This window comes from Hypomesus nipponensis, chromosome 23 (genome assembly GCF_054491055.1).
Source record: "Hypomesus nipponensis isolate SF chromosome 23, ASM5449105v1, whole genome shotgun sequence".
Taxonomy (NCBI): Eukaryota; Metazoa; Chordata; class Actinopteri; order Osmeriformes; family Osmeridae; genus Hypomesus; species Hypomesus nipponensis.
Window position 1 is genome coordinate 16,601,786 of NC_140383.1, and position 251,587 is coordinate 16,853,372.

Below are 251,587 nucleotides of genomic sequence, written 5' to 3' on the forward strand. Positions count from 1 at the left end.
ATGCCATCTTTTGTTCTTTTACAATCTATAACTGTCCCATTAAACCACCTATCTAACCCACGCTCTACATACAAATGTTTAACTCTCTTACCAAGTAACTGCTGTGGCATTTCAATACTTGGAAGTCTGACTATACTCAACCCTCCCCTCCTCCGCCCCAGATCTTGTGCCTTAAGGTGCTGTTCAGCAGCATCCCTCAAAAACTCTACCTTCCTATCAGCAACAAGATCAGCCGGTGCAGCTACACACCCTTCATCTAAACTAGTGTCTACAGGCTCGATGGTATTAACAACAACACTCTTCAGATTACTGATGAGCTGATCTACAGGGAGCCTCTTGCCATATTTTGATATATTTAAAATCCCACTATCATTTTTCTGCCCCAACACAAAACGACGGAACTTTAACTGTGCAACTACTGCTAGTATTAAATCTCTCCCTAAATTACTTACCTGTTCATTAACCTCTAACTCGCTTGTCCATAATCCACCATACTTACCAAGTTCAAGAGTGAGCTGTTGTTTCCTGCGCACAGCTTGAACCTCTCTAGCTACCTGCCTATCCTGTTGGTTTCTAAGCACATGCAATCTATCCTCTCTAATTCTATGCATTTTTTCACAGAACAGTGCCTTCTGCCCTTTCACAGATGCCCGAGCTGAGGCGAGAACTTCAGCTCTTCTATCTGGATCTAACCCTGACAACCATTCCCAGGACCTATTCTGCTTAAACATGACCATACCCTCTAATGCTATTTTGCTTGCCCTGAACTTTGATCTAATTAAATAATCAAATATCCCAAAATCCCTCTCGCACGAAGCATTTGTTTTGGGCACTGATCTGAGGACATGATACTGATCTTCAGACACATCATCATACCGTCCATGTTCTAAGTGGTCCGCTACCAACCTACAGCAAACTTTCACTAAACTAGCAAATACAAGTTCTAGAACTTGTTGAGTCATAGCATCAAACTCTTCTGACGTTGACTCCAACAACTTATCTAAGATGGGTCCTCTGTGGATGTCTACATCCTCAAACAGAGTGACCTCGCCCTTCATAAACTGCCTGCTGTCTGCCTGCCACTCTCTAAGCTTTATAACAAGCGTTCTATACCTATCATTCATTGCTAATACATGTTCTTTCTTGGAAAGAACTCTCCAGAATGGTTCTGTAACCTGTTTGGAGATGAGCCCTAATGCCCTACAACCTGCTATAAACTGACTAATATTAAGGTCAGCATGGACAGCCTGAACTAACCTGTTCTCATTTTGAGATAACCGTGTAAATTCCAACAAGTCAGGGTAAAGATAGTAAACTCCTGCTGCATTATAGAACGTTACATTAATACGGTTACCTTTGAATGGAACCAATGGAACATGATCACAACCGTGCTTATTAAACAAGAAGGTTCTGAACTGGACGGGTCTGCCACTCTTCTCACAGCCGCGCTCCTGCACGGTCTTACAAACAGAACGGATGAGCCTCACGGTACCGCTCTCCCCCCCTGATTTAAAGGTTGAATCTAACTTTACGCAACCTACCTTATCTCCTTTAAAAACTAATGTCTCCCACATATCTGAAGTAACACCTGTTTGATGTGCCAGACCATCAATGACATGCATCCCACAAAACAACTCATTGACTACAGCAAGTTTAGACTTTTCTGAGTCAGGTAACTGAGTATAACCATCGACTATTTCTGGCAATATTTGCATACGGTACTGAGAGAGTATTTCATTAAATTTCTTCTCAGTACTTGCTCTATCGCCTCCCAAATTAGTAATTTTTGAAAAGATCCTGTCTGAGAGCCCACCCCTATCGTCCTCTACATGCACCGTGTTGACTACATCATGCACCATTTCAACAATTGTGTCGAAAGTGCATTGGGCAGAGCCGGATGCTTGCTCTCTAAGACCTATATGTAGCCTAGTCCCATCAGAAAAACAAACCCCAGCGGTTCCGAATTTGTGGCCCAGTTTACTTGTACCATCTGTTGTAAGGGTGAGGTTGTCTTCCTCTATCAACCTACTTTTAATCTGCTGCAAGGATACATGTCTGGCCTCTAGTGTTAAATTTTTACACGTTGACACGCTAGGTAAACGCTCTGTTTCTAATCCTGACATGTTTTTTAAAACGCAATCTATTACCTCCGTTGCTTTATTCATACTTACCCCTAATGCCGAAGTCAGCTCCATTACGGTCTGCCTAGTTTTATCATTATATACACGACCATCTAACGTTGAGACTAACGCGGTTCTGGTCTGATCTTCAGCTTTAACACTTCGATCCTGCCAGTACAGTATTTGGTCATTTAAATCGGTCATTTTGTCCGGTAAAGCTACATCTTTCCTCTTGAGGGGTTTGCTTATCTTTTACTCTAAGACCTTGCATTTGGAATTGCAAGTTGTGAATGTTCTGCTCTAGTCTCTCTCTCTCTGTTTTGAGCTCAGCATTTACCTGCTCGAACTCATGCACTACTTGCAAATTCCCTTTACATTGAGCTTTAAGGTGATCTATTTGATCGTCTTTCCTCTTAATTTTTCTATCTATGTTACGTACGTTGACCAGACTTTGTCTTTCCGTCGATTTGATAAATTTAGCTCTAAGCGATTTTATTTCTTTCTCAGCCTGGTATATTTTAAGCCCCATATCTTTACGTTCCTTAGTTAATTTATCTATATCTACTTCTACTTGTTGGTACTCCAATCACTAAATCATTAGTTTCTCTAACATCAAGAATGTCATTTTCAGTTGTCTCACCGGCATCATGAGACGCGCAGGATGGAGTTTCTACTTCACGCCCATATGGAGGCGGTAGCTCAAACACCTCACCGAGACATGAGTCTTTATCACTAACTCTGACTAAATTATTACATCGTTTTATCACCTTACTTACAACAGTATGTACTCTCTTCCATATGTTATCATCGAAGTCACAGTCGTGGAGTTTAAAGTTATTTTTAACTATATTAAACGTTACAAGGTGCGCCGGCATTTTAAATGCTAATTTGTGACTACGTGTAATAATCTCGATCATGATCCCATTTGTTAATGTTTCTAATGGTAATTTTCCACAAACCCTAAGACTATTTGGATCTAAAATGATACCTAAACTTTTGCAAGGGGCCATGTGTTGCTCCCCCTCACCTATGAATGCAATTTCAGTAGTTCTTGTCTTTTTATCTGCCATAGAATTTATTTTCTTGCTAAATGGATTGCTGGAAAGAAAGAAAGAATATTCGCGCTTTTTAAATAGATTTGCACTTCCTGACAGACAAAAAAGGTAATGATTGGTTCCGATTGGTGCTACGTGACAACATTTGCATATCACTACCATGAATCATTTCGATAGAAACTTTTTTTTTTTAAGTCCCCAAGAGAGTGGGTTTTATATCATCAATGTTTGTTTTTTGTTCTGCACACTAAAAAGATACATGTAAAGTCTAAAATATATATATATATATATATATAAAAACCAGTAACCATGATTGATACTTGCATCCACATACAAGTATATATATGTAACGGCTAGCAAGGAGGCAGACATATCAATCTATCGGTGAGAGCATTGGATGCTGCCCGATATGTTCTGAGCGCGGGAGTTGCAGAAGCACAACATGTCTGACGTCACATATTGCACACAATCTCATTCAGGGAGCCAAAACCCAAAATGTGTGTCTTCCGATTTTCTTTAAAATTTGATTGATGACGTCTTTATACGTAACCTTGCTTTTCAGGAAGTGTCAGGGTGGTGCCGACATGCGGGGAAAAGTTACAAGGGAAAAACCAACCTCTTTCTCAATAGAACGTTCAGATTTCAATGCATTCCTATGGGATTTTCATCAACATGTCTTCAACTTGATTTTTCTCAAAATGTATATGTTTTAAAATTGACTAAATATACCTTATTTTGAAGAAAACAACCTACTCTTTCATTTAAGATATGTCTCCCGGTGGTGCCGACCTTCTATGAAAGGTAGCCAAAGCAGCAAAAACTATAAACATTATTTTCATACACTTTCTCAATACGTATTGCAACCAACATTTGATAGCATTAAGGGGTAAGTGTCTACATGTTAACTGGCACGTTTGTTTTTAATATCTCGATAGTAGTCGCTAGTTATAGAGCTAAGAAAAGGAAGTGGACCTTAAAATTCCGGTGCCAGATTTCTCAGTGGCGTTCTTAGATACATTCAGGCTAACTTAGCATTCGATTCAATGCGTCTTCTACTGGCGTTCCACAGTAGCTGACAGTTGGTTAGCCTTGGCCAAAAATGACGCGTTCTATTGTCCTCCCTAATCATAGCTGCATGTTACAAACGGCTAAGCCGGACACGTAATTCTTTCCTGAAATAACTCACGTCACTCCCACAAACACATTCTTCGTACGTAAAAAGTTTAGACTTTTAATTGACAATATTGACAACACATATTAAAAAAACTTGTCTTTACTCATAATATCTCCGATTTCAATCAAACACTGTAGGGAATCTCCCATGGTATCCTCTCTGGCTCCGCCTCGGTAAACAATGGCTGTCGTTGCTGACGATACAATTTATTTTCCCCTCCAAGTAACCCCTTAACCAATGGTATTTGCTTTGAGCTTGAATTGTCATGAATATCTAGCAGTTTTCAGAAATAAAATCGGTGATTGGACGGCAAATATATTAAGGCGGGAACCAAGGGCATCCTTCTGCTTTCCTGGTGCGTGTCTTGTTTGGTTGCCACGGTGATGGCGCAGCTGTGAGCTGGGCAGAGAGAAAAAACAACATTTACCTAGCATCCACACCTCAAACAAGTTAACCTAGACGCAAAACTATACGTCCAATCCAAAAAATTAGGATATTTTCCGAGACCCAAGACTCTCCCGAAACCAGACATGTCCTTTATATGTCTGTGCGTCAGAAATACGACTCTACCGGCAGTTTATAAACACGTCCCAGATAGCAAGACGACATTGAATCAATATTGATTTTCCATCTAAATCATCAGAATGGTTGAGATTGAAATCTCAATGCTAAATAAACGTTGAATCACTATCGCAATATCGATGAAACACAGGATACATTGGAACAACATTGATTTATAGTTGTCCTGATTAATTGATTAAACATCGATTTGTAGTTGAACGGGAACAATGATTGACAAGTCATTGAATTATAGTTGACCGGGAAATATGATCGAAAGGTCATTGAGTTATAGTTGACCGGGAAATATGGTCGAAAAGTCATTGAGTTATAGTTGACCGGGAGACCATCGTTTGGTAAATCAACGTCAGATGAACTTGTCCTTCTCATTTGTGGATCCACATCAGGTAAGCAGAATATTGATCTAATGTGAAATTGTACCAAATGTAATATTTGCAGACGTTTATAGTTTATTTACATTGTCTATATTAAATTCAGTCATAGTCAAGTATCCATATTGTATTTATTGAATGTGTATAGCCAATTTACCAACTCTGTACTGGTACTGTAGCTAGCTAGTGCTAATGGCTAGAGCTATTTCTAGTCCCTCGTCAGAAATGTGGATCTTAAAAAAAACCGTATGACAAAACGTTGTACTCCAAAGTAAACTCTACTTTCGAAATTTTCTGACGAATTTTACCCACCTCTCCATTGAAGTTAGTGAGAGAATTTGAAAGGATGCTCTCGCTTCAAGGCTGAAAGTAAATGTCATTGACGTCATACACATCGTACGACCAGAGCTACTGCTTGACGGCAAGCTCTGGTCACTTACTTTTCTCTCTCAGGGCATCGACAACACAGCTGACAGGTTAGGCTCTCCCTGTCAACACACATGTTAGAAAGAGTTTTGGCTTGCTAATGTTGTTGCTAATGTTGCTAATGCTCCGACATTCTAATTCCGCTTCGGATGCCATCAAGCGGGAGCTCTGGTCGTATCAGTCCTTCACTAACCAATCAGCATTCATTAGCAGAATGCTAGCGTGTTATGGGCAACAACGACTCACCATGTAAGAAATCAAAAGGACATAAGTACTCGTTCATTCAACTTTCGACATATAATCCATGTTGAACATGCACAAACTACAATCAAATCACACACATTCTGAAGAGCCGTATAATAACTATTTTCAAAGGATTTTTTAATGGATGCTAATGGATATTAATCTTAAAAAATCTCACGTACCCCCTGGACTGCCTTCACGTACCCCCAGGGGTACGCGTACCCCCGGTTGCCCACTGTGTTAAATGATGCAGTTCAGCTTCCACACTCCCTCTTTTGTGTGAATCATACATTTTTAAAATTAATTTCAGTTTGCAGGTATTTTCTCATTTCTGTATTTTCAGCCATTTAAAAGAATGAATTTCAAATTTCAGCATTCCAACGCATTTTCAGCATTTTTGTGAGAATGCTGTTAAGCAGCTTTTCAACTTATCAGTTCTTCCGCCGTTTTTTGGCCTTTAACTAGTCCTGCATACTTTCACCGATTCCTACAATATTTGTATCAAAACGTTCAGCTCCTTCAGGAGATGATGGCTATGACTTCTGGTGTTTCTCACTTTTATACTTTTTAAAGAATTAAGGTTTTTGTGCAAATAAAAAATTTAGCTCCTTCTTGATTTTTCTGATTGAGCTGCTCTTTTTCTGATATTCAACTAAATTGTCAACAAATTCCTCTGACGTTCATATAGTTTAACTTACAGAAACAAGTTATACCTTAAAATGTAGGAAAACCTGTCCTCTTTCAGCCAATGTAACTACTAAAGAGCTCACATTGACAGATTTTCAGCTTTGAGCCTTGAAGCGAGAGCAGCCTTTCAAATTCTCTCACTAACTTCAATGGACAGGTGGGTAAAATTCGTCAGAGAATTTCGGAAGTAGACGTGTTTTTAAACTGCCGGTAGAGTCGTATTTCTGACCGCACAGACATATAAAGGACATGTCTGGTTTCGGGAGAGTCTTGGGTCTCGGAAAATATCCTCATTTTGGGTAGAAATTGGGTAACGTTTTGGAAACTGCAGGTAGAGTCGTTTTTCTGACCGCAGAGACATATAAAGGACATCTCTGGTTTCGGCAGAGTCTTGTGTCTCGGAAAATATCCTTATATTTTGGATTGGACGTATAGGTTTGCGTCTAGGTTAACTTGTTTGAGGTGTGGTGCTAGCTAAATGTGTCGTTCTCTCTGCCCAGCTCCTTAGCGAGTACAGCTGCTCCATTGCCGTGGCAACCAAACAGACACGCTCCATGAAAGCAGAATTGGGTAACGTTTTGGAAACTGCAAAAAGAGTTGTATTTCTGACCGAACAGACACATGAAGGATATCAATGGTTTCGGCAGAGTCTTGGTTCTCGGAAAATATCCTTATTTTTGGGATTGGACGTGTAGTTTTGCGTCTAGGTTAACTTGTTTGAGGTATGGATGCTAGGCAAATTTCTGTTATTCTCTACGAACCAATAAAGTTCATCATTCATCAAACCCGATTACTAGCAATTGTCGGTTTATGCCAATAATACAATTACTCCGTTTACATGTGTAATTAGTTATGCGATTACTCAATAAACACGTCTACACGATTCTTTTTTATTAATCATTGTAGGCCTATGCTTCATGGACGAAACTTGCACCATCATCCTTCTGCAACAAAGTGTCGCCGTGTCTTCTTGTATCGGCCCTACTGCTGTATGTTTGAATCCTACTAAGAAAGCCGAGTAAATGCACTCAATGGTAGGCTACATCTGCTACTGCTATTACTATCCCAACTATAATTTCAGCTGTTAAAACGATAATATTCTTGTTATGACTAGCTAGCCTACTTCTTCTCCTGTTTAACAGTTCAGCTTTCAGCTTCTCCCGCATTGTAGGCTATTTTAGCTTTTAGCTTTGTTAGATCATGCAGTTCAGCTTCCACACTGCCTCTTTTGTGTGACTCAAACATTTTTGAAATTCATTTCAGCTTTCAGCTTGCGGGTATTTTCTCATTTCTGTATTTTCAGCAATAAAAAAAAACATATTAAAAAAAACGTTCAGCTCCTTCAGAAGATGTGCTGTGTTTTGGTATTTCTCCCTTTTATACTTCAAAAAATGTTAAGGTTTTTGTGCAAATTATTCTCCCTTTAAAAGTAATGGTAAATCCTTTCAAATCATTAAAAAAGCTTCCTCTTTCAAACTTAACTACTTCAGCATACTTTCAGTCCTCCTCTTTCAAACGTAACTACTTCAACATACTTTCAGATAGAGACACCATTCAACCTTTAAAATGTTCACAAGACATTCAGCTTGTAACTTTCTACTAAATGTTCACTATTTTCAGCTTTTTTTTAGCATGGTCAGCTATCCCCATTCAGGTTTTCAGCATTCTCACTGCTGTTTCGCAGGAACAGCCTTCTCTAGTTATTATTATTATTTATTTTTGCCCCCCTAAAACTTTGTTAATAGAAAAGGCTGATCATGCGAAACAGCAGTGAGAATGCTGAAAACCTGAATGGGGATAGCTGACTATGCTAAAAAAGCTGAAAATTGTGAACATTTTCAGAAAGTTAAAAGCTGAAGCTTCAAAGCGACCGAAAGGTATTTTAAACAGAGACTGAAGCTGGACGAAGGCATAAAACTACAGAGAAGAGAAGAAAAATGCTAAACAAAGTGAAACAAATCAGAAAGAAGAGAAACAACGCATACAAATGTGAACATTTAGCAAAAAAATATTTGCTGGAGTTTCAAAAGGCCTGAAATGTATGTTAGAAAGGACCTGCAGCAAGATGAAGGCAGAAAAGTACAGAAAAGAGGGAAAAAATGCAAAAGTACTGGCAGTTGGAAGATACTGCTGTGAAATGTATTTTTGAAAGGACCTGGAGCAAGATGAAGGCATTAAACGGAAGAAAATAAGAAGAAAAATGCAAAACAAAAAGCGGAACATTTCAGAAAGATGAGCTGCTGGAAAATGTGAAAATTGAGCAGAAAACCAGTTGCTGAAGTCTGGGTTGAACGAATTTGAAGGTAAGAGGACAACACTGGAATGACTGGAACTTGCTGGAAAAACGTAGCAACCGCTGGTCATTGGCAACAGACTGGCAACATTTCTAACCTAGAATCTCAAAACGGAGGAGAAACTAATAATTTTTCTCTTATCAGACCAGTCCTGTTCAGACACTTAATTTAAGATTACATCAAAATAATAATTCATAGTACAGGGTTGCTGATGTTGTCTGTCCCTGGTGAGTTTTTTCTGGTAAATAACAAGATCATGCTACATCTAACCAGCGGATCATTTCTTGCAAGTGTGTCAAAGTGGTATCTATTAACACCGTAGGCTTGAATAATAACCGAAGGGATGAAGCTAGAGAGAAAGGATTTCCAACGTAAGTATATCTACTACTTCAAATGGAAAACGGAGAAGATACTTAGGGTAAAGACAAGTTACTTTACATCTGTGTTCAATATTGTCAATTAAAAGTAAAAACTTTCCAGTTATGATGCGTTTGTTCGTAGGATTAACTCCAGCTGCAGCAAACACTTAGTGTTACTGTAGTACCCCAGCCCTGGTTTGGCTGTTCGTGACGGTCAGCTATGACAGTCGTGCCTCAATTTTTGCAGATTTCTCTAAAACTTGCTAAAATAAAAACGATCTAGCTAAATAATGTACACTTTAAGCTCAATGTACATACCTTGTTTGGCCAATTTGGTCGATTGTGGAAAAAAAGTCAAACCGTTATTGGGAGTGATTTGCCTTCGGCAAGGGCACAACCATTGTTATCTTACATATATATTATTATTATTTCTTTATGCCTCCCCTAAAACTTTGTTAATATTTGGACTACATAGACAACCTACGTGTCAAACGTTTCGTCTTGGTAGCCATTGAGTTGCTTGTATTGGGATTTACGTTCTGTTGCACGGTTTAAGTAGAAATTACGTTTTTGTGGCGAAAAGTGAAGCCAACGGTGGCTAACTTGCTAGCCACAGTGACTGACGCCACTAACGTCACGAAAACCCGCGTGACTATCTCTAGCAGAACATTAGTTTAGCAGCTCGTTTACTTCTGGGAGATGGCCATTGCATTGGCTAGGCTACACTGCTTTACTGCAAGGCAGCTGCAGAAACGCCACAAGCAAAGAGGCCTGGGTGATAACTATTTGCTCATTTTACTTCGTGATATGACACACTATTGTGATGAGTAATGTACAATATAAGGTAATATTATTAAGGAAGTACATCTACTTTCGGAAACAGTAGTCTACTATCTCACTGAAGCATTAGCATCATGACATTAGCCTCTGTTGCCCGGGCAACACATACAACAGCGGTCTATGATGCATCTGTTTTCAATTGTTTAAATAAACATTCCTCACAAATACATCTTCGTTGCAGGATTTATTATGACATTAAATTACAAGTAAACGATGTGTGGGTGAAATTATCATTACCTGTGGTTTCAAACCAGTGTACAGTAGCTCACTGCAACGCTGTAGCCTTGTCTAGTAGCTAACAAAAACATACAGGCACAGCCGTTTACAGGAAGTCAAACGGCGGCTCATAATCGACACTACCCTTACTTAAAAAGTATTTCAATAGGTGAAACTATCTGACTAGTGACTTCTAACCTAAACTCCATTGCCACAGTCTAAACATGTCAATCTGTTCATGAAAATAATGCATTTCAGCCTAAACCGTACAACGGAACGTTAAATCGAATTCAACCAACGCAATCGCTACGAAGTACTCGGTAGTACTGTACTGTAGCTAGTAGTACTACAATTTACCAGGGCAGCTTCTCCACACAGGGCTATTTTGCGTTTTTACTGACAATGATCGCTACCACTGAGCTTTTTGAATGAGGGATTTTCCCCTAAATAAATGTCAAGCTTATTTACGTTTATGGGGGCATATTTTTCAGTTAGCAGATGGTACTATTTGAATCGCGATCCAATCTGAGATAGCTATATGCCCGGTAACGTCGTTGTCACAATAAGCTTCAAAGGGGGTTCTTTATTAAAGGGGCAATTGACTGCAAAACCGATTTTACCTTTTCATAGTTGAATAACGACAGTTCGGTGGGTAAAATTAACATACCGTGAATATCAAAGTCCATTGACACCTCTTTCCTATTCAAATCTCAAAAAGAAAAAATTTGGCTGTAAAAAGCTAGCTTTTCAACAAAGCTACGGTCCAGCCCGAGGTAGCGTCTATCTCCGATACTAGTTTAGCTGCGCGCTGCTCTGTGTAAGCTACTTATAAGGAATTACAAAGAAGAACGTTTTGAATTATAACAAGGATATTGAAAATGGACCACGGTCGTAAATGCTGTGTTCCAGGCTGTACAGGGAAGGCTATCACTCAGTCTTCCCAAGGAGCCAAACATTCAACAGGCATGACTGCTGTTGTCTTATGAGAAGATCCCGGCGAAGTTCGACACTCAATCATTCATTTGCTCTGAACATTTCACCCAAGACAGTTTTGACAACCTTTGACAATTGCAAGCAGGATTTGCTCGCCTATAAGGACAGTATGATGTTGTGCTAACAGTTATTAGCAATGCTAAAGTTTCCTGTATAATATAGCATACCAAGTAGAATGCTAAATACGTTTCTACACACATCAAATGACTCTAGCTAGCTAGACTAGCTGTAGTCGGCATTAGAAGGGAAGCTTCCGAAAAATAGCCAGAAAACGAACTGCAGTCTGGCTTATAATTGCTAACGCCTGTCTAGATAATCTATTTGAAAGAACTGGAGAAAGGCAGGTGCTTGATACAGGATACGGTAGCATTGCTAGTAACCGGTACTAGTAACACCGGGGGCCCGTTCGTCGTAGGGGTTGAAGCTAAATTAATCAATTGTCCCTTTAGCCCGTTAACATTAGCGAGCTAACTGAGAACCGCAAATATCGGTTCGTCGACGGCTGATCCGCATCCAAATCATGTGGTTAATTTCAATCAGGCTAAACTTATCAGGGCAAGTGCACGAGCACGTCCTACTTCAAAAGGCAGGAAAGGTCGATCACCAAAACCGTGATTTTCTAACGGTATGATGGCGGAAAAGACGAAAGAGAGAGCGGTGATATTCTCGCCATCTGAGCAAACTATTATAATGAGTCTCTACGAAGACGCATAAGCATATTATCATTGCTAAGTCAAACACCGCCACCGCTGCCAGAGCAAGACAGGCATCTTGGCAAAAAAATTGCCGATAAACTAAATGCGTATTTTTGTAAAATGGCTCATCTTTAGTGCCTTATTACCCCGATCAATCAGATCACATTTCTTTAAATGTGCCTGCTGGCAGTAGGCTTAATGGAAATTAATCATCGAATGAGATCTTGCTAGCGAAAATTATGATATCAACTTTTTCAGAATAAGTATTAAAACAAAGAGTATAATTGATACGAATTCATAGACACTTATGAGGATATATGTAGGCCTACTGAAAGCGCATGTACTAGGGTGATATCAGGTAAAATGGGCCACTTTTTGGTAAATCGTTTGGGACAATAATACAATACCATATATGCCTTTTGCATGTATTTTTATGATTACTAATGACTGTTTTTGATCTCTTTTTTTTTAAATGATGTAATAAAATTATTTAGGCCCTACAGTTCTTGAAACATCAGCTGTGCCAACTTTTTTGGCACAAGCATTTTCAGGTAAAATGGACCAGCTGTTCAGGTAAAATGGGCCAGTGAAACTGCAAAGGGAAATTGTAATTTATCATCAAATTTACTTTTAAAACACAGTTGCTTATACAGCCACAAAACATTTAAACTGCATTAAACAAACATATTCATATGTGCCATACTTAAAAAAAAATGATCCTGAAGCCAAGACTGGTCACAGTTTCATATATATGTGACGGTGTGCCCTCAATACCCAGCTTGACCAAAAGGCTCTCATACTGGTTAAACCACTGGCTAACCACCTCTTTGTTGAGTCCAGCAGCCCGTGCTGCAGACAGGACCTCTGGCTTGCACATCCAAAGCTCTGGGTTGTGCTTTAGAAAGTTCTTAAACCAATAATATCCGGCCCTCCCTGCTGTCTTGGAGAAACCAGAAATGTTGTTCTTGGCTGCAAAAACAAAGGCCACTTGCCGGACATCACGTTTTGTGAAGGGAAACCCCCTCTGCGCCAATGTGTTGAGGGTGGCAGCAAGCTCCCTTTCTGCCTCCTGTGGAAGGTAGGGCTTCTGCCCTGACACATGTTCACTGCCAGTCACCTTTCCACTGATGCGTCTTTGCAGTGTTGATTGCGGCACACCCCATGCTCTTGATAAGAGGTGCACACTCACTGTAATTCTTTTCTTCTCTCCCTCCATGTATTAATCTAAGGCCCCCTTCATCCTCTCCTCTTTCCACAGATTGTAATTGTTTGGCCTTCCTTTCCATCCCTGTTTCATCTTTGTATCCTTTCCTCTCTGGTCCTTGCTCCTACTCTCTTTTTTGTCTCTCTTTCCTTCTCCCTTTCTCCTCTCCTCTCGCTTCCTTCTCCTTCGCCATACTCACTGTACATAAAATATCTACTACCATTATTACTGTTGGGGGGGTCATGGTGTGACACACACACACACCCTCACACACACTCCAACACGTGTATGTGTGTTTGTGGGTGACACAGATGATGGCCCATTTTATCTGAAACCATGTTGCCCATTTTACCTCAGTGGGTTAAGGTAAATTGGACCACCAAGAAAAACATAACGTTTTCAAAAAATATGTTCATATACCAAACTAACAACATTATTTGTGATTGATGCCATCAAGACAGATATTCATAGTTTTTTTATGTGCATGTAAAACAAAAACAAAAGATTTATCATCCTTATAATAGTTTAATTAGATTTGGTATGCCAGGCTACTTACCATGCAGCTTTCTGGTGCAGTCTTGTTTGAATTATTGTCCCGCCCACCATAGCAACCATAAAGCAATCAAATCCCCTGTTACTTGTCAGGGCTGGGACCCCCAAACCTTAAATGGCCCATTTTACCTGATATCACCCTATGTATGTGTATATGCATGTAGGCCTATGTGTAAATCCCTCTTTGATTTCATTGACTGGGGCATCGCCAGGAATATGATGAATTGATTCATCAGCTGGTTAAGCGCCAAGTACACTTTTCTTACAGCAACGCATGCTGTGGCTTTGCCAATGTTTTCTGCATCGCCTATACTGTATAAAAATGTAGCCTACCTGACGCGAAAAACCTCAAGGCTATGCAGAGAGTCTGAAGCACAGTAAAAGTTTCAAGTAGCTTTATTGTCCATTTCTTCACGTCAAGACATAAAAAGGAATCGATATGACGTTTCCCACTCTCCCACAGTGAAACATAAAAAGCACAGGCACAACAGATAAGACATTTCTTAGAACATAGCGTTACATATTCACATACAGCAGCATAAGCTCATAAAGCATAGCTTGCTGCGGCGTGTGATATTTGCAATGTACGGCCCGAGAAGGTCTTGCAAATAAATGAGTCCTTGTCGGCTGAATCGATATAGCTCAAACAAGAACTCATCCGTGTGAAATAAAGGATCTTGGCGATCGTGAAGAACTATATTGGTATGGAAAGTTAATCGAACTATATCTCCTTGGTCAGCTGGGTCTCTCAAAAAGGGAGCTGCCAATTATTTTCCGGGGGTGTGGCAAGCTTATCCAGCTACACTTACGTTAGCCTGCTCTCGAGCAGGTTAGTGCTAATTGATATGTTACTATGGTGATTTATCTAAACTTGCTTCCACGAACCAAAAAGAGGGGCGTGTTTTATCTTAGCCTGAAAATTAGCTTGCTAAACTGCTTAGCGAGCTACGACGAATACCCCCCTAGACTGTAGGCATGTAAACAAGTTTAGCTTGCTAACGCAAGAGCATAGGTAGAATGTGTGATAATTTAGTCTAGTTTATTGGCAATGGGGCTAACGTTGATTCATGTTCCTGACTGTGTTTCATTCAAATAAATAAGCTGTGTAATGTAAATCTACAATTCACGATGCATGTTTGTCCAGATCTTGGTCATGTTATTTTTCAGCAAGTTATTTAGAGCTAGGTAGCTAACTGAAGCCGAGTAGAATCAGGATATGGTTTGGTTGCTAAGCTGTAGCCTAACGTTCTACCCACCCAAGTCAATCCAGTTTGCTTCAACAACAGAAGTGGAAACAAGTAATGTTATCATTTCAAATGATATATAGTAAATCTGTTGAAAACAGTGTTGTGTAGACACAATCGATTTATTTGCGCGTTTTTATTTCAAGTCTCCAACTTCGGTGTTTCAGAGTGCTGCTGTTGGCCGTGTTGCATTTTTGCTCCACAGCTTCACTAAACCAATCAGCGCGCAGCTCATCTAAATATTAATGAGCATACCATAAAAGGAGAAAAGCTAGTGTTTTTTCCCGGGAACATTTCAGAGGATCTGTCAGTGGGCATAGAACAGCACCCGGGCCATTTTCAACCCAACCAATGTTACATACCCTATTTGGAGACCTTACGGAACAGTGTGAAATACCCCAAAAAACAGTCAATTGCCCCTTAAATGAATGAATGCAACATGAGTAGGCTAAATGCCTGACAATATCACAAGAGGGGAAAAACTTAAAATTATGTTTAAATAATAGAGATTAGGTCCAGTTTTACACTGGTCTGCCAAATGTATTCGTTTTGATTCAACTATGAGGCTGCTCCCTCTTGCAGGGGAAATGAGAAGACAACTATTTCATTCTACTCTTCACTCTCAATATTTTGAGTTGTAAATGAGCAGAAAAAAATATGCTTTTAAATCTATTTAATCTTTATAGATAATAAGTAGGCTATGCATTTTTTATATAAAATATAGCCTACAGAAATATCAGTTGTAAAAATGTCATTAAAAAACGGACCCCTGTGCAACCGACAACCGGCAAGCATGCACACCCTACAATTTCCCCAGAAATTGTACCCTCTCTAGTTAGCCTAGTTATGGAATGTAGCTAGAATCCACACCTCAAACAAGTTAACCTCGACGCAAAACTGTACGTCCAATCCCAAAAATACGGATATTTTCCGAGACCCAAGACTCTGCCGAAACCAGAGATATTCTTTATATCTCTGTACAGTCAGAAATAGACTCTACGGCTCTGTTCGAAAACTCTTAAAATGTGTCCTTCCTTCCTTTTAAGACAGCAAGGTCTGTTCGAAATGTCTTAAATCTTCTCTTCCTGTCTAATAAGATACCTTGAAATACGTCACATAACGGTCATTTTTTAAGAGAGCATCGGAGCTGCCTTGCTGTCTTAATAGCGGCACGTATTACCCATAAGTCTGTGCGCGGGGTTAACGTGAGCAACAAGTTAAACAGAATCCTTTCACCGCTGTTGCTCTACGTTTTTACTATTCATATTTCAGCTAAACGGTACTTATAAATCAGTATCTGAATAAAAATGTATCGAGAATTGGGCAGTGTAGTTGCTGAAAATTTACTTATTTTATTGATAACACTCCTAATTTGTAAATTTGCTCCGACTTTTCGATAACGTACAGTAGCTAGCATCGCAGTGCAGTGCAGACACTAGTTGCTGCGTTTAATCATAATCCTATCAATTGAGTGAAATACAAACACAAATGTTATGAGCTATTGAGCTTATATCTAACACAAGTTTAAATACAGCTTAACTTGACTTAGTGTGACAACAAACTCAATGCAAGGACTGCCGTCTGACAAAGTGCGCTAGTGCAAGCACATAAGTACACGCAGCGCGATGACGTGCATCCTGTCTTAATAGGTTGTTCCAGAGCCATAGAAAAAGAGAGTTGCGACACGCTTTGATCTCGCCGACACGTGATCACGTGGTTCATGTAGCTCGCTGTAGTTCCAAAAAGCCCCACTGTTGTCAACTTTTTTGAATGGTTTTCAATGGAGCTGGCCAACGGAAGTCGCTTTCTCAGGCAAATTACGAATGAAACAGGCTCGCATGAAGAAATCCGATATTCTGGCTATCTTCAACTGACTCGTATCTACATAACGCAGTCCTCTCTGACGTTTTTGGTGTAAAATGGAGTGAACTACAACATTGTGAAAACTCACTGCCAGTGAAACGCATGAAAAAATCTAGAGCTTTTTTGTGACGTGATTCCGGTAGCTCGCTGTTGTTAAAAAACCCCCCACTGCTGTCAACCTGTTTGAATGGTTTTCGGCGGGACAGACAGCAGCACCATCTCATTTCACGGATATTTTCGGTATATTAACACAATGTCAATTGGTTACTGGTGTGTTGTATCATGTATGTCTGCTACTTTATTAACATGTATGTATAACATTAATTTATAATACATAACGCAATATTGTGAAGCAGAGCTAGAAATGGCTATGCTAGCTACCATACTTTACGAACTGTACATACCAAACATTAGCCTAATGAGGACTAAATTGTTCCACTTAACGTTTAACATTCTACTGTTGAAGTAACTGGTATTTTTTAAATTCATCATTCCACTTACAATTTACCACATTAACAACACTTATATCTGTAGTACTTGATGCAAGTTGAATCAAACCATGATCACCAGCAACTGTTCAATAGATAAAAATAGAACAGAATATACAAGGCAACCAACTGCAATTCAATAAAACATTTTATTGTTTACTGTACAAAATGTCCAGTGTTCTTCCACTCCGTTTGTTTGTAGTGATCCAGTGATCTAAATGTCTGCTGTTCACAAACCTCAGCCTAGGCACACACACAATTATTATAGTGGTTGAAATGCAGTATAAAATGTCCAATGATTGAGCTCCTGCACTTCATTTGATCCTAGAAGACAATGAGATTATGGTTGGCTGTGCAGCATTTGGATGCTCCAATCGGTCTGAGAAAGGGATCGGGATGTATGGTTTTCCAAAAGACACAAACAGGATAAAAAAATGGATGGCCCAAGTTGGCAGAAGGCACCTGACTGTCACAAGGAAATTCAATAATAGAAAACTGTGTGGTGTGAGTTTAAGTTGTCTTTATACATTTCACTTTGGATCAAGGACCAATGTGTTTACTGTAATATGTATATAATGAAATTGGGATTGACTATTATGAGTTTGTAATGCATGTGGAAATTAAACTCACGCCATTGTGCCAATATCATCGCAGGCACATTTTGAGGGAGACCAATTCACAAAAACAAAAAAAGGCCAACTGAAATTGAAGGCTGATGCTGTTCCCAGCATATTTCTGCATCGTCCTGAGCCCAAGAGGAGGAAGGGTCCTAGTGAGAGAACAACCAAAAAGCTTCCAGTACATGTGTATTCAGTGGCCAGTGACCACACCTACTGTCACATGATGAACTTTGGTATGAACAATGTGAACTTAGAATGAATCTAACATTTATAATTGCACACCCTCCCCACCCCATAACACTAACAATGCCATGTCATCATTTCAGATACTGAGGGAAGTCAGAGAAGGGAAAGTGAGGGAAGAGAGGCTATTGAAGATTTAGACTGTGAGGAAATTGAGAGGGGCATACCAGCAGCCAGTGAGCCAGTCCAGTGTCCCAGTGAGCCAGTAGCCAGTGCCCAGTGTCCAAGTGAGCCAGGTTCCAGTGCCCAAGTGAGCCAGGTTCTAGTGCCCAGTGAGCCAGGATCCTGTGCCCAGTGTCCAAGTGAGCCAGGGTACAGTGATAAAGACTTGAGGGAGGAGTTAACAAAACAAATAGATCAAACAATAAGGTTACAGGCAGCCCTAAATTGTCAAAAAAGAATGAATGTGGTCCTGCGGAAAAAAATAATAATGGAAAATAAATTTGGAACAATGTTATCGAAAGACCAGATCAAAGCGAGCGGTCTGAAGAGTAAGAGAAGCATACGATGGGGAAATGACATCCTTAAAAAGGCTATTCAAATACGTTTTGCTACTGGCTCAACCGGCTACAAACTTCTACAGGACATGTCGATTCCTCTCCCTGACCTCAGAACCCTGCAAAGAAGAATACAGCACATTAAAATGGAACCAGGAGTACTAGGGGAGGTGTTTGACATGCTCAAGCTGAAGGTAGATGGCCTGACAGAGATGGAGAGGGAGTGTGTACTTACTGTGGATGAGATGTCAATCACTCCAAGCGTGGAGCTGCACCTGGGAACAGGGAAGCTGTATGGGGATGTGACGTTACCTGGCCACACAGGAGAGGCAACACATGCATGTGTTTTTATGTTGGCAGGGAGCACGACAAGGTGGAAACAAGTAGTGGCTTACCACTACAGTGGCAATTCCACTAATGGGGCCATTTACAAACCTATTGTCTTGGACATTATTCACAGAGCAGATTCCATCGGGCTACATGTGATTCACGTCACCACTGACATGGGCAGTCCTAATCGGGCAATGTGGAAGGCCTTTGGTGTGGACCACAACAAAACGTCTGTCCCACATCCAACAAGACCAGACAGGAGGCTACACTTCATGCCAGATGTCCCACACCTGGTGAAGAACTGTGCCCTGGTCCGCGGACAGACGTTCACAATTCCACCGGATACGGTTGAGAGGGAGAACCTTCCCTCCAATGAAGCTTCAGTCGGTCCACTGAAAGATTTGGTTCATTTTCAAGAGGGGATGGCTTTGAAAATTGCTCCAAATGTGACAATGAAAACCCTTCAGCCCAGTCATTTTGACAAGATGAAGGTAGGCCCTGCACTAAATGTTTTCAGCAAGGCAACAAGTGCTGGCCTGAAATATATGGTTGAGAAGGAACAACGACCCACCTCTTACCGGACAACAGCATGGCTCCTAGAGCAGGTAGACCACTGGTTCGACCTCATGTCTTCTCGCCACCCAGTAATGGCACTGAGCAGGCACAAGATGGAGGAGTACCAAAAGGCCATCAAGTTCCTCAAGGACACGATCCAACTGTTCCGTGGGCTGAAGATTGGACAGCCGAGTAGCTGGAAGCCTGTACAAACAGGGATTGTGATGGCAACATCTACAATACTGTCCATCCAGGAAGACATGCTGTCCCAGGGACACGTGTTTGTGTTGACCAGCAGGTTTACCCAAGACTGTCTGGAAAACCTATTTGGCTGCATCCGACAGAGGAATCCAGTCCCAACTGCTGTGGAGTTTCACCAAGCACTGAAGTCAATTTCTGTTGGGCAGTTTTTAGCAACAATGAAATCAGGAAGCTATCAGGAAGATGAGAACAGCCTTTTGGCTGACTTTCTGGATGCAAAGGAGACCTTACCCAGTCCTGCCCTGCGAGTGGAGGAGCTGATGGAGCGTAGTCCTGCACCTGACCTCACAACAACAGAGACCTGTGCTCTCTACCATCTAACAGGATACATTGTAAATCAAGTGAACAAATACTACAAAATGTGTAATGAATGCAAAAATGCAATTAATCACAATGCTGACAAACCTGAAGGAGAGCACAGTACTTTACTGAGGCTGAAGGAATTCAAACCTGGTGCGCTTTGTCGGCCGTCGCAAGAGGCCTTTGACCTAGTCCAGCAAATTGAGGAGCTGTTCCGAACCAGGACCAGTGCCTCCCTCATGGATCTCCAAAATGCCATGGATGTGCTGGAGAAGGAAGCTATGATGATCGACGGCAGGCTTCCCTCATGTCATGATGTACAAAAAAAACTCACCAACAGATACATCAGGCTGAGGTTGAGAATCGCAGCAAAGCACATACGGGCTGAAAGGAAAAAGGGGCTCTTAAAAGACGGTCATCTTGGAAGCAAAAGCCAAACAAAAAGAGCAAAGAAGAACCAGCAAAGCCAAGCAACATCTAGGCCTACAACAACCAGGCCACCAAACACTTTTATCGTTGCCATGGAGGTGCTCGGCCTGACTTTTGCGCCAACAAATGTCCCACAACCTACCTTGACTTCAGCTTCTATAGGTATGTAGATCCCCAGGACTAAGGTCAACATATCTGCATCATCTACTTCAGAAATGCAAAATTATTTTTGTTTGTGGTAACTGTCAATTTACATACTAATATCAGATATCATTCTTTCCTAATCTTACAGCCTCACCATTAATAGCCCCACTAACTAGCTCCGTCATCACTCCGCTGCTTACAGGAATGGCAAGCACCACCAGCCTCTCCTTTGCTCCACCAGCTGCATCACTCCACTAGCCTCACCATCACTCTTACACAAACAGTAAGTTTATTATGTGTTTAATGTAAAAGAAATGGCACTAACCGGTGCTACATAACTCAAACTATTTATTAAAAAATCTATAATTTGGGAGAATTGACATTCCATATAATTGTTTATTACAGCCTCTCCAACTCTCCACCGGTCTCTACACACTTACCAGCCGTGTCAAGGCAACATCAACCTGGTCATCTCTCCACCAGCCTGACAATACCTTGATGCTGTTTCGATAATAATCATTAAAGTTATCGTCTCCATGCAGTTATACTTTCTTTTTACTCTCATCATCCACACTAGTGCTGATGATCTTATCACAAGGTCATTTATTCTTTTGATTGATGCAGTAGTACAGGGGTAGGCAACCCTGGTCCTAGAGAGCCGCTGTCCTGCATGTTTTAGATGTTTCTCTGCTCCAGCACACCTGATTCAAATGAATGGGTCGTTATCAAGCTCTGTGGAAGCCTGGTAATGACCATTCATTTGAATCAGGTGTGCTGGAGCAGAGAAACATCTAAAACATGCAGGACAGCGGCTCTCTAGGACCAGGGTTGCCTACCCCTGCAGTAGTAGATGCATCTATTTGAGCTAACTAGCTAGTGAGTGGACTTGAAATTCCTGCCGAGCGTTGAGAGCTAACTGGACGATAGGGGACCCCTTAATCTGCAATTCATTGTTGCTATCTCTAATCAGATGTACTAACGAGGCTAATAAGAGAAGACTTACTTTGTACGCCAACGAACACCAATAACTAGAACTAATTTGACAGAATATAAACCAACGGACTTCTGGTTATGATACACGTGCTCTCTAGCTATAGCTACAATAAAAGTGTTGCTTAGCTCTACATTAGATACTAGCCCTAGTCTAGCTAACTGCAATTAGAATCTAACAAGTCATAATCTTACGATAAATTGTATCCAAAGCTGGCTATATGAAATACTACTAATAACAATTGATATGTGTTGGTTGAAATATATAAAAAATGCAGGATTTTCATCAATTTACCAGCTAACTTGCTTCGGATCCTCTAATCTGCCATTCATTGTTGCTAGCTCTACTAACTAGGCTAATATGAGAAGACTAACTTTGTATGCCAATGAACACCAATAACTAGAACTAATTTCACAGACTATAACCAAACCAACGGACTTCTGGTTATGATACACGTGCTCTCTAGCTATAGCTTCAGTAAAAGTGTTGCTTAGCTCTACGTTAGATAGCTAGCTAGCTACTAGAATTACAGTTTAGCTCTAACTGCATTTAGAATCTAACACGCTATAATCTTACGATACATTTGATCTAAAGCTGGTTATATGAAATACTACTAATAACAATGGATATGTGGTGGTTGAAATATAAAAAAATTCAGGATTTTCATCAATTTACCAGCAAACTTGCTTCGGAAACACTGAAAATGAATGGGGTTCAACGGTGGAAAATACAATGTTTGGAACTATAGGTCGCGTGAGACACGCTTTACTTCCGCATTCCTCATTAACAATGGGAGTCTATGGAAGTGTCGCAACTCTCTTTTTCTATGGCTCTGGGTTGTTCGAAAACAACAGTTTTTAAGATACCTTACCCCGAAGAGAGCTGTCTCGTTAGACACCTGTCTAGTAAGACATCAAGGATTAAGACAGCTGTCTAAGTTTTCGAACACAGCCTACCTGCAGTTTCGAAAACGTGTTCCTTTTGGTTTCCTGGTGTGTGTTTGTTTGGTTGCCACGGCAATGAAGCAGCTGTGCTCGCTAACGAGCTGGGCAGAGAGAAAAACCAACATTTACCTAGCATCCACACCTCAAACAAGTTAACCTAGACGCAAAACTATACGTCCAATCCAAAAAATTAGGATATTTTCCGAGACCCAAGACTCTCCCGAAACCAGACATGTCCTTTATATGTCTGTGCAGAAATACGACTCTACCGGCAGTTTAAAAACATGTCTACTTTCGAAATTCTCTGACGAATTTTACCCACCTCTCCATTGAAGTTAGTGAGAGAATTGAAAAGGCTGCTCTCGCTTCAAGGCTCAAAGCTGAACATCTGTAAATGTGAGCTCTTTAGTAGTTACATTTTCTGAAAGAGGACAAGTTTTCCTACATTTTAAGGTATAACTTGTTTCTGTAAGTTAAACTATATGAACGTCAGAGGAATTTGTTTGACAATTTAGTTGAATACCAGAAAAAGAGCAGCCAGCAGAGTGTGCCACAGAGTGTGCTCAATCATAAAAATCAAGGAGCTAAATTTTTAATTTGCACAAAAACCTTAATTCTTTAAAAAGTATAAACGTGAGAAATACCAGAAGTCATAGCCATCATCTCCTGAAGGAGCTGAACGTTTTGATACCAAAATTGTAGGAATCGGTGAAAGTATGCAGGACTAGTTAAAGGCCAAAAAACGGCGGAAGAACTAAGAAGTTGAAAAGCAATAGTGAGAATGCTGAACAGCATTCTCACAATAATAATATATATGTGAGATTACAATGGTTTGTGCTAGCCGAAGGCAAGCACACCCCAATTATTATTATAGGACCATAAATGCTGTGGGTTCGGAGAACCGGACCATGGCAAAAATTAAGAAGAAATGGTCCGATGTAAAACTAAAATATAAGAAATGAGTGGTGGCGCCTGGTAACACCATGGCAGCTAATGGGTTAGCGTGATATGCATTTCCAGAGTGATTTTGTCATTGGTTTGACACTCAAGTTGAACAGAAGTTATTGGTGGAGGATTGAACAGAAGTTATTGGTGGAGGATTTAACAGTATAGCCTATAGCATTTTCGGTTTGGGTTTTGGCTGTTTGATGTGATCATCCACATTGATGATCAAACTTTTATTTTTATGTTTTTTGAATAGTCAACGTCATTGACGTATGACAGTAACTGTAGTGGAAACTTTATTTTGTAATGTTTGGTGAGTTTTGGCATTGTTCAGTTAGAATTTGCCATATCATAGAGCCAATCAAGACTTTGCGGACGGTCCGCACATTCTCACGTCTGCTCAAAAGTTTCTGTGACGGTTGGCACATTCTCACGTCAAGTACATTTTTATACATCACACCATGTGTGAAAACCAGTGTACGCAAACTTTTTGTGCATACGCAATGTTTATACATGAGGCCCCTGGACCTTGGGATGGTCTGCTCCCCCACCTTGGAGACTCTGCTCCCCCCCTGTCCATCATCAGACCTTTGGGTCTTGGTTGCCCCCCCTTCTCGGAACATCATCGGACCCTTGGTCTGCCCACCCTGAACGCCCTGGACACCTAATAGGATGACCACATCCCCTCCCCATGGTCTTCTGACCATCACCTAACAAACACTTCCCTCTCTTGGGGGGTAAAAGACCTGTCTTCCCAGGACAAGTAGACATAATTGGGACTGTGCAGAACTCTCTTTGACCACTGTCAAGACTACTTTCTCACAAAGGCCTTCGTTTGAACTATTTCTGTGACTCATGCTCTGTGAAGCTGCACTGGCATCATTGACTGGTTTTACTGTTCTAGACTGAGAACATCCTGGTGTGTTGTATTCATTGTTGATTGCATAATGTATTATCAATAAACTACAAAGAACTTGATCTGGCATTTAACCTTGTATCCTTCTCCTCCTGATTTGAACTTCAACAGACGCAAATCACCCTTAATCTCATTGATCAACCCTGATGGCTAACAAACCCAATGGCTAACGCTCTTTCCTCCTCAACATGGCATTGGCGTGAGCTCTGTTTATGATTTGTAAGGATGTAATCATTGACTGTACAATTTCTGTCTGTCTTTGAGTTAGACCATTTCATTCTTTTCATTGAAACCAATCTATCATATCAAATTCATAATCTAACTTGTTCATACTATCCATGTTTACCTTACTTGAATAAATTCATTGTAAAGATATTTTGACGTGAGCGTGTTCACTAATGTTACGATTGGCTCTTCACTTAGAACAAATTCATTACTTAGATTTTTACGAAGGCTATTATTAACATAGGTTCCCTTAATGTCCTAAAACCAATATTAAGGTGGTGCCACATTATAACTAAATACTTGATTATAAATTAAGTATTTCTATCTTAAACAAGGAAACTCCGCTACACACATAATTTGAAAGTTCACAATCATCACTTTCATAGTCTGTAAAAAAAAAAAAAAAAAAGGAAATGATCTTGCCCAACAACAGCACCTATTTATCAGACACCGTCACAAAATATTGTTCCCAACATGTCATGACATAAGAATTGTGCTTACCAGTCTACACACCAACGCCTATGTAGTGAAGCTAATGCACTTCATGCATTTCAGTTACACTATTGTTATCATTTTGTCATCAATATAATCTTTGTCTGAATGACAGACTTCAGCGAAAAGTAAATTGCAGCCTTGAAAGGCAAGGGAAAAAAATTTCAAAATATGCAGCTGGCAGCAATTACACCAAAACATTAGCAAAATAGCCTTAAATGTGCTTATCCCGTGTGATTTTGAGAACTGTAAAATACAGGGTGATAAAACACATATCTAGGAAAAGTAAAGACACAATGTATTCTCTCTTCACTGGGGTCAAATTACCCCTGCTGAGCTTCTAGTGTTTATGCGTGTCCAATCAGAAACGTATCCAGTCGGCCTTCTATACTTTTAATGTTGTGTGAAACGTATCCAAAATCCATAATGTTATCCCAAAGCCTTTTAAGAACAGTATCACAAAAATGTGACCGTAAATATCCACTTGTCATGCCACTCTACAAGTTATAGAATACAGTGCGTGCGCGTTTATGTGTAGGGTAGTAGACTAGTATACTAGTGGTGACAGGCGGGACGTTTTCGGCACAACACCGGGCATAAGAATTCATTCAAAGTACTTTTGGCTCAAGTTGGATTAACTTTTATTTTGAAAATCCGAAAAACATTGCCTCTGGGAGTAAGGACATTTTCCAAACCCTCCTTGACTTGCCACGAACACAGCTATACTAGCATGATGAAGACATCGTTTATTTTTCAACGGTGTTGTCTACAAATGTATGTCCTCGCTCATTTTGTTTTTTCGAATACATCAAACGGTGATGTGAAAATAGAGGTTATATTCAAACCTGAGATCTGCACAGAGAGAAGCACAAAGGGAAAACTTCTAAACGCACACTATGATGGATACCTTGCAAAAGACGGATCTCAATTCTACTGCAGGTATTTAACACAAGAAAGATTAAATCGTCAGTTTTTAAATAAAGGTATTGGTTGTGTATGGTTTCATGTCATGGACATTATCCATGACATGAAATGTCACGACTATCAAATATAACAGAGGAACGTTTCAAATCCTATAACTTGTGTTACTTCCAAGCCCTCACGGTGTTTCATATCGTTCATGGATCTGTAAAATAATATAGAAAGGATTTAGCCACAAGGTAGTCAAGTCTCTCACATTCGCCGTGAGACTCACGCATTTCAACCATTTCTGACGTTCTCACGCAACACCTTGTATTTCTCAGAAGGGATAACTTATCCCGCTATGTGGACGAGGTGCAGGCAAACGGATGGAAATGTTATGCCGAGTTTTAGCAGTATTGAGTTATACCAGAGCCTGTTTAAGGAGAGCTTTGCCACTCCCTATTAAGCCCCATTGTACCGAATTTTGTTGCAGTTCCACCAGAGTTCTACTGGGACTGATCGCGGTCGAGTGCAAAGTGAATGGGAGTCTATCCCAGCTAACAAAATGACGTCCCCGGGACGTCCCCTGAACGTCCCCGAATGTTATCAGGACGTCGCAAGGGAACGTCCCCATGACGTTTTTTGTAGGGTCCCCTGAAAGTCCCGGGGACGTCGCAGACAAACGTCCCCGGGACGTCCCTGTAACGTCCTCATAACATTTAGGGGACGTTCAGGGGATGTTTGTCTGCGACGTTATGGGGACGTTCCCTTGCGACTTCCTGATAACTTTCGCATACCAAATGCAGAATCAATTTCTCAACCTTAATTTATAGTCACATTTATGCATTTAATGGATATTTTTTGTATACAAAGTAAAAAATGCATATTACCTTGTAAAATGTAGCCTATAGTGAAAAACTAAACTGAATGTGTACACTCAAACTCAACAATGCAATTTAACCTCTTTATTTAAAATAAATCTACTTAAAGTAACAGGCTGCTGCTAAATATTGTATATTGTAACTTATTATGTATATGGTTATAGAAGAAAAAACACGATTTAAAGTATAAACAAACACTTTATTTAAATGTATTTTTAAGGCCTGAATTAATTCTTATATTTTGATTGTCAACCCCTCGTTCTCCCCCTCCCTCTCCCTCTTCCCCCTCCCTCTCCCCCTATTCTTCCCCCTCATCATCCTCCTATTCCTCCACTTCATCGTCCCCCTCCTCCTCTTCTTCCTCCTCCCCCTCCACAAGTTCGTCTGGAAACAACACCTGCAAAAATGAGCTACAGTTAGACAACAGAGCAATTTTACCTGCTTTTACCTAGTGAGAATTATAATGTAATGCATTAAGATGTTAACATAAATGTTATCTTATTGACTCTTATAGCCTATTAAAATGTTTTAAATACCCCAATTCGCAATAACGGGTTTCCATATTCTGCTAAATCGACATCAATCAACTGTTGCATTAACATTAACACAATCGAAACAAAATCGGTCGCATGGCAATAGCAAAATGCATTACAATGTTGCTATATATTTGCACCAATCCACCCCCTTCAGTTGACTGATCCATACGTATGTATGAATAAGTGTATATCATTTGTGTATATACCTGGTTTGTTGATCTGCGGTGGGGGAGCATGTTTCAGTGTAACCGCAATGGCCTCCTCCACCCTCTGGCAGTCTACACTGGGAAAGGAACGGCTGCAGGCACCTAAACAAAAATATTCATATGACTGAACTAGTAATGGTGGTAGTAAAGTGTTGGGCAATTTCCATTACTGCCCAAGGGGTTTATTTTCATTGTGGTTTGTTTGTTTGTCTGTATTTGTCAGCAGAGTTATGGAAAAACTATAACAGTGTATTATATAAGCATTGTAGCCTACAGTGAATGTTTAGTATGTGTGAGTGTGTGAGATTTAACTTACGTATCACCACATCATAAACCAATAAATGGTTGAAGGGTCTCTTCCCCTTTCTCCCCTTCAAACTAAAACCCTTCCATAAGTCATTAGTCCCTATTTTTTTAAGGATTCTTCTAACACCGTCTCCAATATTGTTGCCTCCAAGAAGGCTCAGGTATCGAATCTAAAGAAATTAAATAACAAAAAATCACCTCAAAACCATTTCATTTGAAACAACATATTTGACACATTTAACAAGTTGTACATATTAATGTTCTGTTAAAGAATGTATCGCATCAATATAAAGAGAAAAATAAACTTCATTTATAGGGCTAGTTGTCTCTTGGTCTAATTGTAACAGTTTACTGCCATTAAGAAGAGATGGTGTATTCCAAGGCATACCATTTTCTTTTTAAATGAGCGGTCCCTCACTTTTTGACAGAGGTCCTCCAAGTCTCTGACATTTTTGCATGGACACTCCAATATTTCATTTTCTGCTGCTTCAGAAGGGCTCATTGGCCGGGACTCCACAGCCTCCATCACACGGCCAATGGTATTCCTGAACTCCTCCTGCATCCTTTCTATTTTGATCATGATTCTCCTCTCAACACCCTCCAGGAAACCGAAAATCTCTGTTGAAACAAGCATAATAATTAACATTACAATCAAGATTCACAAAATGCTTCCTTAGTCGTTGTAATAGTCAATGGAAAGGGTTGATTTTTTTTAGAGATACCTTTACGTAGCTGGTTCATTGTAGATGGTTCATCTTGATGGCTCCCTAAAACCAAATTGATTCAATAATCAAGTCATTGAAAATGTAAATGCAGGACTAAACTGGGATCAGGCACAAATAGGTTTATATAGTGAGAAAAATAGTTATGTGTCTTTATTAATGGAGGAGGTACCTTGAAAGGCCTCAGCAGATCTGGAGGTATGTGAGGATTCACATGGAGTAACTGCAGAGCAAATGCAAAGAACATTAAGTGGAAGTGTATTTTTCTGATAACGAATAATTAAATTGGAGTACAACCTAACATATTTCACAATTATTCATAATAAACATGATTTGCAGATGTTAATTTCATAACAGTGGCAGATGTAAGGTAGTGACCTTAAGAACGCCACTAGGTGGCGGTCTTTATACCTTACGAGCCACCGTAGTTTGCACTTGATGTGGGGTAGGTCGCCATGCTTGTTTAAAACGCTGGTTTGTACTCCGTTAAGGTAAGCAGTTTAATCTTAGTTTAGTTTATTTAAGTCTAGTGTTTGAGTTACAGTTTGTAGGGTCAAGTACTGCAAATGCGTTTTTATTTACCGGTGGACTAACATTAGCTGAGTGACGAATCAGCATGTAAGATGAGTCGATGGTTTATTTAATAATACAATTTTTGGGGGCAAATCTTTTTGTAAAAATCAGTGTCCCAGCTGGTGGGTTATAGTTCATTTAGGTCTTGTGATGTAGGCTAGGTAGCCTAGCTCTGAATAATTGCCAACAAACGAGTTTTACCAACTAACAAACTTTTACTATTACGCGAAAGGTCAATTAGGGATGGAGTTAATCTGCCTGTTAATTCATGCAAGGCGTGTGAAGGAGTCTTAAAGTGCATTTGGTTTGATTGAATTACAGCCATACCTTCCAATTCATCATCTGCCCTGTGTGGTGGATTTAGGTGGCGACGTGACTGCAAAACAAGAAAAAGAAACAGTTGGCAAACAATTTAACAACTTATTAGTTTTTCAACCATACCTACTATTGCATATACTTACACACAGGCCCTCTTGGCAACACTCCAGGTTTAACCGTTTTCTTTTTCGGAATGACTTCATCCTCATCTTCAGGAGACATGTATGAAAATAAAACTATTAATAACATGAGTCTTACAATATTCAACAGAGAACTGAATGAATGAATGAATGAATGACACATAACTACCATCACTATCACTCTCCTGGAATCTGGCAGGAACGTTGATTTTTCTAGCATTTCCCTCTGTTTCCACCTGAGAGGTGTCTTGCCCCTTTCTTGCCTTCTCCCTGGCCAAGCTGTAGCTGTCTGTTAATGGAAATGTGCAACAATTAGAATCTACATTTAAATTTCAGATATGCTATCAGTCATAGGCGATTGTAGGTTTTAATTTTTTATCATTAGAGCACAACAAATCATGATAGAATACATAACTCACTGACATCACCTGAAATTTCAAAAATAATTTGATTGTTTTCTTACATTAATTTGAAAATGTTTTCATCCTAAGTAGAGCGCAAATTCACCCCCTGCACGTGTGGTAAAATCGCCTATGCTATCAGTTAGAGCTATTGTCTCTATTTGTCTTTACGGGGTGAAACACATTTTACCTGTTGTAGAAAACACTCTGACTTGGTACTTCTTCCACTGTGCTTTATCTGGCAGAGAACAGCGTCTTGCCAGAACACTAGCATTATTCTGAGGCCAATAGCAATTCAGAACCTGTAAGATATTTGCAATTGTTGTGTATGCTTTTTTGGTATATGACACAGTCATTGAACAATTTTGAAAATATTATGCAACTTTCAATGAGTCGCCTTACCCCATTACTCCTCTCCAACCATAATGATGGTGCCACGTCTACTTCATTTGCTTCTATAAAATGCACCACCGAAAACTGTAGACGATGAACCTGAATTATAAAGACATTTTGATTGAGACTGCATCAGTGATGGAGACTGAGGTGATGCGTCAGTGATGGAGAGTGAGGTGATGCTGCGGCCAGGTCTGTCAGTGATGGAGACTGGGGCGATGCTGCGGCCAGGTCTGTCAGTGATGGAGACTGGGGCAAGGCTGCTGCCAGGTCTGTCAGTGATGGAGTTTGAGGTGATGCGTCAGTGATGGAGAGTGAGGTGATGCTGCGGCCAGGTCTGTCAGTGATGGAGACTGGGGCGATGCTGCGGCCAGGTCTGTCAGTGATGGAGACTGGGGCAAGGCTGCTGCCAGGTCTGTCAGTGATGGAGTTTGAGGTGATGCGTCAGTGATGGAGAGTGAGGTGATGCTGCGGCCAGGTCTGTCAGTGATGGAGACTGGGGCGATGCTGCGGCCAGGTCTGTCAGTGATGGAGTCTGAGGTGATGCGTCAGTGATGGAGAGTGAGGTGATGCTGCGGCCAGGTCTGTCAGTGATGGAGACTGGGGCGATGCTGCTGCCAAGGTAGACTCATTAAAAGGAGTGGAGGATTGTAAAGAAGACTCGTGAGCCATACTCCTCCTCAACCATGATTGCCCTTTGTTTAAGGCACTTCTCTGATATGAGTTTCATCCTTGAGTTTCCGATGTTTGTCCGACATGCTCCATAAAGGCGAGAGTCACAGGGACTCGAGATGTAGGGTTCCAGGTGGTCATACACCCTACAAAGGAACATTTGTGCGCCCTCGTCTTTCTCAGGGGTTGTTGACATCACCTCACAGCATGCTCTGTCATTTAGCATGTAAGCGTTGTTGGGATGTTTGATGCTTACTTTGTCTTCTTTTTCAGTAAGATCCCTCCTGAGTCTTCCACTCTCATTGAGTCTTTTTACAATTTGGACCAGAGGACTTCTTCCAGAGCGGATCAGTTTCTTCAGGTGGTGAAGATAATTTTCAAAAGGAAATGCACTGCAGTTGTCAAGGCAGCCAAATTCCTTGGCATCAGCAGCGAGGTGCAGCATGGAGTGGACGTTGTACACTAGGAAGCACTCCCCATACAGAAACCTTCCTTGCTGTACAAAAAATTAGAGAAGTTCATGTGCATATGAGCAGTGGGCTTGCACCAGGCTTGGAGAAATGAGCATGCACATTGCAACGCTGAAAGCCATGAAATGCTCAAACAGGTCATCTTGCAGAACTCCCCTCAGGACCAACTTGCCAGTGTAAAGAGCAAACTGACGGAACTCGGTGGCCTTCCAACGCTCAAGATGTTCCAAACCCCGTGGCTTTCTTGCAAAACTGTTTGGAATTGATGTCTTCAGTTGCTCAAGTCTCACACTCACCCCTTGTTAATCTGCCCTGAGGACATTCTTGTCTCAGTCTTTCCTTTTGTCCACAAAAGCAAAAGCTTCTTCATTACTCCAAGGCAACACTGGTGCATGTAGTCTACAGGAAAGGATGTGATCATGTCAATAGAGAGGTTGGAGAAAGGCGATGTTTTTCCTTCCTGGTGATGTTCCAATTGAGTTAGCTCTCTGAAGGACTGGTCAGTCCTCAGTGTGAGATTTTCAACCTCTTGATAGGTCATCCGTCCATCCCAGAACCCCTTCTGTGTGCACGTGTCACAACCAAAGTACCCTGAGTACTGCTTGATACACTTGACAAGTGCCTTTGCAGGAGCATCACAGGTTATGCACCTTATCTGGACACGTATCACCTTGTCTCCCCACTCCAAGCCATTCTGCATCACGTCCTCCAGTTTGCTGACTGCTTCGCTGATGAAGTCGAGGGAGGTTGGTTTGGATGACACCAATGCCAGAGACAAGGGGAAAATAGATTTTGGTGACAAATTGATGCAGCAGAGAACAGGCCAAAGAGATTGGTTGGTGCTTTTAAAAAGAGGCAAGCCATCAACATTCAGGGAGATATCTACAGCATTGTGTTTCTCTCCAAAATCAATGGCCCATTCTTTAAGTATTTCCCTAAAGGAAGAGGAAACTGCACTGTCCTCTTCACCATCACTAGAATCCTCTGATGTCTGGATCTGTTCCAATTCAGGGACAATGTTGGTATTGTCATGCAGCTGCTCTTCGATGGTACATCCTCCACTCCCAGGGCTATCATCACTGTACATCTCCTGATCATTTGGATTCTGCTCATTTGCTTCTCCATCGTGTGTGTTATTTTTCTGTGCTCTTGACACCCTTGCCCAGATGCGATTGTATTCTCGTTTCTTATCAGCCGACGACGTCTGCTCAGTGGATACAGCCCTAAAGTGGTGTGTCTGGAAAATGTTTTATATTGAGCCACATTATAAAACCTTTTCTTTTTTTTATTTGTTTGTTTTAACTTCACAGACTAAACTCCAAGAGTGATGGTACTAACTTCCAATAACATTAGTATTATCCTACCTTTTTTTTGTACATCCTGTCAAATCTTCCAGCACTGTATGCTTTATCTTCAGAAAGTACATCCACCCGGAAATACAGAAGTTGCAAAATGAAAAAAAAGCATAGATTGTTAAACTCTTGCCATTGACAATTATAATGTATAATGATTTCAAGCAAATAATGTGTAATGATTTCAAGCAATTAACCATAGCAATAAGCCAATATTACCAATGAGTAAAGTGACACATTATTTTCTATATTTATGTATTGCCTAGTGGTTTGCATACAGAAGATCCCATATTAAAATGTATATTGAATTGTCCATGCTGGACTTATGTAGTACAGTTTAAATAATAAAGTATTGGACAGCTTGTGGGTAATTATGATTACATTTTTTTTTGTCTAACTTAATGATCGTAGTTAAGTGGCTGTAGGTTATGTAGCCTATGTTAAGTGTTTCAGAGTTTCATTAAACGATGATATTACAAAAAACAGGTCTATTATCTGCTGTGGCAATTCAGATGTTTATTTCTGCCATTACTTTCCGGACGCTCCGGTTGTCACGTGACTTTAATGTTTTGCCGTCATTTCGCCAGGAAAGTTTTGGCAAAAATGAACGGCGCCAGCACGGATTTAAACCAGTCTGAGTTCCCTGCGCACTTTATTTCAAAAGACATAGGCAGCTGTAAAGCAACACTTGATCGATGTAACATTAGTGATCCATATAATGCTCCAGGGGTTATTTTTACGACCTTAACAAGTAAAACGGAAAGCTTGCCTGACCTTCAGTATCCAGATATTTACAACTATCTACTAGGGATGGGCGTGGTTAATCGAATATCCGGATATCCTAAAGTAAGTTAGTATTCAAATACTTTTTTCGAATACTTATGAGCGTAGTTTAATTAAAAAAAAAACATTTTATTGAAAAACCGTCGCGTCGTGTTGTGAATTCTAATAGTTGTGACGTTAGAAAATGATGAAAACCATCAAAAAAGGTAGGCTATGCCTGTGTTCTGCTGCGAGTCTCCTTTCATTTCATTTGGCGCTACAAGAAGCATAGTGTCCTGGCTAAGCAGTACCTCGCAGCAACCTCAGGTCCTGCAGTCTTTTCTACGCCGGCCTGCTCGTAAATCGACTCCGTACTCGCCTCTCCCCTGAGCATGTTTACATGCTAATTCTCCTGAATAAAAATGCGTATGGCTAATGCAGTTCTGGCTTATTTATTTTCTTACCAGTAGCCATGTAGAGCTAGCGTAATCGGCTGTTTATGTTTGCATTGTGTGGTGGCGCACCTATAGGATTCCGGTTCCAAGTTAATATCCAAGTTAATATGCAATATTTATCTGTGTGTCTTTCGTTTTTATGGAGGATAGCCTACCCAATGTGTTTAATTTAGTCCAATGTAGCCTACTTTTTATTTCACATAATAATAGGCTAATCGCTTCTTCGCCAAATTAAGAGCCTACGTGTGAAGACGCAGCGTTTTTTCAAGTTCATTGTCTTTTCGTCATGTTAATAAATTGATCTTTCATTTTATTTTCTTTATTCAACCCTTATTTAGTCTAATAGCTTAACAGTCCCAATTATTGCCAGAATGTGTGGTGGTTCATGTGTTTACTGTATGCTTTGCGTCACGTCAGGCTAATTACATAACGGAACCACATTAACAAAATAGATTATCCGGATATTCGAAAATAATTTCGGATACTATTCGAATAGTGAAATCAGTTAAAATCTCCATCCCTACTATCTACAGTAATCAACTTTCCTTCATCTACTCTGGAGACTCTCCGAGAGTCTTTGAAAGCCTACAAAAGCTTGCAGGGATATATGGACGCAATCAGCTGGATTTGTGATGAATATTCAGCTTTGGTGTCTACCGGCTAAAAATTGCTTTATCGTCACTGGAAGGGTAAGTTAAAGTGTAGGCTAACATTGCAGTCAGTGTTAACTTGTATAGCTAAGCAATAGCTAGTCTGTAACGTTCACCAACGCTTAGCTACTAACGTAGGCTAACGTACATTATATCAGTGCACTTTTCATCACAAAAATGCCATTAAATCTTTATTACAGGCATCATTACAATAGGAGCAACTAGCTAACTCGTAACGACTGGCGCTCCACTCTGCTCTCCACTCGGCTCCACTCCATTTTTACGACGTAGCAACAGTAACTAAGAGATCGTGCACGTCTGAGTCCGTAACGAGGACAACAATTACGTCAAATGGCAATGGCAGCTGTCATTCTGATACTTTTCTCTCCAGATTGTACAGTAGCTCCAGCTGTCAAAAAGTAGTTTCTGTAGAGCTAGACTAGAGCAGTAGCCTTCACCTGTCCAAAAGTAGCCAATTCAGCTGTATTTTCTGTATCCTTAAAGAGACGACACTAGTGTGTATTCTTATTTTGCTATCGATAACATTGTTACTGTATACAAATTAAGACGATACTACGACGTCTCAATTTAGCCGACTTCGCCTTCACAGTTTGAGTTAGTACCAGTACTGGCCAGAAATTAATATACATTAATTTTCGATATTCCTAGCTATTTCATGTTGGATAAACATACAAATACCTTTACATACATACAGGTACAGTAGGGTTAAAGTTTGTATTAAAATATATTGACCTCAAATTCTGTCCTTCGGGTGTCTGTCCTTCCCACCGTCACAGAAGTACGCTAAATTAGTCTAAACTAGCTAACTACACAAAAACACTATTAAAAACACAATAACAAAAAAACTATACTATGAACACTAAAACTTCAGTTAGATATATTTACACAAATTGATTATCAAATGGTATTGTATAAAGGAAGGATGCGGTATCAAAAAGTTTTGCTGTCTCTCTCAAGAGGTCTTCACTCAACAACAGAGTTCACGAGCGTTGACAGGGACCCAACCAAGTAACCAGGCAGGTCCGCGAGAGATGTACTGTAATAGGCTAGTATGGAACATTTTTAGAGACGCAGCTGCTTGGATAGGCTGGATCCAGCTTAGATGTTTTGTTTCATTGATGGTACATCCCCAAATTATTTATGACTATAATGTACTTAGCTCAAATGCAAGTTATTGGTACCATACATAAACAATTGATTTAATACTGTACAGTTTCCAGAGTGACAGTAGGCTATAGCTCGAGCAATTCACATCACAGAATGACACACAAACGAAAATATCAGTTCGGAATTTAGATGGTTATGACCAACGAATGACGTTCTGGAACCCCCCGAAAGTTTTAAACATAATGTCATATCATAACCAACCAGGGACGTTCCTGGGACGTTCCTGGAACGTCCCGAATGTCCCCGATTTCTTTTTACATAACGTCGTATCATAACCAACCAGGGACGTTCCTGAGACGTTCCTGGAACGTCCCGAATGTCCCCGAATTTTTTTAACATAACGTCGTATCATAACCAACCAGGGACGTTCCTGGAACGTCCCCTGAAAGTTTAAAAATAAATGTCTAAATTGTGACCTTTTAGGAACTTTAATAACGTCCTAAGGACGTCCTAGGGACGTCCTAAGGATAACGTCACGGTATAACCTACAGGGGACCAAATAGGAACGTCACCGAACGTCCCCAGGACGTCCCTTGTTAGCTGGGATGGAGCTAAATGACTAAATGTTTCTCTTTCGCCTGATTGTCGTTGACAAATCTCAGATTTGATTGTAGTTTTTGCATGTTCAACATGGATTACTGGTCAAAAGTTGAATGAACGAGTACTTATGTCCTTTCGATTTCTGACAGGGTAAGTCGTTGTTGCCCATAACACGCTAGCATTCAGCTAACGAATGCTGATTGGTTACAGTGCGTGTCCACTGCAGCGACGCGATGCGAGCGACAACATGTTTTCCATTCAATAGGCGCGTTCGACTTCATGCAGCGGCTGCGGCGCCGACAGTCGGCTGCAGTCGGCTGCCATGAAGCTGAGAATGCCATTGGCTGCTTCAAGTTAGCCGGGCTGCAGGCGGCTGCAGGCTACACCGGCGCTGCATGAAGTCGAATGCACCTATTGGAGCCAAGCGAATCGCTTGCGTGGTGCATTGTGGGTAGCGACGCGACAGAGTTGAGATTTTCTCAACTTTATGCAAATGAGGAGCGATTTTCGCTAGCGATGGCCAATCAGAGTGTTTTCTTGTTTCTCATAATGTAGCAACCATGGTAAACATTTCTAGGGCTCTGTTCGAAATGTCTTAAAATGTGTCCGTCCTTCCTTCCTTCCTTCCTTTTAAGACAGCGAGGTCTGTTCGAAATGTCTTAACTCTTCTCTTCCTGTCTAATAAGATACCTTGAAATACGTCACATAACGGTCATTTTTAAGAGAGCATATGAGCTGCCTTGCTGTCTTAATGGCGGCACGTATTACCCATAAGTCTGTGCGCGGGGTTACCGTGAGCAACAAGTTAAACAGAATCGTTTGACCGCCATTGCTCTTACTTTTTACAATTCATATTTCAGCTAAACGGTACTTGTAAATCAGCATCTGAATAAAAATGTATCGAGAAGTGGGCAGTGTAGTTGCTGAAAATGTACTTATTTTATTGATGACATTCCTAATTTGTAAATTTGCTCCGACTTTTCGATAATGTACAGTAGTTAGCATCACAGTGCAGACACTAGCTAGTTGCTGGGTTTTATCATAATCCTATCAAATGAGTGAAATACAAACACAAATGTTATGAGCTATTGAGCCTATATCTAACACAAGTTTAAATACAGCTTAATTCGACTTAGTGTGACAATAAACTCAATGCAATTGACTGCTGTCTGACAAAGCGTGCTAGTGCGAGCACATAAGTACACACAGCGCGATGACTTACATCCTGTCTTAATAGGCTGTTCGAAAACAACGATTCTTAAGATACCTTACCCTGAAGAGAGCTGTCTCGTTAGACACCTGTCTAGTAAGACATCAAGGATTAAGACAGCTGTCTAAGTTTTCGAACAGAGCCTAGGTTTCAAGGTGGAGGAGAAACTAATCGTTTGTGTGGCTGCTTACCCAGTCCTGTATGATACATAGCTGTATTTGTACAGAGATGTTAATAATAAAAAAATTATGCATGGCGCAAGGTTGCCGAAGTTGTTGGGGCTTGTACTTTCTAATTCAGTCTAGTGACATTACGTAACTTCGTTCTGTAGTAACTAGCTAGCCCGGCTGGAACTCACTATTGTATCGACAGATTAGCAGAGACTGAGGAATATAGTAAAACGTTTTTTACACATGTCAAGGTGTATGTCTATTAAACTATTTTGTATTTTGTATACAAGTTGTATTATGCTCGATGTTACAACTACGTAAACCCAAGTCTGCACACTTGGCCATGACAACTACAACAGTGATTTTAGAGAACTACATTCTACATTAATCTGTTTGAAACGCCCCCGAGCGAGATGAACTGTGGGAAGACAAGCGATGGCAAGCGATTCCACGTCGCTGCAGGGAACACGCACTGTTAGTGAAGGACTGACTACGACCAGACATCCCGCTCGATGGCATCCGAAGCAGAACCAGAATGTCAGAGCATTAGCAACATTAGCAACAACATTAGCAAGCCAAAACTCTTTCTAGCATGTGTATTGACAGGGAGAGCCTAAGCTGTCAGCTGTGTTGTCGATGCCTCGAGAGAAAAGTGGAAGTAACCAGAGCTTACCGTCAAGCAATAGCTCTGGTCGTACGATGTGTATGACGTCAATTACATTTTCAAAGGCTTTTTAGAACAGAAAGGCGACTTTTAAAAAATCCACCCAGCAGTGGGTATTTTTTTGCCTCCCCTTTCAAATTCAGAATTCAAATTACTAGACAAAAAATGATATCCTGAGAAAAGTGGATTTTGAGGGGTATAGCTCCATAGACCTCCATTCATTCTGCACTTGACCGTTAGCGCCCTCATATGGAACTTGAGTGGAACTGCAACTAGTTCAGAACCCGGAAGTTTCTCGAGAGTGGCAGTTCTCCCTATAGATCAATTATTTGTTTGTAAACATTCGGGATGCGCGCGCAATGTGGCTGCAGAAAATCGGGAAAGGATAGCATTTTACATGGCAAAAGGACCACACAGATAATACAAATAGTTAGATTTAAAAAGACCAAAAAGGTCGAGGAGGACAGCCTTTAAGAGAGAAAGCGATTACCCATTGATCTGTCGCATCAAAATTTTGATTCGGGTCACGAAAGTCTTGAAATTTGAGTGAGAATGTTGCCCGGTACAGACCGCACAGTCGAGCGGCAACCATGTCTTCACGTCATGTCACAAAGTTAGATTTCAGCTTTCAAGACATATGGGAATTCTGATTTTGGCCAGCTGGTCCGATAATTTTTCTGATTTGTTTAAACTGGCAATCTGAGTGAGACTGCATCCCCGTGTTACACTGTTTTGATGTTAGCCTCAGTCAGACTCGCTCACTGGCAGTGTGCACAATGTTGTATTTCACTCCATACTACACCAGAAACATCAGGGAGGACTGCCTAATGTAGATACAAGCCTGATGAAGATAGCCAGTATCTCGGATTTATTTAACCGAGCCTGTTTCATTCGTCATTTGCCTGAGAAAGCGACCTCCGTTACGTTAGCCAGGCTAGTTTTGCCCGATCACTTGGTCAGGCTATTTTAGGGTATCGGGGTCATGTGACTTTTGTGCATAGACAAGTGTAACGTAAATGTATTTGCCCAAAGGCCAACAGCCTCAAAAATGTAATATAAAGCCCTGCAATCCAGTGGCCAGAGATATAGGATGACCTGATCCACACTCCAAGTGTAATAGACCAGGGAAAAGTTTGTCTTTTGCAACTGACATGCGCAGTTGAGCCTGCTTGACAGTTGTGTGACGTCGGGTGATAATTGGTCTATATTAAACATTCTCTGGTTATACAGAGTTAAATGCCAACTACCGGAACGAGAAAGGTATGGTAATCTCAGGCCGAACTGTTGATAAAACTTGAGATCCCTGATTCTTACCTTAACCTAATTAAGTGGGGCATTGAATGTTGTCCCAATTTTTCTTGTACATATGCAGACGTTTGAACGTATTGGGCACCTAATGTATTTATGTTTTATTTTGAGCTGATTTCGAATATTCAGAGTACGTGTTAGTCAAAATTAAATAATGTAGATAGGTAAATAAATACATAAACAAATAAATATGGCTATGAAATAAACCCAGAAATTAAAAAAAGATGGCAATAAATATAGCATCATATAATTATATAGCTGAATCCATTTACCTATATCAATAAATAAATACATTTACTTATTTCAAATGACGTTTTTGTAAAGGCAACATTTATTTATTTAATGGGACTTTTATTTCCTAATGCCACATGTATTTCCGAACACCACATTTACATTTACATTTATTCATTCATTTCCAAAGCGACTTCCAAGAGAGAGCTTTACAAAAGAGCATAGGTCACTGATCATAACAACGAGATTGTCCCAAACGTTGCAAGTAGCCAAAAAGCATACATTGTGAAAAAGCTAAACAAGTGCCAAAAGGGAAGACCCATAAGAGCATGCAGTTATACAAGTTACAAATTAAAACAACATGAACCACAAAAGTGCAGGACTGTACCTGTAGAAGACAATCAACAGTAACATATTTTACAGCGAGTACAAGACTTAGCTTCGTTATATCTAATCTAAAAGAGCAATGAGTCACTTAATAAGAGTCATTGTGATCCTGGAGGAAACTGACAAGTCCAGCCAAGAATTCTTAAGTGCCGTTGTACTCCCGGAACAAGTGCGTCTTGAGCCTTTTCTTGAAGGTGGGGAGACAGTCAGTGTCCCTGATGGAGGTGGGGAGCTGGTTCCACCATTGGGGGGCCAGGCAGGAGAAGAGCTTGGGTTGGGACCGGGCAGTCTTGAGCGGTGGGACCACCAGGCGGTTGTCTGAAGAAGACCGTAGGTGACGGGTGGGGGTGTAAGGTTGCAGGAGAGACTTGATGTAGACGGGTGCAGTCCCGTTCACTGCTCGGAAGGTCAGTACCAGGGTCTTGAATCTGATACAGGCGTTGATGGGTAGCCAGCGGAGAGAGATGAGGAGCGGGGTAACATGGGAGCGTCTGGGTAGATTGTAGACCAGGCGGGCCGCCGCGTTCTGAATCCTTTGAAGAGGGCGGATTGCACATGCTGGGAGACCAGCGAGCAGCGAGTTGCAGTAGTCCAACTTGGAGAGGACCAGTGCTTGGACTAGCAGCTGGGTGGAGTGCTCAGACTGGTATCTCCTGATCTTCCGGATGTTGTAGAGGGTAAATCTACAAGACCGGGAGACTGCGGCGATGTGGCCCGTGAGGGAGAGCTGGTCATCCATGGTAACCCCGAGGTTCCTGGCAGAGGATGAGGGGGTCACCGTCGCAGATCCCAGGGTGATTGACAGATTGTGGGAGATGGAGGGTTTAGCCGGGATGATGAGAAGTTCAGTTTTGGCGAGGTTCAGCTGGAGGTGGTGCTCGGTCATCCAGGCGGAGATGTCTGCGAGGCAGGCTTCAATCCTAGCTGAGATCCCCGGATCGGTCGGGGGGAACGACAGGTACAGCTGGGTGTCGTCGGCGTAGCAGTGGTAGGAGAAGCCATGGGAGGTGATGATTGGTCCAAGTGAGGTGGTGTACAGAGAGAAGAGGAGGGGTCCAAGGACGGAGCCCTGTGGGACACCGGTGGAGAGCTGGTGTGGGTCAGACAGTTTGCCTCCCCAGGAGACCTGGTAGGATCTTCCCGAGAGGTAGGATGAGATCCACTGGAGTGCAGTGCCAGTGATGCCCATCTCAGAAAGTCTGTAGAGCAGGATCTGGTGGTTAACCGTGTCAAACGCTGCAGAAAGGTCCAGCAGAATGATGACGGATGACGTCGAAGGCACCCTGGCAGACTGGAGGGCAGTGGTGACTGAAAGGAGGGCAGTCTCTGTGGAGTGGCCGGTCTTGAAGCCCGATTGGTTGGGGTCAAGCAGGTTGTTCTGAGAGAGAAAGTTAGACAGTTGGTTAGATACAGCACGTTCAATTGTTTTAGAAAAGAAGGGTAGCAGTGATACCGGTCTGTAGTTCTGGAGGACAGCAGGGTTAAGGGAGGGTTTTTTGAGTAGAGGGGTAACTCTGGCCTGTTTGAAGGCAGAGGGGAAGGTGCCAGAGGTAAGAGAGGAGTTTAAGACATGGAGCAGAAAAGTTATGATAGAGGGGGAGATGGTTTGAAAGAGAGGGGAGGGGACAGGATCAAGGGGGCAGGAGGTGGGGCGATGAGAGAGAATGAGGTCAGAGAGCTCTGACTCGGACAGGGGAGAGAAAGAGTTTAGACATTTAGTTGGGTCAGTCATGAGTGGTGAGGGGGTAAGAAAGGTGGGTTTAGGGAACCGACTGCTAATGTCGGGAGACTTTTTCCTCAAAGAAGGAGGAGAAGTCGTCGGCTGTCAGGGTGGAAGGGGGGGGTGGGGGAGGTGGGTTAAGAAGGGTGGAGAAGGTAGAGAAAAGTTTGTGGGGGTTTGAAGCAGAGTTAATTTTGTTAAGAAAGTAGAGGGATTTAGCACCAGTTATGTGAGAAGAGAAGGATTTAAAGAGAGAGTGATACTTATCAAGGTCCAGACCGTCTTTGGACTTGCGCCATCTCCTCTCAGCTGCTCAAAGGGTGGACCGCTCTTCACGAATAATATCCGTAAGCCACGGGCAGGAGGGAGAAGATTGCGCAGGCCTGGTTGACAGGGGACAGAGAGAGTCAAGTGATGCAGTTAAAGTGGTTAACAGGGTGTCAGTGGCAGTGTTAGTGGGGTGGGACGAGAACTCGTCAATGGGAGGGAGGGAGGATGTTACAACCGAGGAGAAATGGGAGGGGGATAGGGAGCGGAGGTTGCGCCAGAAAGTTACGAGGGGAGGGGAGGTAGGAGGGGTTGGAGGGAGAGAGACAGAATTTGATAAAGAAGTGATCAGAAATGTGTAATGGGGTTACAGAGGTAAAGTCAGTGATACAGTTACGTGTCAGGATGAGGTCTAGCTGTTTGCCTGCCTTGTGGGTCGCTGGTGTGCTCAGCAGCGTCAAGTCAAAGGAGGTCAGGAGGGACAAGAAGTCGACAGCCTGCGTTCCCTGGAGGTGGATGTTGAAGTCCCCAAGGACTATCAGGGGGGTTCCATCATCCGGGAGGACGCTGAGGAGCATGTCCAGCTCCTCCACAAAGTCAGCAAGCGGTCCTGGCGGGCGATAAAGAACAATTAAGCATGCTTTGATAGGATTAGTTATCATCACATAATGGTGTTCAAATGATTTGGCAGTAAAGGAGAGTGGTGTGGATGTGTATTTAATATGAGGGGAAAGAAGCAAACCTGTCCCACCACCCCGTCCGGTTGAGCGGGGTGAGTGAGTGAAGGAGTGGTTGACGGAGAGAGCAGCTGGAGTTGCAGTGTTCTCTGGGCGGATCCACGTCTCTGTCAGTGCAAGGGCATGAAGAGAAGCCTGGGATGCAAACGCCGGGATGAAGTCTGCCTTGTTCACAGCAGACTGGCAGTTCCAGAGCCCTAAAGAAAGAGAGAGGTGGAGAAGATCTGGATAGGTAGTGAAGGTTAGAAGTTGACCGTATATACTTTGTGACATATCTACGTCTACGGGTAGTGTAATGAACAGGAATGCTAAGGAAACACATGCTAGCTAAGAATAAGTTCTAGGTAGAATATGATCTAATTATGAATATAAATAGGTTGATACTTATCAGAAGAGGTGATCCGGCCCCATCGGTCTTCCTCGGTGGACACCCGCAGGTAGACTCGTTTGTCTTTGTTCGACTGAGTCTTCGTGCGACGAGGCTGGCAGACAAGGCTGCCTCTAGAGTGCCAGCCGCCTTAAATATGCAAGGCGCAGCTGACAATGACCCTAATTATGTAAACAAGGGTCAGGGTCTCACTCGGCGGCAAGTACCCTGAACAGATCTCTAGCTAGCTACTTAACTTAACGGCCTGGATAGCTGCTGTCTAACAGTCCTGCCCAGACACAAGAATTAGCAACAACACAAAAACTACAAGTTAAAGTCACTTACTTGGTCAGGAGACAGTCACGACGTACATTCAGTAAAAACACTATTCGCTCTGAATCTGGTTACAGAGTCAGGGCTATTTAGCTGCCTTCTACAATGACCATAATTATGTAAACAAGGGTCAGGGTCTCACTCGGCGGCAAGTACCCTGAACAGATCTCTAGCTAGCTACTTAACTTAACGGCCTGGATAGCTGCTGTCTAACAGTCCTGCCCAGACACAAGAATTAGCAACAACACAAAAACTACAAGTTAAAGTCACTTACTTGGTCAGGAGACAGTCACGACGTACATTCAGTAAAAACACTATTCGCTCTGAATCTGGTTACAGAGTCAGGGCTATTTAGCTGCCTTCTACAATGACCATAATTATGTAAACAAGGGTCAGGGTCTCACTCGGCGGCAAGTACCCTGAACAGATCTCTTGCTAGCTACTTAACTTAACGGCCTGGATAGCTGCTGTCTAACAGCCCTGCCCAGACACAAGAATTAGCAACAACACAACACAAAACTACAAGTTTAAGTCACTTACTTGGTCAGGAGGCAGTCACGACGTACATTCAGTAAAAACACTATTCGCTCGCACATTTATTTCTGTGCTGTATTTATTTCCAATCCAACATGTAAACGAGAAGGGTGTGTTTATCTTCAGACCAAAGCAGCTGCACAAGATTGAAGGCAGAAAGGGACACCTAGATTGGAGAGATGATGGAAGACATAAGAGATGGCAGAGAGGGCATGCTGGCCTTACTACATCAAATTGATCAGCTTGGCTTGTCGGGGGATATCATTTTGGCACACATTGAAGATTTTATAGAGGTACTCAGAACATAGACATAGATCACAAAGTCTTGAATAGTTTGAGACTTATCGAGCTTATTTGAGACTTGTTTGTGTGCAAGATGTAGCTATAGGTAGTATGGGGGTGATTAGTGCCAGGTAATGTTAGCTAAAAAAGCCAGCAACCGTCACTACGCCTAAAGAAGACAGTCACTGCCACCGCTTCGTCGCTACTTCTCCAAAGCAGACTGCATTGATGTAGGTAAATGGATTCAGCTATATAATTATATGATGCTATATTTATTGCTATCTTTTTTGTTATTTCAAGCTTTATTTCATAGACATATGTATTTATTTACTTATTTATTTAATTTTGACTAACACGGCGTTCCATATACCTGACAGCTGAACAGGCCCTGTTCACCTGACCCGAATAACATCCTCAGTCACTAGACTTTAATAATTGACTATTATAATTGAATAATCATATATTATTAGGATCTTATTGAGAGGAAGTGCACATCATTTTTGTTTTATGATCCACAATGACAATAAAAATGTTTTTCATATCAAATGTAATTAACGTAGTGTCTTTCATTTTCAAATGTTCAGTGCATGGATTATCCAAGCCAACATGTTTATGCGGACCTCACATGGGTTACACTCAGGCAACAATGACATCTTACCTGAGGCCTGTTCCATAAAGGCTGTTCGAAAAAGCTGGATTTAAAATCCCAAACCTGACTTGAAAGAACCTACACTTTAAGCAGCTCCCTCATCCACCACATCAAAATAAAATGACACGCCATGATGACGTGAACGATAGGCTACGTAGGTCGGGGTCCTTTAAAAAAAATAGTCCTTTACTTTATTGATAAAAAAACATGACTGTCTTCACTGTGTTCCATGGTGTATCTAATGCTTTGTAAATTATTTTCTACCCTTCTCCTGACTGATATCTTTCAACAATGGCTTATGCTCTGAGATGCAACTAATGCTGGGACACACCATAAGATAATCGGGCAGATTTTGGGCAGATTTCTCCCTTCCGGCAATCCAAGGTAATGTCCCGACAATCCTAGGTTATGTCCCGATTATTTTATCAGATTTTCCCTTGGTGTGAGGTGTGTTAAGAGTGACCGAACTTGCTCGGAAGAACGTCCGAGCCGCTCCGATCGCGAAATATTTAACATGGTGAATATTTACGATCAGAAATCCTGATGTGTGGGGGGAACCCCGAGGACAAACACCCCACACTATGGGAGCAAAACAGTTAAATCTAGGATTTTTTTGTCCTCATGTTTGTAGTCTCTCACATTTTGAAAATCTTGAAAGATTTTAACCCCCCTATTTTGACGATCTGAAACGCAAGTATCAAAACGCAAAGCGCAAGTAACTTTGTGGGCGTGACTTCAGCTTGGTTGTTATTTTGCCGGCGGGATAAATGACTTTGCGCCTGGCGCAAATCTTAAAAGGGTTGGTCTGAAGTAGCTACATTACTAATGGGTGAGGTTTGGGGCTAACGTGCAATAAACCAATCTGAGCATCATCTCACATTCCCTTTAAGAGCAGCGCTTGTTCCATGGCGAATTGCTATTATAACGGCAGATTTGCCAGGCGCACGCCAGGAGCGGTTCACAGGAGGAGACCGACGTTCTCGTCAGAGCCGTAAAAGATAGAGAAATTTGTAAGGGGAAGGCAGAGCAGTTTTATCATTGCACTAAATTGCCCGCTCATGCTGTTCATTCAAATTCTTATTCTTATTTTTACATATATTTTATTTTTTAGTTCTTAGAATTAGTTTAACTAATGTATTTTTGTACAAAAGTTATACCCGTTTATTGTTTGCACCTTCCTGCCACAGTAAATCGCGTATTTGTGTTACATAAACTTCATGGCGAATAAACAGAATTCTGGTTTCTGATGGGCATGGGAGAAGAAAGCTAACCAAATTAGCTTCGGTTAAACAGTCATGGGAGGAAATTTCCACAGTTGTTACAAATAAAGTTCACATACATGACATTTCATAAGAAAATCTTTTTTATAATCATTGAAGAAATGTAACACGCCATAAATCAAAACAATGTAACGTAGCTTCGCAGAAAGAAGAAACTGCAAGATAGCACCAGGGAACGTTTGCGCCGGAACACGCCTCCTTTTTCGCCGAACCGCCCACGGGAGCACAAAGTCATTTCGATGTGCGTCTGTGGAGGGAAAAGTCACCTTTGCGTTGAGTGCAAACTAGGAGTGACACTTGCGTCGTTGACTAAGTTAATTGCGCTGGGTGCAAGATAGGGCCCTAAATATCTTTTAGTGTGTACCCAGCCAGGAAAATCCTACTGGAACAGCTGACCTTTATTTTTGAAATATACCCCAATGTCAGAGTCAGTCACTTTAAATGATGGCAGGTGTGTAATGACTTTTATTTAAAATGAGTTTGAATGTGATTGGTTGATTCATTGGCTGTTGAACACAGCCACATCCCCAGTTATAAGAGGGTGGGCACACTTATGCAACCAAGTAATTGTAAGGTTTTTATTTTTCCCCCTTCGAAGATTTCAATTTTTTTTTCAATTGTATTGTCACATTATAGGTCACATTGAAAGTGGAAAAAGTTCTGACATGATTTATCTTTGTCTCTTTCTTTTACATTACAAACACCTGGCATTTTAACAAGGGTGTGTAGACTTTTTAAATCCACTGTAGGTGAAACCAGCTCGGACACAGTGTGAATTATTTAGATGTAACATGTATTCTTTACAAATAAAAATACTGTGAACATTTACATATATTTATTTAACATGAATTTCTGTCTCAAATGTGAGGAAAAGTTGCTAAATGTTAGAAAGTGATCTAAATATTCAAAATACCAGGCAGAACATTTTAACAGAGTTGTTTTTTTGGTGCCCCATGTGAATGTAAGTTTCAGCTTTCTAAGGTATTAGAAATTAATGGAAAATATAGCTGCAAGCAGCGATCACCGGGGCCAAGCACCAAGCGCAATGCAGAGCCTAAAGAACATGGAGGAGAAATAAAATGTACATGAACAGGGTTTTTCCAAGGTTAAAATGGGTCTTTGGTGATCCAAAACTGTCTGTGTTACTGTGTCGCCTTACTAGCAGACATGTATTTATTTTATTTTTTTACCATTTCATAAATAATGGAGGCTATGCTTGAGGAAATAATTTTGCTTACAATCATTATGGTTCAAAGATTATCAAGGTTTACCTCTTTACATATATATGCAAACTACTGAAATGTATATCAATACAATCTTGAACTAACCAGTGGTCAGAAATGGGACACACAAATGATGAAATTCAATTTGATCTGTTATTACTATTCATTTTTATTATACAAACTTCAGGGATAGAAGTGTAGTTTGTTCAAATTACTGCCAGGCTGAATGTAGGCGTCGTTTTAAAAGTTACACTTACGAAATAACTTCACCAACACTGCATTTAGGTACACTTTGTATATATTTTATGTATATATGTTTTAGATAAAGAGCAAGTTGAATTTAATAGAAATAACTTACCACACTCAGTTTTCTGTCTCCAAAAAGTACCACAATTACCGCCAATTGATGAAATCAGGATTCCGCAGGTTGATAATTGGGTGCGTGCTTGCTTAGAAGCAAGCTATTACTTATTTTTTGCCTTGGGTGCTCGGGATTTGTCATAGACGCTCGGAAAAACGGCTTTAGCACGCGCCAACATTTTCCATATGCAGGAAAAACCCTGCATGAATTAATAGCTGAGAATAAGATTGAACAGGAAACTAACAGAACAGAGGCATTCATATGCATGCCAAGAGGTTGAAAAGTTAGTGCAATGCTGAGCCACAAGAGAAAATTATCAAATAACACATACTTTTACAAACTTTTACAAACCAAACAGGAGTCAAACCCAGGACCTTTGGAATTGATGGTTGTCGTTAATCACGTCGCCACACAGAGTACCATGTTTACCTTGATGCTGAGGAGAGCTTAGCATAGTTGTATTTACAACAAAAGAACACTAGGTGATACTGCGTTCAAAGCTTTCAGGTACTTAGAGGGTATGCCATGAATGACCCCCAACATTTTGTGCCAATGTCAGAAATGTTTTAATATATACAATATATGACACATTTCTAAATGGTGGACAAGCGGTTTGTCCGATCGTAGCAAATTTGGTATCCATGGATTCACCATGACCTAATGAATCCATAGACACAAAGGTCATAATTCAGAAACAGTTTTCAAAAGTTATAAGCAAAAATAGTAATTTTTCGGCCAATAGCCAATAGTCTGTTGGCCTGTAGGAGGAGCTGTTCTCAAATTAGACATGCTGCTAATGAAGAGTACCGTATGGCTGAGATAAAGCCTCTGAACCAATGTTCATATTCAGTTATTTCTTATTACTGTTTAGTAAAAGTAGTGTGATTAAGTTACATTATTAGTTTCTGTACAAAGTAATATTATTACTTATTATATGACTTTTACTCAGTGTGCAAATTATGGGGGGGGTTTGACCCCCCTAATTAAGACTTGGACCCCCCCCCCCCCCCCAAAAAAAAGAAGTAAACACAACAGGTCGGGGGGCTTGATATATTTATATATCGTGCTTACCTGTAATCGTAAATATTACTTTACGCCCTGGAGAAGAAGTTGACCCCCCCCCCCCCCCCCGATTGTCATTGTATAATTTGCACTCTGCTTTTACTATTACTTTTAGTCCTTGGCTTGGCCCCTAATAATGCTGGGAAATTCAGGTGACAAACTAAATAATTTGTGGGTCTTGTTTATTTGACAGGTATTTTGGGCGGTAAAAACATAAAACTGGATGACGGTCTGCAGACTTATTTTCAGAGACAATGTCTCAACAGAAATTCTGAGTGTATCTGAATGTATAATCTGCGCTTTGACAAGAACACAACTGCCCAATTCAATTTTCCACTATAGCAGCAGTAAAATTGGCGTTACGAACCAGATCGCACTGTTTAGTTACAGTAAAGGAATTAATGCACATTTCCAATACAAACACTGCATGGACATAAACCGAGGACATTTATTCTTGAGAAGGACATTTATTCTTCAGCTGGCGAAGGAGCTGTGTGACCATCAGAAAGTGGCAATGGGTGTTTTTGCCTGAGTCTCCTTCAACAGCTGCGAAAAGGAGACAATGTTAAGTCAGCAATTGTTCAGGGAATATCATTGAGTTCTGCCAGACATGCAAGCGACTTGTCTGTAGAAAATACTGTAAGAATACACTAGAGATGTGCTTGATAAAAGTGATGTATAAATCCTGAGAACAAGGCACTCATGGAAACTTGACCTCAGTTGGTCACCAAATCAACGATGATCCGGTCATTAGGAAAGTTTGTGTCTTTAAGTTTACAAAGCTCTAACAAAGAAAAATGCACCCCACAATGCTTTGCCCAAGACTATTTATTTTCAGTCGGTAGATGTTCAAGGAACAAAACTTATGACCTCTGCCAAAATATAATCCAAAACACATTAAAGATGTCCTTTGAATGTAGATAAAGCTACTTGAAAAACATCCCTTTGAAGGGAACTTGTCTCGAGTTGGTCATAAGTTTGTGGGCACTGGGAGTGTGCAGTTAAGGGCTAGGGAGGGTATTGAGAGAGGAGGTAGCCAGCTTGTTCTGAATTGTGTAAATCTTTATTTGGACATAGTGGAATATTTGTCTCAAAATTATACAGACAAATGTATATTGTTCTATAAATCTATCTGGTTCCATACACTTAAGGGCCAAAACAAAATATAGAAATACATAACTAATTATATATACACAATTATATAACAACATTATTAAATATATTAATAATAATATGATTAATTGACACCATAAATTAATCTCAAATCAAACATTCAAGACATTTGTGTATTATATTTATACATGAACACATTTGTATATGTATGCCTTTGTTTATTAATTGATTCAGGTCACGTGACCATACACAGGGCCGCTATCTCTGTACCATTGCTTTTTGCCACGGCATCGCTTTGATCCATATTACACCTCTCTCTTAAGAATAGCATGCAATCGCAATTTTGATCACTTAAACCCGTCTTGAATTAGTCTGATTGTGTGAACTTGAATTGAACTTTTTTGAACCGATTCAGCTCCAACTGATTTGTTAGGTTAGTAAGGATTTGGACTGCCACTTTTCATAGCATGCTTTCGTAGCGTGCAACAGGTTACTAGTCAGTTGTTTTATGATTCATGCACATGATGAAACCCAAATACATTGTAAGTGATAATACATTTAAATGTGTTTTTCAGTCGCTCAGACAAAGCCGGACATCCTCAGTGGTTTGTGCTGGGTGTTGGACAAGTAATCAAAGGTCTTGATATTGGATTGAATGACATGTGTCCTGGAGAGAAGCGTAAAATTACAGTCCCACCTGCTTTAGCATTTGGAGAAAAAGGCAAAGGTGAGTTAAGCCTACAATTTATATTTAATGACCTCATAATGCAGTTCTCAAAAAATGTTATTCCAGTCCACCGTGTTGTGTGGTTTTCTGTTTGTTTCACAGCAAATCTTGAAGATAATCCACCAGTCTATGTACAGTGCACACAAATCAGTCCCCAGCTTCTAGTGTTCTGGCCTGAAATGTACGCGCATGTCTAACAATTTTTCTTGAAAATGCATCCAACCGCTTACTTACAATGTGAGTAAAATTACCTTATTAACAACTCTCATTTTTTACTTTTGTTTGTCTTTCACTGTGTCTAAATAAGCTGCACAAACAAGCCATGTATAGTGCTTTAAATTCCATTTACCAAAACTAACCCTAACCCTTGACCACATGGGAGATGCATGTCTACCCTAACCCTTGCACTATATATGTTTGTATAAATGCAAGCTGTGAGAAAATGGAGATTAGAAGAAATGTTTAAGGTATTTCTTGTCCAATGGCTGTAGAAGTTAATTTAATCAATATCTTAACATATTCCCACATCAGGAATATATCCAGATAGCACATGCTGTAAGATTATTTTGTTTAAGTACTGTGAACTTTAATCATGGTTCCAAAATGGACATTAGAATATTTTTGTATATCAGATTTTCATATTTGTTTTTTTAATTTATAGATCCAGTCCCACCCAATGCTACTTTGATCTTTGAGGTGGAACTCTACTCAGTGTCCAGAGGACCACGCAGCATGGAATCCTTTAGAGAGATAGACGTTGATAATGACAGAACTCTCACAAAGGCTGAGGTACCATATAACATATTTAATCATTAACAAGTAGGATTTATGGAAGCTGAACAATCTTCTCACTAGGCACTTGGACATTGTTTTTTACTTTCAAAATCAGGTCAAAGCATACTTGAAGATGGAGTATGAGAAAGGTGATGGTCAACGTGATGAGGTCTTCTATGAGAAGATACTGGCTGACATATTCCAAAAGAGTGACAACAATGGAGATGGATCAATTACAGCCAGGGAATACAATGTTTATGGACATGATGAACTATAGTACTAACAATGGCTCATTTCTAATACTAGTTTGTTAGAATTTTCTAAGGGAAAAACCAAGACAAGCTCTTCTTTTTTTCCCAGTCAATTCTCCTTTTTGACAAACGTGACTTTTTGGTTGTGACAAAAAAAGTTTTTTGTCAAAACAATGTTAATTAAGATTATGCCATAGGAAGTGTATTTTCGAAAGGACATAGACAGTATAGTCTCTGGAAGAGCATGCTATGACAATCAATTGTACAAAAATGCACATAAAAATTACATAGTTGAAAAGCCAACAAATGTAGTACTCTCAAAATAAATGTATATCTATTTGTACATTTGAGCTACACTCAACCAGTTTTGAAAATTGTTTGTAAATTGAACAACTCCGTTTTAGATTACACTTTTACACAAGTGACATGTCATATATTAATAAGTGCTACATAAATAAGAAAAGGAAAATGTTTGGAACACAAAATAGCATTTTGCCCAAAATGAACATGTAAGTGCAAAGAAAATGACAACTGATTTTACACCTTTCAAATGCTTTCAAATACTCCTCTAAAATTCTATTGCTAAACCAATACTAGCATGATATGTTTAACCACTACAAAGCAGTAGAGCATAGCATCAAGTTAAAATAAAAGAATATATATTTCAACAAATATACCTGTAGTTGTCATGTCTTCATATTTTACACAAAAATACATCCACCTTATATTGACAAACCTTGTCTCTTTACTGTTCCAGATTTTGGCCATAGCTTGAATACGTTATGATTCCAATCAATACATGTGATATTTTCATAGATCTAAACATGAAATCTGAATTCATAGGGGACGGAAAAAACCTTAATTTTAACTTAATGTGTTGTATTTTAGAAATAGAAACAATGTTAATTTACTTTTCCCTTTTGTCATATGTATACAATAATAATGATCGTAAAATGGACACCTTACTTAATAGTGCCTTTCCAGATGCTTAAATAATTTCTGATTTGTCATCATTTCTGATTCACCTTTCTGACACGCCTGACAGGCTTTCAAGATCACATGGGGGCAATATTTTGAGATTCAACATAATGGTGTTTCACCAAATACTTTAATTGCAAATTAACGCCTGGGAAACTGGGCTCCAGTAAAAAAACAAAAAAAAAGAAGCAATACCCTTACATCTAAAAGAAATCCAATCGTTTTCTGAATCCTTCCCTTAACCATTCCATGTTACGAAAATCTGATTTTGTTTGTGGGAATAATGTGTAATAAACCAGAACATCTCTGAGAGAAGAGAGATTTCAGTCAATGTTTGTTACTCTGGGTATGGTGAATTCATCTGGAAGAAAAATAGAAGTAGTCAGACAAATTTATGTCCAAGTTGTTAGTGACACGGTCAGGGCCGGATTTATCATTGGGCCTGACTGGGCTACAGCCCATGGGCCCCGTCCTGTAGGGGCCCGTCCTGTAGCTATTAGCCAGAAAGCTAAGTTATGCTAGCAAGATTCATAGACAAGAACATTGTGTACGGTTGACAAACAGTAAATATAATTTGACAATATGTTTGACAAGAAGGCTAGCTAGCTAACAAGCCATGTCATTGTCCCCAAATCAAAATCAAGATTTTCACGAACAAGGTATCGGCCACATACTAGTACTAGGGTACAGTAGGCCGCAGCATGTGTAGCGAGTTGAATAGCAAATGGATGTGAGACAATCGCATCAAAGTTGACATTCTCCAAACAGTAATTATAATTTGACAGTATGTTTAACATCAAGACTAACCAGCTATCTAGCCATGTCATTGTCACTCAATAATTTAGAACGGTTAACAGTTTTGCCGGAACTACCTGGGGTGTTCACCCCTGCAGCCGATCAGAATCGTGTATTCACCCAGACCATGGTATAACTCAGATTAATTAAACATTTTAAATAGACTTCAGCAATTAACATAAATTATGTTGTTGGGGTGTGCTTGCCTTCGGCGAGCACAAACCATTGTAATCTCACATATATATTTATTATTTTTGCCCCCCTAACGCTCAGTCAATATTTGGACTACATAGACAACGCCTGTGTCAAAATGTTTGTCTTGGTCTCGATTGCGTTGCTTGTATTTGGATTTACATTCCGTTGCACAGTTTAGGAGGTTACAACGTTTTTGTGGGGACAAAGTGCCTTTTGTCGACAAAGGGTAACTTTTGCTATCTACGTCACCACGTCAACACACGTCAACAACGACGCATGGATACAACGTGATAGAGACTTTCTAGCTCGCAAATTGGAGATTGGATTAGGAGTGGAGAAAAAAAAAAATCACGTACCACTAGCTACTGTCCTGTGCCAGCGGAGGCACTGTCCTGTACCACTAGCTACTGTCCTGTGCCAGCGGAGGCACTGGCATGTACCACTAACTACTGTCCTGTGCCAGCGGAGGCACTGTCACATACCACTAGCTACTGTCCTGTGCCAGCGGAGGCACTGTCCTGTACCACTAGCTACTCTCCTGTGCCAGCGGAGGCACTGGCACGTACCACTAGCTACAGGACAGTACAGTTTAGGTTCTAACCGCCTCTCATTTCGTACCAGGGTCAATTCTAGTACTGTAGTACAATTTACCAGGGCAGCTTCTCCACACAGGGCTATTTTGCGTTTTTACTGACGATGATCGCTACCACTGAGCTTTTTATAAATGAGGGATTTCCCCTTAAATAAGATTATTTACGTTTGTGGGGGCATATTTTTCAGTTAGCATGGTACTATTTGAATCGCGATCCCATCTGAGATAGCTATATGCCCGGTAATGTCGTTGTTAGAATAAGCTTCAAAGGGGGTTCTTTATTAATGAATGAATGCAACATGAGTATGCTAAGTGCCTGAAAATATCACAAGAAGGGAAAAACTTAAACATAATTTTAGAGATAAGGTCCAGTTTTACACTGGTCTGCAAAATGTATTTGTTTTGATTCAACTATGAGGCTGCTTGCATTCTACTCTCCACTCTTAATATTTTGAGTTGTAAATGAGCAGAACAAATATATGCTTTTAAATCTATGTAATCTTTATAAATAATAAGTAGGCTATGCATTTTTGATATAAAATATAGCCTACAGAAATATCCATTGTAAAAATTTCATTAAAAAATGGACCCCTGTGCAACAGACAACCGGCAAGCAAGCACACCCTAACATTTCCCCAGAAATTGAACCCTGTAGTTTTGTTTAGTTGTTTGTTCAGAATCGTGATCTCTATTTTATTCTTAATTTATCCAGAATCGTGCAGCTGTAAATACATATAGCTTGTGTATCATTTTATTCTATTCTAAGTAATGTAGGCCTATGGTTGGCAGGGACAAAAATTGACCCAAGCCCAGGGGCCCCCACCGCCCTAAGTCCGGCCCTGGACACGGTACATCACTCATTATTACAATGCTGTCATCAATTACTTTTTTTGAACTATTCTGAATGTAGCTAGTTTCGAAGTTATTTAAAAGATGTATTTACAAATGTGTTCATCTTAAATTTAAATGTTGTTCAGATGAGTGTAACTGATTTAAAACCTGAATTCTAAATGGTTGAAAGAGATGTGTTTCTTCACAATTTACAAAGAATACCCCATATGAACAGAGAGAAAGATGTATAAACTCAAAGGGGTGTACAATTTGGATCACCAAATTGGATTGGCTTTGGAAGAATATTTATCATCCTAACTTTCTTTTATCTTTCTTTTATGTCTTCATTTTGACCTCGTTTCAGACCACTGTGTGTGTTATAAAGTAACAATTGTTGTGCAACAAGGGAAATGTTGCATTTTTAGACTAAACCTTACCCTAGCCATAACCAGAGCACACATTTGCTTAACATTGGCATTGCCATCACTATTTACAAGTGTGTAATCAATAACAGTTTGATTATGAACAGGAAACACCCTTATTAAAGCCTTAGGAAAGACTTTATACATTGGCTAATTGTGTAGTCTTAACCTTTAAAATGTGTTGGAAAAAAAACCAATGCAGAGGGAGTCCTATCAGGATGTTTCCCTGTTCAAGCTTTTTGAATTTCCATCTTTCAGTTTTCGTGAGGTGTATTTTTCCCTTATGTGTTGCATAGGCTTTCTGCAATTACTTATTGGGTATAATGGGGGTGGATAAAGGGTGAAAGACTCACAGCAGTCTGAATCTCAAAGGGCCTCAGTTGCTGGTTGAGCATGTCAAACATTCCTGGTGTCATAGGAGGTTCAGGGGATGAGCAGAGGGGCAGTGTACTGCTGGGATTAGGGCTAGGACAATTACAATAGAATAAACGGCACCAAACACAACATATTATCTAAACTTAATAGTTTTTCATAGAGCCAAAGTGACCCAAATGAGAAAAATACACTATCAACCAAACATTTAACAAGCACTCCGAACTATTATGAATCTTAATACTGGTATACCATTATCATACATTATTATCACCACAAATCACTTCACATTGCATGTCTGTAGCATATAGACAGTAAATCCACAAAAAATTGATAGTTTCAAGATAAATTGTGTACTCACTCCAAAGTGGACATGGGGACCAACATTGATGGTATGTATGGAAAGACTGCAAGAAACCACAATGTGGACTTTTAATAACAAATGTCAACATTTAAAATGCTTACAGAGGCTGTAATTTTAAACTGAGTCACAGACGATATCTTGCCTTTGTTTTGCTGGCTATTATAATGCCGGCCAAATGCCTCGTCTTTGGGGATGTCGGGGTAAAGAAACTTCAATGGGTTCTCAGGCGCTACCCCATCAACCATGACCTTGTAGTTGCGGATGATGTCAGCAAACGGCAGTGCACTGAGTCGGTTTTTTGTGTATGGCTCAACTGAAATGAACTTGGCCTCCCCTGCAGACACACACAATGAGCATTTAGTTGTCATTTGTACCAACCAAGGTGGTAAAAGTGCCCAAAAGGCACAGTTGCAATAAACTTTGTTGGGTACTTTCAACCTACTTTTTCCTTCTCAATTAATCATTAGGGAATTTACAAGATAGGCAGGCCCTACCTTTATCATTGTGCTCCACCCAGGTGAAAGTGATGCCGCCCAAGTGGCTCTCGCTGAAGCGTAGCAGGAAAGTCCCAGGGTCCTTATCCTTTAACAAGGCCCTCTCTGTTTCCTTACTCACAAAACCCATGATGTAACTATAGAGAGCAAAGTCACCCATTATTAATGAATAATCACATATACAATTGTAGGATTTTAGCTAAATCAATGCTTTGACATTTGTTGGAATGTCAAGTCCATTAGGACTAATTTAGGGAAATTATGTTCTTGTAGTTTGGGTTAGTAAGGCTATAACATCTGAAAAAAATCATAGGAGATGTCCAAAATGTATCCAAAACGTCTGAGGTTTGAATCACCAGTATAATATTCCAAGATGATATTGCAAGCTATACTCCCATAATGAATGCAAAACTGTCTTTCTTTAAAGGTCCCATGACATGAAATGTTCACTTTAGGAGGTTATTTAACATTAATATAAGTTCCCCTAGCCTGCCTTTGGTCCCCCAGTGGCTACAAATTTTGATAGGTGTAAACCAAGCCCTGGGTATTCTTCTCCGCTTTTGAGAAAATGAAAGCTAAAACGCTCATTTTTGAAAATTCTGGTTTGATGACGTCATATAATCGAAGGTTACCTCCCCTTTCTCTGCTTTGCCCGCACAGAGAATTTGGCCCACCAATGAGAAAATGAGCTACGGCCGTGCAAGTGCGATATTGGATTTCCTCGAGACATCATGTTGCAAACGTCCGAAGCATGGAAGTTAGCCCCGCCTCTTTCTTCCTCATAGCATTTAAAGCTACAGACACAGAAACAGCACGTCCTGAGGAAAGCTCATTGTGGGACTGCTTGTAGTGGCTGTAATTCTGCACCAAGGCTGAATTTCAGAAAATAAACTTCAGATACAGTATAAAGGGATCAATAAGGCCTATATAAAAGCATACAAAAACAGCATGTCATGGGATCTATGGGAGAGGGAACATACAAATAACATGTTACAACATATAATAGACAACAGCATTTTGGCTGAAGAGCTGCTCTACTGTGGTTTTTGAAGGAGGAACACTCCTCTTCTGTACCACACTAAAGAAGTGGCAGTTTGAGCTAGTTGTCCAAAGTGCGGCATGGTGAACTACATGGCTTTAGACAGTGCTGTATCCCAACTCTCTCAGAGAAAAAGTGATGTTCAGTACAGCAGCATTTGAGCTTGGCGTAAATAAATACGAGATTTGAAGTATGGCACACATGGAGTCTCACTTATCATTCCAGATCGGAAGAAGATGCTTCTTGATAAGCTCCAGGATAGAATCCAACCACATCCAAAAACTGAATGGTTTACTCAGAATATTCTCCTGTAAAACAGACCAAAAATGTATTATGTGCATCCTTGAATTTTTTTTATAACACATTATTAGGGACTTTTAGGTATATCTAGTATTTTACAAAAGAAGGCTGAAACTACAAAAACATACTTTGCAGAACTTGGACCAGGACACCTGACAGTCACTGTGAGAGACTTGCTGACCTAAAGTATGAAATATGAAAAGTAGAAAGATAAATCATCATTGTATATATTTCTACTTTTTTTACTTCATTGATACAATTATTATTACTCAAAGCAATTAGTGACAATAGCCTTTAACCTTAACAATAACCCATATCACATCTGCTGCTGTTGTAGTTATATAGTTATGATCCAGTTTAGTTGACTTAGGGTTGAGAGCAAAGACATAGACACAATCACAAAGACACAGAGAATCTCTTTTCAAGGGGTAAAGAAGGCGTAAAATACACATAGACACAGTCTCACTAGTCAAAAGTCTTTATAATTGTAGATTAAAAGTAATCCATTAATACGTTATTAGGATTTATTACTCTTACAAATAAAAATTGTATTATTGCTGTTACAATCACTGTCAGTAAAATGTAAAAAGTCCCTCCTCATTCTCAGTATTGTGCACTACCAGAAGTGACTATCTGAGCAATGATACATAAAAAATACTTCTCAATGCTCATACTGTGATAGTAACAGCCCAAGACAGTGGTATACACATGTTGCATATGTTGTAGTCTGAATTGTGCAATCAGCTAAGCATACCCAAGAGTTTTTCTCCAAGCATATTTAACTGTTCCTTGTTAAGACCTCGTCCAGTAAAGGTACAGAACTGCCAGCTGAGGACCTCAGATAGCTGGTTCCAACTAGCACGGGGAGGGCTGCCAAAGAACCCCATATTCTGTTACATCAGAGAAAAAGAAAATATTTAGGATGTTATTATTAATATATATATATATATATATATATATTATTTTATTGTTTTATGAAGCCAGCAAGAGTAACTAAATCTCACAGATAAGGATCATTTTACAACTAAACAAATTGTGGACATGTGTATCACATGTACGAAATTAAGCTTCGACATGTAAAGGGATAGATAAAAAAAATCAAGAGAGTTCACTAACACAACCACCAGAAGGCAATTCATGCAAAAAAAATAAATTGTTGACTAGTTTAAACTGAGCTGATTGAGCACTGACATGGTGTGTTTCATTTGCAGAGGGAACTTTTAAAGATAACTTTTAATAGTGGCTGTGGGTCCTTAAAAAGTCTTAAATCACTTTTCCTAAAAATAAGGCCTTAAAAAAGTATTAAATTGTCTTAAATTCAGATTGGATGGGTCTTACATTTTTTTGTGTCATGTCACTGCAAAAATGCAGGCAATCTGTTCTGCCAGGTCGAATTTTTTTGTAGGCTATATGCGCTGCGTTATATATGGTAAGGTAGCGTAGGCTACTGCGTAGATTTTGATGACGTAAAGCATCGGCAATACAGGCAATACAGCAATGGTTGATAGCCACTCAACATAAAAACATGGGTAAATTAAATTACAAATGGATTGAAAAGAACGAGTGTTCTTGGTAAAGGTTGGTGCCTGGAAATGCTTATGAAGCGAACTGCGTGTCGGAAACAGTTCAAACTTGGGACAATGGGGATCAGGGCTGCGTTTCCCAATAACGATGGATCGTAGCAGTTATCGAGTAAAAACCGAAACCATCGATATTTCTTACGTGCGTTTCCCAAACATGCTCGTAAGGTCTAGGCTAATCTATGCGCTTTCAAGAGTTACGAATTTTCAAGAGACACTTTAGCTAAGATGTCTTTGGGAATGGGCCGTAAAACTAAGATTCGTCCTACGATGGATTCTATGATTAATTTAGTCTTACGACGCTTTCGAGAAACACAGTCCAGAGTGATGGATTCGCACGTGCAGAGCAAAAAACACAGAGACTACGTAAAGGCACGCCAGCAGCCTGCAATTGCTATTTTCTGCTCCACCATTTCCACCGCTAGCAACGATGTCAATGCTACAATGCTAGATGTTACGATAGGAAATCCAGATCCAACAATGCCATCTGCAGGGGCGGATCTACCGGGGTGGCATGGGGTGGCAACTGCCACCCTAAAAATAGCCTTGCCACCCCAGTTGGAAGCTTTGAAAACAAAGAAAAGTTGTGGCTCATCTGACATTTGCGAGAGCGAATTTCTAATATCCGACTGCATGCGAATGCAGCATGAGACGACTCCCTTCCCACTCCGCCGAGTTGGACATTTGCCAAAGCAAATTTCTAATATCCCACTGCAAGTGAATGCAGCACTACACGACTCAAACCCCCCTACCCACTCGTACATTTGCGAGAGCAAATTTCTATACAAGCCCAAAAAAATCTGCTGATTTTTTTGCATGTTCTGCATGTTCCATGTTATTCAGACTAAAAAACTGCGGAATTACGATAGCCTTCCTGTTCTTTTGTCAGAGCGACCGAAGATGTTCCACAACAGTTTGACGCGGAATAGGCTATGGTCGACTGAATGTTGACAGACTTTGCAGAAAAGTATTGATCCATCCGCATAAAGATCGCCTGAACACTCACTATCCCTGTCTATTCCTGTAATTTTGGTTAAGTGTTTCCGTGTCAATTGTTCAGGGCTGAATCTGAACATTTTTGACTAACGTTTTAATATTGGCTATAGTCTAACGTAAACGTTAGCTACAGTATTGGTTTTAGGGTTGATAGACTTCCTTTTATTGCTATCACAGACCTAGGCTACTACCTACTGTAGTGTGGTTTGCATGGTTAAGATTAGCAATACTTAGTTTATAATAAAGTATAGTAGTTCTTAGGGCACCACCTCTGATTCGTGGAAGGGACAGAGGAAACCTTGTTTAATAATATTGAATAATAGCACTCGTAATAATCAGTCTAATCTTAAGTAGTGAATTCTATGAAAGTAGAGCCAATCATATAACGTGAGAGATGAGCAAGTATTATACACAATGATTTATTTAAGAGAATGTAATTATAGTGAACACATACCAGATAAGTTATGGGTTAGTTGGGCTAAAGCAGTACAGTAGGCCTAGATTCTAATGAGAGCGCACTACTCAATGGTTGCGTAGAGCGCGTGTGAAAGGGGAGGGGAGAAGTTGAGGAAGAGGTAGAGAGGAAGAGGCTTCTATCGTAACAATGGACGATCAATGGAAACTGACCTAACGATGATTAAGTTAAATCATTTGTAAAATACAATCAAACATCAACAATTCAAACACAACATGCCAATATGTCACAAGTAAGAAATATTGCAAATCGCAGTTACTTTTGTCGGTTTGAAGAACAGAGTCAATGGTTCGTTATGTCCAACGAATAAAAACGGAATCTCTCGTCAAAGTTCCGGGCGCAAAGTGAATGTGCAGGTTATAAGGAAATAGACTAGAGTGTGCACCTCCAGTTGATCCTACGAACGAGCGGGGGTGATTGTACGTTTGGGGGTTAAATACCCCAAAGAACAGGGGGTCATCCCTGTGAAGGTGACCTCTCTCATTGGTCAGTTACTTCCACCTGGGTGTTGTCCTGGGACCTGCCCAGAGGTGTGAAGTGGCTGATAGCTTTGAGTTCCATTATCTCAAATGTCCATGGAATGCTTAAACTTCAGAATATAACAATACAACATTCATAACTGGTTTTGTTAGTATGATACAATTATTTTGATACCAAGATTGACTGATTTAACTATACCTGAAGGGTATAATCAAACATCAATTAAACAACGTTCTAGGTAAATGAGACAAACACATTATAACACATCGACTACTGTCCTTGAATTAGGGTCCATGAGCCATGTAGTCCTTTAGAAAGTCCACACAAGAAAGTTCCTCCAAGTAATTCCCTTTGTTCTGATAATGTGAGACCATGTGGTCTCTGTTCCTGACCCCATGCTGGGTCAGGACTTTGACGCTCCTGCTGTAGGAGATAAAGACAAAGGGGGAAAGACCCTTCCCTTGTCGGGGGTAGGAGGAAGGTGTGGATGGCACCATGCTTTGTCTGTCGAGACTCTGCTACACTACACTGGTGGAAATGGTCTCTGTTTACAGGTTAAACATTTTGAAAAGAATACAGACATAATGAGTTGACAAGTTTATTGAAATTTGGCCTCAGACCAATGCATTCTATTTGAAATTCCACGGGTTTTCGTAAAACAAAATTTGCTCGCGAATTTTGGGCCTGCTAATATCCCACTGCAAGTGAATGCAGCACTAGACGACTCCAACCACCCTCCCCACTGCGCCGACTGAGACCGAGGTGAAATCAGTTTAATATTCGAGATTCAACAGACATTCATATTTGTACCTCTGTACAGGCTCCTTGTCATATTTAGGGACCGGGGTAAAAGAGTAGACAGCCTGAATCCCGAAAAAATCTAGCAGCCATTTGAATACACACCATTTTCAGTGTTTCTTCAACATTTTTTGTCAAAATGGACCATACAAACTTCAAACTTGTGGCACATTCTTCTACTACTAGCCAGCCAAGTTGTACAAACTTTGGTTTGATCATATAGTTTATTATGGATTAGCCAATAAATCAATGAAAACACTTTAGACATTTGTGTTCAGTGTTTCCTGAATATCTTTGATTTATTAAGGCTTTAATAATGTTCCATAATAATGTAACCTTATGTTTTTGAGTTAAAATGTCTTAATTTGGGGGCATTCCAAATAAAAAAGTATTCCAAATAAACATTGATTAATATGACTGCGATTAAATCAGCATATATACTTCTGCCACGGGGGTGCCACCCCTCAAAATCTCCTGCCACCCTCTTGCCACCCCATTAATATTTTTCTAGATCCGCCCCTGGCCATCTGACCTCTGAGCAATTACACACATTTAGTCAATGTTCTTAAACTCAAATGATTAGTCATTTTACTATACTGTTCATTTTGAACAAACATCAGTGTGTTTATTTGGAAAGATGACTGTATATTTCTACTTTTGTATTTTGTATTTCCATTGTAAGTTACTTAAACTTCATTTAGAAGTATTAAAAGCTCTTAAAAAGTCTTAAATTTCACTTGTTTGTACCTGTAGACACCCTACTGGTGTTAAAACGTTTCGACAGTGGGGCCTGGAAAGTTCAATGAGTGGAGGTTATAGTCGTACAATTGACCTTTCGCAAAAGCCCTGCCCACCTTAGTAACAGCTAATCCGTCAAGCTTTGTTTCGTTTACAGTGGCGTCTCTGGCACTGAATCCCTGGTGGGGCCAGTAAACCTTTTATCGCCCTCATCTAAATCGTCAATGACACTACATAGCCTACCTACTTGCTCACAAATGCACATAACCTAATGTGGAGAGAGGGATATAACTGACATCATCGACAGTAACGGCATTTGATCTCACACCACCAGTATATTCATGTAATATACAGAATCGCATTACAAATCCAAAGGTATCCAGCAGATATAGTTTTGATCATTGTGTTCTGCAACTGTGTTGTAGCACCTGACACAGTGACAGGGTGGAAGTTGGCTTGACCAAAATTGTTGACATAAATGATTTACATAATTAGGCTAACAGTGCATAGTTGCTACCCCCACCACATTACATACAAACAATGTCAGCGTGGAAGAATATAAAAACAACCTAATGTGCTCTTACTCATTTATTGGCATCTGATGCTGTTCAAATTGCATAATAAAAAGGCTTTTGTACAGTATCCATCCAGCTAGCTAACCTTTACCCCCAGGGTGAGCAACCAAACTATCCAGGCCAACAACACACATATCAAGATAAACACAAGTTCAATATTACAGACTTAGACAATGCTTCCACAAACAACATAACCACCCCAACATAGTTCATTTTTACCTGCCGCAAAGAAAGCAGAAAATTACTTTTTTTAGCTTCACTAGCCCTTAGCCATTTTTTCCTCTTGAACCACTCTGGATTGAAGGACCGTTTTTTGTCCTCTCCAGACTGAAGGATATTAAAATCCCCCGTCTGGTGTGGTCCCAAATGTATAATCTAAATGTTTTTGCCTAATAAATTGTCGACTCGATTCATAATTGTAGTAGTGGCTGGCCAACATACGGTAACTGAGAATGATCAAGGATGACAGTTTTGAATTTGGCAACTAGCTGGGGAGAAAATACATACCACGTTAACGCAGGGCTCCAGACTAACTATTTTTACTAGGAGCACAGTAGCCCCTGACAGAACATTTAGGGGCACACCTTATATTGACCTGCAATGCATTTATTCATGTAACGAGAGAGGGTACAATGTAGTGGCAATTTTAGACCCTTTTTAGGAGTGCTCAAGCACCCCTAAATTTAATCTGAGCACCCCTAAAAATAATAGATTTTTTAAATATATTGTTTATTATCATTTGATGCTGGTAGTTCATGAAGAAAGGGACATCCTTAGTGTTTTCATTCAATATTTTGCATAATAATTAGTGCTGTCAGTTTAATGCGTTATTAACGGCGTTAACGCAAACCCAAATTAACGGCGTCAATTATTTTATCGCGCGACTAACGCTCTTTTTGGCCTAGCAAACTTTGTAGTTTTTTTCACATGCTGTTGCAACAACTACCTACGTTAGAAAAACTACAACACCGCACCGGATCTAGCTAGACCGGAAACAAAACAACAGGCACGCCAAACACTCGTTTGGCTTGCGAGCTGGCTAAAGAGTAGTAGCAGAGCCCGTTTACGGATATTAGACATTCTCTGGTAGTAGGCTAACGTTACGTTTTGAGTGGATGACGAGCGCGAGATGCCGAAATGGATGCCAATAAGATTCTGAATGGAAAGTTTGCTTTTAAAAGTTGCCAAATGGTTCTATTGACAAGACCAGTGATCTGTGTGTTTTGTCGTTGTAAACTGAACTATCATCGCAGCACGTCCAGTCTGAAATACCACTTGATGGCCAAGCACACAGCTGATGCGAATTCTCGGCCCCCTCGTCAAAGCCAGGCGATTGCAATGTTGTTTTCAATAAAAAAATATTTGCACAAAGCAATCCGAACCACTTTTCTATGTTGATAAGAGCATTAAAATTTGAAAAAAGATTGGGACAAAAAGAAATCAGGGACATTTAGAATAGATAAAAATGTGCGATTAATTGTGATTAATCGCGAGTTAACTATGACATTAATGCGATTAAATATTTTAATCGTTTGACAGCACTAATAATAATACATGCACGTATCAATTGTTATCCAGTGAAATTAAGGATTTATATTAGCAAGGGGGTTTACGTTTAGCACTTTTGCAAGGCACTGTATTCATGTCACATTCTCATTGGGGGCTGAGCTCCCATAAAGGTCTAATCCTACAATCGCCCCTGGGACCATTTCTGGGGAAATTGTGGGGTGTGCCTGCGTCGGTTGCAGATGGGTCCGGTTTTTTTAACTGTCATTTTTACAACTGATATACAGCGACACACCATATAAACTTGAGTTTCAATACATTATTTAATTTGACATTACATTAGTACATGCAAGTCTTAGCTAAATGACTTAAATGTATGATGCACTTTTCAATCAGTCCTCCGACACCGCAACACAATACTTGCTGAGTATAACGGTGCGTTCACACTGCAGACTTTTTTACTGCTCAGCACCGCCGGCCTTCCCACAGTGCACCACGCTCGGGGGCGTGCCAGACAGATTCATTCAGAGCTGTAGTTCTCTTAAATCACTGTTTTAGTTCGTATAATGTCATGGCAAATGTGCAGACAAAATACAACTTTTACACACATTAAGCAAGAATCCGACACGCTTTCTAGATCTGACATGATCTTATCTTCAGCACACAATAGGTTATCTTTTTCCACACTTTTTTTTAGGCCGAGTGAAAGATAAAATGCCACCCACACTCTATGTAACGGGTCTTTTTCCGGCTGGAAAAAAAGATGCATCAGACATAAACGTTGACATGTGTAACCTGTTATTATATTACTCAAAATCTGTGCAAATCATTCGCTAGATTATGACTTGCCTCCACACATTCACTGTATGGATAGCGAGTGGCTGCCAGCCAGCATTTCAGCGTTGAATGTCAATCGTGTGCCGGGTGAGCTAGCTAGACTATGCAGCTAGCACAGAAGAAAGTTACGTAATGTGAAGAAACTGAATTAAAGTACAAAATACAACACACCAAGGACGCCGACAACCTCAGCAACCCTGCGCCAGGCATAATTTTTTTTGTTTACGTCTCTGTAATCGAACATAGACGTATCATACAATACTGGGTATGAAGACACACACACGATGAGTTGCTCTTCCATCTTGAAAATTGTCAAACCTAGAAATGTTTACCATTACCAACAGTTGCTACGTTACAAGAAACAAGAAACCAACCCGATTGGCCATCGCTGGCGTTTTCACGCTCCTCATTTACATAAAGTTCAGAAAATCCAACTTTCCGGTTGCCGAAGTTGTTGGTGATTGTACTTTCTAATTCAGTCTAGTGACATTACGTAACTTTGTTCTGTGGTAACTTTCCAACTTTCGCCGCCCCGCTCAACGCCTGGTTTCATTGAAAATGAATGGGAAGCCGACGCCCCGCTCTGCCCGCCCCGCTGCAGTGTGAACGCACCGTAGCGGGGCGTTGCCGCTCGCGTAGGGTATTGTGGGAAGGCGAGCAGGGCGGCGAAAGTTGGATTTTCTAAACTTTATGTAAATGAGGAGCGTGAAAACGCTAGCGTTGGCCAATCGGGTTCGTTTCTTGTAACGTAGCAACTGTTTGTCATGGTAAACATTTCTAGGTTTGACAAGTTCAAGATGGAAGAGCAACTCATCGTATGTGTGTCTACGCACTCAGTCTTGTTTTATACGCCTCTGTACGATTAAAGAGACGTTAACAAAACATGTATGACTGGCACAGGGTTGCCGAGGTTGTGATGTCCCTGGTGTGTTAAATTCAGTCTCGTCACTTTAGCTAGCTACAGTACGTAACTTAGCTTTCTTCTGTGCTAGCCGCATACTACTAGTCTAGCTACAGTAGTCTAGTTTACCCGGCACACAATTGACATTCAACGTTGAAATGCTGGATGGCAGTCACTCGCTAGCCATACAGTAAATGTGTAGTGGCCATAACCGAGCGAATGTTACTGGAAAAAATGTTTGAAGTTCTGTACAGTACTGTAGCCTATAGCCTAGTTGACACGATCATGCAACATCTCGTCAGCGTATCTGATTCCTTGCATCATGTCATGTAAAAGCTGTATTTTGATCAAGACAGGAGCACCTATATATCAATAATGATCGCTATTGTAGATACATAAACCCAAGTCTGCGCACTTGTCCATGACACCGTTTTACACAAACTACAACAGTGACCTTACTAGAGAACTACAACTCTGTATTAACTTTTTTAACACGCCCCCGAGCGTGGAGCACTGTGGGAAGGCCAGCGGTGCAGAGCGGTAAAAAAGTCTGCAGTGTAACAGTGCGTTCACACTACAGCGACGCAAATCGCTTGCCATCGCTCGCCTTCCCACAGTTCACCACGCTCGGGGGCGTTTCAAACAGATTTGTGTAGAATGTAGTTCTCTAAAGTCACTGTTGTAGTTGTAATGGCCAAGTGTGCAGACTGGGTTTACGTATTCGCAGCATCGATCAAAATACAACTTGTATACAAAATACTAAACTGTTTAATAGACATACACGTTGACATGTGTAGCCTATAAAACGTTTTATTATATTACTCAAAGTCTCTGCTAATCTGTCGATACGATAGGGAGTTCCAGCCGGGCTAGCTAGCTAGCTACAGTAGTTACCACAGAACAAAGTTACGTAATGTCACTAGACTGAATTAGAAAGTACAATCACCAACAACTTCGGCAACCTTGCGCCATGCATTGTTTTATTTATTTATTAACATCTCTGTACAAATACAGCCATGTACCTACAGGACTGGGTAAGCAGCCACACAAACGATTAGTTTATTCTCCACCTTGAAACCTAGAAAGCTAGTAATGTTTGACATGGTTGCTACATTACGAGAAACAAGAAAACACTCCGATTGGCCATCGCTAGCGAAAATCGCTCCTCATTTGCATAAAGTTGAGAAAATCTCAACTCTGTCGCGTCGCCTCGCTACCCACAATGCACCACGCAAGCGATTCGCCTGGCTCCATAGAAAATGAATGGAAAACATGTTGTCGCTTGCATCGCGTCGCTGCAGTGTGAACGCACTGTAACAGCGCAACAGCTCAAACACAGGCAGGGTCAGGGATACAGTAGCAACGCTAGTGCTAAATAAGTATTTAGAGGTATAGGCTCCATGACGCCGGGTAAGAAAGGCTCGTGAAACTGCTCACCAAAAGAAGGAAGGGGAACCCACTTGTCTGGCAGATTACGACGTTCGTAGGAACCTAGCGAAAAATAGCCTCAACTCCTAGACTTTTAGCTAATGTACAAATACAGAAGGAACACTGATATCGCTGTCTGACTAGAACGTCTATGCGTTGTTGCTAACGTGTGCTGACATTGTGCGCACCCACTGAGTTCAAAATGTGTAGGTCGCACATGCGCGAGTGTTTGCAAAAAATGCTCGCAGTGTCTCAAAAACTGTAAGTACCTTTATATAGGTAGCTAGAACTGCAGAGACATTTTTGGAATGTATCGGACAGCGTTAGCGTTTTCATATGTAATCAATGTGCAACAATGTTAATTGCAAATATTTACAGATTAAAGAAAGAAGAAAAAAAGATACTAAATAAATAATACCATATGTGCACTGCTCCACAGCAACATCTGGTGGGGCTCCAGGCCCCCAATGTAAAGATGTCCCTGTTCGTTGATTATAGCCTAAATAAGTAGCTGGCTAGTAATCTGTTATTATCTAGCTAGAACTATTAGTACTGCTAATAGTATTACTAGTAGTAGGTAGAGCTAACATCAACTAGTTGACATTGTTAGCTCTATCTAGCTCACCTTTACAGTGGCTAGTTTAGTTTGTTAGTAATAGTAACAACTAGCTACTAGTAAGATAATATTAGCAGTAATCATACTAGTCCAGTTATCCAGTTTTGCAAATGTTCTATCACATCTAATATACTGTTAGCTCTAGCTACACAACAGATTAACCAACTACTACGGCTGTCAAAATGGCGGAAAAATAAATAATAGTAATATTAGAATTATATTTGATTTCTTAAGATATTAGTGGTTGTTTAAGGGGGGGGGGGGGGGGGGGGGGAGTAGCCTACTGTATTGCCTCCTAAGCCCAAAAGTAAGCACAATGAGCAAATCAAGCATAACATTTTTATTTAAATAAAATTACTTTGTTAAAAGTTTATAATGTTTTAAACTTCTGTTCATAAATCAAATATAATTTCCTAAATGTGCACGCAGTTTGGAAATGGAGGTAACAAAAATGCGTCAGTAATATGAGAAAACACGCTTCAACAGACAGCGTGATGTGTCATGTTAAGACAAAATGGCAAACTGTCATTACGAAAATTCATCAAAATAATCCTTAAAAATAGCAAAAGTATCTTTGGGAGTACTCGTGTTTTCAAAATAGGAGTTTTTCCGTGTTTTTCACCTCTCCTTCCTGTTTAAAGACAGACAGTCCGTCTGTCCAATCAGGAGGGTCCGTCCTCTGCTAGACAGGCCCTACCTTTTCCGGTAGAAGTTAATGTTGGTTTGTTTTATGATTTGTTTAAATGTTTTCATATTTGCTGTTGTGTTTTCCTATTAACTGTCGTGTTTTCCTATTTGCCATAGTGTTTTATGATTTGTTGAAATGTTTTCCTATTTGCCGTTGTGTTTTATGATTTACAGTTGTGATTTGCTCTTCAGGGCCACCGTAGGTCACTGCATACACAAGAAACTACACTCTTCCAGACTTAATTAACAGCGGCATTAAGCCGTTACAATAGTAGGCATTGTTGCTATCGTGTGCCGGATTGTGACATCATATGCTAGCTGTGGCTAGCAAGAAACATACCTTTAGCTGTCCTTTTTGCCACAAAAACTTAAACGTTTCCTAAACTGTGCAACAAAATGTTTCAAAAAATAAGGGGCATCACGGCAACAAGATACAAATGTTGACACCTTTCATTTCTACCAAATGCAACAACAGGTGACAGCTTACCCTGGGTTCATTGGTCAGTAGGTTGTACCACATGACCGAGGCCCATCCACCTGGCAGCTGGCTCACGTTGGAGATGACCACTAGTGGCAGGGAGCAGGTCTGAAAATATGCAAAAACATCCCACACAATTGATATCAGTAAAACATTACGGTACCACTTTATGTAAAGTCCAAATGTGTAACGTATTATTTAACATTACTGTAATGTGTCCTCGTAATGCCTTACAATTCGGTAATAATGCAAGATAAACATAGTTATACTTGTAAAGACCCATGAAGACTTGGGATGTATAACAATACAATAGTGCATTATACTTATAATTATAACTACCTATAATAACAACAACAATGTTTGATTGATATTGTGAGTACATGAAAACGAGTCTGCACGCTTGGCCATGACTACAACAGTGACCTTAGAGCAGTGGTTCTCAACCCTGTCCTCAGGGACCCCCTGTCCTGCATGTTTTAGATGACACACCTGATTCAAATAAGGGTCGTTATCTAGCTCTGTAGAAGCCTGGTAACGAACATGCATTTAAATCAGGTGTGTTGGAGCAGGGAAACATCTAAAACAAGCAGGACAGGGGAGAACCACTGCCTTAGAGAACTACAATTCTGTAACGCCCACGAGCGTGGTGTACTGTGGGAAGGCAAGCGGTGCAGAGCGTTAAAAAACGCTGAAGTGGACACGTACCGTTACGGTGCGTGTCCACTACAGTGGAGCGGGCGACGCGTCGGCTTCCAATTCATTTTCAACTAAACAATGCCCTATGCGAGCGTCAAAGCCCAGTTTAATTGAAAATGAATTGGAAGCCAACGCGCCGCCCGCTCTGCTGTAGTGGACACGCACCATTAGTCTTCAGACAGGGACGTTGTTACTGACAATTAATGGTCGCTAGATGACACTTCTTGCATGGAGCAAAGGCACGGTGGGAAAATTAACGTTTCTCCTTCAAATTCAAATTTATTTCCGTGTTGTTATTCGGTGATTATTTCATTAGAGCGTTGACGTTTACATTTAGTCATTTAGCAGACGCTCTTATCCAGAGCGACTTACAGTAAGTAAAGGGACATTCCCCCCGAGGCAAGTAGGGTAAAGTGCCTTGCCCAAGGACACAACATCATTTTTTGGCATGGCGGGGAATCGATCCGGCGACCTTCTGATTACTAGCCTGACTCCCTCACCGCTCAGCCATTTGACTCCCTGTTTGTTGTCTATCCTTGAATCTTTCAGCAAAATTTAATTTATTGGCTAAAGGATGTCAAACACGTTGCAGGTTAGACTGCAGTTGGTCTATATCCCAACATTATCAACATTTTAAAGTCGACTGACAAGATTGCGTTGTTTTCCTCAATCAAAAGTATAAACACACAGACATCATAAATCAAACCAAATCAAACTTTATTTATATAGCGCGTTTCATACCAGAAGGCAACCCAATGCAGTTCACTGAAGGGAGAGGTGGGGGGTTACAAAATGTATGTTTGACACAAATTTTCCAGAGGGAAGCAAAAAAACAGATTACCCATTTGGACCATTATAGGAAAAATGTATTAATTTTTCCCTGACCTCTCTGAAATTAGATGATTGAGCACTCTCCTGGGGATTGTGAAGTGCCAACATTTTACAAAGCACACACATAGCGTGAATGAATACAACATCATAAACATTCAATGATCTAATTAGATCAAGTTACACTGGCAAAACATGAAATGTTCTTCATTTATTCAATCCAAGTATGAGAATTAAATGGAAAAAAAAATGAGAGCCATGTGTAATTAGGGGCCAAGCAGCGAAGCTTGATTCTTTGGATCAAGACGATTCGACTGGACCGCCATTTAGAATTTTCTAAAAAACCTACTTCTTCCAACTCCTCCTAGGCCAGTGGTTCCCAACCCTGGTTCTCGGGACCCCCTGTCCTGCATGTTTTAGATGTTTCCCTGCTGCAACACACCTGATTCAAAATGAATGAATGGGTCGTTATCCAGCTCTGCAGAAACCTGTTAACAACCATTCATGAAGGTGTGTTGGAGAAGGGAAACATCTAAAACATGCAGGACAGGGGGTCCCAAAGACCAGGGTTGGGAACCTCTGTCCTAGGCCGTTTCTCAGATTTTCATGAAAATCGAATTAGATCATCTTCAGACCATGCTGACAAAAAATGTTTAAATTCTAGTTGATTAGTCAAACCGTTCTCGAATAACTTGCAAACAATTTTGACAAAGCATGCCAATGTGGAAGTGAGGCTATACCTCTACAACGCTTTATCGTATTTAGATTAAACTTGGTAAGTGTCATCACAACCATGACTTGAGGGTCCCTGTGCAGTCTCGGCATAGTGCCATCTACTGGTCAGAAAAAAACATAAATACTTTTTTTGCTTTTAACTTCTGAACAGTTTGACCAAAAATCACAAGATTGGACACATCTGATTATTTGTGGCATACCAAGTCGAGAAAATCATATTTTCCCATGTCGGCCATTTTGGGCAACGGCAATTTACAATTTTGTTGTCAAATGATATATTTAATGAACGCATTATCTTATAATTCCAAAACTCGGGATATGTCTTTGGCACAGTGCCATGAAGGTTATCAAAATGATTTGGAACAGAAAAAAAAGCAATAACAAAAAAACATTTTTTTATATGTTTCTCCTTGCTTGTTTACATCATCATTTAGTTTTTTCCGCGTTTGCCCTATTAATTGCTGCTTGCGGCTATATTTTGTTAGCAAATTGTAGGCTATAGGCTTACTTGATGTTAGCCTACATGTTGATGAAGTTGATGCCTAATTTAACAACTTATAGAATGACAAGACAGGCAGTGTAGCCTATAATAGGCAGTGGGTAATATGTGACATGCTCTGGTGAAAAGGGGCCAATGTCGACCATGGTAATTTCTCCATTAATTACAGATTGTTAAAGTAGATTGTAAGCTTTCAAATGATGTGTCATACATTGAAAAGTAAAAATAGTTGAAGATACGTGTATCTGAATGTTGGTAAACCTGGAATGCTCCCGAAATCCCCCTTCAAATATTCAATACTTTTTCATGCCTTCAGGCAGGGTGTGATTGTTAATGAGTTAATCATTAGAAGTGCAGAGTGCCGGTCATTTCACCACAGTGAAGAGAAAAAAATACATATTTTGACACTATCAAATTTCAGGATCCTGCTTTCTTGATTTATCCTAAATATGTGTGTTTCATCATACAGTATTTATATTTTTTCAAAATCACAGCGGGAAGTTTAAAGCTATTTGTCTTGAGAATTTAGTCATTTCCGTCTTTGAAGGCTGCAATTTGCGTTTCTATCAACAGATGTCGCAAGGGCTCCTTTGCACAAGTATGTAATTAAAATTAAAATTGACAAATTGAATTGAATTCTACAAAGTGCATTTGCTTCACTACATAGCTATTTATGTGTAGACAGGTAAGCGCAACAATAATTGTAATGGTGAAATTAAGTAGCCTATGTTTTGTAAAGCTGATACACAACAAATTCATGCAATTCGGAAATGTCAAGAGTTATAAACGAATCAAGTGAGTTACAATAAATTAGAAAGCTAAAGGAGGCCTCTTCTTCACGTGATGAAAGAGCTGTGTAAGCATTAGAATGCTTGGAATGTTGACGGATTTGAGTCTTTAGCCTACGTTAACACTAGAAGCTCCAAGACACATTTCCCTACTTATGTTAGGGGTCATGACTGTTAGGGGTCAAATTGACCATGAATCTACAGACAGGGGCATTGTTACTGACTTGTTGCACGGAGCAAAGGCACGGTCTTTAAATGAACGTGCCTTCGTCAATCTTTCATTTATTTCTGTGTTGTTAGTTGGTGATTCTTTCATTAGAGTGTTTGTTGTCTAGCCCTTCAATCATTCAGCAAAATGTAAATAATTTGGCTAAAAAACTGTCAAACACATTGCAGGTTAGGCTAGACTGCTGTTGGTCTATAGTAGTATAAAAGTATAAACAGAGACATCATAAACATTCAATGGTCTAATTAGATCCAGTTATACTAGCAAAACATGTCATTTATTGTCAGAATTGGACGCAAAAATGAGAGCGACATATAATTGTTTGGAAATTCTCAAATGAAAGTTGCATTTGATTAATCAAGTAGGCGGCCTATCTACTACAACTAGCCTGACAGATAATTTAGAATAGTGTATGTTTTGTTCCCTTTACATCTATGGACTAAATTTAATAAATAGGTTATTTCTTCTCTTTTTTTTTTGCTGGTAACCTGTGGATGCATCTTCCAGGCTGTTTGAAAGATGCAATCCCATCCCCCCTAATGATCAATCACATAGTAAATCAATGCAGTTACCCAACATTCCAAATATTCCATTCTGATTGGCCTACTTACAGTTCAAGAATACATTTAATTTAATTTACTGTATGCAGGGAATAACATAACAGAGGTGGCGGTGGATTAGAGAAGTGGTAAATAAAATAGTAGTTATAGCATCTAAAGGCGTGTTCACACTTGGCAGCAAGGTTCGGTTTGAAGAAAACAAACTTTGATGCGATTGCTCTGTTAGAACAGAGTATAGGCTATTGTATTTTTTGGTCCGGACCAAGAGATCCAAGAGAACCGAACTACAAGTGTGAACACGACAGTCATAAACTCAACCAGCAATGAGCAATAGTCTAATTAGAAACTAGCATAGAGGTTTTGCACCATTTCGTGTTGATATAAACACACAAGCCACAGTCCAATTTATTGTTCAGGGAGCAATCAATTGAGAGCAGGATAAATGGGAGATCAAGCAGAGATCGTAGCTTCTACCTTAGAAGTTCCAAACATACACTTCTCTCATTTTTGCAATACTTGGACTGTGCCCTGTCAATAAATAAAGAACAATAACAGTTTTGCCAGGATAACTGGATCTATCGGACCCTTGAATGTTTATGAGACTATTTCAATAGCTCCTTCTATAGACCTACTGATCGCAAACTATAGTGTTAATATCCACTAATTCACCTTACATACATAGATTGTCAATTTTCACTGTTGATTTTATCGGCTGATTAGTTTGATTACATGCAAAAAGGCTTTTATTAGTTATGTAAGCGTATTAACAATCGTAAATTATTGTTGGCACTCTAAAATAATGTAACATCGCTTATACCATTGTCTAAATGTTTGTAAAACAAATGCACTTCGTATAATTAAATTCTTGTTGTCATTATGCACATAATTATATATAGGCTATATATATGTATAAACTATAAATATTAGGAATATTTATACACTATATATTAAACTTTGTCTGAATAACAGAAGACTCGTATATGGGAGCCCTTGTGACATCTGTTGATGGAAAAGAGAATCGCAGCCTTGGAATGCAGGAAAACAGGTAGAGCAATGGAGCAACAGAGAAGAAAAACGCATGATGACTACCAGGGAAAACAACCATGCTTTGGTGAGTCCGATGTGTTCATATCTTGCATTGAGGCTCAATTGCTCTACCTATCCTTGGTATCCCGGATGTTGCAATCTGATTTTTTTTGCCTCAAAATTTTTCGGGACAAATTTGATAGGCTCAAATTTTTTGGGCTTGAATTTCACGATTCGAAATTGCGATTTAAATTAAATTAATTTGATCAAGAGGGACCGTGTACATTTATGAACATAAAAATGTAAATGCACCCAATTATTGCCAAAAGGCTAGTTTCCGTTGGCAGTCCCCCTGCCAGGGTGAAAAAAGGCTATACAACCAAAAAAAGGCAATAAGTTAAAATAGATAGTCACTAATTTTTGGGTATTGAATTTTGGGGATCTACATTTTACTGTTCGTATGTGAGCAACCTGAATTTCCGAGCCTTGAATTTTTGCATCAGATTTTTTTTTTACATTGAAATAAATGAATATGTGAATTTGGTATTGTTTCAATTTTCAAATTTAAATATTAAGTATTCAATGCCTTTTAAAATTCAAAACATTATGTCACTTATTTGCTTCCATATCCGTGTGTTTATATTTTTGACGACGTGATCATTGGTAGCCGACAATAGAATGTTGATTATGTCGGGCTACGCATTTATAAATCAAATGCAGTCTAACCCTAGCCTGACGTTGTCATACTCATAATTTTAGTCAGAATATGAGTCTGAAAACTCTCTGTTGGGCTTTGAGTACGGAGCGTGTTTCAACCGAACTCGTAAAACAAATGCCTCTACGCTCAATTGGATAGACCTACAACCAATCAGAGCAATGTATTATGTTGTTTGTTGAAAACGAATTCAAACCAAGGGCTCTTTCGTGACGTTGTTGATTACGTTACTGTTGATCATCTGTCCATCATCGTATAAAGCCCGCCCTGGCAATTTCATTGGTCCGTCCTGATTCTGGGTTTTCTGTAGTTGTGGAAATCACATCACGCATGACACGCCCACAACTAAACTGGAACCTTAGGTAAACAAGAACAAATTATGAGTACCGAGTGATCCTAAACATGTCATTTATTATATTGAGTGACTTCTTCAACACTTTTGTAACTTTTTCTCGATTAACCAAGGAGTTCTATTGCAAAAACAGATTTCTGAGTTTGTATATATCGGAAATAATGTTTTTAGTGCGTGCACTCCAGGCAACTCTTCATATCTATCTCGTAAGAGATTATATTTTTCTTTTTCGCAATGTTAGCCATCAACTTGAAGGTTTGCCTTGAGTTTCATCCTTCTGCCATTGGAGTCGCAGTTTCCTATTTCTCAAAGTTGTGTGCGTACGCATGGGTCACAGTGTGCGTGTAGGACCTCACATTCTCATGTGAAGTTAGTTTTTTATAAATCCTGAAGTTTGCACACAAAGTGGCGTATGCATTTCTTTATGCATACGCAACATTTATAAATTAGGCCCCTGCTGTTCTACTGTAGGTAATCGCGCGCATGTATGCGACGTTGGGGATGTTTGTGACTGTAGCTAGCTAGTCAGCTACCGTTAGTTTTACGTTTTGCCACAAAATATAATTAAGCCTAAACCATGCAACGGAACTTTCCTGCCGATACAAGCAACGCTTTTGGGAAGAAGACGCACATTTTGACACCGACATTGTCTATGTAGTGAAAAACCTTTGGGAGCAACTAGGTTGGGAAAATAATAATGAATAAATATAGCTGCAAGCAGCTATGCGGGTTCCTCCACAAAATGGCAAAATATTATAAACATGTACACTGTAGAAGATTTAGACTTGGACAACAAGAGAGCAAAACTACTTTCATGTTTGGCCAACAACAGGCTGAATGGGGATTTGAACTCATGGGCATAAGGTTACAAGTCAGTCTCTCTATCCTCTCTGCTACACACCAACTGTTGAGATTATATGAATGGAAAGGGCAGAGTATTAGCTTTGGTCAGCTTTGGGACAAAGGTTAAGAAACGGTTGACATTTCAAGGTCAAATTGCATGAAATTGTGCATGGTATTTTAGAATGATATCATCTTGTTTAACTAAACAGATAAGAAACATCAAAATTATGACAGGCCAAAAGTTAATGGCTGGATTCCAACCTACTACCTTATACTTTACAGGTCACCATCCAATGAGCTACTCTCAGTGTTGAATTGTGTCATGTTCAGTAACTGTATAAAAAAGTAAGCTGTTTCTCCTGTGGTAAGCGTTGTTAGATTCAGCCAACATTGAAACTGCTCTAATTCAATCATATTTTGACATACCAAGGTGAAATTGTTCGTGGTATTCACATAAGCACGAGGACCTTGTCCCCAGGAGCAAAAACACGTGGCACGGCTTTCCGGTCAAACTGCCGTTTCATTCGCTCCTTGGCGCTAGTTAGATTCTGAGCTGCCACCTCCCATGCAGTGCCAAGCCGATCACGAAAAGTGGAAACATACTGCAACACATCTCCCTGGGTGTGAAGCACCCAAGAGCCGCTCCTGCATGATGCACAGCGGACTCCTGACCTCGTGCCCATAGACCAGCTCGAAAGGGCTACATCCACTGGACTCGATCACCGCATCACGTATAGCAAATAAAAGGAAAGGCATGGCCACATCCCAGTCCTTGGGGGAATCCACACAAAAGGTGCGCACCATAGACTTTAAAGTCTAAAGACACCTCTCAAGAGCCCCCTGTGACTCTGGGTGATAGGCAGAGGACAGTACCTGTGTGATCCCAAGCTCACACATAATCTTCTGGAACACCCCAGATGTGAAATTGGTCCCTCTATCTGACTGAACTTCTTTAGGCAGCCCCACACGTGAAAAGAACTGCAGCAGTGTCTCAATAATTGTCGGTGCCCAGATGTTGCGCAAGGGCACCGCTTCAGGAAACTGTGTGGCAACATCCATAATGGTCCACAAATACTTATGCCCTTTCTTGGTTCGGGGCAACGGGCCAACGCAATCTATGATCACCCGTAGAAAGGGAGACGCCACTACTGGCGTAGGTTGCAAAGGAGGGGAAGTGATATTATGGCCAGCCTTCCCTGCAACTTGGTAGGCATGGCAGGACCGGCAAAATTGATGCACCTCCCGCCTAACCGCAGGCCAGTAAAAATACTTAAACACCCGGGCCAAAGTCTTCTTAACCCCCAGGTGACCGGCAAAGGGTGTTTCATGTGCCAAACGCAGCACCTCTCGCCTTAAACCGGCGGGCACCACAATTTGGGAGTAGACCCACCAGTCCTCATCAGCGGGTTGGTCGGCCGGCCGGCACTTCCGCATGAGGATCTCCTGATCTACAAACTCCCCAACCGCCATCTCTTTACTCTCCACTGCGGTCACTGCTCTTTTCCACAAGGGAGCCAGCGAGGGATCCTGGCGTTGTTCTCCAATCAAGGACTCCCGGGAGAAAACGGTTGCATCCCGCACTGGAGCCAGGGGAGGATTAGGGTCTTCCCTCATTAAACCCTGGTCCTCACCCACAGCCTGAGCAAACACTGTGGCCGCCAAATTAACCAGTTCCTCCTCCCCAGCAGAGGGCGAAACCCCCAGGCTCTCCTCACCCACAGGTGGCACTGGTCCAACCTGGGCTTCGGCTTTCCGGGTCTGGGCACGAGTCACCACACACGCCGTGAACACGTCAAGATGTGCTCGTACCACCGCCTGCGTTTCTGGGACCTCCAGGGGAGTGGAAACAACAATGGGTGTCACGCATACCTGGGAACCGACCAGATAATTGCCAAATAAAAGGCTAATGCCCTGAACCGGCAGCGTGGGCACCACACCCACAGTCACTTCCCCAGTCACTATGTTGGATTTCAACAATACTCTGTGCAGTGGCACACGGTCATACTGCCCCCCTAGACCTTTAATCAGGGCAGATCGGGTGGAAACAGCACCCAGCTCCAACACCCCCTCCAGTAGGAGAGATTGAGCCGCACCAGTATCCCTCAGAATGGTGATCGGCCTCTCCTCTCCCCCTGGAGTTACGGACAAAGTCCCCATAGAGATGAAAGGCTTATAGCTGGACGGGAGGCACAGGGGTACCTCTCTGGGGCCCCCATAGCTTAGACCATCGGGGCCTTGGGTCAGGGCGGCCACCAATGCCACCACCTTGGCCCGGCTCTCCCACTGACCACGCTGGGGACACTGGGACTGCACGTGACCTGGTCGACGACACCCGTGGCAGACAATCTCCCGGTCCCTCTTAAGGAGCGGGCAGCGGGGCTTAATATGGCCGGGTTCCTTGGAGTGGTGAAACGAGACTTCGCCTCTTTCTCCACCCCAGACCGCTGGGCAAGACTCCCAGCTGGGCTGCCTTTACCTCCAGCATCCCTACCACGTCCCTGCTCGGCATGGCGTCCCGAACCCATGGGCCCACCATGGATGATGTCATAGGCATCAGCAGCTTGAGCAGCCTCCTGGAGCGTAGTCACCTTCTGCTCACTTTTGTGTGCTCAAAATCGTACGTTTCGGTGGCTTTCAGCCAGCGATCACACGCTACTCCTAATTTTCTGGACAGGTCTAGGTGAGACTCCCGCTCCTTCCGTCTCACTGAGCGGAACTGCTGCCGGTAGGCCTCTGGAACACCACCATAGGCAGTCAGAACAGCCTTCTTCAAGGCCTCATATTCCAACCCCTGACGGGGATCCAAGGCTGCAAAAGCCACCTGTGCCTTGCCCTTCAGCACACTCTGCACCAGCAGAAGCCATTTAGCTTTGGGCCAGTCACATTCCCGAGCCACAACCTCAAAAGCCTCAAAAAAGGTATCCACGTCCTCCTCCGAGAACATTGGCATTAAAGGCAGGGCGGAGAGGACATCAAACCAGGGCTCAAAAGGGCCTTTACTCGCCCCAACTCCAACTGGGCCAACAGCTCCCTAGATTCCCGCTCTTCCCTTTCTGCACGAAGGCCCCTGTCCCGCTCCTCCTCAGCCCACAACTCTTCCAAGTCCAGTGAGGTAATAAGGAGTTTAACCAGAGCGGGTTTCAGGGTACCTTCCGGCACCTCTTGCTCTGCCGCCAACTGCAGCAGGTGAGCTTTTGTAAGCTGTCGGAACTCGCGGCGGGAGGGCAACGTCATCCTCCCCCCTAGCTCATCTCCCTGCCCATCATTCGACATGACAGCGGTAATCACGGCAACAAAACCGAGAGAAATCTCCAACCGGCAAAGAGACCTGCACCACAAAACAAGCTTCTCCCAAAACTTATGCACAATAGTAGCCAGGCAGTACAAAACCAATTTGCAGTCACCGACTGTCAACCCAAAGCTGGCTAGCTAAGCTACCACCTAATTAGCTACCACTCTAACCCAACATGCACAGTCCGCAACCTGCCGTCACAAATACCAAGCCCAATCCCTAACAATTGGCTAACAAGCCTACCTAACCTCACGACCTAGTCCCGCAACAAGCCCGACAAAACAAACGGAGCTCCACAACGTGGTACTAGTCTGGTCTAAAGTCAGAAAACTGATCCCTACTAACTAATTTAATTAGACCAACAGCTTCATATTCCGATCCCAGACGAGCTCCCCAATTGTTAAGGTTGTCGTTGTCTAGGGGGAAATATTAAGGCTAGACCAGATGCTACACTAAACAGCGGCAGGCCCCGACAGGTGGAAAGTGGAAAGAGAAGATGGGAACACTCACCCTCATTCCAGTGAACTCCCACCCCGGTCTCCAGGACAGCCCAAGCCGCCGTTCAGTTTGGTGGACAGCTCGTGGTGGGTCGATCAGATTATAAATATTCGGTACATTAAGCACGGCGGGTGCAGCAGCAGAACGGATCAGCCGGAGTGGGGCACAGGAAATCCAGAGAGACAACCGAACGCATTGATCGGGACGTTCTCTAACAACCTCACTCTGAAGGTTCCCCCCTTCTTTCCGCCATCCGGGAGTTCAAAAACAATAAACTCCTCCCCATAATTAGCTGGGACCCAATCAGGACACCGTTCCACTCCCCTTTCCAATCACCACCATGTGCAAGGCCGCCGCACCACTAAAGTATTTTATTTAAAAGTTACTTCAAGACAGGACAATAAAACTCCCTCTCACCCTGCCACTAGGCGTGCGCGTAACTCCGGAAATTGACGCCATGGTGTGCGTTGAACTCAGCTTGTTTAAAATCAGTCATACGGTTCAAAAGTTGCGTGTGTAAACACAAGTCAAACTATGACCCATTGGTGGCGCTAGAGTGGTCAAATAGGAGACAGGAAACTTGATGTAGGTATAGAAGGAACTGTCCTTAATGAGTGTACCAAATTTCACAAAAAGTAATCGAAGGGTTCTAGGGGCTGCCATTGACTTCCATGGTACTAGAATAATAATAATACTAACAATAACAATAGGCTTCCTCCTGATGGAGGAAAAATAAATATAACTGCAAGCAGTAATGGCGGATTCCTCCTAACATTGCGAACCATTTAAAAATGTTAATTCTTGACAAATTGTAACTGTATAGAAAAATCTATGCTGCAGACTTACCAAGGGGATACCAAATCTGACCAATTCCAAATATAGCTGCAAGCAGCAATGAGGTGGCCAAGCAGTCAAATGACCCAGAAAACATTTTAGACATCCTCAAAGAGGGTAATGAGTACAAGTAGCAAGTTTGGTGTGAATCCATCAAAGATTTGCTGAGATACAACCCAACTTCCTGTTTGCTGGCTTAACAGCACATTTTGATTGCTTGTAGCAGGCAAACGGTTTCAAAAATCAAAAAACCATGTGATAGCCTTTGTGAGGCTTGGTCTGAAGATACTATCTGCCAAATTTGGTGAAGATTGGACAACATATGTAGAAGTAGATAAAAAACGTTTTTCAATGAATTCAAAATGGCGGCCACATCAATTCGGCTATTATCAAATTATTATGAGTCACACACGGGATGTTCCAAGATATCATAAAACAAAGGAATCACTTTATAAAGGCAAACAAATCAATAGTTATTGGCCAAAACACACTTTTGCTTCCTGCGGCCACGCCCAGTGATGACATGAAACCAAATTGAGTGGACATCCTCAGAAGAGGGTTCCGAGTCATCTTACCAAGTTTGGTGTTGACATCTCAAAGATTTGCTAAGATTGGATCCAATTTCCTGTTAGGTTGCTTTGTTGCCAAATTTGATTGGCTATACCGGACAAACGGTTTTGAATATCAATTATCTTTATAATGTCTGAGTGAGGCTTGCTCTGACGATGATGTATGCCAATTCTGGGGAAGATTTGACAAAAATTGTAGGAGGAGTAGGCTTTCAAAGGTTTTTGATCAAACCGGAAATTGCCGAAAATCTAAATAACCGGAAATAAACGTCATAGGGTGCGTTGAACTCGTCTTGATCCAGGGAATCCAATGGTACCTCATTTTTTAAAAGGGGTCATACGGTTCAAAACTTGTGTGTGTAAACAAGTCCAACTTTGACCCATTGGTGGCGCTAGAGTGGTCTAATGGGAGACATGAAACTTGGTGTAGGTATAGAAGGAACTGTCCTTAATGAGTGTGCCAAATTTCACAAAAAGTTATCGAAGGGTTCTAGGAGCTGCCATTGACTTCCATGGTACTAGAATAATAATAATACTAACAATAACAATAGGTTTCCTCCTTACGAAGGAATCCTAATAATAGAAAAACTAACAATTACAATGGGTGCCTCGCAGCTTCGCTGCTTGGCCCCTAAATATAGCTGCAAGCAGCAATGTGGTGGCCAAGCAGTCAAATGACCCATAAAACACTTTCGAAATCCTCAAAACAGGGTTCCGATTGCATGCAGCAAGTTTGGTGTGAATCCATCAAAGATTTGCTGAGATACGACCCAACTTCCTGTTTGCTGGCTTAATGGCACATTTTGACTGCCTGTACCGGGCAAACGGTTCTGAAAATCCAAAAATCATGTGAAGCCCTTTGTGAGGCTTGGTCTGAAGATACTCTCTGCCAAATTTGGTGAAGATTGGACAACATGTGTAGGAGGAGTAAAGAAAAAACGTTTTTCAATGAATTCAAAATGGCGGCCGGATCAATTCGGCTATTATCACAAGTTATCGTGTATCACACACGAGATGTCCCAACATATCATGAGACAAAGGAATCACGTAATAAAAGCAAACAAACCAACAGTTATTGGCCAAAACACATTTTTGCTTCCTGCGGCCACGCCCAGTGATCACATGACACCAAATTAATTGGACATCTTCATACGATGGTTCCGAATCAACTTACCAAGTTTGGTGTTGATTTCTCAAAGATTTGCTGAGATATGACCCAACTTCCTGTTTGGTTGCTTTGTTGCCGATTTTGATTGGCTGTACCGGACAAACACTCTCGCTCAAATTTCAAAGACTGTTACGACCTAATTCAAAAATGCGAGATTGCAGTTCCACTCGAAATCGCTTTCTCTACAAAGCCAAATTGTTGTGATTTTTTTGGGGTGGTATTTTTCACTCGTAATCCAAGCTCCAATTTGCGAGCTAGAAAGTCTATCATGTTGTATCCATGCGTCGTTGCTAACGTGTGTTGACGTGGTGACGTAGCTAGCGCAGATAACCCTTCGTCGACAAAAGGCACTTTGTCCCCACAAAAACGTTGTAACCTCCTAAACTGTGCAACGGAACGTAAATCCAAATACAAGCAACTCAATCTCTACCAAGACGAAACTTTTGACACTTAGGTTGTCTATGTAGTACAAATATTGACAAAGTTTTAGGGGGGCAAAAATAATAATATGTGAGATTACAATGGTTTGTGCTAGCCGAAGGCAAGCACACCCCAATAATAATACCAAATATAGCTGCAAGCAGTGATGGGGGTTCCTCCGCAAAATATTCTAAACATGTACACTGTAGAAGATCGAGAGTTGGACAACAAAAGAGCAAAACTACTTCATGTTTGGCCAACAACAGGCTGAATGGGGATTTGAACTTATGAGCATAAGGTTACAAGTCAGTCTCTCTATCCTCTCTGCTACACACCAACTGTTGAGATTGTATGAATAGAAAGGGCACAGTATTAGCTTTGGGACAAAGGTTAAGAAACGGTTGACATTTCAAGGTGAAATTGCATGAAATTGTGCATGGTATTTCAGATTGATGTCATCCTGTTTAACTAAACAGATAATCAAAATGATGACAGGCCAAAAGATAATGGCTGGATTCCAACCTACTACCTTATACTTTACAGGTCACCATCCCAGCCTATTGAGCTATTCTCAGTGTTGAATAGTGTCATGTTCAGTAACTGTATTAAAGATTAAGCTGTGTCTCCTGTGGTAAGCGTTGTTAGATTCAGCCAAAGATTAAACTGCTTGTACATTTCCTATGGAAATGGGACAACGGGATGACTGGGTTGCTGATGTAAAGAATAACATATATATATATATAATACATATAGTTTTTTTAAAAGGTTGTTTGGAGTGCCATAACTTGTCATGGAAGGGAATTTCAAATCATGCTTAGCATCAGTGGGGATGTGTCCTGGCTTAGGTTACTGAAATGAATTTATGCAACAGACAAGGGATCCATCTGAACAATCAATTTACTTCATTAGAGATAACCATTAGCGTTATCGCTACCATGCGTAGACTAAAAGTAGCTAGCTACTGTGGTGAACCTGGCTTGTTTTGCAGTGGTTTACACAGTCTCGCTAAACAAATGATTGGAGTGTTGTGATGGGCTCAAATAAACACGCATTGCTATGTTTTACAACCGGAGCATTTATCGGAAGACTAGAAACCGTTTTGTCAGAATAAAAAATTAAAAACTATGCCTCTGACTGTATTTAAACCTGTAACCCTTTGCTTACCAGCTCAACATCTTAGCCAATTGAGCCATTCCCAGGCATGGAATACACAAAGTTCTATAACTGGATAATTAAAAAAGCTGTTTCTCCAATGGCGAGCATTGTCAGATTTGGTCCAAGTTCAAACAGCTGTAATTCAGTCATATTTTGACATATCAAGGTGAAACTTTGCATGGTACTTCAGAGGCATGTCACCTTAAAGCTTATTAGGTTTGAACCATCCTTCAAAAATACATTTGATTTAGTGACACAAACATATTGAGGCAATGTGGAGAAGAAAAGGAGAATAATTTTTTTTATTTTTATAAGAATACCAACAATAACACTAGGTTCCCTCCTACCGGAGGAACCTAATTACAATAGGTGCCTCGCAGCTTCGCTGCTTGACCCCTAAATATAGCTGCAAGCAGCAATCAAGGGGGCCAAGCATCATTTGATATGGAAATTCGTAGCTAAAGCAGCAAAGCAAAAGTTTTCATTAAAAACATTCATGTCATTTTGAGACAAAATGCACTGGCTAGATGTAACAGCGTTATATCTACAAAGCACAATAAATCTGACTCTTCTTGAGTATAAATGTCCTGAGAATGAACCATTATCGTTACCATCATACTGCTAGACAGCTACTGTGGCGTACCTGGCTTCGCTAAACAGATAATCCAGTATCAGGACATGCTTGATGACTGTGGCTGGATTTGATCCTAGGACCTTATGTTTCTAAAGAGCCCGTCTTATCCCAGTGAGCTATACTCACTGCCGAGAAACACTGTGTTAGGTTAATATATAAAAAAAAGGAAGCCGTTTCTCCCATGGCGAGCGTTGTCAGATTTGACCAAAGTATAAACAGCTGTATTTCAGTCATATGTTGACGTATCAAGGTGATTGTGGGAGGAAGATGAGCTTCAGGGATCGACATGAAACTTGGTATGAAATGAGACCTCACTTAAGAAAACTTCGGTCTTACGGTTCAAAAGTTATGGGCGTAAACACTTTGCTGCTTGGCCCCTAATAATAATAATAATAATACTAACAATAACAATAGATGTCTCGCAGCTTCACTGCTTGGCCCCTAATAATAATACTACCAACTAGAGAGGTTACAATTTCTGGGGAAATTGTAGGGTGTGCTTGCTTGCTTCAGTTGCAGGTGGGTCCGTTTTCCCTTCTAGTGATATTTTCAAGCATTTAGCCTCCTCATATTGCATCATTAATTAAGAACACCCTTTGAAACAAGGAACCCCCTTTGAAACAAGCTACTGTAACAACGTTGTCACTGGTATGGAAGCAAATCGTGAACAAAATTCAAATGAAAATGCATTTCCAGAAATGCATTTTCATTATAAGAATGTGGCTGCATTATTTGACTCATAAATGAAATTATTAATCAATCATCCTATTTGCATTTTAATTTTCTTCTTTAAGACTGCTTATTCTTTCACTTAATTAAAATACCAAAATTCAATTGGAAATGTAAAATTTGAAAATGCATTTCCAGGAATGCATTTTCATTTTAAGAATGTGGCTGCATTATTGGACTCAAATTTGAAAATAAAAATGCATTTCCAGGAATGTATTTTCATTTTAAGAATGTGGCTGCATTATTTGACTCATAAATGAAATTAGTAATCAATCATCCTATTTGCATTTTCTTCTTCAAGACTGCACATTTTATGCCATAATCAAAAAGAAAACAGAGCGGACATTGCATTTTCATTTTCGTGTTCTGCCCGCAAAGAACTGCCCACAATTTGAAAATGAAAATGCATTTTGAGCGGCGCAGCAGAGTGACATCAGTAGCCGCTCTTCTTCTTCAGCTCCCTGCTGACCGAGCTACCCATCTTGTTTGGTACGGGGTGGTGGCATTCGCCGAACAGCTCCGCGATTACCTTTATTTTTAAACCATTTAATAAATAGCTTTCAATGGACTCGAACGGGATGTTGATGGTTGGTCGTTTGAGGCTCCACAGCCTCAAACTATGGCAACCTCAGTAATGTATAAATCTGTGACGGCAGAGTATGCAGCCAAGCTCTCTGACTTGTTCTACTCAGTCACGGGCATCAGAATCAGATATATTATTAGATTCTACCTGCTCAGCTAATTCTAACAGTGTTTGCACAATTTGAGGAAGCGCCATGATCTGTGATGCGTCCTCTAAAGACCCAGCAATTCAATCAATTTCTTATCTTCTCGTATTTTTAGGTTAGATTGTAAATTATGGCTACTTTATATTTTATTCTAAATCCCCTTAGTATTAGCTAGACTTTGCTCATTTTGTATAGTTAGTCCACATATTTAAGTTTTAAGATACCTATATGTTTAATGTATGCCTTCCGCCAAATTAAATTCCTGGTCTGAGCAAACTTTCATGGAGAATAAAACCCTTTCTGATTCTGATGTAATGCAATGCAGATGTGCACACCGCCCCCTACCAAACAAGATGGGTAGCTTGGTCAGCAGGGAGCATAGGCAGGGAGCTGAAGAAGAGCGCCTACTGACGTCACTCTGCTGCGCCGCTCAGAATACATTTTCATTTTCAAATTGTGGGCAGTTCTTTGCTAGCCTGGTCCTAACCAGACCCTCGTACATTTCATTTGTACAGAGGGTCTGGGATAGCTCCATTGACAAACGTTAACTTCCTTGAAAGCGGGTCCTCTGTTGAAGTTTAAAACTCTGATTTGCCATAACCAATCGCAAGCGTTTGTCTTAGCCAACTCCTTCACCACTACTGTAACAAAGCTAGCTGCCGTAGCTGGAAAATCAAACTTTTCCCGAACCCCTTGGGGAGGAGGGCCACAACATCATGGCCATGTTCTTGCTCCGGCTTTAACCTATGGATATTCGGCAGCGTTTCCACAACCGCAAAATAGCTTTGCTCGCATCTTTCTCCGCCGCCATTCCTGAACTACTCAAACTAGTGCACGACATTAACATCATCATTCTCAGCCACTCCCTCTGTTCGCTGATTGGACCTACAAAAAATGTGTTTCTGAAAACCGACTTCAAAGTCAAACTCCCAGACCTAGTACAGAAGCAAAATCCTAATTGAGCGGAAGTACGTAGGAGGGCAGAGCCAGGCTAGTTATTTGCGGGCAGAACACGAAAATGAAAATGCAATGTCTGCTCTGTTTTCTTTTTGATTATGGCATAAAATGTGCAGTCTTGAAGAAGAAAATGCAAATAGGATGATTGATTACTAATTTCATTTATGAGTCAAATAATTCAGCCACATTCTTAAAATGAAAATGCATTCCTGGAAATGCATTTTCATTTTCAAATTTGAGTCCAATACTGCAGCCACATTCTTATAATGAAAAAGCATTTCTGGAAATGCATTTTCAAATTTTACATTTCAAATTGAATTTTGGTATCTATTTGCTGGGGCATATTTTGAAAATTAAATTTCAAATGTCTTTTTCGTTTTCATTTTAATTAAGTGAAAGAATGAGCAGTCTTAAAGAAGAAAATTAAAATGCAAATAGGATGATTGATTACTAATTTCATTTATGAGTCAAATAATGCAGCCACATTCTTAAAATGAAAATGCATTTCTGGAAATGCATTTTCATTTGAATTTTGGCCAAGATTTGCTTCCTTACACTGGCAGTATTTCAGATGGAATTGCGATTCAAATAGTACCGTCTGCTAACTGAAAATAAGCCCCCCAAAACGTAAGTACATTTGACATTAATTTAGGGGGACAAGGCTAATTCAAAAGAAGTTTGCTAGAGGCAAGCTAGCTGCTGTTGCTAGCCACACTTCACTGATTGTTTGAAAGCACCGGAAATGAGAACGTTTCTTTTGACATAATAAACGAGTGTCAACACTCGTTGACAACACTGTTGTTGCTGCCGCAATCGTCAATGGAGGCTGACGGGGCTCTCATGTAGCAAATAAATCAAGGTGTTTACAGCAACCTACATTAAAATCGCACCACCTGGCTGTCTTCACAATAGTCATATCGTCATAACATTTCCCTCTTTCTATGACGCTTTCGAGCATGGCTGCCGCCTAAGAAGACTAGGCGGTCTCACGGGCGACCCGCACTTGCTCAAATTACATAGACTTTCACGACCTAAATCAAAAATCGGAGATGGCAGTTCCAATTGAAATCGCTTTCTCAACAAAGTCCAATGGTTGGTATCTTTTTGGGGTGGTATTTTTCACTTATAATCCAAGCTCCAACTTGCGTGCTAGAACGTCTCTATCATGTTGTATCCATGCGTTGTTGCTAACGTGTGGTGACGTGGTGACGTAGCTAGCACAGAGTTACCCTTCGTCGACTAAAGCACTTTTCGCCACAAAAACGTTGTAACCTCCTAAACTGTGCAACGGCAAGTAAATCCCAATGCAAACAACTCAATTGCCAGCAAGACAAAACTTTTTACACCTACTTTGTCTATGTAGTCCAAAGATTGCCAGATCCTTAGGGGGGCGAAAATAAATAATAACTAGAAAAGGCTGTTCCTGCGAAACAGCAGTGAGAATGCTGAAAACCTGAATGGGGATAGCTGAATGGGGATAGTTTCTGTAAAACTTGCTACAATAAAAACGATCTAGCTAGATTATGTACACTGTAAACGCAATGTAAGCTACATACCCTGTTTGGCCAATTTGGTCGATTGTGGAAAACAAGTCGAAACGTTATTAGTTATGGATAGCCATCACGCTAGCTCGATTATGAGAAATGTAGCTAGAATCCACACCTCAAACAAGTTACCCTAGACGCAAAACTGTACGTCCAATCCAAAAAAATAAGGATATTTTTCGAGACCCAAGACTCTGCCGAAACCATTGATATCCTTTATGTGTCTGTGCGGTCAGAAATACAACTCTTTTGGCAGTTTCCAAAACGTCACCCAATTCTGCTTTCATGGTGCGTGTCTGTTTGGTTGCCACGGTGATGGCACAGCTGTGAACGAGCTGGGCAGAGAGAATTACACATTTAGCTGGAATCTACGGTGGCCGACATGTGCAAACGCTCTGCAAATTAAGAAAACACATGCAAATAGACAAAACACAAGCAAATTAAGAAAACATCTTCATGAATTTGACAACACATACGCAGCATTCACAGGGATGCAAACGGCGCGCTTTTCGGCGCCTCACGCTTTTTTCACGTCAGTTTGGGTGACTTGTGTGAATCGTGCAGATCCGAATAGTTTTTTTTAAGGGGGGGGGGGGGGGGGGGTCTGATTATAATTGCACCAACAGTAATTCTGGATTGCCTCCACCAAACAAGTAAATAGGAAATAAGCAAATCAGCAGTATGTGCGCAAGCCTACTCGTGTGTCTTCTTGCTGCGTATCTTTTACTGTCTATGGCGAGGTGACTCAATAGGCAGATCCGGACCTAGACGCAATACAAGCAAGTTTTCATTGGTGCGTGTCCAATCTAAAGCTCCATCAGGAGCTGTAATAACTGTAATCACCATGACAACTCACTCACTCAACATTAGCCGCAACCTTTGTGGGTCACGCAGGTCGTGTGTGTCATTGGCAACAACGCAGGCTCATCAATTTGGCTAGCAATTTTGTCAACAAATACCAAGAAATAGGTTGCAGCAGTTTGTCTTTTGCTACACTTGCAAAATCCGCTAATAGGACTGAGCTCGAATAGCTTCGGCGACTTTTTATAGTACAAAATCCAGACGTCCCGAAATGCAGAAACTCATTTCCGGGAGATAATTGCAGCATTTATCCTGTGACCGTATAGTTTTGAAGCACCAAAAAAACTGTTCAAAGCAGCTCCATTCAAGTCCCTGGATGCTGGGCTTCAACAGAGAAATGCACTGTGACGCTATGGGAAAGTATGAGAAGGAAATCGAGTCAGTCGACCTGCTACTATAATGTATCTGATTCTGAACGAACTCGTCTTCGAGATGAACGTGTTCTAACACATTCAAAATGTTAACACAATAGTAAATATTTGACCATACATTTTTTTGACATTTTAGGGGAAGCCGAGTTTCCCTTGCAGTCTTAAAGAAATTGCCTACTGTCATGGATTTTATTGGGAAGGTGACCATACACAGCTTGTGGCAAGTAGAATAAACTACCTCTCAAAAGTAAGACCCTACAGGCCTTGTCCTCCATTGATCCTGTGGTGAGGGGCCATTCCCAGGCTACTCAGCTGAAGGAGTTGGCTTGGATCATCAACATTTAGTGCCCTTAGGTGGCCAGGAAAAAGAGGAAGGAGTAAAACCAGAAGAAGTGCTAGATAGTTTAATAAGAGTTTATGTATCGGAATAAAAAATGAAATATAATATTCCAAATAAGTGTTGGTGTATTTTGATCTTCAGAATATCATTTTACTCAATGTGCATGTAGGGGTGGGCCAGGGATGTCAGGGGGTTGGTGGCAAAGTAAGGATATGGATATTTGCTGTGGGGCGAGGGCTGAAATTACTTCTCTCTTTTTTGACCATACATGTGTTCGCATTCCTGATTCAGCAAAAGCACTGCAAATACACACAACACAACCAAATACATAAACACGCTGTAAATACATAACGCGTTTCAAAAACAAAAGCACGCAAACCAAAAACGCTGCAAATACATAAACGCGTTGCAAAAACGAAAGCATGCAAACCAAAAACTCTGCATCCAGTTTTCACAACGGAAGTTGACCAGGCCTCTAGGGGGAGCGCTAAGTGGAACAGCTTGATTTTCGGCCCCACGGAGCGAGAGAGAGAACATATGAGAAGTTTGTTTTGGAAATGGGACCAAAATCGAAGTTGCTCTTTTGAAAAACTGTAAAAGAGGAGGGCCACATGTAAAAATGAATACTAACCTTTTTATGTCACCTCTGTACATCGATGTTGGTCCAAACTTCTCACATGCTCTCTCTCTTTTGCTCCGTGGGGTCGAAAATCAAGCTCTTGCACTTAGCGCTCCGGAGAATAATTTGCACAAAAACCTTGATTCTTTAAAAAGTATAAAAGTGATTTAAAAGACAACCTTTGCCTAAACTGACATGCACCAACTCAGAGAACTGAGTGTCAACATCCATTTACACATTTAGTCTCTATTTTTTATTCTATTCTTATGGCATAACTATGTTTAACTTAATGTCTGCACCTCTCTGGAGTGGGGGGTTGGGGCTTCACAGGGTGTCTACAGGTGTAAACAAGTAAAATTTAAGACTTAAAGAAATTTTAATACCATTTTCCAATTGAAATTAAAGACCAAATTTACGATGGAAATACAAATCAAAAGTGGAAATATACAGTAATCTTCCCAAACATTGATGTCTTTTCAATATGAACAGTATGGTAAAATGACAACAATCGGTCCGTGTACGTGAGTTTAATTCCTTATATCATTATAACGGAACACGCATGAATACGAAAAACGTTTGTGAGATTTTTACGTGTTATTTTGTTTTCTCGTTTTTTAAACACAAACCATAAACAACTTTATATTTGGATTTTTCTCACGTGGGTGGAGGTAAGCATGAAATGCCTGTCATTGGCCGAATGTGTTGTCAGCACTACCTGTTCTTTCAAAGTAAAAGTTTCCCCCATCTAACTCGATTAGCCTAATATGGGTTATCTATCAGTTACATTTTAGGGTATTCACGTTGGCTAAATAAACTAATGTCAAAATGCTGTAGGCTTAGTCGTGTTTTTCCATTTATATTTGTATTAGTATTACTCGGGGTGAACATCAGCAATGACCTCACCTGGTCTGTTCACACGGACAAGGTGGTCAAAGAGGCCCGTAAGCGCCTCTTCTTCCTGAGGAGACTGAAGAAGTTTGGTATGGACTCAGTCATCCTCATTAACTTTTACAGATGCACTATCGAGAGCATTCTGACTGGTTATATTACAGTGTGGTATGGGAGCTGCACAGACAGGGACCGCAAGGCCCTACGAAGTGTGGTCCGTTCTGCTGAGTTCATCATCGGCAGGAAGCTCCCAGCCCTACAGGACACCTACCACACACGTTGCCTAAGGAAAGTTGTCAGGATTCTAAGAGACTGTTCCCACCCATCCTTCAGTCTCTTTACCCTGTTGCCTTCTGGCAGGCGTTACCGCAGCATCCGGTCGCGCGCACGCAGACTGGACAACAGTTTCTACCCAAGGGCCATCAGGCTTCTGAATGGACACTGATATGGACATTGATTTACTGCACACTAGTCACTTATACTCTGTCACTTTCAGCTACTGGTTGCACTATCAGTAACATTGCATTACTGTACCTCACTGTACCTTGCCACCAGGCTCCTGTATGGTCATTGACTTAGTCACTGATGTGCAAATTTGCACTATTGTAGTGTACTCCACTTAGGTCAAAATAGGTTATAGGGTTGAAACAGGTTTTATGTGCATTTAGGGTTAGTATAGTGTACTATTTATTGTTATCTGTAATTTAGAAAGTTTTAGTATTAGAATTAGTATAGTCAATTATTTATTGCTATCTGTAAATTTAGGAAGTTTCACTTATTTAAGCTCCGCATAGATGTAAATTATGTTACGTGTACTTATATGTTATGTTATGCCAGGTGCTTGCATTGTCTTGTCTTAAGAATTTCAGTGCCCAGTCTAACCTTGTGTTGTTCCTGCTCCACACGGCAGCTAAGGCCGTGTGGAGTGAAACCTTTACACAAAGGGAGCTCTCCTGCAACAGGATTGGTGAACACTAGTCTAAGGAATAAAAAGGTCAATATCCTTGAGTGACCCAGTGAGAGCCCCAACCTATATCCAATGAAAGATGTGTGGCATGTCTTGAAGATTGCTCTCCATCAAAACTACCCATGCAACTTGACACAGCTTTTGTATTATTAATAGTGCAACTTATTTTTGACACTTAAAAGTAACCATTCAATTAGTGGAGTATGGTGTGTAGATAACTGGGGGGAAATTTGAATGCATGAAACTCTGTGTGACTCAGTGACAGACTACAGGGAGGAGGTCAAGCGCCTAGCGGCATGCACAAGCTGTGTCTGAGCAGGGTACCAAGGATCATCAGTGCATGAGAACCTCACATGCTGCTATCCCTGCATTTCAGTTGCACATTCCATTTTCCTCTGCACATTTAGAATTGCCATGATGTATATATTTTTACAGTTGTGTGAAAGAAGTTCAATGGAATGTTGAATCTATAAGCACTATCAGTTAGCTAACAATTTACAGCAACACCACCACACTAAGGGGCCAATAAAATGGATTGATGTGATCTTATAATATTACTAATACAAATATAAATGGAAAAACACAACTAAGCCTACAGCATTTTGACATTAGTTTATTTAGCCTGTAGATATCAGTAGGCCCTAAAACATTAGATGCATTGAATGAAGTTGGAAGGGCGAACTCACAAGTCAATAAAGATTAATTGGCAAGTTTATAAACGTGAATACCCTAAAATGTAACTGATAGATAACCCATATTAGGCTAATCGAGTTAGATGGGGGAAACTTTTACTTTGAAGGAACAGGTAGTGCTGACGACACATTCGGCCAATGACAGACATTTCACACTTACCTCCACCCACGTGAGAAAAATCCAAATATAAAGTTGTTTTATGTTTAGTTGTTTTAAAACGAGAAAACAAAATAACACGTCAAAATCCGTTTTTGCAAAAAAACAAAAAAAAGGACTCACAAACGTTTTTCGTATTCATGCGTGTTCCGTTATAATGATATAAGGAATTAAACTTACGTACACGGACCCAATCGGTTGAGTTTAGGAACATTGACTAAATGTGTGTATTACGAAAGGATAACACAAAAATGTAATTGGTGTGCTAAATTATATTTTTTATTACACAATGGTGGAGCACAAACTATCAATTCCATGAATCCCATGGAAACAAAGGCAAATGTGTGAGATGAACTGATGTGGAGCACAAATCATCCAAGAAGCAGTACTTCTCTTGAGTGGTTTTTATTCAGATGACTAGTCATTGGATTCAGGTCAAAAGTCTATAACTGGAACTGGTTTCATTACTTAAGACACTACAAGTCAGCAGCTTGGGGAGGCCAGCTGGATGAAGCTGTCCTGGGGTCTGGGCTGAAGAAAAGCTGTCCAGCTAGAGGGGGGTAGTACAGCAAGGGATCTGTTTTTCTCTCAGCATCCTCTGTTGAGCAGGCCTCTGCATGACCCTCCAGACCTGTAAAAGTGAAGAAAGTGTCCATGTCAGTGGTGAAAAATAAAGCTTTACACAGACTTCAGTTTTGACTGTGAAATGCAGTGGCATTACTTGAACTTGAATCCAAATGTGTTGACCTGATGGAGACCCGGCCATGCAAAGTCACTCAAAACATTTGGCTCGATTCCAGGCTCTGGCAAGAGTATTTAGCTCTAAACTGGTCAATATATACACATCTGACCAAAGACCAGCTCGACCTTTGCCTGTAAACAGTGATTCTGACTGTCAGAACTAGCCTGGCTAATGTAGGTCGCTTTCTCAGGCAAATGACGAATGAAATAGGCTTGTTTTGAAAGATCCTATGTACTGGATATCTTCAGCAGGCTCTTGTCTACAAAAAGCAGCCCTTCCTGACGTTTTAGGAGTTGAACTGAGTGAAAGACAATATTGTTTGTACACTTCCAGTGAGCGAGCCAAGTCTGTCTATGAGGCTAAGTCAAAACAATGTACCCCCAGGACGCAGTCTCACTCCACTTGCAAGTTTTCAACAAATCACAAAAATAATCGGAGCATCCAGCTAAAATCACAATTCCCACATCTCCTAAAGGCTACCCTACTCGACATTTTTGGTGTCGACCGAACTGTAAAATGGTGAACTTATGAACATGACGCAACCAAAACATGGATGCTGCCTAAGCCTATGCGGTCTCCCTGGCGCATAGGCTTATTACAAAGACTTTCACGAGCCAAATCAAAATTCTGAGCCAACAGGGCTGCGGGGAATCGCTTGTTCTCCTAAAAGCTGCCATCCTCTATCTTTTTGATGAATTCGCCGAGATGCTACATGATTAACTAATTACACAGAGGGAAAAAAGCTAGCTACTTTTTGAGTTTGGTTTTCCGTCACTTCAAACTCATGATCTAAAGGTCTCAAAGTGCTCAAACCTTCACCATAATTCAAAAGCAGTGTACTTTCACGAACCCAATCATTGATTCTAGCTTAAAATGTGTAAAAATAGGACTTACCGAACGTGGCTGCCTCCAAACCGGCTATCAGGCGATTCCAGTTGAATACAACAAAAATATAAATTAACAATATAAATTATAAAAATAATTTATATTTGTAATGGCGAGCTGCGATTGGAAGCGAAATGAAACAGGAACTAAAGACCAAGGGTGGGGACCAAGGGGTGAAAATGCTGTGCGACACAACGCAAAGCGGGACAGGTGGTCACCCTAGTGTCAAGGGGCAGGATGAGTCTGTGAGAATTTTTTAGCGCGCACGCAGTGGAGCCATTCACTTGAATTCAATCATATATTGACAAACCAAGGTGAAATTGTTTATGGTACTTCAGAATGATGTCATCTTGAGCCCTATTAGGTTTGAAAAACCATGAGTCCAAATTATATTAGATTTATTGACACAAAGATATTGAGGCAATGTGGACATTTACATGAATACACACCTTTCAGACATTTTGTATTGCATTTCTTATTCAATTTGACCCTTCATAATAACATGTATTCTACACATCTGTAACAAATTTCAAGTCGATTGGATCTATGGTTCATAAGGAGAAGCTTTTTTGTTCCCCATGAGAAATAAAGCATGTATACCAACTTTCAGGCATTTTGGAGTAATGGGGCGCTGGGGAAATCACGTAGACTTTGGGCGTGTTTTATAGCGCCACCTATGGGCACACATGGGCCACTAGCCGTCAGGGAGTAATGAGTGACCTGTTGTATCATTGGGCCAAATTGGAAAAATTGGGTCCAGGACTTTTTGAGCTATTGGGCCATTTAGCAGAGAAATATAATAATAAATATAGCTGCAAGCAGCAATGTGGTGGCCAAGCAGTCAAATGACCCATAAAACACTTAAGAAATCCTTAGAACAGGGTTCCGAGGCCATGCAGCAAGTTTGGTGTGAATACATCAAAGATTTTCTGAGATACGACCCAACTTCCTGTTTGCTGGCTTAATTGCACATTTTGACTCCCTGTACCGGGCAAACGGTTCTGAAAATCAAAAAATCATGTGAAACTCTTTGTGAGGCTTGGTCTGTTTCCTTAAAATTCAAAATGGTGGAAAATCTATATAACCGGAAATTGACGTCATAGGGTGTGTTGAACTCGTCTTGATCCAGGGAATCCAACGGTACCTCATTTTCTCAGATTTGTGTTATGAACATTCTCAAGAGTCTTCATATAAACTTGTGATTGAATCAGAGTATCAGTTTTTGACTGGCTGATGTGTAAAGCATTATTTTAGCGTTAGCGATAAGTTCAATTTGCTTTATATCAATCATTTTTAGAGATATGAATTTGCCTTTGCACATGATAACATGTTGTAGTGTCTTCCTCCGATCTACCAAGTTTAGTGTTGATATCTCAAAGATTTGCTGAGACATAAATTCACATCCTGTTTGGCGGCTTTTCTGATGAATTTGATTGGCTGTACTGGACAGACGGTTATGAGGATCAAAATTCCTTTGATAACTTTTGTGAGGCTTGGTCTGAAGATCATCTCTGGTGATTTTGAAGAAGATATGACAAAAATTGTAGGAGGAGTAGGCTTTCAAAGGTTTTTGATAAAACCGGAAATGGCGGGAAATCAATATAACCGGAAAATAACGCCATGGTGTGCGTTGAACTCGGCTTGATCCAGGGAATCCAATGGTACCTCATTTTTGAAAATGAGTCATACTGTTCAAAAGTTACATGTGTAAACACAAGTCCAATTTTGACCAGTTGGTGGCGCTAGAGTGCTCCAATGAGAGACATGAAACTTGGTGAATATAAAGAGGGGAATGTGCTTAATAAGTGTGCCAAATTTCACAACTTTTTACCATACGGTTCTAGGGGCTGCCATAGACTCCAATGACAGAAGAAGTGTAATAATAATAATAAGAATATAACTGCAAGCAGTAATGGCGGATTCCTCCAAACACTGCGAACCATTGAAAAATGTTTATTTTTGACAAATTGTAACTGTATAGAAAAATGTATGCTGCAGAATTACCAATGGCATACCAAATCTGAAATGCAATACCATCAAGATCCACAAGGGCCTTTATTTCAAGCCAGTAAGTGAAGGAAGGGGGCTTGGTGAGCTTATCCATTCCAGAAAGCCTTGTATCTTTATGCATTAAGGCGTGGCCTGTAGCGCCACCTATGGGTAATGGTGGGCCATTTGTGGTGTGGTAGTTACTCTTGGCCTATACTATTAATGTTTCAGGATTTTAAAAACTTTTTACCATTGCATATAAAATCGGAAATGCAATACCAACAGGATCCACATGGGCTTTGGGTAAAGTGTGGTAGTTACTCTTGGCCTGTACTGTCAATGTGTCAGGATTTGGAGACCTTTTTACTATTGCATACAAAGTAGGAAATGCAATGACACCAAGGTCCTCAAGGGCCTATGCTGATATTCAAGGAATGAGTGGGGGCTTGGTCAGCCCACACAGTCCTGATATGTTGCGTGTGTGTCTTGCCAAGCCCGCGCGTGTCAAGGGAAGAATGAGTGTCTGAGAATTTGGAGCATGCGCGGGGAGGAGCAGGGGACACATTTCATTGTAAATTTCCCTAGAAATTAGCCAAGCATGCATGTTTCAAAGATTCACCAAAAATCGACCTTTCATCTTAGAGTCAACTTTTTCTCAGATTTGTGTACTAAACATTCTCAAGAGTCTTCATATGAACTTGTTTGACTGGCTTACGTGTAAAGCATTGCGAACCATTGAAAAATGTATATTCTTGACAAATTGTAACTGTATAGAAAAATCAATGCTGCAGAATTTCCAATGGGATACCAAATCTGAAATGCAATAACATCAAGATCCACAAGGGCCTTTATTTCAAGCCAAGAAGTGAAGCGCTTTAATCTTCACAAGAAGTGAAGTGCTTTGTGCTTTAGGGCGTGGCCTGTAGCGACACCTATTGGTAATGGTGGGCCATTTGTGGTGTGGTAGTTACTCTTGGCCTATACTATCAATGTTTCAGGATGTTTTTAACTTTTTACCATTGCATACAAAATCGGAAATGCAATACCAACAAGATCCACATGGGCTTTTGTTAAAGTGTTGTTGTTACTCTTGGCCTTTACTATCAATGTTTCAGGATTTGGATAACTTTTTACCATGGCAAACAAAATCTGAAATGCAATACCATCAAGATCCACATGGCCTTTGCAAAAGACCAAGGAACACTCTCCTGAAATGTTGCGTGTGCGTCTTGCCAAGCCCGCGCGTGTGTCAAGGGAAGACCTATGGGTAATAGTGGGCCATTTGTGGTGTGGTAGTTACTCTTGGTCTATACTATCAATGTTTCAGGATTTTTATAACTTTTTACCATTGTATACAAAATCGGAAAAGCAATACCAACAAGATCCACATGGGCGTTTTGTTAAAGTGTTTCTTTGCCTATACTATCTATGTTTCAGGATTTTGAGACCTTTTTACCATTGCATACAAAATCGGAAATGCAATACCATCAAGAGCCACATGGGCCTTTTTTTCAAGCCAATAAGTGAAGGGAGGGGGCTTGGTGAGCCTATCCATTCCAGAAAGCCTTGTATATTTGTGCTTTTTGGCGTGGCCTGTAGCGCCACCTATGGGTAATGGTGGGCCATTTGTGGTGTGGTAGTTACTCTTGGTCTATACTATCAATGTTTCAGGATTTTTATAACTTTTTACCATTGCATACAAAATCGGAAATGCAATACCAACAAGATCCACATGGGCTTTTGTTAAAGTGTTTCTCGGCCTACACTATCAATGTTTCAGGATTTGAGACCTTTTTACCATTGCATACAAAATCGGAAATGCAATACCATCAAGAGCCACATGGGCCTTTGCTAAAGACCAAGGAATGAGTGGGGGCTTGGTCAGCCCACACTCTCCTGAAATGTTGCGTGTGCGTCTTGGCCGCGCGTGTGTCAAGGGAAGGCTGAGTGTGTGTGAGATTTTGGAGCACGCGCGGGGAGGAGCAAGGGAGACATTCATTGGAAATTTGCCTAGAAATTAGCCAAGCAAGCATGTTTCAAATATTCACCAAAAATCGACCTTTCATCTTACAGTCAACTTTTTCACAGATTTGTGTTATGAACATTCTCAAGAGTTTTCATATGAACTTGTGATTGAATCAGAGTATCAGTTTTTGAATGGCTGATGTGTAAAGCATAATTTTAGCGTTAGCGATAAGTTCAATTTGCTTTATATCAATCATTTTTTGAGATATGAATTTGCCTTTGCACATGGTAACATGTTGTAGTGTCTTCCTCCGATCTACCAAGTTTAGTGTTGATATCTCAAAGATTTGCTGAGACATGACTTCACATCCTGTTTGGCGGCTTTTCTGATGAATTTGATTGGCTGTACCGGACAGACGGTTATGAGGATCAAAATTCCTTTGATAACTTTTGTGAGGCTTGGTCTGAAGATCATCTCTGGTGATTTTGAAGAAGATATGACAAAAATTGTAGGAGGAGTAGGCTTTCAAAGGTTTTTGATAAAACCGGAAATGGCGGGAAATCTATATAACCGGAAATTAACGCCATGGTGTGCGTTGAACTCGGCTTGATCCAGGGAATCCAATGGTACCTCATTTTTGAAAATGAGTCATACGGTTCAAAAGTTGCGTGTGTAAACACAAGTCCAACTTTGACCCATTGGTGGCGCTAGAGTGGTCTAATGGGAGACATGAAACTTGGTGTAGGTATAGAAGAAACTGTCCTTAATGAGTGTGCCAAATTTCACAAAAAGTTGTCGATGGGGTCTAGGGGCTGCCATTGACTCCCATGGTACAAGAATTACAAATAATAAAACCACCAATAACAATAGGTTTCCTCCTTACGGAGGAATCCTAAATATAACTGCAAGCAGTAATGGCGGATTCCTCCAAACACTGCGAACCATTGAAAAATGTTTATTTTTGACAAATTGTAACTGTATAGAAAAATGTATGCTGCAGAATTACCAATGGCATACCAAATCTGAAATGCAATACCATCAAGATCCACAAGGGCCTTTATTTCAAGCCAGTAAGTGAAGGAAGGGGGCTTGGTGAGCTTATCCATTCCAGAAAGCCTTGTATCTTTATGCATTAAGGCGTGGCCTGTAGCGCCACCTATGGGTAATGGTGGGCCATTTGTGGTGTGGTAGTTACTCTTGGCCTATACTATTAATGTTTCAGGATTTTAAAAACTTTTTACCATTGCATATAAAATCGGAAATGCAATACCAACAGGATCCACATGGGCTTTGGGTAAAGTGTGGTAGTTACTCTTGGCCTGTACTGTCAATGTGTCAGGATTTGGAGACCTTTTTACTATTGCATACAAAGTAGGAAATGCAATGACACCAAGGTCCTCAAGGGCCTATGCTGATATTCAAGGAATGAGTGGGGGCTTGGTCAGCCCACACAGTCCTGATATGTTGCGTGTGTGTCTTGCCAAGCCCGCGCGTGTCAAGGGAAGAATGAGTGTCTGAGAATTTGGAGCATGCGCGGGGAGGAGCAGGGGACACATTTCATTGTAAATTTCCCTAGAAATTAGCCAAGCATGCATGTTTCAAAGATTCACCAAAAATCGACCTTTCATCTTAGAGTCAACTTTTTCTCAGATTTGTGTACTAAACATTCTCAAGAGTCTTCATATGAACTTGTTTGACTGGCTTACGTGTAAAGCATTGCGAACCATTGAAAAATGTATATTCTTGACAAATTGTAACTGTATAGAAAAATCAATGCTGCAGAATTTCCAATGGGATACCAAATCTGAAATGCAATAACATCAAGATCCACAAGGGCCTTTATTTCAAGCCAAGAAGTGAAGCGCTTTAATCTTCACAAGAAGTGAAGTGCTTTGTGCTTTAGGGCGTGGCCTGTAGCGACACCTATTGGTAATGGTGGGCCATTTGTGGTGTGGTAGTTACTCTTGGTCTATACTATCAATGTTTCAGGATTTTTATAACTTTTTACCATTGTATACAAAATCGGAAAAGCAATACCAACAAGATCCACATGGGCTTTTTGTTAAAGTGTTTCTTTGCCTATACTATCTATGTTTCAGGATTTTGAGACCTTTTTACCATTGCATACAAAATCGGAAATGCAATACCATCAAGAGCCACATGGGCCTTTTTTTCAAGCCAATAAGTGAAGGGAGGGGGCTTGGTGAGCCTATCCATTCCAGAAAGCCTTGTATATTTGTGCTTTTTGGCGTGGCCTGTAGCGCCACCTATGGGTAATGGTGGGCCATTTGTGGTGTGGTAGTTACTCTTGGTCTATACTATCAATGTTTCAGGATTTTTATAACTTTTTACCATTGCATACAAAATCGGAAATGCAATACCAACAAGATCCACATGGGCTTTTGTTAAAGTGTTTCTCGGCCTACACTATCAATGTTTCAGGATTTGAGACCTTTTTACCATTGCATACAAAATCGGAAATGCAATACCATCAAGAGCCACATGGGCCTTTGCTAAAGACCAAGGAATGAGTGGGGGCTTGGTCAGCCCACACTCTCCTGAAATGTTGCGTGTGCGTCTTGGCCGCGCGTGTGTCAAGGGAAGGCTGAGTGTGTGTGAGATTTTGGAGCACGCGCGGGGAGGAGCAAGGGAGACATTCATTGGAAATTTGCCTAGAAATTAGCCAAGCAAGCATGTTTCAAATATTCACCAAAAATCGACCTTTCATCTTACAGTCAACTTTTTCACAGATTTGTGTTATGAACATTCTCAAGAGTTTTCATATGAACTTGTGATTGAATCAGAGTATCAGTTTTTGAATGGCTGATGTGTAAAGCATAATTTTAGCGTTAGCGATAAGTTCAATTTGCTTTATATCAATCATTTTTTGAGATATGAATTTGCCTTTGCACATGGTAACATGTTGTAGTGTCTTCCTCCGATCTACCAAGTTTAGTGTTGATATCTCAAAGATTTGCTGAGACATGACTTCACATCCTGTTTGGCGGCTTTTCTGATGAATTTGATTGGCTGTACCGGACAGACGGTTATGAGGATCAAAATTCCTTTGATAACTTTTGTGAGGCTTGGTCTGAAGATCATCTCTGGTGATTTTGAAGAAGATATGACAAAAATTGTAGGAGGAGTAGGCTTTCAAAGGTTTTTGATAAAACCGGAAATGGCGGGAAATCTATATAACCGGAAATTAACGCCATGGTGTGCGTTGAACTCGGCTTGATCCAGGGAATCCAATGGTACCTCATTTTTGAAAATGAGTCATACGGTTCAAAAGTTGCGTGTGTAAACACAAGTCCAACTTTGACCCATTGGTGGCGCTAGAGTGGTCTAATGGGAGACATGAAACTTGGTGTAGGTATAGAAGAAACTGTCCTTAATGAGTGTGCCAAATTTCACAAAAAGTTGTCGATGGGGTCTAGGGGCTGCCATTGACTCCCATGGTACAAGAATTACAAATAATAAAACCACCAATAACAATAGGTTTCCTCCTTACGGAGGAATCCTAAATATAACTGCAAGCAGTAATGGCGGATTCCTCCAAACACTGCGAACCATTGAAAAATGTTTATTTTTGACAAATTGTAACTGTATAGAAAAATGTATGCTGCAGAATTACCAATGGCATACCAAATCTGAAATGCAATACCATCAAGATCCACAAGGGCCTTTATTTCAAGCCAGTAAGTGAAGGAAGGGGGCTTGGTGAGCTTATCCATTCCAGAAAGCCTTGTATCTTTATGCATTAAGGCGTGGCCTGTAGCGCCACCTATGGGTAATGGTGGGCCATTTGTGGTGTGGTAGTTACTCTTGGCCTATACTATTAATGTTTCAGGATTTTAAAAACTTTTTACCATTGCATATAAAATCGGAAATGCAATACCAACAGGATCCACATGGGCTTTGGGTAAAGTGTGGTAGTTACTCTTGGCCTGTACTGTCAATGTGTCAGGATTTGGAGACCTTTTTACTATTGCATACAAAGTAGGAAATGCAATGACACCAAGGTCCTCAAGGGCCTATGCTGATATTCAAGGAATGAGTGGGGGCTTGGTCAGCCCACACAGTCCTGATATGTTGCGTGTGTGTCTTGCTAAGCCCGCGCGTGTCAAGGGAAGAATGAGTGTCTGAGAATTTGGAGCATGCGCGGGGAGGAGCAGGGGACACATTTCATTGTAAATTTCCCTAGAAATTAGCCAAGCATGCATGTTTCAAAGATTCACCAAAAATCGACCTTTCATCTTAGAGTCAACTTTTTCTCAGATTTGTGTACTAAACATTCTCAAGAGTCTTCATATGAACTTGTTTGACTGGCTTACGTGTAAAGCATTGCGAACCATTGAAAAATGTATATTCTTGACAAATTGTAACTGTATAGAAAAATCAATGCTGCAGAATTTCCAATGGGATACCAAATCTGAAATGCAATAACATCAAGATCCACAAGGGCCTTTATTTCAAGCCAAGAAGTGAAGCGCTTTAATCTTCACAAGAAGTGAAGTGCTTTGTGCTTTAGGGCGTGGCCTGTAGCGACACCTATTGGTAATGGTGGGCCATTTGTGGTGTGGTAGTTACTCTTGGCCTATACTATCAATGTTTCAGGATGTTTTTAACTTTTTACCATTGCATACAAAATCGGAAATGCAATACCAACAAGATCCACATGGGCTTTTGTTAAAGTGTTGTTGTTACTCTTGGCCTTTACTATCAATGTTTCAGGATTTGGAGAACTTTTTACCATGGCAAACAAAATCTGAAATGCAATACCATCAAGATCCACATGGCCTTTGCAAAAGACCAAGGAACACTCTCCTGAAATGTTGCGTGTGCGTCTTGCCAAGCCCGCGCGTGTGTCAAGGGAAGACCTATGGGTAATAGTGGGCCATTTGTGGTGTGGTAGTTACTCTTGGTCTATACTATCAATGTTTCAGGATTTTTATAACTTTTTACCATTGTATACAAAATCGGAAAAGCAATACCAACAAGATCCACATGGGCTTTTTGTTAAAGTGTTTCTTTGCCTATACTATCTATGTTTCAGGATTTTGAGACCTTTTTACCATTGCATACAAAATCGGAAATGCAATACCATCAAGAGCCACATGGGCCTTTTTTTCAAGCCAATAAGTGAAGGGAGGGGGCTTGGTGACCCTATCCATTCCAGAAAGCCTTGTATATTTGTGCTTTTTGGCGTGGCCTGTAGCGCCACCTATGGGTAATGGTGGGCCATTTGTGGTGTGGTAGTTACTCTTGGTCTATACTATCAATGTTTCAGGATTTTTATAACTTTTTACCATTGCATACAAAATCGGAAATGCAATACCAACAAGATCCACATGGGCTTTTGTTAAAGTGTTTCTCGGCCTACACTATCAATGTTTCAGGATTTGAGACCTTTTTACCATTGCATACAAAATCGGAAATGCAATACCATCAAGAGCCACATGGGCCTTTGCTAAAGACCAAGGAATGAGTGGGGGCTTGGTCAGCCCACACTCTCCTGAAATGTTGCGTGTGCGTCTTGGCCGCGCGTGTGTCAAGGGAAGGCTGAGTGTGTGTGAGATTTTGGAGCACGCGCGGGGAGGAGCAAGGGAGACATTCATTGGAAATTTGCCTAGAAATTAGCCAAGCAAGCATGTTTCAAATATTCACCAAAAATCGACCTTTCATCTTACAGTCAACTTTTTCACAGATTTGTGTTATGAACATTCTCAAGAGTTTTAATATGAACTTGTGATTGAATCAGAGTATCAGTTTTTGAATGAGTGTCTGAGAATTTGGAGCATGCGCGGGGAGGAGCAGGGGACACATTTCATTGTAAATTTCCCTAGAAATTAGCCAAGCATGCATGTTTCAAAGATTCACCAAAAATCGACCTTTCATCTTAGAGTCAACTTTTTCTCAGATTTGTGTACTAAACATTCTCAAGAGTCTTCATATGAACTTGTTTGACTGGCTTACGTGTAAAGCATTGCGAACCATTGAAAAATGTATATTCTTGACAAATTGTAACTGTATAGAAAAATCAATGCTGCAGAATTTCCAATGGGATACCAAATCTGAAATGCAATAACATCAACATCCACAAGGGCCTTTATTTCAAGCCAAGAAGTGAAGCGCTTTAATCTTCACAAGAAGTGAAGTGCTTTGTGCTTTAGGGCGTGGCCTGTAGCGACACCTATTGGTAATGGTGGGCCATTTGTGGTGTGGTAGTTACTCTTGGCCTATACTATCAATGTTTCAGGATGTTTTTAACTTTTTACCATTGCATACAAAATCGGAAATGCAATACCAACAAGATCCACATGGGCTTTTGTTAAAGTGTTGTTGTTACTCTTGGCCTTTACTATCAATGTTTCAGGATTTGGAGAACTTTTTACCATGGCAAACAAAATCTGAAATGCAATACCATCAAGATCCACATGGCCTTTGCAAAAGACCAAGGAACACTCTCCTGAAATGTTGCGTGTGCGTCTTGCCAAGCCCGCGCGTGTGTCAAGGGAAGACCTATGGGTAATAGTGGGCCATTTGTGGTGTGGTAGTTACTCTTGGTCTATACTATCAATGTTTCAGGATTTTTATAACTTTTTACCATTGCATACAAAATCGGAAATGCAATACCAACAAGATCCACATGGGCTTTTGTTAAAGTGTTTCTCGGCCTACACTATCAATGTTTCAGGATTTGAGACCTTTTTACCATTGCATACAAAATCGGAAATGCAATACCATCAAGAGCCACATGGGCCTTTGCTAAAGACCAAGGAATGAGTGGGGGCTTGGTCAGCCCACACTCTCCTGAAATGTTGCGTGTGCGTCTTGGCCGCGCGTGTGTCAAGGGAAGGCTGAGTGTGTGTGAGATTTTGGAGCACGCGCGGGGAGGAGCAAGGGAGACATTCATTGGAAATTTGCCTAGAAATTAGCCAAGCAAGCATGTTTCAAATATTCACCAAAAATCGACCTTTCATCTTACAGTCAACTTTTTCACAGATTTGTGTTATGAACATTCTCAAGAGTTTTAATATGAACTTGTGATTGAATCAGAGTATCAGTTTTTGAATGAGTGTCTGAGAATTTGGAGCATGCGCGGGGAGGAGCAGGGGACACATTTCATTGTAAATTTCCCTAGAAATTAGCCAAGCATGCATGTTTCAAAGATTCACCAAAAATCGACCTTTCATCTTAGAGTCAACTTTTTCTCAGATTTGTGTACTAAACATTCTCAAGAGTCTTCATATGAACTTGTTTGACTGGCTTACGTGTAAAGCATTGCGAACCATTGAAAAATGTATATTCTTGACAAATTGTAACTGTATAGAAAAATCAATGCTGCAGAATTTCCAATGGGATACCAAATCTGAAATGCAATAACATCAACATCCACAAGGGCCTTTATTTCAAGCCAAGAAGTGAAGCGCTTTAATCTTCACAAGAAGTGAAGTGCTTTGTGCTTTAGGGCGTGGCCTGTAGCGACACCTATTGGTAATGGTGGGCCATTTGTGGTGTGGTAGTTACTCTTGGCCTATACTATCAATGTTTCAGGATGTTTTTAACTTTTTACCATTGCATACAAAATCGGAAATGCAATACCAACAAGATCCACATGGGCTTTTGTTAAAGTGTTGTTGTTACTCTTGGCCTTTACTATCAATGTTTCAGGATTTGGAGAACTTTTTACCATGGCAAACAAAATCTGAAATGCAATACCATCAAGATCCACATGGCCTTTGCAAAAGACCAAGGAACACTCTCCTGAAATGTTGCGTGTGCGTCTTGCCAAGCCCGCGCGTGTGTCAAGGGAAGACCTATGGGTAATAGTGGGCCATTTGTGGTGTGGTAGTTACTCTTGGTCTATACTATCAATGTTTCAGGATTTTTATAACTTTTTACCATTGCATACAAAATCGGAAATGCAATACCAACAAGATCCACATGGGCTTTTGTTAAAGTGTTTCTCGGCCTACACTATCAATGTTTCAGGATTTGAGACCTTTTTACCATTGCATACAAAATCGGAAATGCAATACCATCAAGAGCCACATGGGCCTTTGCTAAAGACCAAGGAATGAGTGGGGGCTTGGTCAGCCCACACTCTCCTGAAATGTTGCGTGTGCGTCTTGGCCGCGCGTGTGTCAAGGGAAGGCTGAGTGTGTGTGAGATTTTGGAGCACGCGCGGGGAGGAGCAAGGGAGACATTCATTGGAAATTTGCCTAGAAATTAGCCAAGCAAGCATGTTTCAAATATTCACCAAAAATCGACCTTTCATCTTACAGTCAACTTTTTCACAGATTTGTGTTATGAACATTCTCAAGAGTTTTAATATGAACTTGTGATTGAATCAGAGTATCAGTTTTTGAATGAGTGTCTGAGAATTTGGAGCATGCGCGGGGAGGAGCAGGGGACACATTTCATTGTAAATTTCCCTAGAAATTAGCCAAGCATGCATGTTTCAAAGATTCACCAAAAATCGACCTTTCATCTTAGAGTCAACTTTTTCTCAGATTTGTGTACTAAACATTCTCAAGAGTCTTCATATGAACTTGTTTGACTGGCTTACGTGTAAAGCATTGCGAACCATTGAAAAATGTATATTCTTGACAAATTGTAACTGTATAGAAAAATCAATGCTGCAGAATTTCCAATGGGATACCAAATCTGAAATGCAATAACATCAACATCCACAAGGGCCTTTATTTCAAGCCAAGAAGTGAAGCGCTTTAATCTTCACAAGAAGTGAAGTGCTTTGTGCTTTAGGGCGTGGCCTGTAGCGACACCTATTGGTAATGGTGGGCCATTTGTGGTGTGGTAGTTACTCTTGGTCTATACTATCAATGTTTCAGGATTTTTATAACTTTTTACCATTGTATACAAAATCGGAAAAGCAATACCAACAAGATCCACATGGGCTTTTTGTTAAAGTGTTTCTTTGCCTATACTATCTATGTTTCAGGATTTTGAGACCTTTTTACCATTGCATACAAAATCGGAAATGCAATACCATCAAGATCCACATGGGCCTTTTTTCAAGCCAATACGTGAAGGGAGGGGGCTTGGTGAACCTATCCATTCCAGAAAGCCTTGTATCTTTGTGCTTTTGGGCGTGGCCTATAGCGCCACCTATGGGTAATGGTGGGCCATTTGAGGTGTGGTATTTACTCTTGGTCTATACTATCAATGTTTCAGGATTTGAGACCTTTTTACCATTGCATACAAAATCGGAAATGCAATACCATCAAGAGCCACATGGGCCTTTGCTAAAGACCAAGGAATGAGTGGGGGCTTGGTCAGCCCACACTCTCCTGAAATGTTGCGTGTGCGTCTTGGCCGCGCGTGTGTCAAGGGAAGGCTGAGTGTGTGTGAGATTTTGGAGCACGCGCGGGGAGGAGCAGGGGAGACATTCATTGGAAATTTGCCTAGAAATTAGCCAAGCAAGCATGTTTCAAATATTCACCAAAAATCGACCTTTCATCTTACAGTCAACTTTTTCACAGATTTGTGTTATGAACATTCTCAAGAGTCTTCATATGAACTTGTGATTGAATCAGAGTATCAGTTTTTGACTGGCTGATGTGCAAAGCATTATTTTAGCGTTAGCGATAAGTTCAATTTGATTTATATCAATCATTTTTAGAGATATGAATTTGCCTTTGCACATGGTAATATGTTGTAGTGTCTTCCTCCGATCTACCAAGTTTAGTGTTGATATCTCAAAGATTTGCTGAGACATGACTTCACATCCTGTTTGGCGGCTTTTCTGATGAATTTGATTGGCTGTACCGGACAGACGGTTATGAGGATCAAAATTCCTTTGATAACTTTTGTGAGGCTTGGTTTGAAGATCATCTCTGGTGATTTTGAAGAATATATGACAAAAATTGTAGGAGGAGTAGGCTTTCAAAGGTTTTTGATAAAACCGGAAATGGCAGGAAATCTATATAACCGGAAATTAACGCCATGGTGTGCGTTGAACTCGGCTTGATCCAGGGAATCCAATGGTACCTCATTTTTGAAAATTAGTCATACGGTTCAAAAGTTGCGTGTGTAAACACAAGTCCAACTTTGACCCATTGGTGGCGCTAGAGTGGTCTAATGGGAGACATGAAACTTGGTGTAGGTATAGAAGAAACTGTCCTTAATGAGTGTGCCAAATTTCACAAAAAGTTGTCGATGGGGTCTAGGGGCTGCCATTGACTCCCATGGTACAAGAATTACAAATAATAAAACCACCAATAACAATATGTTTCCTCCTTACGGAGGAATCCTAAATATAGCTGCAGGCAGCAATGGCGGGTTCCTCCATAACATTTCAAACCATTACCAAATTGACATGACACTGACATGTATTGAGACGCGGCCTTACCTATGTTTCATCCGTTTCAATTGAAACGGGCCCCGCCCTCCAAGGGGACCCCCAACAGACCGGCAAAAGTCCCGTTCATTCTCTCAGTAAGATATTGATTGTCTGCCACAATGTCTACTCTAAACCATCCAAGGCAGACTGACCACGAACTACGAGGTTGTGAAACGAAAGTTTCTGCTCAAGCCACAAGTCCGTAAATCAACCTTGTTATTTGCGATCTTTTGTTGAAATACTACACTACCCACAATTCTAAGCAAAACAACACTGACTGATATCTCTGATTGGTCGAACTCGTGGTTACCATGGCAACGTTTACCGCCCCCGCGACCAAGGTTAAAATGTTAGTTTGAGCAGGAAAAGAAATGAAACGTACATATGCCAGTGTTGCTGAAAAACTAAAAATATCGGACAAAAAAAAAAAGCTTTATTCAGTTTACAAAAAGTTATCTCTATCTTTGGTTTAGCATCTGTAGATCCTACTACCGGCGACAGCAGCGGTGCGCCCGGTGAGTGCATCGTTGTAGAGCTAGAGCTAGTTTATGATAAGTTCGGATCAGTGTCACGTCAGACTATTTTTCTTCTTTGCTTTTTGTTAAATAATTGAAGTTGACGGGATATTTGAGCTGTTTTTTTTTGCCAAGTCAGCTGAACATATACTGCGCTAGTCAATTAGCAGTGAAGTTGCCGTGCGTGAAAGGGCGAGCCTTATTTCAACTTAAAACCCTGTATAATTAGATATCGTTTTAATCAAATAAGGTTGGATTATTCCGATGTTGAGCTGCCCTGTTCATGAAGCTGAAAGTGCACGTAATAAAATAAGATACCATTGATGGAAACCGACAGGAATCCTTGCCTTTTCTGCTCTATTATGTTTATGTTTTGGTAGGGCCCCATATTAGTTTTTGAAACGGGCCCCCAGATGCTTAAGGCCGCCCCTGCATGTATTTCATACATGTACACAACATTTCAAGACAACTGGATCAATGGCTGATTTTAAGTCATTTTCTGAAATTCTTCACAAATTGTCACTGTAGAGAAATATCCATGCTGCTGACATTATGGGTTCTTGACACTCTTTTGTTCCCCATGAGCAATATAAGGCATGCGTACCAACTTTTAGACATTTTGGACGAACAGGGTTAAAATGCCACCCTTTTGAAAGTGACAACTTTGAAGCGTGTTCTGTCAGGCCACCTCTGCTCTGGTCAGGCCCATCATGCAGAGATCCATTCTTTAAAAGCTTTGATTACAACAATAACTTTATGAAAGGGAAGATACAATGTAGTAAAGGACGTGTATGTAATGGTAGGCCGACAACTACGTTAAGGCCTATAAGTATAGTTATATATGTATTATATGTAAAGTAGCCCAATATCTGTTGGGTGCACAACAAAGGAGTAACCACTAGTTCCTATAGATGCCTCCATATTTAAAATGTAAAAATGACTGGTGGATTAATATTTTCCTTGTTTTCTGCTGTTTTTGGGGACTTTCCACATCAGCACCCATTTCCCAGTGTCATGTAACTGGATCTAGTTAATGGCGTAATGTTATGGGCATGGAGATGAGGCTACGACGAGGGGCCGGGGAGCAGGGCGGTAGGATAAAGCAGGGCTAGACGTTATATACTGGACACACACCACGAATAAAAGGAAACTTCTCAAGTTTTATAAAACATGTCACGAAGCATTCATTCCGCAAGCAGAAGCTTGTACACCCAGTTCCTCTATTGTACATTACTACACTTTGACTTTGAAACTTTCATGTAGTCCCATACTCTACCAGTTACAGAAATAAAACACAGATGAGAGTGAATAAGAGATAATGGTAGTGAGATGGTGTTCCACTGTTCTGCTTCTCTTTTTCGCCACTCCTGCGAAACATTTCTGGGCACCACTGCTTTTGTTAGTGCCTGCAATGCTGGGAAAAAATAATAATTTGACAACAATAATGTTTAATGTAACTGGCCTTTCTAACAGTACAACTGGGCCCAGCTTGGCACCCCAATGATCTAGAACCTCCCATAATTGCATTGCAAATCAAAACAAGAGCCTTTTCATTAGACCCAGTGGCAAACTCATTCTGTTTGAGGTTGTCAAATATCACCAGACATGGACTTCTGCCTAAAATGACATGCACCAACTCAGAGCAATGAGTTTCAACAACCATTAGCACAGTTATTCAATTCGTTGACTCTACTCTTAATGCAAGACTACGTTTAAGTTATTGTCTGAAATTCTTTGTCGGCAACTGTTTATGGAGGAACCCTCCCTCACCAAATTGCTTTGGTCATGCTTTCTTAAAAGTCTAGTCCTTAGTTTAAATGTGCCAAAGAAGATGATAACATGACCAAGCTGCGTTTGGTTGATTCAACTCTATAGTTCTGAAGAAGAAGACCTTCTGTTTCTTTTAACAGTAGAATTAGCTGTGGCCAAACTAATCACAGAATGCCTACTAGTCTAAAATGGCTACTAGACTAAGGAGTGAAGGTGGGAGCTTGGTACTGTTGGGGCCATGTACTTTTATGATTTTTGAGTCAAACAACTTGCTAAATGATTGAATGTCTGTTAAATGTCAAATCCAACTTTAAATGTATAAAAGAGAGAATTAAACCTAGAGGTTTAAAAGGCTACGTTCATTTAAACAAATTACAGAGAGGATTTGGGGAAAAAGCTCTAGAAATTAGCCAAGCATACATATTTTAAATATTCACAATGAATCTACTTTTCATCTTACATTGAACTATTTTTCAGATTTGTGGGGGTGGTCATTATAGGTTCTAGAGCCTTTTTTGTTCCTCATGGGAAATGAGGCATATATAATGAATTTCAGAATTATGGGACAAATAGGATGCAAATGGAAGCACTTTGAAAATGGACAATGGTGGGATGGCCGTAGCGCCACATATAGATAATGGTGGGTCATTTGTGGTGTGGTAGTTACTCATGGCCTATACCATCAATGTTTCAGGATTTGGAGAACTTGTTACCATTGCATACAAAATCGGAAATGCAATACCAACAAGATCCACATGGGCTTTGTTAAAGTGTTTCTTGGCCTATACTATCTATGTTTCAGGATTTTGAGACCTTTTTACCATTGCATACAAAATCGGAAATGCAATACCATCAATATCCACATGGGCCTTTATTTCAAGCCAAGAAGTGAAGGGAGGGGGCTTGGTGATTCTATCCATTCCAGAAAGCCTTGTATCTTTGTGGTTTAGGGCGTGGCCTGTAGCGCCACCTATGGGTAATGGTGGGCCATTTGTGGTGTGGTAGTTACTCTTGGTCTATATTATCCATGTTTCAGGATTTTTATAACTTTTTACCATTGCATACAAAATCGGAAATGCAATACCAAGAAGATCCACATGGGCTTTTGTTAAAGTGTTTCTCGGCCTATACTATCAATGTTTCAGGATTTTGAGACCTTTTTACCATTGCATACAAAATCGGAAATGCAATACCAAGAAGATCCACATGGGCTTTTGTTAAAGTGTTTCTCGGCCTATACTATTAATGTTTCAGGATTTGAGACCTTTTTATCATTGCATACAAAATTGGAAATGAAATACCATCAAGATCCACATGGGCCTTTGCTAAAGACCAAGGAATGAGTGGGGGCTTGGTCAGCCCACACTCTCCTGAAATGTTGCGTGTGCGTCTTAGTCGCGCGTGTGTCAAGGGAAGGCTGAGTATGTGAGGATTTGGATCAGGCAGGAGGAGCAGGAGGAGGTGAGAGAGGATTTTGCAAAAAAGCTCTGAAATTAGCCAAGCATGCATGTTTCAAATATTCACTAAAAATCTACTTTTCATCTTACATTCAACTTTTTTTCAGATTTGTGTGGGTGCCGTTATAGGTTCTAGAGGCTTTTTTGTTCCTCATGAGAAATAAGGCATATGTTATGAATTTCTGAATTTTGGGACAAATGGGATGCAAATGGCAGCACATTGAAAATGGACAATTGGGGGGTGGCCGTAGCGCCACCTATGGATAATGGTGGGTCATTTGTGGTGTAGTAGTTACTCATGGCCTATACTATCACTGTTTCAGGATATGGAGAACTTTTTACCATTGCATACAAAATCGGAAATGCAATACCAACAAGATCCACATGGGCCTTTATTTCAAGCCAAGAAGTGAAGGGAGGGGGCTTGGTGAGCCTAACCATTCCAGAGAGCCTTGTATCTTTGTGCTTCAGGGCGTGGCCTGTAGCGCCACCTATGGGTAATGTTGGGCCATTTGTGGTGTGGTAGTTACTCTTGGTCTATACTATCAATGTTTCAGGATCCACATGGGCCTTTGCTAAAGACCAAGGAATGAGTGGGGGCTTGGTCAGCCCACACTCTCCTGAAATGTTGCGTGTGCGTCTTGGCCGCGCGTGTGTCAAGGGAAGGCTGAGTGTGTGTGAGGATCTGGAGCACGCGCGGGCAGGAGGAGGGGAGAGAGGATTCAGCCAAAATAGCTCTGAAATTAGCCAAGCATGCATGTTTCAAATATTCACCAAAAATCTACTTTTCATCTTACATTAAAAAAAATTCAGATTTGAATACTAAACATTCTCAAGAGTCTTCATATGAACTATTGATAGTATCAGAGTATCCGTTTTAGACCGGTGGATGTGTAAAGCATTATTTTAGCGTTAGCGATAAATTTGATTTGATTTATGTCAGTAATTTTTTAAGATATTAAGTCAATTTTTCACATGGGAACATGTTGTATTGTCTTCCACCGATATACCAAGTTTGGTGTTGATATCTCAAAGATTTGCTGAGATTTGACCCAACTTCCTGTTTGGTTCCTTTGTTGATGATTTTGATTGGCTGTACTGGACAAACGGTTTTGAAAATCAAAAATCCTATTGATAACTTTTGTGAGGCTCAGTCTGGAGATCCTCTCTGGCAACTTTGAAGAACATTTTAACCAAAAATGTAGGAGGAGTAGCGAAAAAACGTGTTTCCTCAATCTTTATTGTACAGAAAAATCCAATATGGCGGCCGTTATAGGTTCTAGAGGCTTTTTTGTTCCTCATGAGAAATAAGGTATCTGTAATGAATTTCAGCATTTTGGGACTTATGGCCTGCAAATGGCATCACTTTAAAAATTGACATTTTGGGGCGTGGCCTGTAGCGCCACCTATTGTCTCACATGGCCCATGTTTGGTATGGTAGTTACTAATGGTCTGCAGTTTCAACATGCCAAATTTCACAACTTTTTACCATTGTGCTCTAGGGGCTGCCATTGACTCCCATGGGTAAAACATAATAATAATAAAACCACCAATAACAATAGGGTTCCCTCCTACCGGAGGAACCCTAATAAGAAGAAGAAAAGGTAGAATCACTTATGTGGCTTCGCCGCTTCGCGGCTTGGCCACCAATAATAAGAAAAGGTAGAATCACTTATGTGGCTTCGCCGCTTCGCGGCTTGGCCACCAATAATAAGAAGAATACTAACAAAAACAATAGGTTTCCTCCTACCGGAGGAACCCTAATAAGAATACTAACGAAAACAATAGGTTTCCTCCTACCGGAGGAACCCTAACAATAGGCCAATAGCTTCGCTGCTTGGCCCCTAAAAAGGTAGAAACACTTAAGGTCGCTTCGCCCCTTCGCGGCTTGGTCACCAATTATAATAAGAATACCAACAATAACAATAGCTTCCCTCCTACTGGAGGAACCCTATTAAGAATACCAACAATAAAAATAGGTTCCCTCCTACCGGAGGAACCCTAATAAGAGACAGAATAAAGGTTGAGCTTTGCCAAAGGCAAGCACACACAAATATAATGCATTATGAGTATTGGTATACAACATGAAAAGTCTTAATGACTCTTAACGAGTGTCTATTACTATGCTTATACTCCATTATAACTGTATTGTAATAAATTACAAGTGCATGTATAATGCTGTATAATGCATTACACGTATAGACTTTATATAAAGTGTGAACAAAATTACTTGTGCAATGACTTTTAGTCACTTATGATTTACTGTGTGGTTGTTTATCAGACCACTTTGACTATTCATTTTGTCAGTTTGAATTCAGTATTCAGACGTTGGTAACATTGTATATATTATGAATGTGTACAGTTTTAATGTGTGTCTGTGTGTGATTAATGTGTGGCATGAAAGTCACTCACTTCCAGGTCGATGCTAATGCCCTGGATGGAAAAATTTGCCTCGAAGCTGAGGGTGTGAAGCTCTTCTGTCACAGAGAGAAGACCCTGGAAATATGTTTACATCACAGCCATGTTCAATTTGACTAACCTGTTCACGTCCCATCTCCTAATCCTCGTCAAACTACTATCCCGCAATACAGTAGATGTTATCTCAAGTAGGGATAGAATGTATGGGGGCTAGCAGTAATGAGTGATTGTGTCACTGTAATCCTCTAGTAATTTGTCTGTATTAATTCTGGCAAGTGCTACTGCCAAGTTAGCTGTACATCACTTTTTAGTAGTACAAGGGCGGCCTTGGACTGCAAGTTTCCACCCGAGCTTCAGGACCAGGTGCAGAAAGGAGCAGGCACTTGGCATTAAATACATTTATAGATATTCTAATGCAGAGAAAACTACATATTTATGCAAAGCATGAGAAGCTGCCTCAGTCTCCCCTACTTCAATAAGCTTTATTTATTTAACATTCTCACCTCATTCCCCTTGGTTCCATTGATGACCTTCTTCTCTTTGAGCTGCTGTAGAAAGTAAATTTCTTTATATTAAATTCTCGATTCTGAACAGTGAAACAATGAAAATGAGAACAACCCACAGTGAGTACATATCAATATAAGTTTGATCTAAAATTATGATCATTCTTTAGACAACCCACCCATTATGAAACATTTACCGGAAATGCTACGTGCACACACAAAATGATCATTTCTATTGAATTATTATTTCTATTGATTTTTCAATTCGATTTCCGGCCAAATGACATTGTGTCCTTGGGCAAGGCACTTCATCCTACTTGCCTCGGGGGAATGTCCCTGTACTTACTGTAAGTCGCTCTGGATAAGAGCGTCTGCTAAATGACTAAGTGTAAATGTAAATTCTGGCATATGCATATCAAAACTGGTTTGAGTAGCTTTAATGTATTTTTAATCCAACACTATTCTCTGGTAATGGATCTAAATGCAACAGAAGGGAGAGTTGTTACCAGATGTCTGAAGTCCACAGTGAGGCAACCATTAGAAGATTCCTCAAAATCCATGACTTTAGTGTTGTTGGTCAGGATGAAGAATTGCCGATTTCTAAGACAAGGGGTTGTAATGCCATTGCGACTCATTTAATCAAAGTGTGAGAGCTTTGCCTAATACTTGAACACATTTGATCAAGTATGGCATGTAAGACCTTCCTTTCCTACTTCCATCCAGAACATAGGGTTCTATATGTTTATTGAATCGAAATGAGACTGTTGGTTTTCACGTCACTTAATGCTATCTTATACAATTGGATACAATCTGTATGGGTAAAAAAGGCTGTTGGTCTCAGACTCATTAATGTGGCAGCCCAAGAGCCATCAACATTTTTTCATCTAGTTATTTATGTGCCAAACTTGCCAGCTACTACAGCTACTTGCTAGCTACTGTTTTATGCAAATGGAAAAACAACTTATTTTTCAATATTGTGTACATGTATTTATTTTACTTCAAAGAAAAAAAGGCAGATGGATAAACCACCTGTCAATTTCAATCATTTTTAAGCTCTAGATGGAGTCTAAGACTATTTTATTTATTTTGAAACTCTGACTTGTGTTTACTCACACTCTGCCTGGAGGTAGGTCCCTGCAAACACAAACAAAGCATATTAGAGAGAGCTAAATTATCTAGCTGTGCTGTTGTGTAATCAGTTGTAGAAAATCAGCCAAATCAACATTGTTACAACATTAAACTTTTACCATGGAGCAGCAACCTTTTTATCATTCTGTTACATTCATTGAATTAAACTACAGAATATAAAAGAAAAACTGTTTGGCTAGCTTGTAATATACAAGCTATTTCCATATAAACGGCTGAGTGAAAATGACCAAAATAAAAAAGGGGCACTTACTTATCAAATATTGTCTTCATTTTTAGCTGATAATCAACCTCTGGGAGTTTAACAAGCAGTCTAAAACACAGAAAAAAATTTTAAAAGTGAAATGATGTTGAAAAACACATGGAAATGTCTATACTGTTGGTATTGTTGCAGTTATAAAAACGTTTTATCCACATATAACAAGGGTTGAAGCGTCGCTCGTCAGTTGAGCTTCCTGCCAATGTTGTGCACACCGGGGTTGGAATTCAGGTCCTTTGACTTGCCAACTCAACGACCACCTCTTTAAAAACAAAGCTTTAAACGGAGATGGACAGACGACTATCCCACTGCCGGCTTAACATCATGATGTCTGTCAGCCCTCGGTGATGGACTCAATCCTAGTTGTCTACTTTGAAGTTTAGGTAGCAGGATGTTGCTACATACCTGACTTTTGTGGAGAACTGTACACCAGTCTTGATGATAAGGGGTTTCTGAGGGTGAGTGGGCATACAAGGTTGCTTTTCTACCACCAAAGAGCTGGAAAAAAAATGCACTTAATAATACATTAATATTAATAATCATTTTTATTAATCGCCACGTTTGACAACTACAATAGATGAAACAGATCCACAATTGGGGGTAGCGTCAGGCAGTAAGAAACAACACAATTTTCATAAATAGGCTAGAGATTAATTAGCTGACGATTCAGATCCATCCCATTTGCAAAATGGGATCTTACATGCATAGAAGTTAGTTGCATATAATGTATTTCCCACACTCCTTTGTTAAATATTTAAAAAGTGCTGTGTGGCTAGACTGATTACCTTTTAATGAGGTGGTAAATCAGGAATTTGACCTGTTCCTCCATCTGTGGTTTCTGAAGAGGGATGGGGTCACTCTCATAGGTCACTTTCAGGATAAGCTCACCTAGCTTGTCCAGTTGACGCTTGATCTGAAACAGACTCTGGGCCATCAAGGTAAACCTGATAGAAAGATAGAGAAAGAAAGAGAGATAAAGATGGAGGGAGACAGAGACACATACACAGTACAGCTGAAGTACTAACATTTAAAAGATACAAGACTAAAGATGACCACACACGGCAGATTAAAAGTCAACCAACATAGGGCGGTCGACAAAATATGTGACACAGTCCAGCGAAAAGGGGCTGTTGTCGGCATTCCATATTGTCCGCTAGAAGCCAAAAACCTTTTTACAGTTTTCATTTTCTTGCATATTACAAAAGTTCAAGAGTTGAAAAAGCCACTCAATATAATAATCAACATGTTAGGATCACTAAATACTTGTTCTTGTGTACCTAAGCTTCCAGTTGAGTTGTGGGCGCGTCATGTGATTTGCATCACGGTGCAGACCCTCCCTAGGCTACTTATAAGCGCGGTGGTATTATCTGTAATGTTTTGTAATGTAAGGTAATGGATGATGAATATTTTACCAGCTCTGGAGCTGGTCCAGAGAGGTGAGCAGTGGTCCACCAATGCAAGCTATTTGTTGTCTTCGCCTCCAATCCATCAACTCAGGATTGAGTTGAGATCCCATTAGAAGCTCAATCTCTTTAATCACGTCCCTCATTTTAGACAGTATCTCCTGTTGGACAAATACAAATAAAAATATTGCATATTTCTGCAACTACAGTTGCAGTGCAAGCTAGTTTAATAAAGTTTCTCTTTGAGAAAGCTTGTAATTCATAGCACTTATATGTTGTACTTTTTATCCATATTGACTACTCTTTATTAACTTTTTAAATAACCTGTTTAGCCCTAAGATTGCTTGACAATGAAGACTGCGCTTTAAATAAAATGTTGAATTATTAATATATAATGTCAGTCCATCCGAAAGTGCCCAATTAAACTGTAAAGGACATGGCTCTTTGGGAATAACTTTGCCTGTTTTATTAAGAATTCATGAATATTAAAAGATCATTGATCTTAACCAGAACATCCTGAATAGGCAATGACTAAATACAGTATCTTGACATTCGGATGTCCATTGTTTGATACCTCCGATTTTGTCAACAATATCTGACATTTTGCTATGCTTAAGTTTTGAAACTTTTTATGGCATATGTAACCATTTACTTAAAATGGTGAGTTTATAGGAGTGTAATGATGCAAATAATAATTTCTCCCTCTAGATTCAACATACCTTCCTCTTAAAGTCTAGCCTGTTGAGCATTTCCTGGAGTCGTATCACTTCCTGTTCCATCACCTTTGTGTTCCTCTCAACAGGATCTTAAATACATGATACCAGGTATGACAGTGAGGAGCATATCAATGCATTTACGGTTCAGGACACACACACACCAATCAAAGGATCTGAGCAGGTTTTCAGTAAATGTCCCCAAATAAATAAAGATTTGTACAATAAGACAACAGGTTATTTAACTTGTTTAGCCATAGTGTCCATAAGGACATTAATGAATGCACCAATATATCTGGTTTAAATTATATTAGGATATTTGGTGGCCAAGCCGCGAAGCGGCGAAGCCACATAAGTGATTCTACCTTTTCTTATTGGTGGCCAAGCCGCGAAGCGGCGAAGCCACATAAGTGATTCTACCTTTTCTTATTAGGATTCCTCCGTAAGGAGGAAACCTATTGTTATTGTTAGTTTTATTAAGATTCCTCCGTAAGGAGGAAACCTATTGTTAGGATTCCTCCGTCAGGAGGAAACCTATTGTTATTATTAGTATTATTAGGATTCCTCCGTAAGGAGGAAACCTATTGTTATTGGTGGTTTTATTATTAGGATTCCTCCGTAAGGAGGAAACCTATTGTTATTGGTGGTTTTATTATTTGTAATTCTTGTACCATGGGAGTCAATGGCAGCCCCTAGACCCCATCGACAACTTTTTGTGAAATTTGGCACACTCATTAAGGACAGTTTCTTCTATACCTACACCAAGTTTCATGTCTCCCATTAGACCACTCTAGCGCCACCAATGGGTCAAAGTTGGACTTGTGTTTACACACGCAACTTTTGAACCGTATGACTCATTTTCAAAAATGAGGTACCATTGGATTCCCTGGATCAAGCCGAGTTCAACGCACACCATGGCGTTAATTTCCGGTTATATAGATTTCCCGCCATTTCCGGTTTTATCAAAAACCTTTGAAAGCCTACTCCTCCTACAATTTTTGTCATATCTTCTTCAAAATCACCAGAGATGATCTTCAGACCAAGCCTCACAAAAGTTATCAAAGGAATTTTGATCCTCATAACCGTCTGTCCGGTACAGCCAATCAAATTCATCAGAAAAGCCGCCAAACAGGATGTGAAGTCATGTCTCAGCAAATCTTTGAGATATCAACACTAAACTTGGTAGATCGGAGGAAGACACTACAACATGTTACCATGTGCAAAGGCAAATTCATATCTCAAAAAATGATTGATATAAAGCAAATTGAACTTATCGCTAACGCTAAAATTATGCTTTACACATCAGCCATTCAAAAACTGATACTCTGATTCAATCACAAGTTCATATGAAAACTCTTGAGAATGTTCATAACACAAATCTGTGAAAAAGTTGACTGTAAGATGAAAGGTCGATTTTTGGTGAATATTTGAAACATGCTTGCTTGGCTAATTTCTAGGCAAATTTCCAATGAATGTCTCCCTTGCTCCTCCCCGCGCGTGCTCCAAAATCTCACACACACTCAGCCTTCCCTTGACACACGCGCGGCCAAGACGCACACGCAACATTTCAGGAGAGTGTGGGCTGACCAAGCCCCCACTCATTCCTTGGTCTTTAGCAAAGGCCCATGTGGCTCTTGATGGTATTGCATTTCCGATTTTGTATGCAATGGTAAAAAGGTCTCAAATCCTGAAACATTGATAGTGTAGGCCGAGAAACACTTTAACAAAAGCCCATGTGGATCTTGTTGGTATTGCATTTCCGATTTTGTATGCAATGGTAAAAAGTTATAAAAATCCTGAAACATTGATAGTATAGACCAAGAGTAACTACCACACCACAAATGGCCCACCATTACCCATAGGTGGCGCTACAGGCCACGCCAAAAAGCACAAATATACAAGGCTTTCTGGAATGGATAGGCTCACCAAGCCCCCTCCCTTCACTTATTGGCTTGAAAAAAAGGCCCATGTGGCTCTTGATGGTATTGCATTTCCGATTTTGTATGCAATGGTAAAAAGGTCTCAAAATCCTGAAACATAGATAGTATAGGCAAAGAAACACTTTAACAAAAAGCCCATGTGGATCTTGTTGGTATTGCTTTTCCGATTTTGTATACAATGGTAAAAAGTTATAAAAATCCTGAAACATTGATAGTATAGACCAAGAGTAACTACCACACCACAAATGGCCCACTATTACCCATAGGTCTTCCCTTGACACACGCGCGGGCTTGGCAAGACGCACACGCAACATTTCAGGAGAGTGTTCCTTGGTCTTTTGCAAAGGCCATGTGGATCTTGATGGTATTGCATTTCAGATTTTGTTTGCCATGGTAAAAAGTTCTCCAAATCCTGAAACATTGATAGTAAAGGCCAAGAGTAACAACAACACTTTAACAAAAGCCCATGTGGATCTTGTTGGTATTGCATTTCCGATTTTGTATGCAATGGTAAAAAGTTAAAAACATCCTGAAACATTGATAGTATAGGCCAAGAGTAACTACCACACCACAAATGGCCCACCATTACCAATAGGTGTCGCTACAGGCCACGCCCTAAAGCACAAAGCACTTCACTTCTTGTGAAGATTAAAGCGCTTCACTTCTTGGCTTGAAATAAAGGCCCTTGTGGATCTTGATGTTATTGCATTTCAGATTTGGTATCCCATTGGAAATTCTGCAGCATTGATTTTTCTATACAGTTACAATTTGTCAAGAATATACATTTTTCAATGGTTCGCAATGCTTTACACGTAAGCCAGTCAAACAAGTTCATATGAAGACTCTTGAGAATGTTTAGTACACAAATCTGAGAAAAAGTTGACTCTAAGATGAAAGGTCGATTTTTGGTGAATCTTTGAAACATGCATGCTTGGCTAATTTCTAGGGAAATTTACAATGAAATGTGTCCCCTGCTCCTCCCCGCGCATGCTCCAAATTCTCAGACACTCATTCTTCCCTTGACACGCGCGGGCTTGGCAAGACACACACGCAACATATCAGGACTGTGTGGGCTGACCAAGCCCCCACTCATTCCTTGAATATCAGCATAGGCCCTTGAGGACCTTGGTGTCATTGCATTTCCTACTTTGTATGCAATAGTAAAAAGGTCTCCAAATCCTGACACATTGACAGTACAGGCCAAGAGTAACTACCACACTTTACCCAAAGCCCATGTGGATCCTGTTGGTATTGCATTTCCGATTTTATATGCAATGGTAAAACGTTTTTAAAATCCTGAAACATTAATAGTATAGGCCAAGAGTAACTACCACACCACAAATGGCCCACCATTACCCATAGGTGGCGCTACAGGCCACGCCTTAATGCATAAAGATACAAGGCTTTCTGGAATGGATAAGCTCACCAAGCCCCCTTCCTTCACTTACTGGCTTGAAATAAAGGCCCTTGTGGATCTTGATGGTATTGCATTTCAGATTTGGTATGCCATTGGTAATTCTGCAGCATACATTTTTCTATACAGTTACAATTTGTCAAAAATAAACATTTTTCAATGGTTCGCAGTGTTTGGAGGAATCCGCCATTACTGCTTGCAGTTATATTTTGTAATTCTTGTACCATGGGAGTCAATGGCAGCCCCTAGACCCCATCGACAACTTTTTGTGAAATTTGGCACACTCAATAAGGACAGTTTCTTCTATACCTACACCAAGTTTCATGTCTCCCATTAGACCACTCTAGCGCCACCAATGGGTCAAAGTTGGACTTGTGTTTACACACGCAACTTTTGAACAGTATGACTCATTTTCAAAAATGAGGTACCATTGGATTCCCTGGATCAAGCCGAGTTCAACGCACACCATGGCGTTATTTTCCGGTTATATTGATTTCCCGCCATTTCCGGTTTTATCAAAAACCTTTGAAAGCCTACTCCTCCTACAATTTTTGTCATATCTTCTTCAAAATCACCAGAGATGATCTTCAGACCAAGCCTCACAAAAGTTATCAAAGGAATTTTGATCCTCATAACCGTCTGTCCAGTACAGCCAATCAAATTCATCAGAAAAGCCGCCAAACAGGATGTGAATTTATGTCTCAGCAAATCTTTGAGATATCAACACTAAACTTGGTAGATCGGAGGAAGACACTACAACATGTTACCATGTGCAAAGGCAAATTCATATCTCTAAAAATGATTGATATAAAGCAAATTGAACTTATCGCTAACGCTAAAATAATGCTTTACACATCAGCCAGTCAAAAACTGATACTCTGATTCAATCACAAGTTCATATGAAGACTCTTGAGAATGTTCATAACACAAATCTGAGAAAAAGTTGACTGTAAGATGAAAGGTCGATTTTTGAAGAATATTTGAAACATGCACGCTTGGCTAATTTCTAGGGAAATTTACAATGAAATGTGTCCCCTGCTCCTCCCCGCGCGCGCTCCAAATTCTCACACACTCAGCCTTCCCTTGACACACGCGCGGCCTTGGCAAGACGCACACGCAACATTTCAGGAGAGTGTGGGCTGACCAAGCCCCCACTCACCCTCAGCGCACGCTCCAAATTCTCACACACATACTGGCCCTTGACACATGGACAAGCTTGTGGGTTTACGGGTTTCTGTAAAGGGTGGGCTGACCAAGCACCTGCCTTCATTCCTTGGCCTAGTAGCCATTATGGACTAGTAGCCATTCAGTGGCTTATTTTTTATGTAGCTTAGTTCAAAGTTAGCAACTTTATTTGTCAATCTTCTCAACTACCTAAACTCTCCAACCAACCAGAACTCGTGTATCATCTTGTTAGCTAATCAAATTGTTCGTAACAGGATCAGCTGATAGGAAAAACAACCTAAGTGACAATGTGTCAAAGAGCTAGCCTACATTCTGACTGGTTGTATCACAGTGTGGTATGGGAGCTGCACAGACAGGGACCGCAAGGCCCTACGAAGTGTGGTCCGTTCTGCTGAGTTCATCATCGGCAGGAAGCTCCCAGCCCTACAGGACATCTACCACACACGTTGCCTAAGGAAAGCCGGCAGGATTCTAAGAGACTGTTCCCACCCATCCTTCAGTCTCTTTACCCCGTTGCCTTCTGGCAGGCGTTACCGCAGCATCCGGTCGCGCACACGCAGACTGGACAACAGTTTCTACCCAAGGGCCATCAGGCTTCTGAATGGACTCTGATATGGACACTGATTTACTGCACACTAGTCACTTATACACTGTCACTTTAAGCTACTGGTTGCACTATCAGTAACATTGCACTACTGTACCTCACTGTACCGCCACCAGGCTCCTGTATGGTCATTGACATAGTCACTGATCTGCATTTTGCACTATTGTATTGTACTCCACCTAGGTTAGAATAGGTTATAGGGTTGAAATAGGTTTTATGTGGCATTTAGGGCTAGTATAGTGTATTATTTATTGTTATCTGTAATTTAGGAAGTTTTAGTATTAGGGTTAGTATAGTCGATTATTTATTGCTATCTGTATATTTAGGCAGTTTCACTTATTTAAGCTCAGCATAGATCTAGATTATGTTCTGTGTACTTATATGTTATGTTATGCCAGGTGCTTGCGTTGTCTTGTCTTAAGAATTTCAGTGCCCAGTCTGACCTTGTGTTGTTCTGTGTACCTGACAATAAAAGACTTGAAACTTGAAGTTTCCAGCTTTGAAATAACAGTAAGTTGGTTGCTGAGCTTTAATTAAATATTGTCAAACCCTGTCAAAAGTAACACATAACATTTGAGTTAGAGGTAGTTTTTAAACATCTGATGGTATAATGTGTTCAAGTTGGAGAGTGTAAGCTGTCTTGTTTCTTCCGCTTGTTGAGTGTACTGTAGATCGAGCTGGCTGGAGATGAGAGACTGAGCTGGCTGGAGATAGTAGACTGATCTGGCTGGAGATGGTAGACTGATATGGGATGGGAGATTTAGCTGACTAGTCCCTGAAGCTACTGAAGTGGTACTTTGCCTCTGAAGCAACCCGATCCCTACCACGGATATACAGTCAGAGGTTCTCATCCATTTGCCTCTCAGCAGCAACTAGCAACTTGCCATATATGTGTGTATTACACGCTATACATTTTTACTTAGTCTCTTTCTGCTAAATGTCCGTTTGGTGTATGTTTCCCCTTTGCATATAATGCAGTTTAATGGGATGGCCAAAGTTGGACTTGTGTTTACACACGTAACTTTTGAACCGTGTGACCGATTTTCAGAAATGAGGTACCATTGGATTCCCTGGATCAAGACGAGTTCAACACACCCTATGACGTCATTTTCCGGTTATATAGATTTTCCACCATTTTGAATTTAAGGAAACACGTTTTTTCGCTTCAACTACTTCAATTTTTTTCAAATCTTCCCCAGAATTGGCACACATTATCATCAGACCAACCCTCACAGAAGTTATCAAAGGATATTAGATTTTCAAAACCGTTTGTCTGGTACAGCCAATCAAAATCGGCAACAAAGCAACCAAACAGGAAGTTGGGTCATATCTCAGCTAATCTTTGAGAAATCAACACCAAACTTAATATGATGACTCGGAACCCTCTTCTGAGGCTGTCGAATTAATTTGGTGTCATGTGATCACTGGGCGTGGCCGCAGGAAGCAAAAATGTGTTTTGGCCAATAACTGTTGATTTGTTTGCTTTTATGAAGGGATTCCTTTGTCTCATGATATGTTGGGACATCCCCTATGTGATACATGATAACTTGTGATAATAGCCGAATTGATCCGGCCGCCATTTTGAATTCATTGAAAAACGTTTTTTCTTTACTCCTCCTACACATGTTGTCCAATCTTCACCAAATTTGGCAGAGAGTATCTTCAGACCAAGCCTCACAAAGGGTTTCACATTATTTTTGGATTTTCAGAACCATTTGCCCGGTACAGGGAGTCAAAATGTGCAATTAAGCCAGCAAACAGGAAGTTGGGTCGTATCTCAGAAAATCTTTGATGGATTCACACCAAACTTGCTGCATGCACTCGGAACCCTGTTCTGAGGATTTCTAAAGTGTTTTATGGGTCATTTGACTCCTTGGCCACCACATTGCTGCTTGCAGCTATATTTGTCATATCTTCTTCAAAATCACCAGAGATGATCTTCAGACCAAGCCTCACAAAAGTTATCAAAGGAATTTTGATCCTCATAACCGTCTGTCCGGTACAGCCAATCAAATTCATCAGAAAAGCCGCCAAACAGGATGTGAAGTCATGTCTCAGCAAATTTTTGAGATATCAACACTAAACTTGGTAGATCGGAGGAAAACACTACAACATGTTACCATGTGCAAAGGCAAATTCATATCTCTAAAAATGATTGATATAAAGCAAATTGAACTTATCGCTAACGCTAAAATAATGCTTTACACATCAGCCAGTCAAAAACTGATACTCTGATTCAATCACAAGTTCATATGAAGACTCTTGAGAATGTTCATAACACAAATCTGAGAAAAAGTTGACTGTAGGATGAAAGGTCGATTTTTGGTGAATCTTTGAAACATGCATGCTTGGCTAATTTCTAGGGAAATTTACAATGAAATGTGTCCCCTGCTCCTCCCCGCGCATGCTCCAAATTCTCACACACTCATTCTTCCCTTGACACGCGCGGGCTTGGCAAGACACACACGCAACATATCAGGACTGTGTGGGCTGACCAAGCCCCCACTCATTCCTTGAAAATCAGCATAGGCCCTTGAGGACCTTGGTGTCATTGCATTTCCTACTTTGTATGCAATAGTAAAAAGGTCTCCAAATCCTGACACATTGACAGTACAGGCCAAGAGTAACTACCACACTTTACCCAAAGCCCATGTGGATCCTGTTGGTACTGCATTTCCGATTTTATATGCAATGGTAAAAAGTTTTTAAAATCCTGAAACATTAATAGTATAGGCCAAGAGTAACTACCACACCACAAATGGCCCACCATTACCCATAGGTGGCGCTACAGGCCACGCCTTAATGCATAAAGATACAAGGCTTTCTGAAATGGATAAGCTCACCAAGCCCCCTTCCTTCACTTACTGGCTTGAAATAAAGGCCCTTGTGGATCTTGATGGTATTGCATTTCAGATTTGGTATGCCATTGGTAATTCTGCAGCATACATTTTTGTATACAGTTACAATTTGTCAAGAATAAACATTTTTCAATGGTTCGCAGTGTTTGGAGGAATCCGCCATTACTGCTTGCAGTTATATTTAGGATTCCTCCGTCAGGAGGAAACCTATTGTTATTGTTAGTTTTATTATTAGGGGCCAAGCAGCGAAGCTGCAAGGCTCCTATTGTTATTGTTAGTATTATTATTAGGATTCCTCTGTCAGGAGGAAACCTATTGTTATTTTTAGTTTTATTATTATTATTATTCTTGTTCCATGGAAGTCAATGGCAGCCCCTAGAACCCTTCGACAACTTTTTGTGAAATTTGGCACACTCATTAAGGACAGTTGATTCTATACCTACACCAAGTTTCATGTCTCCCATTAGACCACTCCAGCGCCACCAATGGGTCAAAGTTGGAGTTGTGTTTACACACGCAACCTTTGAACCGTATGTCCCATTTTCAAAAATGAGGTACAATTGGATTCCCTGGATCAAGCCGAGTTCAATCCAGAGCATGGCGTCAATTTCCGGTTATATAGATTTTCCGCTATTTCCGGTTTTATCAAAAACCTCTGAAAGCCTACTCTTCCTACAAATTTTGTCAAATCTTCTTCAAAATGACCAGATATGATCTTCAGACCAAGCGTCACAAAATTTTATCGAAGGATATTTGATTTTCAAAACCGTTTGTCCGGTACAGCCAATCAAATTCATCAGGAAAGCCACCAAACAGGAAATGAAGTCATATCTCAGCAGTTCTTTGAGGCAGTGACACCAAAGTTGGTAGGCCTACTTGGAACTTTATTCAAAGGATGTCCTCCAAAAATCGTGTCATGTGACTTAAAGGGGGAGTGTCCGGAAGCATAAACGTGTTTTGGCTAATAACTTTTGAAGTGTTTACCTTAATAAAGTAATTTCTTTGTCTGTTGATGTGTTGTGAGATATCAAGCTTGACCATGGATAATATTTCATAACAACCGAATTGACGCGGCCGCCATTTTGGATTTAATGGAAAAGTGTAAAAACCTTTTGCACGCCCCAAATTTTGTCCAATGTTTACTAAATTTGGCACAGATTATCTTCAGACGAAGCTTCACAAAGATGTTGGATGGATTTTCCATTTTCAAAACCGTTTGTTCGGTAGAGCTGATCAAAGGCGGCGGCAAAGCCGCCAATGACATGTGAAAGCATAACTCAGCAAAAATGTGACCGATCATCACCAAACTTCGGTTCCTTCGTTCCCACGAGGAGCAGAGGAGGCCTGTGGTTGTATACCAGAAAAAAAACCTTTGAACACTCAGTACTCTTGAACGCAAACAGATATTTCAACCAAACTTGGTGTGTTGCATGAGTGCAACAGGTTGTTGTGACTTAATTGTTGCGCAAGTGCTATGGAGGCCATGTCCTGCTCTGGACTGCTTGGCCCCTCCATCGCTGCTTGCAGCTATATTTTAATTTAGGATTGTTTATCATCTTGGATAATAATATGTCTGTGACTGTACCAGTGCATCAGGGTGCATCAGGGTGTTCCACACGGGTCAGTGTTGGCCCCACTCTATTCAGCATTTATATGCTTCCCCTCAGGGAGAATATTAGGAAGTATGGTCTTGGTTATTACTGCTATACTGACAATCCACAAATCTACATCAGCACTTGCCCTTATATTAGCTGAACATCAGGGCTGGTATCATGATGGTACGCACGGTGGTCTAGTTTGCAGTAGTTTGCTGCTGTGTGCTGCGGGTTTTTTGACAGGTATGGACATTTGCGTTTATTTCATTTCAGCTTTGGTAGTGACATAAATATAGAAAGTCTCTCCAAATTCATTAATTTGTGTGCAAATACAGTTTCTTAAGCTTTATTTTCTGTAAACATTACACTGGACTTATTTTGTTATTCTGTGCAGTCAGAGATCAATTTGTACATTTGTTGCATTCTGGTTTGTTTAATATGCAATTCAGTGGGTGAGTGAGCCTAATCAGGGATAAACACACTGGTTAGCTAGCAAGCAAGATGAAATCACCAAGATAGCATCAGCTATTTTACACTTGCAAAAGGCATTTAAAGTCAGCCAACGCAAACTATTACAATTTATACAACTATGTGTGTACAGTAAAAACATTTTATTCCCCATTGTTCGAGAAATACAATCTTACTTACTGTTATTCAAAATTCACAATTGACAACAGAGGCGAGGGAAAGAGGAAAGAGTCCAGGTTGTTGATTAAGTATTGCCAGAGCCATAGAGATGCATTTTCTATATGGCTTTGGATATTACAGATAGTTTGTTGATTATGTAGCTGTCAACCAGATCTAGACTACTTTCACAACAGATAGCCTAACGCTCTGTTTTACAATTTGGGAATTATAATTGTGTAATTATTCATACAATATTAACATGTAAGATTTTTGGCTGAAGTCAGAAGGAGCTGAGGGGGCATGGCAGAGATCTGGGGGGTGTTTCCCCTCCCCTGGACCCCCCTGTATGTGGCCCTGCTGCACATTAACTGTGCTGACGGAGGGTCTGCATGAAATTAGTACTTGGATGCAGCATAACTTTCTGAAGCTAAAGTGTTCCAAAACTCATGATCATTGGACCTGCTGTCAAAAAAGAACACGTGGTATTGGAGGCTTGATCAGCAGAGGGCATTCACCAGCCTCAAACAAGAGTTAGCGTCCACTCTGTCCTGCAGTTGTATGACCCAAACAATTAACTTAAAATCTCAGAGGATGCGTCGTCGTATGGGCTGGGCAGTGTACTCCTGCAGAAATGCCAGGGGACCTGGGCGCCGGTGGCATATGCATCCAGAGCGGCCACAAGCACGGAGCAGTGCTATGCACAAGTGGAGAAAGAAGCACTGGCCCTGACCTGGGCATGTGAAAGATTTGGTGACCTCATCATCGGTCTCCATTTTGAGCTGGAGACAGACCACAAACCCCTCATGAGCCTGCTGGGTGGACAAGCACTGGATTCCCTCCCACCCAGAACACAAAGATTCAAGATGAGACTCATGAGATACTGGTACACAATCGTGCACGTCCCAGGGAAAAGCCCCACTACAGCAGACACACTGTCACGGGTGCTGCTGAAGGATAGCGCAACGGCAGACAACAGCAGTGAAACACAAGAGCATGCTGCAGGGGTTGACCGGCAGGATACTTCGAAATACACTGGTCAGGTGTCTCCGGTGGGGCCTCAGGGCACCCCCCAAAGTGTGAGAAGCAGGTCTGGGCAGGTCTATCACAAAGCCAGATCGTCTGGATCTGTGAGTCTGCAAAAGGAAACAAATATATATATAATAAGTATTATGGGCAAAACAGGGTGGTTTATTAATGTTAAGTGTTTTGAATCCTGGGATTCAGGGAGGTTGAATCCTGTTGTTTGTTAACTGTCTAGGGTGACTACTTTGTGTTCATTCGTAGTTTAAGGAGGCCTCAATGAGTTCATATTATTTAGTGTAATCCGGCCTCAATGTAAGTTCACAAGATAGAAGAGTGATAAATAGTATAGTAAAGATGTGTTATGGTAGACCAAATGTTTAGCAGCAAGGCCGTAGCCATGGAGTCAACATTGGGGAGGACGAATTAAATCGTTTTTGATAATTTTGGACAGCGTCTGTGGTTGCCTGTCATAGCGTAGCACATTTCTATTTTTATTTCAATATATTGGGGGGGACATTTTGACTAGATTTGAATATTGGGATGTCCCCCCCCCCATATATATTATGATTACAGCCTTGTTTAACAGTATATAAATGTGAGATTAAGAGTTTGATTCAACCTGGTGATAAAGGATGAAGGTCACAGTCTAATGCTTTTCGGAAATGGAAATGTGGTGTGATCTATAATAGGTGACACTGTCTGGGCACCTGGGGGCAGTACCGGGGAGAGTTCCGGGAGTGAATAAAGTTAAGCCATGTCAATCTATCCTGCTGCATCTTTATTCTATATCTTAAGAACCCAACACGACAATATCCATCCCCACATAGCGAGACTAACGTTAACAAGCTAGCTAGCTACCCACATACTAATGGGTTATAGGCTATAGCCAGCTTACTAAGGCTAACTGACAAGGTTACATTTGGCAAAGAGTTAGATTCGTGGATGTGTTCGCCTTTGACAAGGCACAACCTATATTCTCTCTCATATTTATTAGGTATTGGTTTTGTTAGTATTATTATTATTAGGATTCCTCTGGTTGGAAAGTGACAACTTTGAGACGTAGTCTGTAGGGCAACTTATGCTCTAGTCCAGTGGTTCTCAACCTTTTTTCCACTGTGCTGCATTACGGTCCAAATGCAAGTCTCACGGGCCACATTTAATTTACATAGAATGCCATCAATGCAAATGTACCATATTTAATATTTAGGTTATATTAGCTGTGAATACTATGATATCTGTTCACAGACTAAAGTTTGACACTACTCACCATTAATCGGACACCTGATGTTGTCGGGAGATGACCAACTGAGTGAAATGCGCATGGAAGCGGGACTTGATGCGCGACACTGCTGAGACAGTGCTGTTCCCAAATATATGTTTAGCCAAATATGGAAAGCACTTTAGCATTTAGTAATCTAAGGTTCTGTCCAGGGACAGTTCTCCAAATTTCCACAACTGATGATGCTTGCTGCTCAGTATGGGTGTTTCCTCTTGCCTGAACATCCATCAGTTCATCTTCAAGTGATTGGCGGGACAACCCGAAAGTTTCGGCCAAGGCCTTGATTTTTTCCACAGGGAAAGTGGATGGCTCACTGATGAAAAACGAGACACAAATTGTTCTTGCATGTGATTGACTGTTGCAACAAACCTTTCTCTTTGTTGTGTGTCTAACACACCCTCACTTGCATCCTTCAGCAGTGGGAAATTAGTGAAATACCCATCTTTGAGTTGTGCAGTGTACAGTCCTAACTTAGCCCTTTGAACTTCTCAATACAGCACAACAGGTCGCAAACATGTTTTCAAAGTTGCAAGTTCAGCTTGCTTAGGTGAACTGTGATGTATGCAAGAAAGGCAAGATTCGTTGTCCACTCTTCTCTCAAGACTGTCATTAAGAAAGTGAACTATCTCTGGGAGTAAAGCCAGAAAGCGATTTAAGACTTCCCCCCGACTTAACCATCCCACTTCGCTGTGCAGAACAAGGTCTCCGTAGGCACCAATTCCAATTCGTCCAAGAATCCAACAAACGGTGGTGCAGAATGAAATTGACCACCTTGACCACAGTCTCCATTACCTTCATGAGGTATCCATCAGCTAACTTGCTGCACAGTGCTTGCTGGTGGACAATACAATGAAATGCCAACAAGTCAATAGAATTTCTACACATTTCAGCAACAAGACCCTTGTGTTTTCCCATCATTACGGGTGTGCTGTCAGTAGTGACTGAGACAACAGAGGATGCCAATATATATGCGTAAACGCCTGTACTTCCTGAGGAGACTGAAAAAGTTTGGTATGGACTCAGTCATCCTCACTAACTTGTACAGATGCACTATAGAGAGCATTCTGACTGGTTGCATTACAGTGTGGTATGGGAGCTGCACAGACAGGGACTGCAAGGCCCTACGAAGTGAGGTCCGTTCTGCTGAGTTCATCATCAGCAGGAAGCTCCCAGCCCTACAGGACACCTACCACACACGTTGCCTCAGGAAAGCTGTCAGGATTCTAAGAGATTGTTACCACCCATCCTTCAGTCTGTTTACCCTGTTGCCTTCTGGCAGGCGTTCCCGCAGCATCCGGTAGTGCACACGCAGACTGGACAACAGTTTCTACCCAAGGGCCATCAGGCTTCTGAATGGACACTGATTCAATGCACAATAGTCACTTAAACACAGTCACTTTCAGCTACTGTAACATCAGTAACATTGCACTACTGTACCTCACTGTACTTTGCCATCAGGCTCCTGTATGGTCATTGACATAGTCACTGATCTGTAATTTTGCACTATTTTACTGTACTCCACCTAGGTTAGAATAGGTTATAGGGTTGTAATAGGTTTTAAGTGCATTTAGGGTTAGTATAGTCAATTATTTATTGCTATCTGTATATTTTGGAAGTTTCACCTATTTAAGCTCAGCATAGATGTAAATTATGTTCTGTGTACTTATATGTTATGTTATGCCAGGTGCTTGCATTGTCTTGTCTTAAGAATTTCAGTGCCCAGTCTGACCTTGTGTTGTTCTGTGTACCTGACAAATAAAAGACTTGAACCTCTCAAAGAAGTTGGGACGGGGGCAATAAAAGGCAGAGGTTCACCAATCTGTGAAAACTTCCATCTACATATTGTGGAACCATTTCAGAATAATGTTCCTCAATGTAAAACTGTGAAGACTTTGAATATCTCATCATCTACACTACATAATATAATAATTCAGAGAATCTGGAGAAATCTGTGTAAGGGACAAAGGATAAAATAATCACTGCATGCCTATGATCTTCAGGCACTGCAAAACAGGCATGATTCTGTAATGGACATCATTGCATGGGCTTAGAAACACCTCCAGAACTTATTGTCTGTGAACACAGTTTGCCGTGCCATCCACAAATGCAGGTTAAAGCTTTATCATGCAAAGAAAAATCCATATGTGAACATGATCCAGAAACACTGACATTATTTGGGCTAAAGCTCATTCAAAATGGACTGAGGTATAGTGGGAAAACTGTTCTTTGTTCAGACTAATTATTTTTTGGAAACCATGGACCCTGCGTCTTCTTAAAGGGGCAATTGACTGCAAAAACGATTTTACCTTGTCATAGATGAATAACGACAGTTCGGTGGGTAAAATGAACATACCGTGAATATCAAAGTCCATTGACACCTCTTTCCTATTCAAATCTCAAAAAGAAAAAAATTGGCTGTAAAACGCTAGTTTTTCAACAAAGCTACTGGTCCTACGTAGGACCAGGGACCGCCCTTTTTGTCTCTGGTCTGTATCTTTGTCACGCCCCAGAATTTACATCCAGACCAGCCCGAGGTAGCGTCTATCTACGATACTAGTTTAGCTGCGCACTGCTCTGTGTAGGCTACTTATAAGGAATTACAAAGAAGAACGTTTTGAATTATATCAAGGATATTGAAAATGGACCACGGTCGTAAATGCTGTGTTCCAGGCTGTACAGCCTACAGGGAAGGCTAACACTCACAGTCTTCCCAAGGAGCGAAACATTCAACAGGCATGGCTGCTGTTGTCTATGAGAAGATCCCGGCGAAGTTCGACACTCAATCATTCATTTGCCCTGAACATTTCACCCAAGACAGTTTTGACAACCTTGGACAATTGCAAGCAGGATTTGCTAGGAAGCTGAACCAGGAAAGAGGTGCTGTTCCGACCCTATGCTCATTGCAACCGCAAGCTATAAGCCTTAGGACAGTATGACGTTGTGCTAACAGTTATTAGCAATGCTAACGTTTCCTGTATAGCATACCAGGTAGAATGCTAAATAAGTTTCTACACACATCAAATGACTCTAGCTAGACTAGCTGTAGTCGGCATTAGAAGGGAAGCTTCCGAAAAATAGCCAGAAAACGAACAGCAGTCTGGCTTATTGCTAACGCCTGTCTAGATAATCTATTTGAAAGAACTGGAGAAAGGCAGGTGCTTGATACAGGATACGTTAGCATTGCTAGTAACTGTTACTAGTAACACCTAGACCTAGATGTAGGCATGTAAACAAGTTTAGCTTGCTAACGCAAGAGCATAGGTAGAATGTGTGATAATTTAGCCTAGTTTATTGGCAATGGGGCTAGCGTTGATTCATGTTCCTGACTGTGTTTCATTCAAATAAATAACCTGTGTAATGTAAATCTACAATTCACGATGCATGTTTGTCCAGATCTTTGTCATGTTATTTAGAGCTAGCTAGCTAACTGAAGCCGAGTAGAATGACGATATGGTTTGGTTGCTAAGCTGTAGCCTAACGTTATACCCACCCAAGTCAATCCAGTTTTCTTCAACAACAGAAGTGGAAACAAATAATGTTATCATTTCAAATGATATATAGTCAATCTGTTGAAAACAGTGTTGTGTAGACACAATAGATTTATTTGCGCGTTTTTATTTCAAGTCTCCAACTTGGGTTTATCAGCGAGTGCTGCTGTTGGCCGTGTTGCGTTTTTGCTCCACAGCTTCACTCATTGAAAACCAACCAATCAGCACGCAGCTTATCTAAATATTAATGAGCATAACATAAAAGGAGAAAAGCTAGTGTTTTTTCCTGGGAACATTTCAGAGGATCTGTCAGTGGGCATAGAACAGCACCCGGGCCATTTTCAACCCAACCAATGTTACATACCCTATTCGGAGACCTTAAGGAACAGTGTGAAATACCCCCAAAAAACTGTCAATTGCCCCTTTAAAGAGGAGAGGGACCTTCCGGCCATCTGGTTATCAGTGCTCAGTTCAGAAGCCTGCATCTCTGATGGTATGGGGGTGCATTAGTGCCTATAGAATGGGCAGCTTGCACATCTGGAAAGGCACCATCAATGCTGAAAGGTATATACAGGTTTTACAGCAACATTTTCTTGCATCCAGGCAACATCTTTTTTAGGGAAGGCCTTGCATATTTCAGGAAGACAATGTTAAATCACATCTTGCATATGTTACAACAGCATGGCTTTGTACTAGAAGAGTCCAGGTGCTGAACTGGCTTGCCTGCAGTCCAGACCTTTCACCAGTTTAAAACATTTTGTGGATCATGAAATGAAAAATATGACAAAGAAGACCCAGGACCGTTGAGCAGCAAGAATCCTGTATCAGACACGAAAGGGACATTCCTCTCCCACAACTGGGGCCTGTACTACATCAAGATCAACATGCTCTGGATTACTTTCAGTTACCCGGCTACACAAAGCCTAACAATCGCAATCACAATAGGTTATCAATGATTATTTATGAATATTGTAGGAGTGAAATGTATAACTGTTTTCGGTAACACTTTAGAATAATGGTCCGTTGCTAACAAGTAGCTATGCAGGAAGTAATAGGTAGTTCTACATTAACACCAAATGTAATACTATTAACTAAATATGGAACCAAGATTAACTAAGCAGTAAGTAATAGCTACTTTACAACAAAAATAGTTCCTTGGTAGGTATTTGGTTATTACTAAATAAATGTGTCCTCTTGAGAACTACTTGTAAACTACGACCAATTAAGAAAGAATAACCAATGAATTACTAATCACAAAAGTAACATGTCTAAATAGTGAACAATTTGGTTGTTTTACTCTTAACGTGGTCATAACTTTTCAGAATTTTGTGCCTCAAAAAGGTTCTATGTGGAAACCAGTTTGTTTGTTTGTAGTTTATTTAGCAGGGACAAAGCAGTGCACATTATTACAAACATGAGTTTGTTATATTTAGTGCTGTCAAACAATTAAAATATTTAATCGCATTAGTGTCATAGTTAACTCGCGATTAATTGCAGTTTTTATCTTTTCTAAATGTCCATTGATTTCTTTTTGTCCTATTATTTTTTCTCATTTTAATGCTCTTATCAACATGGAAAAGTGGATCGTATTGCTTAGTGCAAATGTTTTTTTAATTGAAAACAACATTGCAATCGCCTGGCTTTGACGAGGGGGCGGAATATTTGTATCAGCTGTGTGCTTGGTCATCAAGTGGTATTTCAGACTGGACGTGCTGCGATGATAGCTCAGTTCACAACAACAAAACACACTTTGGTGTTGTCAATGGCACCATTTGTCAATTTTTTTAAAGTCAATTTTTTATTCAGAATCTTATTGGCATCCATTTTGGCATCTCGCTCTCGCCGTCCTCTCAAAACGTAACGTTAGCCTACTACTCTTTAGCCAGCTGGCAAAACCAAACAAGTGTGTGCGGCGTGCCTGTTGTTTTGTTTCCGATCTAGCTAGATCCGGTGTGGATAAAAGATTTCACGCCGTTAAAATGGGTTTGCGTTTACGCCGTTAAAAACAAGGTAAACTGACAGCGCTAGTTGTATTATATATAATATCTCCCCAAATTCGTTAACTACAGGTTGGACGTATGTTCTCTGTTTATTTCAAACTTAAACATGGTATAATACAAATCATGATAATTTGTTTAACATTTTTAATAATTAGGAAGTGATGCTGACCCTCTCATGATTGGATTAGTTTACTATTATGAGCTCTTGAGTGTCAGTTCAATGTCTCAGACTCCAAAGACCTACCTTTATATTACAGTAGCCACCTGAGGAGGACTTCTCTTTAGGATATGAATATAAACATTGATGTTATCTTGTCAAAAACAATTTGCATCCTGAATTTATGTTGCAATAAGCGCAAAACCAGATCTTCCAGATTACAATGTCTGTTAGAATATCACTAGTGCCTCACAGAAATGTATGCCTGTACCGTGTGTGTCAAATATAAAATTAGACTTGTAAAGGCCTATTACTTGTGAAAAACAGTATAACTCCTCACTAATAACTCAAGCGTTACCTTGTCATCCTACAGGAACTACTTGTGATGTGGACCATTATTTTAAAGTGAAAAACATGTTAACTCCTCACTAATTACTCAAGTGTTACATTGTCATCCTGCAGGAACTACTTGTGATATGGACCATTATTTTAAAGTGACAAACATGTTAACTTCTCACTAATTACTCAAGTGTTACATTGTCATCCTGCAGGAACTACTTGTGATGTGGACTGTTACGTCCCGGGACCTGTCCCTGTTTGTGTCCCTCTGTTCTGTTAATGTGTTTGTGTTCCCCAAGGGTTCCAGGTCCTGCCCCCTCCCTCCCTCCCCCCAAACAGACTGTGATTCAACAAACTGTGATGATAAACTGAGTCAAACATAATGGCTAAATAAGTAAGTACATGGCTAACATTAACCCAAATCAACGTATAGGCCTACTCACAAGTCTAGCATTGGCCACTACTGCGAAATACAACAGCAACGCAATTCCAAAGGAATGAAAATGATGAAGGAAGAAAGAACAAATGGCAGGACTGTAAAATAACTTGCCAGATAACCCAATTCAGAGAACAGGAACATGGCCCAAAACGCTAGCTACAGTTGTTGCTAGCTGTAAAGCCAGGCTATAGCTGTCGACTAGCTTGTGAAAAGTCCCTCATACAAACTGTATAGTATTGCAATCGAAATTTGCAGTAATTCTACAATGCGAAATTTTCACTAATTCAAAATTCTAGTGAAATTCACCTAGTCGTTGTTGTCGTATGTTACTGGATATTTACCATCCATAAAAATGTGCCACTGCCAAATGACTTTGCGCTACTAACTCACTCATTGACGTTGCACCAGAGTATAGGTTTAGGGAAAACATGACATGGATTCAGGGCAAATACGTTGCCATACTAGCCAAGTCGACTGGATTTGGACTGGGCGTAATTTTATATTTTCTAAGCTGGCAAAAGACCTAATAGCAGACACATCAAAATTCCCCGCATAATCATACAGAATTATCAAATATTGTGGAGGACGTTTCCCATAATCATACAGTATGATCAAATATTGGGGGGGGGGGGGGGGCGTGTTGTAATGTTAATATTCATAAATTTGTTTCCACAAATAACTCATTTCAGGCACAAGCTTCTGACATGTTATGATCATATTAAGAGTAAAAAAAACACAATTGTTCACTTTCTAGACATTACTTTTGTGATTGGTAATTCATTGGTTATTCTTTCTTAATTGGTCATAGTTCTCAAGTCGTTCTCAATGAGGATATATTTATTAACCCGTTAATTAGTAGCGTCACGTAAATGTGATCGTTCGAAAGCGGGCCCCACAGAGTACCGTCACATATATGTGATTCTGAACATTCCAACCGACTATTTTCCGATAGACAAAAACTATATGACAAACGCTATAGTATGGCTTCAAAATGTACAATTAGGAGGCTAACAAGTAACACTAGCAGGTAGTAGTATTGCTACGATTATTATGCTAGGTTGCTAGATAACGGAAGCTAACTAAAGCTAGCTAGCTTTCGTTTTGAAAAAATAACTCACTCTGGTGGCAGCATCGGTAATATTTAGAACTCACTCCTCTAAAGGTTAAGTAATAATCAAATACCTACCAAGGAACTACCTTTGTACTAAATTTGCTATTACTTACTGCTTAGTTAATCTTGGTTCCATATTAATTAATAGTATTAAATTCAGTGTTAATGTAGAACTACCTCTTACTTCCTGCATAGCTACTCATTAACAACGGACCATTATTCTGAAGTGTTACCCTGTTCTCTGCAATGACACGAAATACAGTGGTGTTGCTGCCACCACCCACTGTCGTCCCACTGTGCCATACAGAGGTAACAGTGAAACTAATAAGTCATATGCCAGTATGTATGCCATATGTGGTTGCTGAATATTGATCAAATATGTAATTTTACTTGTGGAGGTCCTAAATGATCAGGAAACTGTGTCTGCCTGCTCAGAGAGCGCTTTGGGGGTACACTTTTGAATATTTTTACAAATCTGGTGATAAAGGCAGACTGATAAGTGCAGATTCAAGTCGGATGTCATATTTGTTGCGGCGAATATGAAAGTATAGGCTACGTGCGCACTACATTACCTTTCACGACAAAATACATGGAGACAAAATATTTGCAGGCTTGCATGAAAAATACATATTCACCCATTGATTTAAACTGCGAGCTATACCAGCTCTGAAAATGTATCTAAATTGTTATGTATTTATTAACTACGTTGGCCTTCAATGTTCTTGGCGGGAACCCAGCTGCGCTCCTCCGGCCCATACCCCTTCCAGTTCACTAAGTACTGCGTGGCCCTCCCGACCTTGTATACATCCATAATCCGGTGAATGGTGTAGGCGAGACCCCCGGCGATGAACCTGGGAGGGGGTGGGGCCGGGAGCTCCAGACTCAGAGGGGAGGAGGCGGCCGGGCGCAGCACAGACCGATGGAAGACGGGGTGAACCCGCATAGAGCGTGGCAACTCCAGATGGAAAGCCGTGCTGGATATCCTCCGGAGGATCCGGAACGGGCCAACATACCGTGGGGCCAATTTCCTGGTCTCCCCCTTCAGGGCCAGGCCCTTTGTGGACAGCCAGACTCGCTGGCCAGTCGTCAGGGACGAACCCGGTCGTCGTCGCCGGTCTGCTTGTCGCCTCATCTGTCTCTGAGACTGGAGCAGGGCCCGACGAGCCTGCTGCCAGCGGTTGAGGAGGCGAGCCACCGAGCCGCGGGCACATCCCCATCCACAGGGGAGGAGGGGAACAAGTGAGGGGGATATCTCCACATGATCGTAGAAGGGGGAGGCGGACGTGGCCGCGCTCCACTGTTGGTTGTGGGCAACCTCGGCCCACAGGAGGTTCTGACTCCATTTGGTGGGGTCTTTGGAGGTGTAGCACCGGAGGTAGATGGTTGGTTGGCGCCTGGTTGACGCGCTCAGTCTGCCCGTTGGACTGGGGGTGGTAGCCCGAGGTCAGGCTGACCGAAGCCCCCAAGTTGCCCCAGAAGGCCTTCCAGAATCGTGCCACGAACTGGGGACCTCGGTCGCTGACGAGATCTTTGGGGGTCCGTGGTAGCGCACCACCTCTCTCACCATAATCTCCGCCATCTGTTTGGCCGTGGGGAGTTTGGTCAGGGCAATGAAGCGGGCGGCCTTGGAAAAGCGATCCACCACTACGAGGATGGCGGTGTTCCCTTGTGAGGGGGGAAGCCCCGTAACAGAGTCAAGGGAGATATGGGTCCAGGGGCGATGAGGGACCGGAAGGGGTTGTAAGAGTCCTGCAGGTCTGCGGTTATCTGGTTTAGCCGCCATGCACACCGTGCAAGCTGCCACGTACCCCATCACGTCCTGGCGGAGTTTCGGCCACCAGAACCGTCTCGGGAGTAATTCCAGGGTGCGTCGGACCCCTGGATGGCCAGCCAATCGGGAGGCGTGTGCCCACTCCAATGCCTTCGTGCGACAGGATGGAGTTACAAACAGAAGGCCCTGAGGAGTCCCGGAGGGAGCCGGTAACGGTCTATGTGCCCGTCGAATCTCTTCCTCCAGATGACAGTGTATGGCAGCCACGACCTTAGAGGAAGGAATGATGGGCTCAGACGCTGCTGGCTCAGCCCCAGTTGTGTGGAGGCGTGAAAGGGCATCCGCCTTACCGTTCTTGGAACCTGGGCGATAGGTGACCACAAAGTCGAAATGACTGAAGAAAAGGACCCAGTGGGCCTGCCTGGGGTTCAGTCGTTTGGACCCCCCCGATGTACTCCAGGTTCCTATGATCGGTGTATATGAGGAATGGGTTGGCTGCGCCCTCGAGCCAGTGACGTCATTCCTCCAGCGCTAGTTTTATGGCTAGCAGTTCCGTTACCCACGTCATGGTTTCTCTCCGCCGGGGAGAGAGCTCGGGAGAAGAAGGCACATGGGTGGAGCTTGCCGTCTTCTGCTGCACGCTTTGACAGCCCACCCCCAACCCGTGAGTCTGAAGCATCTACCTCCACCACAAAAGGTATGGCAGGGTCTGGAAGAGTGAGGATCGGTGGTGTGCTGAACCTTTGCTTGAGGTCCTCGAAGGCCTTTTGAGCAGCGTCCGTCCACAACAACCGGCGGGGCCCTCCCCGACGCAGAGCGATGATAGGGGACGCCCGGGCACTATAATTCTGTATGAACCGCCTATAGAAATTGGCAAATCCCAGGAACCCCTGGACCAGCTTGATGGTGGTGGGTATCGGCCAGTCCATGATGACCTTTACTTTTTCAGAGTCCATAGAGAGCCCATGGGGGCCGACTACGAACCCTAAGAAGGTGGTGGAAGCCAAATGGAACGTGCATTTTTCAGCCTTGCAGAATAGCTTGTTCTGTAGAAGCGCCTTCAGGATGGCCCGGACGTGGCCGTCATGTTCCTGGAGTGACTTGGAGAAGATGAGTATGTCATCCAAGTAGACAAACACGCACACTTCCAAGAATTTGCGCAGCACGTCGTAGATGAGGTTCTGAAAAAACGCAGGACTGTTTGACAACCCAAACGGCATCACTAGGTATTCATAGTGTCCACTGGGTGTGATAAAGGCGGTCTTCCACTCATCTACGGCCCGCATGCGAACCAGGTGATATGCGTTCCTGAGGTCGAGTTTAGTAGAGACAGTGGCCCCCTGTAGGCGCTCGAAGGCGGTAGACATGAGGGGCAAAGGGTACTTGTTTTTCCGGGTGATATTATGAAGTCCCCGGTAATCGATGCACGGCCTCAGTCCGCCGTCCTTTTTCCCAACGAAGAAGAAGGGTGCTGCAGCCGGAGACGTAGATGGGCGAATTAGCCCCAGGCGCAGCGCCTCTTCGATGTAGTGGCGGCCCTCTCCTTGCTGAAGACCCCCTCCAGATTGTGGTAGCAGGCCGGTACCATGCTCAGGTCGGTTCTGTCTGGAGGGGCCAGGATGTTCACGCTTGGAGAGGCGTCCGCCGATCGAACAGGAGACCCGGTGGTGGGAAACGAGGATCTGGAGTGTTCCTCCGCAGTGGTGACGCGGGAAACACAAGGCGTTGCCAGTGTTTGAGCTGGGAGGTGACCCTCTAGCCCCAGTGGAGTAGAGAGCCAACAGCCCACGCAAACTGAGGCTCGTGGATGGCGAGCCAGGGGTAACCCAGCACCACAGGGTCCGTCACCCGCTCCAGATGTCCAGAGCCCAAAGGGCGACCGTCCAATGCCTGGACCGCCTGAGGAACGGCCACCAGGGTGATTGGAATCCCCAGCTGTTTTGCCAGGGTGATGTCCATCAGGTTGACTGCTGCGCCGGAGTCCACCAAGGCAGTGAGGAAGACAATGGGATTGTTCTTGCCGATGTGACGGAGACATATGGGTATGGAAAGACGGTTGGCGGGTCCAGGGGTCTTAGCGCTACCACTCATCAGAGGCCCTGGGTCCCCTGACAAGTGTTGCCTTTCCCCGGTAGGTCTGGGCAGTGCTGAACCTGGTGCCCGGATGACCCACAGTACATGCACAGGCCTCCTCGGAGAAGGCGGCTGCGTTCTTTGCGACTCAACCGGAGGCGGCTGAGTTTCATGGGCTCTTCCGGTAACCGGGTCGGCGCTGGAGTGGGGATGGGTGTGGCTGGCCTTGGCTGGAAGGTCGTCATGGGTGCCCGGGCCTCACGGCGGTCACGGCGACGTTCCTGAATGCGAGCATCAAGGTGGATTGCTAAAGTGATCAGCTTGTCAAGCGATTGTCCCCAGTCACGGTTGACCATCTCATCCTTCACAGCCTCCTGTAGCCCACGGTAAAAGGCTGAAAGCAGGGCTTGGTCCCCAGCCACTCCGAATTGCCACGGTGCGGAACTCTACGGCGTACTGGGCTACGGATTGGGTCCCCTGGTTGATGGCAAGGACTCGTTGTGCTGCCTGGTTCTCGGTGCACTCTGTGTCGAACATCAACCCGAGACACACAGCCCCTGAACCGTAGTGTCCAGTTGCTGCATTGCCAGCTCCAAACGACTCAGTCACGGTGCATGGGCATTGACGATAGCGCCCAGCTGAGTTATAGCATCCCTGATCTCCTGCAGATCTGCTGTGCCTTGGCTTGACTCTGTCCTGCTATCAGGCCGGGGTTTTCAGGCACACACGCAGATTGCAGATCAGGTTCAACAAAAGAGTTTATTCCAATTAACAAAGGTATTCCAACTAACAAAGGTATTCCAGAAGAAAAAGTATAATCCCAAAAGGAAAGAAGTATCCCCTTCGCCCTAGAGGCACATACTTAGTGAAAGTCAATGGCAGTCCGGCTAGCTTGTGCTAAGCTAACTCACGTTCACATCGGAAATAACAAAACGGGGTCAAGGCCCACAATCAAGTCTTCCTGAGAAGAGGGAACAAAAGACATTATACTCACGACACTCATGACAGAGTGAAGGACACCTAGTGCTTAAGTAGGAAGCGGTGATCACCGCAAGTGTAGGCCAGTGTAGCAGAAGAAAGGTTAGTGCTAGGTGCTCTAGGATGAGTGTCCTAAAACCACATTCATCACTGCAGTCAGTTGCATTACACCGCAGGCAACTGAAGCACATGCGAATTTTAGGAATTCTGTCAGGGTGATAACACCGCGGGTGTCCAGCACCTGTGCTAAGGGGATAGCTGTAGAGCTACCTGTATGGGGGGTGACAGTGGCATCGCACTGCCGAAAAGCATACAATGTTGACAAGCTTTGCCCACGATGTCTCTGTGTGTCTTTGCATGTGGGACATTCTTGAACGGACAACTATGTCCGCAAGGGTATACCTTGCTCCAAAGCAGTACCTGTATATTATCATCAGTTTTTCAGGTAATCTTGAAACACAAAGAATCAAGGAGACTTTGTATTCAATTGTATAAAGTATTTTCATTGTTTAAAGTAGTAGCCTATATGTACACATCTACAAGCCTCTATATTACCTCTCCTTCTGGCTTCCCAAATATTAATATATAATATAGGTGCAATATACTCTCCCCATGGGTGTATCCAGGCCCACTGGAAGACTCAGGTGGTGACTGCCTGGAGCCCCCATGGTTGAAAAGGTGTTTCTAAAATGCCCTGTAGACTGGCAAATATTAGACCAAGTGCCTTACTGTCTGTCATTCACATTGTGAAATATGCTTGAGTGCACAGGATGCCCCATGCAATACATGACAGTGTGCCCTCTATAAACAAGTCTTAATGAGTTCCTTTATAGTAGAGAACATGTGATGCAGTACCCTATAAGGTGCCCTTACAATGGTCTAAATTGGACTGTTACAATGCCTTTACTTCCAAAGGAAAAGGGTGCTGTTATGAAGTGCCCTTCATGCTGCCCCCACATGACAGTGTCCCAAATGTTGCCCTTTCCAAAGAAGACAATTAGATGCTGTGCCCAACAGTCTCCCCTAATGTTCCCACTAGGGCATGCTTTTCCTGTGACAACACTTGGCACAGCCACAGTCTGTCACTGTCCAAGCCCCCTCGGGATTTGTGGAGGCAATTGGAAATATGGAAATAAGGGGCAGCTGTCCATACACTGTCAGCCAAAATAGTAATAATTGGATTTGGATTAAATATGCACGCATACTAAAATAATTATATATTCTTAGTCATGCTGAGCAATTTTAAATGACTGTTCTGCCAAGCAAAGTATGGTACAGTTTGGGTCACCTTCTGATCTAAAAGTCTGGATCTGTGCGTTATTTCAGTGAATCCCCATTTTAGTCATGGTTAGCTTTCCCTTTTATTTTAAAGCTCAGCATTCAGCCTATCAGTTAATAAAAGTGTCTGGCAAAGTTATTTTGAAGTAATTTATTAAGTTTGTTCAAGATGTGAAGACAAAAACATTTTTATCCCACATCAAGTGCAACTAACCATGGCCTTCTTCACTGTTTTGAATTGTATCCTACAATTGCTGCCATGTTCTTTTTTGGACTATTATTCTCAATCTCCTGTTGAGAACATCGGCCATGGGCTAGCCTACTCTCAGAACGGTTTCAGACAGCTCATCAAATTACAATTCTCAGTAAATCACTGAATGCATATGTTAAGTAGATTTGGTAGGTCTACAATGTACGCATTTTAACGGTCATAATGGTTTGACAAGTTGTCTCCCTTGTCATGTTGTCATGAGCGAATACTGTTTTTACTGAGTGTACATCGTGACTGTCTCCTGACTTTAAGTAACTTCAAACTTGTTTCATTTTGTTGTGTTTTGCTAAAACTTCGAGCTGAGAGACAGCAGCTATCCAGGCCGTTAAGTAGCTAGCTAGAGATCGAGTTTCAGGGTATTTTCCAGGGTACTTGCCGTCACATGAGACCCTGCTTTTGTTTACATAATTAGGGCCATTGTCAGCTGCGCCTTGCATATTTAAGATGGCTGGCACTACAGAGGCAGCCTCGTCTGGCAGCCACGGCGCATGAAGACTCGGTCGAACAAAGACAGGGAGTCTACCAGCGGGAGGCCACCGAGGACTCCCGCTGGTAGACTCCCTGTCTCCCTTCTCTACCTTCGTCTCCCTTCTTAACCCCCCTCCCTCCACCCTAACAGCAAATGACTTCTCCTTCTTTGAGGAAAAAGTCGCAGACATTAGCAGTCGGTTCCCAAAACCCTCCTTTCCTACCCCGTCACCCTCTATGACTGACCCAACTAAATGTCTAAACTCTTTCTCTCCCCTGTCCGAGGCAGAGATCTCTGACCTCATTCTCTCTCATCGCCCCACCTCCTCTCTCCTTGATCCAGTCCCCTCCCCTCTCTTTCAAACCATCTCTCCCTCCATCATAACTTTTCTGCTCCATGTCCTTAACTGTTCTCTTACTTCCGGCACTTTCCCCTCTACCTTCAAACAGGCCAGAGTTAGCTACCTACTCAAAAAAAACTCCCTTAACCCACCTGTCCTCCAGAACTACAGACCGGTATCACTGTTACCGCTGTATCTAACCAACTGTTAAACTTTCTCTCTCAGAACAACCTGCTTGACCCCAACCAATCAGGCTTCAAGACTGGCCACTCCACGCAAACTGCCCTTCAGTCTGCCAGAGCGGCTTCGAGGTCATCCGTCATCATTCAGCTGGACCTTTCTGCAGCTTTTGATACGGTTAACCATCAAATTCTGCTCACCAGACTTTCTGAGATGGGCATCACTGGCACTGCACTTCAGTGGATCTCATCCTACCTGTCGGGAAGATCCTACCTGGTCTCCTGGGGAGGCAAAGTGTCGGCCCCCCGCCAGCTCTCCACTGGTGTCCCACAGGGCTCCGTCCTTGGACCCCTCCTCCTCTCCCTATACACCACCTTGGACCAATCATCATCTCCCATGGCTTCTCCTACCACTGCTACGCTGATGACACGCAGCTGTACCTGTCGTTTCCCCCAACTTATCCGGGGATCTCAGCTAGGATCGAGGCCTGCCTCACAGACATCTCCGCCTGGATGACCAAGCACCACCTCCAGCTGAACCTCGCCAAAACAGAACTCATCATCCCGGCCAAACCCTCCATCTCCCACGAGCTCTCAATCACCCTGGGATCGGCTACGGTGACCCATTCATCCTCGGCCAGGAACCTCAGGGTGACAAGCTTTCCCTCACTGCCCACATTGCTGCAGTCTCCCGGTCGTGTAGATTCACCTTCTACAACATCCGGAAGATCAGGAGATACCTGTCTGAGCATTCCACCCAGATGAAAGTCCAAGCACTTGTCCTCTCAAAGTTGGACTACTGCAACTCGCTGCTCGCCGGTCTCTCAGCATGCGCAACCTGCCCAGTCCAGAGGATTCAGAACGTGGCGGCCCATCTGGTCTTCAATCTACCCATACGCTCCCATGTTACCCGCTCCTCATCTCCCTCCACTGGCTTCCCATCACGGCCCGTATCAGATTCAAGACTCTGGTACTGACCTTCCGAGCGGTGAATGGGACTGCACCCTACTACATCAAGTCTCTCCTCCAGCCTTACACCCCCACCCGCCACCTACAGTCTTTTTCTGACAACCGTCTGGTGGTCCCACCGCTCAAGAGCGCCCAGTCCCAACACAAGCTCTTCTCCTGTCTGGCCCCCCAATGGTGGAACCAGCTCCCCACCTCCATCAGGGACACTGACTGTCTCCCCACCTTCAAGAAAAGGCTCAAGACTTGTTCCGGGAGTACAACGGCACTTAGGAATGCTTGGCTGGACCTGATGTTAGATTCCTCCATGGTTCACAATGACTCTTATTGAGAGACTTGCTGCTCTTGTTGGCTAGTTATAACAGATTTAAACTTTTTGTACTCACTGTGAAAAATGTTACTGTTGATTGTTCTTCCACAGATACACTCTTGCACTTTTTGGGTTTCATGCTGTTTAATTGTACTTGCACTTTTTGAGTTTCATGTTGTTTAATTGTAACTTGTTTAACTGCATGCTCTTATGGTTCTTCCCTGTGGCACTTATTTGGTTTTTCACAATGTATGCTTCATGTTTTGGCTGCTTGCAATGTTTGGGGCTACCTCGTTGTTAAGATCAGTGACCTATGCTCTTTTGTAAAGCTCTCTCTTGGAAGTAGCTTTGGATAAAAGTGTCTGCTAAATGCATAAATGAAAATGTTAATTGCGGCAACATTGCACAGTCTAAGCTTATTGAGGTCTAGCTTGAATTAGCGTTGCCTTTTAGTGGGACGGAACGTTAGTGGAACGGCTTGAGGCTTAAGTCTAAGTTAACGTTTACCCAAGTGAGACTTATTCGTGTTAGCGCGACTTGTGTTAGCGACGTGGATGGAACACCCCCCTGGTCTCCTCAGTTCCCAGACATATACAGACTGTTGTTAGAAGATGGAATGCTACACAGTGCTGAATATGTCTTTGTCCAAACCTTTTTGAGACATGTTACTCCCATCAAATTCAAAATTACAGTATTCTTTGTATATTTAATCAGTTTAAACATTTGATATGTCCCAACTTTTTGGGAATTGGGGTTGTACATTTCAGCCATTTTATATTATATTCCTTTTTGCTGAATATGTGTATCCTACACATACATACCGAGTTTTAAGTCAATTGGAGTCATGGTTAATAAGAAGATATTTGTAAGTGTTCCCAAATTTTCACCGTACAAGGCGGACTGTATGGCTACTCTGTTCCCCCTGAGAAATAAGGCATGTATAGCAATTTTCAGACATTTTAGACTGATACGGTGGAAATGTCATCACTTTGAAAATGTACAAATGGGGCGTGGCCTGTAGCGCCACCTATGGGCAATGGTGGGCCATTTGTGGTGAGGTCTCATGGCCTATACTTTCAATGTTTCAGAATTTGGAAAACTTTTTACCATTCCATACAAAATCCACCAAGGTCCACCAGGGCCTTTGCTTCAAGCCAACGAGGGAGGGTGGAGGCTTGGTCTGGGCAGCCTTGCCAGAAGGTTTGGGATGTGTGTGCGTTGCTCAAAGCTTGCGTGTGTGAAAGGGGCCTGGATGTGTCAGTGAGAATTTGGAGCGCACGCACACTGTGTGTGGTGTGATTGACAGCTAATTTTAACCAATCTAAAATCTGCATTAAAGTTCAGAACGAGAAGATGAAGTTTAACTGGTTATGTAACGTTGGATAGTAAGTTGACTTGTCACTATCATTTACATTACATTTAGTCATTTAGCAGACGCTCTTATCCAGACTGACTTACCGTAAAGTACAAGGGACACTCTCCCCAAGGCAAGTAGGGTGAAGTGCCTTGCCCAAGGACACAACGTCATTTGGCATGGCCGGAAATTGAACCAGCAACCTTCTGATTAATAGCCTGTTTTCCCTGGAAAGCATATGCCAAGCCCATAACAAAATGGACGCAATTTCAAGCCCTGTATTAACAAATGTCCCTACCTTGGATTGTTTTAAGAGTTGCTTTTTTATTTAAGGTTGCCTTTCAATATATATATATATATATATATATTTTTTTTTTTACTTGCGCTTTGAGTTTAAGAAATAAATAAAATGTATTATTATTGTTATTATTAGGGCTGTGAAATGATAATTTTTTTAAATCAAATTAATCACAGGTTTCTGTGGATTAATCATGATTAATTACATATTACCGATTTTCCGAATTTTTGTCATTAGTGTGCGTCTTTGATTTTGCGGTACCTTGATGCTCGAGTCACCCGTTGCCACTCGCAAAACTTTGGTGAACCCCTCGTCCTCAACAATATAAATCGGTCTCCAGCTTTTTACAATATATTTGGCAACTGTGCTAGTCACCTTGTCACAGGCAGACTTAGTGAGGGCCCTACGCTGTTCAGTGAGGATGGTTTGGCACATTCTACTTGAACTCCCCTCGCCGACCAACGCATGCTTCGCATTGAGGTGGCATAGGTTACTTTAGGCTTGTATTGCTTCGGTGAAACGATAGCATTCAGTCATTTAGCATTCAGTCATTTAGCAGACGCTATTATCCAGAGCAATAACGTCTTCCCGCAAAGTGTGCATATCACTTTGGTTTTATTGGATGTTCCATCTTAGTTTTTTTGGAACACGAACCTCTCATCCAGAACTTGCAGATTGGGAGAATTGTGGGTATATTATTCCAGTCAAAGGCTTAACTAGCTTGAGCAAATCGAAAGGCAGTAGTATTTGTTTTTACACCAGCAGTGGCTGGTGTGAAGATGTGACAGTGATTCTGCAGCACTGTTCTCCTGATCTGGAATCATTTTTCATTAACTGCAAACCTTTTTACTCACCACGCTTGCGTAATTCATCATATACCAGATACTTGATTGTTGAGTGAACAAATTTGGATTCCTTGGTTATTGTACTAGGCGACTTTAACAAAGGCAATCTCACCCATAATCTCCCCAAATACAGACAATTCATTAAATGCCCTACCAGAGAAAGCAACAGTCTGGATCATTGCTACACTACAGTCAGTAGAGCCTACCACGCCGTCCCCCGAGCAGCAGTGGGACACTCTGACCACGCCATGGTCCACCTGATTCCTGCATAGAGGCTGAAATTAAAGCTCTTAAACCTGCTGTGAGGACATCAAAACAGTGGACCAGTGAGGCTATGGAGGATCTGCGGGAGTACTTGGACTGTACTGACTGGGATATGTTCACAAATACTACCAATAGTCAGGATGAACTCACAGAGGCTGTGACGTCATACATCAGCTTCTGTGAGGACTGCTGTATTCCAATATGCACAAGGGTGAACTTCAACATTGACAAGCCCTGATTCTCAGCAAAGCGCAGAAGGTTGAGGTTGGAGAAGGAGCAAGCTTTTAGGAATGGGGATAGAGACAGATTCAAGGAGTCGAAGAACAGGTTTAGCAAAGTGGTGAGAGAGGCTAAAGTTCTCTGCTAACAACTCTGCTTCTGTCTGGTGAGGGCTCAGGCAGATTTCCCAGAGCACCCCACACCACTAACGACTCTCGCATGGCCAACGACCTGAACAAATTATACAGCAGATTCGAAAGACAATTGGACTGTCCTGTTCTACACCTTCCCTCCCAAGAGGCCTCCCCCCCCACCACCACAGTGACAACTCTCTCCGTTCAGGAGGGAGAAGTTATCAGACTTTTCAAGAGGCAGAATCCCCACAAAGCAACTGGGCCTGACTCTATTTCTCCAGCCACCCTCAAGCACTCCGCTGACCAGCTGTCTCCGGTGTTCACCTACATCTTCAACACCTCCCTGGAGACATGCCATGTGCCAGCCTGTCTCAAGTCCTTCACCATCATCCCTGTGCCCAAAAAGCCAAGGCCAACAGGACATAATGACTACAGACCTGTCGCCCTTACCTCTGTGGTAATGAAGTATTTTGAGCGCCTGGTGCTGGCACACCTCAAATCCATCACAGACCCTCTCCTGGACCCCCTGGAGTTTGCCTACAGAGCCAACAGGTCTGTGGACGATGCAGTTAACATGGCCCTCCACAGCAACTGGACTCCCCAGCATCCTATGCCAGGATTCTGTCTGTGGACTTCAGCTCTGCCTTCAACACCATCATCCCCGCCCTGCTTCAGGACAAGCTCTCCCAGCTGAACATACCGGACTCCACCTGCAGGTGGATCACAGACTTCCTGTCTGACAGGAAGCAGTGCGTTAATATAGGAACGCAAGCAGAACCTGTTTAAGAAGAGCCTGTCCACTCCCTATTAAGCCCCGTTGTACCGAATTTGGTTGCAGTTCCACCAGAGTTCCACTGGGGGTGAACGCGAGCGAGTGCATGCTGAATGGGAGTCTATGGAGCTAAACGGCTAAATTAGTCTCTTTCAACCTGATTGTTGTGGTGACATCTCAGATTTGATTGTAGTTTGTGCATGTTCAACATGGATTATAGGTTGAAAGTTGAATGAACGAGTACTTATGTCCTTTCGATTTCTTACAGGATGAGTCAGTGTTGCCATAAAATGCTAACATTCTGCTAATGAATGCTGATTGGTTAGTGAAGGACTGACTACGACCAGAGATCCCGCTTGATGGCATCCGAAGCAGAATCAGAATGTCAAAGCATTAGCAACATTAGCAACAACATTAGCAAGCCAAAACTCTTCTAGCATGTGTATTGACAAGGAGAGTCTAACCTGTCAGCTGTGTTGTCTATGCCCCAAGACAGAAAAGGAATAGACCAGAGCTTAACGTAAAGCAGTATCTCTGGTCGTACAATGTGTATGACGTCAATGACATTTTAAAAGTTTTTTTAGAACAGAAAGGCTTTAAAAAAAGACAAATCTAAAAAATAAATCTAACACCCAGCAGGGTGTATTATTTTTGCCTCCCCTTTCGAATTCAGAATTACTAGACAAAAAATTATATCCTGAGAAAAGTGGATTTTGAGGGGTATAGCTCCATAGACCTCCATTCATTCTGCACTCGCTCATTAGTGCCCTCATATGAAACTAGAGTGGAACTGCAACCAGTTCAGAACCCGGAAGTTTCCCAAGAGTGTCCGTTCTCCCCATATTAGACATTCTCTGACGCAAGTCTCTGACTACAGGTCCATTAGCACCGTATCTCCTCAGGGCTGTGTCCTTTCCTCTCTGCTCTTCTCCCTGTACAGCAACAGCTGCACCTCCAGTCATCCGTCCGTCAAACTCTTTAAGTTTGCGGATGACACCACCCTCATTGGGCTCATCTCTGGTGGGGATGAAGCTGACTATAGGTGGGAAAATGACAACCTGGTGACCTGGTGTAGCCAGAACAACTTAGAGCTCAATGCTCTAACAGTGGAGATGGTTGTGGACTTCAGGAAGAACACAGCCCCACTCATACTCACCCCAATCACCAAGTGCGCCCCATCAGGACCAAAACCTCACGCCACAAGAACAGTTTATTTTCATCTGCTACTGGCCTCTTCAACAAGGCCAAGGACTCCCACTGACATTTAACTATTATCTATTACAAGTCCATCTGACACTGATTGCACTATGCACAAGCCACCATGATGACTCTTTTGCACCTTATTATTATTTTCATTAGTGATGGGCATAGATTTTTTTTTAAATCTAGATTAATCTCACTGTAATCTTGGAATTAATCTAAAATGGCTCATTTGAATTCCGCCGAAAGCGTTCAGAATAAGTGTGCTACCCAAATAATGACTAAAAGTAGCTCAAGTCTTTGAGAACGGGTTTCTCAAACCAGGTAGCACATTAGACCAAGGGTCTCATCTCCTGTTTCCAAAACGCATCACAAACTGCTTGAGAAAGCTGTTCTACTATGATAATTGGTGATTAAAATAAATTATGTTCAATAAGATGTACTTGTGTTTACTAACTGTTTATTCAGTTAAACATGAATTTTAAACTGTAGATCTACATAAGAGGAGATTAGTTAGTTTGGCTGATAGAGCTGTGCTGACGGGCTTGCCTCGGTTGGACTCAAACATAGGCTAGTAGTTTGACGACGACTCTTCCCCTGCGCTACATCAGTGCTTGGCCCGGCATCTTCCGCATTAGCTAAGGGATGTTTTGCGAGGTGCAAACAACCTTAGTCTTGTCGAGGTTTTCATTGGGAAGCTTCTTAAAAATACATTTTCCCTGAAGCAAACCCGGCTGCTTCATAGCTACATCCATGTTAGCACGTCACGTTTGATGTGGTAATTTCATACACAAAGCATACACACAGGTTCGAATACTCGTCGCCCCCTACATTGCAATTCGGCTAGGTATCCGCGCTAGAACATAAAGGTGAAAGTCATCATAGCTTGCGTAGTATAGAACCAGCTCCCAACCCAACTTTGAGAATAGATTATTATTATTTTCTGCAATGTTTTTTTATCGCCCAATAAGAGTCTCACGTTAACGTAGCACGTTAACGCCGATAACGTCCCACCACTCATTTATATATATATATATATATATATAAAAAAAAAAAAATTGTTTACTTCTTAGAATGAGTTACAATATTATATTTTTTAATTTTAATTCTAGATCCGTATATGTTTATTGTTTGCACCTTCCTGCCAAAGTAAATTCTGTATTTGTGTAAACCTACATGGCGGTTAAACCAAATTCTGATTCTGATCAGCCTTTGATATAAAAAGGGTGACCATTGTTCAATTCAATATTAATATCATTTTCATATTCACAGTTCCATACCCTACAGCAAACACAACCATCTCAATGGTTATTAAATTACCGCGCCAATGATGCAAATTATCTACAGTTATACCATGGTTTGGGTGAATACTCAATTCTGATTGGCTGCAGGGGTGTCCATTATCAGGTGATATACAGACACCTACAAAGTAGTTGCAGCAAAACTGTCTGTTCACCACTCTAAATGATTGCCCTGGCTACATAGTATATGAGCCTGTACAAAGTGTCTGAAATAAGTAACCATAACAAAAGGGATGGAGTCAAAGCCTCCATTTACAATTTTGAAAGACTTTCACGAGCTAACTTGTATTTACAACAATGAGTGACTTTAACCTATTTGAAAAATGTAACTTTTCTGAATGTACTGTGTCAGTGTCACGTAACCACTCATCTCACATCCCCTTCGCTATTCACCTCGCTAGTCAATCTACTTCAGACAGCCTGCACGACCGTAGCAGTAACTCTACACATGGCCGATTATTTTCTTCTTAAAATCAAGCTAGTTTCAGACATCCCAACCTGCAGAGACTCATTTCCGGGAGGTGGCTTATCCCCCGCCCCCCCAAGACGCTATCAGGACGCGCGATATACACCTTTATCTACCAGAAATAACCATTGGACAGTGTCTTGCTTGCTCCAAATACAAAATCCCCGATTTCCGGGAGATTGTATAGCATTTGCGGGAGACTTGGGATGTCTGTCTTGTTGTTAAACATACCGTCAAATTATAATTACTGTTTGGAGAAAATGTCAACTTTGATGTGGTCATCTCACATCCATTTGATATTCAACTCGCTCCACAGGCTGGGGCCGTACTGTAGCCTAGTACACAAAATATATATGACCGATACTTTGTTTGTAAAAATCTTGATATTGATTTTGGGACAGTGACATGTTGGGTTAGCTGGCAAATCTTCTTGTCAAACATACTGTCAAATTATATTTACTGTTTGTCAACCGTACACAATTTTATTGCCTTTGAATCTTGCTAACATAACGTTAGCTTTTGGGCTAATAGCTCAGCCAAAGGAAAGCCGGTGTTGGTTTTATGAGCTGAGCGGACTAGAAATATCAGATGGGTAACGTTAAAAAACGTTAGATTTCCATTGCAAAATGCCTGAAAACAGAAATTAATGATTGTAAAAAAAATCGAGATAATGCCCTTTGAGGTGTACAATATCACCTGATAATGGACAATGCGGAGGCGTGAACCGTCCGACACGCAGCGAAGTCCATTATCCGGTGATATTGTATACCTTGAAGGGCATTATCCCTTATTTATAATGGGATTTTGCTTCCTATATTGTATTGTGTGAACATGACAATAATTTAAATACATTCTAAAGCTAGCTAACCAGTGCAATTATGGGTGTGATGTGTGGTATTCTAGCTTTTTGTAAACAAGACAGTGGAATGTTACAGAAATAAAGCCACACACATACACACACAGCTCACCTCGAGACTGAAGGGTTTTAAAACGGAAATCAAAGTCATCTTGCATGTCCTCTAAATATTTTACAGCTTGGTCCATCATCTGTAGAAATTAAACAATGAGGAAAACCAAAGACTGTTTAACTTTTTGGTCCCCAACCATACCCCCTGGTAACCCTTAAATTAGACCTGCCACCTACACCAAGATTGTGAAAACAGCTGCAAGCAACAGTTGATCAACAGCTGGTCTGTTCCTCACTGCAAATGGCATTTTTCTTTGGCATGGATAATGAGGATGCGTTCTCAAGAAACCTTTTGAGGGTGGTGAACTGTTCTTTTTTACAATTAGGGCTCAGAATATACATGAATTACAGTTGTTGTGTTCTACAGTGTTGTGTTCTAAGATTTTGAGCATTTTATTTAATCAAAAATTCTTATGAAATCTTATGAAAAGCTGCATGTCCAAAACTGGATGATCTATGTTTATTTGATTGCTGATCTATGTTTACTCTTTCTGCTGCTAAGCAAGAGCACAGTGTTAATTGTTAGTATTACTGTGTAAGTAGAATGTATCCTGTCAAATGTCTGAACACTTATAATTAGAACAGCAGAGAACTTGGTTACCTGCACACTACTCCTTATCACAGCAACTCTGTTGTCCATGTTCTTCTGCCTCTCCATGGCCTCCGAGTTCTGCATTGACTTTTCTAAAGGACCCTGTGAAAAATTACCCTGTAATCGTTTTTTCCATGTTCTTACGTGTAGTACACGTCTAATCATCATCTAACATTTAATCAATCCAAATGATGGCAAAAACTGCATGAAAAAAGACAGGTGTATCACATTACTAGAATACCATTAACAGCTATATCCTTTCATCTAAACATTACTTTTAGATTAGGCTATTATAGGCATATGGAGTAAAACGTTTATTTTTTCCAAAGTCCATTTTTATCATGCAAAGAGAATTTTGGGAAAAGAGACTGAATTTTGAATACTTTCTGGCCGTGGTACTTTCACCTGTCATTTAACAATTCGTGATGTTAAATAGATTATGTCAACTAATACTGAACTGAATAAATAATTCCCAGGTACTAGTTTAACATCTCATTCTTAAATTATCAGGAATGGAAAATTAAAGGGTGAATAAAGGAATATCTCTGTCTCCATAATAATGGGTCATACCTGCTCCTGCATACAGGCTGTTGAGATGATACGTCGCTCCTCCCGAAGGCAGGTAGAAATCACTCCCGCCATGAGTTGAGGGTTATCCTTATATTTCCCCTAAGCAGGGAAAATAAATTGACCGAATGGACATTAAATGAATACACATTCTGTAAACAAATAGTAATCATGTTGCTTCGCTGACACGTTTGGTGACAGGTTTCCAAAGCAACATGCACCTGTGCATTTCACTGTCCATGCCATCCTGTTAACAAGCTATTGCCATTGCCATTCATGCCTTCCAGCAAGTGCAAGCAATTTAACAGTAGACTTTATGGAAAAATATGATAGAAAATAAATAAACAAGATTTCTTCACTAACAATTTAAGGGTTAAAAAGTATGATGTTTTGTCATGATGAAAATTGTGCCTACAGAAATATAATAATAAAATAAAAAAATTACATACTTAGATTGCTTTAGCAAACAATGTAGACAAACAATCTATCTATAAAAAAAACTATCATAGACAAACAATTATTGTATTCTAAATTTGACAAACTCTCAAAACATTTTAAGTTACTATTACAAACTTTTTTCACATAACATGTTTCTGTTTGTATGTTTATACAATTGGCAGGTGCCAAAGGGCACTGAAAACAAAAGTGACCTGTAAACATTCAGAGCTGAAGTTCCTCTAACCTGCACCAAACCTCTAAACCTGCGCTTTCACACTTCCTCTTGAAAAACATAATATTATGTACTCACAAGCACAGGAAATAGCTGTTAAAACCTCAAGGTTCCACTTTGATATGCTAAATGTATTTCTTTCCTGTCGGTTGATGAGAAACTGTTCCATGAATTAAACCACAAACCCTTGAACATGAATAAAAAAATTCCAATGCATATGAAGAGCCTCTTTTTTCTATTCAAATCTCATGGAAACTATGCCATTCAGTTTCAAGTGAAAGTACCATAGTACATTACTGCAATGACTGAGCATTATTACTCTTTACATACTATAATAAAGGTATCATAAAAGAACTGACATTGAAAATACATTTGTATTCTCACTATCAGACATTGTAAAATGTATTGTAGGTTTAATTAATAAGTTGGCACCTGTATTTGCTGGTTGATGATTTTCAAATTGTGTCTTTGCAGGAAGTTCAGCTCCTGGGAACAGTGTCTTTCCAGTTGAGATAGGAGATTGCTGAGGAGAACTGTAGCCATGGACTCATAATTGGCAGCTGTGTCCCTGAGAGCACAGATTTGACAGTGTTCTGTATCACATTCACAAGTCGTGTACATTCTTAGGTTTTATTAAAGGGTATTTTCATCAATTCAGGTTTCAACATGTAGAAATGACCTTTTACACAGCCCCCCATTTCAGGGCATGATAATGTTTGGGACAAAATGTTAAACAGGTGATTGTGATTACTCATGTGTGACTAATTGCTATGTTAAAGCAGGTATAAGAAAGTTGTATTCATTGTAGGATTTTGATAAACTGTGTGAGTGTCTTGCAGCAGTTTGTCATTATGAGGACCAGAATTGTACCTATGAAAGTCAAGCAAGCCATTATAAGTCTGAGAAACAAGAATGAAACAGTGCGAGACATTGGCCAAATCTAAGGCTTATCTAAATCAACTGTTTTGAAACATTATTAAGAAGAAAGAGAGCACTGGTGCCTGGGTTTGAATCCAGCCTTGGCTGTTTGCTGCATGTCTTTCCCGCTCTCTCCTTGCCTACTTGCCTTTCCTGGCACACTTAGAAACTGTCCAATAAAGCATGAAAAAGGTCTTGTGTGAGACCAAAATGAACAGAATGATGAAAAGAGCAAAGTATGGAGGCAAAAAAAACTACCAATTACCACCTCATCTGTGAAATGTGGTGTTATGGTCTGGGCATGTATGAGTAATTGTGTTGTTAAGGACCCATACCCGGGTCCACTGACTCACAAATGCGCCGACTACCTCTGAACACCATGAAAAACAGCGTTGTCACTGAAAAGTTAGCTCTTTCCTGCCGCGGGTGGGTGGTATTTATACTACTGAGGAGTGAGTTTAACCAACACACCAGTGACCCAAACCGGTTGAGCTGTGCCTAATTGTGTGTATCCAGGTTATGGCACCTGGTGTAACAGGTGTCATCACTAGGGTTGCCAACTTTGTCACTATACAGGGCATCCGACACTGGAATGCAAACCCATGCCACCAACTCACAAATGCAATGACCACCTCTTAAAGGGGCAATTGACTGGGTTTTTGGGGTATTTCACACTGTTCCTTAAGGTCTCCGAATAGGGTATGTAACATTGGTTGGGTTGAAAATGGCCCGGGTGCTATTCTATGCCCACTGACAGATCCTCTGAAATGTTCCCGGGAAAAAACTATAGCTTTTCTCCTTTTATGGTATGCTCATTAATATTTAGATAAGGTGCGCGCTGATTGGTTGGTTTTCAAAGAGTGAAGCTGGGGATCAAAAACGCAACACGGCCAACAGCAGCACTGGCTGATAAACCCAAGTTGGAGACTTGAAATAAAAACGCGCAAATAAATCTATTGTGTCTACACAACACTGTTTTCAACAGATTGACTATATATCATTTGAAATTATAACATTACTTGTTTCCACTTCTGTTGTTGAAGCAAACTGGATTGACTTGGGTGGGTATAACGTTAGGCTACAGCTTAGCAACCAAACCATATCGTCATTCTACTCGGCTTCAGTTAGCTAGCTAGCTCTAAATAACTTGCTGCAAAATAACATGACAAAGATCTGGACAAACATGCATCGTGAATTGTAGATTTACATTACACAGGTTATTTATTTGAATGAAAGGAACAGTCAGGAACATGAATCAACGTTAGCCCCATTGCCAATAAACTAGGCTAAATTATCACACATTCTACCTATGCTCTTGCGTTAGCAAGCTAAACTTGTTTACATGCCTACATCTAGGTCTAGGTGTTACTAATAACAGTTACTAGCAATGCTAACGTATCCTGTATCAAGCACCTGCCTTTTTCCAGTTCTTTCAAATAGATTATCTAGACAGGCGTTAGCAATAAGCCAGACTGCTGTTCGTTTTCTGGCTATTTTTCGGAAGCTTCCCCTCTAATGCCGACTACAGCTAGTCTAGCTAGAGTCATTTGATGTGTAGAAACTTATTTAGCATTCTACCTGATATGCTATACAGGAAACGTTAGCATTGCTAATAACTGTTAGCACAACATCATACTGTCCTAAGGCTTATAGCTTGCGGTTGCAATGAGCATACGGTCGGAACAGCACCTCTTTCCAGGTTCAGCTTCCTAGCAAATCCTGCTTGCAATTGTCAAAGGTTGTCAAAACTGTCTTGGGTGAAATGTTCAGAGCAAATGAATGATTGAGTGTCGAACTTCGCCTGGATCTTCTCATAGACAACAGCAGCCATGCCTGTTGAATGTTTCGCTCCTTGGGAAGACTGTGAGTGTTAGCCTTCCCTGTAGGCTGTACAGCCTGGGACACAGCATTTACGACCGTGGTCCATTTTCAATATCCTTGTTATAATTCAACACGTTCTTCTTTGTAATTCCTTATAAGTAGCCTACACAGAGCAGCGCGCAGCTAAACTAGTATCGTAGATAGACGCTACCTCGGGCTGGTCTGGATGTAAATTCTGGGGCGTGAGCAGTCAATTGCCCCTTTAACACTGTGTAAAAACAACTATTCCACAGAAAAGCCTGCTCTTCAATGGTTCAACAATGAACAAGACAATGCCTTCTACGCCAACACAACTAAAATCCTGTAGTTTGTAAGTAGCCTAAACAGAGTTAACTAGGGCCAATACATCAACTGGTCAAAAGACAGATAGTTTCAGTCAGAGTTTTAAAAGCTAGATGACTGTAACCAGCTAGCTACTGGTCTTGTGACAGGAGGACAAGTGTAACATGTTCAAGTACTTAGATTTAAATGTATCATTAATAATTAGCAATCTAATGCAAATGTATATAACATGGGTAAGGTAATGTAATTAAAGTAATCTCGCCAATGCTGCTAGCTAGCTACTCAGAACTGCCACTGAAGATGATAAGTCTATTTTAATAAATTACACTAACTCTAAAACCAAGAAATAATATACTTCCTCCGTCTCCTGAAAAAACTAATTTGAATTGAATAACATTACAAAAAAGCTCAACTAATACTCTTTCAATTTATATCCAACAACAAATGTCAACAAACTTCCCAACACAGAGAGTACACCCCATTGAAGTATTTTCCCATAATAATGCTCTATGGATTCAATTTTATGATTGGATGGATGGATGTCAGTCCATACTTCAAAAGCTTTGGTTGGTGGGAGGATGTCCTTCGGAAGTTGTCATAAATACCATGTTTGTCTATGGAAGGGAGTGAGTCCAACTACTTGACTGACAGATTATTCTTGCTAGTTATAAAACTGAAGAAAAACGTCTATAAGTAAACGTGTTTGACATAGAACAGTAGCATTTGCATAGAATGCCAAAAAGGATTTTGTTGCTGATGGTCTCAATACCTTAAAGTGGGGGAACATGGTGAGTACCCTAAAACAGGCACAAATAGGCGTTAGTGAGAAAATGGTTAGAGCAAAGCCATTAGAGGTAACTAAAATCTGATTGTATGGATTTGTTAATGTCACTTAGGTTACATATATCTTGAAAAGAAAAACTGAAATAACCAGCTTTCGGCCAATCAGTCCACCCTACCAGCTGTGTTTAAGGTGGGGTAATATCGAAAGCAGGTAGCAGGCTTAAACGCTTTTTCACTCCACGAACAGTCTGAACAACCTTTAACGGTTGGTAACTCTATAGGCTCCTGTAAGTCTATTGTTACCGTCTTAATGCGGTATAAACACCTTGTATTTTTTGGGCAGTTTCAGTTAGCTATGTACGTAGCAAAATGAGTTAGCCTTACCATTAAACAAGAAGCCACAAATGTATGTTGTATACTTTTTAAGCTGTGCAATCTTCATTAATAATAAATATACATACTTAGTTATTTAAAAGACTACTGTAGTGCCTGTGCCCGTAATGTAGCCAGTGATTGAGAGATGTCAGATAATTCATTCAGTGACACACTGATACACACAGTGATTCCTGGAAATATAGTGTATTGATACTGCAGTCCATGTGTCTTTGAGGCCTTGCCCGTGATGCAGCTCGTGATTATAATGTAATTTACAGTTGATTTGGTGTTGCCTTAATTTAAGTTTGTGTGCAGTTGCATGCAGGCAGGGTTTTGCAGTAATTGCATTATTTCACTAACATAACACAATTCACTGATCTATACTGAAAATAAAGTATCCACTTTATATTGTCTTGATATTATATGCTTGTCAATATTTCATCCATAGCTAAATTAAGAAAACCCTTTGAATCAGATTTAAAATGGCATGTTCCACTGTTGTTCTGGCCATATCTGTGCTGGACCAATAGCAATACAGAAATCCGATTTCTTTGTGACAAAATGCCCCAAAAACGTATTTTTCAATTGCCAATTAAAATATTGTCGAGCAATTAGGTGTCCTTATTTTATGATGCCTAGCAAAGCAATGTAAATCAAATCCCTGCAGACAAGCCATCGCAAGGGCTGTGCCAAGTGTGCAACTGTATAGGGCCTCGCACTTGGCCTTTATTTTTCATATATATAATAGTTTATTCATCCAACAGCTTCTAAAATGATATTCCTTGTGCAAAGTGTAGGTTGCAGGAAAAAATATAACAAATTATTATGATTTTCATTCCTTGTGCAGAGTGTAAGTTGCAGAAAAAAATATAAACAATTATTCAAATTATTTTTAAATATTGCATCACTCACTGCGAGGAAGGAGAAACATGTTGACTGCACTACTAGAGCGTGGACGATTTTGCAGGCACAAGTCAAGTGCTTTTTTGAAGAAGGTGAATTCAAGAAGTCACTGCGAGGATTGCTGGATACATTTGTCAACAGTTCCAGAGATGATGTGGCTGAGGTTCAAAGCAAGTGGTTGTGAACATGCTAATATGGCAATAAAGTTAGTTTTTATTTGTTGTTTTTAAAGTTAGTTTTTATTTGTTGACTATAACAGCAAAAACATGGAAGATAGAGAAAAGTCATGCCGTTATGTGCATGTGATCCTAGTTCATCCACATGTTTGTCAATGAGCAGGACCTAACACTTCAACACTGTTCACACAGTACGATGTCTTATTTAGGCTTCCTTGCTGAACAACATTTGAGTTGGCAGTAAAAAAAAATGTTATCCGGCAAACCAGTTATGTTAACCAGTAAAAACAAAAAACATTTAAGCTTTTTCACGTTTTTGGGCCGAGGCTAATTTACGAATCACTATTCCGCACTTGCATATAAGCAATTCCTTGCCAGTTGCCTCTTTTTGACAAGTGTGGAGACCTGAGCTCCTGTAGCACTACAAGCACAGAATTCCTTCCAGAGACCACTGCATTTCAAATGTTCCTTGCTGGATGCATGTTTTGCAAAGCCTTTTGTGGTTTCTGTCACTGATTTCCAGTTAGAGAAGCCAGTTTCGTTAATGGTTATTGTCAGCATTAGCCTAGACCCAATACTAAACTTCCGACATGGAAGGTAAAAAGGCAGCATCAGCAACTACTGAATATTCCAGCCAGTACCTACCATTAATCCAGCTTCTGCAAAACAAGCGTTTTGGAGTTTTATTAAACATCCGACTAGGGTATGCTTGAAGTTACGCTTCACCTGGGCTCTGTTCCAAGATCGACAGGAGCAGTTGGAGGATCTGGGGTGGGCTGTGGGGCCACTTTTCTGACCTTGCCTGCTGCCGGCAAGGTTTGAACTTATTTTTTACAAAGCCACATTCTGATATCCATCCTTATTTTGTGATGTTGAAAGTTGAACAACCTAGCTGTGTGTTAACAGTGTTACTCTTTTCACGGTTTTAACATTGCCTACAGCCGTGAAGTTCAAATCGGATAAATAAATCTATTATAAACAGCACAGCACAGCACAGCAAACATTGATGTCCACGGTGGTCCGATACCGCTTTGTTTCAGAATAATGTTTTTATGCTGTTTGTGCAGTGGGAAAAGAGACTGGATCAGATAACAAGCTTCAAATATTTCATGGGGGAAAATCTCAAAAGTTTTTTATTACTGTCTCTATTAAAGCTAAGGGTGCATAAAATAAAACTGATGGAGCAAAGTCCCCCCCAGGGTGCAGGGCCTGCAGGAGCCCCTGTTCTATGTTCCCCTATTTTCTACTCCAATTCCAGTTATTTAGCATTTCAACCAGCTAATTATTATAATACATTTTGCTAAATCAGGTGTGTTGGATTAGGGTTGGAATGGAAACTACAGGATCATGATAGCTCTGTCTACAGGAACAGGTTTTGAAAGCCCTGTATTATACACTCACCAGTCCTGGCTCTCAATCCAGTTGGCAAGCACCTGCCGAATATCCATAGGGAAGTTGTCATCATACAGATAGTCCACTTGCTCCAGATATTTTATTTCAAGCTGCTGAATCTGTTTCCATTGACTCATGCTGCTGAATAATAGAATAGTAAAAACAAAAAGAGTAAGGGAATTTTGAATCTATCAAAATGTTTTCATCTTTAGGCTACAATCTACTTTATTATGTAATATTCCAAAGGTCAAATGTTGAACGAAACAAAGGACAGACAACTAGAAGAGAAAGTAACTATTCTTATACCCGTCAAACCCTAATCATAGTCACTAAATTCTAGAAACGCCATGAGATTCTTGGAGGGGGGGGTATGTTTTTTAGAAAACATAAATTAAACAACCCTACCTGAGTTTTTTGGTCTGCAGGTCTCAAAATGTCGATTGAACCTATGGTATTGTCTATGGAAACTAACACAGCATGACCTCCTTTCTATGCTTCCTGTATCTTTTTTACACAGACACTCCTACCACTAAGTTACATTTCTCAATTACATTCACACAATAAATACACTGTATGCCAGAGCCAAATGCATTATATTTTACAATGTCCAGAACTATGCTGCTATTGACTTATATTTTATAAAACAGTTCAGTCAAAGTTTGATATGAAAGAGGCTACATATAATTGTAAAGATTCATTCATCAGTTTATCAACGATGTCACTAAACTTCCGGTGGCGCTGCTCTGCAGAAGAACTGCAGACTTGCCGTGAAATAACTCAAATGTATCAATATCGTTGCTTGTTAAACTAAGAAAGTAAACAAAATGTTCACTATCCTCCTTGGAACAAAAAAGGGAAAAATTCAGTTCTCTGAATGTTAGACATGTCTTGAAAATGTAATAAGCACATTGATGCACACTTTAATATATTTTAAATCATAATGGAGAGTTCATTTTCAAAGCAAATGACATTACATAGACCTCCGGTCGAAAGTCCTCTCTTAATACCGTGAAAATGGCCACAATATTCCTCATAGCATTTCCGATTTTGCGAATTCGCCTTCAGAATAAGAGCAGCGTGTGACAAAACATGTTAATTTGGTGTAACAAGCAATAGCATTAACAAATTATGGTGGTTAATATTTCAAGTATGACCAGGTTCAAAGTCGTAGAAGTCTGTAGAAGCTTGATAATGACCATTCATTTGAACCAGGTGTTGGAGCAAGGAAACATCTAAAACAGACAGGACTGTGGGTCCTGAAGACCAAGGTTGAAGACCACTGATGGACACAACCAGCGGCGTCGCCAGCCATTTTTGCCAGGGCAGCAGCCCCAAAACCTTTAGTGGAGCCCCGAATATAATTTGTATATCTTGACTAAATAAAACAATGTAACCTGTGTCATGTGTGAGTTTTCGTAACATGCTGTAACAATATGTCAAAATAAAGGAAGAATCTCTGGCATGTCAGTGAACATATCTAGCTCTAACCAGAGCCATAGAAAAAGATAGTTGCGACACTCCCACAGACTCCCATTGTTATCGAGGAATGCGGAAGTAAAGCGTGTCTCACGCGAGCTATAGTTCCAAACATTGTATTTTCCACCGTTGAACCCCATTCATTTTCAGTGTCTCTGAAGCAAGTTAGCTGGTAAATTGATGAAAATCATGCATTTTTTCATATTTCAACCACCACATATCAATTGTTATGAGTAGTATTTCATATAGCCAACTTTAGATAAACATTTTCGAAAGATTTTAGCTTGTTAGATTCTAAATGCAGTTAGAGCTAGACTGTAAATCTAGTAGCTATCTTACGTACAGCTAAGCAACATTTTTACTGTAGCTTGCTAGAGAGCATGTGTATCATAACCAGAAGTCCATTGGTTTATAGTCTGTCAAATTAGTTATTGGTGTTCGTTGGCATACAAAGTTTGTCTTCTGTTATTAGTCTAGTTAGTAGAGCTAGCAACAATGAAAGGCAGATTAAGGGGTCCGAAGCAAGTTAGCTGGTAAATTGATGAAAATCCTGCATTTTTTCATATTTCAACCACCACATATCAATTGTTATTAGTAATATTTCATATAGCCAGCTGTGTAGATAAAATGTATCGTCAGATTATAGCTTGTTAGATTCTAAATGCAGTTAGCGCTAGACTGTCTAGTATCTAGAGCTAAGCAACACTGGCTAGCTAGAGAGCGCCTGTATCATAACCAGAAGTTCGTTGGTTTATAGTCTGTCAAATTCAATTCTGTCAAATTAGTTCTAGTTATTGGTGTTCGTTGGCGTATACAGTTTACATAATCTGCTCTTATTAGCCTATAGTACATCTGATTAGAGCTAGCCACAATGAATTGCAGATTAAAGCCTTGGGTCCCCTATCGTCCAGCAACGCTTGGCAGGAATTTCAGGTCCACTCAATAGCTAGCTAGTTAGCTCAACTAGATGCATACTACTGCGGTTTAAGGTTTGTGAAAAGCAGAAATTTAGATCACCTGCTCACTACAAACAAAAGGAGTGGAAGAACACTGGACATATTGTACAATAAAATGTTTTATTGATGTAGCCTGGCGAAATCGAACCAGCACAGGACACAAATATATTTTCGGGGTCTTTATTCTGGACTATAAAAATGGTGTTCAGCCAAATAATGAAAATAAAACAAAACCAGTAGACCAAGATACTGCAATAGTATTATAACGTGTACACTATGAGTTTCTTTTTACTTAAGACAGTAGAGTGTAAAAATAACTACAGTGACTCCTGTATACACAAAAAATATTCACAATTAACATGTATACATTGATAAACAGGTAAATAAATGTATAAAGCTTAATACACAACTTACTAACCTGTACAGATCCGTATCAAAGAAAATAATAGTCCTTCGCCATGCGGCTACATCTGGACAATGTCTACAGTATCTGTTCCTAGCTAACAAGGGACGTCCTGGGAACTTTTCGAGTTCGGTAAAGTTGGCATGACATTCACAGATTCAAACTTCCGGGATCAATAACTCTATAGCGAAATGTTATTAAATCACAAATAACACATATTTCGTACTGTAGTAAGGTAAACAACGAGCTACAAAGTCATTTCCATCAAAACGAGCCGTCCTGCAACCTGAAGAAATAACATTGGTCTCTACGAGCAGCCGGCAGTAAGACGAGCGCTTAGGGACCGTCTACAAACTACAACAGCGAAAACAGATACAACAAAAATATTTATTAATTTAATGTTTAAATAAGGTAGTTTTTACAAACTTACCTCAATTATAACCTGTCTCCTGCTGGTTGTACTACAGCACTTACTTTCAAAAAACAAGCATAATCCTCATTTATGGGAATATTGTTTTGCTAAAAACGTTTAATAGTTTAATCATTGAATACAGTTGTGTCTTTAAACTTTCCTCACACATCAATAGTCTTATGTTGGTTGTACTACAGCACTTACTTAAAAAAAATAAGCATAATTATAATTTTGGGGAGTATTTTTTGGCAAAAACGTTTAATAGTTTAATCATTAAATACAGTTGTGTCTTTAAACTTTCCTCACACATCAATGGTCTTATGTTGGTTGTACTACAGTACTTACTTAAAAAAAATAAGCATAATCCTCATTTTGGGGAATATTCTTTGCCAAAAACGTTTAATAGTTTTATAATTAAACACAGTTGTGTCTTTAAACTTTCCTCACACATAAATAGTCTTCTGATGGTTGTACTACAGCACTTACTTTTCAAATATAGGCATAATCCTATTTTTGGGGAATATTTTTTGCCAAAAACGTTTAATAGTTTCATATATAAACAGAGTTGTGTCTTTAAACTTGCATCACACATCAATAGTCTTCTGTTGGTTGTACTACAGCACTTACTTTAAAAAAATAAGCTTAATTATAATTTGGGGGAATATCTTTTGCCCAAAACGTTTAATAGTTTTATAATTAAACACAGTTGTGTCTTTAAACTTTCCTCACACATCAATAGTCTTCTGATGGTTGTACTACAGCACTTACTTTTCAAAAATAGGCATAATCCTATTTTTGGGGATTTTTTTTTGCCAAAAACGTTTAATAGTTTCATATATAAACAGAGTTGTGTCTTTAAACTTGCATCACACATCAATAGTCTTCTGTTGGTTGTACTACAGCACTTACCTTTCAGAAATAAGCATAATTATAATTTGGGGGAATATCTTTTGCCCAAAACGTTTAATAGTTTTATAATTAAACACAGTTGTGTCTTTAAACTTTCCTCACACATCAATAGTCTTATGTTGGTTGTACTACAGCACTTACTTTTCAAAAATAAGCATAATTATAATTTTTGGGAATATTTTTTGCCCAAAACGTTTAATAGTTTAATCATTAAACACAGTTGTGTCTTTAAACTTTCCTCACACATCAATAGTCTTTTGTTGGTTGTACTACAGCACTTACTTTTAAAAAATAAGCTTAATTATAATTTGGGGGAATATCTTTTGCCCAAAACGTTTAATAGTTTTATAATTAAACACAGTTGTGTCTTTAAACTTTCCTCACACATCAATAGTCTTATGTTGGTTGTACTACAGCACTTACTTTTCAAAAATAAGCATAATTATAATTTTTGGGAATATTTTTTGCCCAAAACGTTTAATAGTTTAATCATTAAACACAGTTGTGTCTTTAAACTTTCCTCACACATCAATAGTCTTTTGTTGGTTGTACTACAGCACTTACTTTTAAAAAATAAGCTTAATTATAATTTGGGGGAATATCTTTTGCCCAAAACGTTTAATAGTTTTATAATTAAACACAGTTGTGTCTTTAAACTTTCCTCACACATCAATAGTCTTATGTTGGTTGTACTACAGCACTTACTTTTCAAAAATAAGCATAATTATAATTTTGGGGAATATTTTTTGGCCAAAACGTTTAATAGTTTAATCATTAAACACAGTTGTGTCTTTAAACTTTCCTCACACATCAATAGTCTTATGTTGGTTGTACTACAGCACTTACAATTCAAAAATAGGCATAATCCTATTTTTGGGGAATATTTTTTGCCAAAAACGTTTAATAGTTTAATCATTAAACACAGTTGTGTCTTTAAACTTTGCTCACACATCAATAGTCTTATGTTGGTTGTACTACAGCACATACTTTTCAAAATAGGCATAATCCTATTTTTGGGGAATATCTTTTGCCAAAAGCGTTTAATAGTTTAATCATTAAATACAGTTTTTTTTGCCAAAAACGTTTAATAGTTTTATAATTAAATACAGTTGTGTCTTTAAACTTTCCTCACACATCAATAGTCTTATGTTGGTTGTACTACAGCACTTCCTTTTCAAAAATAAGCATAATTATAATTTTTGGGAATATTTTTTGGCCAAAACGTTTAATAGTTTAATAATTAAATACAGTTGTGTCTTTAAACTTTCCTCACACATAAATAGTCTTCTGATGGTTGTACTACATCACTTACTTTTCAAAAAAATCCATATGCATAATTTTAGGGAATATTTATTGCTAAAAACATGTAATACTTTAATAATTACAAAGAGTCATGTCTCCAAAACTGATCCACACAGTCTCGATCAGCGAGGTCTTCTTTAAGCAGATGAAAACATTGCCTTCTAATGAGAAACAAACTATTTCATTGGTGTCAAATAGTTATGCCCTGAAGTTTAGTATTATTTGTCTATGCAGTGTATTTTTGCCTGGATGTGCACACACTAAAAGTTCAAGTTCAAGTATTTTATTGTTGCACAGAACAACACAGGGTCAGACGGGGCACTGACATTCGTAGGACAAGACAATGCAAAGCAACCTGGCCTAACATAACATAACATACACAAGTACACAGAACATAGATCATCTATAATAAGATGACATATAGTAAACCTCCTAATATTCAAATAATATACAATATTCAATACACTATACTAAACCTCTAAATACACATAATACACATAATAACCTATACAAACCTTAAAAACCTATACTAACCTAATCAGAAACAGAAAGGGATTTTTTCACCATGAAAGTTTGCAGACAAGGAACTAGCTTTGGCAGGAAGGTGCATACAATAAACATATAGGAATTTTAAATGTAAATGTGGTCTAACTATACTAAGGGTACATAAACTAGCAATACTAAGTGGAATAGAATTAAAATAAAATATACAATAAAATATTTCATCAATAAAAAATTGCCATAATTTACAATATAAAAAACTAATATTACAGGAGATACAAATGGTACAGATACAGTATTTTTATGTAGTGCAACATGCAAATTGTTTTAAGACATGAAGTCATTAAAGTCAGTGTGAACTCTTGGCCTTGTTGATGAGGCCAACAGCAGAATGGAAGTTTTTGTTTTTGTGGTTTGAGGTTTTGGTCCTGATGGACCCCAGCCTACTGCCGGAGGGGAGTGACTGAAACAGGGAGTGTCCAGGGGGTCAGATGGCTGAGCGGTTAGGGAGTCGGGCAATTAATCAGAAGGTTGTTGGTTCGATTCCCGGCTGTGTCAAATGACGTTGTGTCCTTGGGCAAGGCACTTCACCCTACTTGCCTCGGGGAATGTCCCTGTACTTGCTGTAAGTTGCTCTGGATAAGAGCGTCTGCTAAATGACTAAATGTAAATGTCCAGGGTGGGAGGAGTCGGCCTCAGTCTTCTTCACTCGCCTCAAGGTCCTCGAGGTGTGCAGGTCCTCAAGGGAAGGCAGATTGCAACCAATCACCTACGCTGCAGCCTGCTCTTATCCTTGGCAGTGGCAACAACGTACCAGATGGTGATGGAGGTGAGGATGGACTCAATGATGGCTGTGTAGAAGTGCACCATCATTGTCTTTGGCAGGTTGAATTTCTTCAGCTGCCGCAGGAAGTATATCCTCTGTTGTGCTTTCTTGGTGAGGGAGCTGATCAGTTCTCACTTGAGGTCCTGGGAGAGGATAGTGCCCAGGAAGCGGAAGGACTCCACAGTGTTGACTGGGAATCACACAGGGTAATTGGGGTGAGTGGGGCTGTGTTCTTCCTGAAGTCCACAACCATCTCCACTGTCTCGAGAGCATTAAGCTGTAGGTTGTTCTGGCTGCACCAGGTCACCAGGTTGTCCGCTTCCCACCTATAATCAGACTCGTCTCCACCAGAGATGAGCCCAATGAGGGTGGTGTCGTCCGCAAACTTCAGGAGTTTGATGGACGGATGACTGGAGATGCAGCTGTTGGTGTACAGGGAGAAGAGCAAAGGAGAAAGGACGCAGCCCTGAGGAGATCTGGTGCTGATGAACCGGGAGTCAGAGACTTGTGTTCCCAGCTTAACGCACTGCTTCCTGTTAGACAGAAAGTCTGTGATCAGGTGGAATCAGGCACGTTCAGCTGGGAGAGCTTGTCCTGAAGCAGGGCGGGGATGATGGTATTGAAGGCAGAGCTGAAGTCCACAAACAGGATCCTGGCGTAGGATGCTGGGGAGTCTAGGTGCTGTAGGGTGAAGTGGAGGGCCATGTTAACTGCATCGTCCACAGACCTGTTGGCTCTGTAGGCAAACTGCACAGGGTCCAGTAGAGGGTCTGTGATGGATTTAAGGTGTGCCAGCACCAGGCGCTCAAAAGCCTTCATTACCACAGAGGTTAGGGCGACGGGTCTGTAGTCATTAAGTCCTGTTGGCCTTGGCTTTTTGGGCACAGGGATGATGGTGGAGGACTTTAGACAGGCTGGCACATGGCATGTCTCCAGGGAGGTGTTAAAGATGTAGGTAAACACCGGAGACAGCTGGTCAGCGCAGTTCTTGAGGGTGGCTGGAGAGACAGAGTCCGGCCCAGCTGCTTTGCGGCGGTTCTGTCTCTTGAACAGTTTGTTCACTTCTCTCTCCTGAATGGAGAGATTCGTCACTGTAGAGGGGGGGAGGGCAGAGGCCTCATGGGTGGAAAGGGGTTGTTCAGGACTGTCCAATTGTCTTTCAAATCTACAGCAGAACTCATTCAGGTCGTTGGCCAGGCGGGAGTTGTTAGTGGAGTGGGGGGCTCTGGGCTTGAAGTTGGTAATCTGCCTGAGCCCTCTCCAGACAAAACCGTGGTTAGCAGAGAATTGATGATCTAGTCTCTCCGAGTACAGTCGTTTAGCCTCTCTCACCGCCTTGCTAAACCTGTTCTTAAGACAAGTGAAGTACAATAGTGCAATGTTGCTGATAGTGCAACCAGTAGCTGAAAGTGACAGTGTGTAAAGTGACTAGTGAGAAGTGTATCAGTGTCCATATCAATGTCTATTCAGAAGCCTGATGGCCTTTGGAAAGAAACTGTTGTCCTTTTTACCCCGTCCTGCCAGCTTTTTTGAGGCATCGTGTGGTACATGTCCTGTAGGGCTGGGAACTTCCTGCCGATGATGAACTCAGCAGAATGGCTTTGTCAACCAACAACAAAGTGTGGAGTAGTTTTGAATAAATGACGCTTTAAAATATTCCACAAAATTAATATTATGCCTATTTTTTGAAGAAAAAAAAGGGCTGTAGTACAACCAGCAGAAGACTATTGATGTGTGATGCAAGTTTAAAGAAACAACTCTGTTTATATATGAAACTATTAAATGTTTTTGGCAAAAAATATTCCCCAAAAATAGGATTATGCCTATTTTTGAAAAGTAAGTGCTGTAGTACAACCATCAGAAGACTATTGATGTGTGAGGAAAGTTTAAAGACACAACTGTGTTTAATTATAAAACTATTAAACGTTTTTGGGCAAAAAATATTCCCCAAAAATAGGATTATGCCTATTTTTGAAAAGTAAGTGCTGTAGTACCACCAACAGAAGACTATTTATCTGTGAGGAAAGTTTAAAGACACAACTGTGTTTAATGATTAAGCTATTAAACGTTTTGGGCAAAAAATATTCCCCAAAAATAGGATTATGCCTATTTTTGAAAAGTAAGTGCTGTAGTACAACCAACATAAGACTATTGATGTGTGAGGAAAGTTCAAAGACACAACTGTATTTAATGAATAAACTATTAAACGTTTTGGGCAAAAAATATTCCCCAAAAATAGGATTATGCCTATTTTTGAAAAGTAAGTGCTGTAGTACAACCAACATAAGACTATTTGTGTGTGAGGAAAGTTTAAAGACACAACTGTGTTTAATTATAAAACTATTAAACGTTTTTGGGCAAAAAATATTCCCCAAAAATAGGATTATGCCTATTTTTGAAAAGTAAGTGCTGTAGTACCACCAACAGAAGACTATTTATCTGTGAGGAAAGTTTAAAGACACAACTGTGTTTAATGATTAAGCTATTAAACGTTTTGGGCAAAAAATATTCCCCAAAAATAGGATTATGCCTATTTTTGAAAAGTAAGTGCTGTAGTACAACCAACATAAGACTATTGATGTGTGAGGAAAGTTTAAAGACACAACTGTATTTAACGATGAAACTATTAAACGTTTTGGGCAAAATATATTCCCCAAAATTATATTTATGCCTATTTTTGAAAAGTAAGTGCTGTAGTACCACCAACAGAAGACTATTTATGTGTGAGGAAAGTTTAAAGACACAACTGTGTTTAATGATTAAGCTATTAAACGTTTTGGGCAAAAAATATTCCCCAAAAATAGGATTATGCCTATTTTTGAAAAGTAAGTGCTGTAGTACAACCAACATAAGACTATTGATGTGTGAGGAAAGTTCAAAGACACAACTGTATTTAATGAATAAACTATTAAACGTTTTGGGCAAAAAATATTCCCCAAAAATAGGATTATGCCTATTTTTGAAAAGTAAGTGCTGTAGTACAACCAACATAAGACTATTTATCTGTGAGGAAAGTTTAAAGACACAACTGTGTTTAATTATAAAACTATTAAACGTTTTTGGGCAAAAAATATTCCCCAAAATTGGATTATGCCTATTTTTGAAAAGTAAGTGCTGTAGTACCACCAACAGAAGACTATTTATCTGTGAGGAAAGTTTAAAGACACAACTGTGTTTAATGATTAAGCTATTAAACGTTTTGGGCAAAAAATATTCCCCAAAAATAGGATTATGCCTATTTTTGAAAAGTAAGTGCTGTAGTACAACCAACATAAGACTATTTGTGTGTGAGGAAAGTTTAAAGACACAACTGTGTTTAATTATAAAACTATTAAACGTTTTTGGGCAAAAAATATTCCCCAAAAATAGGATTATGCCTATTTTTGAAAAGTAAGTGCTGTAGTACAACCAACATAAGACTATTTGTGTGTGAGGAAAGTTTAAAGACACAACTGTGTTTAATTATAAAACTATTAAACGTTTTTGGGCAAAAAATATTCCCCAAAAATAGGATTATGCCTATTTTTGAAAAGTAAGTGCTGTAGTACAACCAACATAAGACTATTGATGTGTGAGGAAAGTTTAAAGACACAACTGTATTTAACGATGAAACTATTAAACATTTTGGGCAAAAAATATTCCCCAAAAATAGGATTATGCCTATTTTTGAAAAGTAAGTGCTGTAGTACCACCAACAGAAGACTATTTATCTGTGAGGAAAGTTTAAACACACAACTGTGTTTAATGATTAAGCTATTAAACGTTTTGGGCAAAAAATATTCCCCAAAAATAGGATTATGCCTATTTTTGAAAAGTAAGTGCTGTAGTACAACCAACATAAGACTATTGATGTGTGAGGAAAGTTTAAAGACACAACTGTATTTAACGATGAAACTATTAAACGTTTTGGGCAAAATATATTCCCCAAAATTATATTTATGCCTATTTTTGAAAAGTAAGTGCTGTAGTACCACCAACAGAAGACTATTTATGTGTGAGGAAAGTTTAAAGACACAACTGTGTTTAATGATTAAGCTATTAAACGTTTTGGGCAAAAAATATTCCCCAAAAATAGGATTATGCCTATTTTTGAAAAGTAAGTGCTGTAGTACAACCAACATAAGACTATTGATGTGTGAGGAAAGTTCAAAGACACAACTGTATTTAATGAATAAACTATTAAACGTTTTGGGCAAAAAATATTCCCCAAAAATAGGATTATGCCTATTTTTGAAAAGTAAGTGCTGTAGTACAACCAACATAAGACTATTTATCTGTGAGGAAAGTTTAAAGACACAACTGTGTTTAATTATAAAACTATTAAACGTTTTTGGGCAAAAAATATTCCCCAAAATTGGATTATGCCTATTTTTGAAAAGTAAGTGCTGTAGTACCACCAACAGAAGACTATTTATCTGTGAGGAAAGTTTAAAGACACAACTGTGTTTAATGATTAAGCTATTAAACGTTTTGGGCAAAAAATATTCCCCAAAAATAGGATTATGCCTATTTTTGAAAAGTAAGTGCTGTAGTACCACCAACAGAAGACTATTTATCTGTGAGGAAAGTTTAAACACACAACTGTGTTTAATGATTAAGCTATTAAACGTTTTGGGCAAAAAATATTCCCCAAAAATAGGATTATGCCTATTTTTGAAAAGTAAGTGCTGTAGTACAACCAACATAAGACTATTTGTGTGTGAGGAAAGTTTAAAGACACAACTGTGTTTAATTATAAAACTATTAAACGTTTTTGGGCAAAAAATATTCCCCAAAAATAGGATTATGCCTATTTTTGAAAAGTAAGTGCTGTAGTACAACCAACATAAGACTATTTGTGTGTGAGGAAAGTTTAAAGACACAACTGTGTTTAATTATAAAACTATTAAACGTTTTTGGGCAAAAAATATTCCCCAAAAATAGGATTATGCCTATTTTTGAAAAGTAAGTGCTGTAGTACAACCAACATAAGACTATTGATGTGTGAGGAAAGTTTAAAGACACAACTGTATTTAACGATGAAACTATTAAACATTTTGGGCAAAAAATATTCCCCAAAAATAGGATTATGCCTATTTTTGAAAAGTAAGTGCTGTAGTACCACCAACAGAAGACTATTTATCTGTGAGGAAAGTTTAAACACACAACTGTGTTTAATGATTAAGCTATTAAACGTTTTGGGCAAAAAATATTCCCCAAAAATAGGATTATGCCTATTTTTGAAAAGTAAGTGCTGTAGTACAACCAACATAAGACTATTGATGTGTGAGGAAAGTTTAAAGACACAACTGTATTTAACGATGAAACTATTAAACGTTTTGGGCAAAATATATTCCCCAAAATTATATTTATGCCTATTTTTGAAAAGTAAGTGCTGTAGTACCACCAACAGAAGACTATTTATGTGTGAGGAAAGTTTAAAGACACAACTGTGTTTAATGATTAAGCTATTAAACGTTTTGGGCAAAAAATATTCCCCAAAAATAGGATTATGCCTATTTTTGAAAAGTAAGTGCTGTAGTACAACCAACATAAGACTATTGATGTGTGAGGAAAGTTCAAAGACACAACTGTATTTAATGAATAAACTATTAAACGTTTTGGGCAAAAAATATTCCCCAAAAATAGGATTATGCCTATTTTTGAAAAGTAAGTGCTGTAGTACAACCAACATAAGACTATTTATCTGTGAGGAAAGTTTAAAGACACAACTGTGTTTAATTATAAAACTATTAAACGTTTTTGGGCAAAAAATATTCCCCAAAATTGGATTATGCCTATTTTTGAAAAGTAAGTGCTGTAGTACCACCAACAGAAGACTATTTATCTGTGAGGAAAGTTTAAAGACACAACTGTGTTTAATGATTAAGCTATTAAACGTTTTGGGCAAAAAATATTCCCCAAAAATAGGATTATGCCTATTTTTGAAAAGTAAGTGCTGTAGTACCACCAACAGAAGACTATTTATCTGTGAGGAAAGTTTAAACACACAACTGTGTTTAATGATTAAGCTATTAAACGTTTTGGGCAAAAAATATTCCCCAAAAATAGGATTATGCCTATTTTTGAAAAGTAAGTGCTGTAGTACAACCAACATAAGACTATTGATGTGTGAGGAAAGTTTAAAGACACAACTGTATTTAACGATGAAACTATTAAACGTTTTGGGCAAAATATATTCCCCAAAATTATATTTATGCCTATTTTTGAAAAGTAAGTGCTGTAGTACCACCAACAGAAGACTATTTATGTGTGAGGAAAGTTTAAAGACACAACTGTGTTTAATGATTAAGCTATTAACATTTTGGGCAAAAAAATATTCCCATAAATGAGGATTATGCTTTTTTTTTTTAAGTAAGTGCTGTAGTACAACCAGCAGGAGACAAATTATAATTGAGGTAAGTTTGGAAAAACTACCTTATTTAAACATTAAATTAATAAATATTTTTGTTGTATCTGTTTTCGCTGTTGTAGTTTGTAGACGGTCCCTAAGCGCTCGTCTTACTGCCGGCTGCTCGTAGAGACCAATGTTATTTCTTCAGGTTGCAGGACGGCTCGTTTTGATGGAAATGACTTTGTAGCTTGTTGTTTACCTTACTACAGTACGAAATATGTGTTATTTGTGATTTAATAACATTTTGATATGGAGTTATTGATCCCGGAAGTTTGAATGTGTGAATGTCATGCCAACTTTACCGAACTGGACTTTCGGGGACGTTCCTATTTGGTCCCCTGTAGGTTATACCGTGACGTTATCCTCCTTAGGACGTTATTAAAGTTCCTAAAAGGTCACAATTTAGACATCTACTTTTAAACTTTCCGGGGACGTTCCAGGAACGTCCCAGGAACGTCCCTGGTTGGTTATGATATGACATTATGTTTAAAACTTTTTGGGGGTTCCAGAACGTCATTCGTTGGTCATAACGTAACCATCTAAATTCCGAACTGATATTTTCGTTTGTGTGTCATTATGTGATGTGAATTGCTCGAGCTATAGCCCACTGTAACTCTACAGTACAGTATTAATTCAATTGTTTATGTATGGTACCAATAACTTGCATTTGAGTGAAGTAATACATTATAGTCATAAATCATTTGGGGACGTACTGAAACAAAACATCTAAGCTGGATCCAACCTATCCAAGCACCAGCTGTGTCTCTAGAAATGTTCCATACTAGCCTATTAAGGCACATCTCTCGCGGACGTCACCGCTCGTTACATGAGCCCTGTTGTTGAGTGAAGAAGTCGTTGAGAGACAGCAGATCCCGCATCCTTTATTTATAGCTATAATACCGTTTGATAATCAATTTGTGTAAATATATCTTCCATTTAAGTATTAGTGTTGATAGTTTAGTTCTTTGTTTTTGTGTTTTTAATAGTGTTTTTTGTGTAGTTGGCTAGTAATTTAGCGCACTCCTGTGAAGGTGGGCCACCCGAAGGACAGAATTTGAGGTACTGTAAATATGTTTTAATACAAACTTTAGCTCTACTGTCTATGTATTTGTATGTTTATCCAACATGAAATAGCCATATCGAAGATGAATGTATATTAATTTCTAGCCAATTTGAGTTGGCTCTAGTTTTCTAAGTCGGCTAAATTGAGACGTCGTAGTATCATCTTAATTTGTACAGTAGTTAGACTAACAATGTTCTCGATAACACTAGCTAGCTTGAAATCGGATGCCTACACACTAGTGGTGTCGTCTCTAAGGATACAGAAAATATAAAACAGCTGAAGTTACTTTTGGACAGGTGAAGGCTACAGCTCTAGCTAGTCAAGTAGCGTTAGCTCTACTGTAGAGTAGCAAGCTACTTTTGGACAGTTAGACTAGAGCTACAATAAACCAATACGTTTTTCAAGAAAAGTAGCTATCATAATTACTGTTGGCTGTCATTGCCATATATATTTATATATCTATGGTCATTGCCACTTAACGTCATTGTTGTCCTGGTTACGGACTCGGACGCGCATGATCTCTAGTTAATGTTGCTACGTCGGACAAGCTCTAAATCGGATGCCTACACACTAGTGGTGTCGTGTCTTTAAAGATACAGAAAATACAAAACAGCCGAAGCTACTTTGGGACAGGTGAAGGCTACAGCTCTAGCAAGTCAAGTAGCGTTACCTCTATTGTAGAGTAGCAAGCTACTTTTGGACAGTAATCTCTAGGCTAGAGCTACAATAAACCAAGACGTTTTGCAAGAAAAAGCAGCATAATGATATGCTACGTTGCTACGTCGGACAAATGTTCACGATGAGTATGAAGGAAAGGTGATTAGCACTAGATGGTTGTAAATATCTGGATACTGAAGTTCAGGGAAGCTTTCCGTTTCACTGGTTACGGTCCTAAAAATAACTCCAGGAGCATATAGATAAAATACACTTCCACTTAATGTTCTTTGCATTTGAACAGCTGTCTAACTGTTGCTAATTCATGTTGCAGGTGTTGATTCCGGACGAACTGGTGGAGGATGAGGAGTAGGGAGAGGATGATGTAGGGCTGTTTTGGCAGCCCCTTTGTCACTGGTCACCCAGACACTCGTCTGGGACAGTTGTTGATTTGCATGAATGCTAAAATGACAATCACACCTCGATGACACACCTCTGGAGAGGTGGTCTCAACAGTTGAAGAGGAAGGTGGACAGAGGAAGACTCTGAAATTATCATTAAAAGTTGTGTTCTTGAAAATAAGGTTCTAAACAGCTTTAAATGTCATGTTTGATATGCTTTTGTTTCTTATTTTGTGTGTTACATTCTAATAATAATTTTAACACTGTAACATGTACATGTACAGGGTTTACAGAGTTTGTGCCTGCAGCAGACCAACATATGTTTAACATATTCCCTTGTCTTGCAAGGGCACCACTTGGTCTACTGCAGTCTTGATTAATGATCCAATTTGAATTTGTATGCGTTCGACAACTTTTCTGTCACATGACCGGTGTCCCCATTTTAGTCAGGTTTGGGTGTATATAGGAAGAAGTTTTTACCAATAGCTTGGAGTTCTGTTTACGATACAGCTCCGGTGCGTTAGGCGCCTAGTCCTCATTGTGAATACCTTTGTTAACCATTGCTCTGAAGGTATGTTTTGTACTTGATGATATTTCATTATCATTGTATTGATTATCTTGCTATTTAGATAATAAACTATTAATGTGTGCATTTTAAAGTTACTTGTTCTCCTTGAAACATATCTATCAAGCTACGGCGGTGAAAACTTTGATCTAGTCTGGTTGATGCGGCTAACTGATTATAAACATAGACTTTTGGAGTAGGTTTTACCTTAAGGCCTCTGAGTCACTTACAGTGGATCTCCACGCTCCGAAGGAATTTACCGGAGCCTCTGAGTGATCGATTACATATCCTACTAGGTCTACTATGGTTAAAATCCATATTATAGTAGAGATAAACGACTGTTTAGTGAACACGCATACTTTAGGGTCGGTGCTCTGATCAAGCAGACGATTTTTACCTACGTCAGAGTTTCATGTCATTAACTGTTTAGCGCTCAAGGTTACAGGTAACGCACTTGTGCACATTGTCAAAAATTGGAGTCAGATATTAACGAGTCAATTATCTCCCTGAGAATCTAACCAAAGGTGACTTGTGGTTCCCAAGCCAGGGACAAACACCAAGCGCGTCTCTGGCCTTTCGATTCACAGCCTACAATTTGGTGTACCCTTGCGACGTGATCCTGTGAGCTGGCTCCGGAATCAACGGAACTGGGAATGAATTGGATTATTGTATTTTCTATGTTGTCTCTCCTGGGGTAAGCATATTTCTACAATTGCTATCAGCAAAGGATTGAGGGATACTCAGGATACATATAGAAATTTCTGTTTAGTATTGTTGTTTTCCATTTTATTCCATCTCAAGGACAAAGAACATGGTTTTTCAGGGACATGACAGTATGAGTGTAGGACAGGGACAAGACACCTTCCTAAACTTATGGTCACTCAGTGTGCACAAAACGCTAGTCCGTTTAACCGAAAAAGGTCATCACATTTATTCTGCGGATAATGATACACTCATGAAGTGGTTTGCGGAAACGGGCTGTAAACTTGACAAAAAACCCACGTTCGAAAAACTAAAGATAAAGTCTGCCCTGGGATACTTAATGCGTCGTAATATGTGCCAAACTGTCGATAGGATTCAAACTACTTTGACAAATATTCTACAGCTAGAAACAGCACGCTCTGTCGAAATGCAAAAACTACGACTAAAAGTTGAAGGATTTGATTATGACAAGCAAACGTGGGCTAGGCAAAGTATTGCATTCCACAAAGAGATAACCGAGCTGCAGAATCAGCTCCAAAACGACAAGGGCTATAAAACTAAGCTGGAAGAATGTTGCAACAATGTAGGTTTTCCGGTAGCCTCGCTGAAACAATCTATTTTGGATTCTATACGCCGTGAACAGGACAGTTCCGACGATGATATAGCTTCAGCAATCACCGCAGTCAGAAGGGCCAGGGGCAGACATGTCGAGGAACGGGAAGTCAATGAACAGCCTAGTCTTGCCTCCAATGTTCGCGATCGTAGCCCAATGCGTAGGCCTACTAAATCAGTCAAGAAACAGACAACCAGCCATGCCTCTAATGTTCGCGATCGTAGCCCAATGCGTACTAGATCACTCGAGAAACAGACAACCTTTGATAATTCGGCTCAGGTATCTGTGATCAAAACCATAGTTGGGCCAAATGATACACGAACAACAGTCAGTCGTACACTAACTTGTGATGAATGTAATGCACACAAAAACGTTATAGGCGATCTACCTCATAAGGAACCTTTTGAACCGTATTGGCACGCTCTGCTAGCACAGACTAACACGTTCAACCTTGAATTGCGCGATGTATGGCAAATTGTTATGGTCACAATCCCAAGAGAGCTAAAATGCAAACTTTCGCCAGAATTAACTGATGGTACGATCATGAATAAAAGAGCATTCGAGGAGGACAGCAACGTTTTAGAACGGTTAAAACAGGCTCTTATTGAAGTTAGAGGGCCAACACACACCGCATGGGGCATGATACTTAACCTAAAACAGGAAAGCGAAGAACCGTTTGAAACATTTGCTAGGCGTTTATGGACCGTGTTTAATGAATATTCTGGAATCAATAACCCAGACCACGACAATGCAGTGTTACTTCAGCTTCTAAAAGAAAATGCAGGACCTCACGTCCAAAAGGCAATCGCAGTCGGGTCAGGCCCACCTCAAAATACATTTGACGCCATTGTTAGATGGGTAACAGACATGGAACGGTGCCAGATTAACATGCAGGGACGGGTTGCAGCCATTAACTGGGTAACTGAAGGGCAACAAACAGTGAGGACTTACAAGCCTACTCGGTCTGAAGTTAACCTTCCTTCATGCAATTATTGTAAAAGACCAGGACATAAAACTGAAGATTGTTTTAAACTGCAAAACAAACCTAACTATAGACGAGAACTAAATTACACGCCTAGTAAGCCGTCTGCGCCAAAAGAGAATAGAGTTGAGTCAGATGAAATGCTCTATATTAGGAAAACCATATCGCAACTAACCAAAAGGATGCATGAGATCAGCAACGACAAAATGCATTTAAGTCCGCAATAGGGGTGCGTGGCCTCTATTTCAATAGGGAGCGTGATTAACAGTGGGAACCGTATCAAAGTTAGAGCCAACCTCGGAGGCCGGTTATGTGATATGCTCGTAGATACTGGTACCGCTTGTTCCCGCACAGACATTCCTATACCCCTAACTAGCGAGACAATGGAAATAGTTGGTATAGGCGATACAAAAATGACTGCAACTCGCACAAAAAACGCATGTTTGGACTTAGGTTCAGTTGTGATCAACGAACCATTTTGGTATTTACCTAACAATAGCGAGGGAACAGTTATGGGTATGGACATGAAACATGGTGTGGACCAGAAACATGGTTTTGTTATAGATTGCCCAGAGAGGCAAATTGAAATCATGACAGACAAAACCACAAGGAGAGGCTCCTCCTCAAACAAAGCCAGTGTTGTGTCACTTTCCATTCCAGACCCTGTTCAAATGCTAATGCTTAGGCACGAAAACCTATGGGCCAAAGACAAAAACGACCACATCGTTGATCAACTTGGTAAACTAACAGCTTTGAAAAGCCAACTCTGGCATCAAAACATACCTTTGCCCACACATGTCAGTGCGATCAAGACCGCCCCTGTGGATCTGAAAGAGTATCAGAAAGAACTCTGGACATCAGACAGGGAGTTGACACCACATTTACAGCACAATGCTCTCGTTACAGTGGTTGAAGGCCTTGTACTGCGAGTTGGGAAGTATGTATTTGACCCAGGTTCCGAGACACTCTTCACTGAAGGTGACATGATAATGATCCTTGTTAGACCCAAACAGGTGGTTCAACTCCACCAACATGAAAAATATTCATTATGCTGAGTAATTGTCCACTGTAATGATGTATGACAATAATGAATGTGAAGGTTGTATTGGTTTTTATGTGACTTTTTAATTTATACACCCCAACCAAGTTTTTCCAAATTCCACTACCATTCGCTCCCTGGGCGTCATTGTTAAAGACCAAATTATTAAGTGGGACCATATTACCGGCTATATGACTGTTAAGGGTAATGTCTTTTTTTTAATTATTATTATTTTTTTTTTATACCACTCCTTCTTGCTGTCATGAGACTTCAAGTTATGTTACATTTACATTTATTTATTTAGCAGACGCTTTTATCCAAAGCGACTTCCAAGAGAGAGCTTTACAAAAGAGCATAGGTCACTGATCATAACAACGAGATAGTCCCAAACATTGCAAGCAGCCAAAACATGAAGCATACATTGTGAAAAAGCTAAACAAGTGCCAAAAGGGAAGACCCATAAGAGCATGTAGTTATACAAGTTACAAATTAAAACAACATGAACCACAAAAGTGCAGGACTGTACCTGTAAAAGAACAATCAACGGTAAAATATTACACAGCAAGTACAAGACTTAACTTCGTTATATCTAACCTACAATAGCAACAAGTCACTCAATAAGAGTCATAGTGATCCTGGAGGAAACTAACAAGTCCAGCCAAGCATTCTTAAGTGCCGTTGTACTCCCGGAACAAGTGTGTCTTGAGCCTTTTCTTGAAGGTGGGGAGACAGTCAGTGTCCCTGATGGAGGTGGGGAGCTGGTTCCACCATTGGGGCGCCAGGCAGGAGAAGAGCTTGTGTTGGGACCGGACAGTCTTGAGCGGTGGGACCACCAGGCGGTTGTCTGAAGAAGACCGTAGGTGACGGGTGGGGGTGTAAGGTTGCAGGAGAGACTTGATGTAGATGGGTGCAGTCCCGTTCACTGCTCGGAAGGTCAGTACCAGGGTCTTGAATCTGATACGGGCGTTTATACTGTAAATCGTGTTTTTTCTTCTACAAGCATACACATAATAAGTTACAATACACAATACTTAGCAGCAGCCTGTTATACTTATACTTAAAAAATCAAGAAGTTAAATTACCTTGTTGAGTTTAAGTGAACACATTCAGTTTAGTTTTGCACTATAGGCTTATATGCATTTTATACTTTGTATACAAAAATATCGATTAAATGCATAAATGTGACTATAAATTAAGGTTGAGAAACTGATTCTGCATTTGGTAATGCGAAAGTTATCAAGATGTCGCAAGGAAACGTCCCCATGACGTCGGAGACAAACATCCCCTGAACGTCCCCTAAATGTTATGAGGACGTTACATGGACGTCCAGGGGACCCTACAAAAGAACGTCATGGGGACGTTCCCTTGCGACGTCCTGATAACATTCGGGGACGTTCAGGGGACGTCCTGGGGACGTCATTTTGTTAGCTGGGTTAACATCCGATGGAACACTAACATCAGTTTACAATATCTTCGGGATTTGTAGGCATCCATTACAATAAATGTTTACACATTGATATTTTATGCCAACAATCAACAAAATATACATATTTACCTTTTAACACAGAACCCAGGCAAATGCGTGTTCAATGACCTTCAACATAGCGTTGCGCCAGAGACTGTCTAATATAGAGAAAACTGCCACTCTCAGGAAACTTCCGGGTTCTGAACTGGTTGAAATTCCATGTGAGGGCGCTAACGAGCTAGTGCAGAATGAATGGAGGTCTATGGAGCGGTACCCCTCAAAATCCACTTTTCTCAGGACATAATTTTTTGTCCAGTAATTTGAATTCTGAATTCGAAAGGGGAGGCCAAAAAAATATACAATGCCGGGTTTTAGATTTTTGGAAAGTCGCCTTTCTGTTCTAAAAAGCTTTAGAAAATGTCATTGACGTCATACACATCGTACGACCAGAGCTACTGCTTAACGGCAAGCTCTGGTCACTTACTTTTTTCTTTCAGGGCATCGACAACGCAGCTGACAGGTTAGGCTCTCCCTGTCAATACACATGCTTGAAAGAGTTTTGGCTTGCTAACGTTGTTGCTAATATTGCTAACGCTCCGACATTCTGATTCCACTTCGGATGCCATCAAGCGGGAGCTCTGGTCATATCAGTCCTTTACTAACCAATCAGCATTCAGTAGCAGAATGCTAGCGTGTTATGGGCAACAACGACTCACCACGTAAGAAATCAAAAGGACATAAGTACTCGTTCATTCAATTTTCGACCTATAATCCATGTTGAACATGCACAAACTACAATCAAATCGGAGATTTTTCAACAACAATCAGGCGATTTTTAGCCCTTTAGCTCCATAGACTCCCATTCAACATGCACTCGCTCGCGATCACCCCCAGTGGAACTGTGGTGGAACTGCAGCCAAATTCGGTACAATGGGGTTTAATAGGGAGTGGCAAGGCTCTCCTTAAACAGGCTCTGGTCGCGCTTTTCTCCAGTTATTTCCCAGAGTTCCTTGCCCCACAGGTGGTAACGAAATTCTGACAGTGCCATCTGGTGGTGTTACAAGTACATACATTATCCCACCTGGCTATATTCTCCCCTGCTAAAAAAGGCAAAGTCCCCGTTGACTCAATTCACACACTTAGCTTCCTATACCGCTTCCCTAAAGAACACGGCACCCATACTGGACAACAGCTGAGACAATGCATCCAGGCTCAAGGTAATAGCATTACAGGCTGACATAGGAATACGAAGTGGGTTTGAATGCACCCCAGCATTTGCTCTCTGGCTCCGGCGAGGTGCTGGAGTAGGCGCAGTGACCTTAACCTCCACTGCAGACCTACTGCGAGTACCAGAGGCAGTCATCTCTGGTTCAGCCACATGTTCTGTGACAGACGGTACAACTGGCTCACCAATGTCTACAGGCTCGGAGACCTCTTTGTTTTGATCAGGACTGACACATTTGTCTTGCTCCTGTCTCCGATCTAGACTTGGATATGTGGTTTCTTCCAGTATTACATATTCTGGGTCTGAATATGGTTGGTCTTCTTCAACCTCATCAGCAGAGGTCACCAAAGTAGTTGGGACAATACCTTTCTGTTTCCTGGGTGCAGGAATTGGACCTACACATAGCCTTAGGTTGGCTCTGTGAACCCTTTTTACTGGATCACCCTCCACTGGCTCTACTGTATGTGTGCTGCCCTGAAGCTCAAGAACCCTGTAAATGGTAGGACTCCAGGCATCCTGAATTTTATTCCTACCCTGGGGCCAGTGACGTAGGTAAACTAGCTGACCTACCTCCACAGGAGGACAATACACTCTGTTCTTCTCAAGTTCAAGTCTTTCCACAGCTTTTTGTTCAGCATACTGTCTGGCTCTGCTGTGTGCCTCATTTAAACGCTTCTGATGGACAACTAGCCAGTCATGCTTCCTATCTAGCACTTGTTCCTGACCCAGTAAAGCATCTACTGGTAGATGAGGGTGTACTCCAAACATTAAATAGTATGGTGAATGACCTGTCGTGGCATGGGGTGTCACATTGTATGCATAGACCAGTTCTGGCAAAAACTCAGGCCACTTGCGTTTCTTTTCTGGCGACAACGTGCGCAAAAGGTCGTGGAGCGTCCTGTTGAACCGCTCACACTGTGCATAACCCTGGGGGTGATGGGGAGTAGTGCGTGTTTTCTTAACCCCATATAACTTGCACAGCTCCTGAATGACATCGCTCTCAAAGTTTCTGCCCTGATCCGAATGCAATCTCTCAGGCACGCCATACTTCATAAACCAGTCACGGAGAAGGACCTTAGCAGTGGTATCAGCTTTCTGGTCACGTGTCGGAAATGCCTGTGTGAATTTGGTGAATATATCTGTAACCACTAGTACATTCTTTCTGCCATCGGAGGCGGGCTCCAACACACTAAAATCTACTGCATCAACTTCAAGTGGTCGTGTTACTAGAAAGGGTTTCATAGGGGCACGTATTTTGGGCTGTGGCAGCTTGGTGAGTACACATCTCTGGCACTGCTTAACCCTCGTGCTGCCTTCGGGTCACATGACCAAAAGGTTCATAACGAACCATCGTTGTGTTTACCCAATTTTACCCAATACAAAAGCAAATAAAAATAATTTTCTTTTCACTTTCGCAATGTGGGGGGTCTGAGACAGCCCAACGGTTAAAAGAAAATGCTTCATTTTGTTTTTGTATGCAGTAAAGTTGTTGCAAACGACGGTGGGTCACAATGACTGATGGGTCAGAATGACCCGAAGAAAACACAAGGGTTAACCCACTCCTCCACATCTGCATGCATCCCCACCCAGAAACACCTCTGCCTCAATAGGTTCTGTGTGCGCTCTATTCCTTGATGTCCCATGTTATTATGCACACTCTCGAGCACAACCTCTTTTAAACATGCTGGCAAAATGAGCTGCTTACACTCGCCCACGTGTTCATCCTCAATGATGCGATATAACAATCCATCAACCTCCCTGACTCTGGGCCACTGTCTGAGTAGAGAGGTAACAGGTTTTGCCAAACCTTTCCTCTGCTGATAGGTGGGTTTTGTCTTTTGATCCCAAAAGTCTCTGAAAGACTTTAGTGTAGGATCAGTGCTCTGTCGCAACACATCTTTGGAGTAACCAGGCAGAGTTGGGGTATTCCCCTGGGTGTCAGCGACCTCCGTATCCTGCCCAACCACTGTGACACGAGCTTGCCTAACTTGACAACACTTAACACCTGCACAGACTAAGTCTGGATCTAATGCTGTGCCCTTTCTGACTACATTGCAGATGGATATTGTGGTAGAAAATTCTAGCTGGTTTGTGTAGATATGAATAGTCGAAGATGGCGGTTGCAATTTAATTTATTAAGACTATACAATTTCATATGATTAAACAAAGTACTTTGTGATCAGTCATTAACGAAGGAGGTGCCATCTACACAGATCGTTCGTAAGAGTGATAGCGACCATCACACATGTTCAACCTTATATAAACTTTAGATCAATGGCATTCTGTAAGGTCAATCAATCAATGTAGCAAACTCTGTGATTGGCTAACTCAACTTAGTGACAGCTTAAAACAATACATTTCCACCAAGAGTCCCAAAGTTCTTTGTTGTCACAGCTCTCTCCAGAGCAGTAGATAATAAAGCCACAGGGGTTGACCAATCAAATGGTCAACTGTCCTTTGTGTGACCATATTCAAACAAGAACTTAATTAGCATCACCTATGAAACAGGAAGAGTCAGGGCAGCTTGATCCATTTATCTATCTCACCACAGGTGACAAGAACAATACAAACAAACCCACATTGTCCTTAGACCAACTGTCTCTTCCCCCCAGGTGACAAGAACTCTTTCAGGTCACCCAGACTTCCTGTCTCTTTCCAATGAACATAGAAGATTATAGATTTCATACACATACATATATGCATATGACCAAAATTTCTACAACATTCCATACTTTTTTCTTTTTTTTTTTAACGACACCATAACCCAAACAGTATATTAAGAAGAATAAGAATCAAACATCAACATAAGTATGCAATACAACTCAGTTAAAAGCATCCATACCGAATACAAACATACAAAAAGCAAATGTATTCCCATCAATCTAAACATATCATTATATTTAGAACATCAGAAGCAAACACATTATCATCGTCATCTGTAAATCTGATGTCATACTATCATTCACATTAACTTCTTCTTCCATCTTCAGTTGGCTATATGCAATCCTCTTTCAGGCATGTGTAGTCTAGTCAAACCAATTGCAAACGACGATCAAATTTCTCACAGCAACTTTCAACGACACCGCAGTTAGCATACAGCTCGAAAATGTCCTTGGTAATACGCAGAACGCGCATCTTCTCCTTCCGTCTCCAGGCAAGGCGCACGCTTACAATGACTAGCGTGTATCCACGTTGCTCTCCCCTACCGGTCTTTTACCGCCGAATTAGTCGTCAGGAGAATCTAGTATGGCACCAGGACTTTTCAGGTCCTTCACCACAATCCAGTCCCCTGGTATCAAATTATGCAGCGGTCCAGTCACCAGTGAGAAAAAGCCTCCTCCACCTGCCTGTGAATCTCACACAAGGAAACTACAAAGGATTGCACAGTGCACATTCTCCCAGAGGTCAGTTAATAGGTAACTGACTTCTTGTCGTCTGACTTAAGTCTTCAAAATCCCATTTTCTCATTCAACTGAAGTAAATAACACAATGTTGACTCCTATCAACACCAAAATAACTTCCTTAACCAGGTGTGACCCATATAATTACATATCCTCAAAGAAAAATCTCATTGAAGAATAATCTAAATTCACAAAAGCTTGGCCACTGACCCCAAATCTGCCTGAAGTCTCAAATGTTTTCCCATTTAACAGTCTTCAACGATCTTCAAAATTTAACTCCACAAAATCCATCTATCAATACTCTAATAGTTTCTCGAACCTTAACCATAAACCTTAACGTGTTAAATTACTTTTCCCATATTACTTGTTCCACATATGAGTCTGACAAAATGACTATGCAATCATTACAAATCCCCTTCTATATTAAAATTAATGCATACTTGATATCACACAAACTGTAGAGGCATGATCTTTCCATGTGTTAACTGAGCAAAATCTCAAGATAAATGTTTTAAGCAGACCATACAACCTCCATTTTCATTCTCATATCCTTCCTTTTTCCAAAACGCATTTTCTTGTGGTTTAGTCCAAATTCAAATCTCCATTCCACCATTCCTTTCTCCATCTGTCTGCTGCATTCTGTAATTCTTGTAAAATATACTCAAACAAAACAAAATTCTCACTTTGTGTTAAATACAGTCAAACATGTCCACTCAGCAGTATTACATCAACCCCCACAATCTTACCACAGAGGCAAACTACTGACGCTAAAGTCATAAAACCTCATAGTCACTTTCTGTTTGGATCAGTCAGTCATCAGTCAGTCATAAATTACTAAACGTCATCTCTTCCTCTCTAAGAAGCCTGCGCTTCCCTTAAAAAAATGGTGACAAATATTGTATCAAAGTCACACAACAATTTTTCCTCAAAAGACCCCTGTTAACCCAAAATTTGTTAAGTTAGGCTTATCCGGACAGTGACAACACCATCTCAGCACTTCCTGCAAACACATGTCAACTTCAAAAATACATTCAAGTTAATTCATCATTGCTTGCAGGTAATCTACAAAACTGCTCCAGCTAGTTTCAGCACTAGCATTTCTCTGTGACATAATCATCATTGTTACAGTGAATCCCACATTTGCATACAGCAAGTTGTTTCACAGGTGAAACCAAGAAACTTCCTGTTTCCATACCTTTCCCAAATTCATATGTAACACCAATGGAGTATTAACTATCAGTAAATGTGTTAACTCTTTTCCCTTTTATGAATTGACAAGCTTACCCTAAAGCAACCAACTTTTGAACCAATTTGTAGAGAATCAAACTATTTTAGAAAACAACCAAATTAAGAATAACCCGAACTTTTAATCTCTTATTATCTTTTCTAAAGAAAACTTCAGGAACAGTTCAAATTAATACCTTTATATTTTAGATTATCTTCTATTTTCTGTATTTAAATTCACCAAATCAAATCTCTCTTTGTCCAAGAAATTAGGAAAACTATCACCACTACCCTATACCAGAATTTAATCTGCATGATTCCTAAATCAATACATACACCATAATATAGCCATTTAACCAACTTATACCCCATCTATATTCCTATATAGGTTAGATAGGTAGAACTTCATAACTTGCTTTGGCTGCAGTCCAAAACAGGCTAATTAGCACAAACCACCATAACCACAATTTATCAGACATAATGAGTCTTCCCAAATAATTTCAAACCCAAAAGTTATAAAAACCCTCTATGCACCAGTACCATAATAAAACCACTTCATCAAAGCCTAACTGTTTATCCCAAAACATTGTACCAGGCTCTTGATAAAACACCCAAATAAAACTTAAAACCATATTACAATCAAACTCCAAATAAAGTACATTGTAATCATTCTCTTTCTCATTACATAACCAAATTACATCCAATACCTCTATCAAATTCTTTAAAAAACTTAGATTTTACTATTTTGACTTAAAATATTTGCCCATATACTTCTTCAAAGTATATGCAGTCTATTTTTATTTTTAAATCCTTTAAATTCACAATTTAACAAAAGTAACACAAGCCCATGAAACAAAACCTTATTATTTAACTTCTCAAAAGTATTATCAAAGCATGTAATACAGAATACTCCTTTGAATATTCTTATATTTACCAGCCATTACACCCTTAGCATGCGTAATGCACGGATCTCAAATTTCAAATTAGCGGACCAAAAACCCAAAATAAAAATATTAAATTTCAATATTTTGTAGTTTGTATATGGTTTAATGTAACACTTCTCACTTTTACTCTTAGTTTTTACTCAATTAATCAACTCAAATAAACATAGCCTGTCAGCTCGCTTTTAAACTCAAATCAAACAACCCGCTCTGGGACAGAGCAAAACTCTGAAACCCTTTTTTTTTTTACAACACAGATGGTTGGGTTTACCTTCCATTCACTTATCACCTTTAAGATCTCAACGTAACGGGACTCTGTTTTAGCCCCCACCTTTCCTCGGAATTTCTGAAACTCATAAAATGTACTCAAACAAACAAAACCTTGTTAACAAATGTATCAAAATACTCATCACGTAACACATTTCAAAAGCAACCAAATCTGTATATAAAACTCGCTCCAAAGTCTTCTATTACTCTAAATTTGCGTCTTTGTTAATTTCTCAATTTACGTCTGCGCATGCATCATGCGCTTACTCATCTTGGATGTCAAATGTCAAGCTGCCATACCTTTACAAGCCTGTACCCGCCGCCATCGCTGTTGAGTCTGTAAATTTGTTAGCTACACATGTCGTTACCTTAGTTGCAAATTTAACTTCCTGGACTCTCCTCAGTCTCAGGACAAAGCAAAACGCACCTTCTCCACATTTTCACCGTTAGACATTAGCTAGCTAACAAAGTCACAGCTAGGATCTTTTCCTCTCAGATCCCAAAGCTACCCTAACAATTTATAACAGACCTCGTTCAACAGACTGGCCTAAAACGGAACTAAAATCATATAAACCTTTCTAATCACGTCTTCACAACCCTTTACATATTTCTTTAAACAACAATCACATCTGTGAACTTCCCACACAAATGAAAAAAAACAAAAAAAAAACATTGATTGCTTCCATGTCAATGGATATCACCAGTAAGCACGTATTGAAATCAAATGTAGATATTACAGTAACCTCATTCACATAACACAAAACCAAAGCAACATTTCCAGGTAAATTCAATATGTAGGCCTCAACAAAAAAAATATTCCTTTAACAATATAAACTGAAATTTCCGTTTGAACACAAAAACTTTCTATAAACGTTTCAATAACCTTGGATTGTAATTCTTCGAATGAATATCGCTTTCGTTGCCAAAACTGGCCTTTACCAATTATCTGACCCAAGAACCGAAATTTAGCAGCGCAACAGCCTACTGTTATCCAATATCGAATCAAGCTCATAAGATAGAAAATCGGTCTGTACATGATTTCCAAATCAAAAGTATGGCAACTCACAATATTTCTTAAGTTTGACAAAGAAAAAGAAACACACACACGTGTTTTCAAACCAATCCATTTCTATTTTCAACGTCAAATTCTCTTTCAGATGAGTTTAATTTTTTTTTTTTATCACTCATTGTGGGCCACTGCACGCAGAATGAGCCGTTAGACTCAAGCGCATGCGCCTCTTTTCAAATGGAGAATTCAGCCAAAGAATTAACATTAGCATTTTCAAAAACAGACTGTCTCCATCCTCAAAACAAAACAGATTGATGTAAAATCTAACATCAAATAGCATAACGGTCAACACAAAGTTGTAAAACAATATAAGTCTCTCCTCATACCTACAATGTCATAACCGATAAACATCCGTGAAAATCTGAAGATAATATAACAAAGTCTCTCCCAAGTGTTTCATCTGTACGTGTGTCATAATAGTACGTCACCAGTTCGGAACTCAACTTCCGTTCACGAGGCCCTCTGATTTGCGAGAGCTCGCCCCCAATTCCCAGAAAACTTTCAACCGTGATGACACATCTCCGTAGATTCACATTCATAATGCTCAAATACCCCCAATCAAACCACACATTTTGTGCTCAACATAGATTGACCATTCCTATCCAATCGTGTTGGCATGACTTTGTGTCTTTGACTTTCCTGCATGTTTTCCAACCATATTTCAACATGTTCAGTATTCACTTTGATCAATCGTAACTCAGTGCTGTCCCTTGAGACAGAAGCAATAGCACCCAAGCCTATACCTAACATTCTTAAACTCGTTCAGGGACTCAAACCCTTTTGAACCGTAGAGTACTTTAACTTTACCTTTTTTTGAATAAGTATAGGCAATAGTGCAAGTCAAAGCACAAGCCGCAATCTTTGCGGGAATCCAAAGCAAATCTATACACAAGTTCCAGGATCCTGCTTTCTTGACTTTTCCTACATAACCGTATATCAGAAGACACCCGTATACAAATATCTGACCTCACGTTCGTAGTTTGTCCTCGCTTTGCCAGCAAAACCTCATGCGCTTGCGCATCCTGCAGCAAAACCCCTTCAAACCCCTTCACATTCTTGTGTCCACAGGCTGGTCAACAGGTTTTTGGTCCTAGCAGGGTTGTTTCCTCTGATACACGTATTGACTACATCATGCAAGGGACCTGCCAGCTGGGAGAATCCCTGCAGAAACTTCCTGTAATAACTACAGAATCCTAAAAATGACCTCAATTCTTTGACCGTGCTGGGAACCGGCCACTGTTTTACTGCAGCTACTTTGTCCGGATCGGTGCCTATGCCCTCAGCTGAGATCTGGTGGCCAAGAAAGCGTACACTGGACTGGAAAAAATTACATTTTTCCACCTTGACCTTTAACCCTGTCTCCCTGAGCCTCTGCAACACAGTCTGAAGCCGTGTCAGGTGATCCGCAAACGTTGGCGAGTATACTAAAATGTCATCCAAGTACACAAACATGATTTGAAATACTAAGTCATTCATGGTTGCCTGCATGAGTCTTTGGAAAGTTGCTGGCCCATTGCAAACACCAAAAGGTAGCCTAGTGTACTCAAACAACCCAAAGGGAGTCGTAAAGGCTGTCTAGTGTCTGTCGTTTTCATGTACTGCCACCTGATGGTAGCCGCTGGCAAGGTCAATAGTCAAGAAAAAATTTGCACCATGCAGGGCATCGAAACACTCGTCGATGCGGGGCAAAGGAAAAGCGTCACGTCGGGTCTTGGAATTAAGTCGCCTGTAATCAAAACAAAGCCTCAGGCTGTTGTCTGCCTTCCTCACAAGTACAATGGGCGACGCATAGGCACTAGTGCTCTCTTTGATTACACCTTTTTTTTTGAAGTTGGGTAATGTGCTCTCTAACCTCTTTGTACTGCATTGGAGATACACGTCTGTAAGGCTGTGTAACTGGGACATCATCCACTAGGTGGATCTCATGTTGGACCTTATCAGTGTAGCCTAGATCTTCTTCTTTAAGAGCAAACACATCGGCATACTGACTTAGAAGCACAGCAAGCCTAGCTTGTTCTTCAGCTGAGCCACCAATATTTAGGCGCTCTAACATGAAGGACGGTTCATCGTTTGATGCCCTAGCATCTTTCCTCTGCACTGACACTTCCTCTTGGTCAGTAGATATGCAATTAAAATGCACCTCGGTTGCCTCCTCAACACAGTCTACCGAACTAAGTACACCAATTCTCGTTCTGGGCGACAACCACAGATCCTCCTGTGAGAAGTTAACCACTTGGACTGGAAACACATGCTTGCTAGACTCCACTAGGGTAGGAACCACAACAAGGTCATTTGGAAGGGGTGTGCTCGACGGCTCTAGTAGCATTATGGTCTGATCAGCGGAGAGAGCCTTATGCCCTTTCGCGTACACGGTGGCAACTGAAGCCGCTGGCACATGCACTGTATTTCTACCTGCTATCCTGGCTGCAGATGTCCTTTCCAACACTTTACATGTTTGCACCCTCTGAAAAGCTTCTCTCCAAACTGAGTTTAACTCTCCCCCAAGTGTTGCATCAAAACTGGCAATAGCCAACTCCCTGTATCACCTGTAGTTTGCACATCTAGCTCAATGTAACCTATGTAAGGGATTGGCAATGAGTTAGCAGCAGTTAGCTTAAGCCATTTGGCTGTAGGAGTAATGTCTTCATTCTCTCCTAGCAAGTTCTGTCGGAAGAATGCCTCAGAGATGGTGCTAACCTGGCTTCCTGTATCTAACAGGGTCTTGGCCTTAACTCCTCCCACCTCAACTTCAACTTCAGGACACATACCTACTGCTCTATCAAGAAATCTCTCACGAGTAAGGGTCTGGAAGCCTTTTATCCCACCTCGGATTGCCCGACTCTCGGCAACCGAGGAAGCTAGTTTCCCCGAGAATGTGCATCTCGGGCGGCAGTCCGACCTTGTCGGTGTGGTCTCCACTCCGTAGCGATGTGTCCTACCCCCTTGCACTTGAAACAGACAGGTCTTCCATCTTCCGTGAACTGGAACCTTGGTTTAGGCTTCCCACCTTTGTATGACCTTTCTCGGAAAGCAACTCCATCCCGCATCACACTTACCAACTCCCCAATAGCCTTGCCTTGTTCAGAAACCATCTTAAGAATGTCATCTAGAGTAGCAGATGACTTATCTTGTACACTATCTGTGTTCCGACCTCCATCACCCACACTACCACATAATATGCTCCTACTCTTCACAGCCTTAGTGTCACTGGGCCTGTCTTCTAGACACCAAGAAATCGCCTCCTGACGCACGTCAAACTGTGAGGACTCTGGCTTGTTTCTAATCATTCTGCGAAGCTCTCTTCTGAGAGCAGAATCTCTGACTCCCTCCACAAACTGATCTTAGTGAACTGAACAGCCATTTTTGTGTCAGCAACTACATAAGGTTTTTGCTTGTGCACAGTGCGAAGGATCTGGGACAGGGTATGTGAGTACTCAAAGAAATCTTCACCCTCTAGTTGGTGACGGCTATAGAAGGTCTGCAAGAGCGGGGCTACACTGCGTTTCTTTCTATAAGCTCCTCTGAGGAAACTGACAATGTCATCAGGTTCCTTTAATTCACCCTCAGTACATAACCTGACCTCTTCAAGGGCTGAACCCCTGAGGAGAGAGAGAATGAAATCAAACTGATCGTCGGTGCCTAGGCCCCTAGCTCTAACAGCACGTTGTACTTCATCTACAAACTCGTCCACAGTACGGCCATCAACGGTTGCATCCCCACTAAATGGTTGGATGGGGCGTTCTCTTGGCAAATACACATAGGATCTGTTAGCCCCACTACTCAAAGCAGTTATCTTAGCCATGGCTTGGTCATGCTTATAACTCAGTTCCGATAATTTGGCCTGAAGTTCAACAACAGGGTCTGTCTCGGCACCTTCTTCAAGGCTCACCTCATCATCACTGTCTCTGTGTGACATTGTGGAGTGTCTGTGTGTAGCTTATCTCAATGTCAGGATAGAAAATGTCTTGAAGAAGTCGGTCCAGTTGGGTTGTGTTGGTGTCCTCTGTTTTTTGTGTGAAGAATCCACACACGTCGTTGACTGACACCAGCAGACTGGTCACTGTTTCCTGCCTGTCCCTCCAGGAAAACCTTGCCGTAGTAGTCTTCTCCCACACCAGGTGCCGTAGTTCTTTGCCACTATAGTTATTTTTGCACTCGCTACAACCCTAACGTACGAACTATATAAAAAAGTTTACGGAGAAAAAAATCAGAAACACCAATTTTGCAGAACCCCACTCCTGGTACCAAAATGTGTAGCCTGGCAAAATCGAACCTGCACAGGACACATATATTTTCGGGGTCTTTATTCTGGACTATAAAAATGGTGTTCATCCAAATAATGAAAATAAAACAAAACCAGTAGACCAAGATACTGCAATAGTATTACGACGTGTACACTATGCGTTTCTTAAGACACTACTTAAGACAGTAGGGTGCAAAAATAACTACAGTGACTCCTGTATACACAAAAATAATTCACAATTAACATGTGTACATTGATAAACAGGTAAATAAATGTATAAAGCTTAATACACAACTTACTAACCTGTACAGATCCGTATCAAAGAAAATAATAGTCCTGCGCCATAAGGCTACATCTGGACAATGTCTACAGTATCTGTTAACATCCGATGGAACACTAACATCAGTTTACAATATCTTCGGGATTTGTAGGCATCCATTACAATAAATGTTTACACATTGATATTTTATGCCAACAATCATCAAAACATACATATTTACATTTTAACACAGAACCCAGGCAAATGCGTGTTCAATGACCGTCAACATAGCGTTGTGCTTTTCTCCAGTTATCTCCCAGAGTTCCTTGCCCCACTGATGGTAACGAAATTCTGACAGTGCCATCTGGTGGCGTTACAAGTACATACATTATCCCACCTGGCTACATTGAATTGCAGTTGGTTGCCTTGTATATTCTGTTCTATTTTTTCTATTGAACAATTGCTGGTGATCATGGTTTGATTCAACTTGCATCAAGTACTACAAACATAAATGTTGTTAATGTGTTAAATTGTAAGATGGCTGATGAATAAAAAAAAGTTGAACAAGTCCCATTTACTTCAACAGTCGAAGGTTAAACGTTAAGTGGAACAATATAGACTACTGCTAGCATAGCCATTTCTAGCTCTGCTTCACAATATTGCGTTATGTATTATAAGTTAATGTTATACATACATGTTAATAAAGTAGCAGACATACATAATACAACACACCAGTAACCAATTGACATTGTGTTAATCAGGCATGAAAACGGGTCAGGGGTGAAAAACGTGAGAAGGATATTACCCCTCTAAGGGGGTCCGGGTACATGCTCCCCCATAAGAAAAATTTAAATATTTTTTAAAAACTTTTTTTGCCTAGCTGGGTAAACGTAACTTAAGCCATAAGTCAAAAATTATTATGGCTTCCTTACTAAGTATTATGCAAGCCATTTCATGCCAGCCTGTCACTGGGTCTAACATTTACAGTATATGAGGCACTATGTGGTAAGGGCACCACAAATGGCTTAATGCATAACCCCCACAAGAGATGGTGGACATGCTTTAACTTAACTTGTCTACTCTTCCATCATGAAAGATTGACAGCCAATACAAGTACCAGCATACTTTGAAGTCAAAAGGCGTATCCGCTACACAAATTGCATACAGGTTGGCAGGTCTGCTTATTGATAGAACGGCAGGGACAGACTGGGAGGAAAAATAGGCCCTGGACTTTGATCCAGACTGGCCCACCATAACCGGTCCCGTATACGCCACCACAGCGAGCGCCCTGCTAATGCATGCAAATTCTGTACCTGATGTGATGCTAGTTAGGGACTTCCATGCTTAATGTGAGCGCGCAAGCAAATTTTTTGGGCTGATTTGAGCAACAACAAAAAAAATTGGAGCTTGAAACAAACAAACATAGCCGTTTGTCCAATTGGTAAAACGTTGTCTAGTGAAGGTAATTACGTTTACGTTTCTTAGCCTGGTTTTCCATCTTTATATTGTCTCAAATTAGCTTTCGATCAGTCAGTGTCACTGTTGTGTGTAAGCGGCACTAAGGGCTGCATACGTTCATTTGGAATTTTCCACCGGAGCTATAGCTAGCTGGCTAACGCTGCGTTCTCTCCTGCTGTGTCCAATTACTCAATTCATCAAGCTGTAGCTAACGTTAGCTAAGTTGTCTCCCCCCCCCCCCCCCCCCGAAAACAATTTCTCTTCGAATCTACACGATTCACGTAGGACACCTATTTTGGTTTCAAAACGGCTAATTTTGACCAAAGGTGAGGGATTTTCATGTCTGGTTAATATACCGAAAATATCCGTGAAATGAGATGGTGCTGCTGTCTGTCCCGCCAAAAACAAGTTGACAGCAGTGGTTTTTTTTTTATTACAGCGAGCTACCGGAACCACGTGACAAAAAAGCTCTAGCTTTTTCCCTGCGTTTCACTGGCAGTGAGTGTTCACAATGTTGTTGTTCACTCCATTTTACACCAAAAATGGCAGGGAGGACTGGCTTATGTAGATACGAGTCAGCTGAAGATAGCCAGAATATCGTATTTCTTCAACCGAGCCTGTTTCATTCGTCATTTACCTGAGAAAGCGACTTCCGTTGGCCAGCTCCATTGAAAAACATTCAAAAAAGTTGACAGCAGTGGGTTTTTTTGGAACTACATGCAGCGAACTACATGAACCACGTGATCACGTGTCGGTGAGATCAAAGCATGTCGCAACTCTCTTTTTCTATGGCTCTGGCTCTAACTAACTATCTGTGGGGGTGTGGGTCTGATGATCCACGCTGAGTGACACTATTCAGTGACAGCAAGAAGAGACTAGAGGAAAAATGGCAGAAAGTAGTAATTAATTAACATTAATTAATTAACATTAATTAGATGTTAGAACCTTTTATTTTAATGTGTATTTATTTGACTGTATTTTATGTATTTTCCAACTTTTTTGAAGTTTATTTGGCAATTTAAAAAAGGAGTTTGTCTTGACGTTTATTTTGAAGTCAAACTAAAACCTGAAACTAAACAGGAAGTACATTTCTTTATTGAGGCTGCCTTCACATTGCTCCGCTGGAGTAACTAAGCAATAGTGTAGAGTATACACAGACTGTAAAGTCAACACATTATTTGTTGTAGTGTGACCATATTATATATATATATATATATGTGTGATCTTACTAAGACGATGAAAGGTTTCATTCTTGCCGCGGGATATGGAACGAGGTTGCACAGCACCAGCGGAAGATTTAGCCGTCCGGGAGCCTGTACTACGAATTAAGATTTGGCGTTAGCGAGGTAACTTCAGGTTCATCCAGGGTTTTTTGTACTACGACGGTGGATCACTTGTTACCGGGGTAGAACGCCATGGTAACCCTTACAAAAAAGTATATAAGTATACTTCAAGTTTATTTTGTAAGTATACTTCCCAGCACACATACGTCGGGTTAAGATCGAAACGTTGCGTTCTATTCATAACGTCGGATAATATGGCGTGAAATTAGTGCCAGGAGAGCGAGCTCTGTAAAAACTATTTGTGACTTGCAAAAAAGATGTGTCTCTGTAGAAAATGATTTGTGTACTTGCAAAAAGAGGTTTTGTGTCTCCGTAGAAGAAAATGATTTGTGTACTTGTAAAAGAGTTTTGTGTGTCCGTAGAAGAAAAAGATTTGTGTACTTGTAAAAAAAAGTTGTGTCTCTGTAGAAAAAAAGATTTGTGTACTTGTAAAAAAAGTTTTGTGTGTCTGTAGAATAAAAAGATTTGTGTACTTGTAAAAAAAGGTTTTGTGTCTCCGTAGAAAAAAAGATTTAGGTACTTGTAAAAAAAAAAAGTTGTGTCTCTGTAGAAGAAGGCGGGAACACTGCTTCCAAAACCATCCAAGCCAATCAAATATAGCCATTTCTGTGTGTAGTATCATTGGACATTTTAGTCTGTCTATCACACAAAGAACATAAGACAAAACTAGAATGCTGATGATTTCAATGGCGAGTCATTTGGTAACGTTTAATAGATCAAAATATCCATGGGCATGTATCTTTAATGCAACATTTGAAAATTATTCAGTTAACACACTCTTAAGAGTATAAACTAATGGATAAGGGCCGTAGTAAGTTGAATCGTTTTTTAATGTAAATATGTATACGGATATTTAACCAGACCATGTTGTGTTAGTCCCTGAACATGCTTGGAAACTAGTATGGCAATTATGCCATGTTCAGCTTGTCACTGGAGTCCTGCATATCTACCTGTAACAGATGTTGGTCTAGTCTAAGGCCAGGAATACACCAGGCTTGTTAAATTTGCATTATATATTGTCTAGACAAATGTACAATTTTGGTGTGAACAATTTTACAATTTTTGACCTAACAACTGGGTCAACCTTTAAATACTTTTCACGTTATTTACATTATATTGTCCTCCACAAGCATTCACTACATGTTACATGAAAATCCTCCGTTGCTATGAGGAATTAAATGCTGCACTACAGCTACAGGTACACATTTGAACAGCAGGTGGCGTAGTTCTGCCAATTTAGTGGAATTTAATCTGAACCCAGATAACTATGTTACACCGGCAGTAAATAAAACATTTCTAATGAAAACCACTATATTTCGCGCCAGTTCCCTGCCATTTAGCTGCACATTGTCCAACTAATGGTAGGTTTAATGACTGTGTAATTAAATATCCGTATACATATTATTAAAATCTATTAAAAACTATACAGAAATATAGCTGCAAGCAGCAATGGAGGGGCCAAGCAGTCCAGAGCAGGACATGGCCTCCATAGCACTTGCGCAACAATTAAGTCACAATAACCTGTTGCACTCATTGCAACACACCAAGTTTGGTTAAAAATATCTGTTTGCGTTCCTAAGTAGTGAGTGTTCAAAGTGTTTTTTTTCTGGTATAACACAACATGACTCCTCTGCTCCTTGTGGGAATGATGGAACCCAAGTTCGGTGACGATCGCACAAATGGTTGCTGAGTTACGCTCTCACGTGTCTTTTGCGGCTTCGCCGGCGCCTTTGATCGGCTCTACCGAACAAACCGTTTTGAAAATGGAAAGTCCATCTGACACCTTTGTGAAGCTTGGTCTGACGATCATCTGTGCCAATTTTAGTAAACATTGGACAAAATTTGGGGCGTGTAAAAGGTTTTTACACTTTTCCATGAAATCCAAAATGGCGGCCGCGTCAATTCGGTTGTCATGAAATATTATCGATGGTCAAGCTTGATAACTCACAAGACATCAACAGACAAAGAAATTACTTTATTAAGGTAAACACTTAAATAGTTATTAGCCAAAACACGTTTATGCTTCCGGCCACGCCCCCTTTTAGTCACATGACACAATATTTGGAGGACATCCTCAGACTAAGGTTCCGAGTAGGCACACCAAATTTTGTGTCACTGTCTCAAAGAACTGCTGAGATATTACTTCATTTCCTGTTTGGTGGCTTTCCTGATGACTTTGATTGGCTGTCACAGACAAACGGTTGTGGGGATCAAAATGCTCTACCATAACTTTTGTGCGGCTTAGTCTGAAGATCATCTCTGGTAATTTTTAAGAATATTTGACAAAAACTGTAGGAGGAGTAGGCTTTCAAAGGTTTTTGATAAAACCGGAAATAGCGGACACTTTATATAACCGGAAATTGACGCCATGGTGTGCATTGAACTCGGCTTGATCCACGGAATCCAACGGTATCTCATTTTTGAAAATGGGTCATACGGTTCAAAAGTTGCGTGTGTAAACATAAGTCCAACTTTGACCCGTTGGTGGCGCTAGAGTGCCCAAGTATGGGACATGAAACTTTGTGAATTGGACCAGGGGACTGACCCCAATTAGTGTGCCAACTTTCAAAACTTTCGACCATGCGCTTATGGGGGCTGCCATAGACACCCAGTCCTAAGAATAATAATAAATATAGCTGCAAGCAGCAATGGAGGGGCCAAGCAGTCCAGAGCAGGACATGGCCTCCATAGCACTTGCGCAACAATTAAGTCACTATAACCTGTTGCACTCATTGCAACACACCAAGTTTGGTTAAAAATATCTGTTTGCGTTCCTAAGTAGTGAGTGTTCAAAGTGTTTTTTTTCTGGTATAACACAACATGACTCCTCTGCTCCTTGTGGGAATGATGGAACCCAAGTTCGGTGACGATCGCACAAATGGTTGCTGAGTTACGCTCTCACGTGTCTTTTGCGGCTTCGCCGGCGCCTTTGATCGGCTCTACCGAACAAACCGTTTTGAAAATGGAAAGTCCATCTGACACCTTTGTGAAGCTTGGTCTGACGATCATCTGTGCCAATTTTAGTAAACATTGGACAAAATTTGGGGCGTGTAAAAGGTTTTTACACTTTTCCATGAAATCCAAAATGGTGGCCGCGTCAATTCGGTTGTTATGAAATATTATCGATGGTCAAGCTTGATAACTCACAAGACATCAACAAACAAAGAAATTACTTTATTAAGGTAAACACTTAAATAGTTATTAGCCAAAACACGTTTATGCTTCCGGCCACGCCCCCTTTTAGTCACATGACACAATATTTGGAGGACATCCTCAGAATAAGGTTCCGAGTAGGCACACCAAATTTTGTGTCACTGTCTCAAAGAACTGCTGAGATATTACTTCATTTCCTGTTTGGTGGCTTTCCTGATGACTTTGATTGGCTGTCACGGACAAACGGTTGTGGGGATCAAAATGCTCTACCATAACTTTTGTGCGGCTTAGTCTGAAGATCATCTCTGGTAATTTTTAAGAATATTTGACAAAAATTGTAGGAGGAGTAGGCTTTCAAAGGTTTTGATAAAACCGGAAATAGCGGACACTTTATATAACCGGAAATTGACGCCATGGTGTGCATTGAACTCGGCTTGATCCAAGGAATCCAACGGTATCTCATTTTTGAAAATGGGTCATACGGTTCAAAAGTTGCGTGTGTAAACATAAGTCCAACTTTGACCCGTTGGTGGCGCTAGAGTGCCCAAGTATGGGACATGAAACTTTGTGAATTGGACCAGGGGACTGTCCCCAATGAGAGTGCCAACTTTCAAAACTTTCGACCATGCGCTTATGGGGGCTGCCATAGACACCCAGTCCTAAGAATAATAATAAATATAGCTGCAAGCAGCAATGGAGGGGCAAAGCAGTCCAGAGCAGGACATGGCCTCCATAGCACTTGCGCAACAATTGAGTCACAATAACCTGTTGCACTCATTGCAATACACCAAGTTTGGTTGAAATATCTGTTTGCGTTCCAAAGTACTGAGTGTTCAAACTGTTTTTTACTGGTATAACACCACAGGCCTCCTCTGCCCCTCGTGGGAACGATGGAACCCAAGTTTGGTGACAATCGCACAAATGGTTGCTGAGTTACGGTCTCACGTGTCTTTTGCGGCTTCGCTGCCGCCTTTGATCGGCTCTACCGAAAAAAAGGTTTTGAAAATGGAAAATCCATCTGACGCCTTTTTGAAGCTGGGTCTGAAGATCATCTGTGCTAAATTTTGTAAACATCGGACAAAATTTGGGGCGTGTAAAAGGTTTTTACACTTTTCCATTAAATCCAAAATGGCGGCCGCGTCAATTCGGTTGTTATGAAATATTATCGATGGTCCAGCTTGATAACTCATAAGACATCAACAGACAAAGAAATTACTTTATTAAGGTAAACACTTCAATAGTTATTAGCCAAAACACGTTTATGCTTCCGGCTACGCCCCCTTTTAGTCACATGACACAATATTTGGAGGACATCCTCAGAATAAGGTTCCGAGTAGGCATACCAAATTTGGTGGCACTGTCTCAAAGAACTGCTGAGATATTACTTCATTTCCTGTTTGGTGGCTTTCCTGATGACTTTGATTGGCTGTCACAGACAAACGGTTGTGGGGATAAAAATGCTCTACCATAACTTTTGTGCGGCTTAGTCTGAAGATCATCTCTGGTGATTTTTAAGAAGATTTGACAAAAATTGTAGGAGAAGTAGGCCTTCAAAGGTTTTTGATATAACCGGAAATTGACGCCATGGTGTGCATTGAACTCGGCTTGATCCACGGAATCCAACGGTATCTCATTTTTGAAAATGGGTCATACGGTTCAAAAGTTGCGTGTGTAAACATAAGTCCAACTTTGACCCGTTGGTGGCGCTAGAGTGCCCAAGTATGGGACATGAAACTTTGTGAATTGGACCAGGGGACTGTCCCCAATGAGAGTGCCAACTTTCAAAACTTTCGACCATGCGCTTATGGGGGCTGCCATAGACACCCAGTCCTAAGAATAATAATAATAATAATACTAACAATAACAATAGGTGCCTCGCAGCTTCGCTGCTTGGCCCCTAATAAATATAGCTGCAAGCAGCAATGGAGGGGCCAAGCAGTCCAGAGCAGGACATGGCCTCCACAGCACTTGCGCAACAATTAAGTCACAATAACCTGTTGCACTCATTGCAACACACCAAGTTTGGTTGAAATTTCTGTTTGCGTCCGATGGAAAGATGGAAAAATTGCAAAGTACTGAGTGTTCAAACTGTTTTTTTTTCTGGTATAACACCACAGGCCTCCTCTGCCCCTCGTGGGAACGATGGAACCCAAGTTTGGTGACAATCGCACCAATGGTTGCTGAGTTACGGTCTCACGTGTCTTTTGCGGCTTCGCTGCCGCCTTTGATCGGCTCTACCGAACAAACGGTTTTGAAAATGGAAAATCCATCTGACGCCTTTTTGAAGCTTGGTCTGAAGATCATCTGTGCTAAATTTTGTAAACATCGGACAAAATTTGGGGCGTGTAAAAGGTTTTTACACTTTTCCATTAAATCCAAAATGGCGGCCGCGTCAATTCGGTTGTTATGAAATATTATCGATGGTCCAGCTTGATAACTCATAATACATCAACAGACAAAGAAATTACTTTATTAAGGTAAACACTTCAATAGTTATTAGCCAAAACACGTTTATGCTTCCGGCCACGCCCCCTTTTAGTCACATGACAAAATATTTGGAGGACATCCTCAGAATAAGGTTCCGAGTAGGCATACCAAATTTGGTGTCACTGTCTCAAAGAACTGCTGAGATATGACTCCATTTCCTGTTTGGCGGCTTTCCTGATGACTTTGATTGGCTGTCACGGACAAACGGTTGTGGGGAACACTATAAATTTAATGCTTTTCTTTGGCCAAATATGTGTGTGTAAAGAATTCTGCTATGGTATATGAAACATAACCATTAGTCAATGTGCAAGCAGCCAGTTGAATGGTGAATTGATGCTGCTATGTTGAATTCATATATTTGTAAATCTGACTTTGAAAGAGTCAGTGCCTCCCCAGCCACGAACCTCACTGCACGTCTCTGCATGATACCCTCCTAACTCTCTTGCATCTCGGTTAGTTCTAACAATGCTTTCCTATATGTCTCTAGTATGTTCAATAGCTTTAGATAAATTACGATTCCGATGGAAGATAAGTATAACCATTCTATTATTTATAGTGAATTCTCAAACTGCAGCAACATCAGTTCCTAGGTCCGTGCACCTGGTGGCCATTGGTTTTTCTATTTTGCAACCCGTGTTGACAAACGCAAAAAAGGCCAATATTGTTTTGTCACATTAGTAACTCAAACACACATTTAAGTATAACGGCTTGTTTTTGGTTGTTTCGTTTTTTGGGAATAACAAAATAACCATATAACACAAATGGTATAACGAGCCATGGTTTGTTTCAATGGTATTTTGGTATTGTTTCAAACGTTTGTTTGATCGGCGGTATTATGCATACTGGCACTGGTGAAAAAGAGAGGGGGAGAGATGTGCAAAGATTGGAGGTGTTATTACTGCCGAACACCAGAGGGCAGCAGCTTTTATTTTTTTTACCTGTGATCTGTAGCAGAGCCCGTCTACGGAGAGCCTGTTCACTCCCTATTAAGCCCCATTGTACCAAATTTGGTTGCAGTTCCACCAAAATTCCACTGGGGGGGATCGCAAACAAGTGCAAAATTAATGGGAGTCTATGGAGCTAGAAGGCTAAATGTGTCTCTTTCGCCTGATTGCCGTTTAGAAATCTCAGATTTGATTGTAGTTTTGACAAGTTCAACATGGATTATTGGTCTAAAGTTGAATGAACGAGTACTTATGTCCTTTCGATTTCTTACAGGGTGAGTTGTTGTTGCCCATAACACGCTAGCAGTCTGCTGATTAGGACTGATTACGCATAGAGATCCCGCTTGATGGCATCCAAAGCGGAACCAGAATGTCAGAGCCCGTCTACGGGCATTCTCTGAGAATGTTAAGGTGGACTTTTTTGGGGGGGACGCCCAAGTTATTTTTTGGTTGCCAGCAACCAAAAAATATTTTGGGGGTTGCTGACACTTTTATTTGCCTATCATTTTGTATGTACTGTGAAATTTACATGGGAAAAAAGGACAAAAAAGTTGGCTAATGTCCAACTCAGCCAAGTTGTATCTAATAAGTCCCTTATCAGACATTCTCTGAAGTGACTCAGAGCTTGCCGTAAAGCATTATCTCTGGTTGTACAATGTGTAAGACGTCATTGACATTTTAAAAGGCTTTTTAGAATAAAAAAGCAAAAAATAATAATCTAACACCCAGCAGTGTGTATTTTTTTTGCCTCCCCTTTCGAATGCAACATTCAAATAACTAGCCAAAAATCTATATCCTGAGAAAAGTGGATTTTGAGGGGTATAGCTCCATTTATTCCGCAGTTGCCCATGAGTGCCCTTGTATGGAACCAGAGTGGAACTGCAACTAGTTCAGAAGCCGGAAGTTTTCCCGAGAGTGGAAGTTCTCCCCTTATTAGACATTCTCTGTCTGTAGCTAGCGTTGCTTCCATAACACATCTGGCTAGGCCTAGGACACACTGGCTGTTTATCAATCCACGTTTTCCTTCATTCTTGTGTTTTTGCGAACTCGTTTTACGTCATCTTTTATAACCAAATACGGTTCCAATCCAAAGAACACAAGTCACCAAGAACACCAAAAATACCCGGAAGCGTTCTTGATCCGCCCCTTTTTTAGAGGATGCATTGGATGGTGACTTGGCCAGCAAGAACGCATCTGATTTCCCAGAAGTCATTGCAAGATGTCAGGAAAGGTGGACAAACTTCATAACTGTAAGTTTTTACTATTCATATTTCAACTAAACGGTATGTGTAAATCAGCATTTGAATTAAAATGTGACGAAAAATGTGCAGGGTATTTGCTGCAAGACCTCAGGGTCTTGCAAGACCATTTTTGCAAGGATGCTTGTTAAAACGTTCTTTAAAAGAACATACTTGTGTTCTTAGTGTTCTTCGCGAAGCACCGCGATTAGCTGTAAAGTGTTGGAAGTGCTTGGAAACGCAGCTTTTTCCCTTTCAGCCCCCATATTATCAAATTGGACAGGCCACACAGACTGCGAAGCGATGCAAATATGTAATTGTATGATATATTTGGATAAACAAATATTAAGATTTTACTACATTAGTTGTGGGCTATAGCCTATCACTTAACACCCAACTTTATTACACTGGTAACAAACGACCAACCATGTGTTTTCCCCTGATAAAAACGATATCCGATCAATTCTCAAAATGTAAACATTTTTTAATTTAAAAATCCTATTGTTGATTGCACTGATTGTCAAGCCGACATATTTGTCCGTTGTTTCTAAACAGTGTGTTTCAGAGCGAGATAGACGATCTGTCATTACTCCCAATCAAGCAGAAGAGACACTGAACCCCATAGGCTACATATCAAACCAATTGAGAAATTTGGGAACATTGACGACACAAAGTTAATCATCGAAGATGAGAAGTAGCCTAGTCCTACATGGAGTTGTATGCCCCACAGCACGTTTTTTACAAAGACTACGACAACAAAAGGCCAAATGTTGCCATGTTATGTTGGGATGCTGTTGCAACGGTTGTTGGTGAAACAAGTTGCCTAAATATAGCTTATGTCATGTTTATGTACCATATCAGCTTTACATGTGAAAAAGGAAAGCTCAGGGAAGGTGTGGACAAATGTGCGTCTATTGTGAACAGCATTGCGCCATTCGTAGCCAATTGTGGCGCTTCGCGGCGCTTCAGGGCCCCTCGCAGCCAGTGTGTCCCAGGCGTTACGCACACAGCTCCTCAACGGTGCGGCTAAGCACGCGCCTTCCACCATTGTTGGTATAGAAACCACAGAAGTCAGGAGCCTTAGCCTATTCTCTGGACTATGATAGTTGGGGTCAGGACTTTTAGCAGTAGGCTATCTTTTGTACTATTTTTTGCAATTGAGTCTGCATTGCATTGCTCTGTTCACCTCTTCCCCATCTGTAGCATACAACATAGCCTATGGTCCGCTACACTACTATGCACGGTCATGTTGAACGCACAGGATTTCAGGTTTGATGATTGTTTAGCAACTTTCATTGTCATTGTTTCATTGCCTTCCTTCATCTGTTGTAGTGATAGGCAGGTCTGGACTGGGACTGAAAAACGCAGACTGACCCATGACCGTGTATTATTATTATAGATGTATTTTTTGTCAGTCACTAACCCCGGCCAGCGTGACTGAGCGTTGAATCCCCAGATGCCCAGATGCTGGAGAGGAGTGAAGCCAGAGCATCAGTTGTCGCCTCAAAGCGGCGGGAACATAGGTGCGTCCTTCTGGACAGTCTGGTGGCGTTGGCTCCTGACGGAGAGCTTGTTGGATCTTGCTATCGAGGTCCCATTGGATGGGGGAAACAATGAAGGCCGGCGGAACAATGGGTCCTGTGGTGTGGGTCTCTGATGCACCGACGAACTGGCGAGACAGGGTGTCAGCCTTGACGTTCTTGGAACCTGGTCGGTATGACATTGTGAAGTGGAGCTGCGTGAAATACAGGGCCCACCGAGCTTGACATGGATTGAGGCGCTTAGCCATCCTGATGTATTCGAGGTTCTTGTGGTCAGTCAGCACAAGGAACGGGTGTCTGGCCCCCTACAACCAGTGGCGCCACTCCTCAAACGCCAGCTTGACAGCTAGCAGCTCCCGGTTCCCGATGTCGTAATTTCTCTCCGCGGGGGACAGCTTCTTGGAGAAGAAGGCACAGGGAAACAACTTGGCCGGTTGACCCTGACGCTGAGAGAGGACAGCCCCAACCCCTGATTCTGAGGCATTGACCTCCACCACAAAAGGTCTGGGGGATCAGGGAGTCTCAGGACAGGGGCTGTGGCGAAGAGCGCCTTGAGATTGTCGAACGCCGTTGAGGCAGCATCGGTCCAGCACAACTTCCGTGCAGCTGCCTTCAGGAGCGATGTCAGCGGTGCGGCGACTGCACTGAAGTTGCGGATAAACCTCCTGTAGAAATTGGTGAAGCCCAGGAAACGCTGCAGTTCCTTTATCAACTTCAGACAAGGCCATTCAGTCACCGCCTTGACCTTGCTTTGATCCATGCTACAGCCTGTGTGTCTGGGATGTAGCCCAGGAAACCCACTCGTATTTTATGGAACTCGCACTTTTCTGCCTTGACGTATAGTAGGTGTTGGCATAAGAGCTGCAGCACCTGTCAAACATGGGAGACGTGTGCACACAAGGTTGGTGAGTGGATAAGGATGTCGTCAATGTAGACAACAACAAACTGATTCAAACATGGCCGCAAGACCTCATTGACAAAGGCTTGGAATACTGAAGGGGTGTTGGCCGACCCGTATGGCATCACCTTGTATTCGTAGTGACCGGTAGTGACAAAAGAGGTCTTCCACTCGTAACCTTCTCGAATGTGGACCAAGTCATAGGCGCTACGCAGGTCTAGCTTGGTTAAGTACTGAGAACCCCTCACCTGTTCTAGAGAGGCCGGTACCAAGGGTAGGGGATAACAGAATTTAACTGTGACCTCATTCAATCCCCGATAATCCACACAAGGCCTCAAACCCCCGTCCTTCTTCCCCACAAAAAAGTGGGTGCGGCGGGGGAAATGGAGGGACAAACGAAATCCATGGCTAAAGCCTCCTGTATATACTTCTTCATGGCCTCAGTCTCCTCCACTGATAAGGGATAGATCCAACCTTTTGGAGGTGTTGCTCCCTGTAAAAGGTTGATAGCACAATCCCATTGGCGATGCGGGGGCAGGTGTGTGGCATTGGCCCTACTGAACACCGCACTCAAATCACGGTATTCGGGCGGAACAGTAACAGTCTCTGACACAACAGGGCTATCTATCTGGGTAGCCCGACATGAGACAGGTAGACATTGAGTAGGACATGAGGACCCCCATGACTGTAGTTCGCCTGTCATCCAGGAGATAGCGGGGTCGTGGTAGGTGAGCCATGGCAGACGGATAACATCAGTACCGGGTGTATTTATGACCAGCAGTGATATGGTTTCTCTATGAAGGACTCCAATGTGCAGAGATATGTGTAATGTGTCCCTTCCCAATGTGTCCCTTCCCAATGGGCTTATTGTCTATGGCAGTGGTTCTCAAACTGTGGTACGCAGAGGTGCCCCCTTCTAATGGTACGCGGAGGAATATCAGAAATATTTAAATACCTTAACTATATCATTGAAATGTGATTTTAGAAAGTTCTGCCTTCCCTATAATATTTTTGTTTCGAAACAAAAATAAATGTTGGCTCGCGCTACTACCTGACGGTTCTTGGGTAGTGGTGCATGCAAACATCCACAATAGTTGCTGCACGAACTGTGTACCTCAATAGGGCAGGGCTTCAGACTGCGACCAAATGGTTGCATTTTACAACCATTTTGAGACAGTGCAAGCATTGTTTACAAGTACTCACGCATGTTTGACCTACAAATTTGGAATGTATTGTCGGCACACGGTAGCAACAACGCATAGATAAGACGTCCTTGTAGGGCCTACAGTGATATCAGCGAGCCCTCAGCATTAGTAGCTTACCGTAGCTAAAGGTCTTGGAAAGTTTAGGCTATTTTTCACTAGGTACCTATAAACCTAGCTCAAAGTCGAGGAAAGTTTAGGCTACTTTTTGCTAGGTTCCTACGAACATGTCTTACGTGATCTGCCAAACTAGTGGGTTTCCCTTCGTTCTTTTGGTGAGCAGTCTCACGAGCCCTTCTCATGGAGCCGAGCAGCTAAATACTTATTTAGCATTAGCGTTGTTAGCTACTGTATCCCTGCCTGTATTTGCGTTGTTGTGCTGTTATAATCAGCAAGTATCGTGTCGTGGTATAGGAGGACTGTTCAAAAAGCGCTGCATCATACATTTAAGTAATTTAGCTAAGACTTGCATGTACAGTACGTAATGTCACATTAAATAATGTATTTAAACTCAAGTTTGTGTGGTGCATCGCTGTAAGCTATATCAGTTGTAAAAATGTCAGTAAAAAACGGACCCATAGGCAACCGACGCAAGCACACACCACAATTTCCCCAGAAATTGTACCCTCTCTACATTAATAATTGCATTGCAGATCGATATAAGGTGTACCCCAAAATGTTCTGCTTGCGCTCCAAAAAAATTAAGTCAGGGGCTACTGTAATCCTATTGTAAAAAAAGTTTGTCGGGAGCCCAATAAGGTATACGCTACAGTATACGGTAGTCATAATGGTGGTACTTGGAGAGTCAAATATTTTCTGAGGTGGTACGGGGTCTAAAAAGTTACAGAACCACTGGTCTATGGCATGTATGTGCAACGGGGGTTCACATGGTATGAGTGGTATACCCAAACGTTCTGCTGTATGTGCATCAATGAAATTACCAGCTGAACCTGAGTCTAACAAGGCCACTGTCTGATTCTTGTGCTTAATCTCCCCTGGGACTGTCATCTGTTTGCTGACTAACAAAGGGCAGTGGTTTTCACTCACCGAAAACGAGGTGGTAGATGTTTGGGGCCCGGGTCGGAGTCTGAACTGGTCGCGGTACTGTCCCGGATTTCCACAGTACATACACAAGTTCTGCGCCCTCCTCCGATCCCTCTACTCCATGGTAAATTGCGCACGAGCAATCTGCATAGGTTCAGGTAGCGCCGTAGGATTGGGAGGGTCATAGGTTTGCACAGACGTCCTGATTGGTCTTCTTGTCCGTAAAAGATTATCCAGGCAGACAGCCAATTGAAGGAACTGTTCTAGATCAGCAGTCCCCTCTCGACAGGCTAATTCCGACTTCAGGTCAGTGTTCAGTCCTTGGTGGAAGACACCAAGTAGGGCCGCATCGTTCCATCCACTGGCCGCGGCCAGGGTGCGGAAGTGAAGAGTGTAGTCGGTGGTTGATTGTGACCCTTGTCGTAGTGCCAACAACTGATCCCCGGTAGATCGTCCATCGTCCTTGTGGTCGAATACCTCTCGGAAATGGTGTGTGAACTCCCGACATGATTGGGTAAGCGTCCCTCCGTGAGACCAGAATGCTGCCGCCCACTGTAGAGCTCTTCCCGTAAGTAGCGTCATCAGGAATGCTATGCGTGCGCTGTCATCTGCGAAGGCTGTGGGCTGGTGGGCAAAGTACAGCGAACACTGCAGCGCCGTCATACTTCTTCGGTAGGGCTACCCCTACCGTGGTTTGGTTGCCACGGCAATGGAGCAGCTGTGCTCTCTAAAGAGCTGGGCAGAGAGAATAACAAATGTAGCTAGAATCAACACCTCAAACAAGTTAACCTAGACGCAAAACTATACGTCCAATCCAAAATATAAGGATATTTTCCGAGACCCAAGACTCTGCCGAAACCAGAGATGTCCTTTATATGTCTGTGCGGAAAATACGAGAAATACGACTCTACCAGCAGTCAAAAAAAAGTCTACTTTCGAATTTCTAATTTCTCTAACGAATTGTACCCACCTCTCCATTGAAGGTAGTGAGAGAATTTGAAAGGCTGCTCTCACTTCAAGGCTAATTGCTGAATATATGTAAATTTGAGCTCTTTAGTAGTTACATTGGCTGAAAAAGGACAATTGTTCCTACATTTTAAGGTATAACTTGTTTCTGTAAGTTAAACTATATGAACGTCAGAGGAATTTGTTTGACAATTTAGTTGAATATCATAAAAAGAGCAGCCAGCAGCTGCTCAATCATAAAAATCAAGAAAGAGCTCAATTTTTTATGTATTTAAAACTGTCACAATTCAAAATTCGCTGAATATTTGAAAAGGCTGAATCATTTGGGAGTAGCTGAATGTCTTGTGAACATTTTAAAGGTTGAATGGTGTCTCTAGCTGAAAGTATGCTGAAGTAGTTAAGTTTGAAAGAGGAGGAAGCTTTTTTAATTATTTGAAAGGATTTACCATTACTTTTAATGGGAGAATAATTTGCACAAAAACCTTAATATTTTAAAAAGTATAAAAGTGATATATACCAAAAGTCATAGCCAACATCTCCTAAAGGAGCTTAACGTTTTGATACAAACGTATCCAAAAAACTACGGAAGAACTAAGAAGTTGGAATAATCATAAAGAGAAACAGGAAAACGATAAGAAAAGGTAGAAATACTTAAATGGCTTCACGGCTTGGCCACCAATAATAATAATAATAAAAGGTAAAAACACTTAAGAGGCTTCGCCGCTTCCCGGCTTGGCCACCAAATATAGCTGCAAGCAGCAATGTGGATTCCTCCGCAAGATGGGAAAATATTATAAAAATGTACATTGTAGAACGAGAGTTGGACAACAAGAGAGCACAACTACATTTACATTAAGTCATTTAGCAGACGCTCTTATCCAGAGTGACTTACAGTAAGTACAGGGACATTCCCCCAGAGGTAAGTAGGGTGAAGTGCCGGGAATCGAACCAGCAACCTTCTCATTACTAGTCCAATTCCCTAACCGCTCAGCCATCTGACTCAACTATTTCATGTTTGGCCAACAACAATAGGCTGATTTATAGGATTTGAACTCATGAGCATAAGGTTATAAGTCAGTCGCTTTGTCCTCTCTGCTACACACCAACTGTTGAGAATGTATGAATGGAAAGGGCAGAGTATAGCTTTGGTCAGCTTTGGGACAAAGGTTAAGAAACGGTTGACATTTCAAGGTAAAATTGCATGAAATTCTGCATGTCACATCAGAATGATGTCCCCTTGAAGCCAATAAGGTTTGAAAAAACAACAATTTGATTTATTGACACAAAGATATTGAGGCAATGTGTACATTTACATAAATACACCCCTTTCAGACATTATGTATTGCAATTCTCATCCCATTTCATTTTATATAAAAGACACATCTGCCCGCACACTATCCCCATCCATGCTGTTTCCCTCTCTACCAGCGCAAGTCACGCCAAATGAGAAATGCTGTAGCGGCCGCATGTTGTCCAAAGATTGCCTCCGACAATCATAACATATTAACCGCAACAATGCTTATAGAATTTCTCATAGATGGCTTTATACAGCATATATTGACCCTACCTGAGTATATCTCTTTCCAGGACCTCAGTCAATCCACATACAAGAACAGTCTTGTTAGCAACTTGGCTAGGGCACAGCCCACGTTCAATTGAATGCGAGCATGGCATTTTATAGTACAGTGGCAGACTCTCTGTTCCTATGAAACTACACAACATGCACACTCAGGGTGACCAACAAGATCATATTAACTAACAAATAGTAACATTACAAACATCTGACTGAACATAAACAACAACTGAAATCCCTCGCATGGCTGTTGAAACCAAAAAATTTCCTCAAGTCTTTGCGTTTTTTTGACATGCCCCACTGAATGCTGGGTATCCAAGAGCGCTGACGCTGATTATCCAGCTGTGCTCCGACTGCGTGATATGACCAGATATTAGTGACCCGCTAAGTTCTCTGAGTCTCCTGCATAAACAAGTTCTGCCCGATTAGCAAGCTATGTTTTGTTAGCGATTGAATGGTAATGCAAGCTAGCTAAAAACAATGTTAGTTAGCTTGGCTAAACTGGTTTTCATAGCAACAGAAATTAACAAAAGATTACATCCAAGATAACAAATTTGCCAAATCTGACTGCAGCTTGTTATACCATATGTACTGTGTTTGTGGTTGTGTGGTTGTTTGAGTTAAACAACTTGCTAAATGAATTAAATGTCTGTTGAATGTCAAATCCAACTATAAATGTATAAAAGAGAGAGTTTCAATCAAATCTAAATAATTTTTTTAACCTCGAGTTTGAAAAAGGCTTTGCCTAAACTGACATGCACCAACTCAGAAACTGAGTTTCAACATCCATTCAGACATTTACTCTCTTTTTTTTACTCTACCCTTAAGGCATGACTATGTTTAACTTAATGTCTGCACCTCTCTGTCACCAACTGTCTCTGGAGTGGGGGTGGGGGCTTCACAGGGTGTCTACAGGTACAAACAAGTTAAATTTAAGACCTTTTAATACCACTACCAAATTAAATTTAAGACCAAACTTACAATGGAAATACAAATCAAAAGTGGAAATATACAGTAAACTTTCCAGGTAAACACTGATGTCTGTTCAATATGAACAGTATGGTAAAGTGACAATAATCGGAGGGAACGTTTGATGTAAAAATATTGGAGTAAAAAAAAAAAGAAAAAAAACATTCACTCCTGCTCTGTTCGGCGTCCAGCCCCACTGGCATAGCGAAGTCATTTTTGAGTGGCCTGGGCAAATGCAAATTCTGAGATTCCTGTCTCCATTTGCTGAGTTAGGGCATCTAAAACAGAAAACATACAAATAAACACAAAGTTATAACTTTCTGTTGTGAATTTTTATGCTGATGAATATGTTCTCTGTGTAATCAAGTCTGCTGTCAACCTTTCCAACGTTCCACCCCATTACAGTTACGACCGTTTCTTACGTCAATTTGCTAAAGATTTGCCACAGCAACTAAGAAAAGTAGCCTCCTACATTGATATATCTAAACACTATCTCAAACTAACAACGTAGCTTATCATAATTGTATTGTGCCACGTCAAACTTGACATTGCTCTATTGAAAGTGGCTGATAGGCTGTCGATCACGCTGGTAGACTAGCCTAGCTCTACGTTAGCACAGTCTAGCTATACCAAATTGAGAAAATGACGATTCCCAACATATAGCTAACCATTGGATTTTTTAGCCGGAATGTTTTGAGCTTGGTATGTATCACCCTATTAAAGTACAATGTTTTGTCATAACAGGGGGTTTTTATATCCACATTTGAACTAGGGACTATGAATAGCTCTAGCCATTAGCACTAGCTAGCTACCAGTACAGAGTTGGTAAATTGGCTATACACATTCAAGAATACAATATTGATGGAAACTTGACTATGACTGAATTTAATATAGACAATGTAAATAAACGATAAACGTCTGCGAATATTAAATTTGGTACAATTTAACGTTAGATCAATATTCTGCTTACCTGATGTGGATCCACAAATGAGAAGAACAAGTTAATCTGACGTTGATTTACCAAACAATGGTCTCCCGGTCAACTAATAACTCAATGACTTTTCGATCATATTTCCCGGTCAACTATAACTCAATGACTTTTAGATCATATTTCCAGGTCAACTAATAACTCAATGACCTTTCGATTATATTTCCCGGTCAACTATAACTCAATGACTTTTAGATCATATTTCCCGGTCAACTATAACTAAATTACCTTTCGATCATATTTCCCGGTCAACTATAATTCAATGACTTTTCAATCATTGTTCCCGGTCAACTAGCTCTATAATCAGGTTTTCATTTACCAGTCAACTATAATTCAATTACTTTTTAACAATGTTTCTGTTTACCCGGTCAACTACAAATCGATGTTTAATCAATTAATCAGGACAACTATAAATCAATGTTGTTCCAATGTACCCTATTTTTCATCGATATTGCAATAGTGATTCAACGTTTATTTAGCATTGAGATTTCAATCTCAACCATTCTGATGATTTAGATGGAAAATCAATATTAATTCAATGTCGTCTTGCTATCTGGGCTGATGCTGATTCATCACCAACCTGCTCTACATCTGTAGCTTCAGAGTGCTGTTTTTCCTGCACAGTAATTCATCAATTAATACAGACACTAACCATGCTTAGTTGACTGCTCACATTGGTCGAGATTACAGGGATATTACTATCCAAGGGATCATATAGGCCTCCTTATCTACTTATTACCAGTTAATATCACTTTTGAGTTGCTAGCCTGCTGGTACTAAGCTAAAATTGCACGGTCCCATTATGTGGGTAAGTTAGCTTTATCCTTCTGGCTTCAACAAGACCAGTTGCTGCTAACACACTGGTCGAAAGATCGCAGACGCTGGGATAGATTTAATACAGGCAAAGTTACATACTCTACTACACTAACAACTTTCAAAACATGTTTCCATTGTAGAATGGGTGGCGATGTAAGGCTAGCAGGTTTGCACTGTGTGGGTTTTTTTCCTACTAGCTAACTAACTGCGACCTTGCTAGCTACTTAAGTACTACTTACTCTCTGGGTGGTGAAAAAACGTCTGATACATCTCTTCTTTTTGGGTGACATTTTCCCTTTTGGGTGACATTTTCCTATCTACAAAGCAAAAAAGGGTCAAAAATATCAATGCTGAGACCAAACAAAATACTAATATGAGGCTTTATTATTTCCTGGCGTATTTAGTAGTTTATCGTGTCAGACTACTGGCAGCTCTCTTTCTGCAAGTCAAGATTCACGAAGTGTTTCTGACTGACACTTCAACCAATTAAATGACATCTTCTTGTCTCGCAGGCCCGAGGGCGCATTGGTTAACTTTTTTCACTTTTCTGGGCGACGGACAATAATAGGAAATGAGTTTTGCAAATATATTGTGCAAAATATTTTTTCGGAATTGATCCAAATTGCAGCACAAAGGAGTTCACTAAAATATTGGTGGGGACAATTTAGTCATTTTCAAATGTTGGTGGGGACAAGTACCTAGCGTCCCCCCTAAATCTACACCCATGCCTATACCCTATTGTCTTGCTCGACAGGAATCGAATCCAGGTCGTTGCGATCTTTGAATAAATATATTTTCTTAAATGTATTCCTTCATAGTGGTTCCCAGCTAACACAGTTACGTTGCCCTTACGTTGCCGCAACGTCACTCGTTAACCAAACATACGTTGCGGCAACGTGGAAAGTGAAAGACGCCATGAGGTAACGGCAACGTCACCAAATCACGTTGCCAATCCGTAACCGCAACGTCGTGGCAACGTTGTGGCAACGTTATTTTCCGACGTTGCCAGTCCGTAACTGCAACGTCAATTAAGTAACTTATATTTCTCAATTCTACTGCTTATATTGGGGCGGTTCATATGCAGACCTCATTTGCCCAAAATGCTAGTTGTTCTTGTATAATACTTAAGAAAGACTGTGTGATGTGATTTGTCAAGCTTATCATGAACAAGGCAGCTTTTCAGAATCAGAATGTGTTTTAATCGCCATGAAAGTTTGCGCAGACAAGGAATTTACTTTGGCAGGAAGGTGTTTACATTCAACATATAGGAATCTTAACTTAAATATGTTGTCTACCTTTACTAAAGTGGAGTCAGTCATGGATGAGCGGTTAGGGAATCAGGCCATTAGTCAGAAGATTGCAAAATGATGTTGTATCCTTGGGCAAGGCACTTCACCCTACTTGCCTCCAGGGAATGTCCCTGTACTTACTGTAAGTTGCTCTGGATAAGAGCGTTTGCTAAAATGAGAATGTCAAAGTCACACCCTTAAGGGGCTTAAGTACGTAACATTTAGAAATAAAAACTAAAATGGCCAAAATATATACATTCTTGATATAAAGTGCCAAACAAACACTGCAAAACAAAGTGCCAAACAGTGAATGAACATCTTCTGCCAGTCCCCGCTACAGGTCCTGTCTGTTGGCCCTGACAATGAAGCACAAAATAAGTTAGTGTCCTATCAACATAATTGCACGTATGAAAGGGGCTATACAAGTCATTAAAACATCACATCTAGAATAATATACATCATCAAAAAATTATTATGGGATTCTAGTTTTTGTTCACATAGCCATGTGAAAGGTTGGATTGGGAAGCTGCAATCATGATTCATTCACCTGGCTTGTTTTGAATGGGCTGCCGGGGCGTGTTTGAGTGTCTACGCTGTGAGGAGCTCCACAGCCTTCTCTCCTAGTCCCGTCTTCCACTTCATCACAGCATCTGCAATTAGAAGTCATGAACTTATTGTTAGCACCAATTTGAACGTTGAACGCTGCGTGTAAGCCATAGTTCACGGCATCTCAAAACACCTACCACTCTTTCGGAACTCCAGCACCTTAAGGCGCTCCTCAAGGTCTTGGAGTTCAGCCTGTGTTTGGGCCACCTGTAGGTCCATCACTGGCACCTCTTCAGGATGTCTGCCCTGTCGTCGCCTGAATAGGAGAGCCTCTCGCTGGTTCTCCTCCAATGTCTCCATCTTCTGGAACATAACCTGTAATGTGTCTGTCAGTAAAGACAAGTAAAACAAGTTTACAAGAGTTAACATGATTGGCATACACTGTGGTTCTTCTAGATTAGCTGTAACATTGATGTAAATAACACATGTTACCTTGAATGGTTGTATACAAAGCATTAGTAAGACAACATTTGTTGTTTTGACAAGTATGTATCCCCCTGCCACGATCAGAACAACTTAAGTATGCCTTACAATGAGTTGGCAATGCTATTGAGAAGCTTTGAGTGTCTTATATTTGCACTTGCCTGGCTGCCAGCTGTTTTCCTGGACCCCATATGGGTTCTCCTCCACCAGACCAGAGTTGACACCTAGGGGTCTGGTGATGCAAAAGTTTTAAGTCATGCTTTTGCTTCAAAACATAGCCTTTAGGGTTGCCCTGGTTCATACAATTATTGTCACTGTTAAAAACGGGCATTCATTACTTTACCATAATTTCCCAGGGACACAGTGCTAGGCCGTGTGACGGTGGTAGGATACTCTGTACAGAAATTAAAGTGGAATGTAGTTTAAGTACATAGTATTAGCATTTTGATATTGATATAAAACTAGTAGCATCACACATGTGTGATTGTTCGAAAGCAGGGTCCCACAGCGTAGCGTCGCACATGTGTGATTCTGAACATTACAACCGACTATTTTCCGATAGACAAACTATGTGAGAAACGCTATAGTATGGCTTCAAAATGTACAATTAGTAGGCTAACAAGTAACACTAGCAGGTAGGAGCATTGCTACGAGTATTATGCGAGGTTGCTGGGTAACGGAAGCTAAAGCTACCTAGCTGCCGTTTTGGAAAAAACTCACTCATGGAAGCGTCGGAAATATTTAGAACTCACGCACCTTAAGGTTAAAACAAATAAACGTATCCAAAAACAGATGTCATGTACAAATTGGAAGAATTAGTGATATGAAACTTTAATAGACGCCATTGCTGTGCATGCCATGACCGACTGATCAAAACGTGATCAGCCACGCGCTAGCTCCACAGTCTTTGAAAATCCAGGGCTAAATACGTTTATTTTCACTGATTCTTTTGTGGGTGATTTGTGAGACGCTAAACTTTGATGTATGTATTTTCAGAATCTAAAAATAACTTTCTGGAGGGTTTAGCCTTACCTCTACAGTACATCATACTAGTTTTACTACTAGTAGCTAGAGAAATTCTAACGTAAACAATGTGAATCTGAAACAGATAACCAGGCTAAATAGCCTTAATTTCAAACCTATACGTAATAGCATGCTCCATCCAATTTCAGAAAATATGTTTATATATTATATCCCCTCCTTGAGTCACCACCTTACCGCGGTGGAGGGGTTTGCGTGTCCTAGTGATCCTGGAAGCTATGTTGTCGGGGGCTTTATGCCCCTGGTAGGGTCTCCCAAGGCAAACAGGTTCCAGGTGAAAGACCAGACAAAGCGTGGCTCAAAAAAACAACCATGAAGAAATACAACAATGGTTCTCAGTTGCCCCTGCCTGGAAGCGGGTCACCGGGGCCCCCCCTCCTCAGCTGCAGAAGCTAGCTTTAGGGACGTGGAACGTCACCTCGCTGGCGGGAAAGGAGCCTGAGCTGGTACGCGAGGTAGAGAGATTCCGGCTAGATATAGTCGGCCTCGACGCACAGCACGGGCTCCGGAACCAGTCTCCTTGAGACGGGCTGGACTCTCTTCCACTCTGGAGTTGCCCTTGGTGAGAGGCGTCGAGCTGGGGTGGGAATACTTGTTTCCCCTCGGTTCGGCGCCTGTACATTGGGGTTCACCCGGAGGACGAGAGGGTAGCCTCCCTCCGCCTTCGGGTGGGGGGACGGGTCCTCACTGTCGTTTGTGCTTATGCACCAAACGGCAGCTCAGAGTACCCACCTTTTTTAGAGTCTCTGGAGGGGGTGCTGGAAAGCGATGATCGACTTCGTAGTCGTGTCGTCGGACTTGGGGCCGCATGTCTTGGACACTCGGTTGAGGAGAGGGGCGGAGCTGTCAACTGATCACCACCTGGTGGTGAGTTGGCTCCGATGGTGGGGGAGGACGCCGGTCAGGCCTGGCAGGCCCAAACGTAATGTGAGGGTCTGCTGGGAACGGCTGGCGGAACCCTCTGTCAGAAGGAGCTTCAACTCCCACCTCCGGGAGAGCTTCAATCATGTCTCGGGGGGGGCCGGGGACATTGAGTCCGAATGGGCCATGTTCCGGGCCTCCATTTGTGGTGGATAATTTTATAAGTTCCCGTGTATAGTGAAATTAAATCAGAGTCTCGAAGTGAAGAAAATCCTACGTCCGAACAAGTCAAAAATAAACTAAGTCCAAACGTTGAAAATTATTCTAAGTGTTGACCCGTCAAAAATCAGGCAAAGTACAAACGTTGAAAATTATTTTAAGTCCAAACCAGTCAAAAATCTGGCTAAGTCCCAACAAGTGGAAATTATTGTAAGCCCCAACAGATGAAAAATAAACTAAGTCCAAAACAGGCACTCAGAGTCTGATGCAAAGGTTTATTCCAACACAGGTTCAAACAGTGAGTGAGCTCCGAAGAGCAGACTGTCCGTTTATCTCCGGACAGTCCCTTTTATACTGTATTTTCTGCCTATTATTTGTGTCATTTTTTGCTATTGGTACAATACAGTTGGTCACAGATACATTACATTATGCACCCTCACATTATTGGTCCCTTGTCCTGGGGTTTCAGATTACAGGTGTTTTCCTAATACAACGACAATTCTCCCAATTTACGACTTGTGGCACTAGCCCTATGACAATTCTCCCAATTTACGGCTAATGGTACTGTCCCTGAACTCTGCAGTTACAGACGTGTGTGGGCGCAGGGTCTCAAACGTGCCACTTGATTTATAGTTGGGGCCTTGTGCCTGTGAAAGTAGATGCATATCTTCAAGTGTTTTTCTTTCCCGCATTCCTCAGCACCTAATATCCAGATCTTTACACTTTGGGCCTAATATTTTTCTACCGGTTTGTAGTATTAATAATGATCAGTCAACAGCTTAACATATGGTTTCCAGTAATATAGAATATACAAAAAATATGGATAAAAGTTTCATTTTAACTCAGATAAACCATTAAATCGTAACCTATCTTCATCATTACAACAATGTGATATCAAATTCTACGTCAATTCCCTCCTGTGGGACTTGCAAAGTCCCATCTTAACCCATGATGAAGATACGACTATAACTATCAAACAGGAACAATACTGGAGTAACATAAGTGCTGTTAGTACCAAAGCTTTCAAAAACACATTATGCAACAAAATCATACACTTCTTTAGTATGCATTATGACAGTAAACCGTCAGACATACAGTACAGTATTATACATTTCAATCTTCCACATAAATGTCATCATGTGCAAAGCTAAACTGTGATGGCCTGGTGGATTTTCCTACTTTCCAATACTCTGTTTAAGCTATTAGTTTATTGTAACACATAACTGGGTAGTCAAGTAAAAGGTATGGGGTAAAGAAGAACTCCCCGTAGCCCCAGTGACCCATAGCGCGAGTCATCAGGGTAAACTATGCTCATAATGTTCCAGCCTGTACCTATAGTATATAAGACAAACTGAGTCATCGATAGTTGTCATACTGTAGTTTTCTGCTCATCCACCATCCACACTGAGAGGCTTAGCACTGAGGTCCTAATACTTATATTAAAATTAGTCCATTTCATTAGCATAAGAGTTTGTTACCTTTCATTTTGACTGCAAATATCTCTCACACAAGGACTGTTGGTCATATGATGGGGTAGTGGGCAACGGGATCTTGCATCCTTACTACACCCTGCAGGCGTAAGTTAACAATAACCCTTCCCATTGTTGTAACCCTTCTACCCATCCCACATAACCCTGCATCCTTGTGCTGAGGGCCTAAACTTTAAGGGCATCGCTGAACAGTATACAAAACAAACAAAACGAACAATGACATCAATACAAAGGCTGCAGTGCCAGCAAAACAAAATGGGGAACAGGAACATGGAACTTACATATATTTGAATTTGAATGAATTTAGACAGTGAGGTAGCGCTCCATGCAATACATAATACTGGTGTGTTACTGTGATACTTTGTGACTTATATTAAATGGTGATGGAGAACAAGTACAACTACTTTTAGGTGTAATAATCTTGTAATGGCGGGCCAGGTGGGTACATGTGTTGATAGTTTCCCCAACGTCGCTGCAAGTCACCAATCGTTATCTTCAGCCCCTTAGTCTCGTGAGTCAGCACCCGGTTCTGGTGCTGAAGTGCCATCACCTCATCCTTCTGACGCTCTTTTTCCTTGTAGTGACGCCTCCGCCGTAGTAGTGCTCGTCCTCTCATTCTTGCAATATCTTGACGTTTGGATGTCTTCTTGGACGCTCGTCTCTGGAGGCTCTTAAACTTAGCCAGTGACGTGTCTCCAATCCACTGTGTGGTCTCAGCGGTCCAAGGTCCGGTGAGCAGCATGTTGTCATCCGCGTCGTCATCCGTGTCTCCATCCGGGATTCTCCTCCCGTTGGACCCTCTGCTACATTGCCACGATCTGGACTCCTGGAGGTGGTGGTTGGTCATTGGATGGTAGCCTGGTACGTCCTGGGTCATCGAGCTGCTGGTTCTGGTGTGATGGTCCTGGTGAACTGAAAGGTGGTGGCCGCACCGGGCTTGGACCAGTAGGGCTGGTGGAGATGGGTCTCTGCCGGCGGTCTGGGTTGTTGGTCATTCAGCCGGTTGGGATCGTCACCTTTACGTAGACCCAATCTCCAGGTGCAGCCGTCTGCTGGTTCTACCTCCCTTTCCAATTCCCTTGCATGCAGTGTTAGAAATGTCAAGTGGTTAGTACTCAGGTGGTTAGTACTTAGGAGGTTAGTAGTCGGGCGCATTACCATTAGTTTTGGTGGTAAGGTCTGTACCCAGTTTAACTTACCATAACTTACCATGTTCTTTTTTACTTTGGTTTTCAAAGTACTGTTGGCTCTCTCGACTGTCCCTAGTGAAACAGCCAGACCTTTCTCTGATTCTTAACTATTTTAATGCCAATTTTAATGTTTCAGCCACAAAATGCGGTCCATTGTCTGAGCTTATTTTGGGATCCTAAATCTTAGAAAGACCTCTGTACACAGATATTTTGCTACCTGTGGTAGGCATTGCTTTTACCCATCTACTGAACCAACCAAGATGTATCTCAGTCCTCCTATATGTGGCATCTTGTCTACATATTCTTTTATCAGATGCCTAAATGGTCCGTCTGCTGTTGGAATGGGTGAAATGAGAGCAGAAAATGTTCTTAACATTATAATGTGCACATACCTCGCATTTGCCTGACACTATCAACTGTGGCTGCTAATAATGGCGACCACCATACATAACCTCCCCCCTTGCGCCATGGTCACTGCCATGCGCATTCTTGATAGCTAATATATCAGTTACATGAACACAGGTGAGTGGTAGTTGCTGGGTTCACCGTGCCACACCTGTGAATGGTTAGGACTGGAGCAGACAGTATCACCTCCCATTCCCATTCTGCAGGTCCTGGGCCCACATAGATCAAACACAGCTGGGCTGTCCAAGGAACAATTGCCTTTGGTGTGTCTCCAATGGAGTCAATAGCCCGCAGATCATGTACCAATGGATAATCATTAGAATATGGCTTCTTTATCGGAAAGATGGGTGTATTACAGGAGCTTTTTGTTTCTATCAGGACTTCTGCCTTCACTAGACCCTTAAATGGGGTCTAATCCCGTCTATAGCGTGGTGTCGGAGTGGGTACTGATAGGGTACCATAACATTGGGGGTATCTGCCCTAACAAATGTTCATGCTCTCAAAGTAGACATTACCTTAGGTTCTTACATTTTACATTTACCTAGTTTTGTTGGTGTTTTTATATTTACTACCACAATCTTCGCTGTCCCTACGTTGCAACCGTCCTGAAATTCTATAATAACGTATGTCAGGGGATATGTGTATTATCTGTGGGCCTCCATTCTTATACCTGTAAAGCTACTCTTATTATTGGTCCTAATTCACAAGATCTATGTCCTTCAGTTGTCATTAATGTAAGTGGGGCAGAATCTTGTACTTGATACCATTCTTGTAGTTCTGGCAGGAACGTTATGGCTGCGGCTGCTCCTTCAGGGCCTACAAGGATATCCTGGCTGATGATAGAGTACCGTTTTTATCGATCAGTTCCATCCAGCAGTCAGCATAGTCCGTGCGGCTTTGATGTTCATCATATAGAAGAATGCAGTGGATCGGCATCTGTAGTAGTCTTGGTTTTGCTGCTAATGCTTGGAATGGTTCCCATTCTTTCCATAAGTGGGTCAGCGTAGATTCTTGAGGTACCAATTATAGTCAGTATGCTAGTGGTGGTGTCGGACTGTGATGGTCCTGTACTGTTACATTCATTAGTGGACTTAAGCCATTTGTAATTCTTTTTCCAACTGATTTGGACAGTCTCTTTTGAAGTGTCCTTGTTGTCCACATCGCCAGCACACCCTTGTTTCTGATTGTCAGTCAGATTGGGGTTGGGCTGCACTTGTCTGTCCTGTGTGGGGGTGGGCCTCGTCCTCCTCCCCCACGGGGTCTCCCTCCATGTTGCCTAGGTCCACCTCTTCCTCTCCAGGATCGATAGTTGTCATCTGAGGGGCTGCCATGGACTTGGATTGGTGGCTGGGTGTTAGCTGGGGGGTTGACTGGTGCTGCCTGCACAGGTCCTGGTGGTGCAGGAGGTTGGGGTGGCGGCTGGAACATCACTGGGGCATGGGGTGATGTCTGGGGGGTCTCAGGAACTTGGGTCTGTGCTGTTATAACTGGGGCTTGTGTCTTGGCTTTGTCTTTTTTCTGCTTACATAGTTCTCCAAGCTGTAGTTGTACTAACTCATTGGCAAGTTGTTTGTTCAGTTCTTCCCCTTCCGGTTCTTCTTTTCTGTAGTTATCGATATGATGGACTATGTGTTCTGAGAACAATGTGTCAACAGTGTCCAGACACTTTCGTACATCTTGAAGCATTGCCTTCAGCATAAACAGTCTCTGTGTGGTATTGTTTGTGTTCCAGTCACTGTAGTCTCGTGATTTTGTTGTCAGGTTGTTTATTTCATACTTCATCCTTTGTATTGACTCCTCCCAGTTTTGACATTTCTGATTGATGTTGTCCCACTCCTCCAGCGTTCGCTCTCTGCTTTTTTGTTTGGGGCGTGTGTCTAATGAGTGATCCGTTGATCGTTGCATTGGAGATGTTGCGTCAGTGTCCTCACACTCCTTTAGTCGGACGTCTCGATGGTCATGTTGTCCCAATGATTCAACCCTCTTAAGTTGACTCCTCCTCCGTTGTCCTTCAATGCATTCTCTTGTTGCTTCCTCCAGGTAATGTAGTTTGTCCTCCAGGAGTGCCACGTCTGCTGTAGCTGCATTCTTCTTTCGGTACTCCCGTCTGTCTCGAGTATCTTGTGGCCTTACACTGTTGTATGTTGACTTTCCATCTTCTTCTCCCATGTGTACGCCTGTTTCAACCAGCTTTCTCCTGCTGGTTACTTCTGCTCCTCTACGCCCAGTATGAACGTCTGGTTCTTTTTCTAACCTAAAAGTTAAATCTCCCTGTAGCTGACCTTTCACTGTCTCTCCCTCAGGGCCTGTGTTCATGAGCGGATACTGGCCTACTCTGAATGGGTTCTTACTGTCTAAATATGGGGGTGGCTCCATAAGCCTTACTGGTGTGGTGGGGCTCTGTCCCTGTACTTCCTCTATTCCTTTCTCTATTGTATTAGCCATTTTCTCTGTGTTCTTTCTTTCATCACTTTGTATTTTCCGCCTTGTTCTCGCCATCTGCTGGCGCCTGTGTTCTTCCATTCTAACTAACCTAGCACTTCCTTTTCCCTCGTCTTCTTGCTTAATATTTATGGGGTTTTGTGTTGACCTCCACCTCCTCAAAGCACGCTAAATCAAAGGATCCTCCTTTCGGCCGAACAGAATTGCGAGCATGCTAATTCTTCATGAACTGTTGATTAAATTTTTGTCGTCTGGGTGGCGTTTTTTATTACCTCCACCGGAGCCGTCACCTGGCAGTCCAAAGCCTTCCCTGCTCTGCTGACTAATGATCTGGGAAACTCTGGTTGGTCGTCCGTCTCCCTGATTTTCTTACCTACCTGATCTTCTCTACCAAATAGCTAATTAGCTGTCCTAGTTTTCTGAAGCTCGGTTGGGGTCCTACACCAGCTTGTCTGATATATCGTTTCTTGGAGGTTCGGTTTTATAATCCTTGCTTAATCTACTGGGAACAACGGTAATACTGAGGGATGGATGTGTGGCTGGCCTGTCCCGTACTCCTATTGTCTGGAAATCACCAGGATAGGACTTCTGTGGTCTGCTTCAATAACTGGGGCAGACCTGTAGAGTTAAACAAATGATGTATGCTACTGCTTGTTGCAAGACACATCAGAGAAAAAATCTCTTCTAGGGCCTAAATTTATAATCAAGTTTTAAAATGTATCTTGTGTTTTTATTTTTGTACTCCTATTATCTTAGTCTATCAATTTGTAAGAATGGGACTCCGTCTGTACCCTGGCTCTCTCGAGTCCTTTATGCGTTCAGTAATCATTTTTGCAAATGTGTAACTAATCTACTACTAAACTAACTAATCTTAACTACATGCCCTTATGGTTCTTCCCTTTGGTACTTACTTTGTAAGTGGGTGTGTTGTGTGTGTGTGTATGGGTGAGAGTGTGTGTGGGTGTATGAGGGCGAGAGTGTGAGTGTTTGTACTTTGAGCGCGTGTGAGTGTGTGGATGAGTGTATGAGGGAGGGAGAGGAGAGTGTGGGGTGAGGGGTGTGTGTGTGGACGTGTGTATGTGTGCGTGTGAATATGTGTGTGTGAGATTGTGAGAGAGTGAGAGGATAGAGGAGTTAGGAGAGAGGAGAAAGGAGGGAGAGCGAAGAGAGGGGGGGGTCTCAACTCAGCTAGGGAGAGCAAGATGGGCGTGGTCAAGTGAGTGAGTAAGAGAGAAAGAGAGAGTTACCAGGGGTCGGAGGGCTAAGCGAGAAAAGCTGGCAGAGAGAAGCTGAGCTCCGACTTCCCACATCAGCCGTCTCTTCCAGCCCCCCGATTCTTTCAGACTTCTCTCCCCGTAAATCCCACTCTGTCTCCTGCTTGGATTTCTCTGGTGATTTTCTGTCTGCTTTCTTTCAATTCTTCGAGTTAAGGGAAAACTATTTTAACCCGCGGGGCAGCTTGCAGTTTTAAACTAATATTTATACTTTGGGTCGGAAACAAACAATTGAAAAACATATCAGCCTATTTTCTACGTGTTCTGTGATATAACACTTACATTCTAGCAACAATAAATCAGAAATATGCTGTTCCGTCTTTTTAGTACCAATAACACTTTTATTTTAGTTTTCTGAAAATTCACCAAATGCTCTATGGTTTGCCGTTGCTTTAAATAAATAAACTACAATTACTAAATCATTATGGAATAACGTGGAATATAAAACAATATTCAACTCAATTTACATTAATCTGTAATTTAGTCTGTTCACCCGCTGCCCCGTCCGAGAAAACGGTCAGCGTCTGTCTACCGGTCGTGTCTCCCTCGGGGAGTCTCTGAGCGGTACTCCGAGTTGCCTCTCGTCAGCTCCAATCAATTTTAAAATCAAGCCTCTACCTACACCCGCTTCCCCTTTCCTGACAGCGGTCTACCTATATTATAATGCTGTGCAAAGCGCAGGTCACTTTGTCTTTTCTCTCTATTCCAACAACCTGCTATACAACACGTTATATGACTTTTTGTCTAAAATCTACTCATGCAGTATATACAAGCAAATTTACAAGCATTGGTTCTGGCCAGTTTTATTATCTGTCGCCCCTCCAGCGACCCACGCAGGCTTTTTACAAAGTACTTTCGTTCCCCCCAAGGGAAACCGCCGGCTCACTCCCAACTTAGACCAGTTGGGATTCTCTCCCTCAACTTAGACCAGCTGAAGGGAGTCGCTCTCTCGACTTAGACCAGCCGGGAGCCGCTCTCTCGACTTAGACCAGCCGGGAGCCACTTATATTTATTTATCCCCAAGGATAACTGCCTCGCTTATTAGCGCAGAGGACTTCACACATCCGTTATTTACTTCCAACTTAGACCAGTTGGGATTCTCTCCCTCAACTTAGACCAGCTGAAGGGAGTCGCTCCCTCGACTTAGACCAGCCGGAAGCCGCTCTCTCGACTTAGACCAGCCGGGAGCCACTTATATTTATTTATCCCCAAGGATAAGTGCCTCGCTTACTAGCGCGGAGGACTTCACTCAGCCGTTATTTACTTATCCCCAAGGATAAGCACCTCGCTCACTAGCACGGAGGACTTCACTCATACTACAGTTTTACTTCTATTATTTTAAACACACTAAACCAGAATATATAATTTATATAGGGCGACACAGGGTCCACTCTCGCCAGAGTCCCAAAAAATAACTCACAAAATATAATATAACACCAGCGCTCAGCGGTTAGTAGCCCCAGCAAGGGTTAAGCACAAGGCACAAAAAGCCAACAGACTACAACAAACGTAACATATTAATCATTCATTCTCTAGGCTCCATGGCTTTACAAAACAAACAACATATATAGACAAACATACAAATACGTTTGCATCAGACTCTGGCCTCCGAGCACTAATAGTTTATGTTTATAACTAAAACTAACGGTTTTAATTCTAATTAAAATAAATAGTTTTTTTGGAAAGAGAGACTTACCAGGCCTGCGGGTATAAACTCACACTCGGTCACGCATAAAATTAGCAGATGAAAAGGCTCTGCCGTACCTTATAAATTTTGTGGCCAAAGCGTAGTCTGAGTGCTTGTCCTCCCACAGACCCTATGCTGGTCTCATCAAACTCCTGGAAAATGGCTCGCCAATTGTTGTGGATCATTTTATAAGTTCCCGTGTATAGTGAAAATAAATCAGATTCTCGAAGTGAAGAAAATCCTACGTCCGAACAAGTCAAAAATAAACTAAGTCCAAACGTTGAAAATTATTCTTTTTATTACAATTTTTTTTTATCTTTATTGAGGCCAACAGGGTTCAAACATTGTAGGATACTTTTCCTTTTATATAATTTCTCTTATGGTTTACAGGTGCCTGATATATAGGAAAAATAAAAAGGAAAGCAAACCAAATCGGAAATATAACTACAGGGATTTTCCATCTGTGTCACTACCTCATATCAGTTAGTTTTCTTTCAAGGCCCTTTTTTTTTTATTTTTTTTTTACATTTTTGTCTTTTTACAATAAGAACAGTTCAAACATAGGGGGAGTTTCACTTTACCTCTCTAAGAGAGAATAGAGAAAGAAAAAATGGACAAGCATACACATATACAAATACAGCCAAACAAAAAATTCAAACAAAATCTGATTTTAAGCCTATATGTTCAACATACCCCGTCCATTTAGACCATATCCTAGAAAATGCAACAGACTGGATTTTGAGGGAGTAAGATAACTTTTCCATTTTATATATATCATGAACCACATCTAGCCATTCTCCTGTTGTAGGGGAGTCTTGTTTTAACCACCTTCTTGAGATTGCCTTCTTGTTCGCCACCAGAAGTATAAGTAACAACTTTTTATCTCTGTAATCCCAAGAGTCGAATGAGATGTTTCCTATTTATAAAGTGTCAAACCTACATGGGATGATTACTTTGAAGGTTGCTTCCAAGTGAGAGTGTATTTCTTGCCAGTATGAAGTTAGTACTGGGCAGTCCCAGAAGACATGAAAATGATTGGCCTCATTTGCTCCACAGGCCCTCCAGCAGACTGTGCTAGGTATTTGGGTCCGTTGCTGTACTGGTGTTATAAAAAATCTGGACAAATTTTTCCAGCTATATTCTCTCCAAGTATTTGAGCATGTTGTTCTCCATTGTAATCTACATAAGCATTCCCAATCTTCTTCAGATATTGGAAGACCACCTTCCTTTTCCCATTTCTCCTTAATATATAGAGTGTTGTCTGGACTGGCTTGGCGCAACCCATGATATAGTCTAGACACAACCTTCTTACATATTGATGAATTGTTTGCACCTTTGAACACTTCCAAAATACCTGTCTTTTGCCCTTCTATTGCTCTGGCTATATTTTCCTGAAAGTAGTGTCTAACCTGGAGATACCTATAGAAATCTTGGCGTTGTAGTCCATGCTCTTGTTGCAACAATTCAAAGCTCTTAAGGGTTCCTTTTTTTACAAATGTGTAGTAAGTAGTAAGCCCCCCTTTGATCCAAGTCTTAAATCTGGAGTCCAGACTATTAGGAGAGAAATCTGTGTCAAAAGCACACCATCTTAATATTTTTAGAGTGTGTTCCAAATCACAGAGTTTTATTGCCTTCTGCCATGTTTTCAAAGTGGTATTAATCCAAGGTTTGTTTTTATCTATCATGTTGTTCATTAGTCTATTGTCCGCCATTACAGCTGCTAAAGGAATCTGATAGTCATATTGCCCTCTATATCTTTCCATCTCGCAGAATATGATGGGTTGCTCCAGCACACTAGAGGTCTTAATTGGGCAGCATAGTTATAGTCACGGAGACAAGGAAGGCCCAGTCCTCCACAATCTTTGTGTAACTGGAGAGTTCTATACCTAATCCTAGGTTTTTTACTTTGCCACAGGAATCTCAATATCATTTTATCCCATTCCATAAACTGTTTCATAGGTATTTCCACTGGGAGACTTTGGAAGAGGTATAACAATCTCGGCAGCACATTCATTTTTATAGATTCCACTCTGAAATTAAGGCTTAAGAATGGAATGAGGCTCCATCTCTGTATGTCAGATTTAATGTTATTATTAAGCGGCCCATAATTCAAGGTGGACAGTTTTGAAATGTCTTTTTGGAGATTAACACCAAGGTATCGTATATGGTCTGCCTCCCATGTCAGTTGGTACTTCTCTACCAAGGAACTAGGCGGATCATAATTAAAAGTAAGCACTTGTGTCTTTTGAACATTTAGTTTATATCCTGAGAGAGCACCATATTTTTCTAAAACAGTCATTAGCGTAGGGAATGTCAGAGTAGGCTGTGTTAGGTAGACTAATACATCATCAGCAAATAATGCTAGTTTATGTTCCTCAAAATTTATATTTATCCCTTTAATATTACAATTCTGTCGTATCAATTGACTGAGTGGTTCAATAAATAATGCAAAAAGCAGGGGTGAAGCTGAACACCCCTGTCTTGTTCCACGTTCCAGGGTGAATGCTTTTGAAAGAGCACCATTGACTTTAATCCTGGCAGAAGGACTGTTATATAGGGCTTGGAATGTGTCGATGAGAAAATTATTCTAAGTGTTGACCCGTCAAAAATCAGGCAAAGTACAAACGTTGAAAATTATTCTAAGTCCAAACCAGTCAAAAATCAGGCTAAGTCCCAAAAAGTGGAAATTATTGTAAGTCCCAACAGATGAAAAATAAACTAAGTCCAAAACAGAGGCACTGGAACTCAGAGTCTGATGCAAAGGTTTATTCCAACCGGGAGAGCTTCAATCATGTCTTGGGGGGGGCCGGGGACATTGAGTCCGAATGGGCCATGTTCCGGGCCTCCATTTGTTGTGGATAATTTTATAAGTTCCCGTGTATAGTGAAATTAAATCAGAGTCTTGAAGTGAAGAAAATCCTGCGTCCGAACAAGTCAAAAATAAACTAAGTCCAAACGTTGAAAATTATTCTAAGTGTTGACCCGTCAAAAATCAGGCAAAGTACAAACGTTGAAAATTATTTTAAGTCCAAACCAGTCAAAAATCTGGCTAAGTCCCAACAAGTGGAAATTATTGTAAGTCCCAACAGATGAAAAATAAACTAAGTCCAAAACAGAGGCACTCAGAGTCTGATGCAAAGGTTTATTCCAACACAGGTTAAAACAGTGAGTGAGCTCCGAAGAGCAGACTGTTTATCTCCGGACAGTCCCTTTTATACTGTATTTTCTGCCTATTATTTATGTCATTTTTTGCTATTGGTACAATACAGTTGGTCACAGATACATTACATTATGCACCCTCACATTATTGGTCCCTTGTCCTGGGGTTTCAGATTACAGGTGTTTTCCTAATACAACGACAATTCTCCCAATTTACGACTTGTGGCACTAGCCCTATGACAATTCTCCCAATTTACGGCTAATGGTACTGTCCCTGAACTCTGCAGCTACAGACATGTGTGTGGGTGCAGGGTCTCAAACATGCCACTAGTTGGGGCCTCGTGCCTGTGAAAGTAGATGCATATCTTCAAGTGTTTTTCTTTCCCGCATTCCTCAGCACCTAATATCCAGACCTTTACGCTTTGGGCCTAATATTTTTCTACCGGTTTGTAGTATTAATAATGATCAGTCAACAGCTTAACCCTTGTGTTCTCCTCAGGTCATTCTGACCCATCAGTCATTGTGACCCACCTTCGTTTGCGACAATTATACCGCATACAAAAACAAAGTGAAGCAATTTCTTTTAACCGTTGGGCTGTCTCAGACCCCCCACATTGCGAAGGTTAAAAGAAAATTATTTTTATTTGCCTTTGTATTGGGTAAAATTGGGTAAACACAACGATGGTTCGTTATGAACCTTTTGGTCATGTGACCCGAAGGCAGCACAAGGGTTAACATATGGTTTCCAGTAATATAGAATATACAAAAAATATGGATAAAAGTTTCATTTTAACTCAGATAAACCATTAAATCGTAACCTATCTTCATCATTACAACAATGTGATATCAAATTCTACGTCACATTGTTGAAGCGGCTGACCGGAGCTGCGGCCGCAAGGCGGTCGGTGCATGTCGCGGCGGTAACCCTCGGACCCGGTGGTGGACTCCGGAGGTGAGGGATGCCGTCAAGCTGAAGAAGGAGGCCTATCGGGCTTTATTGGCTGGTAGGACCCCAGAGGCAGCTGATGTGTACCGGCAGGCCAAGCGGAACGCGGCTTTGGCGGTCGCGGAGGCAAAAACCCGGGCATGGGAGGAATTCGGCGAGGCCATGGAGAATGACTTCCGAACGGCTTCAAAAAGGTTCTGGACCACCATCTGGCGACTCAGGAGGGGGAAGCAGTGCTCTGTCAACACTGTATACGGTGGGGATGGTGTGCTGCTGACTTCGACGGGGGACGTCCTAGATCGGTGGAAGGAATACTTCGAAGACCTCCTTAATTCCACCAACACGCTTTCCGACGTGGAGGCAGAGTCTGGGGACATCGGGGGGGGCCCTCCTATCTCTGGGGCCGATGTCGCCAAGGTGGTTGAAAAGCTCCGCGGTGGCAGGGCCCCTGGGGTGGACGAGGTCCGCCCGGAGTTCCTTAAGGCTCTGGATGTTGTAGGGCTGTCTTGGTTGACACGACTCTGCAACATCGCGTGAACATCGGGGACAGTGCCTCTGGACTGGCAGACCGGGGTGGTGGTTCCCCTCTTTAAAAAGGGGGACCGGAGGGTGTGCTCCAACTTTAGGGGGATCACACTCCTCAGCCTCCCTGGGAAAGTATATTCAGGGGTCCTGGAGAGGAGGGTCCGCCAGATTGTCGAACCTCGGATTCAGGAGGAGCATTGTGGTTTTCGTCCTGGCCGTGGAACAGTGGACCAGCTCTATACCCTCCGCGGAGTCCTGGAGGGTACATGGGAGTTCGCCCAACCAGTCTACACATATTTTGTGGATTTGGAAAAGGCGTTCGACCGTGTCCCTCGGGGGCTCATGTGGGGGGTGTTCCGAGAGTACGGGGTACCGGATTCCCTGATCGGGGCTGTCCGGTCCCTGTACGACCGGTGCCAGAGTTTGGTCCGCATTGCCGGTAGTAAGTCGAACTTGTTTCCGGTGAGGGTTGGACTCCGCCAGGGCTGCCCTATGTCACCGATTCTGTTCATTACCTATATGGACAGGATTTCTAGGCGCAGCCAGGGTGTTGAGGGGGTCCGGTTTGGTGACCTCAGGATCGGGTCGCTGCTTTTTGCAGATGATGTGGTCCTGTTGGCTTCATCGGGCCGTGACCTTCAGCTCTCACTGGAGCGGTTCGCAACCGAATGTGAAGCGGCTGGGATGCGAATCAGCACCTCCAAATCTGAGGCCATGGTTATCAACCGGAAAAGGGTGGAGTGCCATCTCCGGGTCGGGGAGGAGATCCTGAACCAAGTGGAGGAGTTCAAGTATCTCGGGGTCTTGTTCACGAGTGAGGGAAGAATGGAGCGCGAGGTCGACAGGCGGATCGGTGCGGCGTCCGCAGTGATGCGGGCTCTGCATCGGTCCGTCGTGGTGAAGAAGGAGCTGAGTCAAAAGGCGAAGCTCTCTATTTACCAGTCGATCTACGTTCCTACCCTCACCTATGGTCACGAACTATGGGTAGTGACCGAAAGAACGAGATCGCGAATACAAGCGGCCGAAATGAGCTTTCTCCGCAGGGTGTCCGGGCTCTCCCTTAGACATAGGGTGAGAAGCTCGGTCATCCGGGAGGGGCTCAGAGTAGAACCGCTGCTCATCGGCGTCGAGAGGAGCCAGCTGAGGTGGCTCGGGCATCTGATTAGGATGCCTCCTGGACGCCTCCCTGGTGAGGTGTTCCGGGCACGTCCCACTGGGAAGAGGCCCCGGGGAAGACCCAGGACACGCTGGAGGGACTATGTCTCTCGCCTGCTTAGGTCGCTGCCCCTGCGACCCGATCCCCGGACAAGCGGCAGATGACGGACGGACGGATGTGTATATATTTAAATCTATTTCTGTAAAGAAACTCACCTTTGAAGTAACTAATTTCCAGTTGAAATCCATGCGTTCAGTGTGAATCCCTGCAAACTCTTTTCTGAAATCCCAGTTTCAGAGATGCGTTGTAATGGGCATGTGCAAAGTTGTTGTTCAGGGGCATACTGAGCAAACCTAGGTTTGCTGAGGAAGAATTGTAATATTCTGTGATGACTTGTCTTTGGAAATGAAACTTAAGAATCGCTTGGCTTTTGGTCACATTTAACAATTTTGTATTACAAAATTATTGCAGCTCAAATTTGCATTGTGTGTCATACAGCTTTGGTGTGCTGGACAAAGAATGTTTGCTTAATCCTGTTACACATCACACATTGATTGCTTTCATACATGTAAAGAATGAAATACTTATATTTAATATAGGCCTAAGGCTAAGAATATAAGAATTATATTCCAAATTCAGTCTTTTATTTATTAAAGCTATGTTCCTGCATATGAGAAAATTGATGACCATGCTGGGGCTGAGCTGCACATGAATTACATACATTGTCTACATTTATACGTGCTGGGTGCAACATTTAATATTGTGTGATTGAAATTCATGTAGACTATGGCTACATTACAAAAGTGTCAGAACTGAGAGCAGTCCAGTGTGATCTCTCCATGGATAAACCACTGCACTCGAGATCTGTTGTCCTGCGACCAAAGAGCGACTTAACGGCAACTTAACCCATGGTACCAAAATGAATGTATCCAGCCGACCAAGGGACAAAGTCATGGCAACGTTGTCCACGGGACCAAAATTAACGTAACCGGCCGACCAAGGTACAACGTCGCGGCAACGTTGTCCATGGGACCATAAAATAACGTAACCGGCCGACCAAGGTACAACGTCGCGGCAACGTTGCCCACGGACCTAAAAATGACGTTACCAGCCGACCAAGGTACGACGTCGCGGCAACGTTGCCCACAGGTCTAAAAATAACGTAACCAGCCGACCAAGGTACGACGTTGCGGCAATGTTTCCCACAGGTCTAAAAATGATTCAACCAGCCGACCAAGGTACGATGTCGTGGCAACGTTGTCCATGGGACCAACTGGCAACATTCCCTATATAACGTTGCTACGACGTTGCCAGAAGGTAACGTCGCGGGTTACCGACTGAGCACCTACTGGCAACGTTGCTGCAACGTCATGTGTTAGCTGGGGAAGCTGAACGGCATCAACAAACCTAAGAGCTTAAATAGCCTACAATGCGGGAGAAGCTGAAAGTTGAACTGTTAAACAGAAGAAGTAGACTAGCCAGTTGTAACAAGAATATTATAGTTTTAACAGCTGAAATTATAGTTGGGATAGTAATATGAGTAGCAGATGTAGCCTATAAATAGGTGCGTTCAATATGGATTGCGGCTGCATGAAACGACCGGCAAGAGTGGCCGCTTGCAGTCGGGGAGGAGTTGAAAACGGCTCTGTGAAGTCGGACATTCCAGCTTCTCGTGGTTTGCTGTGTTGACGTCAGTCATGGCCGATCAAGTTCTTTTTGCTAACTTCATTGCTGAAGAGCTGGACGCAATCGAAATTCCCTTGGTTTTGCAAGAAATTTTGCACAATGAGCAAGGAAGGTGAGTAAAACTATTAACCCATGCTGATATGTAAAGGCTGGTGTTGTTTTTGTATCAACAACCAAAAACGTATGCCTACCGTCTGTATTAGAAACCCGGTTAAAATAACTATTTGTACAGAATTAGTTGTGAATTGTTTTATGTAGGTTACATGCTATATGATCACATGAAATGACACATTCTGTTTAGAACTACACAAACATATCATATTGGAGATAATTTCCATTCCAATATTTTTGTAGAAGAACTCTGTTTAACACAATTAAAGTGTAAAAAACTGCTTTTTCGTCTTCAGTTACCTATATATTGTTTAAAATATATTCCTTATAGAATGGTTCCAAAAATTAATCATTTTGTGGAGGATGTCGTCCCACTCTACAGTCCCTCAGAATTTAAAGGCCATTTCAGGGTTTCCAAAGGACAGGTGGAGGTGTGCAGCTAATATTACATAAATGTTACTATTTCACATTTCTGAACGTTGTTGTGACAAGCCTCTTCTTTCTACCTCTGCAAGATGTCATAAATGCCCTTGGTCCACATAATAATAATTTCTTACAAACCAAACTGCCACTCAAAAACAGTGTTCTTGCCTCCCTCTGGACACTGTCCAATCAGGAATCCTATTGAGGGGTTGCAGATAGATTTATCATGACAAAATCCACTCTTGCCAAGCCCTACATGATTTTTGTTCCCTTATTAATGCACACATGGCCCACCACATTTCCTGGCCCAAAGACGAAAGCCTGCAGGTGTCCAAAGTAGGTTTTGACACTGCAGGTTTCCCCAACACTGTTTGTTCAGTGGATGGGTGTCACATTCCGATAAGGAGACCCCATTGTGACAATCCCCTGGCGTACTACAACAGAAAGCAGTTCTATTCTGTCATTCTCACTGTTTTGTGACAGTCAGCGATGCTTCTGCCATGTCAGTGTAGGTCACCCTGGGAGCTGGCATGATGCCAGAGCCTTCCGTCTCACAGAAGTTGCTCATCTTCTTGAAGAAGATCCCCAGTCCCTTGTCCCGCAGGGAATGCACATAATTGGGGATTCTGCCTACCCTCTGTTGCCTCAACTTATGAAGCCTTACAGGGATAATGGCCACTTGACTGCAAGGCAGAGGCGCTTCAACAGGAATCTCAATTCTGCCCGTGTGGCTGTTTAGCATACATTTGGCATCCTGAAATCCAAGTTTAGGAGGCTTTGATACCTGCAAATGAAAAGAATAACGGTTATTAGTTCAGCAGTTTCTGCATGCTGCATCCTGCACAATCTTTGTTTAGAGCTCAATGACCAAGTGGATGTGCCGCATGAAGGTTTGGATGGTGAACCACAGCCCCCGCAACTCCACAACGCAGATGGATGTCTCTATAGAGACATGATTTGTCACAGCATGTGATCTAGCCAAAAAATTGAGAAGTTTGAACAATGGCCATAGCCCATTGTTGACGCTTGGTTAATTAAAAATGAATCAAGAAAAATGAATAATTGAATCAAGACCTGTATGAAACTTCACTGGCTAAACACAGTTAAGCAGAGGGACAGAGAATTTCAGATGGATTTAATAATTGACAGCATTAGGATATATTCATTTATAAAGAGGACTTAGATATGAAGTAAAGGGTAAAATGATGTGTTCTAAACATAGAAATAGTTATATGGTGTACATGAGGCATATTTACATTTTTGCATTTAGCAGGCGCATTTATCCAAAGCGACTTCCAAAAGAGAGCCTGATAGCCCCAAACATTGCGGATAGCCAAAACATGAAGCATATGTAAATGCCCTGAAAAGGGGAGTACTGTTATTGAATAACCGATGCACGGACAAACCTTTCCCTCACATCATGTACTTAACTGAAGGGAGGGAGCGCCGTGCACCGAAACTGGAGCCCTATGGTAACTACAATGCTCCCGTATTTAGCACGACAGTTTGCACATAAACAAGAACAACCGACAACAATACCCGTGCTATAAACTGTGATACACCACCGACATTATTCCATCTGTCACACAGCCTATTGGGAGAACTAAATAAGTCCCAAAGGAAAGAACCATGAGAGCACATCCAAATGTATTTATCGGAAATGTTCACAACTTTACTGTATCAACCTGGACTGTCAGGTTTCCCCATTTCATCTTACATTTGCTTTGAAATGTAAGAGACTGAATGTTGCATTATTCCATCCTTGTAATTTAGAATGGCTATAATGTAAGTCCCATTTATGCTATATTTAAGTACCAGTTAAAGTGAAGGTTTAAGATGACAGGCTATATCTGCTTGCATTGTTGAGAGCAAAGTCAAAAGGCCACCAGAATGTTCAACAGTTTCACATGTTAACATGAAAACGTCCACCTTGTAATTGATAAGTCGGTGTGGACATTCTGTGGTTATCAATAATAAGCAACACAAATATCTGAAATATGACAGCTTTATTGAGATTGGTTTTCCAGTAGCTCGATTATCTGTGGGTATTGTGTGGAAAAACTTTCTGTGCTTTATGATAGATTCATGTTTTGTCTCAATCATTCATATATATGTGTTCAAATTGTTAGCCAATGTGTTCTAAAGACATTTGCAGGTTTAGGATGAAATATGAGCCTACCTTTAAAAAAAAGAACACTTTTTGGCTGTATGTTATTTTTATATTTCTTTATTCACTTTAAACACTGTCTTCTGATCTTTATGCCTCAAAGAGACTTTGCTAGTACCACTGTGTATGAATTGATCATTTTATGTCCTGGGCCAAGTTTAAACTCACTCTCCCATCTGCAGGTCAACTATAATTTGTCTGCATGACTTTCTTCAACAATTACTGCAGTCAGTCAATTAGGGCAAATATGTAGGCTAATTCAATTTTAGGGCCTACTGTTTGGTTCGGATTTGAGCATTGGCGAAACTGAAGATGTCCAAATATTCCAAAACAGACGTCAAAGTTGTCGTGTGTGAGTCTGGCCAATCATGAAATAGCTGTGTTGTCACTTGAACCCGTGCAGTTGCTCTTGAGAAAAATGCGCTCGGCTACACAGCCGGCAGTTCTCAAATCGATCTCACGGTACTTTGATGGCGACGTCACAGTGACGTGTCCTCGGCGCCATCTCAAGTCGGACATAAAGTCTAACCAGAATGCACTTTTTCAAGTCAGGCGCCTGCAGCCGGCTGCGGCGCCGCATGAAGTCGGGTCACGTCGAACGCACCTATTGACGGCGTTTACTCGTCTTTCTTAGTAGGATTCAATGTTTTGATTGAATGAAACATACAGCAGTAGTATATGGAGGACCAAACCTGCCATATTTACAAATGAATGAATGAATGAATAAATAAATGTCCACATCCATGCATTTAGACAGAAATAAATGAATATATGTATTAATTAATCCACAATTGTCAATCAATAGTTACATATATTTTACATTTATGTATTTATTTATTTTGTATTCATTTATGTATTGATTTATTGATTTATGTATTTATTTATTCATTCATTCATTTATATATTCATTTATTTATTCATTTATTTATTCATTCATTCATTCATTCATTCATTCATTGTTCCCAATATGATAATGAGAGGAGGCCAGTAGGCGTGGAAACTGATGTTCAGACATTGCAATCAATCCAGAGCCATAGATTCAATCTAGTTAATGCCTGGGACACACTGGCTGCGAAGCGCCCTGGAGCTCCACAATATACTACGAATGGCGCGATGCTGTTCACACTAGACGCGCATTTCTCCACGCCGGTCACCAAGCCTTTCACCTTCTCTGAGATTTTCTTTTCTACATGTAAAGCTGACATGTACATAAACATGGCATAGGCTACAGGCTATTTAGGCAACTTGTTGCTCCAACAATAACCGTCGCAACGGCAACCCATTCCCAATATAACGTGGCAACGTTTGGCTTTTGTTGCCGTAGTCTTTGTAAAATATGTGCTATGGGGCCTACAACTCCATTTAGGACTAAGCTACTTTTCATCTTCGATGATTAACTTTGTGTCGTCAATCTTCACAAATTTCTCTTCTGCTTGATTGGGGGCTATATGCCAGATTGTCTATCTCGCTCTTACACACAGGACAAATATGTTGGTTTGACAATCAACAATCAGGATTTTTTATTTTAAAATGTTTACGTTTTTATTGGGGTAAACACATGGTTGGCCGGTCAGCGTAGTGAAGTTGGGTGTTAAGTGATAGCCCACAACTAACGTAGTAAAATCTTTATAACATGTTTGTTTATCCAAATATCATATATGGTGAATTAAATCTTTGTTTTCAACAAGGTCGGCCAGCCTGTCCATATAGGCTATGTTGTCCATGACAGCAAGGATGGATGTAAGGCTACATAATCGAATACAAAGCGTGGAAAACGATTAGCCAATGGTGTGTCAAATACCGCCTACCTATTTTGATTGACACATCTCATTAACATATTGAGAAGAAGAAATACAGGAATGAATAAATGAATAAATTAATGAACACATGAATTAATAAATGAATGAATACATGAATGAATAAATAAATGAATAGATACATGAATACACAAATAAATACATAAATACATGTAAATTATAAGGTAATATTGATTGACAATTGTGCATTAATTAGTACATGTATTCATTTATTTATGTCTAAATGCATGGATGTGGACATTTATTTATTCATTCATTCATTTTTAAATATGGCAGGTTTGGTCCTCCATAGTAGTAGGGCTGATACAGGAAGACACAGCGACACTTTGTTACAGAAGGATGATGGTGCACGTTTTGTCCGTGGAGCACAACGATTAATAAAAAGAATCATGTAGATGTGTTTGAGTAATCGCAGTTCTAATTACACATGTGAATGGAGTAATCGTATTATTGGCATAAACTGACAATGGCTATCGGGTTTCTCATGGTCATGTGAACGCACTCAGTGGCGTAGTATAACAAAACAGTAGCATTAGCATAGCAGCAGGGCTCGAAATTTACTTTTTGGCTTACCAGACAAAATGGCTGGGAGATTAAAAAAATACCAGCCAATAAAAAAAGATTACCGGCCAAAATTAAACCTGGCATTTCAGACGTACTCTGAAATTGTTTGACATAAACAACCTTTACCTATGATTTTAATATCATTATAAATCACTCTCAGAATGCAGGGGTTTTTCCTGGGTCAAAATTGGTCTTCGGTGCTACAAAAAAAAAAAAAAAATAATAATAATATATATATATATGTATTCTAATCAATGTATATATTCCCAGGTGTTTTGCAAGTTCCTTTAATTTTTTCTTTGTGCTTAGACTATAATTCCAGGTTAAGAATACCAATGGAGGCTGCGTTGTAAATTGTTAATCAAACTTTTGTCAGCATTTTGAGTGGAAAGTTCATTTGCATTTGTACAGGTGTATTTGTGCACGTCGGGCTGGCACTTGCAGCAGAACGACAGTTTACTGGCCGCTCTGTCCATTTGCGCACCTCACAGTTGCATATTGATCAGACAAGAAGACACGCTTATCAACTCGATTACAATTGATTCAAACAGAACGAGGGTTCGGCTGTAGCCTACTTGAAACATACTATTGAGAACATATTCGCTGACATTTTTCATAGGCGACATTTTTCATTCGCTCGGGATTTTCCAAATCAAAATTCTGATGTGACAGATCAATGGGGAATTGCTTTCTCTTTGAAATGCTGTCATCCCCGACATTTTTTGTATTTTTAAATCTAACTATTTGTATTATCCGTGTCATTTTCTAGCTGTTATAAAAGGTATGTTCCCAGTTTTCTGCCACTTAGATGCGCGCACAACTGTTCGTGTTGGCGGTGCAAGCTTTTTTTAACCATAACGGGCGCGGTAGTCGGGAGCTGTTCCGCAATTTCAAATGGCGGAGCATCGGACACAATTTAGTCGCCAGCCCAAATTTCTACACGCCATTGGCATTTGGCGGGTGCCAATTTCAAGCCCTGCATAGCAGTTAGCAAAAAAGATATTAGCAGCATCTGCAGAATTAGTAGTTGTAGTGTGGCATAAGATATAGCAGTAGCGGTAGTAGGCCTAGTTGTGTTGTGGTGCTCTTCGGGCCCTATCTTGCACCCAGCGCAATTGACTTAGTCAACGACGCAAGTGTCATTCCTAGTTTGCACTCGACGCAAAGCCGACTTTTCCCTCCACAGACGCATGTCGAAATGACTTTGCGCTCCCGTGGGCGGTTCAGCGAAAAAGGAGGCGTGTTCCGGCGCAAACGTTCCCTGGTGCTATTTTGCAGTTTCCGAAAAACAATTCCGCCACTGACCGGGAAAAACGTGGTTTAAAGTCAATGGCGTAATATTCAGATGCTATTTTAAGGGCGCAAGCTTGGTCCGTGCGCACTGCTGGCGAAGCCAGGGTCTTCTTTCTGCAAAGCTACATTACATTGTTTTGATTTATGGCGTGTTACATTTCTTCAATGATTATAAAAAGATTTTCATAAGAAATTTCTATGTGTGTGAACTTCATTTGTAACAACGGTGGTAATTCCCTCCCATGACTGTTTAACCAAAGCTAATTTGGTTAGGTTTCTTCTCCTATGCCCATCAGAATCAGAAATCGGTTTATTCGCCATGAAGCTTATGTTACACAAATACGCGATTTGCTGTGGTAGGAAGGTGCAAACAATAAACATATGCTGGTATAAATTAAGTACATTACTTAAACGAATTCTAAGAACTGAACAATTAAAAAATATAACAATTAAATAAATATATATATGTAAAAATAAGAATAATAATTTGAATGAGTAGCATGAGTGGGCAATTTAGTGCAATGAGAAAACTGCTCTGCCTTTCTCATACAATGCCGCTTCTCTATCTTTTACGGCCCTGACGACAACGTCAATCTCCTCGGCTGTGAACCGCTGGCGTGCGCCTGGCAAATCCGCCGTTATAATAGCAATTCGCCATGGAACAAGCGCTGCTCTTAAAGGGAATGTGAGATGATGCTCTGATTGGTTTATTGCACGTTACGCCCAAACAATACCCATTAGTAATGTAGCTACTTCAGACCAACCCTTTTTAGATTTGCGCCAGGCGCAAAGTCATTTATCCCGCCGGCAAAATAACAACCAAGCTGAAGTCACGCCCACAAAGTTACTTGCGCTTTGCGTTTTGATACTTGCGTTTCAGATCGTAAAAATAGGGGGGTTCGTCTTTTAATGAGAAGAGTTGACTGAATAGCTTGTCTTGTGTCTCCACTAATCAGCTAATAACAATCACCTGTGTAAGAGACGGGCGCTTGTTTGTGTGGTTGCCACGGTGATGGTGCAGCTATGGCTGCTAATGCGCTGAGGGCAGAGAATACCAGAAATTAAGCAAGAATCCACACCTCAAACAAGTTAACCGGACGCAAAACTATACGTCCAATCCAAAAAATAAAGATATTTTCAGAGACCCAAGACTCTGCCGAAACCAGAGATGTCCTTTATATGTCTGTGCGGTCAGAAATACAACTCTACCAGCAGTTTCTAAATCTGGTTGTTTTTGCCTTTTCTGACGAATATGTGACCAGATTTGCATTGGACTCTATGGGGCGAGAGTTTGACTTTGTCTCGCTTTTGTGGGGCTCTGAACAAATGTGTAAGTCTTTTGGATTCCACAGACAACTGGTTACGACCAGCACTACATTTGCTATCTATTGATCCAAAAACAAAGCATGAAGAGTGAAAATTGTGGAAATGCTGGCAAACTATACATATTTTTTCAACGACATCCGAAGTTTCCCTCCACTCTAAACGATTCAGTCTGCACTCTAGGCTTTCTCGTACACACCCATGTAAATCTCAGAAACGGTTTGAAAAAGTCATGGAACATAATCAGTGATATTGAAAAAGGTTGAATAGATATCAAAAAGCTGAATAATTGTAAAATAGTTTAAGGTTTTGTCAACATTTTTAAGTTTAAATGGTGGCTCTAGCTGAAAGATTGAGGAAGAAGCAGGATTTGGAAGTTGAAGAAGTTTTAAGAAGAGAGAATCACAAATTTACCTGGAATCCACACCTCAAACAAGTTAACCGAGACGCTAAAACTATACGTCCAATCCCCAAAAATGTGATATTTTCCGAGACCCAATACTCTCCCAAAACCAGACATGTCCTTTATATTTATTTGCATACGTCAATAAAAGTTGCCAGCAAATGCGCTCGCGGATACTAACAGGGCACAAGCACCAAAGTTCACAAAAGTTAAATGTAAATCGTCCGATAGCCGATTTACATGGAGCTGAATGAGCCATAGACTTATATTGAATGAGCACAGGGAGAACTGGCTTGAGTTGCCTGCCCTGTTACAGCAAGTTAAGCAAATGTCACACATACATGACATGTTGTTAATATAGTTTATTCCCGTTATTTTAAAACAGATTTGATTTTTCGTAAAAACGTTCATGACATGATGGCAAATATAATATGTTAAGCGCGAGCATAGATTGTTGACGTCTATCTGGAGCAAAGACGAAGATTAATACTTTAACCGGTAACCACAATAGGAAATTATATAGGCCTATATTTAAATAATATTAGTCTTGCCTTCAGAAGCTTTTGTTAAACACACCCATTATTCTTTTGTTGATCGTGTCATCAAGCCAGACTGCTTTTGTGGGACAATGAAGGTCCTCGGTGACTAAATGTTTCACCCCCACTTACATCTGATGGAAACGTTGTGTAGCCTATAGGGTGATTTCAGGTAATGTGGGACACTTTTTGGTAGAGGCTCCAGTAGACTTACAAAATAACTGTTAACTCGCCCCAGTGGTGTTTCTGTAAATCGTTTTAGGGCTTGGGAACATTTTCATGTTGGAATGAAATCGGAATACACAATATTTTAGAAGCTACACACTTTCAAACAGATCATGACCCCCTCTCTCACTCAGGCACCATTTTCAGGTAATGTGGGACAGCTTGTCTGGTAAAGTGGGACAGTCATCGCCTGTCAGCCTAGTCTGCTAATATAATAATAATTAGTTTATATACAACAATGCTAGGTGCAAGGGTGTGGCAAGATTAATTTAGTTAGTGGGGTTTGACTTATACAATAGGCATAAAGTGTAACTGATGTAAACCTTAGTGATCTGCAGTCTATGTGCTACCTAGATAGTCCCGCTGGGTTAGCATTTCGTTGGACTAGCGTTAGCGGTCATGCTTACAAGTCTGAAAGCGCTGGTTCAATGACATTGTAAGTTGTTATTTAGTTGGGAACTTAAGTGCAGTATGTTGCATTGGTATTAAACATTTGAGAACTGTCAAATTAAATTACTTTTATAGCATAAACACAGCATTACTAGATGTCCCACTTTACCTGAAAAATGCTGTCCCACATTACCTGACATGATCAGGTAATGTGGGACAGTCACATAAAACGTTTTTTTTCTTTCTAACAAAGCATTATTTTACACATTTTTGTGTGTGTTTCAATCAGTGGTTAAACCCCTTCAATATGCTGCAATAGTTTTCATTGTAACTTAATTTAAATTCCTTTCCCAGCCTTATCATTGAGAAATATAATGTCATATGCCGCTGAACTTTCGATGCGTTTTTTCTGTATAGATTTCTTGTCAAGCCAGATCACGCCTACTCTGATGATGTCAGACAAATAAAAACCACTGCATAGAGACTAGAAGTGTTGTATTTACAAGTCAAGATCAGCTCTGGTGATTGGATAACGGTTTTGCACGTTAAATCATCAAAATGCATAACTGTCCCACTTTACCTGATGTCCCACATTACCTGAACTCACCCTATGGTTCTTCGAATATTCCCCTTTCAAAGGCAAATGTCCAATAAAGTATATTTTAGACACAGTTCTCAAGATTTTATTTATTACATTATTACCAAGTCTTGTTAGATCACGTTATATCCATTAATAGGCGTTTGGTTAGGATGAACATATAAAACACATGGCCATATTTCTACACTGATGTTAAATTGAAGGCAATTTTTCTTTGTGAAGAAAGTAAGCTATGCTAAGTCTGCATTATGGAAGATTTCGGTTACCAAATTAACTATAAAGCTTTCTTTTCCTGGCGAGAACAAAGACGGAGCTGTTCAAGCTAACAGTTTATTTCATCCGATACAATGCGTTGGAAATCATACTTATATCACAAAGAAAAAAAGCAACCTATGTGATGAGTTCCATCTAGAATAGCCCTATATTTAGCCCTATAGCCTATTTCTAAAAAACAAGTGAAAGGAATACTATACAGTGACAGAATAAATTTCCGTTAAGTTTGCATCATGTGTCTGATTCTTATCGGACTTGTACCCCATTCTGCCACTGCAATGCCTTAGCTCACACGCTCGTAACATAGGCTCGTAACCATATCAGTCTATGCTCGCGACTGGTTGTCGCAAAGTATGACGTGTACAGCTAGTTGCAAGCGTGCACGAG

At 41.1% G+C, this 251,587-nt stretch overlaps 3 protein-coding genes and 3 long non-coding RNA genes across 55 annotated transcripts; 2 read left to right on the forward strand and 4 right to left on the reverse strand.

Moving 5' to 3' along the window:
- Nucleotides 1–17,533: 17,533 nt before the first annotated feature.
- Nucleotides 17,534–24,782, reverse strand: LOC146234396 (uncharacterized). 37 transcript variants are annotated; one of them, XR_014741718.1, is made up of 11 exons: nt 22,449–22,709; nt 20,781–20,842; nt 20,544–20,593; nt 20,141–20,475; nt 19,953–20,044; nt 19,665–19,852; nt 19,199–19,485; nt 18,999–19,075; nt 18,812–18,882; nt 18,434–18,593; nt 17,534–18,172 (listed from the first exon to the last, which is right to left on the reverse strand). It is a non-coding gene; the product is annotated as an uncharacterized LOC146234396 (long non-coding RNA). The 37 variants fall into 37 exon arrangements; XR_014741707.1 differs by lacking the exon at nt 22,449–22,709 and adding exons at nt 20,937–21,053; nt 21,223–21,458 and having other exon boundaries at nt 20,141–20,593; XR_014741699.1 differs by lacking the exon at nt 22,449–22,709 and adding an exon at nt 20,937–21,458.
- Nucleotides 24,783–25,980: 1,198 nt separating this feature from the next.
- On the forward strand, nt 25,981–53,085 carry fkbp7 (FKBP prolyl isomerase 7). Of its 2 annotated transcripts, none has more exons than XM_084688563.1 (4): nt 25,981–26,234; nt 51,237–51,388; nt 52,050–52,177; nt 52,278–53,085. In XM_084688563.1, exons 1-4 carry the CDS (start codon nt 26,026–26,028, stop codon nt 52,437–52,439), a joined length of 651 nt encoding a protein of 216 aa, XP_084544689.1. In that variant the 5' UTR covers nt 25,981–26,025; the 3' UTR covers nt 52,440–53,085. The 2 variants fall into 2 exon arrangements, with proteins under 2 accessions (XP_084544689.1, XP_084544690.1); XM_084688564.1 differs by having other exon boundaries at nt 52,056–52,177.
- LOC146234398 (uncharacterized) lies at nt 27,398–35,883 on the reverse strand. Of its 3 annotated transcripts, none has more exons than XM_084688562.1 (13): nt 35,789–35,883; nt 33,181–33,227; nt 30,684–30,773; nt 30,472–30,583; nt 30,050–30,169; nt 29,884–29,949; nt 29,750–29,798; nt 29,022–29,072; nt 28,850–28,894; nt 28,546–28,745; nt 28,138–28,297; nt 27,822–27,923; nt 27,398–27,476 (listed from the first exon to the last, which is right to left on the reverse strand). In XM_084688562.1, exons 4-13 carry the CDS (start codon nt 30,553–30,555, stop codon nt 27,415–27,417), a joined length of 939 nt encoding a protein of 312 aa, XP_084544688.1. In that variant the 5' UTR covers nt 30,556–30,583; nt 30,684–30,773; nt 33,181–33,227; nt 35,789–35,883; the 3' UTR covers nt 27,398–27,414. The 3 variants fall into 3 exon arrangements, with proteins under 3 accessions (XP_084544688.1, XP_084544686.1, XP_084544687.1); XM_084688560.1 differs by having other exon boundaries at nt 28,516–28,745; XM_084688561.1 differs by lacking the exon at nt 35,789–35,883 and having other exon boundaries at nt 28,516–28,745; nt 33,181–33,311.
- stat4 (signal transducer and activator of transcription 4) lies at nt 49,627–169,924 on the reverse strand. Of its 9 annotated transcripts, none has more exons than XM_084688553.1 (24): nt 169,617–169,924; nt 166,776–166,907; nt 160,489–160,624; nt 159,390–159,488; nt 158,829–158,921; nt 158,229–158,307; nt 121,720–121,805; nt 121,010–121,161; nt 120,383–120,541; nt 120,003–120,095; nt 119,592–119,651; nt 119,306–119,326; nt 118,699–118,792; nt 118,193–118,237; nt 117,684–117,767; nt 70,900–70,998; nt 59,550–59,685; nt 58,924–58,976; nt 58,709–58,803; nt 57,457–57,593; nt 57,105–57,296; nt 56,960–57,005; nt 56,580–56,676; nt 49,627–50,094 (listed from the first exon to the last, which is right to left on the reverse strand). In XM_084688553.1, the coding sequence occupies exons 2-24, from the start codon at nt 166,901–166,903 to the stop codon at nt 50,050–50,052; spliced, it is 2,229 nt and encodes a 742-aa protein (XP_084544679.1). In that variant the 5' UTR covers nt 166,904–166,907; nt 169,617–169,924; the 3' UTR covers nt 49,627–50,049. The 9 variants fall into 9 exon arrangements, with proteins under 9 accessions (XP_084544679.1, XP_084544678.1, XP_084544677.1 ...); XM_084688552.1 differs by having other exon boundaries at nt 56,580–56,679; XM_084688551.1 differs by having other exon boundaries at nt 56,580–56,691.
- A 7,066-nt stretch (nt 169,925–176,990) lies between these two features.
- Nucleotides 176,991–182,722, forward strand: LOC146234400 (uncharacterized). The gene is made up of 2 exons (XR_014741596.1): nt 176,991–181,004; nt 181,997–182,722. It is a non-coding gene; the product is annotated as an uncharacterized LOC146234400 (long non-coding RNA).
- Nucleotides 182,723–222,239: 39,517 nt separating this feature from the next.
- LOC146234401 (uncharacterized) lies at nt 222,240–223,445 on the reverse strand. 3 transcript variants are annotated; one of them, XR_014741767.1, is made up of 5 exons: nt 223,340–223,445; nt 223,158–223,228; nt 222,711–222,888; nt 222,515–222,617; nt 222,240–222,323 (listed from the first exon to the last, which is right to left on the reverse strand). It is a non-coding gene; the product is annotated as an uncharacterized LOC146234401 (long non-coding RNA). The 3 variants fall into 3 exon arrangements; XR_014741768.1 differs by having other exon boundaries at nt 222,711–222,899; XR_014741769.1 differs by having other exon boundaries at nt 222,286–222,314; nt 222,711–222,899.
- Between the last annotated feature and the right edge of the window lie 28,142 nt (nt 223,446–251,587).

Bases quoted from the DNA above. Each gene is read 5' to 3' on its own strand.
- fkbp7 (XM_084688563.1), top strand. From the start codon at position 26,026: ATGATGAAGACATCGTTTATTTTTCAACGGTGTTGTCTACAAATGTAT. The intron at 26,235-51,236 runs GTATTTAACACA...TGTGTTTTTCAG, and splicing joins GGATCTCAATTCTACTGCAG to TCGCTCAGACAAAGCCGGAC. The intron at 52,178-52,277 runs GTACCATATAAC...TTTCAAAATCAG, and splicing joins GAACTCTCACAAAGGCTGAG to GTCAAAGCATACTTGAAGAT.
- LOC146234398 (XM_084688560.1), bottom strand. From the start codon at position 30,555: ATGCTAGTGTTCTGGCAAGACGCTGTTCTCTGCCAGATAAAGCACAGT. The intron at 29,799-29,883 runs GTAAGTATATGC...CTTGTTTTGCAG, and splicing joins GTTGCCAAGAGGGCCTGTGT to TCACGTCGCCACCTAAATCC. The intron at 29,073-29,749 runs GTATGGCTGTAA...TTTGCTCTGCAG, and splicing joins GGCAGATGATGAATTGGAAG to TTACTCCATGTGAATCCTCA.
- stat4 (XM_084688551.1), bottom strand. From the start codon at position 166,903: ATGAGTCAATGGAAACAGATTCAGCAGCTTGAAATAAAATATCTGGAG. The intron at 121,806-158,228 runs GTGAGCTGTGTG...CATGTATTTAAG, and splicing joins TAAAACCCTTCAGTCTCGAG to ATCCTGTTGAGAGGAACACA. The intron at 120,096-120,382 runs GTAATCAGTCTA...TTTTTTTTCCAG, and splicing joins ATTTACCACCTCATTAAAAG to CTCTTTGGTGGTAGAAAAGC.